Source organism: Telopea speciosissima, chromosome 6, assembly GCF_018873765.1.
Source record: "Telopea speciosissima isolate NSW1024214 ecotype Mountain lineage chromosome 6, Tspe_v1, whole genome shotgun sequence".
NCBI classification, from domain to species: domain Eukaryota; kingdom Viridiplantae; phylum Streptophyta; class Magnoliopsida; order Proteales; family Proteaceae; genus Telopea; species Telopea speciosissima.
In genome coordinates, this window is record NC_057921.1 from 38,938,909 (window position 1) to 39,216,370 (window position 277,462).

Genomic DNA, 277,462 nt, shown 5'->3' on the forward strand with positions numbered 1-277,462 from the left:
AAAAACTTACCCATGAGAGATAATAACTTAAGGCCAAATGTTCTCTGTGCCAGGGGCGTAGGCTGTGCGCCCAGACACATGGTTGTGGGAAAAATGATCATCTTGCCCCTTGAATGGCAGGAATACTCAGCACTGCATAGGCAAAGGTTTCCTACTACCCATCGATGAATCTTTTCCTTTTGATTCACCAAATATCTTCAATATTACATCTTTGTCAATACTCGAGTAACACAACCCATAGGGAATTTAGATTTGCATAAGGGTATTTTGAGAGAACATACTAAACCCTATAGGGGTTTGTAAACCCTAACATGGTATGATGAACCTTTGCCGCGTGGTGAAGGAAAACTTTCTCCTTAGATTTATATTTGCAATGGAAAATAAAAATTTTTTAACGGTAAGATATTTCTTACACAGACAGACCAATCAGGAGAACCTTATCTTATCTTCCTATAATTTTAGCTACTTGGAGGATGCTGATCTAGTAAAACGACCCTCTGTTATATACTCCCACCCTAAGACAAATAAAGCCTGGTGAGCAAGGCCTGAGCTAACCTCAGCCCATCCAACTGATACCACTTGTTTTTACTGATTCTATATGCTTATGCTGTTCCCCTTCTTTTCTAAAAGGACCAATGGATCTCTGGATTGTGGGCTGGTGGCCCAGTAAGATGTTCATCTAAGGTCATAATTATGTTGAGTCTGGGCCAAAGTTGGAGGCCCATATAGCTAGCTTTCCCACCTCGGTGAGGCTGATACATGGTTTGAGGAATCGGTATCGTATCGAGAAGACAATCTGTATTGGGATCGATGGAGACCGATATCGATTTCTGATCAATCCCATATCAGTGGATCGGTACGGACCAAAGGTAACAAATTTATTAAAAAAATCCAACTTTTTTGAAGAAAATCGGAGTAAATCTGTCCGATCCCTGGGCTGATGCAATGTATTTCGACCGTTGGATAGAAGAACACAATTCAATTTACAAAATTTTCAAATTTAATGATTGATTTGGACTTTTTTCGGTGCCTAAAAAGTTTCTCCTTTTGGTAGTTGGTAGTCTTTAATTCTTAAATGCTTTAGTTCGCCACATTATTAACTTCGGCTGAAACTCGATATGAGTTAGGATCTTGGGCACATTTTTTCACAAAATTTCAACTCATTCAACCTACCACATAGTTCATAGGAAAAAAAAACGTTTCACATAGTTGAAATAAGTGCTCTTCCATCCATTTTTTTCTAGTTGTGCCCTCAAGAGTAATACAAATTTGGGTAAGAGATCATTATCTGGTTGTGTAGCACCTGCACCAGTGTGGGAGTCAATAAGAACATGTGTAGAAACATCTAATTGAATGAGATTTTTTAGTTCATTGAAGACTGAGTGGTAGTGTGTTTGAGTGCAAGAACCATGTGACTAGTTAGGGTTCTTTTTGCCCATTCCCCCAAATTTATTTATTTATTTTTGAGAAAGTTTTTTGCCACCCAAGTTCTCTTTATCATCCACCCAACTCTTGGGTGAACACTGAGTTCCATTATTAAACTCCCCCATATTGCATGTGGTATAGAATATTCTTTTCAATCCAAAGGTCTAATATTATGGCTTAAGACGTTCTCTCTTCACCATCGTGATGAAGGAAAACTCAACCATATTTTTTTTCATCTTTTGTAAGCAGTAGATTTTCTTCACCTAAAGAAGAATTCTTTTTTCACCGATGAAGTGACTTCACGATGGAACTTTTAAATAATTATTACACTTTTATTGATGAATTCGTAACCATCCTCATCTTTGGCAATCCAATGGTATCGAGGTAAAGAAATATTCGATTTTTATTTTTTTTTAATAAAAAAAAAAGAATATTAACTAATGGCATGGTTCCTACGTCTAGGCATAGGACCATACAAATTATCACTCAACTCACAATAAAGAGATAAAGTAAAAAACCTCATTCAATTAAATGCTCCTACATACTTCTTTCGAACCCCCCCCCCCCCCAAGTGGTACAATTGTTACATAGCGATCTATTGTCCTTTTCTTTAACTTAACATTACCCCACATTAGATCTCATTTATTGGAATGAAATTCTAGATGTGGGTAGAAGACAATGGGGCCCACAATCACATCAAGTCAGAAATGTATAATGGTGTGAGTGTGAGGCACACCAAGGCTCTGTATGGCAACCTTTTTGTCCAAAGTACTGTTTCTAAGTCAGAAATAGTTTTTTGTGTTTCTGCATTCTGGCATAATTCTGCATCAACAAATGTTATATGGTAAAACTGATAAGAAATAAAATTGTTTTTGTCACTAGAAAATAAAGAAACATTATGGATTGCATATTAAGAAAAGAATTTCTTCTATTATGTGGTGGTGGCAGTGGAGGTAGAGATGGAGGCGACGGTGGTAGTGTGGTGTTGGAGGTGGTGGTGACGGAGTTGGTGACGGTGATGATGATGGTGGTGGTGGTGGTAATTCGTGAATATCGAGTCTGTATCGTGCACATTTTTGTTTTCAGTTTGTATTTCTCAAAACTATGTCAAATCTGATTTTTTTTTTTTTTGTACCTGCAATCCAAAAAGAAAACAAAAAACAAATCGGACGGCAGATATAAGTTTTGTCTCATTTTTTAAATATAAAAAACGATAGAAATATAATTTTTTTTGTTTTACGTTGCCATACAAACCCCAAGCGGCTAGAATTCTAAATCCCACTTTCATGGCAATAAAATTTTGCCAAGTCAGAGTGACACTGATGCATTAGCATCATGGGCCATGGCAGAGTATGCCATGAGCAAAAAAGAATGTGCTTAGTGGACATAGACTCATAGAGTTCACATTTCTTTAACTCCTAAAGAGATTGAACGCTACAACTCAACTAAGCCTTATTCTAAATCGGTAACTACCTTAATTTTTGTAGGGGACTTCTTGGACTACCTTAATTTGATGGTCTACTTTGAAACCTTTCAATTTAAGATGGGCATTAAGTGTTAGATTTCTACCATCATCCACCACAAAGACTTGCTTGAATCAAAATCCCAATTCATTCAAAATTTTGCTCTTGAATTCTTTTAGTGTGAAACCTAGTTCATAGAGAGTAAACCAAAACTTGCTTTCGAAAGTTCTTCGAAAACATAGTAGTTAATCATTTCAATGGCCATTAATTCACCTGCAAAATCTACAAGCTCTATTTAGGTGGATGTAAGATTTTAGTAAGGGCAAGAGATCGTTGCACCAAACTTGCAAACAAGCAAGGTGAAGCCACTTCACCCAAGCTTTCTGTTGTTACTCAGATTCTCTTGCATTCTGGAGTCGTTTGAGTTGGCATACAGAAGTCCACTCTCGCTGGAGAGTAGAAGGATCCGAGGAACCAACATGAATAGAGGATTGAAGCAAATCTACTTCCCATGTCAAGTCCTTGATAGCCCCATCCAAATTGTTGAATGTAGAACGACTCTAGCCCTTCAATCTGGATTTCAAAAGTTTTCGTTTAAAGAGAAGCGTGAACATATAGGATTGTTAGTTACTTGTTGGCCCCACACCTCACGCACAAGAGGCGGGAACTCTTCATGCTCGGCCCAATGATTACAAAAGTAAAACTACTTGCCACATTTAGCTGGTTGGGGACCCAGAGAGATGATTATAGGGCAATGGTCAGATGTGCCTTGATTCTGGAAATGGGAATGAGAAGTAGGGAATTTATCCAACCGGTGGATATCTACCAAGGCCCGATCAATCTTGGTGGAAATGCGATCAGTACCAAGGCTTTGGTTGCACCACGTAAGCTAGTTGCCTGACCATTTGAGGTCAGATAAACCCGCATCAGAAATACAAGAGGCAAGGGGCTGCGTCATTCTTGCTGTCACCGGACGCCTACCTTCTTTCTTGTTAGCAGCACTAATGGAATTAAAGTCCCCCAGTAGGATCCATGGGAGAGAATTGGAATCACTCAGCTGCCTAATGTCATTCCATAGTTGTTCCCTCTCCGGAGCGAAGTTCTCGCCATAGATAATGGAAATAAGGAAGAGTTGTTGGGTGTGCTTGAGGCATGCTCGGACATGGATTATTTGCACCGATGTCAGGAGGGGTTGAATTTTGACCTGCTCTTTATACCACAGTAGCCAAATGCGCCCGGCATCGGAGGCTATATAATTGTTGAGGCATTCCCAACGGGTACTAAAGGTTTTGATGGAACCATCAAAGTTGCATGGTTTAACATGGGTTTCAACTAATCCAGCTATAACAAGTTTATTAGATAACATCCACTCTTTCACTGCTCTATGCTTTCCAGGGTCATTCAAACCCCTGGTGTTCCAAGCTCCAACCTTAGTCATTGAGAGTTGGCGGAGGGGGAGCGACGTGCAAGCTAGGTTGCTCCTAACCAGGCTTTTTTCTCTTTCTCTTGGAGCTAGAGGTCCACATGGTTGTTTTTATCTGATGGAGGTATCTCCTGTAAGGCTGTGAATCGATTCCCAGAGACCGGTAGTGTTGAGGAGGAAGGGACATTGTTCATGGAGGTGCTATTGATGGATTGTGCCATTTCCTTAACCGACGTCTTGCTGGAGCATTGCCCGTCGGATATTTGTACTCCATTTAACCGAAAATGGGTCGGGTTGGTAATACTACCACGTCCATCAGCAGATAATGTGTGAGAAGTGGGGACAGTCGGGGTGGCCACAAGAGGAGGAACCCTATCAGGAGTGGGTTTGTTAGTGGCTAGATTGGCCACATCTGTAATCGCCTCTTTGCCACGAACCGAAGTCCTCTCAACCACCTTTGTATTCCTCGAACTAGAATTTACCACGTCCTCATGCTTAGGACCTATGATCATCATGGTGGGACCCCCCTTGGCAACCGATGTGACTTGGCATGAATTCAAACTCGCAGGATGGCTCACCAAAGATTTAGACGGTAGGGTCGCCAACTGGACTGGTCTTGATGGCGATGGCTGGTCGCGTTCCTTAGGCAGTGACTTTTTACCTCTGTTACACCACCTAGAGGGCTCGTGCCAGGTTTCCATATCCATTCTAGTTGCAGAGTTCTTCTCATCTACTGAGTTAACTTGCTCAAGAGCAATCACAGGGCACGATCTCTCACAGTGGCTGAAGACCTTGCACCTACAACAAATTGGGGGGGCCTAGTCATACTCTACCCTCTGCTCTAGTAGAGAGCCATCATCAAGTTTAATAGATAGAGACGAAGGCAGACCATCTTCAGCATTCACCAAGACACAGAAGCGGGCGATGGAGAGTCTCTCCCTTTGGGTAGTTCTACGATCAACACAGATCGGCTTCCCCAGGACACTCGCTATTTTCCCAAGTGTTCGGTTCCCTCATAATTGCAAATTCAATCCATATAGGCGCACCCAGAGGGGGAATTGTGTTTCCTCCTTTTTGACAAGAGAGACCTCCGGTGACCAGGCACGGAGGATTAGGGGCCTAGCCCCTAAAGTCCATGGCCCTTCATCCAAGATTTGTTGTGCTATATCCACATCCTGGAAGTCGAACACAAAGATTCCACTCTCCAAGTCAAGTACTTCAACTTCCCCCATGTGAGCCCACTTCTCTCGGATGAACCGTTTCATCATAACAAATGATGGCTTCGGTCTAAAGACGTACCTGACAAGAGCAGATTCCCAACGATCTCTCTCGTCAGATAGGTCCTCAGCATTACATCTGACTACCTTTTTCCCATCAACAATCTCCGGCTCAAAAAAAGGAATTGCATCCGCCCCTTCTCGGGAACTGCTTCCAGAAAATAGGCTGGCCCATGACTTCGGCGCTTCAACACTAACTCTGTCACTCGAACTAGCAAGTGGAGGGAGAACCGTATCCTCCTGGCTTGCCAAGTCAGGATCATCGGTGTCCATCATGACTGGATTGACTCCGGTGGGAGTTGCAGGAGAGTCCGTAACCTTCGCCACAACAAAGTCCTCACCGATGGAAAAATCTAAAACTCAAAATTTTTCTCTAATCGCAACAGCAAATTATGGTTCCATTAAATATTTAGTAAAATAGAGCTTAAAGGGATGGTCAAGTAAAATAATCAAACATGGATGATTTGATAAAATAGAGTGGAAGATTGATTGAATGATTGTTGACCTGATCTTGAGGAGTTCATCTCTTTGCAAACAGATTTAGCTTTACTAGATGATGAGGAGATACGATGAGTGAATCTTCATCGTCGATGGTACTGTATCATTGAATTTCTCTCTGCAGCCTTTCCACCAAGCTTCTTTTTCCAGCTCTCTATTTCAAAAATCTCAGTCTCCCTGCTTGTTTGCTAGTTTGGTGGGAGGCCTACTTCTTATGCCCATTTCCAGAATCAAAGCACATCCTACCATTGCCCTATAATCATCTCTCTGGGTCCCCAACCAGCTAAACGTGGCCAGCAGTTTTACTTTTGTAATCATTGGGCCGAGCATAAAGAGCTCCTGCCTCTTGTGCGTGAGGTGTGGGGCCAACAAGTAACCGGCAATCCTATGTTCACGCTTCTCTTTAAACTAAAACTTTTAAAACCCAGATTGAAGGGCTGGAGTCGTTCTACATTCAACAATCTGGATGGGGCTATCAAGGACTTGACACGGGAAGTAGATTTACTTCAATCCTTTATTCATGTTGGTTCCTCGGATCCTTCTACTCTCCAGCGAGAGCGGACTTCTGTATGCCAGCTCAAACGACTCCAAAATGCAAGAGAATCTGAGTTACGACAGAAAGCTCGAGTGAAGTGGCTTAAGCATGGGGATGGGAACATAGAGTTTTTCCATTGCTCTCTGAAAGTGAGAAGGTCGAGGAATTGGATCTCTACTATTCAAAATAGTGATGGGGATTGGATTACTGGTGATGATGAAATTCAGCTGGAAGCAGCTTGGTTTTTTGAGGAGGCATTCATGGGATCTCCACAGATCATTTGCACCCCCTTCGACCTATCGGTAGACAGATCCTTGGATATGGCCGAGTATGCAAGCCTTTCTCAACCGTTCAGTGAAGAAGAAATAAAGTCTATTATCTTCTCAGCAGACGATGATAGTGCACCAAGCACGGATGGATACGGAGCCTACTTCTTCAGAAAGTCTTGGGAAGTCATCGGCAAGGATGTTTGTGAAGCCATTTTATTCTTCTTCAACACTCAACGGCTGCCTAACCAGCTAAAGCTCTCTAAGCTGACCTTGATCTCCAAAGGCACTGGGCAAAACACTTTCAATGACTACAAGCCGATTGCTATGAGCCCATTCCTTTATAGATTCATCGCAAAATTACTTGCTAATAGAATGAAGCTAGTCTTACACAAGCTAGTAGGAGAGAACCAGTCGGCGTTTATTGAGGGGAAGCAGATCACGGACAACATACTTCTTTGTCAAGAGCTGTTACACGGGTACCATCATAACACAGGTATGCCAAGGTTTGCTACTAAAATTGACCTTAGGAAGACTTATGATTCTATTCAATGGAGTTTCATGTTCACTCTACTACAACGGTTAAATTTTCCCCCCATCTTCATTGGATGGATTGCATAATGTGTCATCAATCCAAGCTACGTGATTTTTCTTAATGGAGCGCAATCCCCCCGCTTCTCGCTAACAAAGGATTGAGACAAGGGTGCCCAATGTCTTCGTTCCTCTTCAATATTGTTCTCCAGGTGTTCACAGACTCAGTTATGGGTAGCTTCGGTTATCATCAATTCTATTCGCGTCCTGAGATTACTTCAGTGTGCTTTGCTGATGACCTCTTTGTGTTCGGAAGAGCCTCTGCTACCAACATGAGCCAGCTGGATGCTCTATTCAAGCAATTCTCTTCTCTGTCTGGGCTTACCATTAACAAGAGGAAATTTGATTTTTTTTTGCCAATTGCCCCACGGAGATTGAAACTCATTTCTGCACCACCTTGGGTTTCACTGCTGGGAAGCTGCCGATTAAGTACTTGGGGGTGCCTCTATCGTCAAAATCCTTGAAAGCACATGACTTTATAGACCTCATCTGCAGGGTGGAGAGGAGATTATCATCATGGAAGTCGAAGGTTCTTTCTTATGCGGGTTGCCTTGCTCTCATTCAATCGGTCTTAATGAGATCCATAGCTTATTGGTTGAACACTATACGGTTCCCTTCCTCTGTCATTACCAAACTCGAAGGAACTGTGGCAAAGTTCTTGTGGTGGGATAATGAAGAGAAAGGTTCATATATATAAGGTAGGTTGGGCAGCGGTCTACTTGCCTAAAGAGGAGGGAGGCCTTGGTCTTTGAAGGTTGGGTGACTGGAACAAGGCTGCCTTGATGCGACAGGTATGGAACATAGCTTCTAGAACCCCTAATTGCTAGGTATCGTTTGTGAAATAGAGGTGGCTGTGTCGTCACTCCATATGGTCTTTGCCCACACCCTCAGTCTACTCCACTACCTTCAAGGCCATATTGAAGACACGCACTTGGGCTAATGGTTGCATGCACCACCTCCTGAAATCTGGTTCTGAAACTCTGCTTTGGTATGATATGTGGTTACCAAATGGTCCACTTTGTGGGCCAAACACCCTAATTTCCGAGGTTGTGGGGTGCTATGCATTTGACACTGTTGACTCTTTGTGGAGTGAAGATATGGTTTGGAATGGCTCTATTTATGATACTGCCATTTTGACTAGGAAGGAGGAGATTACTAATACCCGATGGCACCCCCGACTTCAAGAGGACTTGGTAGTCTGGACACCAACCTTTAATGGCAGATTCACCCTCAAGTCTGCATGGGAAGTGGTGTGCTCGCATGGGAACAAGGTCAAGTGGCATAACCTTATTTGGTTCTCAACAACCCAATCAAGGTTATCATTTATCTCCTGGCTGGCATTAAAGAACCGATTATCAACCAAATGCAGATTGGCAGCGTAGGGCATCAACACTGATACTGCTTGTTTACTCTGCCAGGGGGGCAGAGAGCGCAGATCATTTATTCTTCCAATGCCCTTATTCGGCAACTATTTGGGGGGTGTTCTTAAGCTGAATAGTTTTATCAAAACCCCTTTGCTCAGTTGGCAGGAAGAGGTTGAGTGATTAGTCCAGCACTTCAGTGGGGACTCATTACTCAACTAGGTGCGAAGATTTAGTGCTACTTCTGCTGTCTACCGTATATGGTGTGAAAGGAATAATAGGGTGTTTCGTCAATAGAGCAATGGGTATGAGGGCACCTTACATCGAATCATTCAGGACACGAGAGCCCATTTTTTTTATCTAGAGGTGCGGGTTCAAGATTCTGGCAACAATAGAGAGTTCTTTCATCATTGGAAGATCCGTGTATCCTTCTACCACTGTAATCCAAAGGCCTTTACCTAGGCCAGACCTCCGCCTGGCTGGGTGGCGATCAATTGTGATGGGTCCATTTGTGGTGACTTAGGGGTACACGGTGCTATTGGGCGTGATGCAACGGGCCACGCAGTCTTTGCGGTTGCTGGGGCGACTAGCAATGGAAACGTTCTTCATATGGAGCTAATGGCGATTCGGTGTGATCTTCTGAAAGCAAAGGTTATGAATCTCTCGTAGGTCCATATCCGATCTGACTCACTGGTGGCGATTGAAACCATCCTGGGTCGGTATTCTATCCCTTGGTTCGTGATTGGGGTGCTTGGTGATATCCAAGATCTGAGTACCAACTTCGATAGCTGAAACTTCTCCCATCACGTGCGTGAAACAAACTCCTATGCTGATTTCTTAGCTGATTTTCTCCACTCTTGTCAAGAGTTACATTTTTGTGTTCATAGTCTTCCAGGACCTCTTTTCGCTATTATACGGAATGATGCGAATGGGAAGAAATACTTCCAGATGTAAAGTTACCTATTCTTTAATTTAATTTAATATAATATCTCATTTTGAAAAAAAAATAATAATAAAAGAGATCGTTGCATGGTCACGTGCGTAGGGGTATCAACATGAATATTGAGATATTTGATTTCATAGGGGTAGGGTGGCAATTTTGTGTACTCTTCTTGTGTCTAGGCACAAGAGTCACACGACCATGCAACATTTTTTTTTTTCTCTGTTAGTAATGTAAAATATTTCTGCATTATCGTTTTTCTATTAAAAATTAAACAGATATTTTTGATATCGGGTTTAGTTTTCATACATGGTCATCTATGTACATAGGCATACTTTATCCAATGGGGGTAGTAATGGTATTACATAGGGTCACATTATTTTATTTGGTGGCTGAAGTGACAGCCAAGAATGTACACTTAACATTTTGTGTTTAATATATGGGCAAAAGATCCCTGTTAGGCTGCGTGAGTTTCTGCCCACTCATAGGAAATGGTAAAATTACCACCCATCCCCATGAAATAAAAAAATCTCATCCATGTCGATGCCTCTGTGCACGCTCTCATTAGCCCCCACATTGGTGCCAAGGCCACACAACATGCCAGTTATCTCTTGCCCTTTATATATTTAGGGAAAGAGAATACTACCTAGTCGCATGCGGCGACACAAGGCCGCGCAAAATGATGCATTGTGCCCCCATGAAAAAGAAAGAGTTCATGACAACACAACCATCATTTCGCATGATCCTTTATCTAGGCACAGGAGCCGTGCACCACACGCAACCAGATAGTTTTCTCTTTCCCATATATTTATTAAGGTTATAGTTTATTATTATTGATCATTATTAGAAAAAAAATCATTTATTTTAATTTAAATTATACGCTATAACCCTTTACATCCAAACGTGTAGAGCCATAAATATTATTGTTAAACTAAAAAAAAAATAAATGTTTCCAACGACCCTTAATTAACTAATGGTAAAAACAACGTCAATCGATCGCGCCAAACACGCTGCCCTTACGTCTTGACACAGGGGTGTGTCAAATATCCGTTGCACCCCTGATCATTTTCGAGGTTGGAACGCCACAGTCATTTCACGCACCCCTGTGTCAGAGCACAGGGGCAGCCTGCGCTGTATGACTAGGTGGCGTTGTCTTTCCTTTAACTAATTAACCTTAATTATGATTTCTGATAACAAATCAAGAAACTAACCATGCCCTTGGTACCATCACCACTGCAATTGTTTCCATTACTTTCTTGACATGGTTAAATGTTATTTTGCATCACCACAGGGTGGTTGAGATCAATAAAAAGATTTTTATTTTTTTTTTGTACGAATCAATAAAGAGATATTTAAAGGATGATAAAGAGATAGGAGCCAGGCAAGCTAGAAATGGACGAAGCAAGTCCATTGTCTCCCTATCAAACCTATTTATAGCTTCCATGTATCAATCAATGTTATTACCAAGTACATACCAAAAGCATAACATTGGCAATGATCATAGTATTTCATGGTAAATAAAAAGAAGGGGCGTTGTTCTCTGTGCCGTAATGCAGGCTACGTTCAGGCACATGGGGGTGGGCGCAATGACCATCCGTATCAAATATGCAATTAAAGAATACATAAAAATGCTAGCTAAGCTAAATTTTGATGGTGCTTTCATCAAAGGAGTTACTATTGGTTATGGTGCTCGATCTCATCCGAAATGACCGAGGTTTTTTCTTGGGAGGTTTTACTCTCGAAGATAATTCAAGATCTGCCATTTTCTCCGAATGTACAGTCATGAGGCTAGGTCTAGTACTTGCTTTGGAGTTGGAGATTCATGACATTGTAGTGGAATCTGATTGTGCAGAATTAATTCAATACATCAGGCATCTCTCTAATCCCCCATGGTAAATTTTACCTCTCATGTAGACATTTGGAGCTTACTTTCTAACTTCAATTCTATTACTGTTGTGCGTGTTTTATGATCTACAAACTCTTTTGCACATCTCCTAGCTACTTTTGGATCTTTCCTTTACGATTCATTATTTTTTAAATGGGTGGGTATGTCCCCCCCCTACTTTCTTTGGGATGTACTTGAAATTGATCGTTACTATATTAATAAAGGGAGAATGTTCTTTGTGCCACAGCGCAAGCTGCGCCCAGACACATGGGCAGCCTGTACAGGGGTGCAGGGTGGTCATTGTGCCCACCCCCATGTGCCTGGGTGTAGCCTGCACTTCAGCACGGAGAACAACGCCCCATTAATAAAATAAAATCTCTTGGGCTACACACATAGACAATTTATTTGAATTAGAGTTTTGCTCAATTAATCTTCGTGGGTGAGGCCTATTTAATTTCCTGGATAATGAGTCTTATGCTTAGGGGCCAACACCCAACACCATTGCAACTCTTCATAATCTAAAACATCTAGGGATTTAGTTTATGGTATCGGATATGGTATCAGTCAGTTTCGAAACCGATATGATATCAATACGTATAAGCCATTATCGGTTAGATATCGATTGAAATTAAAAAAAAAGACTTTTATGGTCGATATCGGCGACACAAATCGATATTGTATCTATATCGACCATAGATAATACCGATGCAACCGATCCGATACCAATACAAACCCTAAAAGCATTAGCTTCTGTTTTTTAATATATGGCAGTTCCAGGTTCTTTCCTTTTTAATTACCATTTTTTTTTTTTATCTCTAACATATTTTAAAAAATAATATAAAATAAATCATCCTTCTTTAACCCGTGTGATGAAGGACAATCAATTTATGTTGTCTATCTCAGAGGACTCCTAAATTAGCCTTCTTATCTTGCTGTCTTCCACTTCTTCCTTCAGTCAAGGAGAAACAAGATAAGACTCGGGGGGTTTTTGGGACTTTACAATAAGCAAAGTCATACTTTTTTAAGTTAAAAAAAGAAAAGAAAATTTCACAGACACTCCTTATAAGTTTAACGTATATCATGGATACCCCAAAAATTATCAAAATATCACACATCCCCTATGATGTGATTTTATTTCGATTTAGTCCATTCCGTAGGTCTGTGCAGTTAAGTCGTTGTTAACTCTTTTATAATGACGAAATTACTCTTACCACAGGATGAACTTCACATAATACCCGTAAGGGAAAAACCCCAAATTACAAACCATTCTCTTCATCGTCTTTGTTGGTCTGAAGGTGGAAGAAGCAAGAATAGGCAAGGGTACTCATCTGTAGGTGCCTTTTTTGCTTCGATTTCCATGCTCCGAAGAATTAGGAGAAATAGAAAAAAATATTCCCTCTTCTTCCCCAAAACGACAAAATAGTAACCTGTTTAGGGTTAATGCTATCAATTGCTGTTGGCGCACAGCTAATCCAACGGCCTATGCCCAAAAATAAAAAATTCGGCAAGTGTTTGAAAACCCCTACGGGTTTCCAAGTTTACAGCGCCGTTAATGGCGGTCGACAAGGTCTCTCATTGGTAAGTCTCCCCCACTCCTCCCAATCCCCTCACCTCCTCCCTAGACTTCGCCCAACCCACCGCCGGATTTCCTTTACCTATTGTCTCTCACGACCAGAACCCAAACCCAACGACTCTCACCGCCTGATTTTCTCTGTTCTCACCCCTGAACTCATTCTCACCGCCAGATTTTCTCTCGGACCTCACTCAGACTCTATCTCTAACATCACTTCCATCTGTTTCCTCTACCCATGGTCTCTCACTACCAGAACCCAAATCCCAAATTATTCCACATGACATTTCCTCTCATCGCCAGGGTTAAAATGGACATTTCAACTTTGGGTGCTAACTATGCTTAACGTCAGGGGGAAGGTTGATATTTTGATAATTTTTGGGGTGTCCGTGATATACGATAGACTTATAGGGGGTGTTCATGAAATTTTCCCAAAAAAAAAGAATGAGTTCTCTATTCAAGAGCATAGGGTAAGCTAGCGCTTCTTGAGTCTTATCTCTCCTCTCCCACAATAATGGATAGATAAGTCATTTCATAAGGGGGAGGACAGAGATAGACATAGAGAGGCACTAGCATATGCTAAACTCCCTAATAAAGAAAATTATCCAAAAAATTTATGGAAGAGGGTTCCTCACGTGGGCAATGTGAGGAGGAATCTGCACACCACACCAATGAGTGTTCTGAAAATGATATCATTAATGTGAGATCCATATTTTCCAAACATGGGAAAAAACTAATAAAAAGATTCATATGAAAAGGAAATTGCACACTGGTGGCGTAGCAATCTTTTTCTCAAAAAATATATATGCATTAACATCTTTAAGGCTAGGGCTTGCATTTACCAACTCCTGAGAAATGGAAGTTTCTCGGGTTAAGTTTCTTGGAATCAATTTACAATTTTTGCCTCTCCTAATGCCATGAAGCCCTAAGAAAAGCAAGGGGAGAGAAAGAAAAAGAGGGGAAGGTCCACCTCCATAGAACACGACGAGGACAAGGTCCTCCTCCACTGTAGGGTACATGCTTTTGGTTGATGACATCTTGTCAATTTTTTTTTCATTGCACTAATAAGTTTTTTCTTTATATTTTTTAAGGGCTCTGTGTCGTAGCACAGGCTGCGTCCAGACACATAGGCCTGCCATTCAAGGGGTAGGGTGATCATTGCGCCCACACCCATGTGTCGGGCACAACCTGCGCCCCCGGCACAGAGAACATTCTCTCATTTTTTAAATCACAAATTAATTTCGTTTTGATGGACTCAAAGTTCTTCTAAATAGTCTTTAAATTACTAAACGTATAATAATGTAATGGTGTTAGCTATCTAATGATATTATCATGATACATGATGCACATGCAGAGGAATTTAGAGGACCAGTCATGCATTTAGAAAGATATTAATGAATTGGGTCTACCTGGAACTTTAATGCAATTCCAAATTAATGAAAAGTGAGAATAGTATTGTTTGGCCTTGTAAGGAACCACACAATAATGTATGTTTGTCTTATTTTGTTTGTTTTTTTTTCCCAAAGAGAAGACAAGAACGAAAAAGCAAATAATGTAAGAGGGGGAAAGAGAAAAGAAAATGACAGACAAAATACAGTCATTATATTATGGATGAAATAAAATTAGGAAGAAGAACGCTGCCCGGTCACATGGCCTCAATGATGGGATGTGTAGAAGAATTGACTAGGGAGATTTTTCATTTTATAGGTGAGGCAGTCATTTCAATGTGTGTGGGTGCAGAGGCCATGTGTGTGGGTGCAGAGGCCATACGACCGGGCAATGTTTTTATGAAATTGTATAACAATGGCCAATTTTTATTTTATTTTATAAAAGGAAGCACTATAGCAAAGCCTCTAACCAAGAAGGAAGAAGATCAATCCAGCATAACGCTATTTAAGCATGAATCTAAATTAAATACTATTATTTTAGGGAAAGAGAACGTTGCAGATCACATGCGGCACACGGTTCCTGCATCTAGACATAGGGTCACGTGAAATGATCATTGCGCCCTCATTGATTTTCTCCTTTCCATGAGGGTCAGCAATAATTTCACACGGCCCTGTGTCTAGGTACAGGAGCCCTGCGCTGCATGCAACCACGTAACTTTATTTTTCTTCATTATTTTAATAAAAAGTGAACTATTATTATCACAAAGGTACATTATTTTCCAAATGTCACAAAGCGTCAATTCTACCACTTGAATAGATATTATGTCTATTCTGACAGACAAAACATGATCTAAATTAGTCACAGGTCAAATTTCAAAGTCTAAAAAACTAGATGATTCAGATTTGTCTTAGTGATTTTTGGAAACTGCACCTTACATTGTTACACGGATAAGGGATAAGTAGGGATGTAAATAGATCGGATTCGGCTCAGATAATGTTATATTCGTATCCACATCCGATTAGCTATCGGACGGATTTGGATAATGCTAAACGCATACAAACACGAATATAGATCGAATTTTTTATCCGTTTACATGAAAATATAACTTTTCAGAGAGCTATAGTCTATCTGTATCTACATCCGTTTAGCTTTTAGACGGATTCGGATACTGCTGAATGGATATGGACACGGATAAGGAAACAGATTTTGACTATTCATTTACACCCCTACGGATAAGTACCCCATTTTAAAACTCAAAGTTGTAATTTGTGATTATGACTTCAAATCACTGTTTTAGACCCCCTCCCAACCCCCAAAAAAAAATTTATTGGAGAAAACAAAAGCGTAAAGTGATACTTGTGATATAACAGCAACACTCACTACATGTCCACAACAAGATAACCTCTCCTTAACAGAAAGCAGTTATATTGCTTAAGCCTTGAGCCGTTCACGGTGGTCTGTTTGCCTCCCCTTCCCATAATTGATGCCGCAATCATCGCTTGAAGTGTTGAATGTGAATTAAAGAGAGATTGGGACCTCCATGTGACCATGTCCATGATGCAGAGGTTACATGGAGTCAATTCTTGGGACCCAATTTCAACTGTGAACTTTGGATTATTTTTAGTTCTAACTTCTAACCAACATTGAATGATCGGATTCATTACAGTTATTATGGTTATTTAGAGGTTTTTAGTTGGAGGACCATCCCTTGGTGAAATAGTAAAAGCTTCATATATATTGCCAGTGTGATTTAGTAGACTTCGAGTTTGATAAATAAATTGGGATTTTTTTATTTTTTTAAAGAAATAGAACTTTGTCGAAAGTGTGTGTCACGTGCTCAGACATCGAGGGGGGGGGGGGGGGCAGAATGAGCACTCCCCCATAAAAGAGCATACCCAGTGCACAAGGCTCCCTCCAGTATGAGGTCTAGGGAAGGTCATAATGTATACAGCCTTACCCTTGCTTTGTAGAGAGGCTGTTTCCAAAGACTTGAACTGATGACCACTTGGTCACAATGGAGCAACCTAACCGTTGCACCAAGTGTTAGGAAATAACAACACAGTAGAATGACGATATGCAAAAGAAAAAGAGAAAGAGAAGGCACACACACACACAGGACAACGATTCATGTAGTTCACCCCAAGAAGGTAGGCTACATCCATAACTAAGCGATAGTCTAGATCCACTATTTCGATGAAGAAATTACAAAACCTCTCACAATCTCTCAAAGAGTTTTCACGCGTTATCCTAACCCACGAAAGTACAAAAATGCCCCCAGAAGTCCACCTAGTCTCGATGAACTCTTCAGGAGTCAAGGCCTTCAGCACTGACGTATGCACTTTTGGCTATTGTTGCACATTTTGAAGGCAAAGCACCCCGCCAAAAAATCAACAGTACTTTCTGGATTAAAACTGAGATCAGGCTTCACCAACAACACCAAGGTCCACCCTCATGAAAGGCGGAAATCCTATCAATGAAAGGTGGAAATCCCATCCTAACAAATGCTTATGCGTGCGCTCCCATTTGTGCCCATGCTCCTGGATAGAGAACGCCTTCCCTTTTGTCTGAGAGAGAGAGGGTGAACTTTTCACTGATGGTGGTGCCTTGACTTCGGCCTTTTTTTGGTTATTTCTATCAATGGCAACAACATTTAGTTATTGTGACATCAAATGGACATAGAGTAGATTTTTTTTTTTTGGCGTCAAGTGCACACCCCAACTCAAAAGGGTTAACTAACCTTTCAAGCCGCGGAGTGCAAATAAACACAAACACATACACCCCACCCATCTGATATAGAGTAATTTGTATCACTCACAAGTAAAATTTGGTAGCTAATTTCAACTATATATCATGTATTGAGTTTTTTTCCCCTTGTTCTTTTAATGGTTCTTATTCTTCAAACAAATGAGAGTTTTTCCACCAGCTTTGACATATGTTTTAGTATAAAAAAAATTAATTACTGATTAGATAATGACATGAATAATATGGTTAAAATTTTTGGAAAACAACCAATATTACCATATGCCTAAAACACTAACAGAAAGGGTATCGGCCAGTTTCCCAAGCGATATCGTATCCAATACATATCAATCAATATCGGCCATATCGATCGTATCAGACGTTTGCTTCTCTCAAAGATACTAATATGGTACTATTTTTAACATTTTACCCTCTGTTCATACCATATCATTGATCTTATACTGAATTAGTATTAGTATCTATGTCGCTAGATACAGATATGGCCAGTTCAATACTGATTCCTAAAACTAGGGTGTCAAAACTAGGCCCGAACCGGTTAAACCAATCGAAACCAGCTGAAAATTCGAACCGAACCTGACCAAAACTGATTTCAACCTACCTATCTAAATAGCATAATGTCAATTCCCAATTGGGACTTTCGTTCATTGGATTCTTTGCAAAAACTTATGGATTTTACTTGTTATTCTATGGAGAAGTAAATTTTTCAGCACAATTGTATGTGGTTCAACAGTCAAAGTTACTTAATCTCTTTTACAATACCCAAGTATTAAGTTTTAGTTGTTATGATTCTCTTTGATAATTATTTACACTCTAAAATTACCAATTGATCGGTAATGACAGACTGATTGAGTTAAAACGACAAAGGGATCGATCAGCAATTTGGATTCCCCATAAAGAGAGTTAGTGTGTCCAGGACAGTTGTAACCGCAAGGTACCCAGCAACTAACACTACTATGGCAGTGGTTATCATGGGATACGTGGGGTTAAGCAGTTTCTGAACTTACATAGAGGGGCAATTGAATAACTTCCACAGAAGACATGGTCTTTGCAAGTATAAATGTCAGAATCAAAGAATCAAGGGGGATCTCTCGATTAACCAAAAACCTATTATTTTTCTTATCTTTACTTTTCTTTAGCATAACTTTTATTTCCTTAGTGTAACTTTCACTCTAACCATTACGGTCATTCTATCCATCAAGTTCTTCTTTTGATTCTCCCTCAATTGTATGATCTATGGATGTACTAGTATCGAAATCAATAGACATTCTTGGTTTTATTTCAAGTCTATCATTTGGTCTTGTGATTGTTCTTTTCTTCGAATATTGCAATTTAGTCTTTATATTTTAAAGTCTTTGGAGCAATCGAGGCAAAAGGAGAATTCACATTTCTTGTTAGAAGTCAGTCATATAAGTTTCTTTGATCTTGAGTCTTGAAGACTCTGGCACGCCCGCACTCTCTATCACATATCATCCATCATGGTCGACCGACCAGACGATATGATAGACCGATTGTTTGAGAGACCGAAAAAAGAGCCAAACAATAACTATACCTCTTGTACTAAATATTAATTCGTACACATAAATAGTTAAGATGGAAACAAAAAACTGTGACCGCAAAGGAAGTCTCTAGGAAATTTATTGTGGTCATCTTTATTTAAGCAAGTTTTTACTCAACAAATGAATAATAACCAAGGCTGAACTTTTTGCTTACATTGTGTTAATATTTGTGGTACATAGCTTATTCAGTATATGCATGACTATTTACCAACATAAAAAATGGCTAAATCTAGTGTAAAGCAACTTAAATTTATGATACATGACATGCCAAAAAAATCAAAGACAAAAAAACACTAAGTTTTTCCCTAATTGTGTACACAAATATATGATAATCTGAATCCAAATCGACCTAAAACCAAAACCAACCTGATAACACACCGATAAGAGAAATTGATAAGGAACCAAAACCAAATTGAAACCGATGTCTCTTATTGAATCATGTTTTGGACTCACTTATTCTCACACCAAAACCGATAAAATTGAACCAAAACTGATCAAACCGATCGATTAACACCTCTATCTGCAACCCCAACAATATTGCCTTTGATGTAAACAACAACTACAACAGCAGCACTGCATTAGCAGAAGCAGCATTAACAAGAAACCAAAAAAAAAAAAGTGGTTTGAGAATTTGACAACATCATGTGACATGCAAAACGTTATAAGCTGTAAAGTGAAGAAAAAATAAAAGAGAAAGCTTAAAAAGAAGGAAATGGATTATAGTTACAACTAAAAAAAGTGTCATAGGGAATGGTAAAATATAGAAATATGTAGGGAAAGCATAGACACAAAATTCAAGATTCAAAGACATTAACTTTTTCCATTTGAACATAAAATCATTCACAAATCCCACTGTCCCCACCTGATGATGATCTTCTATGTAAAATATTCATTGGAAATTAAATTAGAATGAAAAGAAATAAAACAAGAGGAGATTATGGTGGAATTAGATAAAATTCTTAGAATTTAATTGGTGGCTTCCCTGCCAATATTTTGGGTGATCAAAACATTTTTTTGTGGAATTGTGCTACTAAGTTAAACTAAAAGGATCTAGATCCCCCATTTGATGTAGGTTTTTAGTTTAGACTTTATGATTATTTGCATCAAAGTTGAAAAAGGCCTTTTTGTCATCTTGATTGGTGAATTACATTCATTAATATTATTCATATCGATTAGATTATCAAGAGAATTTTAATATAATAAAGAGCAATAAACTTCAATTAGGAATCTTAAGACTTAAGACTAAGCCAATTTAAGGAGTCCAAAATTATATTGATATAAATAATATATTTTTTATAGTACATTGGCCTATAAGAAAAAGAAAGTTTTTTGGGTGGGGGTTAATTTACATTAGATATTCACAATCACACTTACCACCAAAAAAAAAAAAGAAAAAGAAAGAGATATTTCCAAACACAAGGAAATAATTGGGTGGCAAAAAAAAAAAAAAGGTAAATAATAGGATGGCAACATACTTTGTTATTTCGATTTTTAGTTGTTTTGACTCTATATGGCAAGGTTTCTGTTTCAATAAACTGATTCTGAGTCAAAAACAGAATTTTCTATTTCTAGACTTTTGGAATAATTCTATACTAAGAGCTTGTTTCGTAAATCTGGAAAAAAATTTGTTTTTACTATTACAAAAAAAAAGATATATGTATGGAATGCATCTTCACAGAAGTATATCTTCTGGTGGCGATGATGGTGGAGGTGGTGGCAGTTTGGTGATGGTCGTTTCATGCGTGTTTTTATCTCAGTTTTCTGTTTCTGTTTTTTTGGTACAAATTTTATATGTATCTCAATTTGTGTCCAAACTGTTTGTTTTTTTTTTAACAAAAAATTTAAAAATAGACCGCATGACACATACAAGTTTTGATTCATTTTTGTTCAAAAAATAAATAAATAAAAACACCAGAAAATAGTTTTTTTTTTTTTTTTTAAATGTTTACCATACAGCGCCTATGTGATAAATGACTTGTTCGTTACCAAAAAAAAAGTGATAAATGACTTGTTGACACTTTAGATTATTTCTTAGCATCTTAATGTGGTGAAAGTTGATATTACAATATAACATTTCACTAATAACACTTGAATATTTGATGATGATGTGAATAAGATATGCACCAAATTATGATAGAAATGGTTCTAGATATAAGCGTGGCAAGCCCTAAATCAAAATTGCTTTGGGCTTCCTTCATCAAGACTCAAGAGTTTGTGTTGATGATGTTTGCGCCCCCTCCCCCTCCCCCTTCTTCTTTCTTCTTTCTTCTTTCTTCTTTATTATTATTATTCTTCTATCTCTTCCAAGATCCATGCAACCGACCCATTAAGTTAGAATAAGGCCATGATGTGGCTGTTGTAAACCAAAATATCCAATCAAGCTAAAAAATCAGGACCATGCAGATATTGATCATCGGGTCAAGGTATTAAAATGAGCATAGCAAGAGATCTTGGACCTGGATCCTGTCTATTGCGCCAGTCTTTCCAATGTGCATACGGTGGTTCGAGGTACTTCGGATGTGTGCCAGGTGCTTCAGCCGTTGGATGTGCATTGAAGAAGATCTCTTTCAAGCAACGAGAGTTGACCTTTGACTGATGGTAATTTATTTTGTGGGTCCCAATTTCAACCGTGACACCAACATCAACAACAACAACTTGATTATTAAGGGGTCAAAATGATAGAAAAAAGCTATAGAAAAGAAGCAGAACGAACATTAACAAAGCTCACGTTTAAGTGATGAACCCTTGGAATTTAGGGAAATACGAAGAAGATATTTATATTCTTCGACAGAAGATCCAACCGTGAATCCGCCCTTGAACCCTCCCTTCCCCGCAAGTTAGGTTTGAAGCCCCTTTCTCGCTTAATGCTCTTCTGCTTTTCTTTCCATCTCTCATCAACAAGTCTGACGTGATGCAATGTAAATTCCCTCACAGTCTCTCTTTTACTCTTTTTCACTCTTTCTCTCTCACACTCTTCATATTATAAAAGCCCTCCCTACTCACGAGCACTGACAGTCCTCGCTCTCTCTCTCTCTCTCTCTTTCCCCCTCTTTCAGTCTCTGTGCAGCAGCAACAATGGCGGAAAAGGGGGTTTTACTTTGTTTTATTTGTGCTCTCTGCTTCTCTTCTGCTATTTCTCGAAGCCTACTAGATGGGTCCAAAACCACAGTCCTTGACGTCTCCGCTTCGATTCAGAAAACCCTAGATGTTCTCTCATTTGACCCTGAAAGTGAAACCCTTCAAGAGCTCAAGCAATCATCATCATCATCATCTTCGTTCACTCTGCAATTACAGTCACGAGATGTTATTCACAAATCTACCCACAAAGACTACAAAAGCTTATTCTTAGCACGACTCGAGCGTGACTCAGCCCGAGTCAAATCCCTCAACGCCAAGCTAGATCTGTCTGTTCGAGGCATTAAGAAGTCGGATCTGAAGCCGGTGGAAACAGAAGGGTATGAAGCTAAAGTAGAAGATCTAGCAAGTCCGATCGTCTCCGGAATAAGTCAGGGAAGTGGCGAGTACTTCTCCCGAGTCGGAATCGGTCGTCCAGCGAAATCTCAGTATTTGGTCATCGACACAGGCAGCGATGTCAGTTGGGTGCAATGCGCACCTTGCAGTGATTGCTACGACCAAGCTGATCCGATATACGAGCCCTCCTCGTCGTCTTCTTACGCTTCCCTCACTTGCGACACCCAACAGTGCAGATCGCTCGACGTATCGGCGTGTCGTAACGGGTCGTGCCTTTACCAGGTTTCTTACGGTGACGGGTCTTTCACCGTCGGCGATTTCGTGTCTGAGTCGTTGTCGCTCGGTAACTCGGGTTCCGTCAACAATATCGCTCTCGGCTGCGGCCATGACAACGAGGGCTTGTTCGTTGGCGCTGCCGGGTTGCTTGGTCTCGGTGGTGGATCGCTCTCGTTTCCGAGTCAAATCAAAGCGTCTTCGCTCTCCTACTGCCTCGTCGACCGGGACTCAAGCTCGTCGTCGACTCTCGACTTCAACTCGCCCGACCCGGCTGACGCCGTTACAGCTCCGTTACTCCGTAACCGCCAGGTTGACACGTTTTACTACGTGGGCTTAAGCGGCCTTAGTGTCGGTGGTCAGATGCTATCGATCCCACCGTCGTCATTCGAGATGGACGAATCTGGCAACGGAGGAGTAATCGTTGACTCCGGAACGGCAGTGACTCGGTTGCAAACCGATGTGTACAACTCACTCCGAGACGCTTTTGTGAAGGGGACCTCTGGGTTACCGTCTGCAAGCGGAGTGGCGTTGTTTGACACTTGTTACGATCTATCGTCGAAGAAAAGCGTTGACGTGCCAACGGTTGCTTTCCATTTCCCCGGTGGAAAATCACTGTCGTTACCGGCGAAGAATTACTTGGTGCCGGTAGACTCTTCTGGAATATTTTGCTTTGCTTTTGCACCGACATCGTCGGCGATGTCGATACTCGGAAACATCCAGCAGCAGGGGACACGTGTCGGATTCAACCTTCCCAACTCAGTTGTTGCTTTCTCGCCTAATAAGTGCTAGTAAATTACGGGTACGGTTTGGTAAAACAAATATTTGATTTACTGCTTTTTTTTTTTTTTTTTTTTTTTTTTTTAACCGTTAGGGAGTAGGACTGTAGGAGGAGAATTTACTAGTTTTTAATTATCACCGTCAGATATTGTAACACAGATCTGGCTGAGTGGTCGGAGTGAGCCCCACTTATATAAGTGACAATTATTACACAGTGGTATGTATAGTAAATTAATTGAAGTTTTAGGGGTTTATTATTGCATTCCTTGTTTGAAGTTAAGTGGACGGTTTGTTTCAATATTAAATTGTCAAAGATGATATGTTTTGGAACGTCTTGCATGTATGACACGTGGCATGATGTTACTCTACGTTTTTTGTATTTTTTTTTGGGGGTGATTGGGGGGAATCTTTTGCTTTATTCGTTAGCGGTGGGGGTGGTCGCTTTCTTGGAATACGTGATTATGCGAGACGGCTCACATGCGGAATGGCACGTGGACCACACCAAAGAGCTTTTAAGTGGTGATGTCAGCTCTTTAATATTTTTTTAAAAGACACTTCAGCCCTTCTTAGTGGGCAAAATACCTAATCTACCCTTTCAATTAAAACACCCACAAACCCTTCTTCTTCCTCACATTCATCGACAACCTTGGAGAATCACTGCAACCTACCGTCTTCTGAAGAAGAGACCTACTCCGGCGATAAAGCAGCCCGGCATCAACTGATCACCATCTTCATCACTCCAGCGAGTACAGTAGATGCCCCATTTCCTCTGTTTACTGGTATTTCATGTTCGTTTCTGATCAAGCTCCCTTGTCTCTCTGTTTCTGGCCTTAGGTTTCTAGCTCTGGACTTTGCCATATCAGGTAACGACTTCCATCACTCTCTCGCGAGTCACGAAGAAGACGCAAATAAAACCCAGACATCTCCATGTAATTCTCGGAGTTTCATGGGGTGGATTGGTAACTGCTGCAGCTTCTTCCAATTTTTCATGCTCCATTGCCCTGATTGAGAATGTCTCAAACATCAATCAAGTCCAGGCGAAACAGAAGAGCATTCATTAACATTATGTGGCACTTGGATCTGGCTAATCAAATTTCCATTTATTTCTTTCTGATTTTGGGAAGTTCGGAAATAAAACCCAACACATTAATCCTGACTTGCAGGCATAACAATGTCACACGACTTTCTTCTTCAAAGTTTCCGTAGTTGTACCGGGTTTGGATTCTAGCATACCCCATTGAATTAGTTGTTTCAGCTGTTGGAAATTGGAATAAAATGATCAGAATTATGGATTCTTAGTATCATAGCTCAAAAAAAGTTCTCAAGAGATAGAAGAAGCCCTCTTTTATCGGCTTAGGTTTGTATACTCAATTTCAAATCATTGGTGAGGGGAAATTGACAGATTTCTGGTATTGAGTAGGAATATTAGTATTGCAGGGCTTTTCGACAAGCTTCCTGAAGTTCCCATGCTAATTTAATCATCCCCACTTCTCCTCCAACCTCCTACTCTCCCTCTCCCTAGGTACAAACTCCATGCCTGTTCTTGGGTTCTTCTCTTCCACATCCCCCCCTTATAGTCTTTCGATTAAAAGTGTTGTGTGTTTTTTTTTTCATTCATCTGATAATTTGTTCACAGAAAGTGGATTTGTGATTCTGAAGGTTCAAATGCAAGGGATTGCTGTTGGTCGGGTTATTGGCCGGAAATGGGTGGGGGAGAGAAGCACTTCAGGTAGCAGGGGAAGGGATGGGGCATGGGGCTGTTGGCCGGAAATGATTTAAGAATAAGTTTTTTTGTTTTTAGTGTAGAGGGTATGTTGGTCAAATAAATTTCATTTGTTAACACCGTTAAAAAATGGGGAACGGTTGATATTATGATAGTTAGTGGGTGTGCCCTAAAATATAGGCAAACGTCAATGTCTGGGGGTGGCATTGATAATTTCCCTAACATCAATGGTGACAATATCCATCGGTGGCTTCTATTGACTGTAATTTTGGCCAAAATTCAAGAATTACTTAACAGGGGAAGGTTCCCATGCCTATGGTGTTGCAAGAATTTCTCATACCACACCAATGGCAGCACAAGGGATTGTATCGAATCATCAGTAAAGCCCGTAATGGTCAGGAGCCAGGGGACCCTCCATTTAGCTTGTCTCCAGGGAGCCCAGCACGTCCTGCTAGCCATTAAGTTGTGCCTAACACATCCCTGGCATGCGCCAAGATGTGTGCAGCACAGCTCAGCCGTTGGATGTCCCTGATAGCACCCTGGAGACAATCCTGATTCCACCTCTTGGGTTTTATAAACTTAATTGATTTCCTTTCTACCAAACAAAAAAATAATAATTCAAGGAGAAAATTTTCCTTCACCATGGTGAACACTAATCCACATTCACAATTATTTTCCATCCTTGTTTGTTTAAGGTCCAAAATTTCCGACACATGCCTTACCCTCTTTCCTACATCCATCCAAATGCAAAGATGGTCGGTGGTGTAAGGAATCCTCCTTCACCATGGCTTGCGAAAGCCTCGGTAGTGGTCAAGTTTTATACCACCACAAACACCCTCGGACCAAGATCCTCAGCAGTAGCACCGAGTGTGCGGTGCACATCCCGTGGCACAACAGACACGTGCCACCACAAACACCCCCTGACCAAGATCCTCAACAGTACCACCGGATGTGCGGTGCACATCCTGCGGCACAATAGAAGACACGTAGCACACATGGCACACATGGCCTCTGTTGTGCCACAGAATGTGCACCACACTCGGCAGTAGTGCAGAGGATTTTTATCCTCCCCCCCCCCCTAAAAAAAATTTAGAAGGGGTTGTGTGGCTTACACCCAAACACAAAATCGTGTAAAAGTACCACTCTATCCCTCATAAAATAAAAGATCTCAACCCTATTTATTCTCTATATGGGCTCTCATTGGCACCAGCACTGGTGTAGGCGCTACACAACCACGTACCAGTCTCTTGCCTAACAAAAAAAAAATCCGGTCAAATTAGGGTGAGTCCAACTCCTTCCGAATGAGAATATGATTTTATAATCAGTATCGGGATTGGTGTCAGCCGATATCGATCCAATACAACTACACATCAGACAATACAGATATATAGTATACAACCAACAGGGTATTGACATGTGGCAATACCCATAAAAAATCATACCTACTATAAATTTATTGCTACAGGCTACACAACTAAGTGGTCAGGTAACAACATCCCTTATGCACTAGCAGTAGTGGGGACCACAGACGCATTAAATCTCCTCTTCAATGATAAAATACCAAAACCAATACACATTAATACAGGCCCCAACCACCCCAACTGTTAAAAACAGAGAGTTGAAACTTAACAGTATTTCTTGCCCATTTCCATTCCTAAGAAAAACCCAAAAAAATAAAAAAAATAAAAAAAATTGATTCTGTAACCCCTTAAATTAATTTTGGTTTTTGCTGGCTTTTGAAACTCCTAGTAGCCATTTATTATTAAAAATGGCTATGACCTATGAGTTGGTGAAAGTGAAAGCAAGAATTCTCCACCAAGCCTAAACAAGTCTTGCAGACCTGGTTTAGTAAAACACAAAACTCCCCTCACTATTAATTCATTCAAGTATTCCCTCATATATACCATTTCTTTCTTTTGCAGCTGTGGATGAGAACCCCCTCTCTGTTTAACGAAATTGTTCCAATGTCTTCGAACTGTTAACAAATGTAGCACTTTTCTCAAAGCCCTCATTCAAAAGAATCCTCACAGCTTCCAAACCATTTTGAAATGTGAAGTCCAACTGGAGAAACACAGACATCAGGGTATCAAGCACTGAAATTCCAACTGAGATAGTTTTTCTTTCTTTGTGTTTGTGTGTGTGTGTGTGTGTGTTTTGGGGGGGGGGGGTGTTGGGGTGGGTTATGCGGACACAGACACATGTCCACGTGTCTGCGTAGTTACTAGAATTAAACCAAAATCACAAAATTAGACTTTTAAAACATACAGAAATACTTATCCCCACCCCCACCCCCACCCCCAAAAAACATATCGTTGCAACTTGCGAGGATATGGGAGAGCAGAGGTTCATGTTCAGAACAAATCACGATTTCAGTTTCACTTTAAGGGTATCCACCCCACCTCCAGCCCCCAGAAGAGAAATATAGCCAAGCATGGGAGATTATTAGATTAAGGAAAGAGAAGAATTATTGCAATAACTACATTACAATGGAAGAATCAATATCACTCAAGAGACTACAAATAATAGGTAATTCATATGATAAGGTGGTCTGAATTTAGGAGGCTTTGACAAAAGTAGAGAGGATAAAATTTTAGTGCAAATGATAATCCGATAAGGTTGGGAAAAGCACAAGGGATGGTCGATAATCCTGATCAAATCAATTGTTCAACAATAGAATTAGCACTAGACTAGAAGTATAGAGGAAAAGCATCATGGTGCCTACCTACAAGAACAAAGAAGATGACCAAAGTTGCACCAATCACCATAAAAACAAGCGAATAAGTTGGGAGAGAGAGTTTGAGAGTAGGTTAAGCATGAAACTAGAATATCAATTATATGAATGTATTTATCCTAAAGAGATTATCAATTTAAGCTGTTTCTTGCACTGAGTGAAGAGATAATTAAGTTCCCAATCAAGGTAGGTACACCAGTGATCAACATGAGCTCAGTGTCTTTGCATTAGTCATTAATGTATTGACTAAATACATACAAGATGACATCTCATGGTGCAAGCAGTAATGCCCTATCGTCTTCAATCTTTGGTGCAAGCTGTATGCTATTTACTTATGATATATAGGGGGAAAGGCAAATTTTGAATTACAGAGTTATGCACTAGAATCAGAGGATCTTAAGATACGCCAGAATTGAAATATATTAAATGGAGTAAATATTAGTAGATAAGAGGAGCGGTTATGATTGATAACCAAAACCACCATAGTCTTGGTTCAATCATCCACAAGGATTGAAGAGAATGTTTCCCATAGAGTTAGAGCTTGCTAGATGGAGTGTAGTGGTTCTTTATCCATGATATACATAAATTACAGATTCCATAACTTCCATTAAAATTACTGCTCCATTTGTCTCGACATAAAATGACCGAAAGTAAAATAAAGAACGTTAATTTTTCATTACAGAAATGATCTCATTGAAAGTAAGCATATGGTGTGTAACCACTATTTCATGCCCCAATCCTAAGATATTGTTGAATAATGTATACCAGAATACTGTAGGGATATTCTGGTCTTTTTGGTATTTTATTTATGCTTTATTTATGTACTTTTGAACAAGGGTAGAATTGTAATTAGGGCTGACACTGTTCACGTGAACAGTATCGTGAATAGTGTTTCCCTTTGTAATCTCTTTTATTATTATTATAAATAGAGAGCTTGACTGATCTCATTGATCATTCAAGCCATTCACTCAAATCGTGTTTTGCAAACATGGCATCAGAGCCAATTCTGATCCAAGTTACAAAACACTTCCCTCCTTCCCATCCCATCATTTCTCTCTTCTCCTCTTTCTCTCAGCTTCTTCTCTTTTTTCTGTTTTTTTTTCACTGCTTAAGGGGCAGCACTAATGAGGTGATCGAATGATCTAGTTGCTGCCCTCCATCTACCTCAATTGATGATATAAGGATTTTTTCTTCTCTGCGAAAGCTGCTGCCCTGTTTTACTTCTACGATTTTTGGAGGCTCTCCCCCTTGAAGATCAAGTCTCATTCCTATTGGAGATTGGTTGTTCGCATTGGAGGTTCCATTCTAGCAGCTCTGGACAGCATCTATTGCAAGTCTACAACAACTACTGAAGCTCCCTTTCCTATATCGATCTCAATTTCAGGGTTTTCAAAAACCCTGACACTCATCGATTTTAGGGTTAGGGTTATTCCCATTTGCTGATTTTTTGAGGGAAGTCTTATACATACCACAAGAGTACTTGACCAGAATTTCAGCCTCATCCTTGGGAGTTTTCTGCAAAAATTCAGGTTTCCAATTTTTGGGTTTTTTTAAAACCTTGACTCCTATCGATATTTGGGTCTTCTCTTGTTGGATCGTATTTTTTTCTGGCTCTTCCTTGGTTGATTGCTTCACCCTTTTGCTGGATTTATCTGTTGATTACCTGCAAGTATGACTGGGTCTGATATTACCATGGCTACCTCCGAAGGTGAAGGTCAGTCCAGGACTGAATTCCTTCCTTATGCTGCTACAATTAAATTGGATGGTACCAATTACTTCATGTGGGCCAGATCTCTCTCTCTGACTGTGGCTGGAAGAGGACTCACTGGCCATCTTACTGGCACCTCTGTCGAACCCCTTGATGAAGGCCCTCTTCGGGCATGTTGGACTACTAATGATGCGATGGTTATGTCATTCGTATTGAACTCTATGCAATCTGATCTCTCTAGTCAAGATCTTCTCCTTGACATCGCTACACAAATTTGGACTGCTACCAAGGAAACGTATGGACAGTTGGGGAATGATGCTCAAGTTTATGAGATTCATAAAACCCTCCATACCACTACCCAGAAAGAGTTGTTTGTCTCTAAATACTATGCTGCCCTCAAGAGTCTATAGCAACAATTGGATCACTACTCTTGTTTTCAGCTCTTTATTGCCGCGGGCATTACTGCCTATCGCAATTATGTGGACCAGATTTGTACCTATGATTTTTTGGCTGGACTTAATGCTGAATATGATCCAATTCGGGTTCAAGTTCTTGGTCGGGTACCTTTTCCAACCTTGGAGCAGGCCTTTTGCTTTTGTTGACACTGAAGAGACCCGTAGGGTTGCAATGTTACTTACTCCTACGGTTGAAAGATCAGCCTTACAAGCTGCTGGTTCTAGCCCTATTCCTCCATCTGAGGGTAATGCTTCGGTTATTTCAGCAAAAGAGTCTGTCAAGTGTAAACATTGCAACAAACCATATCACACTAAGGCTACTTGCTGGAAATTACGTGGGAAGCCTGCTGATTTTGAGGCCAAATGTGGTCGTGGTAAAACTAGAAACAAGGCTAATCACACTGAAAGTGTAGCTACAACCCCCACTGCTGAAAATGGCCTCCCAAGAAGAATTACACGCTTTCCGGCGTATGTTACAGACTTCCGCTGCCTCCACTACATCTCTTCCTGCCAGTTACTCTACTCCATCAGGTTCCCACTTTGCCCGTTCAGGTATTTTCTTTGCTGGTCATTGTGCATCGGTTGTCTCCACTCCATGGATTATAGACTCCGGTGCCACTGATCACATGACAGGTTCTTCTAACCCTTTCCATACATATTCCCCTACTTTAGGAAAGGATACAGTCAAAGTGGCTGATGGATCTCTCATCGGTATCCGGGAAAGGATCCATAAGCTGCTCCCCTTCCCTTACCTTGTCTTCTGTTTTGCATATTCCTAAATTCACTACTAATCTTCTCTCTATTAGTAGTATTACAAAAAATCTGAATTGCAAAGTAACTTTTTTTCCAACTCATTGTGTTTTTTAGGAACTGGACTCGAGGAAGGCGATTGGATCGGGTAGTGTGCACGGTGGATTGTACCTGCTTGATGATGGACCTCTTCTTTCAAAAGCATTATCTTCTTCATTATGTCAGCCATCTTCATTCTCCTCTGAATTACACCAATGGCATTCTAGATTACGACACCCCCCCCCCTCTTAGACACTTTATCTCATTTATTTCCATCATTAGTTAAAAATTGTAATAAGGAAGAGTTTTTTTGTGAGCCTTGTGTCTTGGCCAAATAGACACTTCCCAATTATCCTATTTCTAATAAAAGATGTACTTCCCTATTTAATTTGGTTCATATTAATGTGTGGGGTCCTAGTCGTAAAGTTTCTATTTTTGGTCATCGATGGTTTGTCACTTTCATAGATTGTTATTCTAGGTTCACGTGGGTCTATATGATGCACAAAAAAGCTGAAGTTTTTTCCTATTTTCAGCACTTTCACAAAATGGTTCAGACCAATTTAATGCCACTCTCAAAGTCTTGCAAAGTGAAAATGGGAGAGAGTATCTGGAAGGTCAGTTCCAAAAATACCTGGCTGCCCATGGCATTTTACATCAGACCAGTTGTGTTGATACTCCAGCCCAAAATAGTGTGGCTGAGAGAAAAAATCGCCATCTCTTGGAGGTGGCTAGAGCACTTATGTTTGCTCGAAATGTTCCCTCCTTTTATTGGGGAGATGTTGTCCTTACTGCCACCTATTTAAAAATAGGCTACCTCTCTGGTACTTGGTTCCAAGTCCCCTATCGAGCTTCTACATGGCTCTTCCTTTTTTATTGTTCCCCCTGAGGTATTTGGCTGTGTTATGCTAGGGATACTAAATCCCCTAGTAAACTTGAGCCCCGCGATCTCCGCTGCATTTTTTGGGTTACTCTCCCGCTCAGAAGGGTTACAAATGCTATTACCCTCCTGCCCGCCATACCATGATGAGTATGGATGTTGTCTTTCATGAGACTCTCTCCTACTATTCGTCCCCACCTCTTCAGGGGGAGAGTGTTAGTGAAGATGTGCTGACCATAGAACCTCCCCTTCCGTATGTTCCTATTCCTCCTACTCCTAATCCTCCCTCTGCCTCAGGGGGAGAGGTTCCTATACAGGGGGAGACAATCACAGATAATGTTTACATTCCTATTCAGGGGGAGACAACTCTAGTCCGGCAAACTCTAGTCTAGAAAACCATTAGTGAATTTCAGAGGAGGATTAATGATTCTAATGTGTAGACTTATACAAGAAAACATAAGCAACTTCAATCCACTGCAACACCCGTACCCATTCAGTTGCCAAACCTGGATACAGAACTTGCTTCTCCACCTGGTAATACTTCCTCTCTCGATCTACCTATTGTTGTTAGCAAAGGTTTCAGGGCTTGCACTAAACACCATATAACCCATGTTGTTTCCTGTAACCCCCTTTCTCCATCTTTTCGTGCTTTTGTTTCTTCTCTTTCTTTTATTTGTATTCCTAACAATTGGCAGAAAGCTCTATCAGATGGAAAGTGGAAGACATCAATGATGGAAGAAATGGAAGAAATGGAAGCCCTGAAAAAAAATGACACATGGGAGCTTGTGGTTCTTCCACCAGGGAAAAGGACTGTTGGATGTAAGTGGGTGTTTGTAGTGAAACAGAAGGTGGATGGCACTATGGATAGATATAAGGCACGACTCGTGGCAAAGGGGTTCACTCAAACATACGGGATTGATTACCAGGAGACCTTTACCCCTGTTGCAAAGCTGAATACTGTTCGAATTTTGCTATCTTGTGCAGTCAATCTTGGATGGGATTTACAGCAACTGAATGTGAAGAATGCTTTCCTAAATGGAGAACTGGATGAGGAGGTGTATATAGACATTCCACCAGGGTTCTCTTGGGACAAAAACCAAGGCAAAGTGTGTAAATTAAAGCGTGCACTTTATGGGCTGAAGCAATCACCTAGAGCATGGTTTGGCCAGTTTCACAAGGCCATGGTTTCTGTGGGCTACAAGCAGAGTAATGCTGAGCACACTCTTTTTATAAAGAGGGTTGGTGAAAAACTCACTATTCTTATAGTTTACGTTGATGACATTATGGTTACTGGCAATGATGGTGATGAGATCAGCCGTTTGAAGACATTTCTTGGGCAGGAGTTTGAGATTAAAGATCTAGGAAAGCTACGGTACTTTCTTGGGATTGAAGTTGCCAGATCTTCTAAGGGCATTTTTCTCTCCCAAAGGAAGTATGTCCTAGATTTATTGGCTGAAACTGGTTTGTTAGGATGTCACCCTTCAGATACTCCTACGGATGCTAATGTTCGTCTCAAAGAAAAGGAGGGTGAACCTATTGATAAAGGTCGGTATCGAAGACTAATGGGGAAGTTGATTTATCTCTCACACACACGTCCTGACATTGCTGTTGCCGTGAGTACTGTGAGTCAATTTATGCATGATCCCCACTCTTCTCATATGGAGGTTGTTCTTCGTATCCTTCACTACTTAAAGTCAGTTCCTGGAAAAGGCATTCTCCTATCTCCTCATGGTCACCTACGGATAGAGGCGTACACTAATGTTGATTAGGCTGGTTCTACAGATCGCAAGTCTATCTTTGGATATTGTTCTTTTGTAGGTGGCAACCTTGTCACTTGCGTAGCAAGAAGCAGAATGTGGTGGCTCGTTCTAGTGTTGAAGCAGAATTTCGTGTTATGACACAAGGCATTTGTGAGTAACTTTGGCTGAAAAGTTTGCTACAAGATCTTGGTGTTCCTATTCATCTTCCTATGTTGTTGTACTGTGATAACAAGGTTGCAATCAGCATTGCACATAACCCCATACAGCATGATCGCACCAAGCATGTTGAAGTGGATAAACATTTCATCAAGGAAAAATTGGAAGAAGGGATGATTTGTGTTCCCTTTGTGAAGTCTGCAGATCAACTTGCTGATATTTTCACCAAGGGATTGTCTGGAAAGTTGTTCCACCCTAATCTAGTCAAGTTGGGCATGATTGAAATATTTTCTCCAACTTGAGGGGGAGTGTCAAATAATGTATAGCAGAATACTGTGGGAGTATTCTGGTCTTTTTGGTATTTTATTTGTTTTATTTATGTACTTTAGAACAAGGGTAGAATTGTAATTAGGGTTGTGATACTGTTCATGTGAACAGTGTAGTGAACAATATCGTGAATAGTGTTTCCCTTTGTAATCTCTTTTATTATTATTATAAATAGAGAGCTTGACTGATCTCATTGATCATTCAAGCCATTCACTCAAATTGTGTTTTGCTAATAGATATATTATGGGAAGTAAAATATTTCCTTCCTTTATTTTACTTTGGGAATTTTACATCGAAACAAAAGGAGCTTGAAGGGTAAATTTCCCAAGTATGTTTTGCTACGTTTATTATGGGTAAACATTGGGAAATAAAGAAAACTTGATGCAGATAAGTCACCTAAAGGGCTTATTTCATTGGAAATAAACCTTGGGTTGGGTTATGTATGTGTTGGGCCTTTGATCCCATCGAAACAAAAGGAGCTTGAAGGGTAAATTTCCCAAGTATGTTTTGCGACGTTTATTATGGGTAAACATTGGGAAATAAAGAAAACTTGATGCAGATAAGTCACCTAAAGGGCTTATTTCATTGGAAATAAACCTTGGGTTGGGTTATGTATGTGTTGGGCCTTTGATCCCATGTGTTTTCTTTGTAACGGGTCACTTTAATGGGCCTAAAATATGGATAGGGAAAGTAGGAAAGGGGGATTTACTTCATTAATTTAGTTAGAGTCCTGTTTTGAGTCAGTTTCTTTCATTATTTTAGTTTCCTAGTTAGTTTATGTTACCTTATTAGTTAAAGATTGGGTTAGGCCTTTCATTTTTAGTGTTTGAGTATGTCTATGGGTCTTCTATATAAGTTTGTAAGGGGCTACAGCCTTGTACACGAATTTGATTAATGAGATTGAGAATAAAAAAACATAGCTTTGGGCTTTGCTCTATGAAAGAGTGTGGTGAGATGCCATTGGTGAGAGGCCGTGGGTGAGAGACCCGAGTATGAGAGAGACTATCCTATCTTCCTCTTCCCTTCTTCGATTTCTTGTTTTTTATTTTATTGTTCTGAAATTTTCTACAAATCTGAGAATCGATCGAAGTATTTACTGTTGCTAGACCTGAAGTTTGTGATCCTCCAATGGACTGGTTATCACTTGTGACTGGTCTACATTAAAAACAGATACATACACGAGTGAAACTAAGAAAATGATGATGTATGGGTAAGACAACGAATGATAGAGCTATAAGCAAACAAACTCAGGGTAATTTAGAATTGGCACCTGTTACTTGTGGTTTCCAGCAACCTGATGCTGCTACTTGTGGTTCACAGTAACCTATGTTGCATTTATCAGCGGTGATCAGTTGGACCTTTGTTTAATTAACATCTCTTTTTTTAATTGACCTCCTCCTTTCCTTAATCCGCAGGAGGGCGTTTAGGCAGGTTGCTGTTCAAGTTAGTGAAGTTATTTCATGTAATTCGACCTAACAAGAATGGAATCACACTCTATAAGCCAAGCATTGTTGAGCTAAGTCTCTTTCGCAGGGGCAGCTCTTCACGTCCATTAGTGTTCTTTGCCTGACGGTTCATCCATTTTTCACTCACAGGTTGCTATCGGACATCACCTTAGGCAGGGGATTAGTATTTTAGTTCGTAATGGCCTAGTCCCCAGCAATCTTATGCTGTTATCAGTGGTTCGCAGTAACCTATACTGCACTTTTATCAGTGGTTTGCAACGACCTACGCTGCAGTTTTATCTGTGACCTCTATTTGGGGCTCAAATGCATCTGCTCTTTACTAATCAGATCTCTAATCATATGATCTTTTATTAATCACAGCATTGTTCCCCTGTTTTTTTGTGTTCTTTTGAATACCTCAATATTTGCAATTTTATCAGTCTTCTTTGTGAAGATTTCTACTTGCCACCTGCCTTCCTTGAGAAGGGCTTATGATGTTACTGTTGCTGTTATGATATTTTGGATTGGGGTTGGTGTTCTCTAACGCTTATTTTGTTCGTTGCTGGCTGGATTTATTCGACACGAAATTTTTCTGTACCATTCCTACTCATGATTGATGTGGTTGAGTTGATATTGCTACTAGGATGAAGTTCTCTATACTCATTGGCATCTACGAATGCTATATATGTTCAAGACTGGTTCTGCAGTTAATATCTATTCTGGTTCTGCTGTTTTTTCCTTGTTCATGTTCTGGGTGATACTTGCAGGCCAAAATAGAGTGGATCAATCACCATTGATCTTGCTCCTTTCACCAGTTGCAGAATAAATTTTTTTTTTTTATTTCGTAAGATGCTGAGATTGGATTGCTTGCGCTCAACGAGGTTATGGGTTGCGATCCTTTACCTGAAATCTCAGCTTGAATGGACTATGTATGAGAGAGATCCTTCATTCGCAAGCACACTCTATCTCTGTTGGTTTGCTGTTATTATCATGGGAGGAAGAAGAGGACAAGTCTACCTATTTATAAATTATAATTAAGCCCCTATACTCCTTATATTACTCAAACCCCTGATTCTTGAACTCCAATTCCATTTCACCACCTTTTCAATTTAAATCCCAAAAAGCCCCCTCCAATCAAAATTACTGTTTTGCCCAAAATCATTTATTCTTTCCCATAGGGTCCTCATTGTGCTGAGAAATTATGAAATAACCACTCATTTGTCTATTTGAGTCTTCAGAATTTCTTCACTTTAGTGGACCCATAGAGCAGGCTTTTGGAACCCGGGGTTGCATTAAATATGGTCTTAGAAAGAGTGGAGTGATAGAACAAGATTCATGTGACCAATTCCAAGGAGTAGGGATGAGTTATAGTAAAGTTGAGAAGTGCAGGCTCAAAAACAGCTTGGCCTTGACTAGAGTGGAATGGCAGAGCAAATCACGTAGCACATCCTAAGTAGCTAGATAAGTTTGAGTTGGGTTCTGTCTCTGTGTGTCTCTATATGTGTATACACATTTAAACATGTCAGTAAGGCTTTAATTTTTCTGTCTCTTTACAAAGGGCAGATGGGTGGGGTAGAGAAAGAGAGGCAAAAAAGGGTTTACCTCTTCACGTTCTTGTTTATTGAATGCTCGAAGAACAAAATTCATAGGAAACATTTTCCCAGGAGGTCGTCCGATACCTTGAAGAAATTCCATTGACACATCAAATATTGTGATTAAAGACAGATGAGTGAACACAAAGCAATGAATAGGATTTCTACCTATCCTTAAACGTGGAAAATCGCGACTCTCTTTCAAGTGATTGATGATACTTCTCATCCTGTAACCAGACAAATACAAGACAAACAAGATTGAGTTTGAAACAAAAAAAGAAGAAGATTGTGCAATGTATTGAAGTATTTTTGTTAGTTTGGGCCCCATCAAGTCACAGCTAGTACTAGCAATTGCGATGTCAGATACCAGCAAAGGCCTCCAAAAGAAGAATTACTCAAAAATCATTTACCAAATGGTTTTCACCAACAACCAAAGAGAAGCTCTACTACCCTAGGGAGGAAAAAATCAACATGGCGACGTTCTAGATTGCACCAAGGAAAGGGTTAAATTTACAATTAGGTCCCCAACCTACATATTGTTTAGAGCAATGATAAAGAGTTCCAGCTGCTAGGGTAAAGGCCCGGGTTCGAGTCTTGAAGGTGACCACTTTGTGCAAAAAAGCCAAAGGTTAGGACCAGCCCTGGGTAATGGCCCTTTTCTACTCTGTTGGTTTCAGCTAGGACCTCTGTTGCGTAATTGAACTGTTGAATTGCAATTGTGGACTATGCCCATAAGACAATTTTGCCGAAGAATCGCCTGTATTAATAGGAGAATCTGGGCAAACAATTCAGAAATAAAAGTAGCATTATTTCCTTCAATGAAAAGTTGCAGTATCTGAAATGCAGATATCAGATCAACCCTTCTTTGTGTCCATAATGGGAGGAGAGAGAGGATGTTAGAATTTGTGTAATGCCCAGCATTTCTAGTATAATACTTTAATATTGATTTAGATCATTTGTTATTATTTTAGTATCTACTGAATTGTTTTATTTATTTATGATCTACAGTGCAAGCAGGTGGCATGCTTATAATCTTAGTGATTAAATATTGATTCGTATTTGATTAATATGATTAATTAGTTAATCCTATTATTAAAGGGATTAATGAGAGATTAAAGGTGGCATAGCATGATTGGACCATGTGTCCTATTTTAGGGCTGCCACATGGTGGATGGAAAGAGGATGAAGTGGTGGCATGGTTAGTAGCCACATGGCATAAGGGTGAAGTGTAATCAAGGGTCAACCACTTTGTTTGACCAAGTCTAAACAACCACCATTTGCATGGCCAAGGTGGTGGTGGTGGCATTGGAGAGCCAGCCACATGGTTTTGAGGAGGAGGTGGCCTTAGGAGACACCATATGCATGCCTAGGAGGAGGTGGATGTTATGTGGCAGCCACAAGGAGAAGGAGGTGGTGGCATAAGGTGGATTACCACATGGTGCTAAGAAGAAGGATGAGGTGGCAGTTGTTTAATGTAGGATGAGCCACATAGCACAAGAAGTTGGAGGTGGTTAGAAGGGCTTTGACCAAGTTATTATCCTAAGTCAGCCTGGGTTCATATGGTGGAAAACATTTCTATGTTGCTGGTTTGCTCTGCTCTGCTAAGTTTTCTGCTGGCTTAGAGAAAAGAAGAAAGAAAGAAAGAAGGTAAAGGGATTGAGGATTATTAATGGCTACTGAATTGAGAGGGCAATTAAATGGATGTTGATGGAACTTAGTTGCTGGAACCATAGAAACTAAAGAGAAATAGTGAAGGAAAAGCAAAGATTAGAAAGAAGAACAGGAAGCTTAGAGGATTGCTGTGATACCAAGTCAATTTGTTAGAAAGAAGTGAAAGAGAATTAGAGAAAGGGAAAAGAATTCAAAGTTCAAATGAGGAGCATATCTGATTTTTCAAGGTGTTATTGATTAAAGGTGAGGGCCTTATATGTATATGGTTGTATGTATTTGTATATTGATATGACTGGTTACTGTTTATTTATATAGCTATACATGTATGAATAGAATGATGTGAGGGGGACATCTAAGTACTGTTTTATAATTGAATGAAAGAGCTATAATGAATTGTATGTATGTAGATGATTATGGATGTGAGGGAAACATACATGTATTGTTGTATACTTGTATGATGTGTATAGTAAAGGTTATGTGGATGTGAGAGAAGCATACTAGTACTGTTGTATGAAGTGTATCATAGAGTTTTAACATGTTTCAGTTTATTTGTATGAATGTGAAGCAGTCATATGTATATTGTTGAATGTGTTTGTTTCATTGGTTGGGCTACAAGTATTGCTAGATACATGCATGAGTTAATTGATAAATGAGAACATGAATAAATGCTACATTGAAATGTGTAACTGTGTAGGATGAAAAGATGGTCTTATATGTAAGAGAAAGAGATGGTTCTAGTAGGGATCTCTCTCCCAGTCTGCGACGGCAATACGTAACGGCATGATTGGGGGTTGTGTGGCGACGATACATAACGACACGACTAGATATCTCTTTTCCAGTATGAGACGGTGATACACAACGGCATGACTGGGGCCGTGTGACAGCGATGCGTATCGACACAACTAGAGATGTAACCCACCGTATAATAGCGATATGTAACGGTATGTCTGGGAATGTTTACTAATGTGTGATGGCGATACATAACGGCACAACTAGAGATGTGACCCCAGCATATGACGGTGATACGTAATGGTATGTCTAGGAATGTTTACTAGTGTGTGACGGCGATATGTAATGGCATGACTGATGATTTATATAGACACGGATGACAGCCGCTGATCACGGTGGTGTCCTCATTAATATGATGTGTTTTATGGCAGTTCACAAATGATGACTAGACTTATATTTTGAAATGCCTTATCATAAAATGCTTGTTTTCCTGATATGAAAATGCCTATTTGTATTTGTACACTTGTATGAAAGCACATGAACATTTGAATGTATTGTAACATGATTTCCTCACTGAGTTGTTGGCTCATCCCTATTATAATTATTCTTTTCAGATGATGAGTTCAGAGAAGAGGTGTGTACAGCTCCAGACTCTTGATGCAGATTTATCACCAAACTGGGCTTCTGTTATTAGGAATAAGTTTAGGGTTGGGTTACATACATGTTGGGCCTTTGATCCCATGGGTTTCTAATGTAATAGGCCACTTTTATGGGCCTAAAATATGGGTAAATAGGTTGCATACGGGATTAGCTCCCATACTTAGTTTTATTTCCATACTTAGCTTTTTATTGGTGTTTTAAATTGAACCGGTTCAACCAATGGTTCAATTTAAGTGATTTTATTAGTTTTTCTTTTAGTTGTTTAGTTGGGCTGGATTAGGACTCTATTTTGAGTCTATTTCAGTTTCCCAGTCAGTTTAAGTTAGTTAATAGGTTAAGGGTAGGATTAGGCCATTCCTTTTTAGTGTCTAAGTCTACTTTTGAGTCTTCTATATAAGTTTGTAAGGGAGGCCAGCATTGAATACGAATTTTGATTAATAAAAACTCAGTTTTATGCTTGCTGCTTTGTTGCTGCCTTTGCTCCATCGTGAGTGTGCCTTGTGAGTAATATCACGGTGAAGGGATTGGTGGATCATCAATCTACTCCTTGCATCTTGTAAATCGGGAGGTCCTCTCTTAGCTTTTCTTCAATTTGCTACTGTTGGAGATCAATGTCAATTCAAGTAAGTAGTTTTATAATTCTGCAATTTCATTCCTCTTCTTAATCCTCCACCTAATCCTAATCGATTCCCATAACCCTAGCCTCACTCTAAAATCTGTCCAGCCTTATCCCTCTACTCGATCTCAGTTGCAGCCCAATCTGTCCATCAAAACCCTATATCCAATTCTGCCCTAAATTGCAGGATTTCGTAACTCATCCAAACCCTGACTTCTTTATACCAAAATAACCCCAAGACCTGCATATTAAAGCCATATAAGACCCATTCACAAATTCCCATCCTAAACCCTAGAATTAACCTAAAACCTAGTGCTGTCCATTCAAACCAGCAACCCCTTTTGCTATTGATCCTGTTATCTAGCTCCTAGTAGGTCTCCTACCTATCTAGGACTACATTAACTCTTTGGATTGTAAGTGTACATGGTACACCAACCTAGGGAGCAAGATTGAGAGAAGTATTTGTGAACAATAGGAGTTATGATGTGAGAAAGACAAAGAACATGTTTTGCAAAAAGGTTTAAATACAGAGCTTTGTGATACTTATTCAATTGCCCCCAGTGTTATATATATGTCATGTATTAGTCTTAATCCCAACCCCAGTAGTATTAAGTCTTCCGTTGTGTATGTATGAATTCTATGGGAGTTGGGTTATTTATACAAATGTGAAAGGTGATTTCTGATCAATGACCGTGAGGGCAGACTTTTTTCCCTATCCGGGTTGGGGGTCGTTACAATTTGGGTGGAAAGATGCAAATGCAAAGGATTCTACACTGCAAATGGCTTGGGCAATTAGCAGTGGGGCTATACCCAAAGCATAGTTGTCATAGTGTCTAGGAGACCTAAGGCATTGGAGGGGGCCTGGATGCAAGGGGCCCAAGGCACCTAGACGCTAGGCATCGCCAATGCCTGGTCAATGCCTTGACTACTATGACTTAAAGTATGGCCTATAATCAAACCCTAAAAAAATAGCCAATTGAATGAGAGTCGTTGATTTGGCAAAAGAGGTTCACAAAATTAATATTCATAATGGAGAAATTTTTACCAAAAGACTATGCTGCAATATCAAAAAAGATAACACATCACAAAGAGAATATGGAAACATACCCATTGTGACCCCCATGTCCACCTTTCGGCAGTAGACGTAGTTTTGCAAATGGTAAATCCATGTCATCAAATATCTGCAACAAAGTAAATAAGAAGTTTATGGGTCAGGGAATAACAAAATAAATTTTCATGCTCAAGAAAAAGAAAATAGAAAATGATGACACTTACGACAAGGACTTGCTTCAGTGGAATCTTGTAATATGAAACAATGGATCCAACCTGCACCAAAGGCCCAGAGGTCTAGTTACCTTAAAGTGAATTGTTGGTAAACAAAATTACAAAAACATTAAGTCTTTCAATATGGGTTACTTACAGACTCACCACTTGCATTCATGAAAGTCTGTGGTTTAGCGAGCATTACTGGGACACGTCCTATACACCCTGTAAATAATAAGGGGAGGGAGGAAAAAAGATCCGTCAGGAGTTGAAAGTGGCATCTGTACCAGACTCTACTGAGTGCTGAAAACTAGCTATGGCTTAATTTACTACATCAACCTGATAGAAATGGAAACAGGGTTAAAAAAAAAAAAAACACTTCGTCCACTCATTCTCCCATTGCCCTCCTCTTTTCCATATCATCTTTTTCTAATTTCCAGATGTGTTCCTTCCCCTTGAGGATGTAGAATGATAGCAAGACCTGCTATGCAACACAGGTTACACAAAAAGAGAAATGCAGGCAGAATGTACCTCATTTAGTGTCTTCAATATTTTACACTCAGAATCACAAATATGACCACCTCCTTGACCTTCACAGCCACTTTATATAGGGGTTCTGGTAGTTGTCGAACATTTTACTGTTACTTTTAATATATATGCTCCGGACAATAGTAGCTGGAAAGATACTCCAGATTTTCTGACTTGAAGAATATGTCATCAGATCTATCATCTGTTACCCAGCATTGCCAAATTCTACCATTAAAGTTGGTCCATCCCTCATGTAGAGCAACTCCTTGTATCAACCCTTTTTTTTTTTTTTTGGCCGGGATAGATAAACTCTGTTTATCAACTAGTTGATTCAACTGGAGAAAGCATTATATATACGGGTCATGGAATCAGCTAGCAACATATCATTGCACCAACCACAATGGTTTATTTGCAGACAAAAGAGGAATGAATCCCTCCTAAACATGCTTGCTGAAGTCCAAATCATGGATTTATCCAGTATTTTCCCCTTTTTCTCTATGAATAATCCTCTATGGCACTAAGAATAAAAGGTGCATACCTAACAAACAACTCTGACAAAAGTAGTTGACAGAAACTGAAACATTTTTCAGAAGACGAGATACGAAAGACCAGAACATGTAGGTTCAATTCTTCAATATGTTGAACACCGGAAAATATAGAGATGACTATTCCATTGGCTAATTTGATGCAGTACTTACATGAAACCAGTTTAGCAAAAACAAATTGTTGTAGCTCGGAATATCTTGAAAAGCATGCTAACCTTTTCCAAACAGAGCTTTAAAATTAACACTGCTCATGGATATCCCTTCAGCTTCGGCTATGGTGTCTATCATCTCAAAACCCACCTGGAAACACCCCGATTTGCAGGATTATAAGAACAAGAAAATTAACAATAAAAAGAAAAAAGAGAATTCAGCAACCAATTCATCCAAATGAAGAAAGAGAGAGAGAGAAGCAAATGGGAACACAACAGAAACCAACAAGTACACAGGAAAAGACAGAGAACTAAAAACGAAGCAAAATCATCTGAAACTTAGCATTTCAAATTCCCTTCTCTTCAATAAGATAAAACCAATTGAGCAAGGAAACCAGAAAAGAATGCCATATATGTGTTATCTGGGAGAAAATGAGTGAGTTCCCACAAGTGGCTATAGAAAAGCCAATTAGTTAAAACCAACAAAACAAGCAAGACAGAAGATCATTTCCAAAGAATCACAAGCGCATCCATAAAAACAGCCAACACAATCCAGTGGACCAGTGGCTACATCATTAATGTAGAAACCAATGATTCCCTAAAAGTTCCATGAATATAAACACTCCAACAAGAAAATTTAATAATAACTTATACCAATAAAAATCCACATCTCATTACCTACATCTGGGTGGCATGGGATAGCATGTAAAGCTCCAAGCAACAAAAAAATTAAATAACCCTAACCAAGATGCTAGAATCTATGTATACTAACCCTAACCAGCTATTCCATAAGCTGCATTAGATTTGCAAGGGTTACTGGGTATAATTCGTATGAAAACAGAAAGTTCTCCTAAATAAGCAAATTTGAACTTATGGGCTGTAATTAAAATTTTGCCAAATGAAGTTTTTCATGCTGAGTTGAGTTAACAAGAACGCCCAAAGCCAATAATATTCCATATATCCAAAAACATCAGGGAAAAAATCATAGACAGTCAAACAAACAGGGGAATTTATATTCGCGTAGTTTAAGGAATTGAAAAACATCGAAAGGGAGAGAGATAAAGAGAGGAACATACGTTGTGTCTCGTTCCTTGGTACAACTTGCCAGGATTGCCGAGCCCGACAAGCAGCCATGGCTTGGACTTTTGTTCCGGTGCTGGTTGAGTTGCAGAAGTGGTTGGATCTGGACTTGCACAATTGATAGTTGAGAATTGAGACATCCTCGCGGAAGAGGAAAAGCTGTTGCAGCGGCAGAAGCAACAAGGGATACGAACACTGCTCACTGATGAGAAAGAAATTGAGGTAAGCATCATGGTTACACGCATCAATTAGGGGGCAACCATGAAGGTAACAACACTCTACGGGTAGACAGATCTCCACCTGCCCAACTAACCTTTATGGGCCTTGGTTTTCTTCTCCTGTCTTCCTTGCCTTTTACCAAAAAAACAAAAGGGTAAATGACACGTAGGATACCTAATGTTTCATCAAATTGTAGCTAAGATACCTAATGTTTGAAATCTTGTCATTTGGGGTACTTCATATGTCATAAATGATGTTTAAGGTACCTCGTGCCTCATATAATGATGTTTGAGGTTCTTCCTATTTTTAATATCTCAATTTTACTCCTACCCTATCCATTCCCTCCTCCCTCTTCCCTCCTCCCTCCTCCCCATCAACACTATCCCACCCTCCTCCTTGCAAACCCGCCCAACACCACCATCGTCGTCGTTGCAAAATTGATATCTTCATATCTTGACAATCGAACCTTGCACTGAAGCAAAACTCGAAGCATAACTCCACTGCAACAATGCTTCCTCCGCTGCACAAACCCTATGCTTGTTCGTGATCCACAGCTCGTCCTGGAATGGACTTTTCCACTCAAAGTCATTTGGAGCAACGAAGGCAACCCCGCCAAAATGATTGTTGAGAAATAATTTTGTTCAAATTGCATAGCAGAAATCACGACGAAAACAACAATAATCATATAAGATCAATATCAAAATAAGAATAAGAGAGGCAGAAAGAAATAATTTAAGCAAATGAGGCATAACCCAAGATGAATTCATGTCTGGTAACCTAAACATTTGGCTCTCAGAAAATATTTAACTAAGCAAAGCATGAGAAAACCTATAAATAGTCAAGTCTGGTATTAGATGGATTCCAACAATAAAAAGGCAATTATACACATCATGCTTAGACAATTATATGAAACATGTTATATAAATAATGGGAAGAAGCTTTCTGTCTCGAAGTGTAGCCTACGCTAGCACTCCCATGTGTCTATCTCTCTCCTCCTTGAAACAAGGGGCAGAGGTGTCTTTTCAAATTGGGAGGAGAGAGATAGACTCATGGGAGTGCTGGCATAGGCCACACTCCCGGACAGGGAACTTTCTCCCATAAATAATTCATATCATCTTAGATAATTCAATATCAAATTATAACAACTTTTCTTGGTCTGGTCATCTTTGTGATTGTCCGTTGCACAACAAAGTGATGTAAAACATCTTCATCGTTGGTTAGGCAAAGTAAAATCTCTCTATCATAATGTAGGCGAGGTAAAATCTCTCTGTCACTGGCTAGGTGAGGTAAAACATCTCCATCACCGCATAGGCGAGGTAAATTCTCTCCATCACTATCTAGGTGCATGAGGGGTGCATTCCCGCAAGTCATGTGAAAAAATACAATGAACCTCATCCAATACCTAACCCCCTACTAGAAAGGGTGACAATCACAAAGTTTCCTTTCAATACTTCCATCATTTCTGTCATTCTATAGCATTTCCTTTCCTTTCTTTTATTCCTTTTCATTGATTCTTTTCTTTCCTTTCCTTTCCTTTCATCACATGATCATGTCATGCAAAATCCATCATTTTATCTTTTATTTTTTGGGAAGATATTTTCAAGATTAACAATATTGGTGTAGGTGCATTAATAACAATTGATCACTTCTCTCTATTTACATGGGAACGAAAATCTAAAAAACAGCAAAGTAAATAGAATTCATAACCTCTCTCTATCTACTTTGGTTCGGAAGAGGGCTCCTCCTTGTAAGGTTTGGTGCTAAATTTGGTTGTTGCATTGTGTGGTGGGCTAATTAAGCTCCTCCCAGGCTTCCCAAAGTAAGTATCGATGGGACCAAGCTTCTCCTTCACCTGCTTTGAGAGCTCAGTGTAGCATTTCTGCATATATAGTTGTGCATTCTCCTGGGAAAGAAAGAGATCGGAATAACGGGGTGATTTCTTTTTGCCAAAACATTCCTTTACATTTTTGTCTTCAAGTTACCGATTGGGTCGCTTCACCCACGGTTCAAAATGTATGGTAACTCCAACTTCACCCCAAGACTTAGATGATATAATAAGGTGTCTTTGGTTATTGTCGTGAACAGATCTACATACATACTTGGTGATTATTGCAAGAGGTTTGACGAGCTGAGTAAGTGGATCATAGTTAGGCACGTCGAGCTTGAGGCCATGAGAAATGGCGATGGGTGAACCTTCCGGGAGGTAGTTGACACTTTCAGTAAATATATATCATACGGTGTGTTGAATAAGAAGGGCGTATATATCATCAACAGATTCTCTATCTCCGGCCATCATTTCGCCTTAATTATCTTTTCATGCTTGTAACATAAACACAATTTATCATAGCATTTGTCATCCATGTATTTAAATAAAATGTAGTTCATCATATACACATTTTTTTTAAAACTAGAAAAGAGTTTCCGTTTAAGTGACAATACATAGATTACATTGTCTAATTTCAAAAACAAAACCAAAAGTTTAAAAAAAAAAAAAAAAAAAAAAAAAAAAATCAAATAATTATTCCTATAAATTATATTTCTATCCCCTCGTCATTTCAACGTATATGTACAACTCCTCACCACTTGATCCCTTATTCCTTAATTCTTTCTTTTTCATTTCCATCATATGATTAAAGAAATATAATTCGACCCATTGACGAAATGTCTAACATGAATGAAGAATTGAGCATCAATGCTCAATATCATTGGAGATCAATTAAGGTGCTAAACTCTTAACCATTAATCACCATCTATGAAAGTCTTATCCAAAAAAGGCATTGCTTCTTGATAATCATTTCGCCCTGTGTTTCCTTTGTTTTGCTCATTTATCACTAGATTCATATTCTCTATACTGCACGGTCCTTCTTCTTGATTCATCTCCCTAGTCACTCAATCGTTTTCCAGATACATTGATATCCAAATCACAGTAGGAATACACAGTTCAATTGCATATTTACCCCAAGCTCTTCCCTGGTTAACACTATTCCAGCCCAGTCCCATTCACTGTGCAATTGACAAAAGAAAACCCAGAATATCTTCTGCTGAAGCCCTATGATGAGCTGCAATAGCTCCAGAGTTTTTAGTTGTTGAGCTAATAGTGCAATCCTGGTAGAGTGACTTTGCAGTTCCAAAAATAAAGTCCATAAATCCTTGAATGTAATATTGGTAGAAGTAATGTGTTCCTGAGAGAGTATCCTGTGATCTAATAAACCTTAATTTATGGAACATGGATTCCACATCGATGGTAGCTGAACGAAAGGGTCTGATTCCTTTCCCATTGGCATCTTTATCAGAAGTTTTTGCATGTCATGTAATCACTGTTTGGGAGCTTTGCTTCCCTATGAATGAAACATAAGATTTCTTTCTTGGAACTTTTACATGTTCCTTGTAAATACCCGACTGAATCAAAATTTTCACTTTTTTTTTTTTTTCCGAATTGGGAGCTTTATATTATATATTGTATAGAGGGGGGATCGAACCAGGAACGGGGTAAGGTACCAGGCAAGAGACTCGAACTCGAGACCTCCTGGTGAGCATGGGCATGAAGCACACTACGGCTCACCAACTAAGCTAGCAGTTGTTGGTTAAAAAAAAATTCACTCTTATTTCATTATTAAAAGGAACCATGTCCACGACACCTTGAACAGTAAGCGAATCACCAGTTCCATCTTTGGCTACAACAATCACTTGCATGCTATTATTATTAAACCCTTCTATTAAATTAAATTTCATATCATACTCATTAATTCTAAAATCATTTTAAATAATATATTTCTTTAAAGATGGATCTTCATCTCTTTGGGCTGCATAAAATTGGACAACCCATCATAGACATATTATCATTTCATGTATTTACATAAAACACACCATAAAAATAACAAAAGGTTGGTGATCGATATTTCCACTCACCTTGATGTCCACATGAATAGAGTACTTGGGAAGAATTTCCCACTAAGGTCTCTCACTTCTTGGTTGTGTCACATACATGTATCTTGTATTTTAGGTCTTCATTCTAGATTTGGATTTAAATCTATTAATAGATTTTTAGTCAAAGATCCATTATAGATTACCATCTATTGTGTTTTAAGATTTTATTTCCTGGTACAAAACTCATTTCAACATTATTCCTATCTTCGTATAAATGTATTTTAGTCCCTAATTGACATTAATACAATTGGTATATTAGTAGAAATCCCTATTAATAATATAGGAAAATTACACTACCACCCCCTAAGGTTTATACTAAATACAATGCAACCCCTGTATTTTCAAAATATACACCCAACACCCTTTAAGTGGACGGTGAGTCGACGGTGTTAAATATAGAATTTAAATGGAAATGTTACCTTTCAATTAAAATAACCTTAATCTAATTTTTTCTTTTTCTAACATAAAAACGTGGGACCCACCACTATTTCCTTCTCTTCTTCTTTCTTCTTCTTCTTCAACCACCGCCCCACCATTGTAAACAGAGCATATGGTGCAGTGTTGTCCGGGAATGCTGTCAGGGAGAGAATCATTGGGGCATCTTTGTGGAAGAGCAAAAGATTGTGAAGAAGGTATTGAAGATCCAGAAAGCCAAGGAAAAGCAAGCCCTCAAAAGTTGAGATTGTGAGAAGGGGGGAAAAAATCGAGGAATGATTTTCTGATTTCAGTCTTAGTCTGTTAAATGAAAGTGCAAGACAGCAAGAAGAAAGAAAAAAAACCCCATTAAAGATTTGAGACTATCTTCAGCCTTCATTGATTAGAAAACATCGAATACCCATTACAGGCAGAAACCATCTTCAGTTCTCTTTGATAAGAAATCAAATGAAAAGTTGAAAACCTATTAAAGACAATGACCATCTTTTGGCTCTGTTTGATTAGAGACCAATGAGGACAGAGAGCAGTAATGTGGAATTATCTACGAACATAGATAGGGTCCCTCTTTTAAGGCTCTGCAATGGAGAAATCGCAGTAGAAAGTTGCGGATCCAGGGGTATCGTTGTTGCACGGAGAAGAGCCAGAAGGAGGAACGTAGCCTTTGGGGAGCATGACGCAGAGGAGGGCCTTGAACCGAAATTCTTGGACTTTCTTCTCTTCTTCCTCTTCTGTTTCATCGTGAGGTCTTCATTCAAGAAGAAAGACATTGTATTCTTGAGATCGACTACTTGATATTTAGTTGGCACGTTTGAAGGAGCATCTGCTTGAGGTTTAAGGGATGATCCGACACTGTTACTTTCATGTTCGAAAGCCCAAATCAAGATAAGATTGCAGGTTTTGAGATGAAGCTAAAGGACATAGACAGTGAGCATCTTGAATCCCCGAAGCAGAGTACCAAGCCATTGTCCGTATGCCTTCGTCTGAGTTCGTCGTAGGTCGTTGGTGATGGCCTCAGTAGATCACCGTAGAAGGAAGCTGAGGCAGGTCGCCGGTAATGGGCTTGAAGATGGCCTGAGGAAGGGGGTGTGAAGTTTGGGCTGTCCTATGGGCAAAATGGTAAGCTCACACCCATTAAGGATATTTTTGTCATTTTAAGACATCGATGGCCAACACATCAGCAACTAATAGGAATGTTCTAACAGAGTGGGACTGAATGTAACAAGTACCCTAAACTTAGGGGGTCAGAGTGTATATTTTAAAAACACAGGGGGTTGTACTGTATTTAGTACAAACCTCAGGGGTGACAGTGTAATTTTTTCTAATAATATTAATTTAAATTTCACCAATCCATATTAACCTATAAGTATAAGGCCCATAACGTTGTCCTAATTCATTTGATACTGATCACATTAGCAAGCATACATAAAGGTCCATAACAATAATATAATTTTCATTATCCCAATCTATATCAACATACCTTTTTTTTTTTAGTAGGAATAGATGAACTTTATTTAAGATCAACGAGAATTACATATTGATAGAAGTCGATCATAACTCCTATTAAAGCTTATAATATTTACTTATTTTGATTCCTATCACCAATCTTAGTCTTATTAGCATATAATTCAATTTTTGTATTAGCTTAAGATAAGAACCCATTTTATATGTCCTCAAATACATTTTTAATAATATATCATACACTATATCTAATATGTTAGGTCATTTAAACATGTATATAACTCAAAAGCTGATAACTTTAATCAACACATCTCAACCCAATTAGCATGGATTCTGTAATTGAACTAGCTCATATACAATAGCATATTTTATATGTAAAAATATAACCAACATATCATGCATAAACTAAGTTTCACATTAGCATATCATATACTTATCATCATACATCTTTTAAAGTCCAAAACAATGACATTATTTTTTCTACCAAAAAAACAATGACATTATTTTATAAAATCTAAATATGGTTAACCTTTTTCTTAATATTCAACAGAACAACAAAAGAAGAGACACACAAATTCACAGTACAGTGATTCTGTCATAGCCGGAGATCTTCACCATCGATTACATTTTATTTCATTTTGGATTGAACACAGAATCGAAGAACCATGAAATCCTCTAAAAAGTCAAAGTTTCTGAGAAGGGTTCAGGGGTTGAAGAAGAAGACTTATGAGCTGGCCACGCTCTGCGGCATTGATGCCTTTCTTATCTGTTACGATGACGGCGGTTCTGATCAACATGTCATCCCCCCAGACATGGTCAGAGAATACAAATGAAGTTAAAAGGATTATCAAACGTTATCGGGATCATCTCCTCCAAGAAAATCCTAGAAAGAGAAGAAGACAGAACTTACTTGCAGAGGAAAGGATGAAAATTGCTGATGCTAAAAAAGAAGATGACTTTGTGCTTGATGGCTTCACCTCTGATCAACTGCAAGAGATGTTAGAAGTTGTCCATACGAAGCTGGACAAAGTGAATGAGAAGATGAGAGAGAAAACAGATGAGTTTTTACTGGGGTTAATCTCAGTATCAAAAGGATACGATCGATTAGGTTTTGCAGTCAACTAGACAATGTAAATGGTGATGTCAAATGAGACATAACCCAATATGAATTCATGTCTGGTAACCTAAACATCCGACTCTTAGAAAATATTTAACTAAGCAAAGCATGAGAAAACCTATAAATAGTCAAGTTTGGTATTAGATGGATTCCAACAATACAAAAAGCAATTATACACATCATGCTTAGACAACTATATGAAACATGTTATATAAATAATGGGAAAAAGTTTTCTATCTGAAAGTGTACCCTACGCTAGCACTCCCATGTGTCTATCTCTCTCCTCCTTAAAACAAGGGGGCAGAGGTGTCTTTTGAAATTAGGACGAGAGAGATAGACTCATGGGAGTGCTGGCATAGGCCACACTCCCGGACAAAAAACTTTCTCCCATGAATAATTCATATCATTTCAGATAATTCAATATCAAATTATAACAACTTTTCTTGATCTGGTCATCTTTGTGATTGTCTGTAGCACAATAAAGTGATGTAAAACATCTCCATCGTTGATTAGGCAAGGTAAAATATCTCTATCATAATCTAGGCGAGGTAAAATCTGTTCGTCACTGGCTAGGTGAGATAAAATATCTCCATCGCCGAATAGGCGAAGTAAAATCTCTCCATCCCTGGCTAGGCAAGGTAAAATTCTCTCCATCACTATTCGGGCGACGGGTGCATTCCCGCAGGTCATGTGAAAAATAAGATGAACCTCATCCAATACTTAACCCCCTACTAGAAAGGGTGACAATCATAAGGTTTCCTTTCAATACTTCCATCATTTCTGTCATTCTATAGCATTTCCTTTCCTTTCTTTTATTCCTTTTCATTGATTCTTTTCTTTCCTTTCCTTTCATCACATGATCATGTCATGCAAAATCCATCATTTTATCTTTTATTTTTTGGGAAGATATTTTCAAGATTAACAATATTGGTGTAGGTGCATTAATAACAATGATCACTTCTCTCTATCTACAAGGGAACGAAAATCTAAAAAACAGCAAAGTAAGTGGAATTCATAACCTCTCTCTATCTACTTTGGTTCGGAAGAAGGCTCCTCCTTGTAAGGTTTGGTGCTAAATTCGGTTGTTGCATTGTGTGGTGGGCTAAGCTCCTCCCAGGCTTCCCAAAGTAAGTATCGATGGGACCAAGCTTCTCCTTCACCTGCTTTGAGAGCTCAGTGTAGCATTTCTGCATAGTTGTGCATTCTCCTGGGAAAGAAAGAGATCGGAATAACGGGTTGATTTCTTTTTGCCAAAACATTCATTTACATTTTTGTCTTCAAGTTACCGATTGGGTCGCATCACCCATGGTTCAAAATGTATGGTAACTCCAACTTCACCCCAAGACTTAGATGATCGCATGTAACCTGGGTACACACCCCAATCCAGATGCCACCGTATCTGCTAATAGGATATATGGCCCTTACCCATAAGCCCAAAGTACATTGCAAGGCCTAGCTATCAGCTCCTTATTAAAAGTCAGGTTCATTCCAAACAGAGAATAAGGTGCCTTTGGGTATTGGCGTGAACAGATCTACATACTTGGTGATGATTGCAAGAGGTTTGACGAGCTGAGTAAGTGGATCGTAGTTAGGCACGTCGAGCCTGAATCCATGAGAAATGGCAATGGGTGAACCTTCCGGGAGGTAGTCGACACTTTCAGTGAATATATCATACGGTGTGTTAAATAAGAAGGGTGTATATATCATCAACAGATTCTCTCTGTGTTGCGCCAAGGCATTTACCACCTCCATCAGTTCGCGTTATGTTTTCATGCTTAACCCATGTCGGTCTTTGTTTCCTTTATTTTGCTCCTTTGTCACTAGATTCATATTCTCTATGCTGCACAGCCCTTCTTCTTGATTCATCTCCCTAATCACTCCATCGTTGTCCAGATATATTGATATCCAAATCACAGTAAGAATACACAGTTCTTGCATATTTACCCCCAGCTCTTCCCAGGTCAACACTATTCTCAGTTCCATTCACTGTGCAATTGACAAAAGAAAACCTAGAATATCTTTTGCTGAAGCCCTATGATGAGCTGCAATAGCTTCAGAGTTTTTAGTTGTTGAGCTAATAGTGCAATCCTGGTAGAGTGACTTCAGGACGTGTTTGGTTCGATGAACCAATTGGTGGTTGCATTGATGTTGGTGTTGATCCAATTGGTGCTGCACCAATGGATCCATTGTCCTGACAAATTAACTGTTTGGTTATCCTGAGTCTGCTAGTTGAATCATCCTGAAAAACTGTTTGATTACCCTGAGTCTGTCAGTTGGATTCTATTTGGATTTATATGAAAAACTGTTTGGTTTCCCTGATTCTGTCCGTTGGATTTAGATTGAATCTGTATGAAAAACTATTTGGTTTAGATAGATCCTATCAGCACATTGGCTATTCTATAGCTAGAAAATGAAACAATTATGAAGAATTTTGCATACAACTAATGTTTAAACTTGAATTAAAATGGGAGTTAATAGAGTTATTATCCAACAGTTGTCATTGTCATTCATTACATAAATAAAATATAGATTTAAAAAGTTGTTATACTATTGTGACATCTTATTCCCTCCTCCTAGACATCATCACTTGTTAAGGTCAAGTTTTTTGACAGCATCAAAGACGTCCTCCAACTCCCTTGTATGTTGCTCCTACATCCTTGCTTAACATAACCAAAGTAATTATAAAATGCCAAATTTAAAAAATACCATTAAAATTGGGTTCTTGTGTGGATTAGTGTCCTAACTGACTATGCTATGAACAGTTGAATAAAAACTAGGCCTTGGTGGATTCGAACCACCATCCCCCTGAAACATGTTCCATGCTCATATTCCAAGTGCTCTACCAATTTGAGCTAAAGACCCATCAAGTACTCATTGAATAGGGAACACAGGATAAAATATTCTTAATTAATTTACTGTGTTTTACCAAAAAAAAATAATTTAATTTACTGTGTTAAAAAGTAAGTCACCAATGCCAATACTGTTCACTCATGAACCAATAACTGTCACCCTGATGTAATTTATCTCAAATCAAACCAAGAGCGCCATTCAAGGCCAGTATATCTGTACCCAAATGGAACTGAACCTAATATCTTGTTCGTATTCATACTTCAACAGTATAAGCACCAAACTTTACCCTAATTTAAGGGAAAAGAAAGGAAACCCACTAGTAAGTGAGAACTTCCAAATATCTCTCAAGTCATGAATCATGATCATAATTTACAGTCCACATAATAGGAGCCAAAACAAGAAGAAAAATTAAGTTAGAGAGATCACAATTTACGGTCCACATAATATGTCATGAGTCATGAATCATGATCATTATTCAGAAACAAGAAGTTTTTGTTCAACTTTAAATTTGGATTGTATCATCTCTTCTCTATACAAACAGGTTGGAAAGTCTTGGAATCTGTGTCAAGCTAGAGAGATCAATATCTCCACATTGTTGCACTCCACAAAAATAAGATTAAAAACCCAATTAGGTGGAAAGAAGAGAAGAGGAAAGAAAATCATCTCCTCATCTGTGAAGAGAGAAGGTAAGCCATTGAGGTGTCACTACTAGCTAACTCCTTTGAATGGAAGGTCTATTCCACTTGTCCCTCCCAAGTAAACTCTCACATGCAGCTCAGTTGGTAGTTCAAAAGGGCTCTACATTGTCATAGTCATATCGCCCTCAAAGTTCAGGACTTCACAGACTTTGCCAAAATGGACTCTTCCCTTGTCATCTTCAACTTGCAAAAAGATAAATTAAGAAAGTGTGGATTATGGTCTGACGGGGAAAATCTCAATTCATCAGAAGCCTAAGAATGGCCGAGAATGGCCGGCATGCATGTACTGAAGAACCTGATACGTGGTCATTCTAATATCATTCATTCCCATCTCATTATAAATTGGAAACATCATATTTACCAATTAAGCATATATGTCTTAATTTGCTCTTTGTCAAGTGAATCCAACACCATATATTGAAAAGTACTCCACTCTTGTAGGATGGGAGAGCCAAGTTAAACTGTACAAAAATAGCTGATAGAGACCAAACTTGCCCAAGTGATCTCTGTATAAAATACACTGCCTTAGTCCCTCACTATAAGCAAAGTCTTTCTGTAATGGGTAATGGGGTTTCTTTTATTTTAATTCTTGTCAGTGTCTCAGTGACAAGAAATTCAAGACACACGCACACACACACACAAAAAAAAAAAACTCTACATATAGGCCAGTCATGTTCAGAAACAGATGTGGCTCAAATTCTGGTTCATACCCAAAGGCTTAGGTTCAGAAACACATTTGAAACCAGAATAGCAGTGAATGATATATGACCAGATTCAAGAGAATTTAATAACTTGAGATCAAATAAACAGATGTGGCTCAAATTCTGGTCAATTGTAGTTCTGGAATAAATACCCAAATATAACTCAATCCATCGGTTAGATTCAGCCGACAGTAAGAGTTTCAATCAAGCAAGTAATCTCCAAAACAGAAACAACAAAGACGGAATAGGATTAATTCAATGACAGCAGATCAGTAACTCAGATGCAAGTAATAATAAGATCCAGTGTTGCTGTTAATGAGAGTAACAGGTCTGCAAAATTGGAACAGAATCAGATGAGTGGATTTATAGGTCTAGAAGAGTCGCATCAGATTGAAATACCTCAAGTCTTAACAGAAACTGAGATTCCAGATTCCAGCAGATCTATGATCTAGATGAAATCCAGGTTGTAGGCAGATCCAATAGAGGAGAATAACATAGTCTAATCTCAGATTAATCCATCATTTGGATGCTGAGATTGGACAGATTCCTGGTTTAATTAAAACTCCTCAAATCAGACTTGAAAATAGCAAGTTCCAATCCCTAGTTTGCAGGATTTTAATGGAGTAAAGAATGTGCATATGAATGGCAGTCAAATATTAGCAACAAGAATCAGATTGCAAAAGAATCGAAATAACTCAAAAAAAACTGTAATTGAAATCATTGGACAGGATATGGAGTTGCAGACAACAATGGAGTACTCACTTGGGTCTCCTTCTATAAGACCCAAGTGATTCCAAAGGAAGCAAACACCTGAAAAACAGTTTAGGATTAAGTGATAAATTTGGCCAACCTGGAATATATCTCCTTCTATAGTAATGCATTCGCTTTTATATCTCCAATCTCAGTGCCCTGTGTCTCTCTAACTAATGGCCCACCCTCTCTCTCTCTCTCTCTCTCTCTTTTTCTCCCTCTCAAGAAGCATATAAAAAGTTCTCCGAATCATTCAAGGTTCAAACTGAAATTGTATTTCGTGCGTTATCTCACTTTATGTAACAACTCATGCCCTTATATTAGTGTGGTGGGCAATATAAAAGGATTACAACTTTAGGGTGCAAACATTGGATTCTTAAGGATTACAATTTTAGGGTGTAAACAGTGGATTCTTCATGTATGATCACATGTTATTTTAAGGTAGTATACTGATATGACTTAAAGTGATTGTGGAGATGCCTAGTCCCTTTGTAAAGAGAACTGAAAGTGTCAACAGGGATAAAAGAAAGTATAAAAAGAGAACGGATAGATGCTCTTACCACCTTATGGGTATGCTTAATTATCTTTACATAGCTCACCCATAAGGACAAAAGTTGGGATTTAAGGAGCACACGGGATTAAGTACATAGATAAGATTGTGTGGGTTCCATGTGCTATTAAGTAATCAGGTTAGTTTAACCTAGAAGAGTCCTTTTAAGTTAAATGTTTGAGTTAGAAAGGTTAAGAGTCATTAGTGGAGTCAATTTAGGAGATTTTATTACTGTTTTTGTAAATAGCAATGTAACCAAACCCCCCCCCCCACCAATTTGATTGATTGGAATAGAATAGTTTTGTTTGGAAAATTGCCCTGTGTGGTGTACTCTCTCTCTCAGTTACCTTGCAAACTGTCTTCTTCCTCTTACTCTCGGTAAGATTTTTCCTCTCTCACATTATTCTCTCAATCACACCTTCTACCATGTCCATCTTTTCTCCTAAATTCTTTCTTCCCTATTAAATTGCTTCATGTTTTGATCTGGATTTTCATATCCAATCCTATTTTGTCAGCCATACGACATCACCACTTTTTTCTTCCTTTCCATTCCTATTTCTCTCATCTACATCAATAGACAGCCTATTTCCTTTCTTATTTTCTCCATCTATTTTCTAATTTCTACCCCTATGGTAAGCCTTGTCCCATATATTTTTTCCCTCAAATTTCTTCACTAGTTTCTATTATAATATTTAATCAGATCTGGCCATATCAAGCATCAGATTAGAATTTTCGTCCACCAATCCTTCCTTGACCATCACTTGTAGATCCATGATTCGTTCTGCATTAATTTGTTTTTAATCATGGACCTTTTTTGTTATAGAAAATTGATGTCATGTTCTACCAGTGCAAGATTGGTTCTTTTTTGTTTTTTATTACATTATTGATGGTGTTAGTTCTGTACAACAGGAAGGTGCTGTGAAAAAGTTCTTGGACCAAGATTTCTCAGGTGATGCATTGGCGCAATTCAGATGTAAAGTAAGCATCACAAAGTTAAACTCGCAATTCAGATGTAAAGTAAGCATCACAAAGTTAAACTATGTCACGTACTGCTACAGCAGTATGAATCGTGTTTTCTTTTTTTTTTTGTGTGGCTTTTTTCAGTCTTCTTAACATATCAATTTTGTTCCTTTAATGCCATCAGAATCTCAACGATGTCACACCTGGGTTCAAACCCTAAATCGATTTGGGGGAAAAAATCAATTTCAAATCCTAAGGGGAAGATGAGGGCATTTTGGTGGATTTTTATCAACAGCAGCAAGGAAGGAAATTAAAATCGAAACCCATATACACTCAATTTCAGGTATGAAAAATGAAAATAAATGAACTCATACACTTACCCTTGATTTCAGGTATGATAATGAGAGAGAGAGAGAGAGAGTGAGAGAAACCCAAATCTGACCTGCAATCACAAAAATCGAAACTCAGATGTACATTGTTTAAACCCTACTGATCTTGCAGAGAGAGACAGAGAGAGATAATGAGAGAGAGAGAGAGTGAGAGAGAGAGATTACAATGAATCTGGATCTACCTCAATTGCAGGTGCCCTTCGCCTTCTTCTACCTTCGCCTTCTTCTCCAGTTGCAGTTCCAGTTGCAGGTTCCACGACAACCTTCTCCATTCGCCTTCTTCTTCCTTCGGCAAAACGAAGAACAACGTATGTCGAGGCTTTCGTTCTTCTACCTTCGCCTTCTTCTCCAGATGCTCTCGTTCTTCAAGCTTCTTCTCGTTCTTCAGCCTTCTTCTCGCAACCACGAAAAACGTATGTCGAGGCTTTCGTTCTTCAAGCTCGATGAATAGGAATCAATATTGGTTCACAAATAAGAGGGGTATTTATATTAGGGCTTATTTTCCTTGAATCAAATAGAGGTAGACATAAATATAATTCACATTTACATGAAAAATTGTGAATCAGGTAGATTCATGAACCCGGATCACTTCACCATCATTTTGAGCCAAACGGTTTATTTAATTCGGAATCATGAATCTATTGATGCAACACCAATTAGTTCACCGAACCAAACACGTCCTTACAGCTCCAAAAATAAAGTGCATAATTCCTTGAATGTAACATTGGTAGAAGTAATGTGTTCCTGAATCATCTGAGAGAGTATCCTGTAACCAATAAACCTTACTTTATAGAACATGGATTCCACATCGATGGTAGATGAACGAAGATTCTGATTCCTTTCCCATTGGCATCTTTATCAGAAGCTTTAGCCTGTCATGTAATCACTATTTGGGGGCTTTGCTTCCCTATGAATGAAACATAAGGTTTCTTCCACATCGATTGTAGATGAACGAAAGATTCTGATTCCTTTCCCATTGGCATCTTTATCAGAAGCTTTAGCCTGTCATGTAATCACTATTTGGGGGCTTTGCTTCCCTATGAATGAAACATAAGGCTTCTTTCTTGGAACTTTTACATGTTCCCTGTAAATACCCGATTGAATCAAAATTTTCACTCTTTTTTTTTTTCCGAATTGGGAGCTTTATATTATATATTGTATAGAGGGGGGATCGAACCAGGAACAGGGTAAGGTACCAGGCAGGAGACTTGAACTCGAGACCTCCTGGTGAGCATGGGCATGAAGCACACTACGGCTCACCAACTAAGCTAGCAATTGTTGGTAAAAAAAAATTCACTCTTATTTCATTATTAAAAGGAACCATGTCCACGACACCTTGAACAGTAACCGAATCACCAGTTCCATCTTTGGCTACAACAATCACTTGCATGCTATTATTATTAAACCCTTCTGCTAAATTAAATTTCATATCATACTCATTAATTCTGAAATCATTTTAAATAATATATTTCTTTAAAGATGGATCTTCATCTCCTTGGGCTGCATAAAATTGGACAACCCATCATAGACATATTATCATTTCATGTATTTACATAAAACACACCATAAAAATAACAAAAGATTGGTGATCGATATTTCCACTCACCTTGATGTCCACATGAATAGAGTACTTGGGAAGAATTTCCCGCTAGGGTCTCTCACTTCTTGGTTGTGTCATATACATGTATTAGCATCTCTTATATTTTAGGTCTTCATTCTAGATTTGGATTTCAAATCTACTAATAGATTTTAGTCAAAGATCCATTATAGATTACCATCTGTTGTGTTTTAAGGTTTCATTCCTGATACAAAACTCATTTCAACACTATTCCCATTTTCGTATAAATGTGCTTTAATCCCTAAGTGGCATTAATACATTTGGTATACTAGTAGAAGTCTCTGTTAATAATATTAATTTAAGTTTCACTAATCCATATTAACCTATAAGTACAAAGCCCGTAACTTTGTCTTATTTATTTGATACTGCTCACATTAGCAAGCATACATAAAGGTCCATAACAATAATATAATTTTTATTATCCCAATTCATTTTAGCATACCTTTTTGTATTTTAGTAGGAATAGATGAACTTTATTTAAGATCAACGTGAATTATACATTGATAGAAGTCGATCATAACTCCTATTAAAGCTTATAATATTAACTTATTTTGATTCCTATTACCAATCTTAGCCTTAGTAGCATATAATTCAATATTTGTATTAGCCTAAGATAGGAACCTATTTTATATGTCCTCAAATATATTTTAATAATATATGATACACTATATCTAATATGTTAGATCATTTAAGTATGTATATAACTCAAAAGCTGATAACTTTAATCAACACATCGCAACCCAATTAGCATGGATTCTCTAATTGAACTAGCTCATATGCAATAGCATGTTTTATACGTAAAAATATAATCAACATAGTATGCATAAACTAAGTTTCAAATTAGCACGTCATATACATATCATCATACATCTTTTAAAGTCCAAAACAATGACATTATTTTTTCTATCAAAGAAATAATGACATTATTTTATAAAATCTAAATATGGTTAATCTATTTTTTAATATTCAACAAAACAACAAAAGAAGAGACACACAAATTCACAGTATAGTGATTCTGTCATAGCTGGAGATTTTCGCTATCGATTACATATTATTGCATTTTGGATTGAACACAAAATTGAAGAACCATGAAATCCTCTAAAAATTCAAAGTTTCTAAGAAAGGTTCAGGGAATGAAGAAGAAGACTTACGAGCTAACCACGCTCTGCGGCGTTGATGCCTTTCTTATCTGCTACGATGATGGTGGTTCTGATCAACAGGTCATCCCCCAAATATGGTCAAAGAATACAAATAAAGTTAGAAGGATTATCAAACGTTATCAGAATCATCTCCTCTAAGAAAACCCTAGAAAGAGAAAAAGACAGAACCTACTTGCAGAGGAAAAGATGAAAATTGTTGATGCTAAAAAAGAAGATGACTTTGTGTTTGATGGCTTCACCTCTGATCAACTGCAAGAGATGTTGAAGGTTGTCGATCCGAAGCTGGACAAAGTGAATGAGAAAATGAGAGAGAAGACAGATGAGTTTTTGCAAGGGTTATTCTCAATATCAAAATGATACAATCGACCAGATTTTGCAGTCAACTGGATAGTGTAAAGGGTGATGTCAACTATTTTTTTTCGTTTTTTTCTTAAGATTACATTGCAGCTGAATCACCTTCTAATATGTTGGAGGGCGTTTCGAATTTTACTTGAAATTAAATTTCAAGTTCAGATTTGATATTAACATGATTGAAAAAATATATATATAAAAGAAGAGACAAGATTCTAGAAAAGATCTCTTCTAATAAGGGATTAACTTTCTCTCTTTTACTCATCATAATAGTCCTTGAAGAAAGTCCATAGCCATTTTTTTTCTACTTCCCCTCTCCTATCTCCTCTTAACTCTCTCTCTCATCTCATTCTTTCTATTTAGGTCTCCTCTTTCCTTCTTTTTCTCCTAGTTCTCTTCCTTGTGGACTGCCTCTTTTTTCTCTCTTTTTTTATTATTTCTTTTCTAATCTTTTTTCCCTCACCTATCCATGCACACCTTCCTCTTCCTATCTTCTCTACTCAAGATCATTGTTCCACCTCCTCTTGTTCTTCAATACCAGTATTTAATCCTTCCAAAATCATTCTAAAATTTTCTCTCTTCCTCTTTTCTTTTTCTTTTTTAATTTTATTTTAAGATTTTTTAAGTAGCAACACAAAGAGCTAAGGTTCCTACGTATAACACTGTCAATTTTTATTTTTTTTTTATGTTAATATTTGTCATACTCCTTAAACCATGCCTTCATTTTCTTTTTTACCAATAGAAACAAAGGTTGCCAAGCTTTAATTGATCCAACTTGAACCAAACCATACTTTCACTTTCTTTTGGACGACTAAAGTACGATGGAGTAAATCTTTTGTTTCAAATTTTCTGATATCAAAGTAATTTGATATTCGGAGCTAACTTTAACAAGGATTTAGAGAATACTCTAGATTTAACTTGGTGTTTTGTTGAATAGCAAATTACTCTGGTCTAAGTAATTTGGTATGCAATCAAATAACAAAGTACAATGTGGAGGATAACATTAACAAGGATCCTCCACATTGTACTTTCGTGTTTGACTTTGATACCAGTCTTTAGAAGTCCATGAATACACATACAAATGGTCTTGAATAGGATCAACAAAAATAGTGAACTTCTCGCAAACCTAAAGACAGGTTCATATTGACATTATGATATGGATGATTCTTTGGAAGAGAACCACATAACAGACTTTGTTAAATATGAAGATAGAACTTACAGACAAGAAGACACTAAAATAAATACAACTTTTGCTTACGAAGAAAACCCTTGATAGAAAAAACGTCGGAGCAAAGTGGATGCTCAACCTGATTTTCACTATATGGAAGAAGAAGAAGAGATATACTATACAACAAGACTCTATCACGGAGGTTAGGATAATTCCTCAGTTATGCACTTATGTCTCCAATACAACTCATGTCCCCTCTTTATAGACAAGAGGGGTCAAGACAAATTATAAATATACCATTATCTTTTTGTAACATGACCAACTTTAATTTGAATTAATGCAAACTATACCTAAAGAAAAATAAGAACTGACTAAACATGATATGACTAAAGAAAAATAAGAAATTACAAGAAGAAACACATACAACACATGTAGTTGGCATGATCCTTATTTAAATAATAGATTCAATAAAATCTTTTCATATATCTCGATAATTAGTGGCGTTGACTATCCATTAGAGTGCTTCCATGTGTCACAAAAGCAATATCCCCTTAGATGTCTATGAGGATGGTCCACACGACTTAGTAAGTTTTCTTTAGTGGAGATTGATATTGTTCCTGATACCAATATCTCAATCTCTTAAATCTAACTAAGTCAGGTTCCCTCGTACATTGGACAGGGATCTGGTCAACTGTATTTCCTAGTACATGACTGATAAGATTCTCTAGGTTTGAATCGCATTGGGATTAATGGTGTTAATCAAGACGATTTTCGATATTCGAAATGGGTCTGTACCGGTACTGATACTAAAGGTGTCAATTTCAGAACTGTCTCATTTAGTTAACGGGACCAAATCTAGGATCCGGTCCTGATTATTAACGGGACATGATGGTATTGCTTCCTTGTAAAAAAAGGAGAAGAAACTCAATGGTTCCTAACAAGATGGTTCCATTATTATTATGAATTTTTTATTATCATGAGATCTAAGATATCCCTTACTTCAAAAAACAAATCAAAATATAAAACCATATGAATTTCATGATTTTACTTTGTCAACTCTCTAAGATAACATGTGAGCTTCTCAAAATAACAACTAAATTACTGATGACCAAATAAAGAATTCCTGATATATTTTTAGTACTAGCGCCAAACATGTTATACCCATCTCCAAAACATGCTTAATTTGAATATTTATGATAAGTGCTACTCCAGCAATAGTCAATACTGAAGACATATGGAATATGAAAGTGGATTCCAAATGATTAATGGCAAGTAATTGGATGGTGTAATTTTAACCTCCAAGAACAAGGTATAATATCACCATTTTATAGTGTACAAACCTTGTTAAGCACCCTTGAGAGTGGGGAAAAGAATTGTTGAGTTTTTAGTTGAAACAGAGCACAAAGTAGCTAATCGATTGATCAACATGGGCTGTTGACTCAGATCAACCGACCCCTTTTGTTGGATAATCCTGTTACCTATAAATTTGACTTTTGACTTGTGGGGCTCGGTGCTCGATAATAACCTCTCGCCTGAGTGTCCAAACCCAAATTATAACCTACCTTTACATCCATACCCAATATAAAGTCAAGGAAGTAGGCCCGCGAGGTCCAACAATCCAACTGATTGAAATCAATTTTAATCGATTTAGCACGCAAGCAAAATAGACCCTAGTGGTTTAAGCACTATATAAGGGAGACTTGAGCTTTAAAGCTTATTTCTCACCTTTGCAAGGCGTGGAAGGAAAAGAAGAAAGGAAAGGAAGAAGAAGAAGAAGAAAGGAAGAGGAGGTGGAGGAGCCACAGATTTGTTGCCGTTTTTGCTCCATCCCAGGTAGGAGTGCTACACCCAGCTCCTTTCTTTCCATTCATATTATTCTAAACCTAGATATAGGGTTTTTTCATTGGGTTTCAGTTGGAACCCAGTGCTGTGCTTAGAAGTTAACTAGAGTGTGGCTGTATGAAAGCATATGATCCTCTTGCATACTTCCAATCTCCTTCAGAAATCGATTCTATCGAAGTTTGGGTGAAAATGACCAAACCTTAACTTTAGGATTTCAACCAGAGATTTGATTGTATCTCCGATTTCACCGATTTCACCTGGTGAAACACAGTGCAACTAAGCTCTGTGAGTAGCCGGAGTGATTCCTTATAATCTTTATAGAGTGGAACAACTCCGATAAAGTGTCGAATGTCATCTAAGTTGAAGAACAACTCTCGCACCATCCACCAATCGATGGCTGGGTGATCTACCGGTCGATGACTACATCAATCGGTGACATCAATCGATGGGCAAAATCTGGAAAATCCAGAGCTTCTGCCAAGCCATCGGTTGATGACTACATCAACCGGTTGGTTCCCAGTGTGGAACTGTACTCTGTCCTTCTAGGAAACCGTCAGGCACTTGTCCAATATTGGATCTAACGTTTCGTAAACATGATTCGGTCAAACTTAGTACATCGGTAAGGTGTATTCGGGATTCGATTAGGCATCAACTCGGGTTGTATTCGCCAAGTCTTTGAAACAATGTGAGTGGTTGTGGTTGACTTCTTTTGTGGAGTGTTTCTTATTTGAATTTATTTATGATCATTCCATTCATTTTAATTATGAACTGTTGTCCATATACAATGTTTGTTCTATATGTTAGTAATGAAAAATATGTTTAGAGTTTGAAATGGGATTTGGTATGGCTAAGATGGATTTTGGTACCGGGATCGCCATACTTATATTGCATTCATGATGCATTAGACTTCCCCTTTACCAAAAAAAAATGATGCATTAGACTTATTTATGTAAACGAGATGCAATGTGACCGATGGTTGAGCCAGTACCATATTTTTCTTGATTAAAATATGTATATGTGTATGTTAGGGAGACAGGTTGGTAGTGTGGCCGAGGAGATTCCTATAAAATCCTCTTGTCCTTTGATATACATGTATGTATGCGACCCCTATCATACTAGATGCATATAAACATGAACTGTCATGATGCATTTGCATTTGCAGTGCTAGTATGTTGTTTATCTGTGGTATGGGACTCAGATTTATTACATACTTACATAACATCAAATTAGAATCTATTATGCATTGACACAGAGATTGAATGGTGGTTAGGATGATTACCCAATGCTACATCCCTTACCAACAGGGGGTAAGGTGTTAGATAAATGATGGACTGGTCATCAAGGGGGTTGGCTGGGTGACCGAGAGGACCATGAGTAGAACCGGGATCGACAGGCTTCCAACTGCAACTGGGGCTACCATTGGGAGATGAGGCATTTACCGGTCCAGGGGGTATCGCCTGTGTTGCAATAGTACTGTACCAGAGACCTAATTTGTTGTTAGTGATTATAATAAAAATGAACTCACGCATTGCATCATCTATTGTTTGTGTATGCTTATATGCCCCCATCCCTCATTGAGCTTAGTGAAGCTCACTCTACATGAATACCCTTTTTTTAGATATTGCAGGTGGTTCGACGGTGGCTTGTGGTGATGCTTCCTCCTCCGCGGCGGAAGAGTGGTGAACTCCTAAGTCCGATGATCACTAGTCTAGTTGTGCCTATGACGAGTATGCCTGTAGATCCTTCTGTCTGATGTAATTACTTTATAATACATATCTTGATAAATTTTGATGCTTGGGTAATTCTGAATAAACTTGTTATTGTAATATCATAACACTTAGATATCCTTGTTTTGAGAATCATTATGATATTGTAAATTAAGGATTTCGTTAATTTGATTAATAGTGATTCTCAGTGGTAATTATAGTGTTAAGATACAGTATCAGAGATCTTGACAGATTGTGTAGGATGATGGTAAGCATCCTAGTCGCATTTTCGGTGCTTTTGAGAACGGAATGTGACAAAACAAGTTTATCATAATAGAACAAAAATGTTCATTATCTGAAATCTTCATAAGAGAAAAGACCACCAAAATTTATCAAACCATAGCCATAAAGCTTGAACATAAGAAGGTGAAACATACCCTTCAAAATGGAATTGGCAATTCCAGTATCTAACCAGTATTTCAGTACTAGTGCTGTTAGAGATCTCATCCCATAATTCTCCCATCCCATTTAATTTTCGATACCAAAATCAGATCCCAATACTGTTTGGTTTATTAATTGGACGGTCTGGTACTAGGTTTTTGCAGGATGTTTCATAATTCTTATCCCAAATTGACACTCGTAATCGGGGTTTGACCACTTTGTTTTGAATTGATTGGGCCTGATGATATCATCTAGAACTAGAAATGTTTAATTCTTGCAAGAAGTTTGGTAGCCTAACGATGTATCAAATATATATTTTAGAAAAAGACCGGTATCACAATGACATACTAGGTGTTTGGAAACACGTATTCAAATATATAATGCTAATATATCCTAGCAATAGTATGTTAAGTAAGCTACATAGCATGTTATATTCATGCAACAGGAAAGCTATAGGTTAGGGTTTGTGCATGCAATTAGGACAAAGTAACTACATATCCTTAATCTACACGCAAAGCTAATTAAATACATATAATAAAAGAGGAGAGAGAAAAATACCTTTTTGGGGCCCAAAATGGGGTTACTAGGTGATTTTTGAAGAATTCTGACACTTCTGGGACACTCTGGGATCAGTTCGACACTTTTTGAGTCAGTAAAATGAGGGGAGAGAATCAACTTTGGGGGCCAAAACTGTTTGTATAGTGATTTTCAGTACTTTACAACAATCCGAAAGAGCTTCCCAGTAAAATTTGGGAGGAGAGAGAATTAACTTTTTGGGGTCCAGTGTGTGGATTTTTGGAGATTCCCGGTACTTCTGCGATGATTTGGTAATAATTCAGCACTTCTGATACACTTTGAGAATTTTTAGGGATTTTATCTCTTAATAGCTTTTTACAAAATTTTCAGAGATTTTAATCTTTCTCTAAGGGTTCTAAGCACCGAGGAACTATCGAGGGACAAACCAAGAAAGATAATAAAGCCTGGACTTGAAGGCTCGGAGAGAAAAGAGAAATCAAATATGAAGGTGTGCTATGAACTAAATAAGGACCCCTATTTATAGAGAGGAGAGGAGAGAGGAGAGGCCTCATCAATGGTGAGGCTGGTGGGGTTTGACCTCTCCAATGGAGAGGCCTAGGGGTTAGGTAGTGCCGCCTAACCCCATGGAGAGAGGTTGCCACATGGCAGCCTCTCATGGGCTGAAAAGGTGGGCCCTGAGGGCCATGTGTGTTATCATCTTTTTCATGACATTCTGGAACTGATTCTGGGAAATCCGACCGTTAGATTTCAGCGTTCTATATATCGTTGAAAAACATTTTGAATGTGCTTTCCAATGATACAAAATCCCTCCATAAATTTGACCGGGAACACAATTAGATTTGTGTCTGAAGTGAAATTCCACCGTCAGATTTTAATGATACATATATCATTGGAAAACATTTTAATCAGTGATGCTAAGTCCATCACAAATTTGGCTATGGACAGTCTAATTTGTGCTATAAAGTAGACGGAGCTCACCAAATTAAGGTTTGATGAAATAATGGCCAAACAATATCTAAATTGCGCCCAATTTTAGGACATCCTTTTATATCATTCAAATATGCTATTCAAAAAGTTTCCACCCACCCATCTGACAATGTTCAAACCTCTCAGTCACTTTAGGAGCAAAATGACCATTTTTCACATTGCAAAATCTAGTACATTGTTTCAGACTTCAATTATTGATAATAAGAGGGAGTATTTTAAAATGACAAAATTCAGTATCTACACTAGCTTACCTGAGTGTTGCATTGTATTGTAATTCTTATTCTTTTAATACATGTTTCCATTAAAAAGATTGTTTGCCTTCCTTAATTCTTATTACCTTGTCAGTGTTACATATTAGACTTGAATCCCTAAACACCATAGGCTAGCCCAATTTTATAATTATTATTACTATTTTTAAATCTACTATAGTTTTTGACTTCTTCATATTTTTATTGATTTGTTGAAAACAATAATGATGATGATCTGACTTTGCCACGCCTATATAATAAAGTAAAGCTAAGCATGGTGGAAGATTCAAACTTTGAAGTGGGGATCTAAAAGCTGTAATGGAACTGCAACACACTGTATTATGAATAGTTGGAATTCTAATGATATCCCACATACAGTAGTAATACAGACAGTTAGATTTGACTTAAAGTGTTTAGGTGGGACCCGCAAATGGTCGGCTCATCTCCTTCCCTACCCCCCTCGAGTAATCAATGCCAGCCAGCCCACGCCCTGCCCACGAGAGAGAGCGCGTGTTCTTAATCCTCTTTATAAACTACTTTGCAGTTTTGTCTCTCTCCCTTCACAGATTACAAGTGTCGGTTCTTGCATGGAACCCATTTCATTTAAAGCTTTTAGGATTAAGGGTGAACTCAATAACTCCCTCTCTGCCCCCACAACCTATCCCTTCTCTTTCCGTTTCGTTTTTTTTTTTTGTGACAAGTTTCCGTTTCGTTTCGATGTGGCAAAAATCACCAACAGTTTTTCTTGTTTTTGTTTGGGTCTTCCAGTCTTCCTCTTCTTCGTCTTCATCTTCTGCTGCTGCTGCTGATAGCCGTTGAATAATATTCATACTTCGCTTTCCTTGAAAATGTCGAATTAGAAAAGCCCCTCATTGACTCTTGACTCCTCAAGTCGTCACATCTTACGTTTCATCTCCGTTTCTCTCTTTTCTCTTCAAAATACGAAGACCCATTAACGAATTCGATCCAAAGATGCTTCTCTTCCCTATAGTAGGGCGGTTCGCTCCATCAGACACACCATGAGTACTGATGCTCAGAGCCCATCTTCAGAAGACGCTGACTTCGATTCTGTCGCCACTGCAGAACAGGTAGGCATCTTCCTTCCCTTTATCTCCATTTGTTTTCATCAATAGAGTTACCAATTTTTGAAGAATGATGCTAAAGGGTTCGAATTTAATTCCAGAATGGTAGGCACAGTATAAGGAGTGATGATGGTTCTCAAACGCTATCCCCTGAAAGGGCCCCTGAACCATCCAGACATTGGAGAGATGTTTTCTGGTTGGGGGTATTCACCGTGCATTTGGTTGCATTCGGATTCATTCTTGCAGTTCTGGGGATCAACAGATTTAAGAAGCCTGATAGGCTTAATATTGACAGATACACAGCCGGAATACTTGAGAATCGTAAAGAGTTGACTGAGAACTACTGGCCTTCGTATGCTGTTGCAGGGGGTGTTGGTACAGTTATTGGATGGAGTTGGCTATTTTTACTTGGTTCTCGAGCAAATCAGATGATGAAGGTTTCAGTACACATTTTAACTGCTTACCTGGCTGTTATAAGTGTGTTGTGCTTTTGGGGTCAACAGATTTTTTGGGGTATTGCATTTGCTATAGGAGCGACTCTGCAGTTCTTGTATGTAATATCAGTTATAGACAGGTATGATTTCAAAGTCTTAATCTTTATGCATAATTTAAGTAGGTTCAGTTAGAGGTCTTAATCTATCATGGTGATTTGATTCATAAGGAATATCATCTCAGTTCCATAATTTAATTAAGGTTCAGTTGGAAAAAGTCATAATCTTTAAGGACTCACACACATCTTGTTTGGATATCTGTTTCAATCAAAAACCATTTGAACCATGGATACCAGCACCTCTATGCAGTTGAAGTAATGTTAATAAATTAGATTGATAATTGCAGATCATGCAACTTCCCAAATTAAATACCTTTGTTGGTCCCATATATTGTGTGAAACATCATTCTCAGAATAGGGATATCCATATAGGACTCGCATAAATTTTTCAAGAATTAATATAGTATCATCCAAGGACTAAGTTTGTAATGTAGTCCTAGATTGGTAGGAGACCAACTAGGAGCTAGTAAACCAGGATCTGATATGAACTGGTAGTCTGATCGGGGTAGAATATGGTTTTAGGTCAAAATTAGGGTTAGGGTTTGAGGTGTTGGTTATGTTAGGCTGGTGTAGGGGAGTCTATCAGTGAAGGTCCTGAGATGTTTTGATGGGCGGAAGTGTGTAAACTTGAATTAACAGCAAATTAGGATTAGGGTTTTGGGTTTTTTAAAAAATAAAAATTGAAGGAATCTAGGGTTTAGGGTGGGAATTTGGGCTAGGGTTTGGATCAACTATTCCTAGTGTAGGGAATGAAATTCGATTAAGGTAAGGTGTGTTTTTGATGGTTGGGTTGGTTAGCAAAGAATTTGGGTAATGGGATGATTTCAAGAGATGGGTGGGAAAAGTAGGGTTTTAGGGTGGTTTGGAGGATTAGGAGAAGAATGGGTATTGATGGGATGATTCAAACTTACTATTGTTGCAAGGGCAGCTCAGTTGGGTAGAGGATCTTGAATAAATCTTGAATATTGATCTAGAACTTGAAGGAGAGCTTCCAAAGAACCACCCGGACTTCACACCGCAAGGTGTTGATTGGATCAAACATCGATCCCACCAACGAGCCACCTTGGCTTTACATTGCAAGGTGTCAATCTGATCAAACACCGATCCCAACCAGCCTTGATCAAACACAAGACAAAAATCTTCAATGGAGAAGAAGAGCAGTAAAAGCTTTTCATTAATATCAAAATTCGTGTTCCATACTTGCCCCCCTTACAACCTTATATAAAAGACTCAAAAATAGACTCCTACACTAAAAAGGAAAGGCCTAAACCAATCTTTAACTTATAAGGTAACTTAAACTAACTAGGAAACTGAAATAGACTCAAAACAGAGTCCTAATCCAGCCCCACTAAACACTTAAAAGAAAACTATTAAAATCACTTATATTGAACCATTGGTTGAACTGGTTCAATTTATGAATAAAAACACCAAAATAAAACTAAGTATGGAACTAAAACAACTAATCCTGTATGCAACCTAATTACCTATAGTTTAGGCCCATAAAAGTGACCTATTACATTGAAAATCCATGGGATATTACCTATAGTTTAGGCCCATAAAAGTGATCTATTACATTGAAAATCCATGGGATCAAAGGCCCAACATGTATATGACCCAACCCTAGACTTATTCCTAAGCAAAGAAGCCCAGTTTGGTGATAAATCTGCATCAGTCTGCTATCTCTAGTGTTCAAGTGATCATCTAGAAAGTGGGTTTTGCCTTCCATGCCATCTCTTGTGCCACCTAGGAATGTTGTTGTTAGGACCTAGGACCAAGTCTCCTTGACGAATGTGCGTCTTTTTCCCTCTATTGTACCCTATGCTGAAGAGCACGCAAAGCTACAGTCCATAGATAGCTTACAATACCAATGATAAACCAAAAATTTTTTAAAAATCCGCACATTTCTTTTCATTTTTTCCCTTTATTGGATCCACCAGTTAGTTTACTTGCACTTTTATTACCGTCCCCACTCTTCCTGCAATTCACTGACCTAAAGCATGATGCACAAGAATCTCAGGAGGTAGCCAAGGGTGAAATCTATTCTCTTACTAAAGCATGAGAAATCAACAATCTATTTCTCTCCTGATGTGCTAAAACTAGTTTAATTTTTAACTCTATTTTCCTTGTACATCATTTAACAGTTTGACAGAATAGGCTACTAATATAAACTTCTCTAACATGCCAGAAGGACTGTAGTGACTTTAGTGAGAGATAAATCTATTAAGACTGACAAGTTAAGTCTACCTATTACAAGTCACTATTAGAATTTAGAAGGCCTAGAGGAAAATTTTATATTTTGGATACATTTGGGTTATGGTTCCCGTGTATTCTACTCATCGTCTCAGATCAGCATCACTGTTGATGAACTCTAATATATGTTGTTTCCAACACAGACTGAATCCATCTAGGTCTTAGGAATGGAACTAAGTTGATCCAAATTTTCTATCTCTGAAACTTGCTAAATTAGATGTTCATTGATGACATATTGATTGATTCTCTTCACGTTGTATTCTCTAGGCTTCCCTTTACCATGCTGGTGTTGCAAAAAGCTGTGAAGCTGATATGGAGCCTTCCTGAAGTAATGCGGGTAGCATATGCATTCATGGTTGTCATGTTATTGTGGATGGTAATATGGTCTTTTGGAGCATCTGGTGTTGTTGCTTCAAGTATTGGTGATGGTGGACGCTGGTGGCTTCTTGTGGTGAGCTGGCAATTTTTCTCTCGATTCAATCTATCATGTAATGAAAATGAAATGTACCTTTACAGCATGGCAGAGTCAATAGTCCTTCTGAAAGTTGTTATATGTATCTGCAGGTGCTTTCAGTGAGTTTATTCTGGACAGGTGCTGTCCTTTGTAATACAGTTCATGTTATAGTTTCTGGAATGGTGTTTCTTGTCCTCATCCATGGTGGTCGAGAAGCTGCATCAATGCCACGCAAGCCATTGACGAAGTCACTACGGTTTGCTGTTACAACTTCTTTTGGGAGCATCTGCTATGGATCACTCTTCACTGCTGCTATCCGGATGTTGCGGTGGGAGGTACCTGTAAAAGGCTTCTAAAATGTTTATACTTGCTATGAATCCTAGTTGGTTGTGAATACTTCTTCATGCTGCCGGCATTGATGATCTTTTGCTTCTTTGTTTGTCAAGTTATGGTAATTTTGGTTATTCAATCACCATCAGCTATTGTTTTGAAACATGATCTTAAAAATGTTTCAGATAAGAGGTTTCCGCTCTAAGATTGGCAACAATGAGTGTCTGCTTTGCTGTGTTGATTTTTTGTTTAATCTTGTGGAGACACTTGTTCGTTTTTTCAACAAGTATGCTTATGTCCAGGTAAATTTTCTTACTCCTGTTATTAATCTTCATCACTCTCTTCTTTATAGAGTAAAATGTTTTTCTTCTTTCCAGATAAGTGAGATGTTTTGCTTCAATAATAAATTCTGTCAGCTGTGGCTTTGAGAATTCTGTTTACAAGAGGTATTATGTGCACCACATTAGCCAAGAAGCCTAAATGTGTCAATTTGCTGCTTGGACTGTTTGGAGAGATCTTTCTATTTTATTCTTTTTATGCTTCACGAGATATTTGAATATGTTTGTTGGTGTTTGTTGATACACATTGTTGTGGCCCTTACTTAACAGCTCGAGCTTTTGGAATAAGCGGTTATAACAATCTTAGTTAATCCAAGCACCAATTTTCAGGATTAAAGATAATGTTCAGGATCAATGTCAATGTGCTGTATCACCATAGAGGCTTAGGTGGACTTGGGTTCCTGTTCCAACATAGAAATACACTGTACAGTAGATGGAATCTAGATCCTCTGCATTGGGGACCATCTATCATCCAATCAAATGCAGGAAAAAGCTTCTTGAAGTTTTTTCTGGTACTATGCTACTTTTAGTTAGTCATTGATATATATAAAAAATACTTTCTATGTTTTTCCCATGCCAACATTGGTTGATAGAGAGAATCTCTCTTTAATCTCTCTTTCTAGCGAAGTTGGTCCCGAGTCCCTTGATGTTAACAGGTTTATGTGATATTGACATCAATGAATTCACAGCTTGGATTTTGATGGAAGTAGATACAAAATTAACCAAAGAATGAGGACAGAAGGCGTGAGCAAGAATATTGAAGCCTTTCTTGGATTATCTAGTCTAAAAGTCATAAACTTTGCCATTCAGATGTTTTGCCTTTGCTTTAGGGATTTGAGTTGTCAGAAACCTTCACATAATGCTGTTGATGAAGATGAGTGTTCCTCTCTCGACATGTTCCTTTTTCCAGCCCATTTGTGCTGTTCATGAAGATAGGCCACCTTCTCCTGATATGCTTCTTTTTTTTTTTAGCGTCTAATGCTACTTAGTTCTCACCTATAAGTTTCCTACGTGAGATGTGATATATTTCTTTCATGCCAGCAATTGTCTACATCTGGTTTCCTACATGGAGAATGTATGATCTGTTACATGCTTTAGTCCATACAAAAATATTTTGCGTTTGACCAATTTTCTTTAACGAGTTTTCATGATGAGATTATAATATGATGGAACCGTTTTTTTTTTTTTTTTGGGGGGGGGGGGGGGGTTGGGTGGGAGGGTTGACCTTGTGGTAAGAATGCCAATTTACTTCCCCCTGATGTATTCTAGTGAATCCTATTCCTTGTTAAGAGGCTTGTGGTTTTAGTTTGCATGGTCTGAAACCTTTCATATTTGCTGCTGTTCATCCAGATAGCAGTTTCTGGTAAAAGCTTTAATCGTTCAGCAAGAGATGCTTGGGAATTATTTCAGTCTACTGGTGTCGAGGCACTTGTTGCCTACGATTGTTCAGGTGCGGTTCTGCTGATGGGCACTATCTTGGGTGGGCTTATTGCGGGAACCTGTGCTGGAATTTGGACATGGTTTAAGAAACCGGATAGGATGCTTATGGTTGGATCTACTTCTATGTTGATGGGGACAACCTTGGTAAGCTCCAACAATAATTCTTCTTTAATGGAATTTACATATTGTGCCAATTATATTCTCGCTGACCTTGTTGTGGTGATGAAATTCTTACTTGTCTGTAACCACAATTTTGACCGATTGAGACCATTTTGATCTTCTATTTGATGAAAAACTTTATACTACTCCTGTCCCAGAAAGAAAGACCTGTATGAGTTTTTTCACTATCAAAAAATGTTTGTCCATTTTAAAAACCAATATATGAAGTTCTGTTAAATTCCCATAATGCCCCTATTTAAGCATCCACACATTTAATTGTATTCACTTATCATAATTGTTTCCCTTTATTACACGAGCCAAACTTATAGGGGTAATGTTGGAAACAGTGTGTAGACTACTGAGTGATCCTAATACATTAACAACAATCTCCTAAAACTTTTTTTGGTGGGGGAGGGGGGGGGGTTAGGAGTTGTTTCAAACCATTGTCTTTTTGGGACAGAGGGAGTGAAAGTATTCTCCATTATAGATTAGTCAATTCTCATGGTAGTCTGTATTCTTGAGATACAAATACAGATTTTTTAAAGTTGAACCAGATTATAGCACTCTCCAAATTACTCAATAGTTAAAATCTGTGGAAGTTGAATGCATTCCCTCATTGAATGTCATCTAATATGTAAGAAATAAAAATATGTATATATATATTTATCAGGTAGGGCTGGCAATGGTGGTGGTGGAAAGTGCCGTTACATCCTTGTACATCTGCTATGCTGAAGACCCCTTATTAATTAACAGATGGGATACTGATTTCTTTAACCAGATGTCTGAGGTCTTACACCAACGTTTACAGCACAGAAGCGCACGTGCCAGAGAAGTGCTAACGCAGATCCACAACCAGCTTGGTAGCCAAATACGTGAATCAGTCCCTGTTTGAGTGCAAGAACAATCTATTGCGGAGTTCACAAGTGCACAATGTAACAAATTCATTCAAATTTATTCAAAATAGAATAGTCTTCTAAATGTATAAAATTGTCCTTCCCCATCCCTTTCTTCTGTGGCAAAAGAAAATCAAATTGCTGCATTCATACAAGTTCATAGATCTTCATAGTCTGTGAGTATGCATTTTGACCTGCTTAAATTCACAAGGACTGTTTTGATTCATCAGTCTGCCATTTGGCTATTGCTAGAGTATGTCGTCCACCACAAGCGATGAGCTTAACACACCATCTTCCATGGCTGTCACTGCTGCTGAGATTTGTTGGAGGTTGGCGGTTTATTGGCACTTCAATTGGGTGGCCGGTTGTCACTTTCCTCCCATGTCCCAGGCGTCCATGGTCTCCTCGTCCGAACTGTAACAAAAAACCAGTCTGTTACCTTTCTGCAATGGCATCACAGTTACTAACGCCCAAGTTAAACCTACCACACCTTATACCAACCATTTGGAAATTTTCAGTCCAATAACCTGGTAGTGAGGTTGAGTCTGATTTTAGGTCACCCTTTTGCATATATGCATAATGTGAAAGAAAATATTGCGGTTTCATTTTGTCGAAAATGCCATATATACAGGTAAGTGAGTTTATATTGGCATCTATAATCTCTCTCTTTCTTAACACAACAGAGTCCTCAAAATTAATATCATTTCTTGGATTCTTGTTTTGAATTCTATTATTATAACTAAGTCACTCTTTGAAAACTTTTAAGGTACTCACAGAGAACATTCTCCCATCTCGTGTTAAAGCGACCGAGTGCGTACCACCACAAGAAACCTGAATACATGGTTAAAAATTAATCAAATGCAGTTGAGAACAGAAGCAGCACAAGATGAATGCATTATTTTTTCTCAGTTTTATTATGTACCTGAACAATGTCCTCCCCGACTAGGAGTTGAACCTTCTGTGGCACCATTTTGCTGCTCCTGTCATCTCCCAATCCAAGTCTACCATGCTCTCCCCTTCCCCAATCATACACCTGCAATAAAAGATCAAGGCATTGGACATGTTGCAGATTACCTTTAAACACTAACTTACTCTTCACAGTGGTGAGAAAGATTGGATGGCAGAAACAGATTACAGATTCATCTAACAAAATCACAAGTATAAGGGATAATATTCCATTCGAGTTGAGTTGCATAAATGGTCTAAAGGGCCTCCAGTCCCATGGGTATCATCATGAAATGGATAATGTTCCTTTGCAACGTATAGATAGTGGTTGACCAAATAATAACAGTTCGATACCCAAGTGGTATGATATTCCCTTCTCCCTATCTATTAGCATCTGCATATTCATTGTAAAAATCTTCACTGATTTTAATTACCCTATGCCCTATCAACATGAAAAATAAATAAATAAGCAAATGTTTTGAACCTGGTAGACAAACATTAATGTCCATTTTCTTTGAGGTCATCACTAATGTGCCAGTTTATGGCAGAGTAATTTTAAGATGCATATATGCTTCTTTTATCACATCATCAATATAAATGAAGTGAAAAAGAACGCTAACTGGTCGGGTGGTTCCTGTAAAAAAGATACGAGCCTGCGAAAAGACTGTTCAGTCCCTAGTGAAATTGAAATCCCACCGAAACCAATGTTTTTGTACACACTCTCATTGGCTCCCGCACGGGTACAGGGGCTACATGACCAGTTAGCGATCTCTTGCCCATAAATGAATATTCCCAAATATTTTGAAGTGTTTCCTTATTTTTGTAATATATAGATGAGAAAATTTTGACATGATTCTTCCTTCTTCAAGTGTGCAACATTTTCATCACACTTTTGGAACCTTGGTTCTTTTTTTTTTTTTCACATCTAAAATAGTGTAGTACCAAATGCAGCCTGGATAACTCAAATTACTCAACACCCACAAAAACTGACTGTTTAATTATGTTGTCCTCAAATTCTTTACCTGACTGCATTCTACACATTTCAACTTATTCTGTGGACTTTTTACATGACTTTGTTCCCTTGAATTCCATGTAGTTGTATGTACTGTACTACTGTATCACCCCATCGCCCACCACTCTTGGATGAAGAGAGTGTTGGTGCAGATATAAATGTGGAAACTTGCACCATTGTGCATTTGAATTTTAAACAAAGTGTAAAAAAAAAATAGAATTTCTAAATCAAGTTTTAACAATGTTAATGTGTTGAGGAAAGTTACTGAATAAATAGGAAAAGTTTGAGCAACTGTCAGGGGAAACCTATATTCAAAAACAAAAACATGTTAAAGATAGACAAAGTTACAGTTTGATAATTCTGACTTCGAATCAACATCAACAGTTATTCATCTCCATCCAAGATATATCAAGAAATGAAAAGTAATTCATCTTCTATGACATGTTACTATGATTTGATGTAAATAAATCCACCTACTGGCATATAACATGACATATTATTTATAGAACTAGTGTATGGACATTGGACACCACCAGGGCTCTTGCCCTCTCCACCGTTCACCACTAAGGGTTCCAGTCCTTTCGCCGTGCATCGCCAAGGGCCACCCTCTCACCGCCCTCTTGCCGCGCACAGCCAGGCCATTTATAGACCTCCTGCCACACTGCTACTGGTCTTCTTTCTTGGTTGCCGTCTTCAACCTTTGTATCTCCCCCAATAAGTGATCTTTGGGGCTTCATCCCGCTTATTATTTTTGGCTCATATTTACCTCTTTATTAATGGCAGAAAGTAGTTCTACCTCTACAGAGGTAGTTGAGGGTAGTGTTGTGGATCGTCTTGGAACCTACAGCCATAACCCTACTCTTCAGATATGCCCTAGAAAGCTTAATGGGACTAATTATCTCACTTGGTCCCGGACGTGCGTTCTCACTATCGGAGGTAATAATCTTTTGGGGTATTTGAATGGTGACATCCCCAAACCAACTGCTACGACAGCTGCCAATACTTGGTTGACCAATGGTGCTCTCATCATGTCATATGCTCAGTCAAATACTATGATCAAGACCCAGTTCCATGCCCAGGTTCAAATTTTGAGAAGCGGTAATAGGACAGAATATATAGATGGTTCATTCCTTCAATACCTTGATGAACATGGTATTTTATCCCAAAACTCTTGTCTCCATACCCCACAACAAAATGGTATCCCAAAAGGAGAGAATCGACATCTCCTTGAAGTCCCTCATTCCTTGATGTTAACCACTCATGTTCCCAAATTCTATTGGGGTGATGCAGTTCCTGCTACTGCTTTTCTTATAAACTGGGTTCCTTCCAGTGTCTTGGACTTCAAAACACCTGTTAGTCTACTCCCGGATCCCCCCCTTTCTCGTAGCTATCATGTATCGGAGCTACTCTCAAATCAGCTCTAATATGATAATTCCTTACTTCATCCTTCCTAGTTTTGCCACTCATCCATCTCAATATCCTCATCTCTGCTACGCTGAGTTTATCTATATGATGCTTCTTAACTACCCAGCATTCCGCTTTATATGGTGAAATCATCATTAATTCTGATGATGATTTTTTTATTGAGTTCTTAATTTGCTCTTATTTCGATGGGGCACAATGTATCATGTTTCCTTCTCCGAAACATGCCATTGTAGTGGGTCAATCATGGCTTGAAGCTCGACAAGGTGTTCTCGATCTTGAAGCAAATTTATGTACATTAAAGCCCTTTCATCTACAACAAACTATTGTCTTGAAAGGGCTACAACGTGATAGCTCTTTAAAGTCGATCGAAGTGACATCATAAGTGCAGCCACAAAAGGAATTGGAAGAGGTTAAACAAGATGAAGAACTTGTTTCTACTGAGCTTACTGAGGAAGTTCAGTCCTTCTGAAAATAAAAGAGCTTGTGATAGATCCTATTGCGACGAAAGTTGTTCCATATCATGAGTTTGTTCTTCCTTACATGTGGGGGTGTCAATCGGTTGGTTTTGTCTGGTTTCGGTTCGGGCTGAATCGGTTTCGGTGTGTGAATGGTGAATCTAAAACCAAACCAATAAGGAAAGGTTCAGTTTGGTTTGAGGTTCTTATCGGTTTGTTATCAGGTAGGTTTCAGTTTCGGTTTAACATGTATATGTATACATAAAGTATGAGAAAATATGTTTTTTTAATGAGTTTCACTCTGTTAACGGTTTCTAATCGTTTTATATCTGTTTGGTTTTGGTTCCAGTCCGATTTTTATGTTCGGTTCGGTTTCAAAATACCCCAATCCAAGGACGATCCAACAAGGACTGGTTCGGTCGGACTGGTTTCACCTGTTCGGTTAGCATTTTGACACCTCTACTCACTTGTTTCAAGACACAGTCATCGGTCGAAGCTTCATATTTTGAATATTGTTCGAGTTGCAAACAAGAGGCTGCAAGCACCCATTATCGTATTCTTATTCTTACCCTTCTACAAAACTCTAGGACAAGTTTTTTTGAACCGGGGGGGGGGGGGTGGTGGTGGAGGATTGATGCCGTAATGATGCAGTGTTCTACTAGAAAGAAAAAAGAAAGCCAGTTCCTACAAGTTGGGTTGCATGGGTCTGGTTCAATTCTGAACCAGATCTCTGGTTGAGGTTCAAGTGAAATTTCGAGTCTCACTTGCATCTTGACAATAATAAACATTAAAAGTTAAGCCCATTTGGATGGTGAAGGCTTCCATCTGTTTGGATGTCAGTGCTATTGTGAAGGATGTTAACTAGGAAAGCAGGAGAAACTAAATCTAGACAATAGTATAAGAGTAGGATTTCTTGACTTTCAATTTCATCATATGTACTAAATAACCTTTAACCAGTCATTCTGAGAAGGGAAACAAGGAAATGGACAAGGAAAATAATTGTGGAATATCAAACCTAAATTTTAGAAGTTAGTGAGGCCAAGTTTAATGGTGCAAATACTTTTCCCTTTGCCTACCCCCCCTCCCCAAATCCTCCCTCAAAAAAAAAAAAAAAAAAAAAAAAAAAAAAAAAAAGAAAAAAAAGCAAAGGAAAAGTTAGACAACAATGAATCTATGATACGTTTTACAACTACTAACAAATGTATCCATTGAAGTGGTAGTACAAATAACACTTGTATCCATTAAAGTGATAGTAATAACACCGATTAAAATGATATCTTACTATAAAACTCAATTTAGTTAAAAAAAGAAATACAAATACCTCTCCTTCATTTGTTAATGCAGCGGAATGCCATCCTCCTGCAGCAATATCAACCTAGAGAAGCATAAAGATGTTAATGGCTCTCAGCCCTGTGTAGGAACGCTAAGAAAACCAATTACTAAATGTGCATGAATGTGGACAGCTTTGTGTGTGTGTGCGTGTGTGCAATGTAATATTGTAACTGTAATAATACATATTAAGCAATTACGAAGTAGAATATAGATCTTAGCAAATATCAAGACCACAAGAAGAGAGGTCAGTTTGATAGCCGTATCCGTTGTCTGCAAGTACTATGTTTCAACATCTATTTTCAGTCCACTTCTCCACACCCATTTCTCTCTCAATCTGTCCCTGTTTATCCCATATCTTGTCCCTTGAATCCTACTACACCACCCTGCTGAAATCCATCGTTAGTCGTACTTACCAGTCTCTGTTACGTCCCAAACTAGAAACCATACTCTGTTCTGGCTGCAAGCCATTAGCAGGCCAATCACCACCCTTTTATCTGATGTGGTTTCTAGCCATATTTTGGGGATTGGTTGGACTGTTTCCTAAAGGTGGTTTGACGATATTTTCAAGCCTAATACAACACTAGTTGTTGAGTTATTAAGAATCTCCCTGTTCTGTCCACCACTAACTCTTGTTATATTTCCCTTATATTGGCCTTAATTCCTTAGTTTAAGGTTAGGGTTCATGGGCCCTCCATCATGGCCTTCTTCGGCCAAAGCTGTCTTAGGGCCCTTTGACTTGTCACTGTTAGGGCTTTGTGGTGTCTTCAGGAAAATCCTCATAGTGCAGCTCTCTTTGACACAAATAGAGATTCATCTACCAAGAAAATTGACTTGGCAACTTAGTCTTGGAAGATTCAATAGTTATTTTACCGTTCTCAATCAATAATTTTCATAAATAAGCTTGACGGCATGGAAAATCAAATTATTTTGGTTACAGAATAATGGAAAATCCAAACAGAGAACCATTTAACTTTTCTAATCAGTAATTTTCACAAATATTCTTGATGGCATGGGAAAAAACAATCAATTTGGTTTACATAATAATGGAAAGTTCAAACTTCTCATTCAATGTAAGAGTTGATCTGGTCAAGAGACTCAAAATGTTTTGCTTTATGATAATGATTTTATCCCCTGATGGACGCATATGCAAACAATCAAGTAGCAAATCATGTTCTTCGACACAATATTTGTGAAAGAATCAAGCATTATTTCCACTTTGTGACTCCACCAAATATTTGGTGAAAGCTAGTTATATAATATTTGAAGAACAGAGATATTAATGAGCTATGACAATTCAATAGTATGGAGAAGAATTCCAATCCTAACATGTCCACGAGTACAATAGTCTGTCAGCGTATTATACTTATCTCTTAATTAAGCATTGAAGGCATCCGTCATACTAAATTGTCAACTCAACAAAAGTGATTTGTGCATGACGTGAGATAAGACAGCTTACAAACAATTGACCTATTCTCTCAATAGTCCATCTTACATACTTTGTTAGCTCTAACGAGACAAGTTACTTTTTCCCCCCCACAGGGGGAGGTGGTTATACCGTTCATATACTTGAGGAAAGGCATTAAACAAAGAAACTTCAGTGGAACATTATATCTATGGAGTATGTCTTTCATTGTCATGAATTTAAATGTTAACAGTTCACTGATAGTTACTACTTAATTTTAAAAGTAACCATACTGAAATGTGAACAAAGAAAATGATATAACTTGACAAAAGCAGGCGAGGGATCAGACTTTATGACACGCACCAAAGTGAGACCAGATAGTGCTTGAACAGGAATAGGTTGAGATCTTGGCTGAGTATCTCCAGTTCCAAGTTGTCCGTATTCATTGTTACCCCATGCCCATAAAACTCCTTCCTCTACAAGGGCCAAATTGTGGAAAGCACCAACTGCAATAAGCCTCACCTTTTCAAGACCTCGAACTCTTACAGGAATTGATATCTGTTTTCTATTATAAACAACATAATTATAAGTATTACCACGTGTGTTACGTAAATGCACTCCATGAGATCAATAATGCGGTAATAAATGAATACAGGTTTAGCTGTTCAGACAACCAGTAAGTTAATAGACATACATATCTCCAGGAGGCCATGGCTGACCCCATGTCCATACATGTCCCTCACGTGTAAGCACCACAGAGTGCGTACCTCCAGCAGCCACCTAAAGATAATGCAGTCAGAGAATGTAAGCTTTTAAGCACTGGTGTAGAGCTGACTGTCTCTTGTTTAATGTGCAAATAAAAAAGAACATTATATCTTAGTACTAGAAGTAATAATCATCATATTAAAATTAAACTAGCAAATCCCTTTGTGATGCTAATTAAATTAAACTAACAAATAGCGAAGTGATGCAAGGATGCAGCATAAAGACATGAGTGCACACCCCTTCCCCCCCCCCCCCCCCCCCCCAAGGAGACAGAGAGAGGGAGAGAGGGTGGGGGATGGGGTTCCCTAATATGGAGTAATTAAGTAAAGGATATTAGGGAATGATGTTAGATAGGATAAGAGGAAAAAGGATAAGCTATATGAGAGTTTTTTTTACCGGGTTCCCAAAAAAGAGAGGAAGATTTGTGTTTAAAATTTTCTTTTGCAGGATAAATAGATAAATAAATAAATAGTTGCCAATAAGAAGATGCACTGTCAAATAAAATAAAATAAAATATTGGTTGAGTATAACATGGGAGAATTACAGCTCCTTTTTAGAATATATAATTATGTTAACTAGGTGCAACCAGCAGTACAGAAAGTACGTGAAAAGAATTAGCAAGGACAATAAAATATTTTTTTTTTAAAAATTGCCATTAAGAAGATACACTTTCGAATAAAATAAAATAAAAATGTTGGTTGAGTATGGAGATGCAAAAACATGGGAGAATTACAGCTCCTTTTTAGAATATATAATTATGTTAACGAGGTGCAACCAACAGCGCAAAAAGTACGAGAAAAGAATTAGCAGAAATTTGAACTCAAATGGTTTAAGGATACCATAAAATTACTTTCTTGATGCCTTAAAATTTAACTGTGAAACATGTATAAGACATCAATTGATTTATAGAAGCATTTCTTTATGGAAACCTTCTCACTGTTTATCACAGACGCAAGAGATACTGCAGAAGCAATCTAATATTGAAAAGTATTAATTATTACATTCAATCGAACAAAACAATGAGGGTAATAAATGCTTTAAAGAAACAATGTCACAAGGACGACTTGACATTGGAGGTTGTGGTGCTTGCCAGTCTCACACTCCAAAATTTATGCATGTGTGTGCATATATAGACAACCAAAGAAAAAGAAAGAGAGGAAGAATGATCATATGCTTTTCTACTTTTTTCTCTGGCAAAGAACAACAAAAATTCCATTGATGTATTCTGAAAATAAACAGAGAAAGGATGTGCAACACATCTTACAAAATGAACAAGAAGATGAATAAGAGTCTATGTTCACAGTCCCTTCTTTGACATGGTTGGAATTATTCGTCTCCTTGTATTCTGAAATTCAATGCAACTTAGGACTTATTCATCTCCTTGTATTCATCTAGGATAAGACACCACCAATCCTCCCCATAAAAAAAAATCTTCGTTTCTTTCTTTATGATTACTAGAAACTGTCTACCTGAGACTGTCCCTTGGCCCGTAGGTCCTGACACAAGGTTAGAATTCTAGCTCTTCCAGAGTGGTATCTCACTGATGGCTCGGGCCCCCCCGGAAGGAGGCCTTCTTCGCCCTCCACCTAAGCTGCACAGGAAAGGCCCAAAGCCAATCCCAGGGAACAGTAAAGCTTCATAGGGTCTTTCTGTCCAGGTGCAGGTAGTCCGCATCTTCACAGACATGTCTATACTAAAAGAATCAATATTCTCAATTTTTCTTTCTTTGATGCTACAAGGAGATGAATAAGTCCTAAGTGAAACTTGGTGTGATCCAAGTAATGCTGAACACAAACAAGTACTTCAACATAGGTCTCATTGTTCTGTAATACATACAAACTAGCAAGAACAATGCCGAACTACATTTCTGACATTGAATTTCAGAAGATTATCAAAGGGAATCATTTCTGAGCTGTTTTCCACATTTTAATTTCTCTATCAAATGCAAATGTTGTCCAACTCAACATGTTAAAAAACGCTGACTGAAACCAAGTTTCTTCTCTCAATGTATATTTTTTTTCATTACACAGAGACAACAATTCCTGGCGATTATATGACACAAGGATACTGAATCAAAGATACAATACAGAAGGGCGCCTCTAACTTAAATGGTGCCTTTGGATCTTGGTTTCACAGCAGACTGTAAAGATAACTTCAATAGATATTTCCAAATTCTTTCTGTTAATCATTACTCTTTGAATCATTAAAACAGTATGCAAAAAGCAACGATTATCAGGCAAAAAGACAATTCTGCAGCAGTGTGAGCTCATCATAAGATTACTTTGCCAAGCAATGCAGCAAAGCCTTTGATTCATGAGCTCCATCTCATGACCTTTTCAAGTGTCTCCAAATTAATCAATTCAATAACAGCAGAGCTAATGTACCTACAGATTTATAATTTTCAAGCAATGGCCTATTAAAGGATCGTCGGAAAAAGTGACCAATGGACACGAGGAGAATCAAGAAGATTCCTATAATCTGATCTGATTATGTTAATTTAACAAACCTGGCGAACTGTAAGCGTTGGGGCACAACGCTGAGGAATGACAATATCCCTTTTGAGAGCCCGACTGTCATCGTCTTTCCTCTCAGGTTCTTCGCCACATTGCCCATACTCATTGCCACCTGCACCAAACATAGCAATCAAAATTCAACCAAACACATGATCCACATTCCAAGCAAACATTCTTTAGTGAATTACCCCAAGCATATGCACGGCCATGATCATCGACAGCCAGACAATGCCACCCACCAATTGCTGCCTGAAATAAAAAACCCATATAAAAAAAATGTATATAATGGTGTTCAATATTTAGAGTTAAATTCAAACTTTAGTTCCACTTACTTGAACAATCTTCATATTGGCAAGAGCTTTAACCTGGCTAGGAATGTTGTCGGTTTTTGTTTCTGGTGAGTGGCCTAAAGTTCCTCTCTGGTTCCAGCCCCATGTAAAAAGCTGATAGCCAAGTGAAGAGAGAGAACCTTTTTTTTTCAGTAAAGGTGAAGACAAGAAGGGACTAAGAGAGCATAATCAAGATACAAATCTTAAAACGCCACAAAAGAAAGAGATCAAGAGTTAAGGACGACAAGCTTTTCCATCTTCACATATGGCAAGCGAGTTTCTACTCCCGGCGACAACAGAGCAAACCCTTTCAGACTCGAGAGCCGTGACAGCACAAACCCATTCTTTCTCTTCATTGTTTCCAATGCCCAACTGCCCATCTTCTCCAGCACCCCTGAGAGGAAAAGAAAATGAAGAAGTTCTGTCAGCTTCCAAATAGAGCCTGCAAGTGATTGAAGAAAGAGGGAAGGAAAGAGAGAGGTCTATAATAGGATTCATATACCATGCCAAGATGATGGGGTTTACGGAAGCCATGGGAGGTGAAGAAATTTCTTGACAGTTTAAAGATTAGCAGAGAGGCAGAAGAAGAAGCGAGAGCTTCAAAAGGAAGCAAGAAAGATGTGTACAATTGAAGAAAGAATCCACAAGAAGTATAAAAGAATGAGAATATCAGGGACAAATGGTCTTTTTATTAGAGGGGAATGGGTTCTTGGTGAAGAAGCGACGAATATCTCAGTTGAGAGAGATAGGATTTACTGCAAGTGGGGAAGGTGGGAGCTGAGCTGAGAATATATAACAAAGGGAGAATGAGATTCGCCTGTGCATGTCTCTCCACTAACTCACACACTAACTACTGCTTTCCTTTCCGTTCACACTGCCACCACCCATATCTGCAGTTCTGCACTTTGCCTCTTCAATCTTGCCTATTCTATGCCCTCCCATTCCCAAGGCCTACTCCTACCCAATTGCAGCTGAAAGACTCTTGACACCCCCCCCCCCTCCAAAAAAGAAGAAGTGCTAGCAAGGAACTTCTAGCATCACAATGCCTAGTGAAGTATAAAAAAAATAGTGTTTCATTGGGAGTCCAGTTACTCTGCATGTACGTGCATATCCAGATACATGTGAGAGATACTCACCTGTCTCATTTTTGTCACTTACAAGAGGAGGGGTTTTAATGGAAATAAAAATGACAAATGATTACCTCTCGCATGTACATGCAAATGATCCGTTCTCAATGTAAGTAACCTGAGGCTATTTCCAAGTTTTGAATCCGCAATTAACAGGTTGTAATAGTGCAACTTAACTATTGTGTTGCTTGCCCACCACCTAGTGAAGTATAACACTTTACTATTTGCTACTTGGACTGGTACATGGGTTAGTCCATGTGATAAAAAGACAATATATCATTACATTTCATGTTCAAACTCTAATTCACAATTTTAGTAAAAATTATCAAATGTCATCAAATGGAGATGAATATAAAAAACAAAATGACAATTTTTGTAATTTTTACTATTTTCTCTACTCCTTTACCCAAAAAAAAAACTATTTTCTCTACTCACTTTAAGTTGAAATGATACCAATGAGATGCTTGTCTGTTAAATAGTGAAGTGTTATATTTCACTAGGTACAGTGTCGGCAAAGAAAACCCTTACATATGGGTCCTAGGTGTCAATATGCTGAGTGAAGTATAACGCTTCACTATTTGCTGTATATTTCCCTTGGTGTATATCATCCTCAAAAGGGCATAATTGTCAAGGACACAACAATCTTAGGTTGATTACACTGAGCATGACCCAAGCTTTATCATAGAAAAGAAAGTGATTTAAGAATGATATGGCTCATGTGAGTGTAGACCAAATTAACTGATGAACCAGAGACTGGTCTGCAAGTGTTCCACGGATATAGCCTAAGCCCGGTCCATGATGCCTGGTTCAAGTTCTTAGTGGGTTCTTTGTAGCCTGTTTAGATTCACCAAGGGATAGGGAAATGGGGAGGTAGGTTACAAGTGAGAGGGGAGAGGGTAAGGAGTGCAGATTCCGCTGGGTAAAGGTGGGACTTGATTGTAGGTCGTGTAACCAACCATCACTTATTTCCATGTTTGGATGAGATTTTGTTTATGAAATTCTAAGAAATTTAAGAATTTTTTTATGCATTAGAAGTATAAGAAATTTTAACATATATATTCTTGTTTTTTGTCAATAATCAGTTATAAGCCATGGATTCTGGACTAATCAACCTCAAGAATTACCACAAAAATCCAAACATCACTTTCTTGTGTTTTTTTTTTTAATGTCAAGTGGCAGGACACAGTTTTTCAAATGGCAAAATAAAATATTGAAAATTTTCAAGGCCATTGAGAAAGTATATGCCAAGTCTCAAATTTTTTTGTTAGACTAGTTTGTGGCTTACATTCCAAATTTCAGCTTCAACGTAGTTTCTTAAGTGGCAAAATAAAGCATTGAAAAAAATTCAAGACCACTCGAGTCAGAAATTTTGTTGTTAAGCAAGTCTGTTACTTACATTCCAGATTTTGGCTTAAATAGAATTTCTCAAGCAGGAAAATGAAGCATGAAAAAATCCACAGCTATGAGAAAATATATTATGATTGGATCCGAATTTTAAAATTGATTTGTAGTTAATTCACACCATTACCTACATATCTATATTATTAAAACTGCCACAACACTAATGGCAAAATTTAAATACATAGAAAACCCTTATCCTTACTAAATCTACATGGCATTTTCCTTTTTCTTTTGGGAAAATTTCACGGACACCCCCTAAAAGTATCCAATATAGCTGAAACTTACCATATTTTGGCAAAATATCAAACTTCCCCCTAACGTTAAGCAAAGTGACCCCCAAAGATAAAATGTCGATTTTACCCTCCTAGTATCATCCAAAGTTTAAAATGACTATTTTACCCCTTAGTAACTTTTAGGAAAAATTTACTAGGAAATACCATGTTCTTCCCTTCGGAGCGTGAAGAACAGCTTTCTTCAAGCTCTGTTCTCCAACGTTTCTTCAAGCTCTGTTCTCCGGCGATATCTTTGAACTTTGTCGATCCTATTTTGAAATGACGAAATTACCCTTACCACAGTGAAATCCCTATAATACCCTTAATGATGAATTAATGACTTTTTTTTTATTCCTTTTTTCTCCCCTTCTTCTTCTCCTTCTTCTCCTTCTGTTGTTTCTTCAGCCGCCGCCGCCACCCCCTCCAGCCCTCCTCTTGCTCCCCTGCAACCCCGTCTCCGTGCGACGACTGAAACTGTTCTGCACCTCAACAATGTCGAGGATTGCATCTACAACTCTCTCTCACTCTCTCTCTCTCTCTCTCTCTCTCTCTCTCTTACTCCCCTTCTCTCCGGCTAGAAGTGTCAGGACCCACCTCCTCTGTTTTCCCATAACCCACCGCCGCTACAATTTTTTCCCCCACCCCCACCCCACTGCCGTGGCTAATCAGCCACTGCAATTTTTTCCCCGTTGCTGCTATGGTAATTCTCACACAATCCCTCTCAAACCTAGAAAACCTAGCAAGGGTTTTTGGAGAAGAGAAAGCAGAGAAGCAGCTCTCGGCAAACCTCTTGAAGGTTTTTTTTTTTAGAAGGGGAACCATCGAAATTCATTTAAGCTGATGTTTAATCTATATATTGAAGGTTCGAAAAAATTGGATATATCTCTCTCTTTCTCTCTTTCACAATTCAACAAGAACCCCTCTGCAGATCCATGGTAGAAGCTCACCCACCTGGCTTCCGACTCTTTACTCAAAGCCAAACACCTAAAGAACCCTCAAATCTTTGTTCTCTCTAAAACCCCTCTTTTCCCTCACAGCTATGGAGGATACTCCATTTCCCTCAGCTTTGGTACTCCACCTCAGACTGTCCCCTTTATAATGGACAAAGGTAGTGATCTGGTCTGATTCCCCTGTACCCACCGTTATACCTGCTTGTACTGTTCTTTCGTAAACCAAAACCCCTCAAGTATCCCAACTTTCATCCCCAAATTGTTTTCTTCCGTCAAGATTGTAGGCTACGAAAATCCGAAATGCAATTGGCTTCACAGCTCTGACATTCAATCGAGATGCAGTGGTTGCGAACCCAATTCGAGAAATTGTTCACAGATCTGCCCTCCTTACATAATCACATACGGTTCCAGATCAACTGGTGGTATTCTACTCTCTGAAACCCTCGATTTTCCAGAGAAAAAGGTACCTAATTTCATTGTCAGATGGGCAAAACCACTTCCTATGCTAGATGATGGAGATTGAGATCAGAAATGGAAACGTTGGGTTTCTACTTCAGGTTTAGTGAAATGAAGAGGACAAATAGGGAAAATTTGTCAAAACCCACCGACCTCAAAACTCTACACTGCGATTCCTCAAACAAGTAGCAGAAGAACAATCCCAGAAGAGTTGAAAGGGTCTTCGTCGTTACCGTTGGTGTCACCCACAGCAGTAAGAGAAGGAAGAGAAGAGAGGTCAGATGTGACAAGCAGAGAGGGGGTTTTTCCTTCTTTGTCTTCCAAGCTTGGAGATGGGTTCAGCAATGGCGGAGGTCACCATCTATCGCCCAGCTATGGAGATGAGTTCCATCGTCTTCTTCCTTCAGCCCTAGCTGGTCAAATGATGAACTGTTTTGTTTATTGGGTAAAAGAGGATTTTACCCTTAAGGGGTGTTATGGTAATTTATCCCTTCTAAGGGTAATTTGGCTATTATGATAAATCTAACAGCAACTTAACCCCAAAAACCTAACAAAGTGGACTAAATTCATATATCTTCATAAAATAAAGGTCTTCTGTGCCTTTTTGCCAAAATATGGTAAGTTTCAACTATATTGGATACTTATAGGGGTGTCCGTGAAATTTTCCCTTCTCTTTTTAATGTTAGATTCCAAATCTAGGATAACCTAGATGTGATTCTCAAGCCAACCACTCGGTTTGGTTGTAACCTAGCTGCATGTGTTTGGTATGTATTCTTGGAATGTATTATAAGGTGATTCCACATTCTCAAACATACTTTTATCATCCGAGAAAGCAAAATCGACTGAGAATGTTTTTCAAGAATGCATACCAAACACAGCCCTAGAATCCAAAATTTGAGCAATTGCACTTTGCGATGGGCTACTACCAATACTAATGAGATAATTCTTGGAATAAGATGGCATCCATATAAAAGCTTAATGAGATAACTCTTGGTTTAATTCGGGTTTTTTCAATCACAAAAATGATAAACTAACCCCATCTATTGGGATATATCCTTCAATTCCTCAACAAATAATGAGGAGACTCCATAATTGGATTTTAGAATAACATTTATTAACTCGTAACAGACTAAGGATGTCTCCATTGAAGGCTTGATCATACCATCTCCTGCCAGCCCTGCCCTGCCCCAACATAACAATCAAAGCCCATCCTGATTTTAGACCGACTGTGAAATAAACACAAAATCAATAATCAAGCCAAATTCTTTGGTTCAATAATATAAAAGCGAAGTATATAAAACATTCAAATGTTCAACCCAAGTGCCACAACATTCATGATTTGTGAGTTGGCCAAGAAATCTTTCTACAGCAATCCAAATTGGGGTCTATACTAAACACAACTGACAAATAAAAGGGCCATCTGTGCAGCAAATGCATTTCTCGTTTACTATCGCGCCTGAGTCCAGATGGATTCATCACTACTGCCCCTCTCCTGATTCTTTCTTTGGAGCTTCCTTGATTTCGTCTCCAGCATCCTCCTGCAAAACAGAATATCAAACACATTGTTTAAAGTTTAGACAAAGGAATATCTGGATGTATACAAGCATCACATCCGCATATGTTTGTAGATGTATAGAGAGAGAGAGAGAGAGAGAGACCGTGATGTCCGAGGTCCACAATGTCAAATTGTCCCGGAGAAGTTGCATGATCAATGTGCTGTCCTTGTAAGATTCCTCGCCCAAAGTATCCAGCTCAGCAATAGCCTCATCAAAAGCCTGCAACACACATCGGTGTGGTTAGTGCATGCAAAATACAGCAAGACACGCACAGCTCAGTTCTACGATCAGCGATATCTTTGAGTTTCCACTATATGCCTCTTCACCAGAAGCAAACCCAAAATTAAATTTTTGGTTAGAATTCAAAAGTGATTCAACATGCAGGTATATCTTTACAATAAAACAACAATCCAGCAGGTTGTGAGGTCATACACAATACTCCCATCCCCCAGTAGCAGATAACAGTTAGAATGGATCTCACAACTTTCAAAGTCGATACAATGTTTACATAATGGGAGTATCTGAATACCTCTATAGGTGTATTTAGAATTTATACAAAAAAGTTTTTTTTAAGATTGGGTATAAAAGGATCTTCAAAATTAATTTGAAAACGACATATCATTATGTCATTATCAAAAGGTGTCATTATCATCGAATAACCATATGAAATAAGACCATTACCCTTATTGGGAAAAAATTGAGAGTCATACTCTTACAAAAACAAAGGGTTACAAATTATTCAACAACTTAAGGGGTGTCAATAAGAAAATCCCTTGCATAATAGGGATACGATAAGAACATGCTCAATTAGACAGGGAATCATCATATGCATATATTTTGCTATTTTGGTTTAGAGAATCCCCATTTAAGGGCGTCATAAAGGCACTAGTTCCATATATCAATGCTGACCAAATCATTTTACGAAGGAGCAAGATTTTTGATACAGTTGTAATTATATATCTTTATGATAAATGTAAATCTTCATAAAAAATTAATCAACGGGAATTGTACAAAATGAGAATACTGTTGTTCACTTCACCAAAATCCAAAATCAAGCAAAAGCAAACTGTCAATGTTATGTTTCAGAAAGCTAAAAAGATTTGGACATACTGCATAGCATTGCCAGTAATGAAGGAATTCAACTATTGTGAAGGAACATGATAATAACAACAATATTGACCATCGAAGATGCCACCTTTTCCCTACCCTAACCAAAGATCAGAATGGCCAACCAGCACTCCACATAGCCCAAAAAACTTTCCAGTCGAACAAAGTTTCTTTTAACCATAATTGTCAAGGCATCGCCCAGGTGGCCACCTTGACATTCTAGGTGCCTCGGCAACTAGTGTCGCCTTGACCGCCTAGGCGGGCAATTTGGTCGCCTTGATTGCCTTGTGTCCAGGCCCCCCCCCTCCAACACCTTGGGTTGCCTAGACACCTTGACAACACTTTTAACCGCTGATCAGGAAACCGTTACAATAATAATAGTAGTACTAGTAAATGATAGAAATAACCAAGAGAATACCCTTCTTTTCCTTTGCCACCCCATTCATATGTTTAACCTTTTCTTGTGACCAGAATTCCAAGTCTTAGAGAGAAAAAAAAAAGCTCAATTCACCAAATTAGTGAAGTTACCCAAATTATTAAATGATAAAGTACACATTCACCATCAGCACACAGACATCAATCACAAACGGATTCCACCTGCCACTCAAAGTACAAGTAATATCTCACCTGTATATAGAAGAGTGCATAACGGATTCTGTACATTAATATTGTCTCCAAGAATCTGTTTAACAGACTTATCTCAGTTTCACACAGGGTGGTTTATGCTGCACTAAAATCTGCAGCACTGTCATTTCCCAGCCATGTAGATTCAAATCTGGATCCACCAAATTGAAGTTTTTGCACCCAAGAGTGTCTCTCCTAGCCATGTAGATTCTGCCATTCTGGTATGGTGTTTTGTTCCTGCTATTCAATATGGATTCTCCAAAACAACTACTTTTTTATAATTATTTTCTTTGTTCTTTAAAGTTAAACAGCATTTACCCTAAACACTGACCAACAACCAAACCACCTCTGTTTCTCCTAGAACCACCATCAGTCTTTCTGTAACCACCAACCCATCAAGCACTCATAAATTTACCTCAAAGGTCACCATTTTAGCCTTCAAACCTCAAACAGTTTTATAAATCCCCACCATAGCTTAGCCAGACAGACAAATTTCCCACGTCATCCCTTTGTGTTTCATCGATTCTTTGAGCCTTCCAGATCAATTTTCATTAATTTCTCTTGAACCAATCTCAAAACCCAGTAAAATTGCATGGTTTAAGCTTCCTTCTCAGACATTGCTTCTTGGAAGTTAATGTTAATAATGTGTATATTCTTTGTTGAGGATTGTAGAGTTCTCTAAGAAAATATGTCCTCATACCAAAACCCTGTAACCCAAAGAATTTACAGAGCCCCACAATACAAGCACTTCCTTGAAGGGGTATGGATAACCATGAAGAATATCGCCAGGAAGTGGCCAATAAACCCATTACAACTCATGAAGTTGACCAATTGTCAAACAGAGGATGTACTGCAACATTTAATCAAAAGAAACTCACGCTCTATTCGAAAAGTATCATATTAAGCATTTGAATGCTGTCATTTGCATGTTTCATCAAGTTAGAATAATGGCAGGTAAATTTTCAATCAATCAACCAAACCCGAAATGTGCATCTATGCACATAATAATAGGAGGCAGATCAGACTCTTCGTGACCAAAAGACACATCAATTTCTACATTATTTGGTCAAATTTCTCCATAAAGATCTTCATTTGAAGTATTTGTGTCAGTAAAGACCACTCCTTTGTTGAGTCTAAATATCAAGATGAAAAAACTGAAAACTGAAAACATTAGTGAACAGGATATGTGAACAAATTGATCTCAAATGACAGTTTAAGGGTAATTGTTCAGGATATATGGGTGAAGAACATTTTGGTGTGATCTAACTGAGGTTTTGGTTAGGCCGTCTTTTTGGTAATAATCCCATGTTAGTTTAGGAAAGGATTATAAATCTCAATAACGCAGGCAACTGGACAATAGGGATTCTAATACCAACATGATGCAGGATTTATCAAGGGAAAGATTAGTTTATGGGGTTAAAGTTATGCCTTTGGTGAAGTATAAGGTTGGTAAATTTGAGAATCAAGATGATGCAGCTACACAGACTTGGTCCAATAGGTGCATGTAGGAGTTTTATTTATTTGTTAGGGTTATTTCTGTGATTTTCATTTTTTTATTAACATTTTCTGTTGTAGGCTACATAGGAGTGAGAGTTAATTTGGACTCTGTTTAGATTACAACTGGTAATAGTCTTCATACATACATGTAGTAATCCTTCAATAGTTTTCAGATTATTGGAGTGAGAGTATTTTTTATGGTTGCTGGTGGCTCTCATTGGATCTTTGCTGGTTTGACTGATACATCTCGGTCCAGTAATTCTTCTTAATCCAGCTTTTAGTACTCTTCTCCTATTCTCTTCTTCCCTTATTTTCTCCCTTGTTTATAAGGCTGGTGGAAGTCGTGGAACTTCTGTTTTCAAGTCTAGTTTCAGTTTTGTCGTTCTGCTTGTAACTTCTTCATACTAGTGCTGAATCTTTCCAGATTTGACGTTTGAAACTCTATTACTCATATCCCCGAAACTATTAGTTCGATTTCAGTTTTCAAGTCTGAAATCACAGAATTAAATGCATGGTCTGTTTTCTGCAATTTCTACAATTGACCCATCAATCCATCCATACACCAGTCACCTTATAACTCTATTTTCTGGTTTGGAGATTAATTACTAGGCTTGGGCGATTCTGTTGGTGAAGTCCTATTCTGATCAGGTTGACTTTTATGAAGTTATAGCTCACCTAACGTAACAGGTTTATCGTTGTTCCTGTTCTTATCATGAGGAAGAAGTTCCCATCTTATTTTCTACTTAGCTTATTTTATGTTATTTACACAAAAGCCCCTACTTTTCAAAGTTCCTTCTGTTTTGTCCCATGCACGTATTAACTTCCTGATTCGTCCTTTCCATAATTTTATTTACTGATTTGTCCCATTACCTATTTTGCTCTTTCATCCTAAACTGTTCTCAATATTTACAAAACTGCCACTACTCATTCAATTTGAGTTATTTGTCACCTGTGGGCCCATAGCAATCCAAATTTAAGGGTGTGGCAACCCAGGATTGCATTACAAGACTAGGGTTTTAAGACTGCAGAAACAGCAGCGATGATTGCAGAAAGAGGATTCAGGGTTTAATAGAACATGGAATAGATGGGTGGTTTAACACAGGCAGATTAAAGGCTAAGTATATCACATTTTGGAGGCTTTGGGTTGGCTTGGGTGCATAGGCAATAAGACGAAGGTATCACTGAATTTTCTTGGTGGTTGAGTTATAGACGCAGGTAGGCTTTGGATATGTGGGTAAGGGAGCTTTCAGTGAATTAAATAAAATAATGAGATGAGATTCACCACTAGAGCTCTAGGAACCACACCTAAAATAATGTGTAAAATGCCATTACAAGACTAATTTCCAGCATTAAGGACCTAACCAGGTAGCAAGTTTCCAATATTCTTCAGTCATTAATACAGAAAGCAATTAAAATGGCTTTGTAAAGAACTCCACGCAACCCTAATTGAAACTGCAGTGTATGATAGCGTCACACTTATATTACCATCTCTCTGAAATCACATATTGTTTGGATCGTTTTGGATTCAGTGATTGGTAATTGAAAAGTCTCTGTTATTCAAACTAGGTGCAGAAATAGAATGGCAACAAAGAAATAGCCTAAATCACATAATGGTTTGCTAGACTCGAACCAGTAACAAAACAAACATATTAAACATAAAATACCATAAGGAGACACAGTGTAGTAGGGGTTTCTATGATGGTAGATTGTATTACATAGGTGTTAAGATTGCTAGCTGATTTAAAGAGAAGAATTTGAAAATGGACAATTTAAGGTTTTAAGATAATGAATCTCAAATACACGGGCTATGTAAATTGGCTGTCATGTGGTTGACAAAATATAAATAAATAAATAAATAAATATATATATATATATATATATATAATCATCATCATCACTGAATACAATGGTTGGCAATGGAAGTCAGGGTCATGAATTGGTTGGATATTGTTTTTAATTAGTGGTTTCAGAGACTAGGATGCTAAGGTTTGGAAAACCAGAAGAAAGCAGGCCACGCCAAGAACTTAGCAAGTTAGCAGACAACACCAACAAACAAAAAATGAATTTCCACAAATAAATGCGTAGCTGTTTATCTTCTTTCTTTTTGAGGATAAGAAAGAAAAGTGGCTTTCGGTGTTGAACCTGTTGGTGACATCAAAGAAAAGGAACAGCAGGCTTTTGAGACTTTGCCAAACCTTGTACAGGGTGCTTAATATTGCTAAAGAATTAATCATCATCTGAGCATCAATTTGACATGAATTAGACGTTTGTATTCTGTTGATGCTAGAGAACAATAGAAAACCTAACTTTTGTATGTGCTAGATCATGTACAATATAGTGGGACTAGTGCTATTTTTGTGAGCCTGTAAGGTGTATATACCCTATTCTATAACCAAAAAATTGCAGGAGAATCACGTTTCCACTCCATTACAAGCAATCAATGCAGACACTATACCAATAGTAACTCTGGATCCAAACAATAATACCCAACTACACCTGATGACTTACAAAAGAAGAGACCAAATAAAATCAAAACCTGCAATCCAGCTCTTAAACATTGTTTACAAAGATTATTTTGGGCAAATTTGTTCCTGGCCTGGGTGAAAAATCAGGACCATGCTAATTTTCCAGGAGAAGCTCAAGCTTGAAGATATTAAATGCATACATAACTATATATGTTACACTCAGAAAAATCACCTGTAATCATAATGACACAGAAGGTAGCTTAACTTCTATTTTTTTTTTTTTGGGTGGGTAAGGTGGGGCTGAGGGGGTTGACAAATAAAGCAAACTAGAAATTTCAAGTACCGGTGTACACAGATACTTGTTACTTTCGAAGTTCAAAACAAATTTCATTCAATGTCCAGGGCACACCTGCCAAAACCTAACAACAATCCAAGGTCCAAAATTGTGGATTTTGACCCATTTCGCCATCTACCAACACTGAAATATTTGGATGAAAATTTTGTAAATTTTGCATGTAAATTTCAATAGTCGTTTTGTTTTGGTTTCTTAAGAAACCGAATATTTCAGTAATTTTGGCAAAATTTCGAACCTTGCAGCAATCTACATATGAGATGATGACAGATACACAATCCTCGAGCTTTTCCGATATGCAAGAAACCATCATTTTGATATTTTTGCACTATTACTGAATCCATTATAGTCCTTTAAACACAGAAGTAAAAAACAATGAACAATCTACATATGAGACGATGACAGATACACAATCCTCAAGATTTTCAAAAATGCAAGAAACCATCATATTGATATATTGCATACTTATTGAATCCTTTATAGTCCTTTAACACAGAAATAAGAAACAATGAACAATTAATGGGTACTTCTAATTTGACAAATACTCAATTACTCACCTTTTATCAATCCAATTGCTTTAATAAAGGAGATGAACCAATACAAGGTTGAATTGGGGATTTGTTTAAGGTCATGCCCCCACTCAAACATACAAACATATGTAAAATTCTAAAAGAGTAACATCAATAAATAAATAAAAAAAGGGTTATGCGCAGCTCTTGCACCACATTACCGAGTTTGGCAGTATAATCTACTGAGAGATGCCTGGAAGATGCTAGAGTAAATTGACCATTTATCACACAAAATGCACAGATAGAAAGGATCTACATGCAGCTCTGAGTTAAGCGTCAGAAATGTGCATAACAAGAAAACATTTAATCTCGTGGATGGCAGACTGGTGACAATCAAATAAGAAGTATGAAATATGTGATTATAAATAGAACCAGCAGACATCTCATATCTCATTTGAAATCTCCGTTTTCCAAGCAAACAAATCCATAGAAATTCCTTTTTAACCACACATAGAAAGCTAACAATTGCAGAGGAAAAATAGCTGTCCAATCGTATTACAATCCAAAAGAAGCATAAGAGATAACAAACCTGTTTTGCAAGATTACAAGCACGATCAGGTGAGTTCAGGATTTCATAATAGAAAACTGAGAAGTTCAGGGCAAGGCCCAGCCTAATCGGGTGAGTGGGAGCCAATTCTGCCAGAGCAATGTCCTACATGAAAGGAGGAAATCAAGTCATGCCACACCGAACAAAACAAACCCATCAGTGACAACAAAATGGGTTAACTTGGGTTCAATGACCAACCCACCTGAGCAGACTTGTAAGCCAATAAAGTGTTCTCGGCAGCTTCCTTCCTCTCAGCACCAGTCTTAAACTCAGCCAAGTACCTGTGGTAATCACCTTTCATCTTAAGGTAGAACACCTTGGACTCCGCAGTTGTTGACGATGGGACTAGATGAGACTCGAGAAGACCCAAGATTCCATCACAAATCTTGCTGAGTTCTGATTCAATCTTGCCCCTGTACTCCTTGATAGCAGACACATGCTCTTCATTTCCACGGCTTTCTTCCTTCTGCTCTATGGAGGAAATGATCCGCCATGAAGCCCTCCTAGCTCCGATCACATTCTTGTAAGCCACAGAAAGAAGGTTTCGTTCCTCTACGGTTAGCTCCTCAACGTCAACAGTCTTAGCTACGTTCTCCATGAACTCCACCATCTCTTCATAACGTTCAGCCTGCTCGGCCAATTTGGCCATGTAAACATTTTCCTCCCGAGAGGATTCGGCCGGAGACATCTTTTTTATACAAATCTAATAATAATAACAACACCTGATGCCACCAAAACACCCAATTATTGACAAAACCAATACCAAATCAGTATTAAAAAAAAAAAAAAAACTGAAATATATTAGGGATTCTACAAGTGGAATCCGCCGTGTGAATCATAAAAGCGATAAACAAAGCAAAATCCAAGCTTTATGGAGCCGCAACTCGGAAAAAGCTTCAATCAGAACTTAATTCAAACCAAATAGAAAAAAATACGATATAAGAAAAAAGACAGATTCACAGAGAAAAAAACATATTAAAATTTCTGATTCGTCGTATATCGAAACAGAGAGATTACTGCGAATAAGATCAATCGATAAACGATTTCGAGAAGAGATAGATCCTCTTAGATCTAACCTTACTGAATCGAGAAATCAATGATAGTTTTGGAATGAACGAAACATACCTAACAGGTTTGGGGCCGACGAACCAAGTCTCTAATCTCTCTCTCTCTCTCTCTCTCTCTCTCTAAAATTAAGGGAAAGCGAAGGGAAACAAAGGCAGCGAGGGGAAAGGGAAAGGAGAGGTGGCAGTGCCTTAAAATGCTCGCCCACATACAGTCAATAAATCATTCCTTACCTGACACGTGGTAGACTGTATGATCGTTGGGTGATAATTGCGCCACGTGGACGCTGACCGCCAAAACTAAGCTGTCGAATGCGCCGGTGAAATTCATAATGACTATATATCTCCTTGCCATTTCAAAATTTGAAAAGGGCAAAAAAGAGAGAGAAAGAGCCGTAACTCCATAATACCATTACTCCACCACGTGGGACCCACTCAAGTTAGATGCCATCTGAACGGCTCACACTCATTTTTATACGTTCTCGTACGAGAATGGGATCCCAATATCTATAGGTGAAAATGATTGGATCACCGCAAGAGAGGGAGGGAATCGTTTGGTTGTTTGTTTGTTTCTTGCTATAAACCAGGATTTTAGAAAAATGAGCCCTTGTTGAGTGGAAGTGTCAAAGACCTTTTAATACTGTTGATTTGGAATCTTCAGTATCAAAAAAAATTCTCTCCTATTTTGACCATGTAAGTTGTAGGCCACATATGGATTATATCATTTTCCAATCCCTCATTAGTTGCAGTGTGTAGATTCTTTCTTACACTGTCGTTGTAGGAAACTTTCTCCTTTCTGATGTATTACTTATAAATTAAGCAAACATTGCATTTGTAAAATTTCAATCCAAAATATACGGAGGAAGTGATTCCAATTTCCAACAATTGATAAGCAATAAGGAAAGGTGCAATGTCCCTCCTGTCTCGCAGCTTCATTTCCCCTCCTACACACACCCCCAATCTGTTGAGCTTCTTGTTGATCCTCTCTCTAGGACTTGGAACTCGAAATTGATTCATCACTGGTGGCCACCAAATATTGCCCAACATATCCTATCTATTCCCATACCTTTATTTTAACGGCCTAATAAATATATTTAGCTTCATATTTCATTTGGTTTTTTTCTTGATAACTTTAGCTTATAGGTTGGCCATTCAAGGTAGATGCTCTCCGCCTAACCCAGTTTGGTTAAGATTATAACATACTCCAACCAATCCAAAGGTTAAAATTTTTGTGTGGAAACTCTTACATGCTCGCCTTCTTACTGCTAGCCTTGTTTCGAGCTAGGGTCTCTATTTATCCATATTGTTCTAGATGCATTGACAGTGTTTTGGATATGAATCACCTCTTCCTCAGATGTTGTATGGCATAGAAAACCTGGACGAATACTAGTTTCTCTGAGCTAACTGAAACACACAACATTCGAGGAATTTTTATCTATTGCTGTAACTGGAGCGTTGTTGTGCGCATCATGCGGTGCAGCAACGATCATGTGTGCACAATGGGGCCCATAGTAGTGCTCCAGTTACAGCAGCGGATAAAGGTCCACATTCGAGAGGTCACCCAATGTCCTATTTCACGATTAAATTCTCGGAGCCATGATGTCAAGAATGGAACGTTCTTTCCAAATCTCCAGTATGGTATATAGACAAAACCTAAACCTCTGCAGCAAACCTATTTGTATAGTAATTTTTACTTTAACCGAGTAAATCTCAGATATTGTCCCTTTTTTAGTTTTATTATTATTAGTATTATTATTATTTTTTATATTTGAAAATAGTTTTTATAGGTTTCTTTATTGTTTTTCAGTGTATAATGTCAATGGAGCAATAAGAATGAGGTCAAGGAAGAATAATTTTCTCCTTTATGTTTTTTTTTTTTTTAAGAGAGAAGTCATCTATTCATTAGGATCGGATTACACACACATTGTCCGTAACAGATGTTACAGAAAAACATGGATCAGATTTGGGCCACACAGCCCGATCTAAGCCCTCCTCCTGGCTAGGGTATTTGCTATAGAATTAGCATCCTTTGGAATATAAGAAAAAACACATTCATCAAAATATGAGGTAAGGTGTTTAATATCCTCGATGACCGGGTGAATAGACAACACTGACTCCTTAGTAGTGGATTGAAGAGAAGAAATTGCCTCCAGATTATCACTCTCCACCAGAACCTTGAAGATTCCCTTTGATATAGCCTCTAACAAACCTTCTCGAATAGCCAACACTTCTCCAACTATGACATTGCTAAATGAGCGTAGATCTGAGACAGCAATACGAGGCAGGCCATTGTGATCACGTAAAACAAACATGCTGAGGATACGGTCTTTTTTTTTTCACTAGCCACCAAAAAAATATTAATTAAATAAGTAAAAAATTACATCAATTTTCACAACAAAATTATGTCTATTACATCAGACAAAGATAGCAAGATCATTCGCTACAGAAACAAAAGACCTATCTTTTTTAATAATATTTACATTCAAAAAAGATTACGCATTTTAATTATACTCATTGTTCTGACCTTTCAGTAGTCTTATATTAGACACATTTTATTTGCCAGAAATGACAAAAATTAAAGAAAAAAAAGGTACTACATATACGAGAAAGTTTTTCTACAATTCTCCGGAGTCCACACCCAAGATCTTAAAGTCATTATTTCTTCCACCCTCACTAGTTGAGGTCTAAAATCCTCCTTCTCTATATATATAAAATATTAATCGGTTGCATGGTTATTGCGCCCAAACATAGGTGCACACAAAAAGACTCTTCAGAATCAAGTGAAATAAAAATTCTCATCCAATTCAATGTTTCTGTGCATACTCTCATTTGCTCCACGTTGGTGCATGGGCTACACAACCAGTTAGCATTTTATATCATTTATTTTGAAAGATCTGTCGGTGAATGGATCTTTATCACCTCCAGTTGGCTGCCCGGCTCAGTTCCCTAGTTCCTCTAACAAAGGAGGGCTAAAATGACCTCTCTATCCATGCCCAAACACTCTGCCCGGGTGGGGTCCACCATCCCCTATTAGAGGAACTGGAGAACTAGGCCGGTCAGCAAACTGGAGGAGATAATTTTCCATTGGATGACGGAGTTATGCATTAGATTTACTTTTCAATAGATTTTCCCCCCATGTATCTCTCTTTTTCTCACTGGGTTAAGGCTCTTTGCAAAACCTCAATTAAAAAAAATGCTAACCTCACATTTATTATGACATCAAACCCAATCACATATTAGATAAATTTTATTATTTTATTCTCCTACTTTACGGGGGTCTTTAAAACTAAATTGGGATGAGGCTGGCAGAACACTTTTATTAAATCAGATTTTATTATTTTAAATAAATGTTTTATCTTCCTTGAAGACATTAACATACATTACAAACACCATCTTAAATTGTCTATAATTATTCTTATTGCGAACATTGATGTCACTACTATGACGCAACTGTTGGGTAATCACCAAGGTGGAGGTGAATCAATGGACTGTAAAATTTTGAATCGTTGTCTTCTCTTGTAATTGCACAATGCAGTACTGCATCATGCGGCACAACAGAAGCTATGTGGCACAGCGTACCTCACATGGTGCACAAGGCCTCTGCAACCGCTGCACGATGCAGTACTGCATCGTGCAGTAACTGCACAGGATAAAAATTCTAAAAACTTTGTCTCAATTGGTTTTTTGTTTTACAACTCATAATTAGTTGATGTCCCTATCACTCAGTTACAATCTTATAGTGTTGCCAGAGCTGCTATGTTTAGATTTGGGAATCCTCACGATTATCCTGAGCTTGCTCACACCATCACTGTTCTATTGGCACAACCTTACCCAGACACTCAATTGGATGAAATCAATTTTGAAAGATAATGTCACTATGGTGATGAGGCATTTGGCCCTGCCTGTATTGGTGTTTGAGCTCTTGACTATTGGGGTGGAAGGGGAGAGGGAGATGCTGGGGAGGGGAGACGGACAAGCAGAGGGACAAGGAGAAAGGGAGCAGAGCTCGAGATGGAGAAGAAGGGGAGAGGGAGAGGGTAGCTAGTGATGAAATGAGAGGAAGGGGTAAGGATGTCAAAGGATATTCAAAATTACGTATTCGATTTGCGTTCGTATCTGTTTAGGAGAATTTGAATCCGTTCAAAAACTAATCGGATACGAATATCATAATCCCTCTATTCGACCGATTATTATCCGATTCGTTTAGCGATTCGACAGTAATAAAATGTCTTAAATATATCTTTTTGTCCGTTTATCCAATTAAGTTACCTTATTGGATTTTGTTTTTTTATTTTTATAATTTTATAAGTTAAGATAATTTGATTCTTTTTCTATATTTTCAATTGATTTATATATATTATTTTATGCATTGTGATACATTGAATCATATATCTATTAAAATAAATACAAGATTAAATCAAAAGTAAAAAAATCAAAAATTAAAAAGAGTAGAAGAAATGGTAGTTGTTGAACTCTCAAGTCTCAACCCTAACCCTTATCAACAAAATAATAAAGATGTCAACGAATAGTCGAAAAATCGTATTCGATCCATGTTCATATCCATTTAGAAGAATCCATATTTAAGAACCACTAATTGAAAATTATCGAAATTCATCCAAATATAATCAGATACAAACATGATAATGTCACTTTCTGACCAAATTCGAGAATTCAATGTGTTTACATCCTTAGAAAAGGGAGAAGAGAATTCAATCTGTTTACGGCCTTAGAAAGGGGGGAAGGCAAGGAAGAGGTAGTGGAAGGGGAAATTAAGAAAAACAAAAAATTCCACCTAAGAGGAGAATTTGAAATACAATGAAGATTAAAAGAAGTAAGAAAAAAGATGAATACAAACAAGTTTTCCCTTTTTTTTTTTTTTTAACTCATATTATATAAATTGAAATTGATATAAACTATGCTAAGCCAATGGAAATGCCAAGATTGTACTCAAGGTGTGATTCAATGGTACAATCCATGTTATTTAAACATTCCCTGTAGTTAATAATTCGCCCACTTCCAACTACCTAGCTGTCCTTGAGTCTTGTCATATCAAAGATTTTGTCCAGATTTGATCCCCAATTAAGTATTAGTATATTGGAATTGAGATGTAGACTCTAATGGATGAAAACCTTTCTACAAAGATGGCACAGCAGGACTTCTACTACCAATTTATAATGGTAATGGTTAGTGATTTGTTACACTTTTTTGTAATCATAAATATTTTATGATTAAAAAAGCTATTAAAATGTTATTATTTGACATATAGAAACTTTATTATTATTAAAATGATAATAGGGGAAGTTATCCTTTTAGCAATGGAAGGCGGTATTTTAAAAAAGGGAAGCAGTTTTCTGTACGGGTAGGCCAGCATTCCCATGTGTCTATCTCTCTCTTCCTTAAAATAAGGGGGCAGAGATGTCTTTTCACATGAAGAAGAGAGAGATAGACTCATAGGAGCTATGCCAGCACTCCCGGACAAAGAACTTTTTCCTTTTCAAAAATTACAAGATAAATATGAATCATCAATTTTTATGAATTTTTTAATCTAAACCATCTATTTTCATTCAGAGTTGGAAGGGTGCCCAGATTATCTAGAGTAGTGGTACACATGCATGGACATACACGGAATGTGTGTTAATAAAAAAAATATATATTTGATTGAAGGGAAAAGGTTTTTAAAATCGCTAGAGTAGGATACATTAGCATTTTTGTGTCTATCTCTCTCCTCCAAACATAAAATGACCTTTCCCTACCATGTATGATACTGCTTTATTGCATATCATGTGATGCATTTCCTGTCCTCTCCCTGGATTTAATTAGACTCTAAAATTTGACACAAGGTTAATCTAAATCATGCCCTCTTTATCTAACAGTGGGAATGAACATGTCATCTATTCATGTGGAAGAATAGATGCTTTGTGACATTTAAAAAAATAACAAACTTTTGTAGCAATAATAATTCAGCTAATAATAATAATAATAAAAACAATGGGATAAATGATCGTTACGGTGCCAATGACAATTACTGGTCATAGTAAACTTAGTTGACCATACAACCTACGCGGGAGAAACAACATTCCCATTCCATCCTTTGGTCGATCAAGTTTTCCTCAAGCCACGATGAAGGAAAATTTTCTCTTTCTTTGGTTCAAGTAAAAGCTGTTAAGATTATATAATAATTTATTGAGAAAAAAGTTGTGCACAATACTAGCTTAAAAATGAAATTCCACACCCCCTCACATATCATTCATATGAAGGGGTGATATATCATAAATGCTCCTTCTCCTATTGTCAGATTCCAAAGGGAGTTCCCTCATTCGCTTGAAACTGTACTCGGGCAGTGTAGGGAACCCTCTCCCTATTATCTTCAAAATTTCATAAAAAATTTCTTATGTTATTGATTATGATTTTTTTTTTATAAATATTTTAAGGAATATTCTACTAAGCACTTTTCCCTCTACTTGGAGTTTGATTTGAATTCTCTTTTGACTAATGATAGAGAAACAATAACCTCGAACACATTTTATTATTGCAATTGATATATCAATTGAAATTCTACAGCATATACCAATTAAAAGACTCCAACTCAATGGATTCCTAATAAAAATAATATTCTTATACTTGGAGGATTTATGGCCGTGCATAGATGTTTGGGGTCTTATAATTTATTAAATAGATAAATAAAAGCATATTAGGTACTTCATCTTCATTATTATTTTTTTAAATTAATGTTTTATCTTATAAAATGAAGTTAAGAGAAGTAGTTCATGGCATAACATTTTCTCCCAACTTGAAATGCCAACCATGGTATTTGTATTAAATAAGGATGCCTCTATGGTAGTTGTTAGATAAACTAAAAACTAAGTAATAGACATTTCTCGCATATATAATGTCATTTACTTAGAAGTGGAACAAAAAAAAAAAAAGGGCTTGGAGATTAAAAAAAAATTGTTTATTTTTACAATTAATAAATCATTTTTACATTACCAAAAAGGAGGTGGATTTGGAAATAACCCTAGAAAAAGATGAGTAATATTTTTTTCCCTTTTTTCGTCTTGTTTTTTGGTAAAAGGTTAGTGGTAGTTAGAAGAATAGCACTAATGTATTCTACCAACCAAGAATGTTCAAGGAAGGCTTATCCTTGGAAGATACATTTAGCAACATGGAAGGTTTCTATGCCTTGCCGGTACTGCAGAGAATTTTAATATCCTTCTCACTGTTAGTAAAATCGCGTTTAAACACGTTCCCCTTTTTTATCGTTTTAAACACGATTTGTCATATGCTTCCCAAACATACGGTAAAAAATGGCAAACGGCAAACATTCCCCTTTTAAACGAGTTTAAAACATGTTTAAAACACGTTTCCTTTTTTTTGGCGTTTTTTAAGACCTTGGACTTAATTGACCATATCTCTCTCTCCCGAACTCTGATCGGCTTGATTCTTTCACCAACGTAAAGATGACTCGAAGGACTACATTTTTCATGATATCACCTTCAATTCAAAGTCAATGCTTGGATATCGAAAATAGAAGCATGTATTTCAAATAAAAATTCCTTAATTTATATGAGAATAGTAGCATTTTTTTGGTCTCGTTTTTTTGAAATATAAACGTTTAAAACCCGTACCGTCCGTTTTTCATTTTTTACCGTTCTTTATTTTTTTGACTGTTTTATTTGAGCGTCCATTTGCAATTTTTTAGTTTTTAAACCCATACCGTAAGACTCTATTTTATTACCGTTCCCCTTTTTGCTAACCATGATTCCTTCTACATCAATTCTAAATGTAAGTAGATGTGCAATTCAAAGCACATTCTCGGATGCTTTTTTTAAAAGTGTTGCTGATAAGGGGGTCCCAAACAAAGCCTATTTATGAAATGCATGCTAGATGGCTTGGAAAAGGTTACACATACAAGGTGTGTAATTGGCAGTCCTTGCCTTTTGATACTCCAAAAGATAATAAAACATTTTGAGAAGGAAGTTTTTTTACTTGACTAGGTATAAGGCATTAACTTAAATAAATGCATAATAATTTAAGGAAATAGATTCTCTGAGTGCGGAGGATACATTAGTATCTCTCTCATCCTCGCATGAAATGACCTCTCTCCAGTCTATTTATTAAACCATTCTATTTTCAATCATTGATGTGCTTCTCTCCCCTATGCCACTTGTCTAGAGAACCTCCTCCCAAAAACAAAAATTAAAAAAAAAAAAAATTTAATTTAAAAATATGATAGGCTTGAAGTTGTCCACTTTCATCAGCTTCCCTCTCCTATAGTATAATAACCCACATCACTCCCACCTTCATTTCTTTCTTTCTTTCTTTTTTTTTGGGTTCCCCTCAAAGAAATGAATAGGATTATGCCCTGACTTTGAGTTATTGGCCTCTATATTTTTATTGGAGCTCCACCTTCAGAAACATCCCAAGTGTCCTATAGGCTAGACCCTTAGAATGCAACTAGTCAAGGGTACCCCCTACTTGGGGTTTAGGGTTAAGATGGTTTTTTTTAGGATTAGAATCAAGGGTTTCATGCACAATCTGAAAAGTGGGTTGGGGATGGGTGGGTTTGAGTCATTTCGAGTCATTGCCCATTTCCACCCATTATGAGTTTGGGTAAAAGATCACATGATGGTCTCATCCATCTCAACCACACACATCAATTCCCAAGGTTCTAATTCTAAACAAGACCTCTTCACGTGAAGAAGTACAACCGACTCTACCTTCTCTGTCAAGGCATAAATAACTCCTTAGAATTGATCCATCTTTCATGTCGGTTTCATATCCTCTGTGAAGACTACGGATGTCAACGGATCGAATTTGGCTCAGATAGTACTATATTTGAATCTGCATCTGATTAGCTTTCGGATGGATTTGGATAATGTTAAATGGATACAGACACAGATACGGATCAAATATTTTTTTCATTTATATGTAAATATAGCTTTTCGGATAGCTATAGTTTATCTGTATCTATATCTGTTTAGTTTTTGGACGGATTCAAATAGTTCTAAACCGATGCGAACACGAATATAGAAACGGATTTTGACTATTCATTTACATCCCTAATGGGGACTCCCTTTTGAAGTCTTTTTGTTTTTTTATTTTTTTTGGTAAAGTTTCATTTGAAGTCTAGATAGAGAGTCGTCTGCTAGAGCCTAGAGCCCCCTTTCTCAGGTTCAAACTCATGGAAATGCATGCAAGAGATAATGCCTTTCGACCCTCTCCCATCCTCCAAGACTTTGAATGCCTAACCTGTGGGACACAATAGGAAACACCAGCTGGCATGCATTTGTGAATTGTGCAAGTTGGCATCTGGTAAGGATACCAAAAAAAGTTGACTCAAACCTGGTCAAACTTTTATGATATGTGCTGTCCTCTACTATATGGAGAAACTAGAAATACAGCTGGGAAAGGAACCTCTTTAATTTTTTAGGGGATCCAACCAAACCTAAAGCTGTACTTGGTTGTCACTTGATTCGGTTATGTTTGGTATTCATTCTCGAAATAGATTCTAGGTTTAGAACGCATTCTGAAACTCGATTCTTTTCTATTTTCTCGCTTCCAGAATTGAACCAAATGCAACTTAATCATAACCAGGCTTAAGTCTTCACTTGATTTGGGGTAGCTAAAAAACCAAAGACAGTGGGGTTTTGCTTTTAACACCCAATTAGCATGCTGGACCTATATACAACCCATCTTCCAAAAGAATATGCAGATCTGAGTAATGAGTTATGGAAAAGCATGAAGAACTGATGGATATATCATTCATGAGATGACCCTTACTCTCTTTTTCCTAGATGACCATGCAGGGTCACACATTTTGGCTAGTAGATCCTAGGGGTGCAATTTGGCCCTGTCGGTCCGAACCTACCCTGACCTGCCCTGACCAGCCCTGAGTCCGAACAGGGTCTGGGCTGAGATATTTGGCCCTGAATCAGGGTTGGATCAAACTAGGGTTGAGGCCTTGGGCTAAGCCTGGATATATATATATAAACCTTAAACGTCACCTTCATGTTGTTATATAATATATTATACATGAAGATTATAAGTGATATATAATACATTTTATTATAGTATTCTTTTATGTAAAATTGATAATTTTCTCCCTGACCCATTCCAACCCATGCATTTCCTTTCCCCTCCCCATGATCAGGGCCAATCAGGGTCAGCCCGGCCCAATCCTGAAGGCAAATCAGGGTTGAATTTTTAGACCTTGAGTTAGGATCCGATCGCGTTTGAGCCCAGTTAAGGGGACTTAGGGTTGTGGTAGGATTCTATAAAGCCCGGCCCAACCCGACCCTATTGCAGCCCTAGTGGATCCTCCAACATCACAACTAAGTTGAATGGGTACCGATTCATCCATTATCCACACTGCCTTTTAAGACATTTTGACCCACAACCAAAGAATACTCAAGCATTACTCATTGACCCAATGTCCTTGAAACTTGATGATTCGAATGTTTCAACTTGAAATGACAAGAAGAAAAAAAGACTAAATTTTAATTTGAGAGAAAATACCCCACACTAGTAGTGTGGGGAGGAATCTGTAGGTCACATCAATGGGTGTCCTGAAATAAATATCACCAATATGAGACCCACATTTTCAGAGCAGATGAGAGAAAATAATAAACAAATCATGAGAGGGACATTGTAATCTTTTTCCCAATTTTCAATTATAAAATTTGTGTTTTCAGAAGGTCACCCGATCGAGCCAGACATGCCGCCCCTCCCCTGCACCCTAATATGAGGGCGTGTGAAGTGACTGCCACAGCCCTAGTCATTTCTAGGGTTCCAGGGGGTACGGCAGTCATTTTGCACGTCCCTATGCGACCAGGTCGCATTCTCCTTCCTAGAAAAAAAATATAAGGGACAATTTTTCATGTTGAAACAAAACAGGACATATATGAATGGGGTAGGTTTTTTTTTTTTTTTTTTTTTAATGGAAGATGGAATAGGTTATTTTCTATTTTACTTTGATGTGTCTTTTGTCTAGTAGCATAGCATGCAGACATCAACATGCATTGGATTGGAGTTCTTGTTTCATCCACTTAATATGTGGTAATGCATATAAGTTGGTAGCAGTAAAGAATAAAGGCAGTAAAATGGATTCAATTTATTAAGCAGACTTTCTTGCAGTAACTTTGAAGCTAACAACTATTATGGTTCTCTTAGTACATTTCATACTCAACCAAAAAAAAAGTATTGGTCTCATAAAACAAAAGTACTGCAATTTTTTGTTATATACATTGTCAGGATATTTACTCAATGATTGTCATTTGAAATCCATCCATCATTTACAAGGGGCAATCAGTGGAATCAAAATTTATCAATGAACACTCAAAGGGCATGTGGAAGATTCTTCACATCAGTCACAAGAGATTCCTCATGGCCACTCGTTGTGCTGCACAGACCAAGGAATATGTCAATGAAATGATAAAAAGCACATACCCACTGCACGAGGCTCCCGCCACAGCGGGGTCTGGGGAGGGAAACAATATGTTTACGCTGCTTATTAATTCTTATAACTTACCGTGTACTCCATGAGAAAGGTCATCAGCATCCACTATTAGACCAGTCCCACTTAAGAAATTAACCACATCAAGAATCAGCTCAAGGGAACAATACCAGCCATATGATTCCATTCCCCCCCCCCCTCCCTCCTCCCCCCCCTTTTTCTTTTTTCACCCCTATTTCTTATATTTATTTTAATGGCCCCACCAAAAAGGGGAAAGGAAAAAGAAAAGAGAGACTTTATCAAATAATATAAGTTGGAAGGATTAGAAGTCATCTGATCAAGCTGATTTTTGTGTATGCATTCTTTTGGAATAAATCCATCCATTGGTCAGTTTTGATCAAACATGAGACGGTGAGTTATTGGGGCCAAAACTCATGCAAGGGTCTTGTTGCGCTAGACTAGAACTAGTCACTCACATTTAACAACCAAAACAAAAATATCTAGAAAAGCTTTCAGCACAATAAACAGGAGGTGTTGGATGAGTACCTGAGATGGCTCAAAGCAGACATCCTGTATAAACAGGTGAACACCAAAAGATGCAATCCGATAGAATAGAAGAATACGAAAGTTCGAGCATATCTGCCAATATAAACTATAGTTAACAGACTTGTCAATCCCCTCCCAGAAAATTAAACATGTTAGTGAACAAAGAACAAGAAAACTATAAAATGTGCTGTAACTGGTTCATGCTGTCTCATGCTTCCAAGTTTCTGGAAACTACTAAATGCAATTCATTAGAGCTACAGATCTATGCATCACAAATAGGATGACACAGGAATTGATATTGAGTTCAGGCAAAAGCCTGAATTAATTTTTTTTATGAATACTAGACTTCTTTCAATATTGTCCACCTGATTCACTATTAAATTGGCACGTTAAGTACTTCTAGCCCATATGGAAGCATGAATCAATTTTCCATTGGAGTTGAAAAAGAGTACAAGCATGTTATGCAAACTATGCAGTCCAAATATGGGATAAGCAGGGAACCTATTGCACATAAAAACTAATTTAATTAGGGTCATTTCAGGATCTTATTAACAAAAAAAAGACATCATTTTACTGTAAGTTGCTAGCACATCCAGCCAAGCCATTGAGGTTTGACTTGCCAATCCAAAACTTGATTTCCCAGATTTCCCTTCATCGTCCCCCCCCCCCCACCAAAAAAAAAACCCAAAAAAGGAATTTGGAAATGCCATATTAAATTTGAATAGGAAAAGTGGTTCAATTGATTAGAAAATCAAGTCTGCAAATAGGACAGGTAAAAAAAAAAGACTCCCAGTGCACGAGGCTCCCACTACAGCAGGGTCTGGGATGGGCTAATGCACGCAGCCTTACCCCCTGCTTTGCAGGAGAGGTTGTTTCCAAGTTTTGAACCCACAACCAACAAGTTGTAATAGCACAACCTACCTGCGAATAGGACATGTAAAAACTAGGTAAAATTCAATGCATAAGTAAAATCTAATAAGTAAAATCTAACAAGTTGCAGTAATCTAGTGCTGAATTTTGTGAATCGGATGATTCATGTTATAAAGCCAAATTTGCCAACTTTCCTTGGAAACTTGCCAAGGACTAATCTCCATTTAAAGGGGAGAGTGGCACCTAAACCCAAATCATCATTGTTATCAAAGAACCTCCGTTTAGAGGGAGGAGTGTCACCTTTATCAAATCACAACGTGATCAACAATGGCTCAAAGGCCAAACACTAAGTTACCTCTTTAGTAGGTGCATCTGCAAGTTTGAGCACATGTGTTGATCCCTTTTGCTCAGTAGCTCATGCTCAATGACTATTTAGATTTGCAAGTTCAAGCTCTTTGAATCTCAGCCTTTATCTCAATAGCTCATTGGATTTGCAAGTTGAAACACATGGGTGGTGGAATATTTTACAATGTTAGCATGATAGATTTTCCATGTATTTGCCCAAAGTCTCTCCCTTGAAACTCAAGCCTTTCCACTATTTATAGGCAGTATTCGAACAACCAAAAAACTAGCCATTATTGTTTCAAACAGATCAATTTTTTGAACTCCTGTTGGCCGCCACCATGTAGACTGTGAAGAACACCTCTCGTACATTGTCTGAACGATTAATCAGTGGATCATGTACCAGTCGTCTGTTCTTAAGCACACCGGTCCTCCGCTCAATTTAGAGCATGGAACTAGGTCTCATCGAGATCTCAGAAATATCTCGGTATTTTGCAACTCCGAGACGAAGCCAGGTACAAAATGGGAGAAATACACTGTCTCGACTGAGATCTCGGTTCGACCGAAACCAAACCAAACTCAACATATAAAAGTGACTCAACTTAATTGAGACCAGTTGAAATCTGGAATGCTCTCGGTCGTCCCGCTGGTTTTCGCAGAGAGGTTCCAAAAAACTGGTTTTCATCCCATTTTCCGATTGAAAAATCGCCAGATTGCGTGGAGCCCTGGGTCAGGTTTTGTGGACGACATATTCACAGTCCCAACCGAGCCATACATGCCAATGGTAGTTTGATCGCCACCATCCAGTAGCAGTGGATCGATCTCGCAACCACGTTATCCATACCCTAAGATAGGGTATCTTCAGTTTGTTGATGAGCCCACTTTTTTGTATTGTGTGGAAGAGTATGTGCAATTCTTCAGCAACACTATGACATAGAAAGGCTATGTGTCACAGTAAGAGGCTAACTTGATTCGGTAGAGTCAAGCGAGGTCTCAAGGTTTTGATCCAGCATGATACTCGTTTGCGTGATAGAGGTGAGATAAGATTGATGTATTTTACTTTTTTAAGTTCCTAATGCTTATTTAAGTTGTTTTACATTATTTGTATGCTTTCTACTACTAAATTATGTGTAGAATAGGGCCTATTAGTACGTTGTAGCCTACAAACCTAGGGTACGAAGTCAAACTCATATTTGGACTTTGATTTTTCAAAATTTGATAGTGCCATAGTGTTTAAATGGCCCAAAATAGGCTGTATACCAAGTTTCATGACGTGACTAGGTCAAAAACCCACCGAAACCATGGAAAGAGTACCCAAAAAAAAAAGTGCGCCAACTCGCTGAGATCTCGTTCCAACTCAATTTTCTGCTTAGCCGAAACCAAGTCTGACACCGAGACCTTGAACCATGATTCAGAGCCAGTCAGCTGCCAGTGCAGTAAATAGCCTTTCTCAAATTTTAAGCACTTCACTTGGACATAGTTTCTTGTAAGCTCTCATACCATGCCAAGTGAACCAAAATAAGGTCCATTTAGGTTACCACAGGGCTAAGTTAGGCTTGTCAACTAGTACGGTTTTGGTAATACGGTATAGTTTCGGTACAATACCAAAAATAGGTACCCAATACCGATACCGTACCGTACCGTTTAGGAACCCTATTTTCAATACCACAACTGTACCGCTACGAAAGTGTATGAAAACGGTATATAAAATGGTATGTATATGGTACGGTACGAAAATGGTATATATACGGTACAAAAAATGGTATAAATGCGATTTTTATAAACGATATGTATATGAAAACAATATGTATATGAAAACGGTATGCATACGGTACGAAAACGGTACGGTTTCATTTTTGCATGTTTACACCCCAAAACAGTACGGTTACGGTACAAATTCGGTAAAACGGTACGGTTTCCGTACATACCGACGGTATGACCGTAAAAACCGTTACCGTACCATACCGTGGTCAATACCGTTTGACCATACCGTACCGTATCGTTTTTGCAACGGTGCGGTTTGGTACGGTTTTACGCGGGCGGTTTCGGTTTCGGTTCCAGATTGACACCCTTAGGCTAAGTCAATGATCATGATAGATGTTAACCATTTAGGTCCAGATCATAGTTCAAAAACTCATCGAGATCTCGGAGGTCTTGACCTAGTCGGGATGAGATTTGCATACGAGATCTTAAACTTACATAGCTTTAGTCGAGTTTATTGAAATTTCGGTGAAATCTCGAAAATCTCGAATATCTAGAGAAGAAACTACTCTCGTTTCTTCTCGAACACTATGCTGTGACATTCATATGTCATGCAGACGGAGGACAATGCATGTCCGCCAGGACTGGTATAGAGCTGTTTTTTTGCCTTCTTCGTGCATTTCGAAGGTGAAATGGTCGTCGAAGTTTCAAATTTTGAATTTTGTTTTCTTCTGTAAGCAAGCCTCTCTATATTATGGCTTCTAATGCTCCTTTGTAATCAGTTTGCACTTTGAATATAAGAAGGTTCTCCATTTTCTATACTTGGAATCAAGGTTCGTCGGCATTAGAACGAGATCTAATCTCCCCATTTCCTACTACGTCAGGAAGTAAAGACCTATTTGCGTTGAAATTTCCAAATGAAAGATTTGGAGTTCTCCGGTACTTTCTAGGTATTGAAAATTTTCATAGTTACAAAGGGGTCAGTCTATCCCAATGGAAGTATGTTGTAGAACTTTTGACTAAGACTGGAATGTTGGGTTGTAAGCCAGTGGATACTCCTAGGGTGTGTTTGGTTGTGTAAATCTGTGGGATGTCTTTCAACAGAATCATAAATCTGATATTTTAAAACTGGTTGGTTGCATTTTGAGGTGATCGGTATTAGAATCAAGTGAATCCATAGAATGACCATTTCTTCTTACTACCCTAATCCCACAGAATTCACCTCAATAGGTTAATTCCAATTTGAAGCACCTAAATCCACACTTGGTATAAACACCCTAATCCCAATTTGGTTTAACTTTATCGGGATGAATCTCAAACCCAAGAAGAACGGAGAGAGAGCTCGACTATGAGCGTGTACCTCGAAAAACTCACCCTCGATTCCGCTTGGTGTTCTTACTGAAACTCGCTCGCTTAGTGTTCTTGCTCGAAAATCTTGCAGGTGCATCGGTCAGATTTGGGTAACCTAGGGTTTTGAAGAAAACTCAGGTAAACTCCATTTGCACTCTCTCTCTCACACTCTATCCCGCTGTGTCCGATTTAGGGTTTTTTCCCCCCACATATCCATGCTTCTCTGTCCGAGTTAGGGTTCCCTGATATGATTTAATTTTTTTGGTTGTTAGAACCTTAGGCTGTTGTTTACTTATTCCACATTTTAATTGTCCTGATATTGATTTTACTGTACTTTGACTCGTTCTCTGCTGCAGATTTGTAGTGGTTGGATGAGAATGCAGTGGGAGCCTGCTCTGAACTTGTTTCTGCTCCAATTGATGAAATGTTTCCAGATGATGCCCCACTGCTACCCTCAGGATTCCAGATTATACCCTTGGATTAAAAAACAGTTGAGTTTTGATATGTTCCTCTAGAATATCTCCCCCCCCCCCCCCCTCCTCTTCCAATTATCATGTGAAATTTCTCTCCTGTTTCATATTTTTAGAGCCGGATTATTCTCAGATGACTTATCAGCTGTTAGTTTAAGACAATGCGTAAACCTCTACATTCCCCGAATGAGGTGATATTCTTGGGAAAATTTTGTAGCAAGTGATCTTTAATCTTATTGTGGCTATTTAATTAGCTATTCGTTTATAAAACAGAATATGGTTTCAGTAGTCAGAGCACATTTAACTAAACTTATTTGAGCAATAAATGAGTTCATCAATAAATTCATTTATTGCTGAAATTTCTCTCCTGTTTCATCCATAAACTCATTTATTGCTGAAATTATCATGTGAAATGTCTCTCCTGTTTCATATTTTTAGAGCCGGATTATTCTCAGATGACTTATCAGCTGTTAGTTTAAGACAATGCGTAAACCTCTACATTCCCCGAATGAGGTGATATTCTTGGGAAAATTTTGTAGCAAGTGATCTTTAATCTTATTGTGGCTATTTAATTAGCTATTCGTTTATAAAACAGAATATGGTTTCAGTAGTCAGAGCACATTTAACTAAACTTATTTGAGCAATAAATGAGTTCATCAATAAATTCATTTATTGCTGAAATTTCTCTCCTGCTTCATCAATAAACTCATTTATTGCTGAAATTATCATGTGAAATGTCTCTCCTGTTTCATATTTTTAGAGCCAGATTATTCTCAGATGACTTATCAGCTGTTGGTTTAAGACAATGCGACAACCTCTACATTCCCCGAATGAGTTGATATTCTTGGGAAAATTTTGTAGCAAGTGATCTTTAATCTTATTGTGGCTATTTAATTAGCTATTTGTTTATAAAACAGAATATGGTTTCAGTAGACAGAGCACATTTAACTAAACTTATTTGAGCAATAAATGAGTTCATCAATAAACGAGTTCATCAGTATTCTTAAGAATTTCCCTATTTTTTTAGGGCTAGAGGGTTCTGACTTGGCTAATTGGTCCGTTGACCAACAAGTTCTCTGTGGATTTTACATTGTCTTTCACATCATTTTTTTGTTGTTCTAATAATGCACTATCACGGATAATCTATTGCCTATCTTCTTCAGGTATGCATATTTTTCTACCTTTGTAGATATGCAGGATATGAATCTACTTCTATTTAGTATCATGCTGGTTGATATTACCAGTCCACAAGTTGTACTTTACTCTTGATCTTACAAGATTCAGTCAGTAATAGGTGGCTAGATAGTGTTTGGTAAGATAGCATACAAACAAATTCCTTAATAAAAACAAAGTTTAATAATATTTTCCCCTATTTTTTAATTATAAAAGAGTTTTCCTAGAATAATTTTCTCTTTTATTTTATTCACAAACAACTGCATGTAGGAGGATAAATGGGCTAATGTTATGTTGTACATTTGTGTTTTTTTTACAGGATAGTGAATTTTTCTCTAAGAATGGATTCCCAAAGGCTCCCTCCCCAAATGGGTGGAAAGACAAAGCTGGGCTTTATGCAGTTGGATTCACAAAGAGAGGGCTATCTGGTGCATCCTTTGATGCTATTAGAATAGCACAAGATATTGAAAAAGTATGAAAGGAGGAAACAAAGCAGACAAAGAAGAAAATTGCTTGCCATAGGAGATGCAATTCGCAGTTCTGATCATGCATTTCTTCTAATCCCACATGAAGAGTCACGAACATTTTTTTGTTAATTTGTTTTTTCTGGATTGGCAACTGATCGATCATGTACAAATAATAATTTATAAATAGGGAAAGAGAACAGCAAAAGAAACAGTTTTAGCACATTGAGCCCTCTCCACAAGCCCAAGTTTTGAAAAGAATTTGGCATTTTTGTGTTTAGAGGAAGATGAGGCTTCTTAGTTTCCATAAGCCCAACTCTCTCCTTCTCTCTCTTTCTCATATTCTTTGATTATTAGATTACAGAGATGGGTTCTTTTCATTTTCTGTTATGGATAAGGAATTAAAAGGAAAATCTTATGTTACCTGAGGTCTTTCATCCTCAAATGAAACCTACACCCTAATAGGCTAATACCACACGTGGTCACAGTGGTCCATTACTCATTTGTTCTTACAGTTCACTAGATGGGTTACAGCATACAAGCATCACTTTCTTGTCTTATCCCTAGGCATTTTTATCAAGAGATCGTCCACTGATCCAATTGTCAAAATTCATATGTCGGCAGCCCACCTGCATCAACCAAAAGGTAGGGCCCATTAAGATAAGGGATGCCCAAGTCCATCTTGATTCAATGATTCTTACATCTCCTTTATTTTTCTTCCAATCATCTTCGTTTGAAGGGCTGAAGAGCTTAATCAAATTAGAGATGAAATTCTGCACAGCACTGTTCTCTTTAAATATATCAGACTATGATATGCTCTGTACTCCATAAAATTGTCTGTAAACTGTAAAGGGAGGAACAAGATGAAACTTACTAATAACAATGGAATCTGTTATTGTGTCTCAAATTCTTGTACAAGTTTCTCATGGTTGGTGGCATAGGGACTCTTTTTCTTGCATATGTTGGCTTGAGTTGAAGTATTGTTCACGTGAACAGTGATTTGGCTGATATGTGTATCTTTTATTTTCCTAGTCCTAGTTTCTAATTATGTCAAGTCATAGTTTCTATTTTCTTTAATTTATATTTTTGTAATGTGAAGTCCTAATTTGATTTGGACTGCCCTCTCCTATGTAACCTTCTATTATAAATATAAGCAAGGAGAGAGAGAGAGAGTCATATTCCACAGTTCTCTCCTCTTCCTCATCTTCTTTTCTCTCTTCTTCCTCCATTCTTGGTTCTAGTTTTCTTCATCTATACTTTTTAACATGGTATCAGAGCATCACCTTTAGACTGGAAGTGATCTGTGATTTTGGTTTGAGGGTCTTCTAAAGCCTTTTCTCTTCAAGTGGTGGATCACCCACTGCTGCATATTGCTATGGATTAAACCCTAGATGGAGTTTGCAAGTGAAAACTAGGGTTTCTACTAATACTATCTGCCTGACTTCTTAGATCGATAGGAGAACTTTAAGTTGAAGCTGCCTTTGTTATTTGAAGACTTCTTCTACATATAATACTGATCCAAATCTGTGGATCCTCTCAACTATTGAAGACTGCAGATTCAACTTATTTTTTCTCTCTACTACTTCCTGCAGTAACCCATTGAGGGTTTCATATCAGGTAGTATTTTATGTCCAATTGATCCATTAATCTGGGAAATCTGATTTCTCTTACAGATTTACCCTGCGGTTCATCTTCTCTATTTATTCCTTTTTGGGTTTTCAAACACTGTTTACTGCTGCTACTTTGGGGTTTTCAAAACCCTATTTACTGCTTCTACTTTTGGGTTTTCAAGACCCTATTTACTGCTGCTACTTCTGGGTTTACAAACCCTACTGCTGCCAACTGGTTCCTGCTACTCTTCTCAGATTTTCAAACCCTAATCAGAGTTTGAGTAAGAGCTGTTTGTGATTACTGCTACTGCTACTGCCGGTTGGAATATTACTGCTGTTTTTTTTTTTTTTTTTTTTTGGGTTTCTCTGTTAAACCTAACCTGGTTCTATTCAAGAGCAGATTGCTTTGCTGCTGATATTACTTTTTGGACTTGATGGCTGATCCTAAACCACCATCGGACAATGTCCAAATACAGATTACCACCATTAAACTATCTGGAGTTTCAAATTATTTATTATGGGCCCAGGCAGTACAAGCTTACATACATGCCAAGGGCAAACTGAAATATTTTACAGATGATCCTCCTAATCGTGATCCTAAGGATCCTACCTCATTCACAGCTCATGAGGAGTGGATGTGTGAAAATTCTATTATAAAGATATGGCTATGGAACAACGTTGAACCTGCTATTGCTCCCAATGTGATGCTTCACACTCTTGCTAAGGATGTCTGGAATGACTTACGTGAAAGCTTCTCTCAAGAAAGGAATATCTCCCATATGTATGATCTATATGAGAAACTTTTTACCTTCCAACAAGGAGATAAAACCTTGAATGAGTATTTTGCTAGTTATAAGGGCATGGTTGAAGAACTGCAGATACACCAGCCCTTGACTACTAATTTGGATCAGTTAAAGCAACAAAGAGCTGAGTTCCATGTTGCAAAATGTTGAGATGTGTTGCCCGATATTATAAGGGTATTTTTGGTTTTTTATTTATGCTTTATTATGTTCTTTTGAACAAGGGTAGAATTGTAATTTGGGCTGTGACACTGTTCTTGTGAACAGTGTCACGAATAGTGTTGTGAACAGTGTTTCCCTTTGTAATCTCTTTTATTATTATTATTATAAATAGAGAGCTTGACTGATCTCATCGATCATTCAAGCCATTCACGAAATTCCTGTTTTGTTAACATGGCATCAGAGCCAAATACACTCTGATCTAGGTTTTCAAAACCCACCTCCCTCCCTTCGATTTTTTCTCCTTCCCTCCATCGAGCTTCTTCCCTTCTTCTTTCTTCCTTTCTTTTGGTTCTTCTTCTCCCATTAAGGCAGCACTACTGAGGTGATCGTAATGATCTAACTACTGCCCCAATATACCTCCTTTTTTATGCCTCTTTTTTGGATCGAGTGGAGCTGAAGCACTGTCTGCGATTTGAAGATTCCTATTTTTTTTTGGAGATCAGGCCTCTACATCTGTTTCGGCTGCATCTTCTATTGTGGGATCTTTATTTGATATTGTTCTCAGCCCCTATTCACTTCATCAGATTGGTTGAAGACCCCAGCCCCTTATTGATCTCTCTTCTCAGGGTTTTTTTCAAAACCCTGACATTAATCAATCTTGGGGTTGGGCTGCTGGTTCCTGTTGCATCTGATTGGCACCCTTGCTGCCTTCATTCGACATCATTGCCAGCCTACATACCTGAGATTTTTTGCTCTAATATAGCCTTTTTCTATTGGGGGTCGATTCCATAATTTTTTTGGATATTTTTTGGCTGTTTGCTGCTTCATTGAAGATTGGTTACCTGCTGCAATGATTGGTTCAAATTCTTCTTCGGCCTCTTCTGGCATTGATGGCCAGCCCCGGACTGATTTTCTTCCCCTTGCTACCCCAATCAAACTTGATGGCTCTAACTACTTGAAGTAATCTCGGTCTACCTATTTGACAGTAGCTGGCCGTGGCCTCACTGGCCATCTTCTTGGGACAACAACTAAACCAGTGGAAGAGGGTTCTCAGCTCAACAAGTGGTTATCGAATGATGCGATGATGATGTCCTACTTGAACCATTCTATGCAAGGAGATATCTCAGACAATTTTCTTCTACTGGACACTGCCCATACTATCTGGAATGGTGCCAAAGAGACTTATGGTCGCATGGGGAATGATGCACAGGTCTATGAGATTAGAAAGAAGGCTAATGCCACTACCCAACAGGAGCTCTCTGTCTCCAAATACTATGTTGCCCTCAAGAACATGTGGCAGCAATTGGATCATTACTCCGACTATTAACCCTCTATTGCTACTGATCTGGCTGCCTATCGCAAACACGTTGACAAAATACGTGTCTATGATTTTTTGGCTGGACTAAATATGGAGTTTGATCCTATTCGGGTGCAAGTACTTGGGCAGTCCCCTTTTCCATCCCTAGAGTAGGCCTTTGCCTTGGTTCATAACGAGGAATCTCGTCGGGCTGCTATGCTGCATTCCTCTACTATTGATCGCTCCGCCTTGCAAGTTGCTTCCAGTACTCCTTCTCTTACCACTACTAATGGTGGTACTGCTGTCCCTAAAGGTCCTGTCAAGTGTGAACACTGCAACAGGCTCTATCATACTAAGGCTCAATGCTGGAAGCTCCATGGGAAGCCTGCTGATTTTGAGGAAAAGAAAGCCCGTGGGATGTTTAAGCCCAAGGCTCATATGGCTGATTCTCCTACTACTACTGTTGCTGCCCCTTCATCTGACATTGGGCTTACTCAGAATGAGCTCCTAGCTTTCTGTCGCATGCTACAGGCCTCTTCCGCTGCCTCCACTACGGCATCTACACCTGCTGCCCCTCCTGGTTCTAATTTTGCCTCAGGTACTCTAGTCAGTAGCCTGTGTGCATCGGCTGTATCCAGTCCTTGGATTATAGATTCCGGTGCCACTGACCACATGACTGGCTCCTCCCATGTATTTCATCTTTATTCTCCATCTTCTGGCAAAGATAGTGTTCGAGTAGCTAATGGTTCCCTTTCTCCTATTAATGGGAAGGGTTCCATACGCTGCTCACCTACCCTTTCATTAAAATCTGTTTTGCATGTTCCATCCTTTTCTACCAACCTTCTCTCCATTAGTAGTCTAACTAGAGATCTGAACTACAAACTGACTTTTTTGCCTTCTCATTGTGTCATACAGGATCTGGAGACGGGGCGCACGATTGGGGGTGGTAAGATGCAGGGTGGTCTCTACTTACTTGACCCGGATCAGCCTTCTACTTTGCATTCGGCTTCCTCTACAGCTCATCATTTACAGTCCACCTCGTCCCCTGACCTTCTTCTTTGGCACTGCCGACTTGGTCATCCATCCCTAAGTACTTTGTCTCTTTTGTTTCCAAGCTTGATTAAGCATTGTAATAGGAATGAGTTTTTATGTGAGGCTTGTGTTTTGGCCAAACAGACTCGTTCCAGTTATTCTTTATTAAATAAAAGAAGTGAGTTTCCTTTTGCTTTGGTTCATTCTGATGTGTGGGGCCCTGCCCGTTGTACTTCCCTTTCTGGTCATCGATGGTTTGTCTCGTTTATTGATTGTTATAGTCGTGCCACTTGGGTGCACATGATGAGCCATAAAAGTGAGGTCTTCCACTGTTTTCAGTTATTTCATCGTATGGTTCAGACCCAATTCAATGCCACCTTGCGCATTTTACGCAGTGATAATGGTAGAGAGTACATGGAGGGTCAGCTCCAACTTTATTTGGCTGCACATGGTATTGTCCATCAGACCAGCTGTGTTAACACACCTGCCCAGAATGGAGTTGCTGAAAGGAAAAATAGACATCTCCTTGAGGTAGCCCGGGCCATTATGTTTGCACGGCAGGTTCCTTCTCACTACTGGGGTGATGCCATTCTTACCGCTGCTTATCTCATCAACCATGTGCCTACCCGTGTCCTTGATGGTCGTTCCCCCGTTGATCTCCTCCAGGATTCCTCCTTCTTTGTGGTTCCCCCCAAAGTTTTTGGTTGTGTTTGCTATGTCCGAAATCATCATCCTCATGGGAAATTTGATCCACGGAGCATTCGGTGTATTTTTCTGGGCTATTCTGCGACCCAGAAAGGATACAAGTGTTACCATCCACCTTCTCGTCGTACTTTTGTCTCCATGGATATTGTCTTCCATGAGTCCTTGTCATATTATTCCCAGACACCTCTTCAGGGGGAGCAGGATCAGGGTTTTGAAGATGTGTCTGCTATTCTTCCGGCTTCTATTCAGAGGGAGCCCTCTGTAACTTCAGCTCCTATAGTGGCTCCTATTCAGGGGGAGCGTAGACCAGTCAGTCAAATCCCTGTTGATAAGGTATATACCCGGGAACGCACAGGACAAGTTGAGACCACCACCACCACCGTACCACCTCCACAATCGTCTACACTTGATCCAGATCCAGACCCTACTACATCATCTGGTAAGGATCCTTCCCTTAACTTACCTATTGCTGTTCGTAAAGGCGTTAGGTCATGCACCCAACACCCCATCTCCAATGTTGTTTCCTATGATGCTTTATCTCCTTCCTATCGTGCATTTGTTTATTCTCTTTCCTCTATTTCTATTCCTCAGAAATGGCAGGAGGCGATTGTAAATCCAAAGTGGAAAGCAGCCATGATGGAAGAAATGACGGCTTTACTTAAAAATGAGACATGGGAGCTAGTTGTTCTTCCTTCGGGTAAGAAACTAGTCGGGTGCAAATGGGTATTTGTTGTCAAGCAAAAGCCAGATGGAACAGTGGATAGATATAAAGCCAGGCTTGTGGCCAGAGGCTTCACTCAGACTTATGGGATTGACTACCAGGAGACATTTCCCCTGTTACGAAGTTGAACACTGTCTGGGTCTTACTGTCTTGTGCTGTCAACTTTGGCTGGGACCTACAACAGTTGGATGTAAAAAATGCATTTCTTCATGGGGAGTTGGAAGAGGAGGTTTATATGGATGTTCCTCCGGGTTTTTCCTCTGACAAGACCCATGGGAAAGTTTGTAGGCTCAAAATGGCACTCTATGGGTTGAAGCAATCTCCATGGGCATGGCTTGGTAGGTTTCATAAAGCCATAGTCTCCTATGGATACAAACAGAGTCATGCTGATCACACTCTATTCATCAAGCGAAAGGGAGAAAAGGTCACTCTTCTCATAGTTTACGTTGATGACATAGTTGTGACTGGTAATGATACAGATGAAGTTTCTCACTTGAAAGCTTTCTTGGGACGGGAATTTGACATAAAAGATCTAGGACAGCTAAGATATTTTCTTGGGATTGAAGTTGTCCGTTCTCCAAAAGGCATCTTTATCTCCCAGAGAAAGTATGTTCTAGATTTACTATCAGAGACTGGTTTGCTTGGTTGTCATCCTTGTGACACTCCCTTGGAAGCTACTACCCGTCTGCAAGAGAAGGATGGTGAACCTATTGATAAGGGCAGATATCAACGATTGGTGGGCAAGCTGATTTATCTCTCCCACACCAGACCAGATATTGCCATTGCTGTGAGTCTTGTGAGCCAGTTCATGTATGATCCTTATTCCATTCACATGACTGCTGTTCTTTGTATTCTCCATTACTTGAAGTCAGCTCCAGGAAAGGGGATCCTTTTGTCTCCTCATGACCATCTTTGCATTGAAGCTTACACAGATGCTGACTGGGGTGGTAACCCTGACAGGAAATCTACCTCTGGCTATTGTACTTTTGTTGGAGGAAATCTAGTTACATGGCGGAGTAAAAAGCAAAATGTTGTGGTAAGATCTAGTGCTGAAGCTGAATTCCGTGCTATGGCCCAGGGCATATGTGAGTTACTGTGGCTTCAGAGTTTACTCCTTGATATCCGTGGTTCTGTTCATCTTCCAATGATGTTGTACTGTGACAACAAAGCAACAATTAGCATTGCCCACAATCCAGTGCAGCATGACCATACCAAACATGTGGAGATTGACAGACACTTCATCAAGGAGAAGTTAGAGAGTGGGCAGATTTATATTCCTTTTGTGAAGTCTAGAGATCAACTGGCTGATGTCTTCACCAAAGGGTTGAGTGGGAAGTTGTTTTATCCTAGTCTAGTCAAATTGGGCATGTGTGATATCTATGCCCCAACTTGAGGGGGAGTGTTGAGATGTGTTACCCGATATTATAAGGGTATTTTTGGTTTTTTATTTATGCTTTATTTATGTTCTTTTGAACAAGGGTAGGATTGTAATTTGGGCTGGGACACTGTTCATGTGAACAGTATTGTGAATAGTATCGTGACTAGTATCGTGAACAGTGTTTCCCTTTGTAATCTCTTTTATTATTATTATTATAAATAGAGAGCTTGACTGATCTCATCGATCATTCAAGCCATTCAAGAAATTCCTGTTTTGTTGCAAAACTTGCTGGGCTACATCCTGACTACCAATTTGTGAAGAGTCAGGTACTTACAGGAGAAAAGGTTCCTTCTCTCAATGAAGTTTTTTCTCATGTCAACCGTCTGGCTAATCCCTCCAAGCCTGACAATACTCCCAAGGACAACTCAGCATTTGTTGCAAATCGTGGACGGAAACGTGGTAGTGGCTCTGGTGAACGAGGTACAGGACCTCAATATATTGACAAATCTGCCCGCCAGTACACTCATTATGGCAAACCAAATCATACTGTGGATACGTGTTGGGCCAAGCATGGAAAACCTGAGTGGGTGAATGAACTAGCCAATGTTGCCACCACTAATACTACTGATGAAAAACCACCAACGACATGAACCAGAGTTCAACTACTTCATCTATGTCTCGTGATGATTACAACCAGCTAGTCAAACAACTCCAACACCTTGAAGCTGCATCTGCCTCCACCTTTACCGCCACTCCAGCCTATAAAGGTAATGTTGCCTTTTCCCCTTCTACTTCATGGCTTATCGATTCAGGTGCTTCATGTCACATGACTGGTAAGTCAAGTTTATTTTCTTCCATAAATTCCGTTCAAACCCCTTCCAATGTTATCCTTGCTGATGGATCCTCCTCATAGAACTGTTTCTCCAACATCTTCCATGATTTTCTCTGTTGTTCTTCTTGTTTCTCCAACATCTTCCACTTTAGACAAGGAAGAAGATTGGTGGAAGGCTTGAGCGTGATGGACTGTATTACTTAGATGGCACCGGAACTTCCACTGTTGCGACATCTACTACCATACCATCCCCCATGCAATGACATCTCCGGCTTGGTCATCCATCCTTACCTAAACTCCAATTAATGGTCCCTAGTTGCAAGTCCACATCTCACCTTGAATGTGAGGCTTGTGAACTAGGCAAACATCATCGTGCCTCTTTTCTTGCCCATACCTTACCTAGAAGTTCTACATTGTTTTCTTTAGTTCATTTTGACATTTGGAGTCCGTGTAGAGTTTGTAATAGGTTAGGATTTTCTTATTTTATTAGTTTCATGGACGATTATTCTCGCTCCACTTGGGTTTATTTGTTAAACGACTGGACTCAATTTCTTACTGTATTTAAAATTTTTTATCACGAAATAAAGACTAAATTTGATACATCCATTCAAGTTTTTTGTTCAGATAATGCTTTGGAATACTCAAACTGAGATTTCTGATTTTTGCCTCACCCATGGTATTATTCACCAAACTAATTGCTCGTACACTCCACAACAAAATGGGGTGGCCGAATGCAAAAATCGGCACGCACTTGAAGTTGCTCGATCTATTATGAGTCACATGAATGTCCCCATACATTTTTGGTGTGATGTCGTTCTTACCATCTGTTATCTTATTAAACGTATGCCATCCTCTGTTTTACAAAATAAAATTCCGTTTTCTATTCTTCATCCTCACAGTCCTTTGTTTCTTCTCCACCACGTGTTTTTGGTTGTGTGTGTTTTGTTCGCATTCTTCATCCCGCCATTAATAAACTATCTCCTTGTTCAATGAAATGTCTTTTTCTTAGCTATTCTCACACCCAAAAACAGTATACATGTTTTGATCACATTTCCAACAAACAATTTATTAGTGTTGTCACATTTTTTGAAAATACTCCCTACTTTTCTTCTACTGTACCATCCACTTGGAACAATGAAGATGCTCTAGGTCCACCCATACCTCTCACTTCCTATTCATTCACCAATTCAGGTCTATCACCGCCGTCGATGTCGCCTACTGCCCTTACCTTCCACCATTACTCCTATACCAGCCACCACTGTTCCACCACCTGTACCGGTTCCTGCCCTATTACCCACAACACCTACTATTCTGGTCTTGCTAAGTGATACAGCGGACGCCGATCAGCCTAACATTCAATCTGACTCTGATGCTGAAGGCTCCATCGACTGACCTATTATTGTTCGTAAAGGTACTTGCTCTTGTACCCAAAAATCCTTAACTGTTTATCCAATTGAGCACTATGCTTCTATTTCTCATCTTCCTTCCTATTATTATCCACTTGCTTCTGCATTTTCTATTAACTTTATCCCTCACACCCACCATGAGGCATTCTCTCCCCCTAGTTGGAAAGCTGCCATGGACACAGAGATGGATGCATTGTTATCTCAAAATACCTAGACTTTGATTTCATTACTTACTGGGAAGGATCTTGTTAAGTGTCGGTTGGTGTATACTATCAAATACAACCCAAATGGTTTTGTTGAGCGGCTGAAGGCCCGCTTAGTTGGTAAAGGCTATACTCAAACATATGGTGTTGATTACTTTTGAGACTTTTTCTCCTGTTGCTCGTCTGAACTCCATTCGGATTCTTATTTCTCTGGTTGTTAATTTTGATTGGCCCTTATATCAAATGGATATCAAAAATGTTATTCTATATGGTGATCTTCAAAGGGAGGTTTATATGGAGCAACCTCTTGGGTATGTTGCTTAGGGGGAGTCTATCAAAGTCAACAAACTTCGTAAGACAATTTATGGGTTGAAACAATCTCCAAGAGCATGATTTGATAAGTTCAGCTCCATTGTTACTCAAGTAGGATTCTCACAATGTTATTCTGACCACTCTGTTTTTGTTCGCCGTCAGAATTCAAAAGTGGTGGTGATGGTAGTTTATGTGGATGACATTATATCTGGTAATGATGCTTCTGGTATTGCCCAAGTTTTTTTTTTGGTAAAGGTATTGCCCAAGTTAAAGCATATCTTCATCAACACTTTCAAATGAAGGACTTGGGTGTTCTCAAGTATTTTCTTAGTATTGAGGTTTTGCAAAGCAAGAAAGGTATTATCCTATCTCAAAGGAAATATGTTCTTGACCTTCTGACCGACACTGGAATGCTTGCTTCCAAACCAGCAGATACTCCCATGGATCCCCATTAGAAACTTGGGTCCACTGAGGGTGAGGATTTTTTCATATGTTCATCGATATAGAAGATTAGTTGGCAAACTATCTTACAGTCACTCGTTCGGATATATATCTTTTGTTGTTGGGGTTATTAGTCAATTTATGCCATGTCCAAAGAAAACTCATTGGTATGTTGTTCTTCGTGTATTGCACTATCTGAAGAGTGCTACTGGTAAAGGTCTTATTTATCGACCTAATTGGAATGCTAATCTGGTTCAGTTTTCTGATGCTGATTGGGCAGGTGTTGATGGTTATAGGCGCTCTAGTACTAGATTTTGTACCTTCGTGGGTGGTAATTTGGTCACATGGAAAAACAAGAAACAAACAACCGTTGCTCGATCAAGTGCTGAAGCTGAATATCGAGCAATGACACATACTACAGCTGAATTGATGTGAGTAAAATTCTTGCTCCAATAATTGGGATTTACCATCACTTAGCTTATGCAAATGTTTTGTGATAATCAAGCTGCCTTCTGTATTGCAAGTAATCCTGTATTTCATGAAAGGACCAAGCACATTGAGGTTGATTGTCTCTTTGTTCGGGATAATATTATGAAGAAGTTAATTGCTACTTTGTTTGTCTCTACTACTAATCAACTTGGTGATATGCTTACAAAGGCGCTGTTTGGACCTGCTTTTCGTCAAAGTTGTACCAAGCTAGGTCTAGGTGATTTGTACACTCCAGATTAAGGGGGAGTGTTGAAGTACTTTTTATGTGACACTGTTCACATGAAGAGTGATTTGGCTGACATGTGCATCTTCTATTTTCCTATTCCTAGTTGGAGTCCTAGTTTCTATTTTTCTAATATGGAGTCCTAATTTGACTAGGACCGCCTTCTTATGTAACCTTCTATTATAATAAGCAAGGTGAGGGAGACTGTCATATTTGACAATTCTCTCCTCTTCCTCATCTTCTTCTCTTTCTCTCTTTTTCCTCCATTTTCGGTTCTGGTTTTCTTCATCTATACTCTGTTACAGGCTGGAATTAATGTAATGAATGACAGAAACATGGTAACCAAACAGTTCTTTTAGTCAGATTCATGATGAACCAATTGACAGACTCAGGGTAACAAAACAGTTTTTCAGTAAGATTCAGGTCACAGAATCAGGATAATCAAACAGTTAATCTGGCACGAGAACGAATCCACAGAAAGTCTCTCTATGGAATTATGGCCAAAATCGATACATGCACCTACAGATTTAGCGAACCAAACACACCCCTATGGATCCCCATTAGAAATTTGGAACTTGTGACGATAAGGAATCCGTTGATAAGTATCTATACCAATGTTTGATTGGTAAGATGATATATCTTGCTGTACCAGATGTTTCCTTTGTTGTTGGTGCCATTAGTCACTTTATGGAGAAACATCGCCAAAGTCATTGGGAACGTGTCATATTCTCAAAGTATCTTAAGGAGTCTCAGGGAAAAAGGAATTATGTACAAGCTCCATGGACATGCAAATATTATTGGTATTCAGACGTCAGCTGGGCCGGTTTTGATAGTGATCGGGGTTCTACGATTGGATATCGTACTTTTGCTGGAGACAATCTTGTTATGTGGCGAAGTAAAAAAACAAAACGATAGTGGCCTAATCTAGTGCCGAGGGGGAATATAGGGCGATGGCTCACACAACAACTGAGTTGATGCGGCTGAAATCTCTACTCTAGTATCTTGGGTTTCCAGTCACTAAGCCTATGGATATGTGTTGTGACAATCAAGCGGCTCTTTACATTGCTAATGAATAAGTCTTCCATTAGCGTATTACCCCCTTTTTCAGATCCACTGATCAACTTGGTGATGCATTCACCAAACCACTGTTTCGGAGTGCTTTCCTTTAAGGGTTTCCAAGCTGGCCATGGGTGATATCTATGCTCCAGCTTAAAGGGGCGTGTTAACAGGGTTTACCGCCACTATAGAGGTGTTTTAGGTAGTTGTGTACTGTTTAGTTCTATTCATGTCATTACTTGTAATTTCACAGTTTTATAGTTTTCAATAGATGATTGGGGGTCTCGGTTACGTATTCTGTCGAGCCGTGATATCTCAGTTCTCTTCTCTCAGTTTCTCTCCTACATTCCTTCTTTCTCTCTTATTATTTCTCCTTCTTCCTCTCTTCCTTACTTGCTTATGTGCTGATTTCTTAACCTTAATACTGCTACAGATACCATTGTGAATAATGAAATTACTGCTCAATTTAAGGGCTTTTCTGATGAATATGTGGCACAATTAAATAAAAGAGCCAATTAACTACAAGCATGGTTCTTTGAGAGTAGGATTAGCTCTCTTGAAGTTACCCTAAAGAGGGTTTCCCTGGAAGAGAAACAATGAAAATGGTCAGGCCACTAATGTAGGGCTATCAAATTCAGTTTCTAAGCTGCTATTGGCTCATGAGTCAAGACCCTTCCTTTCCACCATAACTTGTAATCTTCCAAATAAAAGTCGGCATGGTTCCCTTGATGAAGAATGCACCCCTAGAAGAAATTCAGCAAATGTGAAATGGCAAAGGTATTCAAATTTTATGACCTTCCATTGCCCCAATCATTTTCATTGGCAAGATTTCCCGAGTGCCTAAAAAATTTGAGACCAAGAGGTCCATACAGAATTCTTTAATTTTTCTATTCCCACGTAAACTAGAACAAACTGAGCAAATAGTACATGAGCAGTTATTCTAAGTAGAGATGGCTCTTAGTACACATGCAAACTAACATTACATATATGTGTGTGTAGATATATATATGGGAAAAGGAACTCTGACTGTCCGGGAGGGGGGCCTACACCAGCACTCCCATGAGTCTATCTCTCTCCTCTGCCCCCTTTTTTTGAGGAGAGATATAGACACATGGGTGGTGTAGGCCATACACCCAGACAGAAAACTGCTTCCCTATGCATATATATATATATATATTTATAGAGGGGAGGGATAGGCACACCACCTGTGTGTGGTAAACTAGCGGGCGGCACCAATGGGGGTGCAGGATGGGGTATCATATACGAGGGACATGGGGTCATTTCAAAGCTGGGAAAAGAGAGATAGACACAGTGAGCACTAGCTTACGGTACACCGGTGGTGTGCCCAGCCTTTTCCCATATGTATAAATCCAGAAAGAACTTCATGTGCATATACAGTAACATAATCAAGTACAATATGAAGAAAACCTAAAAAGCAATTAGATACCTATTAATCTCCTTGAAAGGAACAGTCTACCAATTAGATAGCAACAGAAAAAAGTAGTATTCTAAAATATCCCCACAGAGAGAAGAAACACTAAAGGCTTACTTGTTACCCAGAAGAAAACGACCACTGCTAAGTGTGATTTTGTCCCTGAACCCCAGTTCCTTGTACCTTTGGTCCCTTTCCTATTTTAGATAAAGAACTTTTATAAGTTCAAAACTTCCAAGGCAAAATAACTTTCAGATGACAAAGGCTACATCAGAACTTGTACATATGTCAATTCAACCAATATCACAATAAAAGGAGAAACATTAAAATGTTCATAGGTAATTATTGAGTTTATAGTTCTAAGACTCTGATTACAAAAAAAATATTTTCTTTTCTTTTAAACAAACCAAATGCGGCAATTCAGTCATGGAAATATCAATTTGGACACAGATTCTAAGGATCAAACAGAGAATCAAATGCCAGAGGGGGGGGGGGGAAATCCAAGTGTACAAAAAGTGGGAGAAAATTTAGGTAACTTTCAACAGGAAAGATCCCAGATTTGAATAATTAGAAAGCACAAAGAAATTCGACTTTCAATAAATGCCAACTCTATATAACAAGGACAGTTCTATTCTCAGAACTCTGCCATCTTGGATACTGAATTTGGTTTCTATGGGCCATATATAATTTTCACAGAAGGTTCCACGTCGGAGACCCAATATCAATGTCAGATGGTGACACCTGTGTCTGTCCTGGTTCAGAATTTATTATTGCTCCAACATTCTAAAATAGGGCCAGAATCATCTAAATACAGTCGTTTTTTTTTTGGGTGAATAAGAAATTCATTACCAAGAGAGAAGAAAAGAATTTACAAAAGGCCCCAAAGAGGGAGGGCCCAACCAGCCAGCCTAAGCAGAAGCCGGAGGAACCAAAGAGACATTTGAGAGACCCCAGGACTGAACAATGGTCCTGTTCCTAGGGGTGTCATTACAAGAAGAGGGGGGGGGGGAGAAATGATAACTTTGAATTAATTTCAAAGGAAATGGAATCCCAAATCTTCTGGAAAGGCCTAGAGTTGGAGGTCCATTTTCTCAAATTATGCTCCATCCAAATATGATTGAGGGTCGCGCAGAAAGCTAACTTCCCGACCAAGTCACAAGTAGAGGAGCTAGCAAAAGTCATATCCATCCAAATCCATTCCCTAGAGAAGGCAAGAATACGCCTTCGAACAGGCCAGCATTTAAGGAGCACACCCTTCCAAATTGCAGCTGCAGTAGGGCACTCAAAGAAGAGATGATTCAGGTCTTCATCATTGTTCCAGCAGAGGCAGCAAGCACGAGGAACTGAGATCTGGCAGCTGCGAAGAAAGGCTTGAGTAGGAAGGCAATTGTTGAAAACTCTCTAGGCTGTAAAGCAATGCCTAGGGATGTGATGCTTGAACCAAAGGAGTCTATGCCAAGGGACCAAGGGGACTTTCAGGCGGATAACATTCCATGCATCCTTAGAGGAAAAGGAACAAGAGCTGTTTGAGTTCCAAGTGACACAATCACCTCTTGAGGCAGCCCTCCTAGTGACCAGGTGGAGCTCGTTCCAGATAGGAGTGAGGATAGGGCCAGAGATGGGGAGAGCCCAGCCATTGTGATCTATAATATCTGCAACCAAAGAAAGCCTATGCAAGCCTGAGGAGTAGATGGATCTGGGGGTAACCCGATGAAGCAGAATTCCCATAGGATGCCAGTTGTCAAGTCAGAGATAAGTACACTGTCCATCACCAATGGAAGAGCGAATGACTTGAAGAACCAAATGACGGCTGGCAATGATTTTCCTCCAAACCCAAGAAGCATCGGAACCCGCCGAGGCAGACCAAATGGAATCATGGCGAAGGGGCCCCGAGTAGATCCAATCCACCCAAATGCTCTTCTTTTTTTAGGCTATCTTCCAGAGGGCTTGATGATACCAGCTGAGCTCACTTCTTTGATACGCCGAATGCCCAGACCTCCTTCCTTTTTGGGAAGGCACATTGCAGCCCAACTCAAAGGATGGAGAAACCTGGAGGAGTCATTGCCCTTCCAGAGGAATGAGGCCATAAGAGCCTCCAAAGCCTTGATAGTGGAGTTAGGGAGCCCATAGATACCCGACCAGTAGACATACGAGGCTTCCATAACAGATCTGATAAGGGTTAGCCTGCCTACATACGATAGAAGCTTGCTTTTCCAAAGCTGAAGTCTCTTCCGGATCATGTCCAACAAAGGGGTGCAGTGATGAGCAGAAAGTCTGGCGGTGATCAAAGGAATCCCCAAGTATTTGACCGGCAGCTGACCTTCAGTGAACCCAGATGTGGCTAGGAAATTAGCTTTGTTAGCCTCGGTAACTCCAGCAAGGAAGATGAGAGACTTGGATGGGTTGAGGTGCAGACCCAAAAGCTCTTGGAATTGCTGGAGGCAAAGTAAAATAGTCTCTAAAGAGTCAATCGAGGCCTTGGAGAATATCATCAAGTCGTCTGCAAAGGCCAGGTGGGTGAGCTTTAGCCCTTTACACTTGGGCATAGGAGAAATGAGCTGCTGGTCGGTGCAAAGCTGGAGCTGTCTAGAGAGGATTTCCATGGCAATAGCAAACAAGTAGGGAGAGAGAGGGCAACCTTGCCGAATCCCCACGTCAGCTCCAAAGTACCCTGCCGGACTGCCATTAACTAGGACTGAGAACTTTGGGGAAGAGATGCAAGAGCTGATCCAATGAACAAAGGGCGCAGGAAAGCCCATCTGATCCAACACTTGAGCAATGTAGTCCCATCTAAGAGAATCAAAAGCTTTGTGGATGTCGATCTTCAGGCAACGAAGGAGAGTGATTCCTTCTTTCAAAGCCTCTGACAATTTCATGACACAGAAGGATGTTATCAGAGACGTTCCTGCCAGGGATGAAGGCCGTTTGATTATCACTCACCAAGAAGTCCACCACATTCTTGAGCCTAATAGTAAGGATTTTTGCAATGAATTTGTACAGCAGGTTGCAGAGGGCAATGGGCCTGAAATCATTCATAGCAGTAGCACCTTCCTTTTTGGGGATCAAGCAAAGGAAGGTGTGATTAATACCCTTGACTTGATTGGGATTAAGGAAGAAGCTCTCTATGGCAGCTATAAGGTCAACTTTAATGATATCCCAAGCAGCTAAAAAGAATCCCATACTAAAACCATCCGGCCTAGGAGCTCCACTGACCTTGAGGGAATGGATAGCTTTCACAATTTCCTCTTCTTTTGGAATAGTACTTAGGGAATCCAAGAGTTCAGAAGGAACAAACTTGTTGAGCAGGTGGGTGGGGACAGAAACATGCTCCTGTTGAGGCCTAGAGAAGAGACCTTTGAAGTGTTGAACTGCTGTATCCTTAATATCCTTTACTGTGTTAGCTACAGTACCATCTTGCCGAGTGAGCTGAACAATAGAGTTTGAATTAGCTCTAGCTTTCACTGATATGTGGAAATAAGCTGAGTTAGAATCCCCCAAATCCAGCCATTTGATTCTTGATTTTTGCTTGAGGAAACTTTCTTCTCTGGCTAGCAAGGTGGAGAGCTGAACAGAGACCTCTTTCTCTTCCAAAGCAAGAGATTCATTGAGCAAGTCAGACTGCAGCCTAGTTTGAATGGAAGCAAGCTTGTCTTTACACTCTTTAACTTGAAGGGTGATGTTGCCAAAGGTGTTTAGGTTCCAGTCCTTGAGAGCAGCCTTGACATTTTTGAGCTTCTTTGAGAAGGCAATGAGAGGGGTGGAGAAGGCAAGGACAGGCTTTTGCCAAGCTTGAAGGACAACCGGGAGGAATGTTGGGTGAGAGGACCACATGTCAAAAAATTTGAAGGGCTTGGGACCAAATGAGGTGAAGGGTTGAATAGCAAGAGCAATGGGGGAGTGATCAGCAATGCCTGGGTATTCAAAAGAGGCCTGAGAGGAAGGGAAGGAGTTTAGCCACTCTTCATTAACTAGCACTCTGTCTAATTTGCAGGCAATGCGACTGTTTCCAGCCCTTTTATTGCTCCAAGTAAGGGGAAACCCAGTCCAACGGAGGTCATTAACTGCTATATCCTCAATGCAATCATTAAAGTCATTCATAGCAACCTGGTCACAGTGGTTTCCCCCCAGTTTTTCATGACTGAAACAAATAATGTTGAAGTCTCCTCTCAGGCCCCAAGGCTGGGAACCGAGATGTCTTGCTAAGATTCTGAGATTAGTCCAAAGAGAAGACCTGAGAACAGGGCAGTTATCAGCATAGACCACAGTGAAGAAAAAGGAGAAGTGGCCTAGAGAATCAGAGAATTTGGTATGCAGGAATTGAGAGGAGGAATCAGAGATGGAGATGGAGATTTTTTTGGGGTCCCACAGGAGCCAGATTCGGCCATTGGGGTGGTGGAAGTAGATGGAAATCAAAGACCAACCTGGAGCAATGGAGGCAAGGATTTTAGAGGAGTTGGACTCCTTTATGTGGGTTTCCAGGAGGCAATAAAAGCACGAGCGAGAATCTCTGATACGCAAACGAACGGCAGCCTGCTTCGCGGGAGAGTTGAGACCGCGAAAATTCCAAACAGTGCCGTGAATCATTTGGACAAAGGCTGAAGGGGCATCGAAGGCTCTAGGAGCCTGGTCAACATTGCTCGAGATCTGGTTTCGCTGTGGTGCTGCCGGCAATAAGAGCTACCGGGGCGAGCAGAAGAAGAGGGAGCCGAAGGGAGGGGCTGACAAGAGGAAACAGGGGAAGCAATGAGAGCGGGTGAGGAAGACGAAGATTCCATCGGATCTGGATCAGGTCCAGGACCCAGCAAGGAGTTGGCACCCGGTCGGGAGAAACAAGGGGTTGATTTGGAGCAACCCAACCTAGAGGAGATAAAGAGAGCTGAAACAAGTGGGCCAGGGTGTTTGGAACCCGGTTCAAGGGATAAAGCAAACTGAGGAGGGCCCACAAGGCCATTTGGATGGGGGGGGTCAACGGAGGGGGGGCCCCCAAGAACCACGTCAGCAATAGAAGACGACAAGGGGTTCAATAAAGAAGGGGAAAGCTGAGCAGGGGCTTCTCCATTGTCAGCTAGAGGCAAGACGCAAGAACCAAAAGTCGAGGGAGCAGCAGCACAACTCAGAGGAGGAGACGGAGACTTCGAACCAAGAGCAGCACCAATTTCTACGCCAGAGCTTAGAATAGAAGTCTCGGCAGCAGGATATTCTGCCATGCGAGATCTGCTTCGGGGAAGAACCTCAAACTGAAGTTTCTCGAGGCACGAGAGAGGGCCTGAGTCTTCAGACGAAGCCAGGAGGCCGAAGCGATTCTGCTCATCTGACCAGGGCTGCTGCAACGACAGAGACTGATCCTTGGAGCTTTCCGGCATTTTCTTCTTCTTCCATCAGCAATTCCGGTGCCGGAGTCTGGCTCTAGAACGACCTCGAGAGGTGGAACTAAAATCCCTATTATGAGGATTCAGCGACACAGCTCCGGCATTGGTCAAAGTCGCAGGCCTCTCCAAGGGGAATCCAACAGAACTAGCAGGTCCATCTCCTCCCGAAGGAAAAGAGTTGACGCGAAGGTCAGGGGCTTCAGCAACCAAGGGCTGGGCAACAGGAGTGCAGTGCTGGGAGTCGTGGCCTAAAGTTTTGCAGACCAGGCAGTGAGGCGGCAGCCAATCGTAGTGAATATCCTGATCGAAGGAATAGTTCCCACCTTCGTTGACGGTGATGAACGAAGGGAGAGAGTCCGCAGCAGAAACTTCAACACAGATTCTCGCAAAAGCAAGGCGATCCTTCGTACTAGTGCGCACATCAGAGAACAGAGGCTTTCCCAATGCAGAGCCGATCAGATTGAGGCCATCACTACACCAAAAATGCAGAGGCAATCCTGGCAAAGTGATCCATAGAGGGATGGAGGAGAGGTCCAAGCGTCTGAGCTGGATTTGGCGAGTCCATTGACGCAAGAAGATTGGCTTTTTGCCCACCAGCCAAGGGCCACCTTCCAAGGCTCGAGCCTTATCAAGAGAGGAGGAGAATTTGAAGATGAAGAACCCATTATCAAGCATAAAGGTATCCATGGTGCCTTGGGGACGCCATTGCTTGGAAAGGGATAACTTAACAATAGGAAAAGGAGGGCAAGGTCCCAGGAAATTGCCCACAAGGCAATCTTCCCAAAGTTTTGCTTCAGCCGAGAGCAGGTCAGGAGGGCAGCAAACCACCTTCGAAGGGCCAGAAAAACCAGAAGGGACAAAGTGCAGGGGCAGGCCATCAGAGCTGAGGGAGGAACCTGAACCCAGAATGGAACTCCAAGAAGGGGGTTGGGAAGCAGGGGGATGCTGGGGAGAAGCAGGGGAAGCGGAGTGGGAAGAAGGGACAGGACTGGGGGAGGCCATTCAGGGAGAAGAAGCGAAGGAGGAGATCAGCAGACCTGCCGGAGAGTCCAGCCGGGAAAGACGGAGAAGAAGCTTGGGGTCATTTCCTTCTAAAGTAGGCTATGTTATTCATCTCTATCATAAAGGGCATTATTTTTGTTTCAAGTTAATTCAAACCTGGGTAAGACATTTCAAACCTAGATATGCTTTCTAATTTGAGTCATACTTGAGGAGGCCCAGTACTAAAATAGCTCTTGAAAGATGGAAAGGGGGGATAGAGCTTGAGGAAGAGGTAGGAAATAAAAAAGGTAGGTGAAGCCATAAGAGTAGGCAGGCAATCAAGTAAGCAAACATTCAAGTAGAAGGCCTTAAGTTTGATCTCTTTCTGTAGCTCCCCCTGATAGAGCTCTGCTATTAACTAAGTTAGGTGAGTAGTGTTTCATAATAGCATAATAGCAGGCTTATAGAAGGAGCGAGACAAGCAGAATAAAAGTAGCTCTGAGTTGTACAGTCATGTTATTAGAGATATGAAGTGGACATATAAATAGATTGGATTTATCACATTAAGAATCTAGTCAAAAGTAGCAAAACTAAAATTGATAGATCTACATTATGTTAACATAATGAAATATCCAGAACATACTGAATGAATGAGGCTAAAGCATTGATCAACACAAGACCACAGAGAAGATCGCAAAATGATTTTTCTTTCCATATATCCCTTTTGGAAATTTATAATCAAATTGAAAGGAAAAAAGAACTTGCCATGCCTTGTGTCCATGAACATTACGTCCAATCCAAGATGTAAATGTAACTTGCAACCAAGTTGTAAAACAATAATAATAATAATAAAGCGAACAGAGAAGAAAAATTAATGCAAACCTTTTTTGAAAATGCTGCAAAAGGATTTATGTCATCTTCATATATCTTTCTGTACTTGGATTCAACATCTGAATTAAAGCCACTTTCAATATCTAACTGCTGAAAATGACCACATAACAGAATGAAGTTGGACAAAGTTCGATTTGAAAAAAGTAGTTACTTAGATGTGCAACTTTCAAAGGTACCTTCTTTGATCCTCTAGATACAAGTTTTTCTTGGTTGTAGTCCTGGACATAGCGGATTTTCCCATAAAGTTTCACATTATCAGCTTTTGTTTTTTCCAGTTCTTCTGTTAGCAGCCCTATCTTTTCCTTCAACTGCCTCACTTCCTAGTGCATTTGAAGTTCATTGAAATCATGTGGATAAAATCAGTATTCACAAGTAAGAAAAATAGAAAAGAAGCCATCAGGCGCTTATTCTTTTTTATGTAGAATATATACCTCTTCTGTCTCTCGCAAACGTGTACGAAACCGATCTCGCTGATTGCAGATCACTCTAAGCATTGAACTTTGATCTTGATCCGAGGAAACATGTTTTTGATCTGCATTCTGATCCGGGGAAAATGGCTGCTTAGTAATCAAGCTAAATGCCTAGGCATACAAGAAGCATTTACTGGACCACCACAAAGTTCAATATCTTGCATAGTTCAAAACTTCAAATGTGATTACGATACAAGGGACTACACCAGAATGAGACTCACCAATAACATTGTAATAGCCCAATCACAAAATTTCCTGAACCAATGGCTCTAATGGGTTCTCAAGTAAAGGGTGACAACGTTGGGACTAGGGGTGTCAATACCTAAACCGAACCGGTTGAACCGGCCCAACCTGACCCAGATGAGACTGAACCACACCGGACCGAACTCTTATTGGATCGGCTTCGGGCTGTGTGTTTAGAGCTCATTCAGTTTCGGGTTGGTTCGGTTCTAACCCGACGGTGCACCGTTGAACCCGATCGATAGCCACGAACCCGGACCGAACTGACCCGACCCGACGCAAACCCTAGTAAAAATAAAAAACTAAATACCCTAACCCTAATCGACTAATCCCTAATTCCCTTTCATAGTTTCACTCTTTCAGCCTTCAGGCTTTCGTTTTCATTTTTTTGACTCGATTCTCAGTGGCACTCGAGGTAAGTGGTCAGTGGTCACCCAAGACCTCAACAAGGGACTCTCGACTCTTAGCGGCACCGGCACTCAGGCAATGGCAATGGCACAACCGGTTCTCAACTCTCGATTCTCACCCGCACTCAGGCGACTGACAGCAGCAGGTTCATTTTCACTTCAGGCTTTTCTTCATTTTTTCTCTCGTTGCTTCCTTCATGGCTCATGATATGTTTCGGTCTCCTGGCCTTCTATGGAGGTCAAAGCTTTATCCAACTTGAAAGATGAGTTGTATATTTCATGTAAATGTAGAAGGCACTTTTCACAGAGGAAATCCAATGTGGGGTTGTGAATATTATGGGTGGAAGCAGCATCAATTTTAACCTTTCACCAGGCAGAATTTCATTTTGAAACTACAGAGTCGTGAATGATAATCTTCGTCGATCTGTTGATGGAAGCTCAACCAATTAAAAGGACCAAGGTTCTCTATTTCCTTTTCTTCTTTCTTTCTTTTAATTGCATATGGAGTTTTAAGTAGAGTGGAATGAAGAAATTGGATTCGTCTAGCCAAAATAACTTGTGAGTTGTGCTGAATTTGACTTTTTTTTCTTACATGGAGAAACCGTGGGGAAGGAGAGACTTTGTAACCTCTAATTGTACTGTTGTATAGGGAGATGAGATCGGCTCAATAGAAGCGCCGAGCACTACTAAGGTGCTTTGCGGCTATTGTGTTGAAAATGGTGTTTTTGCCCCCAATTTTTTATGCAGCTCCAAGCATCCGCAAATAAAACAGCCCTAAGACTAGGCCTTAGTTATTTTAATCTTAGTTTATTTTCTACTTTCCATACTTAGTTTTTTATCTAAGCGTATTTTTTTTTTTTGTTTTAAGTTGAACCAAACTGGTTCAACCTTTGGTTCAGTTTAAGTTATTTTTTTCTATTTCTATTGGTCCTTAGAGGATCTACTTAACTGGTATTAGGGTTTGGGCCTTTGGCCATCTTATTAATAGCACAATCGTGGGAGGCTGCCCACAACAATGAAAGTTTAAGAAAAACCGTTTCAGCCTTGCTGCTGTTAGCTCCCTTTGTGAGTGTTCCTTGAGAGTAACTTCAAGGAGACCTTGTGGATCTCAAGGTGAAGGAATCAGTGGACTCCGATCGACTCTTTGCATCTGTTCAGATCGGGAGGTCTTGCTCAAGTTTCTCTCCTTGTATCTTATAGACGGGAGACACAATCATCTTCAAGCTGCTGCTGCCTTTGAAGATCTTCAAGTTCAGTAAGTGTTTATAATTTTTTGCAAGTACTTTTCTGTTTTTAATCCTCCAGCCTGAACCTATCTTACCCCCCAGCTGTATTCCTCCATTAGAATCCATCCAACTTTTAACCACAGCATCCTTAGGCCATCCCCTTCACTCGATCCCAATTCCAGCCTCATCTAATTTCTTAAACCATAGTTCCCCTCATCTCTCATTAAGCCCTAGAAACCCAAACTGAACCATTTCCAGCCATCCAAACCTCACCAAACCACAACCAAATCTCCCTCTCACCCCCTTTAACACTCGATGTTAACCTCATCCTTTTCCCCTTTGAAAACCCTAAATCCATCATCTTCATCTTCCCCAAAACCCGAAATCTGAAACTCTAATTTTCAGGTTTTGAAATTTTCATTCAAACTTAACTAAACCTGGTTCATTAGTCTCCCCTTAACCTGCCCTGCTTTATCATATAAAACTCCAACCCAAAACCCTAAGCCTAACCTTAGTTTTGACAACATTTCTCAAATCTGCCCCCGCAAACCAGTAGCTTTTATTTACATGGCTCCTAGTAGACCCTTTGTCTATCTAGGACTACATTAATTTTCCCCCTGGGTGTGCGTGTGTTTATCACTGGAGTCTGGAAAGGAAAAAAAGGGCGGGGGGGGGAGGCGGAGGAGGTGTTAAGTCACATTGGGAAGTAGGGGAAAACTGGAAAACAGAAAAGAGGGATTGGGCGATCAATCCAGTCCAGCAAGAAGAATTTGAATATTAGAAGTACGGATATTCAGAGACTTGTTCATGTAAATCAAAATAGATCTTACCTTTGACAGGTGGGTTAATAAAAGAGACCTTACCATGAACATGTTTTCATCTAGGATCCTTCATCCAGGTTATGTCGCTAATTTCAAAGTGTTTATTGGGATTTATTCTGTTATTGCCAAACTGAATCCAAACCAATATCAAACCATTATCATAAACCGAAACCGAAACCGAGCCAAAACCAAACAATCCTTATTGGTTTGGTTTCAGTTTCTCTAGAAGCCACAACGAAACCGAAAAGCCTAAACCAAAACCGGACCGAACCAACCCATTGACACCCCTAGTTGGGACATAGGGAGACATGAGAAGCAAAGTGAAGAAATGAGAAGGTGATAGAAAAATCCTTTGAGTTGAATGTGTACACCTACTGATGTAGGATCATTAAGTTCTCAGCTAAGGTTATACAAAATCAGGGTACAATGACGTAAATAAGGTGAAAGGAATATGTGGGTGGAGTTTCAGGTCAAAAGGAATGAATTTAACATGAAATAAGAGAGTTCAGTTGACAAAAACATAGAATAATATAAACTAGGGTGATGCAGTAGCAATTTCTTGGACCGGGCTAAACCCGTTGGGGGACTCATATGAAGACGAACCAGGTCCAAGTGGATTTTTAGGTTCAGTAGGATATTTAGGAATTATTTTATTTGGGAAATATATGTAATCTTTTATTTTGGGTAGCTATTAGACATGTAGGTAATGTCATCCTAGAATAGGAGACAATCCTACTAGGAGCCAGGTAAAGAGGAACTCAAATAGTGCTGGCCGATTGGGTTAAGTATGGGTAAATTAGGGTAAAACTAGGGTTTGAGTGAGATGTTGATGATGGGGTTTATAGGGTTTTAATGGGCAGGTCTAGGGGGGTATTATAGTATAAAAATATTAGGGTTTGAATGGGTTTGAAAATTATGCAGAATTAGGGTTAGGGTTTCAGGTTTTGGAAATAGGAAAACAATCAAAACTAGGGTTTAGAGTGGGATTTGGGGCAGGGTTTTGGATTGAGTATAGGGGACAGTGGGAGGGAGGTTCGACCAGAATTTGGGAGTTTTCTGATGGCTGAGTTGGGTTTTACAGAATTTAGGGTGTTTTTGGATTTCACAGAGACAATGTTAGTTAGGGTTTAGGGTGCTAGGATGGGGCAGCAGGCTAGGTTAAGCGTAGGGGGTATTAAGGAGAGGTTGTGGTTTGAATTTGAAGTAATTCTAATGGTTAAATATGGCTGGGCAGCAAGATCTAGGGTTTAATGGAGTTAGGGTTTATGGGATTCAAACCAAAAATAAAAGGGATCGATTAGGGGAAAGGACTAGAGGGTTAGAAGAAGAAATTGGGTGTCAAACTTACTGGAGATTCTACTGGCAGCAGCTTGAACATTTGTGAAGGATAGAACCACCTTCGAATTGAAGAAGATCCTCCCAACCGTCACGGTGTAAGGAGTCAACCGGATTCCACCAGTCCCTTTCCACCTTGAGATCCACAAGGATGCACACACTCACAAGGGAGCAAGGAGCAGCAACAATGGCAGCCAACCGAAAACGAAATTTTAATTCAAATAATCTGTGGGGGAGCCTCCCACAATTTGTTTTATTTATAAGATGGCCTTATGCCAAATCCTAGAACAATTTAAACACTCCTCCTTCACAAATCGTGGAAGGGTGTGATTATAATCTAAAGCTATTAACTTAAAACAGTAAAATGTCCTAACTACCCCTAATAACTTAAATTAAAAGAACACTTAGCTAATAAACTTAAATTGACCCAATTGAACCACTTGGATGCAACCAATTTTAAACCGGTTCAATTAAATAACAGAAAAATAAACCAAGTATGAAATGGAAATGCTAGAATGTAAACCTAAGCTATGGCTCCCTAACTCCCTAATGTCAAGACTTCTTCTTCTTCCTACTTGGTGTTGCATCAGTAGGGAAGTCCAATTTGGGTTTTATTTAGTTTCTATTTTTATTAGTCTAAGTTTTAGGAAGTAATTAGGAATCTTTATTTTCTGGGTTTTATAAATAGATGTGTAACCCAACGATGGAAGTAGATTTGAATGAATGGAAATTTACTGAGTTGTTTGTGGTACCGGTATGGTGCAATCATAGTTCGAGAACTTGTTAGATCTCGCCGAGATCTCGGCGAGTTTCTCGGCTTTTTGAGAAACCGAGACAAGTTGACATACGAATTGTAAAAGTGCAACAACTCGACCGAGATCTCAAGATCTCGAGAATCTCGACCCAAACTCCTTTATATGAGTGCCAAATCTCGAGATCTTGGTGGAAAATCTTGGTATACAGACACCTATCTATGCAAACCTTGGTATACAGACACTTATTTAGGCCAGGAACTAAGACAAACACTTATTTATGCATAATATCATTTAAGTAAATGATTTACTTAAGATATTATTCATAAATAAGCAAATACCCCCTTATTTGAATCCAATAGAAATAGTTAAAAAATCAAATTCCAAAATGAAAAAAAGTCAACCCCCCAATTCAAGAACAAAAATTGGATTTTCGATGGTAGGTGCAATTTTCAACTTTCTAATGCTGAGGTTTTTCTCAAATCTAAAAATTCCATAAATTTTAATATGGTAAAACATTGCTAAAAACCAAAAGTGCGGTAAAATATTCATCTGTTTTGATGTCCAAGAAAATATTTTCATTCAGAGCGATTTTGACAGCATTCATGCACACCAAATTAAGTTTGACCGGCACATAACTCCTATTTGGACTTTGTTTTTGCAAAATCTGATAGTACCATTGTGTTTAAATGACTTAAAGTAGGCTGACTAGGTCTAAAACCCACCGAGTTTGAGGCTTCGAGTCAAAAAAAAAAATGCACCAACTCGGCGAGATCTTGGCCGAGATCTCGACTCGACTCGACTCGGTTTTTCAAGGGATCGAGTTCTGAGTCTTAGTACCTTGGGTGCAATAACAATGGTTGTGTGACCACCTCTTCTCCCCTCTACTGATAATTTCTTTAGTCCTCTCTCTCTCTCCTTCTTTTCCTTTTGGTAAGCTGTTCTTACCCTACTCTGTTATTGCCGAGCCAGTTGAACTGCCAATAGATTTGATTGAGTTTTCTTACGAGTTGTTCAATGAATCTGAAATTTAGATTGAAGGTTCTCTACCCTTAGGCAATTTAAACTCTTACAACCCCAGCCCTAACCCCATTCCTGTGATGAGGAACAATACCTGTAACAGATCTAAAACCATAACTTCCGCCAGGTTCTGCTTCCTATCAAAACCCTTGATTATTAGGTTGCTGAACCATGAGTTTGTTGGCTGGTTCCAATAGAGATTGGGATATAGTACCTGAGTCCAGAATTTCTGCTCCAGTGAACCCCACAGCATCGAGTTCTTCTCTTCAAAGTTTGGCGCTATCGCCTGGTTTTCCAATGAGGAAGAAGAAGAAAGGTTTCTTCTATTTCTTAATCTCTAATTTCTGATTTTGCCATTATTACCCTTCCTTTATTTCACTATTATTTCCTATCCCTATTTTTGTGTCCCAATCCAAGTATACCCCTCCCATTAACATATTATATAGTCCATTCACTAGTTCCTTTTTATGTAGTTGATTCCATTTAATTACGATACTGCCATTCCCTTATAACCTTCCGTTATTTATCATTCTGCCATTGCTCCTATACAACATTACAACTTCAATATTTACTTATTTGCCACTTATGCTTATGATTTGAGTAATCTAACACTTGGGTGAGCCCATAAGCGATCCGAATAGGGTTTCAGGACCCCGAATTCGCATCATAGAGTATCAACTGAAGGATGTAATTATGAAAACAAGGGATCTTTTTTTTTTTTTTTTTTTGTAGAAATGGAAAGAAGGGAGCTTGGGTTTGAATTTTGAGATGAAATTAGGTTGGATGATATAAGGGTGAAAACTAAGCGGCTGATAAAATTTGAAGAGATTTTCAATAGAAAGATTGGAATCTCACAAAATCCGAGTTTAGCAACAGTTTATGGAGTTCTGATGGAGCAACAGTTTGATAGAATCTAGATCGTAAAGTGGCTTTGATACTGGGTTCAGGTTGTAATGTGTTGTATTGAGTGGATAAGGATTTCATGGAGCAACAGTTTTTGGAGTTCCAGAAAATACGGGAAAATAAGAAGAAGAATCTTCAACACAGTGAGAAAACAAAGATTACCCATGGAACCTAAAAGCATATTAGTATTGGCAGTAAATTGGAATTCTAACAACATCAAACTTGATAAATAATATTTTTTTTTTTTAAAACAAGAAATCCATTGAAGAGATGAATATCATTCAACTCTAATTATTTATGATGTACAACAGATGCAAAGCAAATTCCTGTAAGTATATTTACAAACAAGACCAAAAAATGCTTCAATTGAGCTCTAGAAGGAAGTAGTCACGAAGGAAGTAGTCACAAACACAAGGAAAAGAGTTGTGAGAAAAGCAAAAACAGAGTACCTCAGATACTTCTGTTCCTCCAATCTCTTGAAGTTCCCACTCATCAAACAGAGTTCCTTTTCGATCTGCGGAGCTGTAGCCCTTTATCAAGAGGACAAAAAAAAAATAAAAACAAAGCTAGTAACTGGAATAAATTACCAACACATGTTTGAATAACATATGAAATATAATAACATATATTCAAGAAATGAACAAAAGGGTGGGCATAAAAATGCTAAACCAACTGAAATTTCTACGTTCAATTTACTCAACTTGTAGCCAATTAAAGAGAATTTCAGAAGTTATAGGTCCAAACCTTCGATATATCATCTTCAAGCTTTGCTATTAACTTTTGCTGTTCGTTCACCTTTGCAGTTACTTCTGCAACCTTAGCTTCTGCCGTTTCCAACAGAGATGTTTTCTCAGAAAGTTTGATCTGAATGTAGTATAAAGATGTTAAAGTGAAACCAATATGATATGATAGTAGGAAAAGAAATAACCATTATCTACAGTATTTCCATTTCTTCTGGCCATATCTCTAATAGGTTCATTCTTAAATCTTAAGCAGACGCACATTATGCAAGGAATCCAAGCACTCAGCCATTTCATACCTTCAACTGTGTGAGTTCATGTTCCATTTTCCGGTTCTTATCAAGAAGTAGGGTCTCCAATTTGCTCATTTCTTCTCCACTTGTAGCTAGTTCCCAATCTTCAGCCTCAATTGAATTATAGCCAACTGCCTGAAAACAGAGAGAGAAAAAGAAGGTGGTTAAAGATATATGCCCAAACTGTTGGGAACCTAGAAGGTAATGCTGCAAGAAAATAATACATTCAAAATCTCAACACATACAAGCACTGCACATTTATGATTGTATGTCCATTCCTGATATAGTGATATCTCAAAAATACACCAGGAGAGGATATGCTTTGTTATTCCCAAGCCATAAACACAATATTATAAGTTTTCAAGGCTTAACTGATAAATGAATAATTAAAACAAGTATACCCATAAACAAGTTAAGAAAGCAGATTGAAAGAACTGAAAGCTTCTATGTTTATCTAAGAGTTGAACACTTTAGATTTCTACAACATAATACATTAAAAAAAACGTTTCTCAAAAGAAAATGGTATAAATGCATAAATTGGGGCAGAAGGGTGTTTATACAATAGCATTGGCTATGTCCAGGTGATGTTGCAAGGGATTATTTCAAAATCATCACATGGCATAATCATTCCGTTAATAATATACCTCCATCTTTAGGGTACGCAATTATTTGTGATTACCAAGGCATTCTTCGCAAAAAGTAATGGACATACAAAGGTAAATAATATCCTAATCTTACTTTTAAAAAAAAATTATCTCCTTGCCTTCATTTTTACTAGTGATTTCTACATTTTTTTTTATGAGGAGCTATATAGTAATCTAAACACAAAGGAGGAAAAGCTATTTATAAAATAGCTAAAATGAGAGAAAGGAATAATAGAGATTTTGACCAGATGAGATGTATCAATGGGGAGGATGGAAGAGGGTTCGTAAGGGATGAGGACATTGTGAGGAGATGGGATGAGTATAACTGACTATCTCAGAACTTCAGAATGGAGATAGTTCGAACATCACTGAAGCGGCTAATTGCCGTAGTCATCAAAACATCACACATCATAGATATGTACGAAAGGTTGGTGTGGCAAAAGTTAAAGAACCACTACGAAAGATGAAAGTAGGCAAGACAATAGGCCCAGATGAGATCCCAATAGAAGTGTGGAAGGCCCTAGGAGTATGTGGGGTATATTGGTTAACCAAGTTATTTAACAAGGTAATGATCACAAGGATAATGCTAGATGATTGGAGGAGAAGCACTATAGTCCCGGTCTACAAAAATAAGGGTGATGTCCAAAGTTGCAACAACTATAGAAGCATAAAACTAATGAGTCATACTATGAAACTTTGGGAGAAGGTTATTGAAGCCCGCCTGAGAAGAAAGACTCATATCTTAAAGAATCAATTTGGTTTTATGCCAGATAGATCCACTACAAAAGCTATCTACTTACTGAGGAGGCTCATGGAAAGATGTAGAGCTAGCAAGAAGGATCTCCATATGATCTTTATTGACCTGGAGAAAGCCTATGGCAAAGTCCTATAGATTTAATTTGGCATGTTCTTGCGAAGAAAGGGGTGTCAAGTAAATATATAGATGTAATTAAAGATATGTATGAGGGTGTGGTGACTAGTGTGAGATCTGTGGGAGGGCCAAGGCAAGGAATTCCAAATTACGGTTGGGTTACATCAAGGATCAGCCCTAAGCCCTTATTTGTTTGCGCATATCATGGATGAATTAACCAAGCACATCCAATACGAGGTTCTGTGGTGTATGCTCTTCGCCGATGATATCACTTTGCTGGATTAGACAAAACCAAGGATCAACACTAAGCTAGAGATGTGGAGATCGAACTTGGAAACAAGAGGCTTTAAGATTAGTAGATCAAAGGCGGAGTATATGATGTGCAACTTCAGTCACACTATGATGGATGATGGCATGGTAAAATTGAGGAGAGAGAGATACCGCCAAATGACTATGTAAAATATTTGGGGTCTATCACACACAACAAAGGTGACATAGATGATGATGTTTCACAAAGAATTAAAGTGGGATGGATGATGTGGAGAGCGGTGACCGGAGTACTGTGTGACCGACACATTCTTTTAAAGCTTAAAGGAAAGTTCAACAAGATTGTTGCCCAACCTCGTTATGATGTATGGGGCGAAATATTGGGCAGTTAAGAAGTGTCATATAGCGAAGTTGTGTGTTGCGGAGATGAGGATGTTAAGATGGACGTGCAGCAAAACTAGGAAGGATAAAGTGAGGAAAGAACGTATTAGAGGTGATGTGGGGGTTACCCCGATCAGCGACAAGCTTCGAGAATGTCGTCTGAGGTGGTTTGGCCACGTGCAACGGAGGCCTGGGGATGCCCTAGTAAGGAGGAGTGATCAGATTCCAATTGAAGGAACTAAAAGAGCTTGGGGCAGGCCTAAAATGACCATAAGTGAGGTTATGAAGAATGACATGCAGAGTCTGGGTCTTGTGTCAAGTATGACCTCAGATAGAGTCTACTGGAGGGCAAGGATCCATAATGTCGACACCTTGTAACTGGAATTTTTCCTAATGTTATGGGCTATCCTCTTTCCTCTTACTTTATTTAATCTTTTTTCATTTTCCATTTCTCACCTTTTTATCTCATTTCTTCATTTTTATTCTGCATTACTCTTATTTTCCTTCTTTTTTTTAAGCTAAAAGATCATGTATAAAACACACACAAAAAAACGAAAATTACGGAATAAACGGGAGGAAAACTTCCTCAAAAGAGGAAATAAAACCGCCCCAAATTTCCCCCACCTTCGGCATTGCCATCAGCAGGGAGAAACAAAGGCCAAAGGAAAAACCACATGGGAAATCAAGAGTAGCTATGCCTGAATCGCGGTCTACCCTGAGCATCCAAAATCAACTCATCTTGAACAAGAGCCGGAAGGGACACCATCACTAAAGAAGATTGAAGAGTAGCCGCCGATTTAGCCAGAAAATCAGCGATGGGATTAGCTTCCCGAAAACAATGAGAAATCTTCCAAATAATCGAATCCAAAAACAAACGCAAACCAACCTAGCGCTGCCATTACTCTTATTTTCCTTTTCTTTGTGAGGATCTCAGTTTTTCCCTACGCTGTTTCGAAAGGATCCATGATGCCCACATCATTTAGTTGGGATAAGGCTGAGTTGTTGTATTGCTACATTTTTTTTATGGATTAAAAAAAAAAAAAGTAGACCAACAAAATTACCTTCAACCACCAGTTAAGAATCCATTTAAGACCTGCACGATCAAAATAATGCAGGTACTAAATATCATAGGTTAAGTTCATCCTTTTCATCAAACCCTAAGCTCAAATTTCTCCTTCTCTGATAAGTTCTCAAAATGATACAACAACAACCATAACCTTATCCCAACCTAAATGGGGTCGGCTACATGGATCCGATAGAGGCTATTATAGTAATAGAAATAAGAGAAGTAAAAAAGGGGGTAAAAGACAGTAAAAAAAAAAAGAATAAGTAAAGGAAGAAGTCAAAGCAACATCCCAGGAACTTTCCCCTACAAGGGGTCCGCCACACGGGTCCTATTCCTCCAAACAACTCTTCCATGGTCATACTAGGATCGAGCCCCACCACATGCATATTAAAATATCCGCCTATGATATTTAGTACCTGAGAAGTTCTCAAAATCATAGGAAATTCAAAATAGTGCATCATATGAATGCCATTACCAGAAGCAAAACTTTTCAGATAAGTTTGACTGAATATTATAAAGTTTTGCGAAACAGAAACAGTCAAGCAATGATGGCAATTAAAGCAATATGGAGGAGGTAATTCATGAGTCCACCAACAAGTGTTAGAAGGAATAGAATCACCTGCAATATCTTGACTTTTTTGCGCAGGTCATCCACTAATTTGGTTGTGGGTCTCGTCTGAAGCTCCTTCTTTAACTCCCCAAGAGCAGTGTCCTGTAAATTAACAAAGAAAATTTCGAAAATCTACAGTAAGTAGCAACCATTGGAAGTAGGAATCTAAATCACATATAGATGGATATGAATATACAATAAAACAAATTGTCTTGGAACTACTTCCAAAATGAATGTGTAAATGGAGGATATTCCTAAGTAATTATTACCATTTTCAAGATTTTGAGTCTAATATGTATGCTCTATCCATTTCCTAAACAAAGTTCAAAACATTTGAACTACTTAAATTCAAGGTCTACGTTTATCCACTCTAAGCCATTCTATCCATCAAAAAATAATCTTGTATACAAATTAAATGTTACATATGAGTGAACTAAGGAATGAACATAAAAAAATTACCCTATATTAGTATGATATGAAAGTTTATAAGAAAGAAATATGTCAGCAGCTAAAAATTGTGCTTTAAAGAGGAATTAATGAACTATTAGGAACCCTATATTTTATGTCATGTTAGGAACCATACAACAAACCTTGTTGGACCACCAAAAAATATATATCATCTCAACTCTGAGGAATTAGGGTTCTTGAAAGATACTTAAAGAAGAAACAATTTTTTTTAGAGAAAGAGGGTTCCCTATATAGGGTTTTTGAAAGATACTTAAAGAAGAAAGAACGATTTCTTGTAGAGAAAGAGGGTTCTCTGAACTTGTTTTGAATTTTTTTATATTAATTTTTTAGGGTTCTTCTAGGCATCACTATTCCTAGTGAAGTATAACGCTTCATTATTTGCCACTTGGCAGTGCATGGGTTAGTCCGTGTGATACAAGACCCCACATACATCTCAATGGACAAATTTTAACCCAAAGTATGGAAAGTTGCTCAAACTCTGATTCAAATTTTTAGTAAATTACCAAAATACCATCAAATGGAAATGAGCATTAAATAAAAAATGGCAACTTTTGTAATTTTAGGTACTACCTCAACTCATTTTAAGCTAAAATTGTACCAATAAGATGCTTGCCTGGTCCTCACAAGGGTACCCATGTACTCTATAGCGAGGGGTTATACTGTGAAAACCGGCAAAAAATAAAATAAAAAATAAAAAATTGAACTTTTGGAACCCGAGTAATTTCAGGTTTTGGTTCAATATTTCCCATTCTAACCTCAAGCTATGGGCAACATCACATCTTTTTCCTGTGCTTGGCATGCTGGTTTGATGGCCTGCGAAGCCTCTCTCTGTCTTAGGCCGAATCCCAAATAAGAATCCCATTTTATATATATATATATGTTGTATTTCTAATTAATTAGTGTATTAGGGGCAGAATAGTAATTTTTACCTTGTGAGACCCCGCACCAGAGTTACCTGTGTCGGGTTTGCTGGCTGAACAGGCTGCAGGACCTCTCCCTTAATTAGACTCAATGTAAGTATAATTTAAATGTATTTTTAAAATGTTATGTTCGACTAATTAGACTTAGAGGGGTATTTTGGTCAATTTACCTCTGTGGGACCTACATCCCCAGTGGGAAATCCAATTCCTAACATTTACCCGTATTCGGATTGTCTCTGATGTCGTATGATATCATTATATAATTAGAATAATGAAATAGGTACGAAATTCTAATTAAAATCTGTTTTAAGAATCTATTTTAGAATCTGATTTTTAACTTAGCTAAACAAACAGCCCCTTAACTTAAGCACTATATATATAGAACTTATTTCTAAATTCACTATTCACATATCTAAACTAAAGGAAAATCGATTCAGCCTTGGTATCTTAGAGAAGAAGAAAGGAAAGTGGGAGAAAAAGAAGGAGAAGAAGGAAAAGAAGAATCACCTTGGAGCCTTTCGTCTTGGTATTGGCTTGGGAGCCTGAAGATATCCATTAGAGACCTTAGAAACTTAGAAGCAAACTGCCATCTACGAATTCTTACTGCAGAATTTGAGTAAGTTAATCAAATACTGCTGTATCCATCCTCTTCTTCCCTAATTTCTTCCTTAATTTCAGTCCTAACTGATTCAGCCATTAAAGCTTTAAAAAAACTAAGTTTTATTAACTAAAATTCTACCTGTACCCTATTGTTTTGGTGATTATTTAGATTCAGCTGTACCTGATTTATTATAAATCACATCTTTGAACCCAATTTCAAGTTCTATTATCCAATTGATTGAATTCTTTGAGTTTAATTATCTTTCCCCAAATTAATTGTGATTGTTTTTTAAATTAACCTGAAATTTATATTGACCCACCTTAGTTTAAGTCCAAAACCTGAAATTAAACCTTTGCATGTCAAGATCCAGCCCTATTTCTTCAATTTTCCATCTTAATCTTCTCAATTTCAGTCCCAATTCTGCCCTAATTTGGTTCCTGCCATTAAAGCATAAGAACCAAGCTTTAATTACTTAATTTCAGCTTATGTAATTTCTGTTTTGAACCAATTAATGGTTCAGTTGTGACTAAAACCTAATTCCCCATTTTAGGAACTCAAATTCAGGTTTAATTGTTCAAGTTATAGAACCCTAGTTTGCCAATTTGGGTTTATTTGTTAAAATCCCCAATTTGATATTAGGTTTTGAAATTAATTTATGAATTCAGTTTAACCCACCTTAATTATGGTCTGAAACCAAAAATTAGGACTGTGCATGTTAAGATCTGCCCATTTAAAGCAAAACCCCCAATTCTGGGACTTGAACCGGATGCAAAACCAGGGTTTGAACCGGTCGACCGGTTCAGGTGCCCTGTGAATCCGGTTCAGCAAAAATGGACCAAAATACCCTTAACCCCTTGGATTGACCCTTTGCTGTATTCTGACCCCAAAACTTGGTGTTTCTCTGCTGTTTTAGGACTGTTTCAACCTGTTCTTCATTGATCTTGTCTGTGTTGCTGGGATCTTTGGTGGGTAATTGTTAATATCTGATCTACAGATTCAGGTAAGGGAATTCTGACTTTAATTTGAAGTGTTTATCATTTTAATTTGTTATTGTTCTGATTGCCATGTCATGCATCATCAAAATTATCCGGTTCATATAGTTTATTAGCTTTTATTTACTGCATTAGAATCTGCATGTGAATTAGGTTGCATTGGCATCTTGCATTTACACTGATATTTACTTGTTACTGATGATTATTATTGGAGAAGTACTGTTCTATTGAAATTCAGTTATTCATACATGTGCTATCATGCATAGATTGCACTGGGCTAGGCTGTTATATCATAACCCAGTACTACGCCCATTACCAACAGGGGGTAAGGTGCTGGACCACCTGTGGTACAGCCGAAGGTATGCCGGGGTACCATTCACTGTCCCATGTTAGCGTGTGTACTCCGCTGTGGGAATAAACAGTAGGGTTGGTCATTGAGGGTTTGTTAGATTAGCTGCCTGGTGATATGTTTTCCTAGCGGGTCCTCACCGTGGTAGAATGGTTTCGCTCGGGTGACCGACGTTTGGAGCTGCCTGGTGTCATGCTTTCCGGTTGGTCATTGGGGGTTTGTTGGGTTAGCTGCCTTGTGTCATGCTTTCCTGGCGGGTTCTCTTCGAGGTTTGCATCTACCACAGTAGTACTTATACCCCATGTGACTTAGTATCCATGTTAGGACATGCTACTTAGGACATTCATCATAATTGTTGCGATATGTTTTGCATGCATTCCTTTACTGGGCTCAGTCAAGAACTCACCCCTGCGGATATCCTTATTTTTTTCAAGTAATTTAGTTACTTCTAAAGTTGGATTTGCGGTGCTGGAGTTTAAAGTGCACGATACTTCGTGCGTACGTGATGATTGCGCATTCTCCTGATCTTGGCCTGACAATCCAGGCTATCTCCCCACTCTTTTATGCCTATAAATGGTTCTGTATAGATATAATATAGTACTTGTATAGTTTTACCCTGCAGTACCTTTAAGAACTGTATAGTAGTATCACAAGCTTTATTCTTTATATACATGAAATATCACATAGATTTCTTTTACTACTGATATTACCTTTATTATTTAATTGTTTCCGCTGCCTCTGATTACTGTATCTGTGAGCAATGATTGTGAATAGGATACTGCACTTGTGATCTTTGGGGATTGGTTGGATGTCAGAGACATCCCGTCACACTTGGCCCTTAAGCACCTGACCGGGGTATGACATATACATCACTAGGCATACACCTAGAAGGACCCCCTTTTATTATTTTGCAATACAAGTTCAGGGCATTGGGGGTGGGGATCTAACAGGGGCATGCCTATGTGGATCAACACATGTACCGCAGAGTGGCATGCAATTATAGTGACTCAAACTCGAGTCTACTCCTTCGTGAGGTAGTGCCAATGCCAATTGACCTGACAGGTGATTTGGAAAATAGGATTTTGAAGTTGGCACAAGAGAAACAAGGGTTATTGGCTTAATGAAACTTGAAGGGACAGTTGAGGATGGATCTCTAAAGGGGTTGAGAGACATGATTGCCAAAGAGGTGGTGGAAACTTCGGATATGAATGCAGGGAATATGGATGAAGGATGGCTGTAACCTAAGGTTAGGACAGGGGTTCATTAGGTGGAAATGATGAAGACGACTAAAGCTTGAACTAATTGGTGGTAGTTGACAGTAAGTTTTTCTTTTCTTTTGGGTACTTGCAGTTGATGGTAGTTTGAATGAAGAAAAGAGGACTTAATGGCGGGACTGAATAACATACAGGAAAAAAAAAAAAAAAAGAAAGCAAAAAAAAGAAAACAAAGAAAAGAGTAGATGAGAGAACAAAAAAATATAGACCAAGAAATCAACCTAGGTAAGAAGGAATCCATCTTGTATCACTCCATACTCCTCGCACCCAAGAGTATTAAGCAGCATTTCTGATTCATTCGATGAGCAGCGTCTTTAGAGCACTACACATATATATTTTTCTTGTCAAAAATCCCTCATACTAGGACAAGGGCTTGATCACATCTCTCTCTGCTATTCAAACTACTTGCAAGTAACCATCTCCTACTACAACTGAACCACTCCTGGGTCATCCAGCCTAAGGACCAAAAATGAAACCCACTTAACCCCATAGGAAGAGTTAATTAAAGTTTTTCCAATAGTAATAAACTGTAATAAAGTTTAAAGAACACTCACTTATCTGGGCTCCACAAGCCAAAGAGAAACAAAAAAGAGCAGCAATGTACGTAGATTAGATGCCCTATATATGCATTGGAGAACCCACTCTGAACAATCTCTAGATTTTCTCCAAATCTCTTCATCTACATGAACCCATCCTGAACACCACTCCAACTAAATGCAAAAAAGAGAATCTGGAACACAAATGGAGTCAAAGAACATAGGCTGTGGGAAATGTAATTTAGAAATGATGATTGCGGACAACTGTGGTTTGAGAAGACAATCTTTGGTTGTGGACATTATCACCAATGATGATTGGGATCCTCCCCCCACTCTCCACCCAGTGCTCAATGAAGTTTGGGACGCTTTGACTTCCATTCCCAGAAAACCCTCAAGGAGGGGTGATTGTGTTACTTGGACCCCTTCCAGCTCCGGCTTTTTTAGATCTAAAGATGTCTGAAACCTAATTCAGCCCAGAGGTTCTTTGTCCCCTTGGAGAAAGCTCGTCTGGTTCAAGCTCCACATCCTCCGCCATAGCTTCACTGTTTGGCATGTCCAAACTGCCTCCCAATGCAGTCCTTTCTTTGCCTCCGTCAGATCCCAATCTCTCCTTTGTGCTTCCTTTGCTGGAATGCAGTGGAAGGATGTGGATCATCTCTTCTTTGCCTGCACACTCTCTTTGTCCATCTGGAAGGGTATCCTTGCGAAATGTTGGCCCCGTAGGCAGAGAATCCTCAATTTCTCAAGGGAGTAAATTTGGATAGACATGGCTTTTGCTGCCTCCTCTATTTGTGACACAGTTGTGGTAAGCAGGCCTTTTGTGCTACCATCAACCATATTTGAATGGAGCGTAATATCAAGAAATGGACTTCCAACTCTCGGCCTCTCCGTTAGATTTGGGATTCCATCTCCTTCAACATCAAAGCCAAGCTCTCTGCTGTTACTTCTTGTAATGACACCCCAAGGACCAGAAATATTGTTGTATCCTGGGGCCTTTATCCCTCCACTCCGGCAGTCCAACCCCCCTGTTTGAGGTTGGGTCTGCTTGGGCATTTGTGTATTTTTCCTTCTGTTCCCTTCGAGGGCCTCTGTAATTCCTTTTCTCTTTGGGGATGAATTTTTTATTCACCCAAAAAAATTTTAGAAATTATTGAGCACAACAGTTTATATACAAAGTGCAAAAGAAGTATGAACTCAGAAAGCAGGACATGTTACTGAAGAACCTGAGGTACAGATTCCCTCTCTGTAACAAATACCATAATAAAACGAGACTTTCACTTCAGCAAACATAATATTCTTGGATAAATGGAGCTATTACTGAAACAATGCTTCAAGTACCTTTTCATTCAGTAATGCATTCAAATTCTTAATCTCATTCATGTGTTGTTCTCGCTCATTCAATAAAGTTGTTTCCATACTGTGAAGTTCCATGTTCAGTTCAGAGATTAACTTCTCTTTTGCGCTCAATGAACTTTCAAGTATCCTATTTGAATCCAAATTATCACTGCAAACAGAGCAATCTTTAGTTAGCTAAAGAACATTCTTTAAAGTATTCAACAATGATGCCTCCTATGCAAACCATAAAGCTCAAGTTGACAGTTTTATAATGAAAAAATAAACAGTACTACCAAAACACTTTCTAAATACCAATGGAATCTCCAGCGGTGTAAAAGTAATATAATTTCCAAGCAGTACTGGAGACTCTAAAATGTGAAAGATGTCATATTTGTTGAAAATGGTGAGTTGTAACTCATCAGTGACATGGAGACAATGACATTTCCATAAATAAGGCAAAACGATCTATAAGACTACATGTTTTGGGTTACGTACACTCAATGGTTTTAATATGACCTGACATAAAACTGCATTTGCAGGTCTGATATTGAACTACTGGAGTAACTTACGTTTTCTTATTCCCAATTTCTCCATTGGTTGGTTGCAGCTGGGAGCGCAGGAGACCCTGTATAGAATCACCCAAAAGAGCAGTTCCAACAATTCACTTATATTAGAGAACAAGAACTACAAAGTAGGATAAGCAAACTATAAATGTAATAGGCGACAGGCACACTTGCTTGTCATTCATTAGGGAAAAAAAATAACAAGTAGAATAAGCAAACTATGAATGTAATAGGCAAAACACATGGTTGCATGCAGTATAGTTCAAACTTCCTGGTTCCCAATTTTGCCTTTTGATGGAATTTTAGGAGAACCATCCATATTTACAAATCTCAATGGTTTCAGTAAGTTAACTACATAATCCAGATTTTCAATCCATGATCCATGGCCACTATGTACATATCCAGATCTGAACTGATACACGATAGCATCCCTTGCTGAAAAGTAAGCTCTAAATCCAAGTTGGACAGGATGGCAATGGGCAGGTTTAACCAGTGCCTTCCCCCACTGCAACTCCACTCAGTCCTGTCTTTAATGACTATGGTACGAAATGACACCTGTCAGGTTAAGATTGGTTACAGTTCTCTACATCACCATGGGCCCAACAACCCCATCTCACCCCACATCATCGCATGGAACCCTAGCCTGTAAAATTGGGGAGGCCCATGCATGTTTCACGTGTCAGGGTGCGTTAGGGTTGAGGAATTGATGCAGGATAGGTTAAAAAGATGAAAAATTAAATTTTTTAAAAAAAAATTCTGAGGGAAATGAACCCACTAACAATAAGAATCCTAGAGAGGAGAAAACACAACAATCAAGAATGACAGTTATGTATGTCCATAGTTATCAAGGCAGGGCGCCTTGCACTAGTTTTTATTGGTATCGAACCCCGATGCTAACCCTTACTTATGCCAAATATCATTTAAGTAAATGTTTTATATTTGTAATTTCATTTACTTAAGATATTATTCATAAATAAGCAAATACCCCCTATTTAATTCCAATAAAAATTGTTAAAAAATAAAATTCCAAAAGGATAAAAAATCAACCCCCCGGTTCAAGAACAAAAACTGGATTTTCGACGGTAGGTGAAATTTTCAACTTTCAAATGCTGAGGTTTTACCCAAATCTAAAAATTCTATGAATCTTAACATGGTATAACATTGCTAAAAACCAAAGTGCAGTAAAAAATTCATTTGTTTTCATATATAAAAAAATATTTTTATTTAGAGCCATTTTGACAGCTTTCGTTCAGACCAAATAAGGTTTGACCGGAACATAACTTCTTCAATATAAATCAGATTTAAGCAATTTTAGATTTGTTGGAAAGCTGGTTTTGTGCTCCAACTAATACAAAAAGTCTCATGTAAAACTAAAATCATTTGACTTGTCAAACTTCTTAGAGAACAAGAACATCTCTCTAAATCAAGAGCAATTTTCATTACTGATAGATAAGATCATATTTTCTAAGACCAGTATAAACCAAATGTGAGACTAGTATAAACCAAATTTATGTTTTGATTGCTTCAAACTTCCAATAGCTTGCTTCTTCAGTTCTACTGTCTTCTAGTTTCATGCTGCTTTTTGATTAATTGATATGGCTTAATATTGATTTTTGATGACTTGATGTGACTTAATGTTATTTTTGATAACTTGATGTGGCTTAATGTTGTTTTTTGATGACTTGAGGTGACTTAATGTTGATTTTTGATGACTTAAGGAGGCTTAATGTTGATTTTTGATGATATAGGGTATATATTGTAGCATACTAAAATATTGTAGCACACTAAATAATTTTAGATAAGGGGAGAAATAAAAATACACTTAAGGGTGCCTTGGTCGCCTAGGCGGGTGCCTTGGTCGCCTAAGCGCTTAGGCAGCTCTCCACCACCTTTGGTCGCCTTGCCGCTTTGACAACTATGCATATGTCACTAGAAGCAATAAGAACAGCCAAAGCAACAACAGAAGCTTGACCACAGTGAAGAAATTAAGAAACTCCACCAGGTAAATGGTTCAAAATGTTAACATTTCAGTTTTGACATGAGTGGAAACGAAATCATAGTTATTTTTGAGAAGTACTGTTCACGTGACAGTGATTTGGTTGATATGTGTATCTTCTATTTTCCTAGTCCTAGTTGGAGTCCTAGTTTCTAATTAGGTCAAGTCCTAATTCTACTGTGAGTTGTTAGTCTTAGTTTGAGTTGTTAGTTCTAGTTCTTTTCCTATTGTAACTTGGAATCCTATCATGATTAGGAGTTCCCCTTTCTATTTGTAATTTCCCCTAATAGAGGGGCTTTCCTATCAATAAAGAAAACAAGTTATTATTCTCTCATTCTCTCTTTTTCTCTTCTCTCAAGTTACTGGTTACAGGTCCTAGGTTTTCTACATGCTATCAGAGCTAGGCAACCAGTGACTGATTCTCTCCAAGATTGCCGGTTTGAGAGTCGTTTCAAGGTTCTCCGATTTATGGAGAAACCCTAGTTCATTATAAAAATAAAAAAAATTTAAAAAAAAAAAAGAAGGGAGAACTAGGGTTTCGTTTCGGTACAGCAGAATATCATTCTTGGTCTGCATCTACTGCTACTGCTGCTCTGTGCTACCTGCGATAGCCTTATTGATTTGCTGCTATGTTTTTCAACCATCGTCTTCGGCTGGTTCAAAAACCCTTCCTCAACGGCTTTGAAACTTGGAGTCGCTGATGCTTTTGTTTTTTGGAATTTTTCATGGAATTGTTTTGCTCGATTTCTGCTGTTGCCCTAAGCGGTGACTCCATCAATGACTTCAATTTGGCAGCAATTTGTTCTTGAAGTTCAGTGAGGGTTGAAAAAGATTTCCGCAAGCTAACGTTTCCTGTTGGATGCGTGATTCCTGTGAGATAAAATTTCCGAAATTCTTCTTCCTGTGTTCTCGGTTGCGAGATTGGTACTTGCTTGGTTCTGCTCCTGCAGCTTGGTGCTAGAGATGGCTTGATCTGGAGGTGTTTACAAATAGAATTTCTGCCTCTGGTATGTTGTTTTTTTTAATCCCTGAATACCAGCATACCTTTGTTTTTCTATTGTTGAAGGCAACACCGCCAAGAAGGCCTGGTTATCCCCTTGGTTTCGCCTCTGGTTCACGCTGGAGTTGGAAATTAGATCTGGCTCTGAGCCCTACCACCAGATTGGAGTTGCAGGATTTTTGTTTCTTCTGCAAATATTGCTGGTTTGGTAGAGTATTAGTTGGGTTTGGAGGGCTGTGAGTTACAAACTTAAATCTGAGACTTTGCCAAGTTTGGATGTGAATCATGGGTGCGGAATCGATCTGAAGAGGCACCACTCCACCACCTTGGTTCTGGTTTCGTGGAAGGAAGAAGAGGAACTCCTTTTTTCGTTACTTCACCTGTTCTTTTTCTCGGTTGCATGGAGGAGACTTTGGAGTTGTGGCTGGGTTTCGTAAGGTTGAAGTCGATGAGATGCCGCTGCCGCTGCCGCTGCCACTAATTCCTCTTCTTCCCTGGTTTCTACTGTTTGGAGCCTTGAGGTTGAAGACGATGGGCTTCTCTATACTCACGGTCTATTCTTTCTTATTAACCTATTTGGTATTTAATGCTCCAATTACCCTTCTTTTAATTATTACCCATCCTTTTAATGGTTATTTACATCTTGCCATTAAAAGTTTGTTCCTTCCAAGTGTGTCCACATCTATAAATCTAATTCCATACATGACCCATTACTTTCTTATTTACCAAGAGCCCCTTGACAATTCTGGTTATTTACAAGATTGCCACTCTCCATAGGCCATAGCCATTATTTTACTTATTGCATCCCATTGCTTTTTGTTTACCAAAAAGGCCCTTGCAAAATTCTGGTTATTTACGGAATTGCCATTACCTTTGAATACATTCCCCTCTTTGACTACCCAATTGACCCTTGAAAATTCTGATTTATTACCAGTTTGCCCTTTGGCTTGGATTGTGTTTAAAAATGGATTTCCACCAAATTACAGCCATGCCATTTTTTTCCAACACCGTTCTATTTCAATAATTCTAATTCCCTTCATATCCCATTCCTTTGGTATTTACCCATAACACCTTTGCAAATTTCTGGTAAATTATAATTTTGCCATTCCTTCCTTCTTACTTACCCATAGCACCTTTGGAAAATTCTGGAATATTATGTTTTTGCCCTATTTCTTACATCATCTCTATTATGTCCACGTGTACTACACGTGAGGGGGGGATTATGTACAATATACCTGCAGACAGTGCAGAACTTGCAGGAACATTGGTGCAGAACATAGAAGATCAGTTTTCTCTACCATTGCCATTGGGTATCCTTCGTTATTGGGTTGAGTTTGCCGTAAGGGGGAGATTGAAGTATTGAAGAGTATTGAAGATATTTGGTTGTTGTCTATTTGAAGACTTTCAGTTGGGTTGATACAGTATTTTTTTCGCTGCCTGATTCAGTTTGTTTTCGCTGCTTGCTGCTCTAGTTATTTCACTTCAAGATTCTAAGTCACTATGACAATCTGAGATTCATCACTGGATAGCTATTGAAGATCGTTGAAAGCTGCCTTTTTTAGAAGACATTCCAGTCCCGGTTTGCTGATCATGTCTATCCAAGTTTTGAAGATCTATTTTTTCAAGTTCTTGAAGGTTTATTTGGGAGCTGCATTCATATGTCAAGCTGGATTCTACTACAACTTAGTTTTTTTCATTTTGTTCAAGTTGCGTACTAGTACTTTGTATGCGCCAACTTGAGGGGGAGTGTTAGCATTATTATGGAGTTCTTTTTTCTTTAGTTCAAGCTGGATCTTTTTTCTTTACTTATTTGTATAATCCAGCTTGAGGGGGAGTGTTGAGAAGTACTGTTCACCTGACACTGTTCACGTGAACAGTGATTTGGTTGATATGTGTATCTTCTATTTTCCTAGTCCTAGTTGGAGTCTTAGTTTCTAATTAGGTCAAGTCCTAATTCCACTGTGAGTTGTTAGTCTCAGTTTGAGTTGTTAGTTCTAGTTCTTTTCCTATTGTAACTTGGAATCCTATCATGATTAGGAGTTCCCCTTTCTATTTGTAATTTCCCCTCTATTATAAATAGAGGGGCTTTCCTATCAATAAAGAAAACAAGTTATTATTCTCTCATTCTCTCTTTTTCTCTTCTCTCAAGTTACTGGTTACAGGTCCTAGGTTTTTTATAGTTATCATGGCCGCAAAACAACTAAGGTTTGCTAAGGGTCCAAAATCAAGGCGACACCAACAAGGCGGACCAAGGGGCCCGCGTAGGCGCCCAAGGCGGACCAAGGAGCCTGGACGCCTAGGCGACATTGATAACTATGAACGAATGCAAACTAGGTAGAATTCACTGTTTCTGCGAAACATTCAGCGAAATGACCACAATGGTGTATAATTTTGGTATATCGCTGAAACATTACAATCCCCGTACATAAATGTGAGATTTCAACTAATTTCATGGAAGAATTTCGGCCATTTTGACCGCAAGCTTTAGAATTTGCTAGAAATCTGGCTTTTTGTCCAAAATCCTTCAATCTTTTGCTAGAAGAAGACTTTATAGTCAACTTTGGAGCATCTACCTCAATCTTTTGGTGGATTTGGGCAATTTCCGAATTTTGAGGTAAAATCTTTTTCCTTGAAACTACTTTTTGCCAAAAAAAAATAGGGGAAAAAATATTGGTTAGTGTTCAATTTTTTATATGTTGGATACCATAGGTCGATCTACAACTTCACAAAGTCGGTTTTAATTTCTATTTTAAAATTTATTTTTTGATTTTCTGATTTTAAAATTACTTTCCTTCAAAATAATTTTTGAAAAGAAAAAATATAGGGTCCAAATATATTGGTTGGAGCTCAATGTTATATATGTTAGACACCATTGGCCAATCTATAACTTCACAGAGGCGGTTTGAATTTTCTACCTGAAAATTTTCTTAATCTATGTCTTTTTAAAATAATTTAAAATCCAAAAAGTCAATAAAATTTGGGGAAATATTTTGTTTGGAAAATCATGAAAATTTATGAAATTATTGTTGTGTTTTCAACTGAAAGTGATTATTAATTTGTCGTTTCATACTTAATATTTGTTAAGTAGGTAATTATTATTTTTAAAATATTGATAAATATTTTTAATTGGGGAAAATATAAGACAAACTAGGAAAAATATAAGAAATGGATTTCTTGATGTTTTAGAAGAGTTAATAATGTTTGTATTATTGATGCAACACTGTAAGAAGGTTGCATAATGGCTAAGGGAGAGGATATTGAATGGAGGCATAGCAGATTCAATTAGTAATAACAAGAAGAAGACAATGTGTAATTATTATGAGAAGAGGATGCTGGGTAGTGGGACCATAAGCCTGAAGTGATATCTGGCTGGTGGGTTCAGGGATGTGGCGAAATGCCTTAGAATCCCTGGTGAGGTGCAGAAGATCATGGCTGCCCTCATGAAGGGTAATATCCAGAAGAGGTTGGACAAGAAGGTGAGGGATAAGTTTGACGACCCAGTGGTGGAGAAACAACGATACTACAGGAGGAAGATGAGTGATGGGGATATGACTAGAGATGTGGCGACAGGAGCAAAGGCAAGAGAGATAAGGTGGGCTGAGGCAGTGGACAGAGAGATACACACTCGCAAGAACAAAATAGAGCCAGAGAGCTCATGGGAGGAGTTGGTTCCTTTAGAGCAGCTGCACTAGAGGTTGGTGGTAATGGTTCAGCCTCTGCACAGCACAGGATGAGGGGGAGGAAGAAACAAAACAACAACAAACTCAGCCATATCCCAACTTAATGGGGTCGGCTACATGGATCCAACTAAAACAAAGTAGGGAACACTGAAAGGGAATGAACAAATGGGGAAAAGAGGAATGGGAAGTGTGACGAGACATGAAAATTGAAAAATGATAAATGAAAGATGGAAAACAGAAGAAAAAAGAAACAAAAAAAAGAAGATGAAAGTAAGAGGAAAGAGGTACAACCCAGTAGGTCAGGAGAATCTCAGCTAAATGGGATCTGCTACATGGATCCTTGCCCTCCAATTGGCTCTATCCAAGGTTATACTTGGTACAAGTCCTAGACTATGCATGTCCTTCCTCACAACTTCTCCTATGGTCATTTTAGGCCTGCCCCTAGCTCTTTTAGCTCCTTCAATCTAGTTCATATCACTCCTTACTGGGGCGTCCACAGGCCTCTGTTGAACATGACTGTACCACCTCAAACAACTCTCTCGGAGCTTGTCATTGATTAGGGCAACTCCGAAGTCAGTTCTGATACGCTCATTCTTTAACATCTTCATCTCTGCTACACAGCTTCGCAATATGATACTTCTTAACAGCCCAACATTCTACCCCATACATCATTGTCGGTCGAACAACAGTCCTATAGAACTTTCCCTTGAGCTTTAAAAGGATACCTCATTCACACAACACTTCGGACACACCTGTCCACTTCATCCATGCCACTTTAATTTGTTGTGTAACATCATCCTCTATGTCACCTTCGTTATTTAAGATTGACCCAAAATATCTAAAATGGTTACTTTGCGGTATCTCTCTTTCCCCAATGCGTACCATGTCAGTGTCCATCATAGTATGACTAAAATTACACACATCATACACTCCGTCTTCATTCTACTAATCTAAAAGCCTCTTGTTTCCAAGGTTGCTCTCCATTTTAGAGTGTCCGGGGAGCCCCAAGGTTCCCCAATAGACAAGGGTGCCATTGATATCTTTGGCCAAGATCTTGCCAACCTCAGAAATTAAAAACATAGGATACCGGACAGAGGCATAAGCACATGTGGTCTATAACTGGAAAGGTGAAGTGGGTGACGTACTTTTGAAATGGTTCTTTCACCACAGTATCCCAACCAATGCCACTATGGGACCATACTACCAGAACACGTTAAACGCTTTAGGGAAAGCTGGCCCAAGATTGCAGTGGCCCTTTGCATATAAGCTAATGAATGTTTATTTGCCCAAGTAGAGAGATAAGCTTGCAGAATACATAGAGGGCTTGAAGCCATTGTGGGTTGACTACGGTGTGACTATGATATGTGATGGCTGGATTGAATCCACTTGACAATCCATCATCAACTTCATGTCTATTGTGATGTTAAGACTGTGTTTCGGAAATCGGTGGATGCATCTAAGGATAGAAATAATGCGAAGTGTATCTACAAGTTTCTGAAGGATGGGTCTAGGAGGTGGAGTAGGGAATGCTGTTCGATTGGTGATGACAACGACAACTTCAAGAAGGCCGGAGAGAGAATAATGAGGAACAACAAATTCCGACTAACCAGACACTTGTGAGTTCTAGTTGTTTTTCTTTGAGTTACTAATTCTTGATTTTTCGTTTCTATTTTCTGTCCTTGCTTGTTTCTCCCAATCTAACCATCATATTGCTTTGATAATTTAACCACATAGTCTCCCCATTAGGACCATCATTCTATATTAGTTTCGGCCCCATCGGTTGTATGGCTTGAGAGTTATATTTATCTTCAGTTTCTGCCATATACCATAAGTTTTTGGTTCACTGTGATTCTAGTTTCTAGTGTACGTCTTTTCAACCTACCAAACCTCATCAAGAAGATAGCATGGATATAGACATCAGGAGCTTGTCTAGCTCTCTTATCGGCTTGAATATTGAGGAGGGTAGATATGGTGGGTATGGGCAATTGTGTGCAGCATCTTTTGCCCCAGAGAGCTCCAGTTCTAAGTATGGTGGGTATGCCCAATATTTCTCCTCTTCTTCATTCCCCACTGAGTCCAAGGGTAAATTACATAGTGGGTCATCATTTGTGAAGAGCTTCTCATAACCGGCCCAGCAACAATATATGTGGGCTCCACCAAGCAGTTACATTGGGTCCGCATATGCACCTTCACAGCCCGATGATTTATATCCTAGTTTCTAGGTTGGGTTAACTTGCACATGTTGATGATTCCACCTATTGGGCTGCTGTGACGGACTTTCTGCGCTTTTTCAGACAGAGTATGACATAGCCGACAATTGCCACCCATTAGTCTCAGGGGCAGCCTAGTAATTCAACCCTCCCTATATTAGTATTTGGTATTGAGTTCTATTAAACTTGTACTGCATTGAACTTATTAAGTGTTTATGATGACACATTTTGACAAGTGTGGATTTGTAACATCAAATAGTTTCGCACTTTGATAAAGGTGGAATGCCTTCTAATTTTATGTTTCTTCATTCCTAATACTTATTTCAATTGTTGTGTGTTCTATGCTAAATTATGTGCAAAATAGGTTATAAAAGGGAAAGGATACAATAGGTTCATATACGAAATTTGAAACCTTGAGTCCAGGAAACCACTAATCTTCATCCCCAACCCCCTCCCCCCCCCCCCCCAAAAAAAAAAAAAAAAACAGAAGAAGAACCAGCTTCGGCTATGACTTTGTGTCCCTTAGTTCATGATCAAAGTACGACTCCTAAAAAGAATCCAATTACAATATAGCAACTCTTATGACTGCCTAACTCCTTGCCAAAAAATGAAAGTATCAACTTAGGAATTAGACTCATAATAAAATTCCAAATCAATTGAACTTCCTAAAATAGAAGCCCATTTCAGACTGATACCATAATAGTGAATTGATCAAGCATTTCTCAATACAGAATCACAGATCATAATTGGAAATGTTTCCGATCATGCTGTTTCAAGAGTATGATTTGTTCATAAAAGTAGCAAACAGTTCCAGTTTGGAAAAAGGGCAAAGTTGTCCAAGACGGCACAAATATCCACCACGTGGCAAACAAATGGGGCCCAAATTTTGTGGACAATTAGTAATGTAGCCTAGGTGAGGTAAACTCCACTTAGGACCAGATTCTGTCTAAGGGTTGGCCGAATGGGCAGATTAGGGTTATTAGGGCAAAATTTAGGGTTAGGGTTAAGTAGTGGTAATAGGGTTTATAGGGTTTTAATATGCAGGTCTAGAGGGTCTTAATGATATAAAAATACTAAGGTTTTGAAGGATTTTAGAATTCTGCAGTTGGGCAGAATCGTGTGGCAGGGAGTGGCAGGCCTTAGGGTCTTATGGGATGAAGGATTGAAGGGGTTATAAGGGGAACTACAGGTTAGGTTTATGGTCGAGTGTGGGGAGGGTTACGGGCCAGTGTAGGCTGAAAGTAGAGTTGGGGAATGAGATCTAAATCTGGAGTTATAAGGGCGTCCTAGTTGGGGTAGGAGTTGCAGGTCTAATGGAGTTTAGGTTTGGATGGAAATCTGTAAATTAACTCGCAGATCTGTACTTACTGTAGAGCAGGAATATTGGCAGCAACTGAAAACTTGAAGACTTGAAGAAACCTCCTGACCTTCACAGTGCAAGGAGTCGCAGGAGAACCCACCCTTAACCCACCTTGACTCCACAAGGATGTAGGCTCGCAGAGGAGCAGTGGCAGCAGCTTGAAGCAGCAGTTCCAGATCAAGTAGAAAGTTGGGGGGGAGCCTCCCACGATTCATCTATTTATAATAAAAAGAAGTGGCCAAAGGCCTTACACAAATAATCAATCTAACAGCAGTCCTAGTCAGATTAGGAGTGAGAATTCCTAATCTGAATCCTAAACACAAAACATAAAACATAAAAGACATATACTCTTAATGGGAGTATAAGTTTAACAAACGAAACAAATAAAACACCTCTCCCTCTAAAATCGTGGAGGAGGAACTACGAAATTTAAACATGAAAAAAGACTGTTTTAACCCTATCATAAAAGGAACAAAATAAGTAAAGGCTCCAATGAAAAAAGGCTGCTCAAAGGCTGCTCTTCTTCTTCCTGCGTGAACTTGGACCTGCATCAATTAGACCCCAAGGTCCACTGCCATGTCGAGTCTCGGTCCAAATAGAGTTCAACAAGTGGCAAAGTAAAGCTCTGAAAATCTAGGGACTAAAGGCTGCATGGACATACATGGACGGCTAACGAGGATGAATGGACAAACATGGGTGGGCATTTGATTGAATTTGAGGTAGGAATTTGACTGTGGCTAATCCACAAGGTGTAAAACTTACCCGACAGTCAGTTGGCCAAAACTGACTGTCCACGCAGCTTAAAAATTTCAGACTGTTCTGATGAATTTTTGCCTAAAAAAAATCAATAAATCAAGGAACACTATATGGATTTAAAGCAACTATAGAAATTAACCTTTTTCCCGTGATACAGTGAGTTATCTTTATCATATCACTAATCAGAAAATGGCTACAGCAGGATTACATAATAATAAGATCCTTCCAAAACAAAGTATGGGCTTCACATGCACCTTTTCCCTTTCAAGGCTAAGTAGACGTGTTTGAGCTCGTTCTACTTCATCCATTAGAAGATTCACTTCTGATTGTTTTGCTGCTCTTTCCTCCTCTGAAACAGGTAGATGAAAAAAATTTTGTTTAGAACGTCTTACAGAGAGAGAATGGACAAAGAATGCAGAACAATATCAGTGTTTCAGGAGGCATGGGAAACGAAGGAAAAAATGACAAGGAGTCTGAAAATCAACATAATACTACAGACTCAAAAATTAGCAGTATACCTGACTGAGCTTGAACTTCAAACAATTGGCTCTGTGCAAGTTCATGTAATTTCTGCATGTTTGCAACACTATCCTTAGCTTGCCGTAACTGGTCCTGCAACAGCCGCTCCCTGTCTCCACACGATCATAAAACATTCTAATAAGATGAATTTTTCTCATCTGAAAGGAACAAGAGCATAGTTGTCAAGGCATCGTGTCACCTAGGTGTCACATAAGCGCCTTGTTGGTTTTGCCTTGTTTTGTCCCTCCTCCAATGCCTAGGGTTGCCTAGACACCATGACAACTATGACAAGAGTTCACTTTCTAACTTTAAATGACATCAAAGCAAATCATACCTTTCTTTTAGAACCTCAAGTGTTTTCTGGTTTTCTTCTGCAAAGCTCCGTTGCTTGATCTCCACAATTTCTTTCACTTTCTCTTCCATCTAAACTCGTCTCAAAACCCAAGCATGAGAAATGATAAATGAGTTTTAAGGGGGCAAGTATACATACATTCCAAACTGTATTGCAGATGATGCAAGCATAAAGAGAGTGGAAATTGAGGGTGCTGCAATCTCATGATATGTGAACTTCAAACCAAAACATTGTACCCAATAAAGCACTACAACCACAAATCCCAAAAGCTCGAGCTGTAAAGTAATGGCAACAACAATGTATGTGATGCAGTACAAGACCAACACAAAGAGGCCCCTAAATATTCCAGATGGTTAAGTTAAAAGCAGCGCAAACTGAACCCTTTTCTGGCCATCGACTTAAGTCATAGTCAGGCCCACACTTGGGCCCATATATTGATTATACTTAAGCCCATATGTCAAAGGCCATGTTCCGCCCCATGTAGCCATTGTGCAGCAGGAATTAAAGAGATCTTTGACAGATTTGTGGGCCTCATGTGGACAGGTTGCGTGGGAATGATGGGTTTCAAGATCTTTGAGTTTCTAATTATGTAGTTGCTATTTCTTTTAGTTTCTATTTCCTTGTATTGTGACTTAGTTAATAGCTAGGCTAAGTAGGAGTTTCTATTTCCATGTACTTTCTATGTTCACTGTTTAGTTTCTTTTTTTAAAACTTGCTAGGCCGCCAAGCTACTCCCCACGCCATAGAAAGTTTCTATTCTTGTAATGTTCTTACGCTCATTACAAAATACAATTAAAGTGGAAGGGCCACAAGAGCCCACGATTTTGGTGGAGTTAAAATTTCTTGCTCTTTGAGAGTGTTGATCTGAGGTAATTCAGTCACAACCTAGTCCTCAGGCCCCAACATATCCTTTCTTCTCTTTTTCTGTTCTTCTATCTTCTTTTTCTTCTTCAATCAATCAAAGGTTAGGCTTTGTTTTATCTCCATTCCTATGTATGTTAGTTCCCAGTTTCTGTTTTGGCTTGTTGATATTTCATTTCAATATTCGGGTTTAACGGTTCAGATATTGTAGTCATAAAGGAATCATTCCTAATCAGACTTAATAATCTCAAATGAACTTTAAATAAAACCCCGGTCAAGATACCACGTAAGGTTCCAATACGATTCAGGTCTTAATTGCTGAATCCAATAAGACTCTAGCTTGCTTCGGAATTATTACAATTCCGATCCAGATGATTGAGTTCTTGTGTTGGACCCCCATCCCCAAAACCTGGATCATCTTTGGAACCTCATTTAGGAAGTGGATTTTAATCAGTCATGGTAGACAATCTGGTCTGGATCTTACCATTAAAGGCCTGTTTCACTCCACCTAGACCTGTTATGGGCTATAAAAGCCTGTCAACCTGTTTCCGGCTTATTCCATCACTTGGGCTCGATATAGTTGTACGTACCTGGGATCTGGTCCAGCTCATCTGGGCCATCATGAAGCATCAGGTTTCCCTAGTCCGATTCTGGCCCATTCCACAGTTTGGGCCCAGTATAGGTTCATACATTTTTAATTGGGGCTCTACAACCCATTAAGGTCTAACCTTTATTTTTAGGTTCATTTTTTCTGGTTCGGTCAAGGCCTGGTTTGCCCTATCAATTTTCAAATCCTTCTTTTTATTTTCAAATGCTTTCAATCAAACCTCAAAAGACAAAAAAGATTTTGATTTCAAAATTATTTCTTTCTTTCTTAGCCAATCAGCAAAGGGTTGGGATCTTCCTAGGTCTCTAACCTAAACTGTTCGCTTACATCAGTTGGCCCTAGGACAAATACTGAATGGGTTGGGTTTTTGAGTTGAATTTCAATTTGGAGATTCTGATCTCTTTCGTTCAATGGGTTTCTAAACCACCCAATGTTAGCTTCTGACAAGGTTTGAACACGAAGCCAGTCGGTCATTTTCGAAACTTTATCTTTTTCATTTTCAAAAGCACATCACATCACTTGGCCCTTTTGGCCTAGGGATCCTAATTTCCCTCATCCTTCGGGCTAATTTTAGTCCAAGATATTCATTTGGCTGGGTTCGGATATGAACCCAGTTGGTTTCAAAATTTTCATTTGTTATTCTTTCCAAAGAGCATTCTATCCATTTTGATGGTTGTGTTAGAAGTTATGTAATAAGGGTAGTTTAGGAACTAGTCTTATGTTTAGTTGCCTTATTATGTATTTTCCTTTTCTTTATCCATTTTAACCTTTTACCTCCTTAGGGAGGTGGATGTAATACTTTCCTTAATATTATTGAAAATATAGATGTGTGGAGGTCTCTCTCCAACACAAGTCACTCAACCGAAATTATTCTCTTCTCTTCTCTCTTGTCTCATTCTTCCTCCTTCCTCTTCCTCTTCCAACTTCTTCCTCCTCTCCTACTTTCTTAACCTAGTTTTATTCTTCTTATCTTATTAAGTTTATGTCGGCTATGTGGGTTTTAGCTCCACATTGCCAAGTTTAGTCTATTTGTAATTTCCCCTCTATTTGCTTACCTATCAATACAACAAGCCATTCAGTTATTTTATTTCCTCTCTCTAACCAACAGTTCAACCAACATGGAATCAGAGCTGGTCTGATCTAGGTTAGAGAGAGAAAAAAACCCCTATTTGACTACCCAATTGATCCTTAAATATTTCGGTTTATTACCAGTTTGCCCTTTGGCTTGGATTGTATTTAAAAGTGGATTTTCACCAAATTACAGCCATACCATCTTTTTTTCCAACACGGTTCACTTTCAATAATTGTAATTCCCTTCATATCCCATACCTTTGGTATTTACCCATAACACCTTTGGAAACTTCTGGTAAATTACAATTTTGCCATTCCTTCCTTTTTTAATTACCCTTAGCACCTCTTGAAAAATTCTGGAATATTATGTTTTTGCCCTATCTCTTACATCATTTCTGTTATGTCCACATGTACTACACGTGAGGGGGGGATTATGTACAATACACCTGCAGACATTGCAGAACGCAGAACTTGCAGGAACATTGGTGCAAAACATAAAAGATCAGTTTTCTCCACCATTGCCATTGGGTATCCTTCGTTATTGGGTTGAGTTTGCCGGAAGGGGGAGTGATGCAGAAGCCGAAACCATGATTAATTTGGCTGTTCTTTGATTTTTCGTTGGAGCCTTTTTATTTGTTTGTTCTTTTAGCCTAGGGTTAAAACAGTCTTTTTCATGGTTTATCTTCTTAGTTCCCCTCCACGATTTTAGAGGGATTAGTATTTTATTTTATTTGTTTTAGTTGTTTACACTTATACTCCTATTTAGAGTATAAGTCTATTCTATGTTTTATAATTAGGATTCAGATTAGGAATCCCAACTCCTAATCTGATTAGGATTGCTTTAGATTGATTATTTGTAAGGCCTTTAGGCCCCCCTTTATTATTATAAATAGTAGAATCGTGGGAGGCTCCCCACCTATTATGTTTGAAATTTTGTTTCTTCTTGCTGCTGCCGCCATGACTATCGCTGCTTCTCTGTCTTGTGTGTCATATCAAGACCCCTTGTGAGTAATATCAAGGGCTAGGGCTGGAGTAATCCGGCGACTCCTTGCATCTTGCAGATCGGGAGGTTCGTCTTCTTCTTCCTTCAAGTTCTTCAAGGTTGCTGCTGCTGAAATTCTGCAATTCCAGTAAGAGTTACAATTTCCTGCAACTTTATCATCTCTTCTTCTTACTTCTATCTAACCTAATCGACTTCCCCAAACCCTAGCTTCATCTACATTCATCACAGCCCTATTCCCTCATCAGATTACACTCAAAACCTAACCACAGGTCCATCACAGTAACCCTCCCACTCGATCTCAGTTGCAGCCTCACCTATCCACTACAAACCCTAAATCCCTCCCTCAACATAAAAACCCAGAAACCCTAAGATCTGCCTAGACCTAACCAGCCATCAAAACCCCACCAAAGTCCAGCCGAACCACCCCCTCCCTGCTAGGAAAACTCGACCTAAAGCCCAGCCCCTAAATCTGCTCCTAAACCCTAGTTTCAGCTTAGATCCTAAATCTGAAAACCCAAAACCCTAACCCTAATATTTCTGAATTTTTATTTCTTATTCAAACCTCATTAAAACCTATTCTAATAGACTCCTAAAATTCTGCAGACCATTACCCAATAAAACCCTAACTCAATCTCCCATTCCTAACCCTAATTTTGCCCTAGTTACCCTAAACTGCCCATTCGGCCAACCCTAAAACAGAACCTGGTCCTAAGTGAGATTTATTTCACCTAGGCTACATCAGGGAGATTGAAGTACTGAAGAGTATTGAAGATATTTGGTTGTTGCCTATTTGAGGACATTCAGTTGGGTTGATACAGTTTTTTTCCGCTACTGGCTGCTCTAGTTATTTCACTTCAAGATTCTACGTCACTATGACAATCTGCGATTCATCACTGGATAGCTATTGAAGATCGTTGAAAGCTGCCTTTTTGGAAGACATTCTAGTCCCAGTTTGCTAATCATGTCTGTCTAAGTTTTGAAGATCTATTTTTTCAAGTTCTTAAAGGTTTATTTGGGAGCTACATTCATATGTCAAGCTGGATTCTGCTGCAACTTAGTTTTTCCCATTTTGTTCAAGTTGGGCATTAGTACCTTGTATGCGCCAACTTGAGGGGGAGTGTTAGCATTATTATGGAGTTATCTTTTTTTCTTTAGTTCAAGCTGGATCTTCTTTCTTTACTTATTTGTATAATCCAACTTGAGGGGGAGTGTTGGAAAATGTACTCCAGAATACTGTGGGGGTATTCTGGTCTCTTTGGGGGTAGTTTTATTCTTCTTATCTTATTAAGTTTATGTCGGCTATGTGGGTTTTAGTCCTACATCACCTAGATTAGTCTATTTGTAATTTCCCCTCTATTATAAATAGAGGGGCTTACCTATCAATACAACAAGCCATTCAGTTATTTTATTTCCTCTCTCTAACCCATGGTTCAACCAACAGTATCAGAGCTTCAGGGTTTGAGAGTCAAATCCAGCTTCTTATCCCCATTTTTTTCTTCACTTGAAATCCTAGGGCACAAAGGATTTCAAGGAAAAGCTTCCTATGTAAAGAATCTGTTGAAAGAACTATGAAATAGGTTCGAAATAACCTATGGTAGTGTTTGCTACTACTGTTTGAGCTTGGATAAAGCTCTATTGATGATTCGAAGGTCTTCTAGCCACTGCTAGAGTTCGGCATGCGTTTGCGGATTGGAATGGGTCACCAAAATCGTCCAAGGGTGTTGTTTAAGGGCCATGTGCTTCCTCTTGCTGCTTGTAGGCTCAAGCTGAGCACAACTCTTTTTCATGGAATCCTATTTTCTGCTCAGGGAAAGCCGAGAATGTCTGATTCCCTTTTTTATTGCATTTGGACTGCAATATGCTGCCTCCTTTATTGAGTACTGCTTGTGCACAGCTTTTGTGAAGCTTTTGAACTTGTTTAAAGTTGATGTTACCCCTTGGAGAGTATTAGAGTGAAGTATTCCCAAGGCTGTTTCTGTTCTTTTCTTGTATTTGGTTCCTTTTTGGGGTTGAGTGTGTACTCCCCACTTGGATTGGTATCCTAGTATATTGTCAAGTGCTATTTTCCCTACAAGATTGTTGATTCAGAGACTTCTGGGCTTGGTTCGGCTGATTCACAGCCCACTCCAACAGCCCCTCAATTTGTTATGAGAACTCTCATCCTCAGATCTCCATTAGGAAGCTTGATAACACCAATTTCTTGGACTGGTCACATTCTGTGAAGTTATCTCTTAGGAGTAAAGGGAAACTTGGATATATTATTGGAACTATTAAAGCCCCAGAGGCTGGTTCTCCTACTTATAAGAAATGTGAGACAGAAAATTCCACAGTCATGACATGGTTAATCTTCTCCATGAAGCCTGAGATTGGGAGAAGGTTTATGAGAAAAGAAACTGTTAAGGCAATTTGGGACAGTGTCTCCCAGAAATTTGACAGGGTAGGTGACTCCGCCAAGGTCTATCAGCTCCACCAAAAAACTAATTCAATGAAGCAAAGTGGCAGGACCATTTCTGAGTACTACAATGCTTATATTAGTCTCTTAGAGGAGTATGATCACTACAAAGATCTTCAATTGAGCAATCCAAAGGATGAAGCAAAGTGTATCGTACTCTTGAAAAGGAGTGTGTCTTCACTTTACTTGGTGGTTTGAACCCTGACTATGAGCCAATCAGGCTTCAAATTTTAGGCCGGTCCCCTCTTCAATCTCTTGATGAGGTTTGTAGTTACTTACAGAATGAGGAGACTCGGTGTGTTGCTATGAAATCAGCTCCAGTATCATCCCTTGAGAAGTCAACCCTCAATTCTAGTTCTTTCCGGGACACCCTTAGAGGTAATAGAGGCCAGGGGCCTAACCTTGGGGCAGACAGAGCAGTTGAGACCAATGGTAGTAGTGGAGGTGGCAGGGATAGGTTTAAATGTGATCATTGTGGGAGATTTGGACATACCAAGGATAGGTGTTGGACTCTTCATGGTCGTCCTCCTAGTACACGGGGTGGTGCTCACGGTGGCCGCAAAGGGGGGAGCTCGAGGAGCACACTCAATTATGATTAAGGCAAATACTACCCAGGATGACTCCACTCTGGCAGATGCAGTGTTTCGTAGGGTCATGCCACAGCTGAACACATCCTCTACACCCTTAATGGCTAGTTCTTCTTCATCATCAGTTTTGCAGGTCTCCACCTCAGCTTCTATTGCAACCTAGTCTTGGGTAATTTGACTAAATCACTGAATTGTTGTGTCACTTCTTTTCCTTCTCATTGTCTGTTTCAGGATTTGGCGACGAAAAGGATTATTAGCAGTGGTCTTGAGGAGGAAGGCCTTATCTTTTTTAACCTTTTTTGCCCACAGCTCAATCCTATGTGTGTGGACGTAATGATAGTAGTTCTATGGATTCTGTTATGTTATGGCATCGTTGTCTTGGCCATCCTCTTTTGTTATAATGAGGAAAGAATTACCTCACTTATTTTCTTCTATTACCCCTTCTCATGTTTTTCAATGTAAACCATGTATGTTAGCCAAACACTGTCGTTCACCGTATCCATATCATGGTAATAGATCCACTTCTCCTTTTCACATTGTGCATACAGATGTTTGGGGTACTTCCCCTACTACCACTTTATTTGGTTATCGTTACTTTGTTTCATTTGTTGATGATTTTTCTCATGCTACTTGGATTGTTCTTATGAAGCATCAAAGTGATGTCTGTGATGCATTTAAAAATTTTTATCAGATGATTCTTACTATATTTAATACTCAAATCAAAATTGCTCGGTCTGATAAAGGGGGGGAGTACATGTTTGGTGGCCTCCAAATCTTCTTTATTAATAATGGCATTATCCATCAGCTAGCGTGTGTTGACACACCCCAACAAAATGAGGTAGCTGAGAGGAAAAATCGCCATTTATTGGAGGTCACTCAGAGTCCTCTCTTTGGCATGCATGTTCCTAAAACCTTCTGGTCTGAAGCCCTTCTCACTGCTTCTTTTCTCATAAATCGCATGCCTAGTAAACTCCGTGGTTCCAAATCTCCCTTAGAAACCTTATCTCCACAGGTTTCTGCTTTCTCTCTTCCTCCAAAAGTCTTTGGTTGTGTTTGTTATGTACATATTAACAAACCCCATACCACTAAACTTGATCCCAAAGCCCTCAAGTGTCTCTTTCTTGGGTACTCTTCTATTTCCAAAGGATACAAATGGTATCATCCTTCTTCTCGTCGGTGTCTTCTCTCCAAAGATTTCACCTTTCTTGAATCTGTCCCTTTCTTTGCCCCTTCTCAGCATCCTCTTTAGGGATTGTGGAAGTGAACAGGCTGCTAATTTCCTTCATTCTCCTCTCCCTATATCTCCTTTTATGCTTGACATTGGAAAACACAGGACTGTGGATGTGGTTGATACTGATGATCAATCAGGTGTGAATACAAAATCGGTTGTTGAAAGTGGTTCTGATAATGAGGAGAAGGAGAAGGATTACGAAATTAAATACATGAGCAGTGAAGGCTTGCATAATGAAGGAAAGAAGACCTACCAAGAGTCCTCTTTGGATCCAGATCCACATCCTGGGATTCATTCTCCTCAATCAGGTTATATCCCTTCTCCTCCATCTAATTTAGACCTTCCTATTGTTGTTAGAAAGGGGAAAAGAGCTTGTAATAATCCTATAGCCCAGTTTGTTTCCTATGATGCTCTTTCTCCTACAGTTCTTTCCTTTATTGCTGCTCTCTCTCTCTCTCTCTACAGCTTCTATTCCCAGGAATGTTATTGATGCTATGCCTGACCCAAAGTGGAGACAAGCTATGTCTGAGGAGATGATGGCTCTTGAGAATAATGGTACTTGGCAATTGGTGGATCTTCCCAGAGGACGTGTCCCAGTTGGATGTAGATGGGTCTACACCATCAAATATAAATCTGATGGCACCGTTGAGAGATACAAAGCAAGGTTGGTGGCCAAGGGGTACAGTCAAGTCTGTGGAATTGACTATCAGGAGAAATTTGCTCTTGTGGCTAAGCACAACTCTATAAGAATTCTTTTATCAGTGGCTGCCAATATAGATTGGCCATTATATCAGTTAGATGTCAAGAATGCCTTCCTTCATGGTGACTTGGAAAAGAAAGTGTACATGTAAACTCCGCCAGGTTTCAACATACCTTCAGCTAGAGGGAAAGTATGTCTTCTCAAGAAGGCACTATATGGTCTCAAACAGTCACCAAAGGCATAGTTTGAGCGCTTCCGGCAGACCATTCTGAAGAGTGGGTATTCCCAGAGTTAACCTGACCACACTCTCTTTACCAAGCGGGGCAATGGTACCATTACAGCTCTTATTGTCTATGTCAGCAGAGATTAAAGAAGGCTCGTGCTTCTTTCGAATGACATTGCTCGCGTCAACTATGCTCCAATCTCGGATCGTTGGTGAGGAACATTATGAAACTGCCCAAAGAGTTGAGCAAACTTTACAACGTTATAAAGAGCTTCAAGACATTATAGCTATCCTTGGGTTGGATGAATTATTCGAAGAGGATCGTTTAACCGTAGCAAGAGCATGGAAAATTGAACGTCTCTTATCACAACCCTTCTTCGTAGCAGAAGCCCGAGCAATTGTTGAAGCTCCTTCTTGTTCTGAGGCGGTTTTGCTACGATGATGGCTCTGGCCTTATTTTTATCCACTTCGAACCAATCAATCCCCAACCTGTCTGAACCTTTCAGTTGATGTGCTTTCCCTTGCAATTCCACTAACCCTGTTATTCCACTAGTACAAGAAGCTTTTTTGTATATATAGGTGGGTTTAGGGTGTAGTCTTGTCGTGCGATGGTACCGTCAATAAGAACGAGGCCCCGCTCCGTGAGAAATCAGGTGGCTCGGGTTTCGGTAAGGATGGTAAGGAGTATCCTACCCTTTTTAGGAACGAATCGGATCAATATGGAATTATTACCCCATGCTCAATTTATATTTTCGCCCTGGTTGAGGATAGTAGGCACAGTGCAAATAATCTATGCAGCTTCAACATCTCTCGGTCAACGATGATATTGTGGTTACTGGAGATGATACAGCTGAGATAGATAAACTGAAGATCTACTTGGCTCAACAATTTGAAATCAAAGATCTGGGTCCCTTGAAGTACTTCTTAGGGATTGAAGTATCAAGACCCAAGAAGGGAATCAACATATGTCAACGGAAGTTTGTTCTTGATTTGTTGACAGAGACAGGGATGTTAGGCTGCAAACCAGCAAGCTCTCCTATCGAGCAGAACCACAAATTAAGGGAAGCTTGTGGTCCCTCTCTTGTTGATAAAGGAAAGTACCAAAGGCTAGTGGGAAAGCTTATCTATCTTTCTATGATACTCCCAGATTTTTCCTATGCAATGGGTGTAATGAACCAATTTATGCATGCCCCCAAGCATGATCACTTGAGAGTGGAAGGTTTCACTGATGTTGATTGGGCTGGATGGCTATTGTACCTTTGTGGGAGGCAATTTGGTTACACAGATAAGCAAAAAACAGCATGTTGTAGCCAGATCCAGTGCAGGAGCAGAATTTAGAGCTATGGCCCATGGAGTGTGTGAACTCATTTGCAAGGATTTAAGTCTCGGACCGTATCGTATCGTCTCGGCCGATACGTCTCGGTATCGGTCGTGGTCAATACGATACAGGCCGAGACGTATCTTTTTTTTTTTAAAATACAAATATCTCGACTGTATCGAGACGTATCGACCGAGACGTACCGATACGATACAATACGATCGATACGTATCGATACAGCCGAGAGTTTTTTAAAAAGATTATTTTATTATATTTAAAAAACGATACGTATCAAGACGTATCGAGTCGTCTCGATATGTATCGATATGTATCGACCGATATATACCGATACATATCGAGACGACTCGATACGTCTCGATACGTATCGTTAACTTAAAAAACACATGGCCATTTCATTCTTTTCACCTAAAACTCGATTTCTAGCAGTCCTAGCGGAAAAAAGCTCTTCCCAGCTTTGAGAAACCCTTCCAAAAACACATTTAAACTTGCTTTTTGGGTAAGATTTCTTGAGGGCTTTCAATTCTTTGCCAAAAACGAACTTAGAGGAGCTGAAATCACATCATTTGGTGGATCTAACAGCCCACATTCGAATTCAAAAGCTGTTCTTGAAGGGTTAAGTAAGTTTTTTGAAAAAAACTTGAATCTTTTGCTTTAATCTTTGATTATTGGTATGTTTTTTGGTATGAGTCAAAGAGAATATGTTAAACAAACATAGAAATTGCATTCTTTGTATGCATTTACAAAGATTTGGTTTCAAATCCATGTTTCTTTGACCATTTTTACCCAAAACCGAAAATTCCTTCTTTAAAATGATATTTTTTTTTTTTTTCTTCTTAACTTTAAAACAAATGGTAATGTTTATAAGATATGGAGTACATTATGTATAAATGTATGACATCCCAAGAAGATTATACATTTACCCTAAAATCTGTATTTTTTATTTTATTTTTTCGGTATTTTCTGAATTTATAAAATACTTAAAAAAATGTAAAAAATCTGATTTTTCCATCTATACTCTTTCATTATAGTTTGATAAAATGTATAATTGGCTGAAATAGAATCAAAGACTTAGATTCATATATGTAGTACATTATGTCATTTTTTTTCATTATTTAAAAAATTAAATAATGTGTAACTAGTTGTAGAAAATATAAAAATGTTTAAATATTGTTTAGGACAACTTTGCTAGGTAGTAAATACATGAAATGATGCAATGCATGACATGCATCATAATGTCTGTCTATACTTGTATAAATAATAAATTATTGATGTGTGGATTTGAATATTGTTTAATATATATCTTATATAGTTATCTACTTTTGTTTGGTATTTAGGACAATGCCGCGACAACAAGACATTGGGTGGTCTTATTGTACCAAAATAAACAATAATAGATTGCATACACAGTGCAACTTCTGTGACACCCAACATCTTGGAGGTGGGGTAACTCGGCAAAAAGAGCACATGGCAGGAGGATATGGAAATGTTTCCAAGTGTACAAAGTGCCCTGTAGAGTTAAGCAGGGCAATGCAAAAACACCTTAGAGATTCCAAAAAAAAATCCAAGCAAGCACATGATGATATTGATGCATTGGTGGAAAATTTGATGGAAGATTTTGAAGATTATGAAGGATCGGATATGGAAGCAGAGGAGGACCAGAGTTGGCATTGGTGATGAAACAATCAAGACATGAAGCAAAAGAGCAACAATGGAGAGCTGAGCAATTGATTAGAAGTCAATCAGCTCGACCCAGCCAGGGCCCTGTAGATATTGGTGTTGGCTCCTCTTGTCGTCCATCTCTAAGTAAGGGTAAGCAGCCTGTTAGCCTTAGTAGAGCAACCAGTGTGAAGGGGATGTTTGACCGGTTTACAAAGAGTGGTAAGGGTAAGAGAAAGAAGAGCCCAGATATCAAAGACATGGATCCTAATGTCTATAGACCAAGGGATGCTAGCCAACAGAGGATTGAAGAAAGCTTTCAACCCAAAACACTTAGTAAAAGGATAGGCAGAGCAATCTCCAGATGGTTCCACAGTTCTATGATTCCACCACATAAGGCCAAAGATCCCCACTTCAAGGCCATGGTAAAGGAGATTTAGCGGTGTGGGAAAAATGTTAAGCCACCCACACCTAATTTATTATATCCTTTAAAATTTGTTTTAAGGTTTTGTCTTTTAATATTTCATTTATTATTGTGCAGCTGATTGGTGGCTCAATTATGGGGGTACTAGTGCTCCACACTTAACCCGAATTGCAATTCGAGTATTATCCCTGACGGCATCCTCTAGTGGCTACGAACGTAACTGGAGTACATTCGGGTTGACACACACCAAACCCCGGAATCGTCTCAGTTATTCAAAGTTGGAGAAGCTAGTGTATGTCCATTACAACATGAAGCTGAAGCTTAAATATTTAGAGCTAGAAAGAGAAGAAGATGATGTAGATGTCAACCCAATCGACATCAACCACCTACTTGACGATGAAGATCCAGTTAGAGCATGGATAGAGGATGCCGATAAGGTATTGGTGATGGATCAATTAAGTGAGGATCGCCAGACAACCAAACCTGATCCAGTGATAGAGAGCATCATTCAACATATGGATGAGGATGCAACACAACCACCATCACAAGATCCTTGTCTTAATATTGAAGAAAATAAAAGTAGCTCTGAAGAAGGTTTAGTCAGGAGGACGAGGTCAGGTCATCCCTATGGAGGAACTCAACAACATGTTGATGATGAGGATGAAGACGACGATGGTAATGATGATGGTGATGGTGATGGTGATGGTGATGGTGGTGGTGGTGGTGGTTCTATTGCTGCTACTACTGTTGCTGCTGCTGCTGATGATGATGATGATGATGATGATGATGACGACGATGATGATGGTAGTGGTGGTGGTGGTGGTGGCCATGGTGCTGGAGGTAGTGGTGGTGTTGGAGGTAGTGGTGGTGGCCATGAGGCTTCACAACATCGTGCTGGGGTTCAGTTCACATGTGAGGCAGGATACAAACATACTACCCAAGATATGGATCATGGTCCGAGCCTGCTGGCCATAAGACTTACTCGCGAAGCCGCATAAGGGCAGTCCGCAAGCGCTCCCACAATCCATATGATAGTGATGTGCTTATGAGTGGCATGGAGTCACTTAGCATTAGTTCTGATTATGCTGGTGCTTCATCAGGCCATGGGCATTATGCATCAGGTTCTTCTTCAGGCTATAGACATGGGGCTTCTGTAGGGTATGGAAGTTATGGATACGGAGAGAATCAAGCACAAGCACAAGCACAAGCACAACCTAGTGCTATCGTGACATTAGCCACTCCAGAGCAGTACACACGATTCTACTATGAGTGGGAGAGTCACTACCATCAGTATTTTGACTGGACTCAGTATTGTGCTTATGTTCGGACAGTACACAACATCATTCTAGTCGCTCCTATTGTTGAAGACCCTTACAAACATGACTTTGATCCACCCCGACATTCTTCATGGCAATAGAGTGACTTTACATGTAAGGAATTTCATCTTTTAATCTTTTATAACAATTTCAAAGTACCACACTTGTCTGGTTATTGATTATTCACAATTCTTAGTATATATGCATGATATATGACACAAATTGCTTGTTTATATTGTTTTTTGTGTCCAAAAGTGTATTTTCATGTGTATTATGATCATTTTCATGCGTTTTTGCACCGATCGATACGTATCTCCGATACGATACAATACATCTCTTAAAATCGCCTGACCGATACGATACTCGATACCGATACTTAAATCCTTGCTCATTTGGCTGAAAAGACTTGTTCAAGAATTGGGGTTGGACACTGAAGGGCCTATGAGACTCTACTGTGATAACAAGGCAGCCATCAGTATTGCTCACAATCCAGTACAACATGACAGAACAAAACATATTGAAGTGGATCGACACTTCATCAAAGAGAAGATTGACTCCGGCTGCATTTGTACCCCTTTTGTGAAGACCAGTGATCAAACTGGCAAACATCTTCAATAAGGGGCTTATCTCCCTTCAATGTAGTACCCTCTTTATGCAAGCTGGGAATGCATGACATTTATTCTCCAGCTTGAGGGGGAGTGGTAGAAGTTATGTAATAAGGGTAGTTTAGGAACTAGTCTTATGTCTAGTTGCCTTATTCTGTATTTTCCCTTTCTTTATCCTTTTTTACCTTTTACCTCCCTAGGGAAATGGATGTAATACTTTCCTTAATATTATTGAAGTAATATAGATGTGTGGAGGTCTCTCTCCAACATAAGTCACTCAACCGAAATTATTCTCTTCTCTTCTCTCTTGTCTCATTCTTCCTCGTTTCTCATCTTCTTCCTCCTCCAACTTCTTCCTCCTGTCCTACTTACTTTCTTAACCTAGAATCCAACTGGTTGGTCCACTTTGTGTCGAATCTAGTAAGGATTTTGAGTCAAGGTCTAGATTAGATGGTCCGATGTTGGCTAGTTCACATTTAGATCATTCCTAGGGCCACACATTTCCTAATTTGTCAATACAAATTGGGACTTTCTTTAACTTTTTCTTTCTTTCTTTTTCAAAATTTTTTTTTTTTAATATAGTATTATTTTTTAATTGCATTTTTTGTCTATCCAGTCCCTACGTGACTTGTATATGATTTAGTTTAAATTCAAGTTGAACCATTTAATTTTAGCCTTTTCCATGCTTTTAATGCATGAATTTATTACCACTTGCATACAAATATCTGACATGTCCATATACATACTTGCTTGTTTTCACATCACACATGACTTAGGTTAGAAAAATATAGAAACTTGTTTTAGGTCTTCACATGTGCCTAGGTTGCTTAGTTTTAGGTTTAAGTGACTAGGATTTAAATTCAGTTAATAGGATGTATGTAATGTTAGATCCAAACAGAAAGAGACCGACCCTGAGGTCAGGCAGGTCGGGTGCCTTACACCTTCCTGACCTGTAAATTGAAACTTATCCAGAGATCTAGATGAAGATCCAGTACCTTATCCATTATGAGAGTCATTAGCTTTTCTTTTCTAAAAGGAAGAGAATCTTTTTGGGTCCTAGGTCCTTCACCAAGGTCCCGACTCCCCTCTTTTGTATTGATAGGCCTTCTTTGTGATATTAGGATGGCCTGTTTGTAGGTGTACCTATTGTCGCGTATGACCACGCGTACTCCTATTCCCCGAGAGGTAAATAGTAGCCCCTCTCCAGTCGGCCATGTCCCTTACAACTTGATGTGGCTTAATGTTGATTTTTGATGACTCGATGTGGCTTAATGTTGATTTTTGATGACTTGATGTGGCTTAATGTTGATTTTGATGATAAAAGGTATATATTGTAACATACTAACATTAGAAAAGAGGGGAAATAAAAATAACACTTGGGTGCCTTGGTCATTTAAGCGCTCAAGTACCCCTCCACCGCCATGGGTTGCCTTGCCGCCTTGACAACTAGGGGAAGGATTGTTTGGTAGATCACTTTATTAAGAGTCACCTCCTTTCAACATGGTCAAACTATCCCTAAGCAAACAATGGAGACCTCAGGTCCATTCGATGAGTACCTCTTGGACAATGGAATCTTCATCTTCAAATTTTCTGATGATGGGACAAATGAGAGCCCTAGTAGGAGGCCCTTGGCAAGTAGGAAAAAAGCCAATCTTCCTCCGTCAATGGGATCAATACTTGCAACTGAGCAAGGTAGACATGCACTCCATTCCTTTGTGGATCACACTTCCAGGCCTTCCCCTTCATTTTTGGTGTGAAACTGGTCTCAGCGTCATCGGTTCGGTGATCATCAACCCTCTTTACTCCGATGAAAGAACCAAAGGGATGGACCGCCTTGCCTTCGCAAGGATTTGCGTCAAGGTCTCTACTAATGCCTCCTGTTCCATCTGCAATCACGATTGTGGATGGATTCTCGTTCCACCAAAAGGTCCATTGCGAGTAGCTTCCCCCTTAATGTGTGACTAGTAAAGTTTTTGGACATCATACGCAAGGCTTCTCTCTCAAAAGCCCTAGCCCTAGTGTCGAACTCGAAACAAATCCTCCTGCTGTTGCAGTGAAAAGTAACGCCATCCCCCGTGCTGGTAACTCTTTATACCCCCCAAGAGCACCCCATCAGCCTCTGGCTCCCGTGGTCGGAGGAGAAGCAGACATCACAAGCCTCGTTGCAAGGACCTTCCGGCCTTTGGTTTGCCCCGAGGTCATAATACCAATCATCCCATCAGACCAATGGTCCGCCAAGCGCCAAGTAGCTACCGACGGTTACAACAGATACGAGGCTCTCCAGTCGATTGTCCTCTGCGAAGATGAAGACAACTGCATTGTCCTCCCCTTTGAGACCTTGTCAGCCCCTTTGGTCAGTAACCTTCTGCCGTCAATCCATCACCATCATCTGCATGTGCTCACTGCTACCCCTCTGCCCCCTCTAACCATCTTCTTTCCCTCGACTACTCCCCCTCCTGCTTTAACCTCTCTCCCCCTTCGTGGATCGAACTTTCCCGCAATTTCCCCCCACCCTCTCAACTAACAACCTCCCCTTTTTTCCCATTCGTCTCCAGTGAGGAGTCGCACCCCTCTCTCCCAGATCATTGGCACGATGGGTTTCCCCTACAATGGGCCCTCTGTTACCCATCCCACCCCTCTGGATCCAGTCACTCAGGTCATATTGAGGATCCACCCATCTCGTCAGGTTGCCCTTCGAGGTGCTCTCTCTCGCCTGCACCTGACCCAAACCCGTCCCATCTCATGAATTCCTTTAACCCATTTCCCTTGGTCCAGGACTCCAGGCCCTCACATTGTTAACTCCAGCTGTCCCCTTTTGGTGCACCCAATTTGGCCCCTCATTCTGCTCCCGATCTGATTCATTCAAAATCCCAGACTAGTGCCCATCTCCCTCCCTCAGGTCCCCTCCTTCCCCCTGCTGTCCCCCATCCCCACCTTCATGTCTACCATCGGCGTGACGTAAGCTCCCCTCCTTATCCCAAGAAACATCCCCTCGGTGACTTTTCCTTTCCCAGCATAGAAAAGGTTTTGCCTCTAAGCATGGATATCCGCAACCACGTCAATTGTCGGAGTAGATTGTCATGACCTCTTGGATTTTCTTGAAGATTAGTTCGTTTGTTGGGTTGTGATTAGGCTTTTTTCCTTTTTTAGCCTATTCTTGGGGTTCTCCCCCTCCCCTCTTGCAGGCCCTTTGCCTCCCCCCTTTGTAAAGGCAGGGCTTTGTATTTGTTTGCTCCCCCCCCCTCCTCTTCTCTTTCCTTTGGTATTGAAATTTTCATTCATCCAAAAAAAAAAAAAAACACTTACACAAATAAAATTAAAAAACATAAAGGCACTTACTTGTCTAATCCCATATGCCTAGCCTTACCCATATTATAGGCCCATTAAAGTGGCCCATACAATAAAAATACATTGGATCAAAGGCCCAACACATACATAACCCAACCCAAAGCTTATTTTCAATAAAATAAGACCATTTAGGTGCCTTGTCTGCATCACATCTGCTGAAAATTGGGCATTTTTCACACACATATGCAGCATTCAGACATTCCATCAAACCTGGGTCTTTTGGCGTGATGGTTCCTATTGCATAAAATATAAATTAGTATCAAAGCAGACCACATGCCCCGGGTTCGAGTCGCAGGCGGGCCATTTTGTGTGAGGCCACCAAGGATCCTAGCATGGGCCGCAAGGTGTGTTAATTTAGTCCCAAATAATGCACAATAGTTCGCAATAGTCTCTCAAAATTAACCCCAACAGCAGGCATAACAAAGGCCGAAACTCAGATGTAAAACATGGGATGCAATCCAAAATTCAGCCACTCAATAGGGCTGATAGCAAGGTCGAGTGTAGGCCTTGTGGAGTAGGTGATCTGCAGCAAGTTTGGTGTAACTTTGATGGACAGAAGTGAAGTTATGAAGGGGGGGGGGAATGAAAATAGAAAGTTTGTGAACATTGAGGATTCCAGCCAATGGAATGGGGTAGAAGTGGGGATCGAATGGAGGCGATGATGGCGTGAGATGATGCTCCAAAACTCTGCAGGTTTTGATGGAGGGGAAGGGAGATACACAGCCTTGAAGTTGTAGCAGGAATCAAGCCTCAGGAACAGCAGCAGTCTCACTCGAATGGGTGCAGCAGAAGCAGCAACAGCCTTGATGTTGGATGGAGAGTGATAACAGCCTTTGAGTGTTCTTCACAGTGGTTGCAGCAACACAACAGGGGATTGACTGCAATGAAGAGAAAGGGGGGGGGGGGGGGTAGGGGAATGGCTCTCTCAGACTGGGTCTCTCACCCACAGCTATCCCAGCTGTTGAAACATAGACTTTCTCCCATAACCAATGGCAACATAGCCTGAAAATTCTATTCTCCAAAATCTGCTCCTTCCTTACAATAGGGGGCCTATTAATATGTTAGGCAAGCTTACAATAAAAATAGAAACTAGGGAAATAGAAACTACTAAAACCTAACTAAAATAGAAGGTAAATAAAACTAGAAACTACTAGGCTTTATAGTTCAGCCACACGCAAGAATAACTAAAATAGAAACTAATAGATATAGTAACCAAGTACTACCAAGAGAATAGTAACAAAATAAAATCAGATCTTCAAGTCTTCTAGCAGCCGATCCTCTTTCTTGTCAAAGCTAGGATTCTCATGTGGTCCCCACCAAGGATCTTCTAATAATATTCTCACCAAGGCAAAATAAGGTGTTGTGACACTGTTCACGTGAACAGTGTTTTGGCCTCCTTTTCTTCATGTTTAGTCCTACATTAGTGTGGGCCCGAGGCACCAAGCCATTGGAAACATGGTAGGATCCTAGCATTTAAAAAATTAATGGATGGTCACTCCATCAGAACTAAGTCTTTGGCGCAACAGTTCCTCCTGTGTGGCTGTGTCAGACAGCCTACTGGAGGAAAGTGACTAGTTAAATTTGTTTCTTTTAAGTGTTATTATGGTGTATTGTCAAATGTAAAAAATAATATGCTATGCGATGCAGATTCATCACCGAAATGGGCTTATTTCTTTAGCAATAAGTCCAGGGTTGGGTTATATGTATGTTGGGCCTTTGATCCCATGGGTTTTCTATGTAATAGGACACTTTTATGGGCCTAAAATATGGGTAATTAGGTTGCATACGGGATTAGCTGTTTTAATTCCTTAATTTTGATTTTTATGTACTTAGTGATCATGTGATAACTTAAGTGATCATGTGACTTGTTTAAGTGGTCATGTGATGTAAGTTGGGCTGGATTAGGATTCTACAAGTCCAGCGAGGTTTTGAGTCTATTTCTTTTAGTATTTTAGTTTCCTAGTCAGTTTAAGTTACCTAATAGGTTAAGGATTGGGTTAGGCTTTTTCTTTTATAATACCTACATTATTAGAGTCCTATAAACCTGCCTACCCCCCACCCTCTAAGCCCCCCTTCCATTATCCTAACCTAAGCCCTAGATTTGACCTAAAACTGTAATTCTGTCCTACTGAAACTGCAGAACCACCAGCCCCTCAGTTCCTTGTTATTGGTCCTGGTTTAATTGGCTTCTAGTAGGGCTTGACCCTATCTAGAACTACATTACTATGCCTCTAACTAACAGAGACATTCCATCTACTGAAAATTGGGCATCTCACACACATACGCACCATTCAGATACATGCCAAGATTTGTTATCCAAATAATTCTTGGTTGAGCATAGATCTTTTTTTTCCACTCTTATTAATAATATTTAAATTTATATAATTTGCACAGCCAGCTTACCTAAGTAATTTTTCATGCAGATACCAATGTTCTAAATCAAGCTCACTAACTTCAATAAGCATACTCAAGCACCCATTGGCAGACTAAGTGCTACTAATCCATTGTATCATGTATGCTCACTTCACTCCTATCAGTAATGATTTTGTTCAAATTTATTTTCAGCCATTTAAAATCACTTAGCATACCCTTAATGATCCCTCCCTGCTGAAAACTTGTACTACTGAGAGATCCAAGAAATAATAACATCATCCATGTATTGTCGAGGAGTGATCCTTGGAATACCATCCTACACCCAAATTCCTTAAATACACCCCAAGCTCTTGACTTCGGTGATGAGTTTTCAAAGGATCTCCACCACCTACAAAAAGAGTGGAAATGATTGAGGATCCCCTTGTAATAAGCCTCTATTATTACGGAAAAAATTCTGGCAACTAATACTCCTAACCGTGCCAACGATACAGACATACATCCATCTTCTTCACTTCTCCCCAAACCTCCTGTTTACATCACCTTCATATCGAATCTCCATTACACAAATGACAACAATATTTTTTAAGATCAGTTTTGCATATTAAACATCCTTTCTCACTCACCTTATAGTTCATGACCTTTGTTCTTCCCTAGTTCTAAATTATGCTATATTCATGTACAGTGCTCACTTCAATATTCACTAATTTTAGTCAAACACTTTCAGTTCTGTTACAAGCTTTAGACAGTTCAGTTGTCTCAAACATGTTGACCTGTGAAACAGCAACCAGCATCAAGACCAAAAGGATCACAGCAGCACTTAGCACTTATACCACAATAACAAGTCAAAGCACAATCAACCACATTTAAACCCAGCCTCTCCCTGCCGCCTCCTCTTCTCTTCTCGTTTTCCGTCGTCGTAACATCAGCTCCCCTCCTTTCCCTAAGAACCGTTCCTACCTCTCTTACTCCCTGGCCACTCCGGAGTTGCATCCGCCATTCAACTTGGATATTAGGACTTTTGCTCTAAGTGGTGAGCCGATTGACACGGGTTAGTTTGCCCCCTCCGAGCCGGGTTGGTTCTTTGGTTTGCCTGGCTTCTTGTTTTCCTTTTGTGTGTTTTGGGTTGGGCTTTGGCCCTTTGTTTTGTCCCTGTTAATCCCAGTTTTTTGGCAGGGCTTAATGGCGGCTTTTGCTTGTATCCTCCCCCCCCCCCCTTTTTTCTCCCTTTAGTAATTGAATTTTTTATTCATCCAAAAAAAAAACCACATTTAAACCACTTAGGATATGAGTCGTACAACATAAGAGTATAAGAACTTGAAATATATGCAAAGGTAACCTGTTGTTCTAATTGGCGGTTCCGCTCTTCGAGTCTTCTTATTGTTGCTTGTTGATTCTTTAAATGAGTAGCTTCAGTCCTGAACTCCTCAAGTTCAACTTTCATCTTTCGATTCTCAGATTCCAGTTCAGACAATTTCAAATCTTGCTCCTATGTTGAGGACAAGAAGAAACAAATGAGAAAGAGAATGAGAATTGTTGCAAAAAAAAAAGTGGTTAGAAAATACCAATTGGACATAGTTATGAGCAGTCAAGTACAGAAGTGAATTTCAAACCCAATCAGCGATTTACTTAAAGGAAATAAATAAATGTTATCTGGTAAGTTCAATCTGACAGTAAATTTAACAGATATACCTAGAATTTGCTCATTTGACTTTCTAAGTGCCGTGTTCTGATTACTTTACATGCAATACACTCTTCGAATTGATGTGTATACATCTCGTTTTCGATTTGATCCACAGCCCAAACCACAATGGTTTGGTCATTTTTAACTGCAGAAAATGATGAAAATGCAATATGTTGAAAGAAAGGGAGGGAGGGGGGAGGCAAGTCAGCAAACTAACAAAGGTTTTAATCCTAGATTATATTCTTAAGCATTGAATGATATCCTCTATAACATACCATGTAAGTACCAATACTACTGATAATTTTAGATACTGTTCAGTAGTAAATAAATTTTTGGTTTCCCTGTCAGTTATATTTTGATTGGCTGAAAGCAGATACATATCAGGCCGTATCATAAGATACACATTACACATAGACTACTTTAAATCCGGTTCTGGTTAAAGTGTGCTAGTATTAGAGGCAAGTTCATATGATAGTTCTCTCTCTCATGTACACTGGTGTGCAATTTAAATTAAAATGAAAAAATTCATATACTGTAACGGAATAATTGACACATGTCAATTGGATTTTAAGAATGCAAGATTTATATATATACTGCTCGAACTTTCAAGAAACATAAATTATCTGCTCATTAAAGGGTCCCCCTTTAAAAAATCACAATACATAATCACAAAGACACAAACAAAAACATTGGTGTACAAGCAACAGGCAGCTAGGCTACCTATAGCAGCATCCCTGACAAAAAGACATCAGATTTAGCTCAAAATATGAGTTTTTCATTCGCATTATCTGGATTAGGGCAGCTTGAGAAGTAAGTTACAACAAGGATTTTTAGTCAAGTAGAAGGGCCAACCTGAGAGCAAGGCAAGCTGTTGCAATGTATTTCTTGCTCCAACCTCCCAAAAGGTTCCCCGTGTCCAGTTTCCTACGGTCAACCTTTGGGGTACTTATCCTCTTCGCCTTTATTCGCCTTGAGTCACCACTTTGTGATTCGGCTTGCGGCTGGTAGAGATTTTTTAGGAGGCCTGGACACCTACCAAACATCCCTGAAGGATGGAACAACATGATGAAGCAGGAGGCAAAGGTATGGAGGTGGTTGAGGTGTTGGACGGCAACGGTCAACCCATGCATGCAACGTAGTGAACCAATTGCCCAAACAGGTCTGGAGGCAGTAGAAGGTGGAGACGACGCCTTACACGTTTAGGGGCTATCCGATTATCTCAACGAATCAGTTTTTTAGCAAGGTATGGAATGTATTGTCAAATATTCAATATGACTCCACAATAGCTATTTTCGTTCAAGTAAAGGGATAGTTCGACTAATGGTTGGTTGGCCGACAAATGTGTGGAGCCTGATAGCTCATTAGTTTTAAACTAATAGGGCCTCACAGAGGCCTTTATTTAAGCCTTTAAGCCATTTATATGTATTAGATGTAGGATAGCATTAAGAGGTCCTTAAACTAGCTTAAAAGAGATATTTATAGATAGCTCATTACTCGTTAGCTCAATAACTCATATAGAAGTCTGAATGGAATTTGGAAAAAAAACTCATGGGTTCATAGCCTGTGAAGTTGAACAAAAAGGAAGAGTTCTCTGGGATTTAATTTGGGTTTTGATGCCAGTTCAATTATTAACATAAGTTTTTTTTCCCCTTTTTTTTTAACGAGTCAAAAGATCTTTACGTTATTTTCCCCCCTTTTTACTACTCACAATACAGGAAACCAAATTATACAAAAGGGAGCTAACTGGGGAGGGGGTACTCCAGCTGGATGTAGAGGAGAAAACACATGCCCTGTGTGACATGGTATGGGAAGGCTCAGCGAAATCACAGGGAAGGGGAAGCATTCTCAGTGCACCATTTCCCTCACTCAAAACTAAAATGTCAGCAACAACGGTTTCCCACTCCCATCATCTCTATTTATAGCAGAGACCAGCTCAAAGCAATCAGAGGAGCCAATAAGGCATGAAGCTCCATGCTCAATGGCCCCTCATGTAAGTTACAGCCAAGAACAACTAGAGTACAAATGTTATGCTAGAGCATAATCACAATAGGGGGAGTGTCCCTATCGTGGTTTGTGTGTTAAGTGATAGAGTTTAGGTCTACGTCTTCTTTAGCTAATGACTTTAGTTGTATTTGTGTAGTTAGACTCTTAGTAAGTTTCCTACCAAGAGTCCAATACTAAAACATAATATAAAAGGCTATTTTTCTAGCTCTCTCTCCCTCTTCTTCTTCTTCTTCTTCTTCTTCTGATTATTGAGATCAAGGTTTCTCACATGGTATCAGAGCTATGAAGAAGAAGAAAAAATATCTGAGCCCCTAATTGCTGAAACATGAAAACTAGGGTTGCCGAAACTGTTGCTGAAGACTGCTGGTGTCCTTCGGCTGCTTGTTGTTGAAAGAAATTATTTGAGTTCCCATGCTGTGTTGAGGTTACATGACTGGGTTTTTCTCCTTCTTCTCTCTTTTGTTCAATCCCAGAATTCCTCCTTTCTCGGGTCTGATTTTCAACACTCTATTTATTTTCTTCTACTGTCATCCTTTTGTTTGTTTCTGTTGATCTCCCATCCTTCTTTTCCCATTAATCTGGTTGAGTTCTGCTGGTGGGATTACTTCCTGCTTTACGTTACACTGTTGGGACTGAAACAACACTCTAGCGGATTCCTCATTACAGTCCCGCTGAACCTGAAATTCTGGGCATAGGTTGCCACTCCATAGTCAACCCAAACCCTAGGGTTTCAACTCCTAAACCCCTTTCTGTTGTGAGAAATTTCACAGCAACCAAGTTTGACTCCTGTCTTCCGCTAGGGCCAGTTGCAGAATAAAATAATCCTCACTTTTATGATCTGCTAGAAGTATTATTGCTTGCATTCAAGAGAGCAATGGGTTGCAATTTCACACCTGATATTTCAGGTCGATTGGTGGTCGAATGAAGGAGTTCTCTCGATATGCGCAGGTTCTGCTCTACCGCTTTGTGTGTTTGTCAAGAGGATTGCCACTACCGTTATTTGAGTTTATATTCACTTTGGTGGGTCCATAGCGACCCAATTTGGGGTTTTAAACCCGGGATTGCATGGCTCAATTACAGTTTTTCCGTTACCTTGTTCATCTAGGCTATTATTTGGTTTGGATACCAGCCCAGCCACTGGATCGTTTTCCAGATTTTTTTTTTTTAGCCGTTCTGTTTGGTTGGCATGCTATATATAATACAAACCAGCTGTTGGATCAACTCAATATTTTGGGGATTATTATTTGCAAGGGATATTTTACCAGAATTTGGGAGACATCAGGCTTTCTGGTTTTGGCTGATGGTTCTACTTCTTACAACTGTGACTAGGATTTGACCAGAATTTGGGAGACATCAGGCTCTCTGGTTTCCGCCCTACTTTATGATTTGATTCCCTGTGGCTGGGATTTCTGGTTTTATTAAAAAATTGTGTCCTACGTTGGAGTTATTTGTCTATTTTTTTTATCTGATCCGTTGTTGCTGTTGATGCTATTGCAACTGTTTTTTTATTATGGATTACCCTTTGGCGTTCTTCCCTGCATTATTTGTCCACAAGATTGAAGATTTTTTATCTGAGGTGTTTGAAGATTATTATTATTATCTACTCGTGTTAACAGCATAGTGTCATCTACTTATTTGAAGATTATTATTATTATCTACTCGTGTTAACAGCATAGTGTCATCTACTTATTTGAAGATTATTATTATTATCTACTCGTGTTATCAGCAAAGTGTCATCTACTTATTTGAAGATTTCTTTAGCAAAAATTTTATCTTATAAAGATGGTTACTAGTTTGCAGCAACATTATATTGTTACTTATGGTTCCCAGTAACCTTATGTTGTGTTATGTGGTTCCCAACAACCTTATGTTGTTATCAATGGTTTCCAGCAACCTTTTGTAGTGTTATGTAGTTTCCAGCAACCTTCTATATTGCACTTTTACCAATGGTTCGCAATTACCTATGCAGCACTTTAAATTGTCTTCTTTATGAAGATTATTACTTACTGGTTGCCTTTTGAGAAGGGCTTATGATACTGTTGTTGCCGCTATGATACTTTGGCTTGCAATTGGTATTCTATGCAGCTTATTTTTTTAGTTGCTGTCTGGATTTATTCGACACAGATTTTTCTCTACTATTGTTGCTGATGATTGGGGTGCTTGAGTTGGTATTGCTACCAGAATGAAGTTCTTTCTGTGTAGTTAGACTTAGACTCTTAGTTGGCTTCCTACTAAGAGTCCAACACTGAAATATAATATAAAGGCTACTGATGGACCACGGTAGGATTTTTTTCTCTCTTCACAGGTTAGTTAAGAGGTAGTAAGGTCTTATTACCAAGAATTATTGTCAACTATGGTTCTGAATGGATGATGAATGAATCAGAAATAAATTGGAAGCTATATTGCGATCTAACTTTTTCAGGGAAATCTCTTTGCTGGTATCTCTTGCAGCAGCATCATTATATAAAACAAAGCATTAGTTGAAATTTTGCTTTAAGATGAAAGTTGCAGCTGCCATACAAACACTCAATCATTTGTATGAATATTGTGATCTAAACCGTTTAGTATTTTACTGTCAACAGATTGAAAAGTTACTATGTACTCCCCTAGTCCCCTCTCCATTGGATGGCAATTCAGTACATCACTGACCATCCAGTTAGTATATGTAGACAACCAGGTCAATGTTGGCCAATAGAGACCTATAAGGCAAACCTGACCCTATGTACTGAGAATACATTCAAAAAGGAAGTGAAATAAATTTAGATGACAGTAATACCCATATCACGGCACACTGACAATAATGAAGTCTCTCCTTCCTAGAGAGGAACAATGGAACAGGATTTATATGGCTGTACCCAGTTAGTTTGGAATAAGGTTTAGTGAGTGATGCAGGAGCATCCACCTCATCAAGAAGGAAATGTCGCTTCTCTCCATATTAGTTGAGTATTAGATCTTAGAACTCCCAACTTCCAAGAGGGGACCCATGTCTATACTTCGGAAAAATGATCAGAATTGGTCCTGAGGCTTATATTCCCCCACAGGTATAATAAGTAAGCTCTATGAGCATCCCAAGTAGGTCTTTACCCATTGGGAATGAATCTAATAGTGATCAAAACTTACAAAGCGATAGACTTGGAAGTATCAGAGCATCATAAGTACTGCTATACAGAATCAATGTTCGTCAACATAAGCACCTTGAGGAGTGTTTTTGAGATTTGAGGAAGGGGAAAAAGTGGTGTGAATGTTGGAGAGAAAGCAGAATTCATTTCTACTCTTTCTAAACGGCTACGCATTCTGTTTCAGAGTTTGAACTTTGAAGAGACCCATATCAGGGAACTTGGTGTTCTTTACAAGAATCCTGAGTTGGTTCATAAAGATACGTATCCTCTGTACTTTTTGTGTAGTCCTGTTTTTATATGTACTATGCATGTTTTCACTGTATTAATTAAAATTCCATTTGTTGTTGGCCTGTTTCTGATCAACAAGGAAAAAGTATTTTTTAAGTGCAGTAGCTAAAAGGACTTCCTGTTTTCAGCATTAAAAATGATTTCAAATTCTTAAGATGATTCAAAATCTATGTAAATGAGCTAGGTTGAGTTTATTATTGCTGCTGCTATACTACTGTTACAAAATTCTGCTACTGGCTTTTACTTTTTTGTACATAGCCTTCAGTTCCACCCTTTTTTGTTTGTATTGTAAATACATTTGGTTCTACTATTTCCTACATGGCATTTGTTGAAGTTTCTGAAACTTCAACAGTTGTCACCATAGTGAGTTATTCTGGTATAGAATCAACTAATACCTTTGCTTCTTATTCAAGCATCTCAGTTTCTGCAATTAAAATAAGATTTATTTTTTACTTGCAGCTGATTTGGAGTAGAGTAGGACCCTGCAGAGAAATCTGGTTGAAAGTTCTAAAACCCTAGCTAGAGTTAGCCAATTGAGCAGCAAGTAGAAGTTTTAGAGATTAGTTTCTCAGAGATATTCCATAAATCCCTAAAGTTTCATGATTTCTGGATGCTTGGTTGATTTTTTGGTGAAATTCTACACATTGATAGACTGGGAGATTAAAACAGCATGATAGGTCAACTCATAGACCTGCCTCGGCTTACCAGTTTCAGCTCAAATCTGTGCTTTGAAGCCATTATTATAGTACTACCACATAATAAAATTTTAGACCAAATGGACTTCATTTGATCTACTGTTGATGTTACCAATTCTTAGTGATCAGCGATTCAGCGGTATGATGAGATTCTGAAATCCAGGTGACTCTGTTAATTTGATCACTTAAAGGGTCAAATCCCATTAATTTTTAGCATTTTTTTAATAAATAATGATTTATTTAATGAAAAAGGAACATCAGTTTTCAGCATATCATAACTCATTTATTTGTCTGTCTACCCTATCTCCACAAAGTTTTATGCGGCCCCATCATATTTTGGAGCCTTTGAGTTGTTTAACTGGTGGAGGGCTGGTTACGAGAAGGGGGAAACCTGGGAAGAATCAGAGTTGCAGGGGAGAGGGGAAATCGCATAAGATGAAGAAGAAGAAGGGGGGGTGGAGAGAAGATTGCACACGCACAGCCACACAGGCTACTCAAACCATAACTCAACTATTTCATTCTATTCAATCTGTCCAATACGTTGGTCACAAGCATATAAATAGTAAAAGAAACAAACTTCAATAAGGAAACAACTATACTAGGACTCTTGACAATTCAAAACTTGCTAAAACTATTCCTACGTATCCTACTTAAATAAATGATCTCCTTACATAATTATCCCAATAAAATAAATAATAAAATCCTAAATATCTACCAAAATAAAACCCATATGTGCACCCAGTTTTCAGCCTGCGTACCCAAACGGATTTGGGTTTGTCCAAGGTATTGTATCAGCATCATTAACTGGAGTCAACTCAGCTCTTGAATTTTTGGTCTATTGAGTATTAGAATTTATTGTGAGTGGATGTAGTTTTAACAACATAACAGCTGGACCCATTTATCAACTAGGGTTTGGATCTCTTGACCTAATCCTACACCAGTAAATTAAGTTTATTTTTTTACTTTTTGTTCTTTCCAGTTAAATTTGCTACTATTTTGACAGAATTTTCAAACTATAATAATCATTTAATAAATAAAGCAGAGTTATATCGCATCATGCAACACAGGAATCGGCAAGAAAACATGCTTTTAAGATGTGTTAAATCCAAACTCAATATATGGAACGGAAACTCAACCTATTTTGAGAATACAACTTATAAGCAACAACCTGGTACTTACAGCAATTGAAGCAAGAGTTGGATAAGGATCTGGAGCCTCATAAAGCTTCTGGTAGATGCTAAGGAATGCATTCTCTCCAAATTTTGCTCTCTTTGTAAGATTGTCAACTTCTTCCTGATAAGCCTTAAGCAAGGAACTAAATGAACTCAACTTTTCTTCAGTTGAAGCTTTCTTGAACTCTGTTAACAGGAAACATTTATTTTTCAGAAGGCAAGCTTTTAAATGTCCATTAAATTGCAACTTCATTTATATTTCCAAAGTAATGAATCCAAAGCTTTCAAAGACAAGATCAAATTGTTGGTAACTGAGAAAATTCCAACAAGCCAAGAGCTAGTCAGTTTGACACACCTAAGCCAATGATATTATGACAATACATCAGACGTTAAAGAATGACAAAATAGAATTGTGTTAATCAAACAGGCATATGGTATATTTAATACCTCGAGTACTCTCTGCAAGCTTACGCCTGTTTTTCTGACTGTTTTCCTGATTTTCAGCGATCCGAAGTCCCTGCTCGTCCAAAAGACTCCTTTCCTTCTCCAAATCAAATTCTGTGGGCAACAAATGGCCAAGACTGATTAAGCACTCAAACCAGATTTCCTTTTCACAAATAAGGATACAAATTCTGTCACCTTTAAAATAGAGTTAAATTACCAGGTTTTGAATATCCAATCACTTCTAGCAAGTTTGCAGTGCAATAAGGAATTTAAACAACAATAAGACCAGCAAAAGACATGACCAAACCAGATGAATATACAGATCAATCAAAGACACAATAAGCACTTAGGAACTACACATAAGCTCGTCATAGTAGCACATAGGGATTCTGTTTCAAAAACATCACAAGCAAAGAGATATGAAGCTCTAGATGCTTTCTATGTAATTTTGCCACTCTTATCACTCTAACAAAAGAGGTCATCATTAAGTAACAATGAAGAAATTTTTCAAGCAACATTAATCCAATGCCAAATGAAATTTCAAGCAAATTACAAAAAATAAATAAATAAATAAACCAGTAACACATTAAAATGACAACAGATATAACCACACCCAAAAAGAGTTGCTAGCCTTCTTTTTCTTTCCTCTTGTATTCTCACTTTATTTTCATGCCAGAAACATATGGAATACAAGGCCCTAAAATTGAGGGCTTTCTCAAAAACGAGAGCTAGAGAGGAGTAATAGTATGTGCACCAACAACTTACCCAGTTTCTTACCAGCAACAAATTTCTTCCAAAAGCAACCAATGGAAGGGAAATCCATTTAGGCCAAAACCAACCACCTAATATCCAATCTACAGAAAATGAAATGGGATCTGATAGCTTGCATCGTAATCCACCACAAAGATAGACTACAATGGAAAACACAGCTGCTAATCAATCAAAACTTCACGATTCAAATTCTACACTAATTCTGCTAATTATCCTTCAATATTACTGTTTGGGCATCATTGAATGCAATAGGCTTTGTTATTGAGCATGTATGCCTTTTCCAGTTGTGCATTGATTGGAAACTCATAAATTCCACGGTTTAAATCATGTCGATAGATTCAGTCCAAGATACCTTAAGAGTTTAAACAGCAGAGAGTGTTCTCATAAATCCATTCCGTTTCTCAAAATTTTGAATAACAAATTGTCTCTGTGATCTCTTCTAGATGCGGATCATATAATAACTTCACTTGAATCGTTATCTTTGCATCTTTGCTCAACTAGTGCATTTATACCACTTATTTGAATCTCAGGCTACAAAAGATTTAAGTGACAGTACAAAATGCTGTAAATTAGACGAAACTAGACTAAGCAGAGAACGAATTGTAATTATTTGCAGCCAAAACGTGAAATGGAATTACCTCTCCAAAAATTCGAGATGACTGCAATTGGGGAAGGTGAGGAGCTTCCTTTCTCTTTCTCTGATCCTCCCTGAGAATCATCCATTGATGACTATGGATCTGCCACAGTTCCCTTATCGGTGTCTATTCTCGAACTCTCAAGTCACCGAATATGACCGCACGCTTTTATTACAGCTCAAGGTGGGATCGACGATGAACGCTTCACAGATCTTTGTACCAGATATACTCGATTTGGTTTTCTGGTTTTATATCCTCTTGGATTGAAGTTTTCTGCATTTGTAGAAGAGGACGGTTTCGTGTCTCGACTCCCGACTCCCGAGAGCCATATGCTAAGGTAGGTTGGTGCGCCGGCTTGTATGCATGTCCAGAGTGATAAAACATAGTGAGACGGGGCACAGCTACATCTGTTCATCGAGGAATATCTGATCTGATGATCTTGACGGTTCACTCTGCATACCAGTCAACTTTCTTAAGGTCTCCATAGGCTCTGTTTGTTTTTACGAAAAATTTTCCACAACAAATTTTCATGTTAGAAATATTTTGGAACGTTAGGTGAAAATACCATCTAAAATGTTACCGTAAAATTATTTTTCATTTATTTGGCTTCGTAAAATTGTTTAAAATACTTAACGTGCAATTATTTCAAATTTGAATTAAGCAACTCATATTATATGGTTGTAAAACCAATGTATTATGTTGCATCCCATTTTAAGCTACCAAGTTCTCTTTACTGAAAAACTAAAAAGATGGCTACAAATTTCTATTGGAGGTAAGGAGGATAGTAGTAAGATTCGCTGGTTATCTTGGAGCAAGTTGTGTCATTCAAAAACAAAGAGGAGGTTTAGGCTTTAGAGACCCGGTGTTATAGAATAAAACTCTTTTAGCTAAATCGGCTTGGAAGCTTTGGGTTGAGCCTGATTCCCCTTTTGGATTGTTCATGAAGAATATATATTATCCTTCTTGCTCTTTCTTGGAGGCACAGCTAGGGAACTGCCCATCTTGGGATGGCGAGGCATTTTAGAAGGGAGAAAAGTTTTGTTGGAGGGCTTGATTTGGAAAATTGGCAAAGGGGATAAGATTAATAGATGGAGAGATAAATGGATTCCTTCCATTCAAGGTGTGCTAGCCTCTCAGCTTAATGCTTTTACCCAGCCTTCGATCCAATGGGTCTCGAAGTTTATATCACAAGCTAATGGGAAGTGGAACCTTGATCTTCTGAACAACGTTTTTAGTAGGAACATTGTGGAGGCAATCCAAAATATCCAAATTCCACTCTTTCTTAAAGAGGATAGACTAGTCTGGGAAGCAGATAAAGTTGGAAGATTTTCTGTTAAATCCTCCTGTCACTTACTTTGACATTTGGAAGATGCAAAGGAGAACCAATACTATCCCACCTCCAATAGATGGGCAAACACTCTCATAGAGGTTTGGAAAATAATCTGGAACTGTAACACCCTCCACAAAGTCCGAAATTTCTTATGAAGAGCAACATTTGATGGGTTGGCTTCGGGAGAAGGGCTACTCAAGAGGAAATGCAACAATGATCCCCAATGCTTAAGGTGCAATAAAGCAATAGAATCGATTGATCACATTATTTTGAATTGTTCCTTTGCCAAAGTCGCTTGGTTCGGTTGTCCCTTATCTGCTAGAGTTCCTGATGACCTCACTCTAAAATTTTCAGATTGGATAAAACATTGAGCTCATCTCTCTAAAGACAGCAAGCGAGAAGGTCGCAAGCACGAATGTCTGGCTAGTTTTATGGTCTAGTATTTTTGGATAGCAAGGAATGACCAGCTTCTTGGGAAGAATAACTGGACCCTTAACAATGTGATTGAGTCAGTCGTGCGAGCCAGCAATGAATATTTAGACTGTCACAGCCACAACAAAATTCCTCCTCCAGTTGTTCCTCCAAAGTCTGTCTTAGTTTGCTAATGGTCTGCCCCTTCGGCTCCTTTTCTTAAGATAAACTGTGATGCGTCTTTGGATCCTCGAATGTCCAAGCAAGGTATTAGATTCATCATTCGGAACCACTTAGGGATGCCTTGTTTAGCTAAATCGATTCCATTCATATTTGATGACATTGAAGTTGGAGAGGTCATGGCCATTAGAGAGGCCAGAGGACTGTTGGAGGGCATCACTTCTGTTGCTGACCACATCATTCTGGAATCTGATAACCATAAGGTTATATCATATATGCAAAATCAGGATAAGGTGGTTTCTCTAGTACTAGAGCCCATCATTGAAGACATTTGGCACCTTAGCTCTTACGCTCTGGAGAGCAAATTCTCTTTTGTTCCTAGGAAAGCCAATTGTGTGGCTGATTACCTAGCCCGAAAGGCCCTGTCAACGTCATGTACAGCAATTTGACCAAACTCCACTCCGTGGTTGGTTGAAAGCTCAGTTTCTACCACCATATGTAACACACATGATGATAAATAGATTCCCCACTACCCAAACAAAAAAATAATGTATTGATATAGGGCACGCAAATACATAGGCCTCATGTGAACCATCTAAGGCAACAAAATTTCCAAATGTGAGACATGACACCTTTGTAAATTTTAAAGAAATGTTCTAATTTCTCAAGAATCATGTTTGGCTAAACCCATAAATTAGACAACTCTAAATTGATAATTTTGAGAAGGGAAAAGACTCACTAAACATTTTTTTTTTTTTTTGGTAAACGGGAATATTACTGAGGGGAAAGCGTGGAAGCAGTGGCATCATTCACACACAGATCATGAAGCCATTGAATGGAATCCGGCCAATCTGTCACACACGCCAAAGACATGAGGTGTAAGAAATAACCACTCCCATTTGATTTTTTATGCGTTAAAAAAGATCCATATATGTAGTTATTACCCACACCTCATGTTCAGAGAACACTTTCCTTTTTGAGAATTATAATCTGTATGACCAGAAGAAAAAAAGTTGGTAAGCACTTTTATCATTTCTCAAGATTTACCAATTCTGACTTGAGAATTTAAAATCATATCTTAAATAATATCATATTGATGCAACAACAACAACAAAAACGACAACAACCATAACCTTATCCCAATTAAATGGAGTTGTTGTTGGACAAGTGTGTGTCCATCAAACCTGGTTCGGTCCGGTTCAACCCTGTTCACCTTTGTATTGAACATTTATACATTTTAGTTTAATATTGTCACATGCGATATAAACTTTTTGAGCATTATGTGTCCGTAAGTTATACTTAAAATGGTAGTCACGACTAGGGTTTGGGCTGGGCACCCTTATCATATGGTTGTCGCATTGGGTATGCCTAGACATGTGATGTCAGGGTACGAATGCGAGTGCTCACATGTTTGATGTGTGCATTGGCGAAGAATCTACTTTCTCGATTCCCTCATGTATTACTGTCAGATGTAGGAAGGGATAGACATGTGTCACCGACACCCTGTACCTGAGGGAACCCTGTCACTACAAAGTGTGATCGCATTCTTTGGTTCATCAATGACTGAGACTCAAGCGAGTCAAAGCCGGTGTTCTGGGAATGCGTGAACACTTTGTGAGTGAAGGAGTTATCCAACACGGTCACCACTACCCAATTGGGGAACACCAAGATAGAGACTGTCTGTGCATGGTCGGATCAGAATCTGGATCCAGTACCGTTTTGGAAATGGTTTTGCAAAATTTATTTTACATAAAATGATACATTATTTATAGTTATTTCAAATAAAGTGTTTTATCAAGTTTTGCGGGACCCGATCGGATGCACAGACGCTCTTATATGGACATGTACTATGGATTGGGGTTTGGCAGTACATGTGTACATGCCCTAGATTCCATAATGATGGTGTTGATTAGGGGGGTTGTATATGATAAATTGTTATCATATAGGGAGTTATTTGAAAATTGCTAATTTAATTGGCTCTTTATTTAATTAATGGATTTGGTGCTAATTGTAATTATCCATTAATAATTAAATAAAGAATCTAATTAATACTTTCCCTATTAGATTCTGCTTCTTCACCTGTGTAGCACTTTGAGTTTAAACAGAACTGCCAGACTGAGAGAGAGAGAGTTAGACTCTCACTAGGGCTCTATTAAATCTATCTAGGATTTAATTAAACCCTATTATTATAAATAGGGGACCATAAAATGCAGAAGAGGAAGCTCTCCACATTTTTGGAGCAGACACTCTCTCTCCTACGTTTTTGGTTTCTCTCTCTCCCTCCTGTGATCTCTCTTCTTCTTCTTGCTTCTCTCACCTGTGTTTGAGAGTTAGGGTTTGTGAAACCCTAGATCTGTGCTGAGGAGTTTGAGGGCATCTGAGACTGGTGTGTAGAATCTTGGTAGCACCATTGGAGGTTCAGATCTATTTGCTTGGAGCGCTCGCTGGAGGAAGAACCACTGTCTATTGGAGGAGCAACACTTGAGGGTCACCAGGTTAGCAGTTCTTCATTAATTCCTTCAATTTATTGATTACTAATATTTATGGGATGCGAAAGAAACTCAAATCGACCTTTTCCGCTGCGCATTCGAGTTAGGGATGGATCCCCCTTGCCATGTGATGGACTAAAGATGAGTTTCTTCGTCCCTACTGTGATAATAAATTTTATGGGACACATGAGGGAAGGAGAAACCTTAACAGGGATGCACCAGGGTTCCCATGGGCAACCATGAGAAGCCCTAAAAATTAAAATGGGACACCATGGGCTAACCCAGGGCGTGCAAAACCCTAAGAATAGATATCTTGGTCTCCCTAGGGAATCATGGTTTGATCCCTGGACCGTTGTTTGGCCAACAGTTGGATACATAGATCTGATAGAGGCTATGACAATAATAGAAATAAGAGAATTAAAAGGACGTAAGAGGAGTAAAAGGAAGTTAAAAAGACAATAAGTAAAGGAAGAAGTCCAAGCAGTAGTCAAAACAGCATCCCAGGAACATTCCCCTACAAGGGGTTGGCTACACGGGCCTTTGTCCTCCAAACAACTCTATCTGCAGTCATACTAGGATCGAGCCCTACCACATGCATATCCTTTCTTACCACTTCTCCAATAGTCAATTTAAGCCTGCCCCTACCTCTTTTAACTCCGTCAAACTGAATTTGGTCACTCTTCCTTACCGGTGCATTCATAGGTCTCCGTTGTACATGACCATATCACCTCAAGCGGCTCTCACGGAGGTTCTCTTGGATTGGTGCAACTCCCAGTTCAGTTCTAATACAATCATTCCTTACTCTCCTAGTCTTGCCATACATCCTTCTCAACATCCTCATCTCTGCTACACTCATCTTATCTATATTACTCTTTTTAACTGCCCAACATTCCGCCCCAGTAGTCATGACCAGTCTTATTATTGTCCTATAGAATTTTCCCTTAAGCTTAAGAGGTATGTTTTTGTCACATAACACTCTCGAAGCACCTCTTCATTTCGGCCATCCTACTTTAATTCTATGGGAGACATCATCCTCTATATCACCCTCTTTTTTAATGGTTGATCCCAGGTATCTAAAGCATTCATTTTGTTGTAGCTCTCGCTCCTCAAGTTTCACCACTTCATCACTTCTCCTAGTTTGACTGAAGTTACACATCATATATTTGTCTTTGTTTTGCTTAACTTAAAACCTCGTGATTCCAAACTAGATCTCCATGACTCCAACTTTGCATTAATCCCTTCCACTATCTCATCTATCAAAACAATATCATCAGCGAAAAGCATACACCAAGGGACCCCATCTTGGATGTGTCTGGTTAAATCATCTATGATGAATGCAAGCAAATAAGGGCTTAGAGCTGATCCTTGGTGTAACCCAATTGTTATTGTTGCATGAGAAAATATTAACCAATTAGGACTCAACAATCTAGAATTGGCTTAAATCCTAAGTATAGGGGTATTATGAAAAAACATTAAAATTAACTAAGGGGGAATATGAGACATTTTATAGGGGTGCTGCTACAGTAATCCGACTCTTATGAGGGGTGCCTGTATGCAATTTTGAAATCAAGTTGCTATTGTACAAATCGTTTACCCTTATCTTTGATATTAAACCTTTAATCAAGACGACAAACCTTATAATAATAAAAAAAATTATTTATTTATGAACATCAATACAAGTTTATTAGTCAATTAGTATTCTCCTATTGGAGGTGTGAACTAAATAATGGTTAAAAAATAATGAATAAATAGAGTAAATTACAATAATTCAAGGTTCTTCACAATAAAATCTCAGAAAGAGCCTTCCCTTTCTTCATATTAGGAACATAAGTAGCTCAAATGGTTTTTCAAAAGCCTGAATTCCTTCTAAGAAACACTTGTAGGCAGAATCAAATTGGTATTTACAATGGGTCGAGCAAAAGATGTCTTCTTTTCCAGCGAGAGATTCATCAGTCAGATAAAGTGACCCACTTGAATTACCATGACACTAATATCATCAATTGAGCCTCGAATTACAGAAAGCTCCGCAAGCTTTCTATAGGCAGACATAAAACTCTGCCTTATTAGTGCCAATGAACCATATCTACAGCCTCTTGATTCCCAACCTGAAAAATAAAAGAGAACTATAATAAGTTAGGGGAATTCAAATAATCAACTGAGAGACTAATAGAAGATTACTCTGCAAGAAAAACAAAAAAAGGAGAAGAATAAATAACATTAACTTGTCCCACAAGCCATCAAAAGCTAGAATTAAGAACTCACATTCTGATTTAATGTTCAAAACTTTAGTCTCTGACTCTGCTATTACCCATATCTCGAGGGATCAATCACCAATTCCTCTCAATATAGCTCAAGAACCCAGTATTCTCCACACACCATTGTAGCAATCCACATAGCCACCCTGAAAGCATATTTCAATGGATATATACATCAGTTGCATTTCAAACAATAAATCCAGTTTACACTATTATGTACCAAATTGTGATTCTTATTTGGGTTAATAGAGAGGAACAGGAATGTAAGCTTACCTGGGCTTCGATTCTCTCTTTTTCTTCCTCCATTGAAGGCCTGTGATTTGAGGTGAGGGCTTCTGCAATTCCTCAACAGCTCATAACAACTCAACATCACCATTAGAGACCACGAGATTAAGGTACACTTTAGTCATAGGTTTTTTTTTTTTTTTTTTTTTTGGGGTAAAGACAAGTTTATTGATTTGAGTGTAAAGGACTCATGACAACTAGATTACAAAGGTGGATAAGCCATGGGGTGGAAAGAGGTTAGCTCATCACACACTCTAAGGACGAGGCCTTCCTAGCCAAGGCATCAGCTACATGGTTGATGCACCTTGGAATGTAGGTAAAGGAGCACTCTACCAAGTGGGGGATTAAGAAATGAATATCCTTAATAATAAGCTGGATCTCCATAGGGGGTATTCTCATCAGATTGGAGAATACAAATAAGCTCCTTGTAGTCTGATTCAATGATCAGCTTCTTGAAGCTATCTGCAATTGCTTGGAGAATCCCTGATTTGATGGCCATAGCTTCCCCTTGAAAAGTTGATAGAAAGCCAATCGAAGAGGAAACGGTGAAAAGATGATTGCTTGATGAATGTCTGATGACAAAACCAATACCCGCTCTACCATCTTCCGAAGAAAGAGATGCATCGCAATTGATTTTATAAACTCCAGCTAGAGGGGGAGATCAATTTGAGACTTGTGAACTTGGCTGTTTAGTGGTCTGGAGAGTCGAAATATTATTCATGAAGGCCACCGTGAACTCCACAACCACTTTGAATGCCAAGTTACATGTCTCCACTGGTGAGCGAGTTGACCTGCTATAGATATACTCATTCCTTGCTCTCCAAATATACCAGTCAAAGGTATTTTCTTACATACAAAGATCCAAAAGACTTTCTGTGCTTTGTATAGACACAAGTTTCATTAACATAAACATGTAGACTATACATGAATTCATTCAAAGCCCTAGGATTTGATGGTTTTCACTCTTGTTTTTCTAAAAAAAAAATTAGGATTTAATTGGCGAGGATATGTGTGACTTGATTTAGAGGCGGGTTTCACATCCTCCCTTCCATATAAAAATTTCAAAAAAAAAAATAAGTCATCCATTATTATAATATAATATGTTATATTTCTCAATAAAATAATATAAATAGTATTAAATCAGAATGTGGTCATGTTAGGGTCTCACTAACGGGCTTACATCTTTTATCCTGACCACTCGGTCAATGCTCCATAAGGTACTGGTAGCTTGACCTCGGGTTCCTAATCTGCAATTGGATTTGGGTTTGGGTTCAGGTTCGGGGCTTACAATCAAAGTTCAAATTAGCCTGATTTTTTTTTGGGCACGGATGTAACATGTGTGGCCGTGGGATTCATATGCGATTTTTTGGGCATCTTCCCCTATATCTCAGAATATGATATTTTATAGTATGAATTCGAAGGATACTGCTATTGGTCAGATGTTTAAGAGGTTGGCTAGTAAACTTATGATTCAGAAACTAGATATGACGTATCAGAGAACTAATATAGATATTTTCTCTATCCTTTCTTAATGATAATTTTAGGGAAGCAGTTTTCTATCTGAGAGTGTGGCCTACGTCAGCATTCCAATGTGTCTCTCTCTCCTCCTCAAAAAATTGGGGGGGGGGGGGGCTGAGATAGACTCATGAGAGTGCTGGTGTAGGCCACACTCTCGGACAAAGTTATTTTTCCCATATATCTCTTTTATATAAAAATAAAATTCGAGACTTGAAACCATAGTACTATATCTCGCGATATATCGGTATCTCGGGCCTCACGAGATATCCGAAATATCCGAGATATCATGAAATATTCGAAATATTGCATTTTTTCTCGCAATATTTCGGGGTCCATCTCGGGGGTATTTGGCCATATTTAGGCTCGAAACTTCATGGACAGCCTTATTTAAGCTTAATAAACACATTTAAACCATAAAATTGTAAAAATGTGAATTCAAATTGGTGTTTTGGGCTTGCACCTTGATTGACATACGGTGCGCCGACCTTAATGTATAAATAGTTAAATACACATAGATTAATGAAATCACAACTTAAGTTACAAATTACAAGTGCTAAACCGCTAATAGTAGTTCTTGTGCCTCCCTGGATCAATCCCACTCATGCCTCGCCGAGTCGACGCGTCCATTGCTCTCTGTTTGAATGACATATGTGGACCACGGTATAGAATCGGAGAAGAAACGAGTGTAGTCATCCACAAGTGTCACGTAAATGGAATCATCAACATCTGTAGGTAACCTATCCTAGGATATAAACTAGGGTTACCAATCGATCCGATCGTGAAGAAGATGATCCACCGTGATATGATGTTGGCGCCGCGCAAGAGGCGATGGCATTGGTCGCATGTATGGCTGGTGAGGTTGGTATCTAGGTCCGCTAGGGTATGCAAAGATGTTATCTACAAAAGATGATCCAAGATGTCCCGGGACTGGGACTGGTAGTCATAGTCCCCTACCCCACTAAACCGCCCATATGATGATGATCCATCTCCATATCCACCGTAAGGTTGTGATGCACCATAATCCGATGCCAATGGAGTGGCATGTGCGTCAAAAGATGGGGCACGCCAATGTCCATCGGTCCTCCTCCCTATCACCCATACTCAAACCACCAAGAGAGCTAGATAGGTTATCAATGTCCATTTGATCAGGTTGCAATCGTGTTTGTCGACCCCTACGCTCTGTTGTATGTATGTAGGGGCCTCTCGAGGGTGGGGGTGCGGGGCACGTGCTCCGTGGTCCGTATCTTGTGTGGCATGATCAAACCGTGTCTCTCCGGTGAATCGGAGTGGGTCTCACAGTGCCGAATCCCGGGCCTCCTGGCCTACCACATAACGCTCTCGCATGCCGTCATATTCTTCACCAAGATCACCACCACCAACATCACCACCACCAAAGATCACCATCACCACCACCAAGATCACCATCATCACCATCATCATCATTTGAGGACTTAGACCAGTCTTCATCATCGCCAACATTGCCACCGTGGTATGGAATGGTATGGGTGAGGCTTCCTTGCATGTATCGACCCTCGTCGCCACCATATACTCGCCCACATCGCACCAATCTCGAAGTTATCATGGGGTCGGGCCTACCTCCCTCCTCATCCAACACCGGCTCACCTCTATCCTCACCCAATCCACAATAGGGTCCTCATCGCCCGAGTCAACTTGAAAGATGTCACTAGATCAATGGTGCCCCTCTTGTCCCTCATGTCCCATGCGTATGTGTTGCGTTTCAGCCTCAAGTTGTAGTGCACATACACCATGTCGATAAACGTTGAGACCCCAATCTTGCGCCTCTTGGAGTGGATGAGTGCAAAGGTACTCAGGTTCCTCTCACAACCGGATGCAGAACATGTTTGGGCAAGGACTTTAATTGCTATTCTTCTTAAGTTTCACCGATTCCCCATACAACACCCACCATTCAATTTTGCATTACAAGTTTACAACAAAAAAACATGTGTCAAATGTTGTTTCAACTTTCAACTTTCAAATTTCAATACATATGTAATTTAAAACTTAAAAGAATTACCAAGCATCACCACGTGCTCCGCCTTGTATCGCGACCTCGGCCCAAAACTTCCCAATGCATCCCTAAATACCTTGATCTATACCCATGTGGAAAATTAGTAAGTACTTCTTCACTACTTATTTGAAAGCATCAATAAGTTGAGTTTCCAAATGAACTCACTTCATTGTTGCAAATTGCTTGTAGTGCACCATCGGCTCCAACTTCTTCACTACTTGTTTCACAAAGCATCAATAAGTTGAGTTTCCAACCCAAGCCTATTGTTATATTGATACTTAGGGTTGAAGTAGTATCTTGAAATATGACATATAGAATAGAGGTATTGTCAAATGCATAGGTAATTAGTAAATAATAATACTATGAATTAGTAAACATAAAACAAATTTACTCACCAACCTTTATGCACGGTGGATGCATAAGTTGATTCTCCCACGAGCATTTATGATATCTAAGAAGTGTTTGCTACTGCGAGGACCCACACTATAGACACTATCTTTCATCAAGTCTATTGCAGCATATAGGACTGGCATGGTTGGGCCCTTCAGAGCGGAGTCGCAACATGTAGAACTTGAATTATGGCTCTAAAACTTTCACCACTTTGCTTAGTTTGGTCCGAAGTCCTCGGATGACATCGTTGTTTGTGCTTCCCTCCCATTTGCGATCTTGGAACCCTTCCATTGAAACCACTCCTCGAAGCAAACATGCTTCTCGGCCCGCCTTCTTTGTCTCAATGCTTTTGAGGGCAATGTAGTTGGTGGCAAATCTTGTGATGCCAGGCCTAACCAAGTCACCCCCACATTTTTCCCTCAATAGATTGAGTGCATAGGAGTGGTTGTATACAAAGTTGGTGACTTGTCTTGCACTTTCAACCCAAGTCTTCACCAACTTTAACTTTCCCATATCTTTTAGCATTAAGTCAATGCAATGGGCTGCACAAGGAGTCGAAGAGCCGGTACTTATTATTGTTCATCATCTTCTCACCGCCAGCTTGAAGTTACTTCCATTGTCCGTTACAACTGGACAACATTCTCAATACCCACATCTTTTTCCACTACTTCCTTTAACAATCAGTAAATATATTTTGCATCCTTTATCTCTTTGGATGCATCCACGATTTGAGGAACACCGTCCTCCCATCACAATAAATCATGAAATTGATGATGGACTTTCTTGTAGGCCCATCCATCCATCGCCATTATAGTCACCCCATATGTCTCCCACATATTCTTCATCTCACTAATGTACTCATCAATCTCACTCTTTTGTTGAGGTAGATAAACATTCATTACCTCATATGGGGTGGGGCCCTTGAATCCTGGGCCGCCTACCGCAATGGTATCTATCATGGTATCATAATGGGGGCCTTGTGCGATGTTTCTTTGGGATGGTATGGTATAGCATCCACTTAGCTATTGATTCTTTAACCAATCCCTTCATCCCCTTCCATGCTCCTTTGATTCGGGTGATCGCTTCCTTTCTTCTTATGCAATTTAGGATCGGATGTTGATGGTGGTAACGATGCTGGTAGAGGTGTTGGGGTTGCCCTCACACTTTGTGATCTTTTAAAAGGATTCAAAGTTTTAGGACCTCCGTAAGCTCCGCCACTCCTCCACTACCCCTACTCTTTGTCTCTGCGATCATCTTGAAAACTTCCTCTACTCCTTGAAACAGATCCGCCTAAAATCCCTAGCCTCCTCTGCTTTGTTTGTATGTCATCAGTGCTCGCAATGTCATCATCGAGGAGGAGGAGGAGTCATCATCATCATTGTATCGTCTTCCTCCTCCCATCGAACTCCTCACTTGTATCCTCAAGTTGTTCTCTTATCCTTTGCTTGTCACCTTCCTCTTCTTTCTTCCCCTCAAACTATCACCAATCTCCTCAGCTACTTGAGTGAGGGACCATATGACAACCTACAACATCTTTAGATCCTCCACGGATGTTGTTTAAGTCTCTTGGACCCACCTCCCATAAATTGCATGTGACAATAATTACATATAGATTTTCTCTTATCCCCATCAATGGGAGTACCATGTAACCATGCAATGTCACCCCTATCTTGGCTGGTTGGTCTCTCTTGTTCCCTCTGTTCTCTTTGTTCCGTCCGCCCCTTTGTTGACTACTTTCCCCCACCTTTTGCTTGCCCCTCGCACGTTGTCTATCACGATCCGCCATAATGATACTTGTTTTTTGCAATGTAAGTAACACAAATAATTAAAAAACTTAATGTAGATGCACTTCAATTGACACTTTTAGATTACTAATACACTTGTATAGTTATTTAATATTTTTCCCCTAACCCTTATATTTTTCACAAAATTAAAACCAATTTTTTATATATAATGTTAATATAAGTATTGACCTAACACAACAAAACTATGAATTAGTAAACATAATATACATGTAATGCATCTCAAAACATATAGAAATAACTTTCATATTTTTCATTATTTTTTAAACTTAAAACTCATATTTTTCCTTATTTATTTCTCGTTTTTTAATTTTTATATATTTTTCTTAATTTTTGAAAATTAAAAGAATTATTTAAAGCAGAAAAATAAATCCGACACTGTGAAGCCGTAGATCGGCCATTGGTGTCTAACATATATTTAATTCATTACCATCTAAGTCATATTACCCCTAATTATTTCCTATTTTAGTTGTAGGAAAATGAATTTTTAAAACCAAAAAAAAAAAAAAATACATATGGGAAAAAATTTGACACCGTGAGGTGTAGATCGGCCTCCGGTGTCTAACATATATTAATATCATCAACATCCAACAACATTTGTACAAAGTTTTTTAAAAAAATTGTTTTAGAGAAATATAATTTACCTTAAATAATGAAATTAGGCTTGGATGATGAGCTTAGATGACCCTCCGACGTCTTCCCGCGACAAGGAGCTTCAATGAGGCTTGGAAGGGAGGAAGAAGAGAGAAAATTTCATTTTCGGCTCTCGGTCGAAATATCGACCAAGAGTCGCAAATATGCAATTTATAAGGATTTTGAATGTGACACTATTGTCACTTTACAATATCTCGCGATATATCGTGATATCTCGCGATATATCGTGAGTTCCACGATATATCGTCGAAATATCTCGATATATCGACGAGTTATGTACTTTTTTATTTCGACCTTGTTTCGTATCTCGGTCATGTCGAGATTCACGAAATATCGCGATATATCGCCGATATTTCGCGAGATTTTATACCATGCTTGAAACCATGTGTTATTTATCCAATGATTGGAATGGTCAAATCAGACCTACATGTTAAGGCAAAATAGGTCCACCCTTGCCAAGCTTGGAGGCTGGTATGAGAACCATTCTCATAAGCCAGAAGACATACAAATGGAATCCACTCAATCTCTTGGATTCCATTTGTGCGTACAAGAATGGTTCTCGTACGAAAACCTGAACCATTCTCCCAAGCTTGGGTACATGGACCATGATCACGATTCTTAGGGAATGTTGTGGGATTGGGTCCCACAATGTAGTCGATTAGAGAACAAAGGTGAGAATTTTTCTTTTCCCATGAATGTAGCCAAATTCTTTTTTTTTTTGTGTGGGATTTTTTTTTCGTGAACAAAAAAATGTATTACCAAAGAAGGCCAGAGGGAAAGCATTTGATGTTATTCCTAAGCCTTTGTCAGTTCACGACTCAAAGTCAAATAGACAACTTTGGGGTGGATTTTGAATCAACACTTTCCCACCCCAATTCTCCCATCCGACCCAAGTCCCCGTCAAACAAACGGGGTCTTATTCTATTTTGGTATGATGGGTGAGAAGGAAACGTCCTTAACAGGAAGCCCGGGCATATTCTTGCATCCAAACACTCCCGTTTGTGCGCAAACTCTTGGAGAAAAACCTTCGCCTTTGAAGAAAAAACTCAGAGAGTAGAAAGTAGAGAGTTGAATTTGGTTTCTCCATTATCGATGGGATTTGTTGAAGAAGCCAGACAAAATCATGTCAAGAAGAAAGTAGAAGAAGGTATCTCATTTCCAATTGCGCTGGTGCTTTTTTATCTGAATGTCTTTATATCTTAATCGCATTAGTCAACTTCTTCTGTTAATTTAAGGGTTTGAAAGTAACTAATAGTTCTTAATAAAGACATGTTAGGGGCGGAGCCTGGATCGATGCTCATTTCATTTGGGTTTTGTAGAACTTCCTTTGTAATGTAGCGTTCATGGCAATTGGATCGATTAGCAGTGTACATACCGATTATGCCTGTTTTATTTGAACTTAAGTTTAGTGGAATGCTGAAAGAGTAAATATTTCAAAATTTTTCTTAAATTTTATTGGATTCAGAAAGCGAATTTCTCAATGAATACTTTAGGGAAAAAAGAGAAACTAGGAAAAGACAAATGGGATTCTTCTAAAGCCATTTCAATTGAACTGATAAAAGCAGTACAATTACAGTGAAGTTTTTTTTTTTTGGATGAATACAATTACAGTGAAGTTACATGACAGTGTTTTTAATTTTTAAGGTGATCATTCTTAAGGCGAATGTCACTAATGTTATCTGCCAAATATTATCATATAACAACTCAATCCAACTCTACTAAGCCTTATTCCGAGTGGGTTCAGTTACATTAATCCTGTTTTGCCATTCAACTGCAAGTTACCAAGTTTATAAATTTTTAGTTCTGAATTATATTAACATGCGGTTATAAACTTTACAGCTTTACGTAGCAAAATGAAGGCGAAGGCACTTAAAGAATGTGATCGTTACACTAAAAAGTATGCTGAATGCTCTTTAGGAAGAACGATATCTGTTGTTTGGCAGTGTCGCAAACAGGCGAAAGAGTTGAATGGTTGCCTGCATCAGTAGTAAGTTTTATTGCTACCACACCATTAGTTGTTTTCATTTGAATGAACTTCCCTTTCACTTCAATCATCTGCATTACCATTTGATTAAATCACATTTATGAACAAATTACTAGATGTTAACTGAGGGGTATAGATCAATTAATAATGGAAATGAGTACAAGTTTTTGGACATTGTATTTTCTCACAAGCAATGAATATTAGTTTCTTGTTGATATAATGTTAATATCATGATCTACTAAGGGTTAATTAAATTTTCTTAGTGATTCACGGGTACTTACTTGAAGGCAGTTACAAGTGGAGGCATCTAAGATTCATGGGCTATTGGTTTCAGCATTTCTGTTGTGGTGTTATATTGCAAATTTCTGGAGTACCTCTAATTTTGGAGATCACTTGGACTCTCGTCCAAAGTTCACTGACATAAGGCAAGGAATTCTTATGAGAGAGCTTGTTTCCTATCCAATCCTTACATTTTCCCCTTTTCATCCCCCCTTAAATTCACTTCTGGTTGCATTTTGTTAGGGCAAATGGTCAGAGAGAAATCGGAGGAAGTTCCAAGTACAATTGGTATTGGATATGATGGAATCAATTCATCCCTAAGGAAGGTTTCAGATTCCAACCCAACAGGCAGAATCGTAGAGCATGAAATAAGGCCAGAATGGGAGAAATTTAATACCAGTCAATCAACTCTTCTGATCAGCCTCCAAGTGAAGTCAAGATTAGGGCGAATATAGGAGAACAACTTCCTAATATTTGGCTTCGATCCAATGGTAGGATAGAGAGATATAGGAGGGAAACCAAAATAAAAACTATGGTTCCAGATTTAGAAACAAAACTGTATCTTTACAACCACACAACAGAACAACATCAAACCTTGGTCAAATTCCCTACTCAACATGTAGAACACAATAACTAAAAACCAGCACCATCCATTTGTCAGATGTCTCAGTACATCAATTCAACAAAATAGAAACTATATATTAGGATTTAGTAACTAACAAGAGCTGTCAATCCACAAGTCGGATCAGAGTCAAACTTTAACCAACAGGAATGTCTAGCCACTTGGTAAAGACTAGATGATAAGATATTATCAGGTTACAATTTCAGAAAAAAATAAAACACCAAAAGCAGAGGTGCCGCCAGTCAGTTTATGTGTGCAACAGTTCAATAGCAACCTCCGGTTCTTACTCCTCAGTTAATCACAATGGGATACCATTGACGACCATAAACAGTAGTTCAAAATCAACTGAAACAAAGAACTTACCCACATGTATCACCAGAGAATGAAATAAGAAGATAGAAAATAGGAAGGAAGTGATATGGTGAGCCTCCCACTTGAAGCTAGGTTAGAATCCCAGAAACCCACCTAGTCTCTCACTAGGTTTCTGCAGCTCTTAGAGTTCCAGCTTCACACAAGAATAATAGCATAACAGCCATGGAAAGAGAACTTGGTTGAAACCAACTGAAACCACCAAGAGAAACTGAGATGAGTTAGGGTGGGAGTTTAAAAGGTACAGGGTTTTGATTGGTTTTGACTAGTTTCAGTCGAAACTGGTCGAAACCAGTTAAACCAACCTGAACCGGCACATACAATGACAAGTTCCAATCGAAACTTGCCATTACTCACAAGTTTTGATCGAAACATACACTGTCTTGGTGGTTTTGACACAGAGAGTGGGAGTTTGGCTCAAAAGTGTGGATTTCTTCGTTTGGTGCATCTACAAGCTACATCAACTCTCTTAATCTAGTGTTTGAACCTCTCTTCTCAAAGGTAATAGTGTTTTCTACCAAAAAACTAGATAATCTAGGCATTGGCGTACGCCATCCTTTATAGCAGAGACCCTTAGTCCATCATAACATCATGATAGTGGCTTCAAGAGCGCCGGATCAACATCATATGCTGGGTATGAACCGTATGGTGGATGTGCTGGTGGTCCATCCTTCGAGAGCACCGGTTCATTTGGATCTGGGAGTGGTCATGATACATCTGCTGCTACATATGGACATGGGGATGGGTCAGGTGCTAGGTCATCCTTTGTCGACAATATCTTCGGGTATCCATCCCAGCCATGTGTGTCGGCTCCAACTTCTTATAGTCACGGTGAGCCCTTCCTTGGGTGGGATATCTTATACAAGTTGATGATGGGTCTTATAGATGGGCAGTTATGGACTATTAGAACAATTGGGCCCGAAGCATGTCATAGGATACATATGTGGTACATTTAGAGGAACAACTCAAAATATTCAGTGGTACGCAGCTCGTGGATTGGACCCACCAGGCAACTCCGCATGGAATTAAGAAAGAAGGAGTACCTTAATATTTTATTTGGATAACATGAATTATTCAGTGTTCTTGTACTTTAACTTTATGTGAACTAAGTATTTATAATACCAGGTTTAGTATATCCTTCAGCGTACACTAGTAAACTTGGTTCAATAACCACAAGTACCATTTTGAGTTTATTTTTTTTTGTGACAATCGTTCATGCATTATTAGAATGTCAAAAATAGTCTGTGTACAAAAAAACAAACCTAAAAAACCATTTCTGGGTCTCGAAACCACAATCTCGAGTTAGTTGGGAAAAAGTACCTGGTTTCGACCAGTTTCGACCATTCTCGGTTTTGGGCTGGTCGAAACCCGAGATTTAGAACCTTGATAACAGCCATATATGTAAGCTTGTCAAAATCGTTGGCTACTACAACCCTCGCTTCTTATTTATAAACTTGTATTCAATAGTACAAATTAGAAGCCTTCTAGAGACCCCTAAATTAGTAATTAACATGTAGTAACAGAATAGTATCTATCTACTACCCTACATGTAGTACCAAACTTGAAACAACCAACAAAAATAGAAAAGGGTAAATGGCACTTGAGGTACCCAATATTTACTAAAACTTACCAACAAAATCAGAAAAGGGTCAATGACATTTGGGGTACCCAATGTTTAGTAAAACTTTGTCTACGGTACCCAGCATTTATGAAATTATATTTGGGGCACCTATTTTTATATTTTCAATTACACCCCCAACCACCATTGGCACTGCTACAATGATTCCAATGCCGTCGCTACAACCACCACCACCCCGTCCAGCTCCACCTCACACCATCTTCTTCCTCGCACGACCACCTCCACCGACCCTGCCTCACATCCCCACCCCACCCCTGCTTCCCTGCCCTCCCCGGCAATCCAGCCCTACCCCTGCCCGTGCCCTGGCCGAATATATTGCCACCGTATATCCAGCAGGATGTGAACCTATAATCACCAAATTCTCGATGCCCAAAACCCAACTATTAATAAAAAACAGAGAAACAAATCATCCTTTCTTTTATTTTCAGTAAAGGAAATTCGCAATGTAAAACATTCCATTAAAAAAGTGAACAAAGTAGTAAAATTGCGAATATATTGCCCCCGTGCAGCTCAATCCCCTCCACCTCTTCCCTGCACGACCACCATCCCCTCCCTCTCCCCTCCTTCCCCTACCCCCTCCCTCCCCTGCTTTCTTTCCCCATTCACTTCCATCACTGGAGAAAATGCCAAGGGTAAATTTTTTCCTGGTTAAAACCATTGGTAAAATTGGGATTATAAAAAAAAATAAAGAACCTCAAAGGCAATATTGATTAAACGTGAGGTACCTCAAACATCATATCTATGAACTTGAGGTATCTCAAATGATGCAATTCCAAACATTGGGTACCTTCGATGGAATTTCATCAAATGTTGGATACCCCAATTGTCATTTACTCAATAGAAAATAATAAGGCTTTATAAGATCCAGCCTTCTAAAATAAATATTGAACACCAAAATAGAAACTAACTATTAGGTAGTAAATAACCACTATATAAAAGAGTAGAATATAATAAAAGTAGAAACTTCTAAAGTCTTCCAAGCAAAGATTCAATTACATGTTGTGTTTGGGCACAATCCTGGTCCATAAAGACTTGGGCCTGCGCTGGCTGACCAGGCTGGGCTACTTGGCTTGACGGCTGGCTGAATGAGTCTAAGCTTGATGGGCTTGGGATGGCCTTTATCTCTTCTTCCTCCTTCGATCTACATCAGAATATTTACTCTTATTCAAGCTCAAGATCAGTGGATGTTGGTCCTTGAGAAATTTCCAGAATTATCAGTTCAACGGATTATGATTTCTATTGAATTGACTTTTTGGTGTATACTACAGAGAGAATACTAATCTGAGTTGAATGGAACTTGAAGAACCATTGAAGCTTTAACTTCGGTGGCTGCTTTAAAATCTTTATAGAAATTTTTATCATTGGAGAAAAGACTAACCAAGTTGGAAGAATCTGAAGAATGATCAATAGCTTTAGTTTATATTTGTCGTTGTGGTACTATCTGTCCATCTAATATTTGTGGCAATAACTGACAAAAGTTGCTTGACATTCTGGGTTTTCAATAGCTTGATCAGTGTAAAGACTTCAATAATGTGAAGGCAACTTCATAGCTAAAAATCATCTTTCTAGTTTCTGAGCATCTGTTGCTTGAGGGTGGTTCAAAGAATTTGCTTAGTGGTTTTGGGGCTCCATGGAGGTTTCCAACTTGTGGGTATTATTTGAAAATTCTGCATAGGACTCTGCATTCTTCTCTTTCCTCTTCCCAATAATGTTGCACTCGATTAAGGCTCTACTTGTTTCCAGGTAAAACTGCATAAAGTAAAATTTTCAGGTAAAATCAGTAAACCCTCCCCCCCAAAAAAAAAGGATTTTAATTTAAAATATACTCTTACAGAGTTTCTACCCAGAAATTAAGGGCCTTAGAGGAAATATTACACATAGGTTCTCATAAAATTTCTGCTGAAAATTTATTGGTGAAAATGGATGTTCATTGATTATCTTGTGTCTTGGAAGGTGCATTTGAGCTTCCTGTAAATATTGGTATAAATCTATATTATTCATTCAATAAATAAGTTGCAATATATACCGGTAAAAATAGAGCAATCAGCTCTAAGAAAAAGGAAACTAAGATAAAACTTCCTAAACAAACTAAATACAATATTCACAAATTGGATGAGACAAAGCCAAGGATCATGCAACGGCATTCTCATCCAAGGATCAAGCAATGCAATCCCAACGGCTCTTTTAGCCAAGAATGCAATCCCCAACGGCTCTTTCAGCCAAGATTCAAGCTAACACTCCCCCTCAAAGTAGAGCATGAAGGTCACGAATGCCCATCTTGGACTTGAGATATTGAAATTGCACCCGGCCAAGAGACTTAGTAAAAAGATCGGCGACTTGATCGGCAGATGGAATCTTGGTAGGGTGAAGCAAACCCAGTTGAATTTTCTCACAAACGATAGGACAATCTATTTCAATATGTTTTGTGCGTTCATGATATACTGGGTTGACAGCAATGTGGATGGCTGCTTGGTTGTCACAATAGAGAGAGATATGCACCGGGAGGTAATCCTAAATCCCGAAAGAGGTAGGAGAGCCAAGTGAGTTAACATGTAGCAACGGTCATGGCGCAGTATTCCGCTTCAGCAGAGGAACGTGACACTGGTTTGTTTCTTTGTCTTCCAAGACATCGGAACTGTGCCAAGGAGAATGCAGTATCCTGTTAGAAGTCATGTAATAGGGGTAGTTTAGGAACTAGTTCTATTACTAGTTGCCTTATTATGTAATTCTGTTTTTCTTCTTTATTTCCCTTATACCTCCCTAGGGAGCTAGATGTAATTCTCTATTAGTTATGATTGAACGAATATATGGTGTATGGAGAAGCCTCTCCAACACAATCGATTACAGCCTAATATTCTCTTCTCTCTTCTCTTGCTATCTTCTTCCTCCTCCGACTTCTTTCTTCTCCCTTCTTATTTCCTAAACCTAGAATCTAACTTGGTATCAGAGCAGGCTTAAGGTTTGAGAGTCGTGTTCAGTCCCTGTTTTCATTCTTTCTCTTCTCTTTGAAATCCTTTGTGTCTAAGGATTCCAAAGAGGAGATTTCTGTGTACAGCTTTGCTTAAAGAATATGGAATAGGCTCATTCTAGCCTCTTTTGATGATTGAAGGATCTACTTGAGACCTTTTGAAGCTTCTTTGGAGATTTGAATCTCCCACAGCTGCTGCTCCAATTTCCGCCAGTCTCAGTTTCAGAACAGCTGCTGCCATTCTCGGATTCCTTTTGTGTCTTGGTTTGGCCCATTTGTATCGCCTAAGGACACTTATGAGAGTAGATATGATCTCCCTTGCTGATTGAAGAAGCTATATGAGCAGTTTTGCTCCTTGTGTGGGATCCTCTGTTCTGCCCAGGTAAACCCGAGAGTGTTTACTTTTTTTTCTTGCTTTGAGCTGCAGTTTGATGCTCCCTTGGTTGAGGGATGTGTATGTATAGCCTTTGTGATGCTTTTTTACTTGTTTGAAGTTATTACTACACCTTGCAAGCCTTTGTGAGACCTCTTCTTAGGGACTGCCTGCTGGACTGCTGTTGTTATGCACTAGAAGTACTTGATTTAAGTCCTCTTAGAAATTTGCTGCTAGGACTGCTTCGGTAGTGTGCTATCCTAGGCTGCGTATTGGACTTCTTGCTTGTTTGGGTTGAGTGTGTACTCCCCACTTGCCTTTGGTGATCTTGTTTATTGTTAATATCCATCATGAGTGATTCGGATACTTCTGTGCTTGGTACTGCTGATTCACAGCCACCCACTTGTCCCTCAGTTGGCTTATGAGAGTACTCATCAACAGATTTCTTTTGTGAAGCTTGATGGTACTAATTACCTAGATTGGTCACATTTTGTGAGACTTTCCCTTAGGAGTAATGGAAAACTTGGATGTATCACAGGTTCTATCAAGGCTCCCACAGTTGGTTCACCTACTTTTGATAAATGGGAGACTAAAAATTCAACAGCCATGACATGGTTGATCTTCTCCATGAAGCCCGAGATTGGGAGAAGGTTTATAAGGAAGGAAACTGCCAAAGCTATTTGGGATAGTGTCTCTATAGCCTTTGACAGAGTAGGTGGTACTACCAAGGTCTATCAGCTCCATTAAAGAATCCACTCATTGAAACAGGGTGATAACACTATTTCTAAGTACTACAGTGCGTTCCTTAGTCTTGTCGAAGAGTATGATCACTACAGAGACCTTCATTTGACCAACCCAGAGGATGAAGCCAAGGTGTATCTGACTCTTGAAAAAGAGCGTGTCTTCTCTTTGCTTGGTGGTCTGAACTCTGACTATGAGCCAGTTAGACTCCAGCTGTTAGGCCGGTCTCCCCTTCCCTCTCTTAGTGAAGTCTGTAGTTACTTACAGAGTGAAGAGACCAGGCGACTTACTATGGCACCACCACCTGCATCATCTGAGAGGTCAGCTCTCAATTCTAGTTCTGTTCGAGACACCTGTGAACGTGGTAGAGGCCAAGGGCCTAACCGTGAGGCAGCTAGTACTGTGGAGACAGTTGGTGTCAGGGGAGTTGGGCGAGACAGATTTAAATGTGATCATTGTGGACGTACTGGACACACCAAGGATAGGTGTTGGTCTCTCCATGGTTGTCCTCCTGGTATGCGTGGTCGTGGTGGCCGTAGAGGGGGAGCTCGAGCTCATTCCACAGTGGCGATTGATGCTGATGCCCCATAGGATGACTCCAATTTTATAGATGCAGTGGTTCGCAGGGTTGTGTCACAGTTGAGCACATCTTCTACATCTAGTATGGCTAGATCCTCATCATCCTCAGCTTTGCAGGTCTCCACCTCTGCTTCCACTGCTGCCCAGTCTTGGGTCATTGACTCGGGTGCCACGGACCACATGACTGGTACGTCTCATTATTATGATTCCTATACCATTTGCTCTGGTAAGGACAAGGTTAGGGTAGCTGATGGCTCCCTTTCCTCCATATCTGGTAAGGGTAATATCTCTATGACATCATCTATTTCCCTCTTTTCTGTTCTTCATGTCCCTAACCTTACACTGAATCTGTTATCTGTGAGTCATTTGACTAAATCTCTCAACTGTTGTGTCACTTTTTTTCCTTCTCACTGTTTTTTTCAGGATTTGGTGACGAAGAGGATTATTGGTAGTGGACGTGAGGAGCAAGGCCTCTACTTTTTTAATCCGTTTTTGCCTACAGCTCAGTCCTATGTGTGTGGTCGAAATGATAGTAGTTCTGTGGATTCTGTTATGTTATGGCATCGCCGTCTTGGCCATCCATCTTTTGTAGTAATGAGGAAACAATTGCCTTACTTATTTTCATCTATTGCCTCTTCTCATGTTTTTCAATGTGGACCATGTATGTTTGCCAACCATTGTCGGTCTTCATATCCTTATCATGGTAATAGAACTGTTGCTCCTTTTCATATTATGCATGCTGATGTTTGGGGTCCTTCTCCTACTACTTCTTTATTTGGCTTTTGTTACTTTGTGTCTTTTATTGATGATTTTTCCTGTGCCACATGGACTGTACTTTTGAAGCATAAGAGTGATGTTTGTGATGCCTTTCAGAATTTTTACCAAATGATCTTTACTCAATTTGAGACCCGCATCAAAATTGTGCGATCTGATAAAGGGGGAGAGTACATGTTTGGTGGCCTTCAAACCTTCTTTACTACTCATGGCATTATCCATCAGCTAGCGTGTGTGGACACGCCCCAACAAAATGGGGTTGCTGAGAGGAAAAATCGCCATCTACTAGAGGTCACTCGTAGCCTATTGTTTGGCATGCATGTCCCTAAGACATTCTGATCTGCAGCTCTTCTCACTGCCTCCTTTCTCGTCAATCGTATGCCTACCAAGCTTCTTAATTTCAAATCTCCCTTGGACATCTTATCTCCCAAGGCCTCTGCTTTTTCTCTTCCACCTAGAGTCTTTGGCTGTGTTTATTATGTGCATGTTAACAAATCTGCTCGCACTAAACTAGACCCCAAAGCTCTAAAGTGTCTCTTCCTTGGGTATTCTTCTACTACCAAGGGGTATAAGTGTTATCATCCTCCTTCATGCCGATGTATCATTTCCAAGGATGTTACCTTTCTTGAGTCTATCCCTTTCTTTATCCCTTCTCAGCATCCTCTTCAGGGGAAGAATTTGTGGGAGTGAACAGGCTGCTGATGATTTCTTTCTTTCTCTTCTACCTACATCCTTTTTTATGCTTGACATTGGGAAACACAGGACTGTAGATGTGGTTGAGGTTGATGATCAACCAGAGGAGAATACAGATTTGGTTGTTGAAAGTGGTTATGGTAAAGAGAAGGTAGAGAAGGATTACCACCTTACATACAAAAAAGGTGAAAGCTTGCATAATACAAGAAAGATGATCTACCAAGAGTCCTCTTTTGATCTCGATCCACATCCTGAGATTCATCCTCCTTAATCAGGTGACATTTCTTCTCCTCCATCTGATTTGGACCTTCCTATTGCTATTAAGAAAGGGAAAAGAACTTGTACTAATCCTATATGCCAGTTTGTTTCCTATGATGCAATTTCTCCTATAGGCCTTGCCTTTATTACTTCTCTCTCTACTGCTTCCATTCCCAAGAATGTCATTGACGCTATGTCTGACCCAAAGTAGAGACAAGCTATGTCTGAGGAGATGATGGCACTTGAGAAGAATGGTACTTGGCAACTTGTTGACCTCCCTAAGGGACGTGTCCTGGTTGGATGCAGATGGGTTTATACAATCAAGTATAAATCTGATGGCAGTATTGAGAGATACAAAGCAAGGTTGGTGGCCAAGGGGTACAGTCAACTCTATGGAATTGACTACCAGGAGACATTTGCCCCAGTGGCCAAGCATAATTCAATAAGAGTTCTTTTATCCTTGGCTGCCAATAAAGATTGGCCTTTGTATTAGTTGGATGTGAAGAATGCCTTCCTTTATGGTGATTTGGAAGAGGAAGTGTACATGCACACTCCACCTGGCTTCAAGATGCCTTCAACGGAACGGAAAGTGTGCCTCTTTAAGAAAGCCCTATATGGTCTCAAACAGTCACTATAGGCATGGTGAAGAATGGATACTCCCAGAGCCAAGCTGATCAAACTCTCTTTACTAAGCGGAGTAATGGTACTATTACAGCTCTCATTGCCTATGTTGATGATATCATGGTCATAGGAGATGATACAGCTGAGATAGGTAGATTGAAGAGCTACTTGGCACATAACAATTTGAGATCAAAGATCTGGGTCCCTTGAAGTACTTCTTAGGAATAGAAGTATCAAGGACCAAGAAAGGAATCAACATATGTCAGAGGAGGTTTATTCTTGACCTGTTGACAGAGACAGGAATGTTAGGTTGCAAACCAACAAACTCTCTTATTGAGCAGAATCACAAACTAAGAGAGGACTGTGGTCCTTCTCTTATTGATGTGGGAAAGTATCAAAGGCTAGTGGGGAAGCTTATCTATCTCTCTATGACTCGGCCAGATATCTCTTATGCAGTGGGAGTTGTCAGCCAATTTATGCATGCTCCCAAGAGTGGCCATTTGGATGCTGTGTATCGCATTCTGAGGTATTTGAAGTCCTCTCCAGGAAAGGACTGTTGTATGCAAGGCACAACCACTTGAGAGTGAAAGGTTTCACAGATGCCGATTGGGCTGGTTCCATTACTGACAGGAGATCTACCTCCGGCTATTGTACCTTTGTGGGAGGTAACTTAGTCACATGGAGGAGTAAGAAACAGCATGTTGTGTCCAGATCTAGTGCCGAGGCAGAATTTAGAGCTATGGCACATGGAGTGTGTGAGCTCATCTAGCTGAAAAGACTGGTTCAAGAACTGGGATTTGACACTGAAGGACCCATGAAGCTGTACTGTGACAGCGAGGCTGTCATCAGTATCGCTCACAACCCCGTTCAACATGACCGGATTAAGCACATTGAGGTTGATAGACATTTTATCAAGGAAAAGATAGACTCTGGCCGTATTTGTACTCCTTTTGTGAAGATTGGTGATCAACTGGCAGATATCTTCACCAAAGCTCTTGGCTCTCCTCAGTTCAGTTCTTTCCTAAGCAAGTTGGGAATGCATGAAATATATTCTCCAGCTTGAGGGGGGAGTGTTAGAAGTCATGTAATAGGGGTAGTTTAGGAACTAGTTCTATTACTAGTTGCTTTATTATGTAATTCTGTTTTTCTTCTTTATTTCCCTTATACCTCCCTAGGGAGGTGGATGTAATTCTCTATTAGTTATGATTGAATGAATATATGGTGTATGGAGAAGCCTCTCCAACTCAATCGATTACAGCCTAATATTCTCTTCTCTCTTCTCTTGCTATCTTCTTCCTCCTCCAACTTCTTTCTTCTCCCTTCTTATTTCCTAAACCTAGAATCTAACTTATCCGATAGTAGACCGGCGAGTCATTGGGCAGCTTGCCCAGTTAGAGTCACAAAAAGCGGTCAACGGTAAAGTAGTCGTTGCAGGTATAAAAAAACCTTGACCAGGGGTGCCTTTGAGGTAACGAAGCAGGCGATGGGCCGCATCCAAGGGTGGTTGGCGAGGTTGGTGCATAAACTGACTTATGATATTAACAGTATGAACAATATCGGGCTGTGTAACAGTAAGATAGATCAAGCGCCCAACTAATCGCCGATAAGGTGATGGATCTGAGAGAATCTTGCTTGTAGAGTCAGAGAGTTTTAGATTTTGTTCCATTGGATAATCCGCGGGGCGAGCCCTTGTGAGCCCACAATCGTTAAAAATATCGAGGGTGTATTTCCGTTGGCAAAGATAGAGACCCTTGTTGGAGCGAGCAACTTCTATGCCAAGGAAATATTTTAAAATGCCAATATCTTTAGTATGGAACTGGTTGCAGATGCGGGTTTTGACATCCTGTAATAAAGCAACATCTGAACCGGTGATGATAATGTCATCCACATATACGAGGATGAAGATGGAAGTAGAGTCTCGGTGGAGCACAAAAAGCGAATGGTCAGCCTGGGATGGAATAAAGCCAAAGTTTAGTAAAGCAGTGGATAATTTAGCGAACCAGTTGCATGAGGCCTGTTTCAGGCCATAGAGAGAGCACTGTAATTTACAAACAATGTTCTCCCCCTTACAACGATAACCAGGCGGTAGGGTCATGTAAACATCCTCTAAAAGATCCCCATGGAGGAAAGCATTATGGACGTCCAATTGATGAACAGGCCAAGCATTGAAAGTTGCAACAGTGAGAAGAAATCGTATAGTGACAAGTTTAGCAACAGGAGCAAAGGTGTCATGATAATCAACACCTTCAATTTGGGTGTAGCTCTTAGCAACAAGGCGGGCTTTGTACTGTTCCACTGAACCATCTGCCCGCCATTTGATTTTAAAATCCCATTTTGCACCAATTGCCCGCTTGCCATCAGGGAGCGGGACTAGAAACCAAGTTTTGTTGTTGGTGAGGGCAACAATTTCAGCATGCATTGCATCTCGCCATTCTGGATGTTTCATAGCTTCTGTAAAAGTGGAAGGCTCAAAAGAGACAGTTAGAGCAGTAAGAAAAGACATATGAGGAGAATTAAAACAGTGGTAGCTTAGGGAATTAGCAAGAGGGTGAGCTGTACTGTGACCAATGACCGAAGGCGGGTTTGTGCGGGCAACGGACAAGTAATAGTCGTTGAGATAACTAGGAGGTCGGGTGTTGCAAGTGGGACAAGTTGATGGAATAATGGTAGTGTTCAGGTTTGGTGGAGAATCTTCAGTAGGAAGCAGAGGGGTAATGGTGGGGGTTGGTGGTGGGTTGGTAGTGGCGGTAGGTGGTGGTGGGGTGGTTGTGGCAGTGGGAGGGGATGGCACATCACTATCATCGGCAGAGGAAACCGGGAGGATGTGAGAAGGAGATGGGGTGGGGTTAGAATGCAATTGAAAAGGGAAAATGGACTCGTGAAAAATTATGTCGCGAGAGACGTAAGTAATTTTGGTAGAAAGGTCATAAATTTTGTAAAACCCTTTTGGCAATGAGGGTATCCAACAAAGACGCTGGGGAGGGCGCGTTGGTCAAATTTGCGTTTCACGGTAGGGTTGCGACCAAAACAAAGACAACCAAATACACTTAGATGTGAAAAGTAGGGTGTTTTTTGAAGAGTATGTCATGTGGGGTTTTATCTTTGAGCACTAGGGTGGGTAGGCGGTTTATCAAATGACAGGCAGTAAGAACACATTCCCCCCAAAAGGACAAAGGTAAGTTGGCTTGGAAGCGTATGGCACGAGCAACGGCAAGAAGGTGCCGATGGTTGTGCTCTACGACCCCATTTTATTGAGGGGTGTAGGTGCAACCTGATTGTTGAAGAACACCCAAAGTTTGAAAAAAATTCAAGGTATCTTTATTAAAAAATTCACGTGCATTATCAGTTCTAATTTGACGAACGCTGGTTTGAATCTGGGTGGGAAGCATATTGAAAAAAAACCGAATAAGGGTACTAGCCTCAGTTTTGTGATTCATTAAGTAAAGCCAAGTAGTGCGTGAGTCATCATCTATGATAGTAATAAAATAACGAGCCCCGGAAAGGGAAGGGACATGATACAGTCCCCAAATGTCTGCATGAATTAATTCAAAACATTATGTAGTGCTAATTAAACTAGAAGAAAATGGTAAGCGAGATTGTTTTGCAAGAGGACATATGGTGCATACATTATTATTCAAAACTGAAAATTTCGAATCTAAAAGTTTTAATTTGGGAAGGATGGAATGGGAGAGATGACCAAGGCGTGAGTGCCATATGTCAAATTGTGGGGTAGAAGTAATGGCGGAAGCAATGGGAGGTGATTCCAAATAATATAGACCGCCATGCCGTTTACCCGTCGCAAAAATCGTCTTCGTCTGTTGGTCCTGAAAAAGACAAGAATCACGAAAAAAAGTAATGACACAATTAGTTTGGGTAGTAAGTTTGCTAACGGATAAAAGATTCAAATGAAAAGAGGGGGACATGAAGAACATGATTAAGGGTAATTGTAGGAAAAAGGGTAACAGTACCAATATGGGTGATGGGAGAAGAAGACCCATTTAGTAGCCGTATGGAGGATGGAGAAGTGGATGGGGAAAAAGATGAAAATAAAATAGAATCGGAGACCATGTGATCGGTTGCTCCAGTGTCTATGATCCAAAAGGATGAATGGGGTACGGCAAGAAGAGCAGTACCTGCAGCGTTGATGAGGGGGTGGGGAGTACCGGTAGGAAGAAGGGACAGGAGCTGCTGGATCTGCTCGGCAGAGATGCTGGGAGAGGCGGTGAGAGGTGCAGCAGTAGTGAACTGCATTAGATGGGCTGCAGGTGGGTGGGCAGCGGTAGGGCTAGGCTGGTGCTTGGACCCTTCAGATGTTCGGGGCGTCCAGTTAGGAGGATAGCTGTGTTGTTTGAAACATCTAGAATCGGAATGGCCGTCCATGTTACAGTAATTGCAGTGATAGCGGGGCTTGGTGGTGCCCTTATTAGATGGACGAGAAGATGAGTGTTGAACAGCCAGGGCGACCTGTTCAGGGGCAGCAGGGTGAGAACCTTGGAGGGAACGTTGGCGTTCCTCTTGTAGTAGTAAGAAATATGCTTTGGCCATGGGCAGCAAGGGATCCATGAGGAGAATTTGACTGCAAACAGCAAGAAAGGATTTGTTGAGGCCTTCAAGAAATCAATGAGAGCATCGGTTTCCACATAGGAAGAGAGTGTGGTCACGGTGCCACAAGTGCAAGAGGGCAGCGGTCGATAAGATGAAAGCTCGTCACGGTAAGCCTTCAACGTGGTGTAGTAGGTGGATAGAGAATCCGTACCATGTGAAAGATTGGAGGGTGGAACGTCGAATCTCGAAAAAACGAGGTGCATTCTGCTGAGAAAAACGTTCGTTTAGATCATGCCAGACATCGTGAGCATTGGTGCTCCAAAGAACAGTGTTGGCGATGGAGGGGATGACCAAATGGATCAGCCAAGATGTGACCATGGAGTTGCAGTGATCCCAATTAAGAAATTCGGTGGAATCAGCGGCTGCAGCCTTGAGAGACCCATCGATGAAACCAAGCTTGTTCTTCGCTTGGAGTGCCATGGTGATAGCGTGGCGCCAAGTGGGAAAATTGTCACCATTAAAAAGTTGGGTGACAGGAGGAGTGCCGGGATGATCATAATTGTGAAGGTAATAGGGAGAAGTTGAATCTGAAATTGCAGGGGTGGAGGAACCCATGGAAGTTGAGTGTGAAGATGGGTCGGTTGCCATTAGGGAGGTGGAAGTTTAAAAAATGAGAGATTGAAGAAGGACCGGACCTTTAGACTGATACCATGTAAATATTGGTATAAATCTGTATTATTCATTCAAGAAATAAGTTGCAATTTTACACAATCAGCTCAAAGAAAAAGGAAACTAAGATAAAACTTCCTAAACAAACTAAATACAATATTCACAAATTAGATGAGACAAAGCCAAGGATCATGCAACGGCATTCTCATCCAAGGATCAAGCAATGCAATCCCCAATGGCTCTTTCAGCCAAGATGCACGCTAACACTTCCTCCTTGTTCTTGGGATGATCTTCTAATAAATCATCTAGTGAGAAGGAAGGAAGCAAAACGAAAAGAACCTTGATTGATTCATTGCTAAAACTAGATGCAATTACTTTAGCTTGGGTACTTGCTTATGTAAATGAGGATATCATCCCGTTCCAACTCCAACTCTCTTCCAGAGGCAGATTACACCTTTATTTATTTATTTTTTATAATCAGGGTAAAATGTGTTATTGAATGCTTGGTACTTAGTATAATGGATCAGTGGGTTTCTTGATCTCCAAGTTCCATGAGGGCAATAAAAGAAAAGTGAATTTGGTTGTCTTTGTCAATGCATTTCATATACTAGGCAGGCAGTAGGCTTGAGATGCATTTTCATACATTGACCTGACAGAGCCATATGGATTCTTCAATCATCATTCATAATTTGGACAAGTAGAAACTCTGCTTTTGGAGTTATGAAGTGTTGGTGATTAATTGCCACAATGAATTACTTGTGAAATGATAAACTTGATTCGACTTCATTATTCAGGAAGTTTGAATAGAGCTGATTGGAGAGTAAGGATCCATGTAGTCGACCCCATTCAGTTGGGGTAAGGCTGAGTTGATTTGTATTTAGGAAGTTTGAAATTTCTTAATGTTTTTTTTTCCTTTTTTGTTTCCTGTATGGTTCAATTGTGTTTTATTGTACATGACTGCATACGAAGTGTCTTCAGATTCTGAGGGGGAGAAAAAGAAGTGCTAGATCGTAGTTTGTTCATGTTACATTGTTGTAACTTAATGCAATAGTACACATTTTGCTATAGATATTTCTTGGCCCTTCTTTGGTATAGTTCATTGGATCTGTGACTATACTATTACTAGTCCATTAGATGAAGTCAAAATCATGAAAAGACCTCCAGAAAAAAATTGATATTTTCATTTGAAAATATTGAATACTGATGAAGTAAAATCTGCAGACTATAAGATGACGATACTTTAGTTCATTATGTTTCATTTATTGTTTTTAACCCTTCTATTTGGTTCCTCAGGTTTTCTATTTGCTGGAGTTTAGAATGATAATTGATGGGTTGATAGATTAGGATATCATTTTTCAAAAGCAAATTTCAAAACCCATTTTATTATTTAGAATTCCAGTTAAACACTTTTGGCTGTGTAATTCTTGTGATTGATTTACTATGGCTATCAGTAGTTTAAGGATGTAGACTCTACTTCAAGGAAGGTATAGCAATTTAAGGGAAAAAATTGTTAATTTTCCTTGGGTTTGGGGGTGGGTTCATATGTAGTATTCAGAGTTGCCTTGATTTGGTACCCTAGATGCCGAGTCAACTGCTGCGCGCGTCAATGCATTTCGGGGTGAACCAACTCTTGGTTCGAGTTGCATTTCACCCCTAACCACAATTCAGCCGCTGATTCTTCAACATCAGTCGGTTCGGACTTCCACTTAGTTTCACCCATATGTATCATATATTGATATATAATGTTGTATGTATTTATATATCTTTCCCTTGAAATATATCATTTATTGATACAAGTTGCTGCATGAATTTATATTTCCTTTTTCCCTTGGCAGCACCAATGACTCTGTATTGGAAGAGATGAAGAAAGAATACACGCTTCAACAAGAAGGCAAAGGCTTGTGAAAATTAAGCATGTCCTCAAGATACTCAATGTTCTTTGTTTCTGCAAATATGATGAGCATTTTACTTGCATAACAAAGACCAGATGATGTCGAAGAGGGGATTCCTTTTAGTCGCTTCCTAAATTGCATTTTCTTATGCATCAACGATCAGATTCATTAGTTGCTGTAGCTTAGCATAGGCATTTAAATTTCAAGTCTCTACTCGTGGTGGTGAATAAACCTCTAGTTTAATTACTTGCAAATGTCTCTATGACTTTCTATTCATTCTGTAATTTTACTTTGGACTGATTGCCATCCTTGTAGATGTAATTGTGATAGAACAAATTACAAAAAATAGTTTTTGATCCACAAGACTCGGTCTTGGAAAATAAAATTAATTTTGTTTGTTTTTTATGTCTGTTCTGCTATACTAGGTTCTAGTGAATCTTGCTGTAACGACTGGTTGAGGAATCTGATTGGTGAAGTAGTAAATCTTTATCAGTTAATGTTTCCTGATATATTAGCACTCGAAAAAACAGAGAATGGTTTCTAATGGTATGCTAATGTTATCTCATATAGGTGTGCAAGACCAGGAATTTGTTGAGTTATCAAACATGGGAGAAAGAACATTGTCCAGCTGCGTAGCATACACTAGCACCAATGGGAGGAACAGAGAAATCCTCAGAGTGGAGCAAAGATGTAAAGCGGCTCCAAAACCTTCTCCATGAAAAAGTTTGCTAAAACAAAATCTTCGAACTTGTCTAACTGATCCTTTGATGACTTAACTCAGAAGACAACATTTTCAAGGAAAAACTTCAACCATGCCTAAAGCAAACATAGAGAGGCTGTTTCTAGACCAAAGCTACTAGACTTTAAGGCGTTACACTCTGTAGTCCCTGATAAGGGTCTTCAAGGGAAAACTTCAACCATGCCTAAAGCAAACAAGATAGGATGGAAGTATGGAAGATAAATGAGAAGCTAGGTTAAATGAGTTAGCCTATGGTTATTGTTAAGTGATAAAAAAAAGGGCGTACTGATTACACAAGGCTCCCGCCACTGTGGGGTTTGGGGAGGGTCATTATGTACGTAGCCTTATCCCTACTTTCACAGAGAGGCTGTTTCCAAACTTGGACCTGTGACCATTTGATCACAATGGAGCAACTTTACCGTTGCATCAAGACCCACCCTCTTATCGTTAAGTGATATGGAGGATAAAAAGAAAGACAATAAATGAGACAATGTACTTGGCGAGCCTTGACTTAACCTAGCCTAAAGAAACCAAGAAGACCAAATGAAAGAATGCAGAAAGTGAACAAGAAACACTAGAACCAAAAATGCTGAGTTTGTTTTATAGAGAAGAGTAATATAACAGGAACCTCGTAACCTACGAGAAGTGAGAGGCAAACCAGAATGAAGAAAGAAAGAAATAACGAAAGCAAGAAAGCAAGAAAGCAAGAAAGCAAGAAAAGAGATCTTGGTAATTTCCTTCTAGGAGAAGAATAGGCACACCACCAGTGTGTGGTAGTTAGCGGGCGACACCAATGGCTGCACATGATGGGGTATTGCACAGGAGGGGTAGGGGGATCATTTCAAAGGGGGAAGAGAGAGTCAGACATAGTATAGGGTATATCAATGTTATGCCCAACCTTTTACCTTTCTATATTATGAATGTTTTCTTCACCCATGGACAAAGGATCATAATTATTCTGCCTTTACCCACGGATAGAGGAATCTCTGCCCTCTCCCAACTAGGCGATCCAAAATGCCCTTCCCTATTCTCAAGTCCTATTTAACCACACAAAAAAAAAAAAAAAAAAATAGTGAAGAGATTCTTTCTTCACTATGGGTGGTTATATCTTCATCATATGCCATCACTTCATCCCAAACGTAGTTTTTAATACGTTAAGCACCTTAAATGTAGTTTACAACACATTGAGTACCTCAGATGTGATTTATCCAAAAAACTTTGAATGAACAATTTTCTTTAGGGAAGGAGTTCTCTGTCTGGGGGTGTGGCCTACGCCAACACTCCCATGTGTCTATCTCTCTCCTCCTCAAAATAAAGAGGTAGAGATGTCTTTTCACATGGGGAAGAGAGAGATAGACTCATGAGAGTGTTAGCATAGGTCACACTCCCGGACAGAGAACTTTTTCCTTTTTCTTTATTACATAATTCCTAATGGCTCTATTTGGTTGCAAGGGAAATGGGAAGGGAAAGGGAAATCAAGGGAAGTAAAGGGAATTTTTTTTCCCTTTTAAGTCGTTTAGTTGTAACGGAAGTCAAGTGAAATATATTTACCTAAGTTGTTTGGTTGACTGTAAAATTGATGTAAAATCAATATAAAATTTTTTAAAATTTATATTCCAACCCACTTTACTAATTTGCATTTATTAAGGCTCTTTTTTAATAATTTACTTAAAAAAAAAATAAACATACACTAAATTTTTGATATTCAAAATATGACAACTTATCTCAATGCATAAAATTTTAATTTTATATCGACTGGTGCCAAATGAAAAATGAGCTAAAGATGCCACTGATTCATAATGAAGCTAGTTAAGATACAAGAAAAGGTTGAAATCGCAAACATAAGACCTATATCAGCTGCTAAATGGTCACTACAGAATTTAACCACCATCCCAATACACACTAGATGGGAAACAAGCTAATCCAAATCTCAAATTTGAAAAATTAATTGAATATATCTACAAGTTTCTCTATTGGAGATAGTTAGGTTACTGAAGAGGAGTATCGAGGGCAGGAAACCAAAGAATTGACAGGTTCCTCTGATAGTCACAACCTTGGGAGTTGGAGATATCTACTACTTTGCACCACATGGCTGGCTGGGGTAGACAGTCTTAACACTTAGGTGCTCTCACATCACCTTGTACGATCAACATAGGTCTAATTAGTTGAGAACCAACCTTGGCCTATTGCTGCACAACACATAAATAATCATTATTTGTTTCATCCGTTTACCTTCCAAGTTCATCACTTCACTAAAATCAAAGATAGGGGGTGAAAAGAGAGAGAGAGAGAGAGATCAACATGATCGGGCAAAGGCACCACAAAATTTACAACTCTAGCAAATCCCAGTTGTTTCTTTAGTCTGCTAAACATCATAAACCCCAGCATAACAATAATGTTCATGTAGGCAGACAAAACTGATAATTAAGTCAAGTTAGAATAAAGAACACTGAGAACTCAAAGTTCAGCCACTAAGAAATGTATGCAACTAGAAACAGTATAAACTCAGAGCTAAGAGAGAAAAACTCAAAATATAAAAATAAAAATTCAAGTTATGTAAATACCTCCTCCGCAAGGGAGTGGAGGGAAAAAATAATGAGATCAATATGAAGGCATATGAGTATGAAAATCATGAATCTCAATCGATTAAGAATAACAAACAAAAATCAAACTATCATAGCAGGAAGTCTGAAAACAAAAACATATTTAGTTTTGATATAGTACAACAAGAAGTTTTGATATAAAATAAAAGGAGTGTTGCATGGACAACAAGGAGATCTGATTTGGAGTAGCTGCTGCTATAAAAAAAAAAATGTTCTAATTTCACCTAGAACCCGAGAGCCTAGCTCTTTGGAGATTCTATGGTTTGACTACATGTGATCAGAAAGGGAAACTCCTATCTCTATGCATTCAACCCTCTGAGTCACCATCTCCCTCTACATGTGAGTCCTCCATAAAAACTATTCAATCTAATGTCTACCATGGTTAAAAAAAAAAAAAAAAAAAAAAAAAAAAAGAGGCAAAATTATACCATTGTAAATTTAAAAAATAAGGAGGGAGGAGAATAGAAGCAAGAATCCCTAACCTTTATCTGGATAATCGAAGCAGCAGATTATGATTCCCTGATGAATACCGATGAAGTAGAGGCGCAAAAGAAAAGGCAGAGATCAAGCTTTTGAGCAGAAAATGATGTGCAAACACAAAGATCGAGCTCTGAGCAGAGAAACATGAGAAGACGCAGCAGCGGCTGAGCTTTGAGCGAGAAAGATGAGCAACCTAGAGACCGAGCTTCAGCTTGAGAGTCTCTCACCGTCGGGTTTTAATTTTACTTTTGATTTTGGTCGGGAAATGAAAAGGGAAATATCACCCTAAGTGTAAAACTTATTTTATACGTGAAATATATGTCCCTGGTAAACAAACGCCTAAAACTATTTCCCTTGGGAAAAAAATTTAACTTTACATAAAAAATTTGCATTCCCCTTGCAACCAAACAAAGCCAATATAATTTCAAAAGTCTAAATTTTTTTTCTTCTAAATGAACAGGTTCAGTAAGTCTATGGAAACAACGACACCACTCAACACTTAGGCAATGTTCTGCTTTCATCTCAAGTAGTTCATCAGTAGAAAACAAGTGCAGCCCCGTGTTGCAAAACAGAAGTTCACCCCAAATGCCGAGGAACTAGTTTGGCTTTTGCATATTTCGGCCAACACAAATTATCTCATCAACAAGCAACAATTGGGAAGCGATGATAGACCTGCAAAACATTGGTGACAATTTCTGCTAGAAATATAGTATGTGCAAAATCAACAAAACATAAAGAAAAACAAGCACATACACAAAGAAGAGGCAAGTGATTTACGTGGTTCGGCAAAATCACCTACGTCCACGAAGTGAGATCCAAATTCCACTATGAATCAAGAGAAGAGAAAAATAATACAACCCTTACGATTTGATACCCAAACCCAAGTCTCATGCACACCCTTCTCTCAACTCCCATTCACTATGCATACCTTCACCTTGGCTCCTAGCTTAGTCCTTGTACATCCGTTGCACCATCGTCGTACCACTTGGACTCTCACTTGGATCCTCACATATCCATTTTTTTCTCGCTAAAGATTAGTAATGAATATATTAAGAAGAAGAAAAAAAATACAACTATTTAACATCTGGGCATACCCAGACGAATACAAGAAACACAACGCAAGGACTTCAGACAAGCCCTGCCAAACAAACCAAGAAAGAGAAATAGCTCCCTAGCTACTACCCAAACCTGTATCTGGCTCTACCTAGAGTGTTGCGTGTGAAAACCTCCGATGCTTGGTTCGCCCACGGAGGGACCTCCAAAAACCAAGCGATGAGCACAAGAGAACCGGTGTGGCTCCGGCCTAGGACTCTCCGATGCTCAAGTCAGGTCTCCAATGCAACAGCGTAACTGCGTAGTAAAAAGCCAGATGATCGATGGTGTTCCATACCTGGGTATTTATAGAGTGAGGAGGAGACGAGGCGGTTGGGAGAGTCCTAGTATGGTAGGAGTCCTTCTTTCGGAAGGTTCCCTCGCGTATAGCGAAGTGGAAAGCTATTTTTGGGGTCGGACTCTTATTAAGGTAAGAGTCCATGTGGAGTGCGATTCCATGTTGCGCTGGGATCGTGGCTCGATCCTTATCCCACGATTCTCGGGGTGCGCTGACGTGGCCCGGAGATCCCTGGTGGGGTGCTATGGCAGCTTCAGTGGAGGAGGGATCAGCCTCGGAGGTCGGCCCAGGAGGTCGGCAGAGGAGGTCGGCAAGGGAGGTCGGCCTGAGAGGTTGGTCTCGACCGCAAGCTCGGCCAGGAGTCTACGGCTGACCTGTATGAGCTCAGCCTCAGCCACCGGCCAGCTCGTTCGAGTCTGGCTCTGTCAGGTGACTTATCGGAGATGGGGTCGGCCCGGTTTCCTGCTCGGCCTAACTCGGTTCTCGGACTGAGGTCGGGTCGGCCATGTGGCAGCCTCTGATAGGAGGGGTGTTTTATGCCTCATCACAGGCCCCCCACTCATCAGGAGTCAGCTCGTCACTGATGAGTGAAATTTCCAGGTCTGCTTGTCTGGCAAGCTTGGGAATTCGAAACGTCCTTTGATCTGGGCCGTTGAACCATGCTGAGCTCTGATCGGCCGTTGGATCATTATAACCCAAGGATTATAAATAGGCAACTCCTAACTATTCATTCCTCACTGCTCTAAGTTATTGACTTCTCGGCAAGCTTGGATTCTTCAGCTCGGTAGCGCTCGGTGTTTACTTGTTCGTGATCAGCTCGGCCTTTGCTTCGTTCGCGCTCAGCTCATCCTTAGCTCATCTTCAACCAGTAAGTCTTCTCTGCCCAGTATGTTAGTTGGTAGTAGTCCTATGGGCAAGCTGTTCGCCGGGGTGACAGAGGGCACGAGTCAGAGCCGAGAGCTCCCCGCTCGCTCTCCCACCATAGACCTGTTGGGCTCGACCTCGGATGAGCCCGATATAGTAGGGGTGTCAATGGGTCGGGTTGGGCCGGGCCTGCCTAAACCCTGACCCGACCCTAGAGGCCTTAACCCTGACCCTGACCCTGACCCGACCCTGTCAGGGTCAAGAAACTCTCAACCCTGACCCGACCCTGCCAGGGTCGGGCCGGGTCGGGTTGGTCCTGATTTATGGCACCGTCCACGTGTCTCATTAGACCATGTTTTTGTAACATAGGATCTCAACCTATGGGATAGCTAATAAATATGTTGAAAAAAATGGCGTGTGTATAAACTCTCTATCTACAATTGTAACTGTGTCCCCTCAATAGGCCTGGAAGCTTATAGGGGCTACAACTAAATAACAATCATGTCAGTGACTCTTTTTATGGTCCTGATCAAAATAGTAGATGATCTACTCTTTTTATGGGTTCCCACTTCATGATGATGACAAAGCTAGTAGTTATCTCTGTACAATTCTCTTTTGTTTTTTTTTTTGTCAAGAAAATACTTATATTAAGTATATAATATATATATATATGTAATATTATATACCTATAATTAATACAGGGTCGGGTCGGGCCGGGCCGGGCTAGGCCCAGGATCTAAACCTTGACCCGACCCGACCCTGCCAGGGTCAGACTATAACTAAACCCAAACCCGCCCTCAGGGTCAAAAAATCAGGGTCGGGCCCGGGCCTGGCTCAGGGCGGGTTCGGGCGGGTTCGGGCCAGCCGGGCTTTATTGACACCCCTACGATATAGTGGAGCTTCGTCAGGCCGAGGTGGCCGAGCCTCCGTTACTCTTGGAGTTTGACCATGCGGTCCACCTAATCGCCGCAGACTGAGCCGAGAACTCTGGGTCGTCCTCATCCGATGAGGAATCAAGTGAGTGAGATTCGTCCGAGGTGGGGGTTGGCTCGGTCAGCTCGTCCGCTGACGCCCCTGAGCCCGAGGAAGGTAGTGTCGGCACCGTTCTGAGCACGATCACGGAGGCCGACCTCGACTATCTGAGGACGACCTATGCCATCCTCGAGGACATTCAGCTCCGAGTTCCTAACCCCGGGGAGATGGCCTGCTTCATCAGGCCCGGCGAGGTGGCTTTGTACGAGACGCCCTTCAAGTATGCGTTCAGGCTCCCCGTTCTCGGCCTGGTGGACCAGATCTTAGACCACTTCCACCTGTCTCCTGGTCAGCTGGTGCCGAACTCTTGGCTGGCCGTCTACGGCTTCTACGCCTTATTCTGCGAGATGGGCCGAGGTGCGAGCGTGGTACTTTTCTCTCGGCTCTTCTTCTTGAAGAAGTCTCCCGAGAAGGGGTGGTACTATTTCTGTCGCCGATCGAGGAAGAGTGCGGCTTTGGGCGGCCACAAATTTCTGGTCGGCACGCCGACCTTTAATAAGTATTGGAAGCCTCATTTTTTCTTCGCTTCCATTCCCAACAGCCCTCTCCGAATCGAGTGGAAGGAGATGAACCTGAATTACGTCAATAGGGTACTACCCCTGACCGAGAACGAGATGACCTCGCTTGACCTGATCCTCCAGCGTCCACCCTTCGATGTCCTCCAGCTTCAGGACGAGGGGTTTCTTCAGAGGTGGCATATGACCCCTGGTAGGAGCCTGACCCGAGCCCGTCTCTGTGGTCCGAGCTGACCCCTTTACTTTGTCTTCTTTTCTGTTTCTACTTATTTTTGATGTTCTCGATTTCTCTTGCAGTGGTTGGCCACATTCCCCCTATGGATACAGCTCGGCTAAGGGCCGAGACCCTTGCAGATTGAAGGAAGAAGAATATTGAGAAGAAGTCCCGGGGTGAGTCTTCCAAGGCCCCCAAGGGCAAGGCCGTGATGCCGGGGCCATCGGACGCTATGGTCGGCCTTGAGGCCGAGAAGAATACGGGCCCAGTGGGGTCCCCGAGGAAGGGGAAAGGCCAAAAAGGCGAGAGGAGCCCGCCGAGAGACATCAAGCGACAGAAGCTCTCGATCAATCTGACGAGTGGTGGTCTTCCGCTCGTGGCTTCACCCACCAACATCTCCCGATACGTCTTGGGGAGGGCCTCGGCCAGCAACGTTCCTGTGAGGCCGACCTGGCACCTCTTCCCAGGCGACTCGGCGTTGACGTCGGCCGCCCACGCCAAAGAATGGCTGGATGCAGGTTGGCTTCCAACCGACAAGGAGAAGCTCGAGGCGCTATCTGACCCTGAGCTCCTCTCCACTCTGTTCCAAGATTTTAACATGGTAAGTTTCCTGGTCGGCTCTTGCGATTAGATGTGATCTGTGTAGCTTGTCTTGATTTTTGTTCTCATGCTTTTTTGTAGGGCTTCGCCAAGGCGGTGGAGACCATGCTTCGCTTTGAGCGGCTCCTGACCGAGAACTATTCCTTGAGCGTCCAATGCAAGAAGGCCTATCAGGATGCCCAGGATGCCGTTCAGAGGCGTCGAGAGACCCAAGAGAAGCTCACTGCTATCGAGGCCGAAGTGGAGAGCTCTCAGGCCGAGGTGGTCAGGCAGAGAGAGAAGGTCCGGGCTCTGCAGGCTCAGCTTGCCGAGGTTAGGGAGAAGGCCAAGGAAGATCTGGCCATGGCTCGGGTCGAGGCGGTCAGCGACTATCTCCAATCAGAGGAGTATGTTGATGTGTGCCATGAGATCAGGAAGCCTCCCTACGCCGAAGGTTTCGATGCAGGCCGAGCTGAGCTTTTGGCCGAGATTAAGGCAACGTACCCTGATCTCAATCTCTCCCGGTTTGATGATGACACGACTACCTTCGCCAGGGAGTTGGGAGATGAGGAGGGAGCCGAGGTCACTCAGGCTCTGCCCTTTGAGGAGCCTACTCAGGCCGACGTCTTCCCTCTGGATGCTGGACCAAAAGAACCTCCTGCCGAGCCTACTGCCGTGGACACCGTCGAGGTCGCCTCCAAGTCCAACGCCGAGGAGATCGAGATGTAAAATTTTTATTTTTATTTATATATATATATATATATATATTTTTTGGGGCCGGACTGCCCATCTTGTAACCATGCCGATCAGTCGGCTTATAATGAATGAAAAAATCTATTTTTGCCAGAATTTGTCTAAGTGTTTTAGCTCGGCGCTCTTAACCCTCTTTTCCTTGTGTACTCTGTTCTATTTGTGGCCGAACTGTCGAGTCATTTTGCTAGCCGAGCTTAGGAACTTGTCTCTTTTTTACCCATGCCTCACGTGGTTAGCGGCTCGGCCATGCCATGCCCGAGGTCAATGTGATCCCCGCCTTAGTTGGTTAATTCGCCGTTCCCTTTGGTTCGATTGGACAGGCTATCATATAAACGGATGCGTGGCCAAGCATCCTTCCTGGCCGCGCTTAATGCCTTAGCTTAGTTTTGAACTTTGTTAGGCTCGGCCAAAGGGGGATGTTTGCTCTTGAGAGGTCGGCCGGGTCTATGAGAACCGGTCTTACGACTTGGCTGTCGACCTATGAGGGTCGGTCTTTGAGGTCGGCCAGGTCTATGAGGACCAGTCTTACGACTTGGCTGCCGACCTATGAGGGTCTGTCTTTGAGGTCGGCCAGGTCTATGAGGACCGGTCTTACGACTTGGCTGTCGACCTATGAGGGTCGGTCTTTGAGGTCGGCCAGGTCTATGAGGACCGGTCTTACAATTTTGATTTAGGAGCTTGTAAATACGTTATGTGGTGGAGAAAGACTTTATTGAATCAAATGTCAGAGCTGAAGCCGAATACAAGCATTCTCAGTTATTGAAAAAACTTCTTCAAAATTTCCGAGTTCCAAGGTCTCGGTACCTTCTTGCCCCCCGGAGTCTGCAAGCGATACGTGCCAGGGCGAATTTGCTTGGAGACTATGTACGGGCCTTCCCAATTTGGTGCTAACTTTCCTTGCTGCCTTGGCTGGGATGCGCTAAGCTTCCTGAGAACAAGGTCCCCTTGACGGAAGTGCCGCTCTTTTACTCTTGAGTTATAGTACTTTGCCGTCCTCTGTTGGTATGCCGCGTTTCAGAGTAGGGCATTTTCTTGAACTTCATCGAGGAAGTCAAGGTTGGCTCTCAGTCCATCTTCATAGGTCTTCTCATCGAAGTTGAGCACTCGGTATGATGAGGCCATAATTTCAACCGGGGCGAGGGCTTCGGTCCCATAAGTGAGGTGAAAAGGACTCTCCCCAGTTGGAGTTCTTATTGTCGTTCGATATGCCCATAGGACACTTGGGAGTTCTTCCACCCATCTCCCTTTGGCTTCATCTAACCTTCTCTTAATGCCGGCGAGTAATGTTCGGTTGGACACTTCCACTTGTCCATTTGCTTGCGGATGAGCTACTGAGACGGGTCGAAAGTCAATGTAGAAGTGTTCGCAGAACTCTCGAAAGGCCGGGTTGTTGAATTGGGTGCCATTATCAGTGATAAGCACTTTCGATAGTCCGAACCGGTAGATGAACTTATCTCGAAAGAATTTCTCCATGTTCTTCTCGGTGATGGTGGCAAGGGGCTCAGCCTCGACCCACCTGGTGAAGTAATCGATCGCCACTACCACATACTTTCTGTTCCCCGATGCCGGGGTGAAATCTCCGAGAATGTCCATTCCCCACATAGCGAATGGGATTGGGCTCAGCATTGAAGTCAACTTTGTTGCTGGTCGGCTTGGGATTGGTGCGAACAGTTGACACTTCTCGCACGTCTTCACATACCTCATGGCCTCTTCTTGCATTCTTGGCCAATAGAATCCTTGCCGAAGTATCTTGTATGCAAGAGCTCGGCCACCCATGTGACTCCTGCATATTCCCTCATGTACCTCGTCCAATGCATACTCGGCCCCCTTTGGTCCAAGGCATCGGAGAAGAGGGGCCGAGATTGCTCTTTTGTAGAGCACTCCGTCGATCATGGCGTACTTGGCAGCTCGGATCTTGACCTTTCTTGCTTCGTCTCGGTTCTCCGGGAGTAGGTTATTCTCCAAGTAGTTGACAATGGGGTCCAACCAAGTCGGCCCATCTTCAATGTGCTTTATGCTTTCTTCTTGTAAGGAGGGCTTCTCCAAGATTTCTATGTATACTGACCGGCTCAGATATTGGAGGTCGGCCTCGGCCAACCTGGATAGGGAGTCAGCCGTGGCATTTTTTTTTCTCGGTATTCGAGTCATCTTAAAGTGCTCGAGTTCAGAAATCAGATCTCGGGCTCGGCTCAGGTAAGCTATCATCCTTTCGTCTTTCGCTTTATAGTCTCCGTTGACCTGGTTGACCACGAGTTGGGAGTCTCCTCGCACCTTCAACCGCTTTATGCCCATTGCTTTGCTGACTCGAAGTCCAGTTAGAAGGGCTTCATACTCAGCCTCGTTGTTCGAGGCGAGAAACTTGAACCTCGGGGCATATTGGATCAGAAACCCTTCGGGGCTTACCAGTATCAGGCCGGCCCCGCTTCCTCCGGAGTTGTTTAAGCCATCGACATTCATGGTCCAAGTCGGGTGGGCCGTAGCCCCGACCTCTTTTACTGTCTTTTCCTCCCCGACCTCAAGGTCGGGCCCTGTGCATTCGGCGATGAAGTCGGCAAGGGCTTGTCCTTTTATCACCGTCCTCGGATGATAGCTTATATCGTATTCACTTAGCTCAACCGCCCAGGTAATCAGCCGTCCCGAAACGTCGGGTTTGTGCAATACCTTCTTGAGTGGCTGGTCAGTCAGTACCGCGATCGGATGAGCTTGGAAGTACGGCCTTAGTTTCCTTGCGGCCGTAACAAGAGCAAACGCTACTTTCTCGAACCCGGAGTACCTTGTCTCGGCATCGACAAGAACGTGGCTGATGTAGTATATGGGTCTTTGAGTTTGACTCTCTTCCCTGATCAACACCGCGCTGACCGCTACAGGGGTAGTGGCTAAGTAGACTTAGAGCTCCTCTTTTGGTTCGGGTCGACTGAGAAGAGGCGGGTTCTCCAAATATTCCTTCAGCTCTTCAAAAGCTTTCTGGCATTCGTCCGACCAAATGAAGTCCTTTGGGTTTGGATATTCTTAAGGGCCTTAAAGAATGGTAGGCACTTGTCTCCCGATCTCGACATGAATTGTGCCAACGCCGCCACTCGTCCGTTTAGCCTCTGTACTTATCAGATCGTCCTTGGCGGGCTCATTTCTTGGATGGCCCTGATTTTTGTTGGATTGGCTTCGATGCCTCTGACAGAGACCATTAAGCCGAGAAACTTTCCCGAAGTCACGCCGAATGCACATTTGGCGGGGTTCAGCTTCATTTGGTTCTTCCTCAATACGCCAAAGGCTTCTTCCAGGTCGGCCAAGTGGTGTTCAGCGTTCAAACTTTTCACCAACATGCCATCCACGTAGACTTCCATGTTCTTTCCGATTTGCCCACGGAATATATAGTTTACGAGGTGCTGGTATGTCGCTCCGGCGTTCTTCAATCCGAATGGCATGACCTTGTAGCAGAAATTTTCTTGGTCAGTTCGGAATGCCGTGTATGACTCGTCCTCCTCATGCATCATGATTTGGTTGTAGCCGGAGTACACGTCCATAAAACTCAGTATCTCGTGACCTGCCGTGGCGTCGATCAAGAGGTCAATCCGAGGTAGTGGGTACTCATCTTTTGGACAAGCCTTGTTGAGATCGGTGTAGTCGACACACATTCTCCACTTCCCGTTCGGTTTAGGGACCATGACGACGTTAGCCAACCAGGTTAGGAATTTTTCTTCTCGGATGAACCCTGATCGGCGAAGCTTCTCCACCTCTTCTTTGATCGCGGTTTGTCGATCAAGTGCGTTGTTCTTTCTCTTCTGCCGGATTGGTTTTTGACCCAAATCTACGTGGAGTCTGTGCTCAGCTATATGTCTGGGTATGCCTATCATGTCGGCAGCCGACCAGGCAAAGACATCGGTGTTCGCCTTCAAGAAAATTCTGAGCTGATTCCTTTGATTTTCATTTAGTAAAGATCCGAGCTGGACCACCTTTGCTGGGTCATCTTCGCTGAGATGAAATAGGGTCAGGTCTTCTACGGGTCATCCTCTCCTCTCGACAAGCTCATCCCGCTGATCCTCGGGGAGATGCTCGACACACATTGCCATTCCTCGGACATTACCCTTGTTTTGCTTGACGAAAGTAGCGTAGCACTCTCGGGCCTTCTTCTGGTCGCCTCGAACCTCATCGACACCGTTCTCGGTGGGGAACTTCATCTTCAAGTGTGTCTGGGAGATGATGGCTTGGAGAGCAGTCATTGAAGGACGACCGAGTATGGCGTTGAAAGCCACTACCGACCGTACCACCATGAATTTGACTTGAATCATCGCCTGGCATGGAGCTTGCCCCATCGTGACCAGTAGGTCGATTGAGCCTTTGATGGTTGCGGCAGCTCCCGAGAACCTGTGAAGTGAGGTGCCTTCTGGCTTGAGCGCTTCGTCGCCGAAGCCAAATTGTCGGTACGCTTTTAGTGACATAAGGTCCACGGATGCGCCGATATCAACCAATACACGGTGTACGGGTCTGTTCGCAATTTCTACCTGCACCACTAAAGCATCATCATGAGGTAAACTTATACCTTCGACGTCGGCTTCGGTGAAGGAGATCATCGCCGCTGGTTTGAGTCTCTTAGTGGGCATCTCGGCCACTCCGATGAACCGCGCGTTTGCCTTAGCCTTTCGAGTAGTCTCTTGCCCGGGCTCCCCGAGGATAGTGTATATGGGAGCCCCCTTGTCACTGCTCGGCCCGGATTCGTCCTCTTTCTTCTCGGCTCGAACTTTATCATCATCTCGTTCGACTCGCCTATTTTCGGCCCTAGGCTCGGCTCTTCTTTGATCTCGTTCTTCAGGCCGCCGACCTCCACGATCTTCTCGGCCTCCTTTGACATATCGCTTCAAATGGCCCGCTTTTATCAGTTCTTCGATTTCTCTTTTCAGCTGATAACAATCCTCGGTGTCGTGACCGGTGTCCTTGTGGAACTGACAATATTTGTTGGGATTCTGAGATGACCCTGCTTGCATCGGTCGGGGTCGGCGGATGTACCCCCCGTTCTGTATTTGCATCAAGATCTCCTTGCGCGAGGTGTTCAGTGGGGTGTAGTCGGGGCTCCGAGCTCAGTCCGACCTGTCAGCTCGGTGATCCATCCTGGGCCATTTGTCTTCCCTGCGGTCTTCTGTTGTCGGCCTTTTCTTATCGGGCCGGGCTTCGTTTCCCTTCCGGGCCTGGAGGACCTCGGCCATATTTGCAAATTCATTGCATCTTTCTAAGAGCTCGGCCAGGTTTCTGGTCGGCTTCCGGGCCAAGTCCTTGATGAGGTCCATGTCGGCCAATCCATTGCTCATAGTCGTATGGGCCATAGCCTCATCCAAATCCTTGATATCTAAGGATTCCTTGTTGAAGCGGGAGATGAATGCTCGGATCGATTCGTCGGACCTTTGCTTCACGCTGAGAAGGTTGACCGTTGTCTTCTTGTGTTTCATACTGCTCTGGAAGCGCGTGAAGAATGCTTGACAGAGTTGAGCGAAGCTTTTTGTAGAGTTCGGCGGCAACCAAGAGAACCATGAGGTCGCCGCACCCTTGAGGGATGCGGGGAAGGCTCGACAAGCAATGATCTTGGTTCCCCCGTACATGGTCATCATCGCATTAAAGTAGTTGATGTGATCGGTCGGGTCGATCGTCCCGTCATATCGATCGAACGGGGGAGGTTTGAACCCGTTTGGTAGTGGCACGGCCATGATCCGGGGACGCTTGCTTCTTCAACCCCTCCACTTGCTCCGCCAAGTCTCGTGGCCGCCTCTCTAGCTCTGTTTCAGGTGCTCGGCCAACCGGCTCCTCGGCCTGGGGTCGGTAGGGTTAGTCGTCCCGTTGTGGTCGGCCATTCTGGTCAGCTTGGTCCTCACCGTCCTTCCTTGTTCTTCTTTCCTCCTGAAAATTGGACCCACGGGGGCTCCCCTGCTATTCTTCTCAGGCAGGCGAGCCTTGACGCCGGGGGTTATGACTAGATCCTTCTCCTTGTCTCGCAGCGCGTCGTTCATTCGGTTCTTTCCCTTGTTCTCGAAATCTTCTCGGCTGTTCGTCGTCTCTGAGCCACCCAGAAAATACCGACCTCCTTGCTACCGAGCCGGCTGGTTCGATTTCCTGCCCTATTCACGGGCTTTGGTGATGCTCTTGCTCCTCCCGCCGAGCGCCTCTACTTGGGCGTGGAGGTGGAGTCTTCTGACGAGACGGGTGTGAGGATGCGGCTCGGCTAGGCTCGGCCCTATGCCGGCCACCATTTTGCTGCAAGTTCCTCTCTGCGCGGACCGGAGCTGGAGGTGGCGTGGCTAGTGGTTGGCCCATCAGCCTGCCTCGGGCCATCTGGTTCATGAAGGTGCGCAGCATCTCGTTGGTGTGGAGCATCTACAACTGCAAGTCCATAACCTGTCGATTATTTGCCGGGGCTTCGGGGTCCAAACTATTCGGTAAGGGTGGCGGCACTGGTAGGCCCATCCCATCCAAGCTTGGCTCGGCCTGTATCCGGCCAGCCGCGGCCGTGGTTAGCACCGCTCCCCCATTCCCGCCCTCCGGTGGGGGAATGCCCGTGATGGGCTGCGCACCCCCTGCCTGAGGGGGTCTTCTGTTTATCCCCTGCTGAGAGGCTTCGGGGGGCGGTGATCGCCTCGTCTGCCCCGCGGGTTGCGGCTCCTCCGTCCGGGAAGTCGAGCCATGCTGCCCTGACCTCGTGTGCACCATTATTATTGCTCTTGGAATTGGTAGAAACGACGATGTTTGCTGATGTTGTTCCCACAGACGGCGCCAAATCTGTTGCGTGTGAAAACCTCTGATGCTTGGTTCGCCCACGGAGGGACCTGCAAAAACCAAGCGATGAGCACAAGAGAACCGGTGTGGCTCCGGCCTAGGACTCTCCGATGCTCAAGTCAGGTCTGCAATGCAACAGCGTAACTGCGTAGTAAAAAGCCAGATGATCGATGGTGTTCCATACCTGGGTATTTATAGAGTGAGGAGGAAACGAGGCGGTTGGGAGAGTCCTAATATGGTAGGAGTCCTTTCGGAAGGTTCCCTCGGGTATAGCGAAGTGGAGAGCTATTTTCGAGGTCGGACTCTTATTAAGGTAAGAGTCCATGTAGAGTGCGATTCCGTGTTGCGCTGGGATCGTGGCTCGATCCTTATCCTGCGATTCTCGTGGTGTGCTGAAGTGGCCCGGAGATCCCCTGTGGGGTGCTATGGCAGCTTCAGTGGAGGAGGGATCGGGCTCGGAGGTCGGCCCAGGGGGTCGGCAGAGGAGGTCGGCAAGGGAGGTCGGCCCGAGAGGTTGGTCTCAGCCGCAAGCTCGGCCAGGAGTCTACGGCTGACCTGTATGAGCTCGGCCTCAGCCATCGGCTAGCTCGTTCGAGTCTGGCTCTGTCAGGTGACTTATTGGAGACGGGGTCGGCCCGATTTCCTGCTCGGCCCAACTTGGTTCTCGGACTGAGGTCGGGTCGGCCATGTGGCAGCCTCTGATAGGAGGGGTGTTTTATGCCTCATCATAGAGCATCCTCAGATAGGAAAACATTTACAAAATCTGGAAATACGGACACAACTGTAGAGGTAGCCCCACTTCTAGATGCCAATTTCACTAAATAGTCCGCAAATCGGATTTGCTTCCCTACAACAATGCGGAATTTTCCATTGGATGTACCGAAGATAAGATTGAAGACTGATCCAATATTGTCTAACAAACCAAGGGATATTCCCCAACTGAAACACCCCAGTAACTAAGGTCGAGTCACACTCGATCCATAACCGAGAAACCCCCAACTCCTTGGCCCTTAAATGCCGTGAAAAATAGCCCAAAATTCTGCCACATAATTTGAGGTTGGCAAGAATGACAACACTGAGTGGGTAGCCAATCCAGGACTGTTGTCTTCAAATGAGGCATACCCAGTAAAGTACATGGGTTTGGCATGAATTACAACACAGTGTGTATGGACAATCCGGGACTGCCATGCATGGATTCAATTTCATGACTACCAAAGTCATTAACCTATATGACCAAAAAATGAGTTTCATGAAGATAGCATCAAAGGCTTGTAGAGAACATGTTAGCTACTTGACCGATATGTCCAAAAGCTCCAAAGTTAATGGAACACGTTAAATCAAGCCCTTTATTACCTATGTTAGGTACTTGATCAATACACCAAAAGATCCAGAGATGATGGAACACGTTAAATAAAAAATGGTTAAATCAAGTCCTTTAACCTATCCCATACTAGGTTGGCCCAATCTAACGCCCATACAGTAGATCGAACCCCATTAGACACATAATAGAACACTTTTGAAATATTTTACCAAAAAAAAAAAAAGAACACTTTTGAAATGTATAATAATAAAAAAAATAAAGATTCAGTTCAAGTATAGAGTGTCGCTATACCCTAAGTTTATGATTTGGCGCGTGACAGAGTAGTTATAAAAAATGCCCTCTAACTGGGACCAAAATTTTCTGCTAGAGTTTTGGGTACCACAAGAAGGGCAGCAACAAATGCTTCAACACCAAGTTGTGCACTGTTTAAATTAGAAATATGTCAGCAGTATCCAGAGGAAAAATAGATGAATTCTCTCCCTCTCATCCCTACTTTTTTTCTTCCTTTAATTAGGTATAGGTAAGTATGTTGTGAGAAGTAATTATTACCCCTTGAATGGTTTTCTTAACTTCATTAAGTTAGCCAGAGAATGAGGAATTGGACCACCTAGTACATTGGAAAACAGGTATAAAAATAGAAGGTTGCTTAAATTACTCAAGGTGGGAGGCAGAATGCTGGAGGGATTATTATTGGAGAGATCGAGGTAGGTGAGTTTGGAGAGACTAGTAACATGCTTAGGTATGTGTGAGTTCATTGAAGCTGAGATTGAGTCGGAGGAGATTAGAAAAGGAAGAGAAGGTGAAATTGTCAAGCGTACCTTGCAGCTCTATTTTCGGAAGATTAATCTCAACCACTTCCAACTTTGTTGCAAGTTATACCAAACTACTTGCATGATGATGAAGCCAAAGTAGTATTACTGGTGGTGTTGGGAGATGGTGATGATGTAGTAATCTTCCAAGAATCGAGAGCTGCAATAGAGTAGCTTTGGAGGAGGGCTTTCCATTTGAGGAGAGCCTCTGCTTTACTTGATGACAACTGAACAGAGACGACCCCTGTTCTACCTCCATAAGCAGCAGATGAAGAGAAGAAGAAAATCCAAAGAAACGCTACAATAGTTGGAAAGAACAATAACAAAGGAGTCGGAGTACGAGAAAAAGTGCTGGTTGTGGTGGAGTAAGCCATTTGTAACTCGTAATTAACTTGTTGATTGGTTGGTTGGTTTGCAGTGAGTGGTCTTTCATTTCTAATTTATAGACGGCTGATCGATCATGTCTAGTCTAGTTTTCTCAAGTCCTATAGATTTTTGTTTTTTTTTTCTTCTTCTTTCTTCTAAGTTTCCTCCTCACGAAGTCAGTAAAAGGGATCGATCCATTTGGGATTGTTTTTCATTTTGATTTAACATAATTCTGCATTTCCAACAACCTTCTGATCAGATTCCATTGATACGTGTTGCAGGTGAAAACCTCCGATGCTCAGTTCGCCCACGGATGAGCCTGCAAAAACCAAGCGATGAACACAAGAGAGCTGGTGTGGCTCCGGCCAAGGACTCTTCGACGCTCAAGTCAGGTCTCCAATGCAACAGCGTAACTGTGTAGTGAAAGCCAGATCGGGAATGATACTCCATACCTGGGTATTTATAGAGTGAAGATGAGATGAGGCGGTTGGGAGAGCCCTAGTATGGTAGGAGTCCTTTCGGAAGGTTTTCTCGTGTGGAGCGGAGTGGAGAGCTATTTTCGGGGCCAGGCTCTTATTAAGGTAAGAGTCCATGTAGAGTGTGACTTCGTATCGTGCTGGGATCGTGACTCGATTCTTATCCCGCGATTCTCGAGATGCGCTGACGTGGCCCCGCGATCCCCGGTGGGGCGCTATAGTAGCTTCCGTGTAGGAGGGCTCGGCCTAGGAGGTCAGCCTAATCGATCGGCCTTGGCAGTCACCTCGGCCTGGGAGGTCGGCCCGAGAGGTTGGTCTAGGCAGTCAGCTCGGCCAGCAATTTACGGCTGACCTGTGTGAGCTCAGCTCAGAGCTCGACCTCAGCCACCGGCTAACTTGTGCGAGTCCGGCTCTGTTAGGTGACTTATCGGAGATTGGGTCCGCCCGATCTCCAGCTCGGTTCAATTCGATTCTCGGACTGAGGTCAGGTCGGCCATGTGGCAGCCTCTGATTGGTGGGGTGTTTTATGCCTCATCACAGGCCCCCCACTCATCAGGGGTCAGCTCGGCACTGATGAGTGAAGTTTCCAGGTCTGCTTGTTTGGAAGATTTTTACGGTCGAGCCGAGCTTATTTTTGCCGTGGATTTGATGTTGCACGGTCTGACGGTTGGGCGTCAGTGCCACATCAGCAGAGTCATTATGGCAGGCTCGAGAATTTAAAATGTCCTTTGATCTGGGCCATTGAATTATGCTGAGCTCTGCTCGGTCGTTGGATCAGTTCAACCCAAGAGTTAAAAATAGGCGACTCCTAACTATTCATTCTTCACTGCTCCAAGTTATTGACTTCTCGGTAAGCTCGGATTCTTCAGCTCTGTAGCGCTCGGTGCTTTCTGGTTCGTGATCAGCTCGGCCTTTGCTTCGTTCACGCTCAGCTCATCCTCAGCTCTTCTTCAACCAGTAAGTCTTCTCCGCCCAGTATGTCAGTTGGTAGTAGTCCCATGGGCGAGCTATTCACCGGGGTGGCAGAGGGCGCGAGTCCGAGCCGAGAGCTCCCCGCTCGTTCTCCCACCATAGACTTGTTGGGCTCGACTTCGGATGAGCCCGATGTAGTGGAGCCTCATCAGGCTGAGGTGGCTGAGCCTTCGTTGCTCCTGGAGTTTGACCACGCGGCCAAACCAATTGCCGCGGACCGAGCCGAGAACTCTGGGTCGTCCTCATTCGATGAGGAGTCAAGTGAGGGAGATTCTTCCGAAGTGGGGGTTGGTTTGGTCAGCTTGTCCGCTGACGCCCCTAAGCTCGAAGAAGGGAGTGTCGGCACCGTTCCGAGCACGATCACGGATGCCGACCTCGACTATCTGAGGATGACCTATGCCATCCCCGAGGACATTCAGCTCCGAGCTCCTAACCCCGGGGAGATGGCCTGCTTCATCAGGCCTGGTGAGGTGGCTTTGTACGAGACGCCTTTCAAGTCTGAATTCAGGCTCCTCGTCCTCGGCTTGGTGGACCAGATCTTGGACCACTTCCACCTGTCCCCAGGTCAGCTGGTGCCAAACTCTTGGCTGGCTGTGTACGGCTTCTATGCCCTATTTTGTGAGATGGGCCGAGGTGCAAGCGTGGCGCTTTTCTCTCGACTCTTTTTCTTGAAGAAGTCTCCGGAGAAGGGGTGGTACTATTTCAGCCGCCGATCTGGGAAGAGTGCGGCCCTGGGCGGCCACAAATTTTTGGTCGGCACGCCGACCTTCATTAAGTATTGGAAGCCTCATTTTTTCTTTGCTTCCATTCCAAACAGCCCTCTCCGAACCGAGTGGAAGGAGATGAACTTGAACTATGTCAATAGGATACTGCCCCTAATCGAGAATGAGCTGACCTCGCTTGACTTAATCCCCCAGCGTCCGCCCTTTGACGTCCTTCGGCTTCAGGACGAGGGGTTTCTTCAAAGGTGGCACATGACCCCTGGTAGGAACCCGAGCCGAGCCCATTTCTGTTCCTGAGCTGGCCTCTTTATTTAGTCTTCGTTTCTTTTTTAATTTGTTTTTGACGTTTGGTTTCTCTTGCAGTGGTCGGCCATATTCCCCCTATGGATACAGCTCGGCTAAGGGCCGAGACCCTTATGGACTGAAGGAAGAAAAATGCTGAGAAGAAGTCCCGGGGCGAGTCCTCCAGGGCCCCCAAGGGTAAGGCTGTGTTACCGAGCCCACCTGACGTTGTGGTCGGCCTTGAGGCCGAGAAGAGTACAGGCCCAGTGGGGTCTCCGAGAAAAGGGAAGGGCCGAAAAGGCGAGAGGAGCCCGCCGAAAGATACCAAGCGTCAGAAGCTCTCGATCAATCTGACGAGTGGTGGCCTTCCGCCCGTGGCTTCTGCCCCCAACATTTCCCGATATGTCTTGGGGAGGGCCTCGGCCAGCAACGTTCCGGTGAGGCCGAACTAGCGCCTCTTCCCACGGGACTCGGCATTGACGTCAGCTGTACATGCCAAGGAATGGCTGGATGCAGGTCGACTCCCTGTCGACAGGGAGAAACTCGAGGCACTGTCTGACCCCGAGCTCCTCTCCACCCTGTTTCAGGATTTCAACATGGTAAGTTTTATGCTCGGCTCTTATGATTAGGTCCGACCTGTGTAATCTGTCCTGACTTTCATTTTCATGCCCTTTTGTAGGGCTTCGCCAAGGCAGTGGAGACTATGCTTCGCTTTGAACGGCTCTTGACCGAGAACCACTCCTTGGGCGTCCAGTGCAAGAAAGCCTACCAGGATTCCCAAGATGCCATTCAGAGGCGTTGGGAGACCCAAGAGAAGCTTACTGCGGCTGAGGCCAAAGTGGGGAGCTCTAATGCCGAGGTGATCAGGCAGAAAGAGAAGGTCCGAGCTCTGCAGGCTCAGCTCGCCGAGGCGAGGGAGAAGGCCAAGGAAGACCTGGCCCTGGCTCGGGACGAGGCGATCAACGACTATCTCCAATCGAAGGAGTACGCTAATGTGTGCCACGAGATCAGGAAGCCTCCCTATGCCGAAGGTTTTGAGGTAGGCCGGGCTGATCTCTTGGCCGAGATCAAGGCGGTCTATCCCGATCTCAATCTCTCTCGTTTTGATGACGAGACTACTTTTGCCGGGGAGTTGGGAGATGAGGAGGGAGCCGAGGTCACCCAGGCTCTGCCCATTGAGGAACCTACGCAGGTCGACCTCTTCACCCTTGACGCTGAACCCCAAGACCCCTTTGTCGAGGTTGTCACCGCGGATGTTGCCGAGGTCGCCTCCTAGTCCCCCGCCGAGGAGATTGAGATGTAAAAATTTTTTTTTTTTTTTTGGGGGGGAGGGGTCGAATGGCCCTCATTGTAACCATGCCGAGCGGTCGGCCTATACTGAATAAAAGATCTATTTTTGCCAGAATTTGTCCAAGGGTTTTAGCTCGGCATTCTTAGCCTTCTTTTCTTTGTATATGTTGTTCCATTTGAGGTTGTGGCCGAACTGACGACCCATTCCGCCAGCCGAGCTTAGGGACTTGTCTGTTTTTTACCCATGCTTCGGGGGTTATCAGTTCGGCCACGCCATGCCCGAGGTCAAGGTGATTTTCGCTTTGGTTAGTTACTTCGCCATTCCCATCGATCCGATCGGACCGGCTATCATATAAGCGAACGCATGGCCGAGCAGCCTTCCTGGCCGAGCGTAATGCCTTAGCTTAGTTGCAAACTTTGTTAGGCTCGGCCAAGGGGGGAGTTTGCTCTTGAGAGGTCGGCCAGGTCTATGAGGACCGGTCTTACGACTTGGTTGCCGACCTATGAGAGTCGATCTTGAGAGGTCGGCCAGGTCTATGAGGACCGGTCTTACGACTTAGTTGCCGACCTATGAGGGTCGGTCTTCGAGGTCGGCCAGGTCTATGAGGACCAATCTTACGACTTGGTTGTTGACCTATGAGGGTCGGTCTTTGAGGTCGGCCAGGTCTATGAGGACTGGTCTTACGACTTGGTTACCGTCCTATGAGGGCCGGTCTTTGAGGTCGGCCAGGTCTATGAGGACCGGTCTTATGACCTGGTTGCCGACCTATGAGGGTCGGTCTTCGAGGTCGGCCAGGTCTATGAGGACCGGTCTTACGACTTGGTTGCCGACCTATGAGGGTCGATCTTCGAGGTCGGCCAGGTCTATGAGGACTGGTCTTACGACTTGGTTGCCGACCTATGAGGGTCGGTCTTCGAGGTCGGCTAGGTCTATGAGGACTGGTCTTACGACTTTGATATAGGAGCTTGCCAATACGTTAAGTGTTGGAGAAAGACTTTATTTAATTGAATCAAACGTCGGGGCTGAAGCCGAATACAAGCATGCTCAGTTATTGAAAAAAATTCTTCAAATTTTCTGAATTCCAAGGTTTCGGTACCTTCTTGCCCTCCGGAGTCTGCAAGCGATACGTCTCGGGCGAATTTGCTTAGAGACTATGTACGGGCCTTCCCAGTTTGGTGCTAACTTTCCTTGCTGCCTTGGCTGGGATGCGCTAAGCTTTCTGAGGACAAGGTCCCTTGGCGGAAGTGCCGCTCTTTTACTCTTGAGTCATAGTACATTGCCGTCCTCTGTTGGTATGCCGTGTTCCGGAGTAGGGCATTTTCTCGAACTTCGTCGAGAAAGTCAAGGTTGGCTCTCAGCCCATCTTCATAGGTCCTCTCATCGAAGTTGAGCACTCGGTACGACGATGCCATAATTTTGACTGGGGCTAGGGCTTCGGTCCCATAAGCGAGGCGAAAAGGGCTCTCCCCGGTTGGTGTTCTTACTGTCGTCCTATATGCCCATAGGACACTTGGGAGCTCTTCCACCCATCTTCCTTTGGCCTCATCTAACCTTCTCTTAATGCCGGCGAGTAATGTTCGGTTGGACACTTCTACTTGTCCATTTGCTTGTGGATGAGCTACTGAGACGGGTCGGAAGTCAATGTAGAAGTGTTCGTAGAACTCTCAGAAGGCCGGGTTGTTGAATTGCGTGCCATTATCTGTGATGAGCACTTTCAATAGCCCGAACCGGTAGATGACCTTATCTCGAAAGAATTTCTCCATGTTCTTCTCGGTGATGGTTGCAAGAGGCTCGGCCTCGACCCATTTAGTGAAGTAATCAATCGCCACTACCACGTATTTTCTGTTTCCCGATGCCGGGGTGAAATCTCCAAGAATATCCATTCCCCACATGGCGAAAGGGATTGGGCTCAGCATCGAGGTCAACTTTGTTGCTGGTCGGCTCGAGATTGGTGCAAATAGCTGGCACTTCTCGCACGTCTTCACATACCTCATGGCCTCTTCTTGCATTCTTGGCCAATAGAATCCTTGCCGAAGTATCTTGTATTCGAGAGCTCGACCACCCATGTGACTCCCGCATATTCCCTCATGCACCTCGGCCAAGGCATACTCGGCTCCCTTCGGTCCAAGGCATAGGAGAAGGGGGGCTGAGATTACTCTTTTGTAGAGCACTCCGTCGATCATGGTGTACTTGGCAGCTCGGATCTTGACCTTTCTTGCTTCGTCTCAGTTCTCCGGAAGCAGGTCATTCTCCAAGTAGTTGACAATGGGGTCCAACCAGGTCGGCCCATCCTCTTTAATGTGCTTTACGCTTTCTTCTTATAAGGATGGCTTCTCCAAGATCTCTATGTACACTGATCGGCTCAGATATTGGAGGTCGGCCTCGGCCAACTTTGACAAAGAGTCAGCTGCGGCATTCTCTTTTCTCGGCATTTGAGTCATCTCAAAGTGCTCGAGTTCGGAAATCAGATCTCGTGCTCAGCTCAGGTAAACTATCATCCTTTCGTCCTTCGCCTCATAGTCTCCATTAACCTGGTTGACCACGAGTTGGGAGTCTCCTCGCACCTTCAACCGCTTTACGCCCATTGCCTTGCTGAGGGCTTCATACTCGGCCTCATTGTTCAAGGCGGAAAACTTGAACCTCAGGGCGTATTGGATCAGAAACCCCTTGGGGCTCATCAGGATCAGGCCGGCCCGGCTTCCTTCGGAGTTGCTTGAGCCGTCGACATTCATGGTCCAGGTCGGGTCGGCAATAGCCCCACCATCTTCTACTATCTTTTTTTCCCCGACTTCAAGGTCGGCCCCTGTGCATTCGACGATGAAGTCGGTGAGGGCTTGTCCTTTTATCGCCGTCCTCGGACGATAGCTTATATCGTACTCACTCAGCTCAAACGCCCAGGTGATCAGCCGTCCCAAAACATCGGGTTTGTGTAATATCTTCTTGAGTGGCTGATCGCTCAGTACCGCGATCGGATGAGCTTGGAAGTACGACCTTAGTTTCTTTGCGGCCGTAACAAGAGCGAATGCTACTTTCTCGAACCCGGAGTATCTTGTCTCGGCGTCGACAAGAATGTGGCTGATGTAGTATATGGGTTTTTAAGTTTGACTTTCTTCCCTAACCAACACCGCGCTGATCGCTACCGGGGTAGCGGCTAAGTAAATTTGAAGCTCCTCTTTTGGATCTGGTCGGCTGAGAAGAGGCGGATTCTCCAAGTATTTCTTCAGCCCTTCAAAAGTTTGCTGGCACTCGTCCACCAGATAAAGTCCTTCGGGTTCTGATGTTCTTGAGAGCCTTAAAGAACGACAGACACTTATCGCCCGACCTCGACATGAATCGTGCCAACGCCGCTACTCGCCCGTTTAGCCTCTGTACTTCTCGGATCGTCCTTGGAGGGCTCATCTCTTGGATGGCCCTGATTTTTGCTGGATTGGCTTCGATGCCTCTGACAGAGACCATGAAGCCGAGGAACTTTCCCGAGGTCACGTCGAATGCACACTTGGTAGGGTTCAACTTCATTTGGTTCTTCCTCAATACGCCAAAGGCTTCTTCTAGGTCGGCCAAGTGGTGTTCGGCCTTCAAGCTTTCCACTAACATGTCGTCCACATAGACTTCCATGTTTTTTTCGATCTGCTCGCAGAATATATAGTTCACGAGCCGCTGGTATGTCGCTCCGGCGTTTTTCAATCCGAACGGCATGACCTTGCAGAAAAAATTTTCTTGGTCAATTTGGAATGCCGTGTATGACTCGTCCTCCTTATGCATCATGATTTGGTTGTAGCCGGAATACGCGTCCATGAAACTCAGCATCTCGTGACCTACAGTGGCGTCGATCAAGAGGTCGATTCGAGGTAGCGGGTACTCATCTTTTGGACAAGCCTTGTTGAGGTCGGTATAGTCGACACACATTCTCCACTTCCCGTTCGGCTTGGGGACCATGACGACGTTAGCCAACCAGGTCAGGAATTTTTCTTCTCGGATGAACCCTGATCGGTGAAGCTTCTCCACCTCTTCTTTGATCATTGTTTGCCGATCAAGGGCGTAGTTCCTTCTCTTCTGCCGAATTAGTTTTCGGCTTGGATCTACGTGGAGTCGATGCTCGGCTATATACCTTGGTATGCCTGACATGTCGGCAGCTGACCAGGCAAAGATATCGGCGTTCGCCTTTAAGAAAGCTCCGAGCTGATTCCTTTAATCTTCATTCAGTAATGATCTGAGCTGGACCACCTTTGCTGGGTCATCTTCGCTGAGATGAAATGGGGTCAGGTCTTCCACGGGTCGTCCTCTCCTCTCGATGAGCTCATCCCGCTGATCCTCGGGGAGGTGTTCGACGCACATTGCCATTCCTCAGACATTGCCTTTGTTTTGCTTGCCAAAAGTAGCATAGCACTCCCGCGCCTTCTTCTGGTCGCCTCAGACCTCGCCGACACCATTCTCGGTGGGGAACTTCATCTTCAAGTGCGTCGGAGAGATAATGGCTTGGAGAGCGGTCAATGAAGGACGATTGAGTATGGCGTTGAAAGCCACTACCGACCGTACTACCATGAATTTGACCTGGATCGTCGCCTGGCATGGAGCTTGCCCAATCGTGACCAACAGGTCGATTGAGCCCTTGATGGTCGCGACAGCTCCCGAGAACCCATGAAGTGAGGTGCCTTTCGGCTTGAGCGCTTCATCGCCGAAGCTAAATTGTCAGTACGCGTCTAGTGACATAAGGTCCATGGATGCGCCAGTATCGACCAATACACGGTGGACGGGTCTCTTCGCAATTTCTACCTGTACCACTAAAGCATTGTCATGAGGTAAACTTATACCTTCGAGGTCGACCTCGGTGAAGGAGATCGTTGACGCTGGCTTGAGCTTCTTGGTGGGCATCTCAACAACTCCGACGAACCGTGCATTTGCCTTAGCCTTTCGAGTATTCTCTTGCCCGGGCCCTCCGAGGATAGCGTATATGGGAGCTCCCTTGTCACTGCTAGGCCCGGACCTGTCCTCTTTCTTCTCAGCTCGGGCTTTATCTTCATCTCGCTCGATTCGCCTATTTTTGGGCCTCGGCTTAGCTCTTCTCTGATCGCGCTCTTCAAGTTGCCGACCCCCACGCTCTTCACGGCCTCCTTTGACATATCGCTTCAAGTGGCCCGCTTTTATCAGCTCTTCGATTTCTCTTTTCAGCTGATAACAATCCTCAGTGTCGTGGTCGGTGTCCTTGTGGAATTGACAATATTTGTTAGGATTCCGAGATGACCCCGCTTGCATAGGTCGGGGCCGACGGATGTACCCACCGTCTTGTATTTGCATCAAAATCTCTTTGCACAAGGTATTCATCGGGGTGTAATAGGGGCTCCGAGCTCGATCCGATCTCTCAGCTCGGCGATCCATCCTGGGCCATTTATCTTCCTTGCGATCATCGATTGTCGGCCTTTTCTTATCGGCTCGGCCTTCGTTTCCCTTCCGGGCCTGGAGAACCTCGGCCATATTTATAAATTCATTACACCTCTCCAAGAGGTCGGCCAGGTTTCTGGTCGACTTCCTGGCCAAGTCCTTGATGAGGTCCATGTCGACGAGCCCGTTGCTCATAGCCGTATGGGCCGTGGCCTCATCCAAATCCTTGATGTCTAGGGATTCCTTGTTGAAGCGGGAGACGAATGCTCGGATCGACTCGTCGGGCCTTTGCTTCACACTGAGGAGGTTGACCGTTGTCTTCTTGTGTTTCATACTACTCTGGAAGTGCGTGACGAAGGCTGGACAGAGTTGAGCGAAGCTTGTTATGGAGTTCGGCAGCAACCAGGAGAACCATGAGGTCGCCGCGCCCTTGAGGGATGCAGGGAAAGCCCGACAAGAAACAATCTCGGTTCCCCCATACATGGTCATCATCGTATTAAAGTAATTGATGTGACCCGTTGGGTCGGTCGTCCCGTCATAGCGGTCGAAGGGGGGAGGCTTGAATCCGATCGGTAGTGGTGCGGTCATGATCTCAGGAGGATAAGGGTGATGCCCTAACAGCGAATAGGAATCCGGGGTTGCTTGTTTTTTCAATCCCTCCACTTTCTCCGCCAAGTCTCGTAGTCGCCTCTCCAGCTCGGTTTTAGGTGCTTGGCCGCTCGGCTCATCCACCCGGTACAGATTATTTTGCTCGCTTGGCTAGGTCGACCATTTGGCTCCTCAGCCCGAGGTCGGTAGGCTCGGTCTTCCCGTTGTGGTCGGCCATTCTGATCAGCTCGGTCAGCACCATCCCTCCTTGTTCTTCCTTCCACCTGGAAATTGGACCCGCGGGGGCTCCCCTGTTCTTCTCCGGGAGGCGAGCTTTGACGCCGGGGGTTATGACGAGATCCTTCTCCTTGTCTCACAATATGCCTCCCATGGCTCGTTCCCCTATTCTCAGACTCTCGTCCCGTCCTCTCTGAGCCGTCCGAAAAATATCGACCTCCTCGCTACCGAGCCTGCAGGTTCGATTTCTTGCCCTGTTTCCAGGCTTTGGTGATGCTCTTGCTCATCCCATCGAGCGCCTCTGCTAAGGCGCGGAGGAGTCTCCTGGAGAGACGGGTGTGCGGATGCGGCTCGGCTAGGCTCGGCCCTACGACGGCCACCATTTTGCTGCAAGTTTCTCTCTGCGCGAACTGGGGCTGGAGTGGGCGCGATCAGTGGTTGGCCCATTAGCCCGCCTCGGGCCATCTGGTTCATGAAGGTACACAGCATCTCGTTGGTGTGGAGCATCTGTAGCTGCAAGTCCATAACTTGCCGATTATTTACCGGGGCTTCGGGGTCCAAACTCTTCGGTAAGGGCGACGGCGCTGGTAGGCCCAACCCGCTCAAGTTTGGCTTGGCCTGTACCCGATCCGTCGTGGCTGTGGCTAGCACACCTCCCCCATTCCCACCCTCTGGTGGGGGAATGGGATTGATCGTGGTGCCCGTGACGGGCTGCACACCCACTGCCCGAGGGGGTCTTCTGTTCACACCTTGCCGCGAAGCTTCAGGGGGCGGTGATCTCCTCGCCTGCACAACGGGCTGTGGCTCGTTTGCATGGGAAGTCGAGCCATGCTGCCCTGATCTCGTGTGCACCATTATCGTTGCTCTTAAAGTTGGTAGAAATGACGATGACCTGCTGATCGTTCCCACAGACGGTGCCAAATCTGTGGGTGAAAACCTCCGATGCTCGGTTCGCCCACGAATGAGCCTGCAAAAACCAAGCGATGAACACAAGAGAGCTGGTGTGGCTCCGACCAAGGACTCCCCGACGCTCAAGTCAGGTCTCCAATACAACAGCGTAACTGTGTAGTGAAAGCCAGATCAAGAATGATACTCCATACCTGGGTATTTATAGAGTGAAGATGAGATGAGGCGGTTGGGAGAGCCCTAGTATGGTAGGAGTCCTTCTTTCGGAAGGTTTTCTCGTGTGGAGCGGAGTGGAGAGCTATTTTCGGGGCTGGGCTCTTATTAAGGTAAGAGTCCATGTAGAGTGTGACTTCATATCGTGCTGGGATCGTGACTCGATTCTTATCCTGCGATTCTCGAGATGCGCTGATGTGGCCCCGCGATCCCTGATGGGGTGCTATGGTAGCTTCCGTGTAGGAGGGCTCGGCCTGGGAGGTCGGCCCGAGAGGTTGGTCTCGACAGTCAGCTCGGCCAGCAGTTTACGGTTGACCTGTGTGAGCTCGGCCTCAGCCACCGGCTAACTTGTACGAGTCCGGCTCTGTTAGGTGACTTATCAGAGATCGGGTTGAGCCAATCTCCAGCTTGGCTCATTCAGTTCTCGGACTGAGGTCAGGTCGGCCACGGGGCAGCCTCTGATTGGTGGGGTGTTTTATGCCTCATCAATACGATAGGTTGTTAATGATCGATGGGATTTTTATGTAATATTTTGCTATGACCGTATGCTTCATGATCCAGGAACTTTGTTGTTTTGCTTCAATAATAATAATAATAATTCTTCGGTCTTCTCCCATTTTCTACGCTTAAAACCTGTCTTTTACCCCTTTGTTTTGTAGCAGCAAGACTTTCATGGTAGGAGATATTTTGATTTGGGAGAGTAATGTGCGAGCACTGAGGAGGATAAACTAAGTGGTGTAAAATGATTGCCTAAGCAATTTATGTTTCATATCGTCCACCACCTGATGAGTGCAGATAAGCTTAGCTGTCAATCTTCATTGGTGGACGTCATCTGCCCAAGTAAAGAAAGACTCAACTCAAGACAGAAATATCCCATTTATATATATACCTCATATTCTTTGAGAATTGATGTAAAAATATGTGAAAAGGTGGGTGTCGATCAGTATGTTAGATGGAATTCTGTACCGTTTCGATTTGGTACGTATGACAAAAAGTAAATATCATTCCTGCACTCCTGCTACAAGTCTGGCAGCCAAGAAAATGGAATCTTAAAGGGTATTTTAGAATATACAAAAACTAGGAGGGTATATATGAACCCAAAGGGGAAGTGAATTATTCCATTTCCTTGGCTGCTAGCCTTGTAACGATCAAGTTGAGTTTGACCCAACCCTGCAAAGGGCGACACCAGTGAACCTCCCGGAGAACATGAGCCGGCTTTGAAAGAAGCGAAATGGAGAGGCATCTAGCACACACCAAATCTTGAACTGACAAAATCAGGTATTTAAAATTAGGCAAAATCTCCTTGATATAACCCATAACCGCCACAAAACAAGCCTGAACCGACCTTGAATTATTATCAAATTTTTTGCCGTTCTGCTCCACACACAAGACATAGGGAGCAATGACGACTCCAGCTAGCCATGAATCCTTCATCGGCACCCCTTTACACTTCCTTTTCCACCACACAACCAACTCGGCCAAAGAGAGACAATCAGGCATGCATGCCAAAGAGATTCAAAAAGCACTCCCAAACCTGCCGAGAGAAAGGGCACTCCAAAACAAATGAGGATCAGTTTCTGCAGCAACCAAACATAACCAATAAGATAAGGCAAAATAACGCTACAACTGTTGGAAAGAACAGTAACAACAAAGTCGGAGTATGAGCAAAGGCCATGGTTGAGAATCTACGAATTGTTGGTTGATTTGTTCTGATCACAGCTTATGCTGGATTGCTAATTTATAGACAATGTCTTGTGTTCTCTAGTCTTTGTACTTTATTTTGTTTCTCTCTTTCTTTCTTTTTTTTTTCCCAGCTATTGAGCTTAGGTCCTTTAGATCACGTAGTAAACAAAAGGGACCTATACATGTTTGTTTTTTCAAATGAAGGAGGCTCGCTCTGTTTTTCGGTGGAGAAAGATATTGAATGACGATGGCTTTCAAATACTGCAAGTTGACAAAAATCGCAACAATGAGGCATGCTCTGAATGGCATATTTAGAATATGTGGTGGAAGATTGCCATCAAAATGGATTCAATCATTCTTGTCATCTATGTCCAGAAATCAGACCTAAACCTCCTTTCGCATATTAAACTCAGTTCTCCTCCATTATTTTATGTAGAAAATAAGAGGTTCTGTCTGAAACTGATCCTCATTTTCAGGAATGATCAGGTGATCCCTATCTCTGTTTTTTCTATTGTCGTTGGAACGGCCTTTAATTATGTGGCAGAGTTTTGGGCTATTTTCCATGGCCTTTTAAGAGCTAAGGAGTTGAGGATTACTTGTTTGTGGATTGAATGTGATTCAGAAGCTGTGACAAGGGCTCTTTGGGAATATATTCCTTGGTCTGTTTGGCAGCAATGGATTGTCTTGCTCCCTTTCCTTCAGTCTATTATTTGGAAAATCTCTCACTATTATCGGGAAGCTAATCCGATTGTAGATCACTTGTTTAAGGCTACTGCTAAAAGTGGTGCATCAGTTTCAGTGTCTGATTTCCCCACGGTGGTCAGTGATCTTGTGTTGGAGGATGCCCTAGGGAGACCTAGATTTCGATTTGAGTAGTGTGGGGCCTAACTCGTCTGTTTGTTGTTAAGGTGCTCTAGTGAGGCCTTATTTTGTTTCTTGTAATCGTCTGGGTATGCCTGGACGTTAAATAGTTGTTTTCCTTTTTTCCTATTAATTTATTCTTTGCTGACCCTTAGCAAAAAAAAAAAAACAAAAAAAAGAAAGAATTTTCAACGCCTTCAAATCCACTAATCCGCCCATCCTCATTCAAATTTGCTCTCGTAAAATATTCATTGATCGATCTTCTTCTTCTAGGTTGCCCCACCATTCTCAACCACTACAGAACGATTGAAATTCAACAATGTTGCATCAAGAAATAGCTTGGTGGTCCCTTCGAGTGCCGTAACCTACAAAAGGACATGGTGACAAAGGAGAACCGGTGTGGTTCCGGCCTAGGACTCTCAGATGCCTAAGTTAGATCTCTCTGAGCAAATAGATGAATATTTAGAATTCAAGATGGGTTAATGGGGTAGAGTATCTTGGTTTTTATAGTGGAGTGTGGCGGTGTGGGGAGTCCCAATCGGTAACGAGTAGTCCTCGTAGTAGATAGACATTCCTCGATGGTAGGACTCATCTCTTGGTTGGTTGCTCTCTCATGGGAGGTAGAGTCCCAGTAGGGAGGATGTACGTTCTCGGTAGATAGTCATTCATGCGCCCTTGTATATTGGATAAGGTCCTTGGTGCATGAGTCTGTATGGAATTGTACCTCTGGTAGGTGGTACCCTTTACTCATGAGATGATGTATATCTTGTTGGTGATGGTAGTAGCTTGTGTGTAGTACCTGGACTTGGTTATTGGACTTCCTTGTTGGTCCTTTCCCTTCCGGGCTAATCATGTGAGATGTAAGGTGGCCGGGCTTGGGATGGCCTTCCCACTTGGGCTGGGACATGGGCTGGGACATGTGGTGGCTCATGATTGGCCGGTGTAATTTTGGGTTTATCACTTGCCCCCCACTCTCTTGGAACAGAGTGTTCAAGAGAGTAGTTTTCTCATTTTTGTGTCAGTGAAGGGCCTGCTGTAAATAAGTACTCTTGGAGACCTATGAAATCTTTAGTGAAGTAGGAGAGGTTGAGGGTTCTAATCCCTCCCACTACACCTTTTACCTTTTTCTTTTCCTTTTTGGATATATCTTCTTTTCTCCCCTTCATTCTTCACTTTTCATTTCTCTTGTCCCTCTCTTGTTTTTTGTATTTTCCCTTTTGCTTTCACTTTTTATCTCTTGCTTTGGACTTAGCCACTATTCCTTGTGCCCCCCCAGTGTTTGCTCTTGGGTCACAATGAATAGGATGGTTTCTTTCTTGCTCTCTTCCTTTGCCATAGCCTCCTATTTCCTTAGGCATTAGCCTTTAGCCTGTGCTTGTTGACTTACTTGGCCTCGTTGCTTGTCCGTGTGCCGATTTGCTTGCGTCCGCGGTTGTCATGTGTCCGCATGCAGTTGTCACCTATCATCCTTGCGCCCTTGCCCTTGTACCAGTGCGCCCGAGCCTGCACGCCTGTCGCCTGTTGGAGTCACCCTCACACTCTAGCCCGCATGCCCGAGCCTGTACGCCTATTGCCTGTCCGGTGTCGCCCTTACGTCGGCATCCGCACGCCATGCCTGTCATCTGTTCGGTGTTGCCCTTGCGCCTGCGCTCGTGAACCCGCACACAGTCGCCTGTTCGATGTCGTCCTCGTGCCTACGCCTGCGAACCCACACGCCTGTTCGGTGTTGCCTTCGCGCTTGAGCTAACGAACCCGCATGCCTTTCGCCTGTTCAGTGTCTCCCTCGCGCCCGCCCCCGTTAACCTGCACGTCTATCGCCTATTCGGTATCACCTTCGCGCTTGCGTGCCCGTGAACCCGCACACCTACGCCTTATGCCTGGTCGCCTATGTCCATCATCCTTGGCCTCTGGGCCTTTGTTTCTTTGGCCTTCTTATCCACGGCTATGGCCTTTCAGGTATGGCCTTGGTCAAATATATATATATTTTTTGGTAATGGTACCTTATGGATTTACTTGTTGCTCATTGCAGTTCTCCTTCCTGTCTTGGGTTGGCACCTTGACGTTGGAGAGTACTGCCCAAGTAAGTAGCCTCTACATCTTTGTCCATGACGTCTAGCGACTTTGACTCCGTCACTATTGTGATGGGGTATGCCACGAATAGGCCTTCTTCTGGGTCATTTTCTTCTGTGGACACCCTCCCCCATTGCTTTCTCCTAGAGCCACAGTTAGCAATGAGGAGGAGGGGACCTCTGGTGACTCTGGTCCTAGCGAGGATCCTGTTGTCTTTAGTCCCAGTGGGGTCCTAGTGTCTCTGGGTCGGCGCCCCCGGTTGTCGACCCTGCTAGTATATTGGGGCGGTTTTCTAGCGTCCTGACTGCCTCGGACCTGGTATCCCTAGCCAGGAGTACCATATACCTTATGAGGTTGTCCTTCGCACTCCCAGGGGGATGATCGGTCTTTCTCCCACTGGGCGGATGAGATCTGTCTCTACAGAGTTTTCTTTGCTTATGGCCTTTGCTTCCCTATTCCTCATTTTGTTGAGTTGGTCTTGGACCAGTGGCACCTTACCCTCGGGCAGATACTGCCCAAGTCCTGGAGGGTTCTCTTGGGGTTCTATGTATTCTTTGCTCGGATGGGGCTGCAACTGTTCCCTTGTTCTCGCACTTCTATTCGTTGAGGAAGGGGGATGATAAGTGGTACCATTTTATCTGTCGTACCCTCAAGGGGCCCTTTGCCGACTTTGACTTCTTTGAGGGGCTCACCAGTTCAGTGAAGTATTGAAGGGATCGATTTGTTTTTGCTATAGTCTCCCAATGTCTGCTGCGGACCACCTGGGAGGTTCTTGACCTCAAGAGTGTGAACCGTCCTCTTGAGCTGAATGACTTTGAGAGCAACTCCCTCAAGCGATGTCTGGGATGTAGCCCGTTTGACATTCGAGACTTGGACTCGGAGGCATTCCAATTCCTTTGGAAGTGGAGTCCTGGTAAGATTTTTATCCTCATGCCTGTACTTGGTACTTGTGCGTAGATTTTTCTTTTTGTTTATTTGCTGCTGACTTGCTTCTTGTTTTTGTCTGTCGTTGTTGTTCAGTGGATTTGCGATCGGACCCTGCCATTTTTCGTGCAAATTCGCAGAGGAGGGCAGCTCAGAGGGACGCTGTCTAGGCTGCACTTCTTGCGGATGGCTCTTCTACTGGGGTAAGGGGACATTGATACTCCATTGGTCCTTACTCCTCCTACTGTAGTTGTGGCCGTGGGCGCTAAGAGGAAGGGGGTCCCAACCCTCCTGGCACTGGGAGGACTTCTCCATGGGTTAGGCTTTCACAACTAACGCTTGCTGCTACTACTGCGTCCGGTGCTTCTATTCCATCTTCCTCCAGAGGCAAGGGGGTGGTTTCTTCTTCGAGTATCGCTACGGACCCTCCAGTTTCATCTCCTCTGATTCTTCCCTGGGATATCCAGGAGGGTGCTTCCTTGTCCAATAATGGCGTTCTGCGGGAGTGTTTGGATAACGCTGGCTTCCTTTTGAGTGTTTGGCTCTACAGGAGATGAGCCATACGGAGCTGCTACGGTCCCTCTATAGGGACATTGCTTCGGTAAGTGGTAACTTCTGGTTTCTTGCTACTTGATACCTGCTGATTTCTTGTTACTTGGTACTTTCTGATTTTTTTGCTACTTGGTACCTAGTACATAGGAGGTCTATGCACAATGACTTTGGTTACAGGTCCAGCATCGCACCATTGAGGCGATACTTTGCTTGGAGCGATTCGTCTTCCAGGAGATTCAGCACACTCAGACACTGTGGGGTTTGGAGAGGGACCTTCAGGAGCAGAAGGTTACTCGTGAGGAGGGTGTCACCAGGGAGAGGAGGATGGCTGAGGAGATTGGTGTCATGTCTTTCAGAAGCATGGCCTTGGAGGCCCAGAGCTCAGGTTTGACTGCCAGGGTCGGTGCCTTGGAGGTGGAGCTCTGAATCGTGAGGCAGGGTCATGAGGTTGAGTTGGTCCAGGCAGGTGAGCGAGTCATGGCGGAGTTTCAAAAATCTTGAGCCATCAGGGATCTGTTCTACGAGTATAACTAGGAGGTGTACGATTCAGGGATCCATGACATGGTGGCCTACGTCCTTGGGGAGACTCCTGACTACGACCTCTCTCAATTTTCGGGCTATATGCAACCGATCACAGTAGCTGTCAGGGTAGCCGATGTTCCTTCTAGGGAGGGTGCTGTTTCGCCTGAGGAGGGCACTGCTCTGCCCAAGGAGGGTGTGGTTCACCCACCGGAGGTTGATATGGTTTCTCCTCTAGAGGAGGATGTGACTCCCCCAGGGGAGAATGTGGCTCTTCCTTGATGCTGTACTTTTATGGTGTATGTTGAACTTGGAATTTTGAACTTGGCTTGTAATTATTGTTGCTTCCTTCGTATTATCTACTTTTGATATTTGTCGTTTCTTTCTTGCCTCTTTTGTGTATTGTTCCTCGTCATTTGTATATGGCCGACAGGCCTTGGTGGTCGTTAAGTCTCGGTGGCCTTGCGCCTTGGTGGTTCTTAAATTTTAGTGGCTTTATGCCTTGGTGGTTATTAGACCTCAGTGGCCTTGCACCTCTGTTGTCCTTGGACCTTGGTGGCCTTACACCTCAGAGGTTCTTGGACCTTGGTGGCCTTGCGCCTTGGTGATCATTAGACCTTGGTGGCTTTGAGCCTTGGTGGTCCTTGGACCTTAATGGCCTTACGCCTTGGTGGTTAGTAGACCTTGGTGGCCTTACGCCTTGGTGGTTAGTAGACCTTGGTGGTCATTAGACTTCGATGGCCTTGCGCCTCGGTGGTCCTTAGACCTTGGTGGCCTTACGCCTCAGAGGTCCTTGGACCTTGGTGGTCATTAGACCTTGATGCTTGAAAGTGTTTGACCGACGGCCAAAAGGTAGATGGATGTAGCCCAGAACACACTATTTACTTCAAACTTCAAAAAAATTTCAAATCACCCTTGAAAACGGAATACTGTAATGCGATACTATAATGCGAACTACTACGAACTACTGTGGCTGAAAGCTAACTACTGCTACTCTATTGATAGTACTTTTTCAGATGCTCTGAGTTCCAGGCACAGTCTATCTTCTTGCCCCCTGGAGTTTTCAAGCAGTAGATCCCTGGGCATATTTTCTTGGAAATTATGTAGGGTCCTTTCCAGTTGGCCGATAGCTTTCCCTCCTTCCTTGGCTGTGATGCTCTAGCCCTCCTTAGAACTAGGTCTCCCTGGTGGAAAAGCTTCTCTCTGACCTTTGCATTGTAGTAACTGGCCGGTCGCTGCTGGTATGCCACGTTCTTGAGCAGTGCCTTCTCGCGAACCTTGTCCAGGAAGTTCAAATTCGCCCAGAGCCCATTGTCATACATGCATTCGTTGAAGTGCAGGACTCTGTGAGACATGGCAAGGACTTCTACTAGTGCCAAGGCCTCTGTACCATATGCCATTTGGAATGGGCTCTCTCCTATGGGCGTCCTTACCGTAGTTTGGTACACCCACAGGATACTTGGAAGTTCTTTGACCCACTTGCCTTTGTCTCCCTCTAACCACTTCTTGACTCCCTGGAACAATGTTCTGTTAGTCACCTCCACCTGACCATTGGCCTGTGGGTAGGCTACTGAGACAGACTGATAGTCAATGTTGTTGGATTGACAGAAAGCCTTGAACTTTGGGTTGTTGAACTGCTTCCCATTGTCTGAGACCAGGATCCTTGGTATCCTGAACTTGTAGATCACCTCGTCATGAACAAACTTCTCCATCTCATTCTCTATTATGTTCACTAGTGGCTTAGCCTCGACCCATTTGGTGAAGTAGTCGATGGCAACTACCAGGTATTTTCTGTTCCCAGACGTTGCCATGAAGTCACCCAGGATGTCCATCCCCCACATGGCGAATGGTATGGGGTTGAGGATGGATGTCAATTTTGTGGCGGGTAGATGGGGGGGGGGGGGGTACTAGGGCGAACAATTGACATTGCTCACAAGTTTTGGCATATTGTATGACTTCTTCCTGCATCCTTGGCCAATAGAACCCCTGGCGGAGGACTTTGTAAGCTAGCGCTTGCCCTCCTATGTGGCTTCCGCATATCCCCTCGTGGACCTCTGCTAGCTAAGTAGTGGTGCAATGACCGCCCTCTTCTATAGTACCTCTTCAATGACCGTGTACTTTGCAGCTCACATCCTTATCTTTCTTGCCCCAACCTGTTCTCCTAGTAGGATGCCGTTCTGTAGGTAGTTGAGTATAGGGTCCATCCAGCTTAGCCCCTCCTCAATTTCATTGACCTGCTTCTCTTGGTACGTTGGCTCATGCAGTATTTCAACGTACACGACGCTGGCCAAGTTCTGGAGCTCATCATTTGCGAGCCTGGATAGGGCGTCGACTGCGGCATTCTTGACCCTCGGTACTCGAACCATCTCGAACTTCGAACCATCTTGAACTTCACAAACTCCTCGATCATCTCTCGAGCACGCACTAAGTATGCTGCCATTCACTCATCCTTTGCCTCGTACTCCCCATTCACCTGATTTACTACAAGCTGGGAATCACTCCGGATGGCTAGGTGAGTGACTTGGATGGCCTTGGCCACCCGGAGTCCAGCTAGTAGTGCCTCGTACTCTACTTCATTGTTGGATGCCTAGAAGGTGAATCGGAGAGCATATTGGATTAAAAATCCACGAACATCTCCAACAAACCATGGTCATACTCCTCTGGTTCCTCTGCTTTTGGCTCGATCTCAGATAGGGTGCATTTGGCGACAAAGTCCACCAGAGCCTGACCCTTGATGGCCATCCGAGGTTGGAATTTGATGTCATGCTCACTTAACTCTACCGCCCAAGCGATCAGTCATCCAGAGACTTCTGGTTTGTGCAATACCTTCTTCAGTGGTCGTTCAATGAGTACCACGACCGTGTGGGCCAAGAAGTACGGGAGCAACTTCCTTGCCGCGATTACCAGTGCATAGGCTACTTTCTCAATTCTTATGTATTGGCTTTACTGCGCGAGTTCTCTAGTGGAGGTGACCCATTCCTCTCCCTCGCAACATTGTTGGTGGAGGGAGTGGTCTTCTTACCCCGTGGTGTCATTAAGTAGTTGAGGAATCGAGCTAGTAGGTACGTTGGCTAGCGTCGTTCCCACAGACGGTGCTAATCTGTTGTGTCAAGAAATCGTTTGGTGGTCCCTTCGAGTACCGTAACCTACAAAAGGACCTAGGTGACAAAGGAGAACTGGTGTGGTTTCGGCCTAGGACTCTCCGATGCCTAAGTTAGATCTCTCTGAGCAAACAGATCGATCAATAGTTAAAATTCAAGTTGGGTTAATGGGGTAGAGTATCTTGATTTTTATAGTGGAGTGTAGCGGTGTGGAGAGTCCCAGTCGGTAATAAGTAGTCCTCGTAGTAGATAGACGTTCCTATTTGGTAGGACTCATATCTTGGTTGGTTGCTCTCCTATGGGAGGTAGAGTCCCAGTAGGGAGGATGTTCTCGGTAGATAGTCATTCATGCGCCCTTGTATATTGGATAAGGTCCTTGGTGCATGAGTTCTTTTGGAATTGTACCTCTGGTAGGTGGTACCCTCTACTCATGATATCTTATCGGTGATGGTAGTAGCTTGCGTGTAGTACCTGGACTTGGTTCTTTGGCTTCCTTCTTGGTCCTTTGCCTTTCGGGCTAATCAAGTGAGATGTAAGGTGGCCGGGCCTGGGATGGCCTTCCCACTTGGGCAGGACATGTGGTGGCTCACGATTGGCCGGTGTAATTTTGGGTTTATCAAACAAAATCATAGATTAGAACATGAAATCAACCGACAGATACAACACACACATCAAAACATTCAAAATACAAAGTCAAATCCAAAGAATCATAATAAAAAAAGGCAGAACTAAAAAACCCGCCACTATGACCTCGCAGTAAGCTTGCGTAATGGGATTGGATAGCATGGGGCTCGATATCTATTTACACCCTATTTTTACAAATTTCACACCCCACTTTTGGTCATTGACTGAAATAGGCTTTAAGGCCGTGCATTGCACGTGCCATCAAAGGGGTGCTGTTTTGAATTTGAACAACAAAGTGGGAAGGTGGTACAGGAGGTTATGGACTGTTATTTAACCACCAAAAGATGTTAAAATTCAAATTCAAAATGAGAAATGGAAGCTACTGGAACTACCACAACTACCAAGGGAGCAATTATATATAAAAGAAGAGAATGCGAAGAAGAATGGAAATTTATCTTTTTAGTGTAACTCTCCTCTCCCTCTTGATCCTTGCAATCATTCTCCCTCTCTCTTTGTTATACCCGCACCCCGGATCATAATTAATTATTATTTCTTCCCCGTGACGTGTAGTTATCACTGCCACGTATGCTGGTGAGCTGTTCTCACTGGTGGTCAAACCCAACTATAAAATTATTGACCACAGTACGAGTTTGCCTGTGGAGGAAACTATTCGGGGTCATGGGTGACGCACCATGGCAATGGAGAAGTAAGTTCTAGCCTTTGACTTATTTATTTATCCTTTTCTTTGGTGCCCTCAAAGTACGGGTCGAGATTTGGACCACCTGGGCTATTTTAGTTGAGTTGGAAATATTTTATTTGTGAGTCCCACTTACCTCGAGAAACGTGTGAGGGACTTGTGTTCCATTATTACGTGGACCCCACCCTTTAATAGACCCCTTTAGTAAACTTCTTTCCTATTTAGAACTAGTGGGTCGACCCATTTAGCTCTCATAACCCATATGGTTTAATGACCCATTTAACTTGGACCGACCCATTTAACCTACTTGATCCATTTGACTAGTTGAACCTAAAAATGAGTTTTTATTCTATTAGTACCCAACCAAATGGACCCTAAAGCATCACTTACCTTAAATAGAACTAAGGGCTTTTATTTTTCATTACTTCTCCACCAAGCCTAAAACATAGAGGAGAGAAAGAGGAAGGATAGAAAGGAGAAGAGGTGTGGAGGAGCTTGAAAGGGGAGGCTTGAGGATCTTGCTTCTTGGAGCCTCAACGTGAGTGCTACTTCCTTGAGGTAGGTAAGCCTTTAAGGCCCTCCCTTTCTTCTTTATTTGGTTTTTTGGGGTTGGGAGATGGTGGAGAATCGATCTAGGGTTTACTTTGGAATCCAAAAATCGATGGGAACTCATGGTCTTGATTTTGTGGAGCTTTTTGACTCCATTGGCTAACCCCAAAGCTCCCAATCCCAACCCAATCGATAGACATAGGGTTTCTATCCTATTATGCTCTAAATGAAGTTCTCTTGCTTTCCCCCTCTTGAATCCTTGGAATACATAGACCTAATGAGGTCTTAGGATCTTAATGGGCCAAGGAGGAAGCTCCCTTGGTGTTCCCTTTCCTTCAATCCACTTGGGAATGGAAGCCTTAGTGAATAACCCTTTAATTTTGGGGTTTGGAGACACGCGGTTTTACCTGCGGTTTCAAGACCTACGAGAAACCGCCCCTGCAACCACCCGGAGACCATCCTCTTAAGAAGCTCTATGTTGAAGTCGATTTTACCTGCGGTTTCATATCTGAGGTAAAATCGCACGTAAAACCGCACCCAGTAGAACCTTTCCTAAGCCCCTGTTAAGGTTGATTTTACATGTGGTTTTAGGTTTGGGCATGAAACCACCCATAAAACCACCCTACCTTTAAAATCTACACCTTAGGCAATTTGTGGGGGGACCTTTTGGGAACCCTCCCCTTTGACATAATTAACCCTATTCTCACTCTTTCATTAGGGTAAATCTTCCATTCTTGCAACGTGTTACTTAACCGCGGCGACAACTCATAACTACGGGACATAACACATAAAGTGAGTGGGTTTGGTTATTTGGGCTTGATATTATTATTGCATTGTATATTATGTCATCATTATAAATTATTAAGCATGCTTACGCATATTGCATACTTTTATATATGATTGTTATGATGTTAATTGAAAATGCTTTACTTTAATGGGTCTCAGTGCCGGTGCCGGAACCCCGGATACTATATACATTTATGAAGTAATTATGTTGAATGTCATGTTGAACAGTATGCGCCGTGCCGTGCTGGTAACCGGACACTAAACCAGATAAAAAGTTGATGCGCCCGGATTACCTCTCGGGATGATAGGACTTGCATGTAGTATATCTGTGGTTAGGATTTTGCACCCTTATGCTACGACCCTTACCAACAGGGGTTTAGGTGTTGGGTAATCAGTACACCGGATTCTGTTGAGGTGGGAGAGGCCAGTCACGGTAGTATTGGTTATCAGGGGTCTGCCACTGAGTGGTCTTGGAGGCTTCGATCGACGTAGGTCCCAGGTGACAATTGAGGTTTCATTGTAGCGATAAGTTAAGTAACCCACAGTGTCTCCCGAGTTGTCACAGTAGCATATACCTCTGACTTAGTTGTGATGTTAGGTGAAAAATTTATTTAACATATGCATGCATCATTGGACTATGTGAATTGTGTGTTTGTGCATCCCCATCCCCTCACTGGCTCAGTAGAGCTAACCCCCTCGTATACACATTTTTTAGATTATGATGCAGGTACGGAGGAGCCGAAAGCTGTGTTAGGAGAACATGACAACAAGTGTCCTTGTGACGATTGCGCCCACGGCGTGAGGATACTTGGGACTTGGTCCCTTTTCTGATTATTTTAGGGCTTAAAGCCCATGTATAAACATTTACTGTGATACCCTTGTTGATAGTTATTAGATGGTAATAAAAAATGAATTAATTATAGTATTTATCATCTAGGCTTTGATTATCTTATAATTATTTGATTTTATACGCTTCTGCCAAACTATTGATCTTTTGGAATGTAATATTTCCCTTTCTGCACTCTGATATTATATTGTTTTAATATTGGTTATGACTGTGCGTTGGGACACTGTGTTAGTGATCCTGGCAGCTTAGTAGGATGACACGCGTCGTCCTAGTCACCCCTTATAATGTATTTTATCCCTTGTCTGGGATGGGGGCGTGACACTCTCTCTCCCTCTATCAAGTTCTTCTTTGATTTCTTTTAATAGTGGTATGTCCTTTGTGTATACCCAAATCAAGATTAATAGAAGTTCTTGATTTCCTATTTCACTGTCTTTTGGCTCGTGTCTTAGAAGACATTATATGTCAATTCCAATCGTGACAACTCATGTTTGGTTAACATTGTTTTCAATTAACGTGGATTCAAGGTTCTACTTCTTCGTCATCCATTATGATTTCTTTTTATTCAAAGTCCTTAGAGCAATCGAGGCACTAGAAAGATCTCATATGGTCTTGATTAGAAGTCGGATACGATCAATTCGATCATCTCTCGAGTCCTTGCGACTTTGGCACGCCCGCACACCACAATCTGCAGCGTTGGTGCCAAATTTGTGGGTAAACAGTTTCTATCTTCAATTTCCATAACCAAGTATTTAGAAGGTCATTAGAGGAGCAGCAAGAAAAATCCCCTTTGGCTAGAGATGAGAGGACCTAAGAGAACCGCCGAAAAGGCTCTAGGGCAGCCAAACCTTTTGGTTCCTCGAGGGTAGAGACCTTTTCTATTTCCGCAACCTTCACTTCGCTTCTCAAAAATAAAAAATAAAGCCGTCTCTCCTAGGATTGCGAATCTTATTTAACGAACAAAAAGGCATGGATTAAGGGTAAAGGATCTTAACCCTAACAAAGGGGGAGGGACGAGACCCAACTTCAAAACATGGTGGACATTAGGTTCAACGAAAACGACGAAAATTGGTGGGGTGCATCCACAAGTGAAACCTTCCAATGGA

General features: G+C 40.6%; 7 protein-coding genes, 1 long non-coding RNA gene and 1 pseudogene across 11 annotated transcripts; 3 read left to right on the forward strand and 6 right to left on the reverse strand.

Annotated features, from left to right (window-relative positions):
• The first annotated feature begins 21,952 nt into the window (after positions 1–21,952).
• On the forward strand, positions 21,953–23,484 carry LOC122664128 (protein ASPARTIC PROTEASE IN GUARD CELL 1-like). Its single transcript, XM_043859829.1, has one exon. It carries the CDS (start codon positions 22,015–22,017, stop codon positions 23,473–23,475), a length of 1,461 nt encoding a protein of 486 aa, XP_043715764.1. The 5' UTR covers positions 21,953–22,014; the 3' UTR covers positions 23,476–23,484.
• Positions 23,485–27,105: 3,621 nt separating this feature from the next.
• LOC122664129 (peptidyl-tRNA hydrolase, chloroplastic-like) lies at positions 27,106–44,543 on the reverse strand. The gene is made up of 8 exons (XM_043859830.1): positions 44,264–44,543; positions 43,254–43,338; positions 42,123–42,190; positions 41,978–42,028; positions 41,810–41,883; positions 37,195–37,253; positions 37,037–37,113; positions 27,106–27,247 (listed from the first exon to the last, which is right to left on the reverse strand). Exons 1-8 carry the CDS (start codon positions 44,510–44,512, stop codon positions 27,134–27,136), a joined length of 777 nt encoding a protein of 258 aa, XP_043715765.1. The 5' UTR covers positions 44,513–44,543; the 3' UTR covers positions 27,106–27,133.
• A 7,905-nt stretch (positions 44,544–52,448) lies between these two features.
• On the reverse strand, positions 52,449–53,175 carry LOC122665717 (annotated as a pseudogene).
• A 78-nt stretch (positions 53,176–53,253) lies between these two features.
• LOC122665320 lies at positions 53,254–68,502 on the reverse strand. Its single transcript, XR_006333472.1, has 4 exons — positions 68,492–68,502; positions 58,656–58,664; positions 53,683–53,689; positions 53,254–53,432 (listed from the first exon to the last, which is right to left on the reverse strand). It is a non-coding gene; the product is annotated as an uncharacterized LOC122665320 (long non-coding RNA).
• Positions 68,503–69,234: 732 nt separating this feature from the next.
• Positions 69,235–75,965, forward strand: LOC122665184 (CTL-like protein DDB_G0274487). Of its 2 annotated transcripts, none has more exons than XM_043861268.1 (8): positions 69,235–69,467; positions 69,563–69,664; positions 69,757–70,035; positions 72,529–72,712; positions 72,826–73,050; positions 73,231–73,347; positions 74,734–74,967; positions 75,653–75,965. In XM_043861268.1, exons 2-8 carry the CDS (start codon positions 69,588–69,590, stop codon positions 75,872–75,874), a joined length of 1,338 nt encoding a protein of 445 aa, XP_043717203.1. In that variant the 5' UTR covers positions 69,235–69,467; positions 69,563–69,587; the 3' UTR covers positions 75,875–75,965. The 2 variants fall into 2 exon arrangements, with proteins under 2 accessions (XP_043717203.1, XP_043717202.1); XM_043861267.1 differs by having other exon boundaries at positions 69,262–69,356; positions 69,387–69,467; positions 69,563–70,035.
• LOC122665185 (ultraviolet-B receptor UVR8-like) lies at positions 75,916–86,669 on the reverse strand. 2 transcript variants are annotated; one of them, XM_043861269.1, is made up of 11 exons: positions 86,556–86,669; positions 86,303–86,447; positions 86,057–86,167; positions 85,913–85,973; positions 85,718–85,836; positions 83,141–83,226; positions 82,810–83,011; positions 81,034–81,087; positions 76,798–76,908; positions 76,650–76,706; positions 75,916–76,289 (listed from the first exon to the last, which is right to left on the reverse strand). In XM_043861269.1, the coding sequence occupies exons 1-11, from the start codon at positions 86,585–86,587 to the stop codon at positions 76,080–76,082; spliced, it is 1,188 nt and encodes a 395-aa protein (XP_043717204.1). In that variant the 5' UTR covers positions 86,588–86,669; the 3' UTR covers positions 75,916–76,079. The 2 variants fall into 2 exon arrangements, with proteins under 2 accessions (XP_043717204.1, XP_043717205.1); XM_043861270.1 differs by having other exon boundaries at positions 86,299–86,447.
• Positions 86,670–91,511: 4,842 nt separating this feature from the next.
• LOC122665186 (14-3-3-like protein) lies at positions 91,512–100,208 on the reverse strand. The gene is made up of 5 exons (XM_043861271.1): positions 100,102–100,208; positions 99,179–99,698; positions 98,959–99,081; positions 91,918–92,034; positions 91,512–91,797 (listed from the first exon to the last, which is right to left on the reverse strand). The coding sequence occupies exons 2-5, from the start codon at positions 99,662–99,664 to the stop codon at positions 91,738–91,740; spliced, it is 786 nt and encodes a 261-aa protein (XP_043717206.1). The 5' UTR covers positions 99,665–99,698; positions 100,102–100,208; the 3' UTR covers positions 91,512–91,737.
• An 11,013-nt stretch (positions 100,209–111,221) lies between these two features.
• On the reverse strand, positions 111,222–201,615 carry LOC122664540 (protein CASP). Of its 2 annotated transcripts, XM_043860389.1 has the most exons (19): positions 201,314–201,613; positions 199,908–200,018; positions 199,468–199,646; positions 191,838–191,987; positions 170,688–170,776; positions 170,353–170,462; positions 170,089–170,183; positions 158,839–158,894; positions 158,273–158,438; positions 151,804–151,896; positions 147,962–148,090; positions 147,667–147,786; positions 147,372–147,452; positions 140,180–140,287; positions 139,925–140,068; positions 139,740–139,838; positions 132,625–132,704; positions 112,039–112,131; positions 111,222–111,438 (listed from the first exon to the last, which is right to left on the reverse strand). In XM_043860389.1, the coding sequence occupies exons 1-19, from the start codon at positions 201,396–201,398 to the stop codon at positions 111,375–111,377; spliced, it is 2,052 nt and encodes a 683-aa protein (XP_043716324.1). In that variant the 5' UTR covers positions 201,399–201,613; the 3' UTR covers positions 111,222–111,374. The 2 variants fall into 2 exon arrangements, with proteins under 2 accessions (XP_043716324.1, XP_043716325.1); XM_043860390.1 differs by lacking the exons at positions 111,222–111,438; positions 112,039–112,131 and having other exon boundaries at positions 132,667–132,704; positions 139,740–139,831; positions 139,913–140,068; positions 201,314–201,615.
• Positions 201,616–215,659: 14,044 nt separating this feature from the next.
• On the forward strand, positions 215,660–233,801 carry LOC122663917 (uncharacterized protein DDB_G0275933). The gene is made up of 3 exons (XM_043859586.1): positions 215,660–215,800; positions 216,493–216,640; positions 233,603–233,801. Exons 1-3 carry the CDS (start codon positions 215,746–215,748, stop codon positions 233,670–233,672), a joined length of 273 nt encoding a protein of 90 aa, XP_043715521.1. The 5' UTR covers positions 215,660–215,745; the 3' UTR covers positions 233,673–233,801.
• The last annotated feature ends 43,661 nt before the right edge of the window (positions 233,802–277,462 follow it).

Excerpts from the sequence above, each read along its gene's own strand:
- LOC122664128 (XM_043859829.1), top strand. The coding sequence starts at position 22,015 with ATGGCGGAAAAGGGGGTTTTACTTTGTTTTATTTGTGCTCTCTGCTTC.
- LOC122664129 (XM_043859830.1), bottom strand. The coding sequence starts at position 44,512 with ATGCGTGTAACCATGATGCTTACCTCAATTTCTTTCTCATCAGTGAGC. Across the intron at positions 43,339-44,263 it reads ACCAAGGAACGAGACACAAC|GTGGGTTTTGAGATGATAGA; the intron begins GTATGTTCCTCT and ends GGGTGTTTCCAG. Across the intron at positions 42,029-42,122 it reads TGAATGCAAGTGGTGAGTCT|GTTGGATCCATTGTTTCATA; the intron begins GTAAGTAACCCA and ends CCTTTGGTGCAG.
- LOC122665184 (XM_043861267.1), top strand. The coding sequence starts at position 69,399 with ATGAGTACTGATGCTCAGAGCCCATCTTCAGAAGACGCTGACTTCGAT. Across the intron at positions 69,468-69,562 it reads CTGTCGCCACTGCAGAACAG|AATGGTAGGCACAGTATAAG; the intron begins GTAGGCATCTTC and ends ATTTAATTCCAG. Across the intron at positions 70,036-72,528 it reads GTAATATCAGTTATAGACAG|GCTTCCCTTTACCATGCTGG; the intron begins GTATGATTTCAA and ends TGTATTCTCTAG.
- LOC122665185 (XM_043861269.1), bottom strand. The coding sequence starts at position 86,587 with ATGGCTTCCGTAAACCCCATCATCTTGGCATG. Across the intron at positions 83,012-83,140 it reads CCATGGCCTCCTGGAGATAT|AAAACAGATATCAATTCCTG; the intron begins GTATGTCTATTA and ends TGTTTATAATAG. Across the intron at positions 76,290-76,649 it reads GAGATGGGAGAATGTTCTCT|TTCGGACGAGGAGACCATGG; the intron begins GTGAGTACCTTA and ends TTTTTGTTACAG.
- LOC122665186 (XM_043861271.1), bottom strand. The coding sequence starts at position 99,664 with ATGTCTCCGGCCGAATCCTCTCGGGAGGAAAATGTTTACATGGCCAAA. Across the intron at positions 99,082-99,178 it reads TGGCTTACAAGTCTGCTCAG|GACATTGCTCTGGCAGAATT; the intron begins GTGGGTTGGTCA and ends CCTTTCATGTAG. Across the intron at positions 92,035-98,958 it reads CTTGTAATCTTGCAAAACAG|GCTTTTGATGAGGCTATTGC; the intron begins GTTTGTTATCTC and ends TGTGTGTTGCAG.
- LOC122664540 (XM_043860389.1), bottom strand. The coding sequence starts at position 201,398 with ATGGATGATTCTCAGGGAGGATCAGAGAAAGAGAAAGGAAGCTCCTCA. Across the intron at positions 170,777-191,837 it reads ACCGCCAATTAGAACAACAG|ATGGAAGAGAAAGTGAAAGA; the intron begins GTTACCTTTGCA and ends AGACGAGTTTAG. Across the intron at positions 132,705-139,739 it reads TTGCAGCATTTTCAAAAAAG|GAAAGGGACCAAAGGTACAA; the intron begins GTTTGCATTAAT and ends TATCTAAAATAG.
- LOC122663917 (XM_043859586.1), top strand. The coding sequence starts at position 215,746 with ATGGGATTTGTTGAAGAAGCCAGACAAAATCATGTCAAGAAGAAAGTA. Across the intron at positions 215,801-216,492 it reads CAAGAAGAAAGTAGAAGAAG|CTTTACGTAGCAAAATGAAG; the intron begins GTATCTCATTTC and ends TAAACTTTACAG. Across the intron at positions 216,641-233,602 it reads AATGGTTGCCTGCATCAGTA|CACCAATGACTCTGTATTGG; the intron begins GTAAGTTTTATT and ends TTCCCTTGGCAG.